At 39.9% G+C, this 288,358-nt stretch overlaps 2 protein-coding genes across 2 annotated transcripts; one reads left to right on the top strand and one right to left on the bottom strand.

Annotated features, from left to right (window-relative positions):
• The first annotated feature begins 91,326 nt into the window (after nt 1-91,326).
• On the top strand, nt 91,327-95,669 carry LOC308536084 (RNA-binding protein 39-like). The gene has a single exon (XM_081115125.1). The coding sequence runs from the start codon at nt 91,429-91,431 to the stop codon at nt 93,001-93,003; it is 1,575 nt and encodes a 524-aa protein (XP_080971251.1). The 5' UTR covers nt 91,327-91,428; the 3' UTR covers nt 93,004-95,669.
• Nucleotides 95,670-107,107: 11,438 nt separating this feature from the next.
• On the bottom strand, nt 107,108-262,023 carry STAG2 (STAG2 cohesin complex component). Its single transcript, XM_081115194.1, has 34 exons — nt 261,717-262,023; nt 196,280-196,424; nt 190,935-191,013; nt 185,704-185,865; nt 175,062-175,158; nt 170,337-170,413; nt 168,426-168,630; nt 161,861-162,012; nt 159,856-159,929; nt 158,406-158,529; nt 157,545-157,643; nt 157,380-157,459; nt 153,336-153,443; nt 152,276-152,387; nt 149,429-149,546; nt 148,917-149,020; nt 147,375-147,467; nt 147,159-147,248; nt 146,358-146,561; nt 144,796-144,866; nt 144,404-144,491; nt 144,232-144,312; nt 140,721-140,813; nt 137,798-137,972; nt 135,234-135,373; nt 131,821-131,922; nt 129,130-129,278; nt 127,050-127,178; nt 123,165-123,388; nt 118,022-118,211; nt 117,820-117,930; nt 114,589-114,715; nt 112,516-112,593; nt 107,108-107,935 (listed from the first exon to the last, which is right to left on the bottom strand). Exons 2-34 carry the CDS (start codon nt 196,321-196,323, stop codon nt 107,912-107,914), a joined length of 3,804 nt encoding a protein of 1,267 aa, XP_080971320.1. The 5' UTR covers nt 196,324-196,424; nt 261,717-262,023; the 3' UTR covers nt 107,108-107,911.
• Nucleotides 262,024-288,358: the final 26,335 nt, after the last annotated feature.

The raw sequence follows: 288,358 nt of genomic DNA, 5'->3' as shown, positions 1-288,358 counted from the left end.
GGCACCAAGTCTTCATTGAATCACATCTCTGAGGTAATTCCTTTACCTTGTTTACCCCTGCAGAGCTTCTTCTGCTTCCTGTTTGTTTTTCCATGACTAACCTCTGCCTATAAGATGAAGCCCAAACTTGTTAGCCTGTCATTTCAAGCACTCCATGGTCCTCAATGGATAGCTTCATCAATCAGCAAGGCATGCTGGACATTATCTCCCGAAGTTAGAAGACGGAGCAATCAATGCAGAACATTCCCTTGATTTCTGTATTCACACTGTCCTCACTGGATCATGGCCAGTGGAAAAACAAACAAAAACAAAACAAAACAAAACAAAAAACTGGAGGGGCTTTCTAATGGTGGGGGTGGGGAGAACCTAAGAACAAAAGTGAGTCAGAAGAGAGCCCAGAGAAGCTGCTAATGTCATCAATGCTTCTAACCACCTCAACCCCATGAAAGAGCACACTGTGCCAGGTGCAGTGCCTCCCTTTCCAGCAACCAAACTTCTCTACCCTCTCCCAAAGGCCTAACAAAATAATAGAATGAGCTACTAACTAGAAGCTTTGAGAAGCAGAAGGATAGTCAGATATCTGACTACCAGATGCCACTCAAACACTATCTTGCCCCAAAACCTTGAAGCCTTTCTGAGCCTCCATCTTCTCACCATTAAAATGGAGATGACACTGTCATCTGCCCTACTTCACAGACAACAGGTGAAAGTAAAGAGAGACCAAGGACTTGAAAGTGCTATATAAACAGGCATGGGGTTTGTTATTACTATTCCGATGGGCCCTGCAAGGCATATTGAACAGGTTTTATAACAACACACATGAGGACAACAGGTTGCTTCCAGAAATAGGAACAAGGGAAAGGACAGCACTGACTCAGGCTTGCTCTCCAAGTCACCTTTCACCCAAGTGCTGGGTATTTGATGGGATAAACAGTCAATGCTACCACCTTCCCCCACTGCCTGTCAATATGACAGCAAAGTACCTGCTGTATTGACCATAGATGCCAAGCCCTACCCACAAGTAATTACTCAGTAGCCTCCCTTTCCTTTTGAAAGCTTGTCATTACCATTCTTGAAATTCTGGTCCTGGTCTGCTCCGAGAAACATCTATTTATGGGAGGCATGGTGCCAATGAGTGTTTTTGTTTGTTTGTTTGTTTGTTTGTTTAAATATATCTTTTATTGATTTTTTACAGAGAAGAAGAGAGAGGGATAGAGAGTTAGAAACATCGATGAGAGAGAAACGTCGATCAGCTGCCTCCTGCACACCTCCCACTGGGGATGTGCCCGCAACCAAGGTACATGCCCTTGACCAGAATCAAACCTGAGACCTTTCAGTCCACAGGCCAACGCTCTATCCACTGAGCCAAACCGGTTAGGGCCCAATGAGTTTTTGCAAACCTTCCTTCCTTTCTGAATTTGAACTTGCAGACTGGGTCACAGGCTCACAAGAGGAATGCAGTGTGTCTGGCATGTTTGCAACTTTTCAGCAAACTACTCTCCACCTATCAAAACATCGCCACCCAGTACTCCTCTCTAGGCCCTGCGGGGTGGAGGGAAAATGAGCAACACTGTCAACACTGATGTGATAGTTAGCCATCAAGTAAACAGCACACTCTCACTCTGAAAGGGAGGGGTCATGGCAGACTTCCTACAAGGTCAGAGGGAGATTTATTTAAGGAGTGGAGGGGCATAGAGCCTTGTCAATTTCCCTCTCGATAGCCACCTGCTGGAAAGAAGGACCCTACTTTGTTAGGCCTCTGAAACCCTATACAAATCTCCTTTGGTAATCATGGTCAATCACTTGGATGCTTGCCCCAGCCCTGGGGAATTTTGTGGTAATGGCTATAAATCAGTGTAGCCAAGGAAAACTGCTGCAGACTTTGATTCTGTGGCTCTTGTTTGGAAGCTCTTTTATTTTTTTTCTCTGTAGGAACCCATCAGATTGATTTGATAATGACCAAGGTGTGAAGACAGAGGTAGCAAGGCGCTAATAGCCAACACCCCCTTGGCATCTTTTTTTTTTTTTTTTACCTGACATGATTTGGGGTTTCCAGAAGATGTCTGCAGGCCTAACACAAATTTCAGAGCAAAATCTGTGGCTCTTCAAACATCAAAGCATCAGTAGAGGCCTGAGGTCAGGTGGGGCTGGTGGGGAAGCAGCAGGGTAGTTAGTAGAAGAGGCTTAGGTCAGAGTTTAGAGCTAGGTTTCAAAAGGGCTGGAAGTGCTATTCTCTTCACCAATCAAGTTAAAGGGGGGAATGGGACAGAAAATTGGAGAGAAAGATAAGTGGAGACTAATCCAGTTACATAAAAAGATGTACTCAGATTTTCCTCAGTGGGCTATACCATCTAAATGCCTTTTAACTTTTGTAAGGCACAAGATCTGACCTAGTGCTATACAACATAACTCCATGATGATGAAAATGTTCTATCAATACAATGTACAGTAACCACTAGCCCATGTAGCTATTAAGCACTTGAAATTGACTGGTATGACTGAGAAAGTTAATTTTTAATATAATTTAATTTTAATTCATTTAAATAGCCATGTATGGTTAGTGACCATCATATGGACCAGCACATGGCTAGAGTTACCACACTCTGTGTTCAAATCCCAGCTCTTCCTCTTTTAAAAAAAATATATATTTTTTTATTTTTAGAGAGAGAGAGAGCAAGGGAGAGGGAGAGAGAGAGAAACATTGATGTGAGAGAGAAACATCAATTGGCTGCCTCCTGTATGCACCCCAGCCATGGATCCAACCCACAATCTGGGCATGTGCCCTGACTGGGAATCAAACCAATTACCTTTCGGTGCATGGGACAATACTCAACCAACTGAGCCATACTGGCCAGGGCCCAGCTCTGCCTCTTGTTGTTTGGGAGACTTTGACAAATTAAGTAACCTCGTTTTGCCTCAGTTTATTCATTTGTGAAATGGGAATAATAAGGGTTCTCACAAGACTGTTTTGTAAGAATTATGAGTTAATATATATAAAGTAGTTGAGAAGTGTCTGGTGTATAAGTGCTATATACAATTTTTTTCAATTAGAGACACTCAATAGAGCAACATTCCTGCAGCTACTACAAGGCCTCTGCAAAGGGAGAGGGGCCCTTCACTGATACAGAGATAGTAAGTAGAAGTCTTTCAATGTTTTAAAACCAGACTTCAGAAGAGATGCAATTCGAATCCTCACCAGTCTTGTGAAAAGCTGAGAGGGGGGTGTGTGTGTGTGTGTGTGTGTGTGTGTGTGTGTGTGTGCACGCGTTAGGGCGCAGAAGGAAGTGTTCAACCCTTGTTACCATCTGGATCTAGCTTTTCATCGCAGACACACAGAACACTTCTTATATTTCCAAGCTCATCTAGTCACAGGTATGTTAGAAAATTCTGGCAGACAGATATCACCATCCTCAGCAGTGGGAGAGACAGTGTGGTGTAGCCATGGATATCTGAATTTGAATCTTAGTCTAGCCAGTAACTTACAAGACCAGGTTAGGCAAGTGGCTTACTTTCTCAGAGCCTCAGTTTCTCCATCTATAAAATGTGGATATATTAATTCCTATCTTTCAAGATAATTGAAGGAAATAATATAAACAGAGCACTTAGCACATGTGCATGGTAGCTGCTATTTTTATTATCCATACCTGTATGTTGGAATGAGAACCAATACAAAGTAAATAAGTGAATTTATTTCACAATCCATCATCAACAGCTCTCTGAGCTCAGTTGGAGATAAGGAAGTCTAATTCATATTGTTCAGAGAAGCAGAAATCAATTTTAAAGTCAGGGCTAAAACCCAGTCCTACTGCCTCCTAGCCCCAGGCCTGGCAGCATCACAGAGCCCTTTCAAAGGGCCTGCTGGCTGCTAATTTTTAATGGGGTTGTAGAGTGTGTGTTTTTTCATCAGTCACTCTCAATGTAGGGAAGAGAAGTGCAAGTTACTTCATTAAAAGCACTCACACATAACTGGATACATTTACATATTAAGCAGGCAACTGAGACTCTAATCTTTCTATTTTATGTACCTCTGTAATCATTATTCAGCATCAGAATGCTTCTTAGGTACTCAGGATCCTTACTACAGAGAACTCTTAAACCTTTGCTAAGTACAGGTGACAATCTGTAAATACTTTCATTCACAAGCTGTATGCAATTTCCTTTCACCATTCTTTGAACCCTAGTGACCAACTGTGCAGGCACCCCTGGAGCTCAGTTAAGTTGACCCTAAGCATAGATAGATATGACACAGGGTTTCTTGGGCCCCTAAGATTTAGTGTATCTGATTAGGTAACTATTGCATACAGGGAGCAGGTCTCTGTTCTTTTGTGCATTATGTTGTTGGTTTGGAAGTGAAGCAGAAAAGGAAGACAGAAAATTCCAGAAATCTGAACAGCACAGGGACTATGAGGGTCCAGCGCCATCTGCAGTTATGGGAAGAAAGGTCGACAGTGTGGTTTTGCAGAATAGAGGAAGGCAAAGTGAGTGCTTCAGAAAAATATGCCCTCCTTATAACAATATTGCTTCAGACCAGCCCTAAATTCAGCCCCTTTACTTAAAAAAATAATTCCAGTTCAAAACCCAAGTCGTACCAAACCTGATAAAGACTACGGACCAATATCCTTCATGAACATAGACCAAAAAATCCTCAACAAAATGTCAGCAAGTCAAATTTAACAATACATAAAAAGAAGAATACCTCATAACCAAATAAGGTTTATCCCAAGAATGCAAGACTGCTTAAAGATTTGAAAATAAATCAATGTAATTTACCATATCAAGAGAATAAGAAATAACCATATGACCTCAATTCATGCAGAAAAGGCTTTGGACAAAATGCAATTGACTCATGATAAAAATTTTCAGGAAACTAGGAATAGTAGGGAATTTCCTTAACCTGATAAAGGGCATCTATGAAAAACCCAGACTGAACATCACACTAAATGGTAAAAAGAGTAAAAGCTTTCCTTCTAAGATCAGAAACAAGACAAGGATGTCTGCATTTGCCACTTCTATTTAAGATTGTACTGAAGGTTCTACCCAGGGCAATTAAGCAAGGAAAAAGAAATGAAAGACACAAAGATTGAAAAGGAAGAAATAAGTTGTTTTTATTCACAGACATTATGATCATCTATCTAGAAAATCCCAGACTGTACCAAAAACCTACTAGAACTAATAAGTGAGTTTAGTAAAGTCATAGGACACAAGGTCATTATGCAAAAACCAATTTAAAAAACAATCCCCCCCCCAAAAAAAAATCCCATTTACCATTGCACCAAAAAAAAAAAAATTAAGATACCTAGGAATAAACTTAACTAAGGAGGTAAAAGACCTCTACTCAAAAAACTACAGGATGTTGAAAAAAGAGATAGAGGAAGATATAAACAGATGGAAGAGCATACCATGTTCATGGATTGGTAGAATCAGCATCATTAAAATGTCCATACTACCCAAAGCAATCTATAGATTCAATGCACTCCCCATTAAAATACCAACAACAAATTTCACAGAACTAGAACAAACTCTCCAAAAATTCATCTGGAATAAAAAAAGACCCCTAATAGTTGCAACAATCCTGAGAAAGAAGAACAAAGTAGGAGGGATCGCAATACCAGATATCAAGCTGTATTACAAAATCACTGTTCTCAAAACTGCCTGGTACTGGCACAAGGACAGACATATAGACCAATGGAACAGAACAGAGAACCCAGAAATCGATCCAAGCCATTATGCTCAATTAATATTTGACAAAGGAAAAAAGATTCCCGGAAACCAAGATGGCGGCATAGGTAAACACCAAAGTTTGCTGCCTCCAACAACCACTTCAAAAATACAACTAAAAGACGGAATGGACATCGCCCACAACCACAGGAAGGCTGGCTGAGGGGAAATTCTTCAACTAGAAGGAAAGAGAACAGCATACCAAGACTCAGAGGAGGCGCAGTGCGGAAAATACAAAGGTGTGGAGGTGCGCACGGAGTGGGCTGGTGGCTGAGGGCGCGGTTGTCGTTTTCAATCAGATGGGAGTCTCAGACTCTGAGCTCCAGTTCTGGGCGAGTCTCTAGGGACCCAGACTCAAACGGGAGAAGCGGGATTGTCTGGCATCGGTCGGAAGGGGAGGGCAGCTTTCTCTCCGAGGTTTGCAGCGGTTGCTGGGACTCTGAGAGGCAGAGCCTCTGGCAACAAGACTGAGAGCAGCCATAACTGCTCCCTCCACCCGCCCTGTTGATCACGTGCGACCCGCCCCACCCAAGCCCTGCGCAGAGCCACTTGCCAGATAGCCTCAAGCAAAGGCTAGATTAGCACCTCCCCAGAGGACAGAAGTTTTCCCACAGCAGACACAGCTGATTCTCACAGCCAGCTGGCCTGGAGGTCAAATCCCCCTAGTATTAACTACAACAATCAAGGCTTAACTACAACAAGACTGCGCACAAAGACCACTAGGGGGTGCACCAAGAAAGCATAAAAAATGCGGAGACAAAGAAACAGGACAAAATTGTCAATGGAGGATATTGAGTTCAGAACCACACTTCTAAGGTCTCTCAAGAACTGTCTAGAAGCCGCCGATAAACTTATTGAGATCTACAACAAATCTAATGAGACCCTCGATGTTGTGATAAAGAACCAACTAGAATTAAGCATAAATGGACTGAAATAAAGAATATTATACAGAGATCCAACAGCAGACCAGAGGTCCGCAAGAATCAAGGAAAAGATTTGAAATGCGAAGAAGCAAAAACACCCAACCGGAAAAGCAAAATGAAAAAAGAATCCGAAAATATGAAGATAGTGTAAGGAGCCTCTGGGACAGCTTCAAGTGTACCAACATCAGAATTATAGGGGTGCCAGAAGATGAGAGAGAGCAAGATATTGAAAACCTATTTGAAGAAATAATGACAGAAAACTTCCCCTTCCTGGTGAGAGAAATAGACTTACAACTCCAGGAAGCACAGAGAACCCCAAACAAAAGGAATCCAAAGAGGACCACACCAAGACACATCATAATTAAAATGCCAAGAGCAAAAGACAAAGAGAGAATCTTAAAAGCAGCAAGAGAAAGAAACTCTGTTACCTACAAGGGAATAGCCATACGACTGTCAGCGGATTTCTCAACAGAAACTTTACAGGCCAGAAGGGAGTGGCAAGAAATATTCAAAGTGATGAATGCCAAGAACCTACAACCAAGATTACTTTATCCAGCCAAGTTATCATTCAGAATTGAAGGTCAGATAAAGAGCTTCACAGATAAGGAAAAGCTAAAGGAGTTCATCACCACCAAACCAGTATTATATGAATGCTGAAAGGTATCCTTTAAGAAGAGGAAGAGGAAGAAAAAGGTAAAGATACAAATTAAGAACAAATATGCATCTATCAACAAGTGAATCTAAGAATCAAGTGAATAAATAATCTGATGAACAGAATGAACTGTTGATTATAATAGAATCAGGGACATAGAAAGGGAATGGACTGACTATTCTTGGGGGGGGGAAGGGGTGTGGGAGATGCGGGAAGAGACTGGACAAAAATCGTGCACCTATGGATGAGGACAGTGGGGGGGTAAGGGCAGAGGGTGGGGCGGGAACTGGGAGGAGGGGAGTTATGGGGGGGAAAAAAGAGGAACAAATGTAATAATCTGAACAATAAACATTTAATAAAAAAAATATATTTGACAAAGGAAGCAAAAGCATACAATGGAGTCAAGACAGTATAAATGGTGTTGGGAAAATTGGACAGATACATGTAAAAAAAAATGAACCTAGACCACCAACTTACACCATACACAAAAATAAACTCAAAATGGATAAAGGACTTAAACGTAAGACAGGAAACCATAAAAATATTAGAGGAATCCACAGGCAGCAAAATCTCATACCTATGCGACATATGCCGAAGCAATATTTTCACGGAAACAGCTCCTAGGGCAGTGATGGCGAACCTTTTGAGCTCGGCGTGTCAGCATTTTGACAAACCCTAACTTAACTCTGGTGCCGTGTCACATATAGAAATTTTTTTTATATTTGCAACCATAGTAAAACAAAGACTTATATTTTTGATATTTATTTTATATATTTAAATGCCATTTAACAAAGAAAAATCAACCAAAAAAAAATGAGTTTGCGTGTCACCTCTGACACGCATGTCAGAGGTTCACCATCACTGTCCTAGGGCAATGGAAAATAAGGAGAAAATAAACAATGGGACTACATCAAAATAAAAAGCTTCTGCACAGCAAAAGAAACCATCAACAAAACAACAAGAAAGCCCACTGCATGGGAGGACATATTTGCCAATGATATCACTGATAAGGGTTAATCTCCAACATTTATAGGGAACTCATACAACTTAACAAAAGGAAGATAAACAACCCAATCAAAAAATGGGCAACGGACCGAAATAGAATCTTTTCGGAAGAGGACTTTCAGAAAGCCAAGAGACATATGAAAACATGCTCAAAGTCACTAATCATCCAAGAGATGCAAATCAAATCGACAATGCGGTACCATCTCACACCTTTCAGAATGGCTATCATCAATAAATCAACACATGACAAGTGCTGGCCAGGATTCAGAGAAAAAGCAACCCTTGTCACTGCTGGTGGGAATGCAGACAGGTGCAGCCACTGTGGAGAACAGTATGGAGTTTCCTCAAAAAACTAAAAATGGAACTCCCATTTGATCCAGTGATCCCACTTCTAGGAATATATCCCAAGAAACTAGAAACACCAATCAGAAAGGATATACTAGTATGCACCCCTATGTTCATAGCAGCACAATTTACAATAGCTAAGATTTGGAAACAGTCTAAGTGCCCCTCAGCAGATGAGTGGATTAAAAAATTGTGGTACATTTACTCAGTGGAATACTATGCTGATGTAACAAGGAAGGAACTCCTACCATTTGCAACAGCATGGATGGAGCTGGAAAGCATTATGCTAAGAGAAATAGTTAAGTCAGAGAAAGATAAATATCACATGATCTCACTTATCTGTGGATTATAATGAACAACATAAACTGATGAACAAAAACAGATCCAGAGACAGAGAAGCATCAATCAGATGCTCAAACCTCAGAGGGAAGGTAGGGGAGGGTGGGGGTAAGGGGGAGAGATCAACCAAAGGACTTGTATGCATGCATATAAGCATAACCAATGGACACAGACACCAGGGGGGTGAAGGCATGAGCGGGGGTTTGGGGGAGGGGGGCAATGGGGGAATAAGGACACATATGTAATACCTTAATCCAGTGGTTCTCTACCTTCCTAATGCCGCGACCCTTTAATACAGTTCCTCATGCTGTGGTGACCCCCAACCATAAAATTATTTTTGTTGTTACTTCATAACTGTAATTTTGCTACTGTTATGAATCATAATGTAAATATCTGATATGCTATATGTGTTTTCTGATGGTCGCGACCCACAGGTTGAGAACAGCTGCCTTAATCAATAAAGAAAAAAAGGAAAGAAAAAACAATTTATATTAATTGGAAATTGACATTTAACAAATAGTAAAAATTGTAATAGCATAAGAATGAAATAGTTACAAATAAATCTAATGAAATATATGCAAGATTTGTAGGCTGAAAATTATAAAAATACTGATGAAATAAATCAAAGAAGACCTAAAGAAATGGAAAGGCATACCATGTTCACGGATCAGAAGACTCAATAGGGCTAAGCTGTCAATTCTCCCTAAACTGGTCAATAGATTCAATGCAATCTCAATCAAAATCTCTCCTTTGTAAAATTTGATAAGCTAATTCTAAAATGCCTATGGAAAAGCAAAGGATATTAAAGAGCCAAAGCAAATTTTTAAAAGAACAAATTTAGGTAACTTATACTGTTTGATTTCAAGGTTTAATATCAATCTACTGTAAACAGAGCAGTGTGGTATCATCATCAAGCTAGACATATAGATCAATAGACCAGAATAGAAAATCTACAACTAAATCCACACCTGTATGGTCAGTTGATTTTTGACACAAGTGCAAAGACAATACAGTGGAGAAATGATAGTCTTTTTAACACATGGTGCTGGGACAATTTGATATCTATAGTAGTCCTCCCTTATCTGCTGGGGCTACGTTGCATGACCCCCAGTCGATGCCTGAAACTGTGGACAGTACCGAACCCTCTATATACTGTGTTTTTTCCTATACATGCATACCTATAGTAAAGTTCAATTTATAAATTAGGCACAGTAAGAGATTAACAACAATAGCTAATACTAAAATATAACAATTATAACAATATACTACAATAAAAGTTATGTAAATGTAGTCTCTCTCTAATAATTTTTATATTTTCAGTCCAAGCCTATTCCTGAGTCTGTATAACTGTTCCCTACTTGCAATAAATGGTTTGGTGTCACTCATTTCATGGGATCCCTTGCTGAAGTCTTTGTATAAGCGTAGTGCTTTCTGACACAATGCATTGCTGTCAATGGAAATACATTTCCTGTTAATGTCCTCCACCCACTAATTTAATACCTTTCACACCTTACCTCAACACTTATCACACACTGTGGCCATAACTTTTGCAATTTGAGGTTCAACAGCAAAACTAGCATGCATTTCTTTTTCTTTCTTCACAATTTCACAGATAGAAGATTCATTCTTACCATAAATTTTAGCAACCTCAGCACACAGTTTTGTTTCTTGCCTTAAGTTGATAACTTTCACTTTTCATTTAAAGAAGGCACTTTTTAGCTTCTTTTTGGTATGTGTGAGTTTCCAACATCACTACTCTTGTGCTTTGGAACCATTATTAAGTAAAATAAGGGTTACTTGAACACAAACACTGAGATACCAATATTTCGACAGCCGACCTGATAACCGAGAAGGTTACTAAATAACTAACTATCAGTGGATCTGCTGGACAGAAGGATGATTCATGCCCTGGTGGGAAGAAACAGAACAGGGCAAGATTTCATTACGCTACTCAGAACAGTGCACAATTTAAAACTTATGAATTGTTTATTTCTGGAATTTTCCATTTAATATTATTGGAACATGGTTGACCGCTGGTAACTGAAATCATGAAAAGCAAAACAGCAGATAAGGGGAGACTATTATATATGCAAGAAAATGAACCTCAACCCTTACCTTATATAGTATACAAAAATGAACTCAAAATGGGTGATAGACATAAAATATAAAAGCCAAAACTATAAAACTTTAAGAATATAACATAAGAAAAAACTCTTTGTGACCTCTGGTTAGACAAAGATGTATTAAATATGACCAGAGAAAAATTAACAATAGGAGAAAAAATCAATAAGTCGAGCTTCTCCCTCCAAAATTATAAGCTTCTGCTCTTCAAAAGGTAGGCTGGAAGAAAATATTTGCAAGACAAGTATCTGATAAGGGGCATTTATTTAGACTATATAAAGAAAAGGTGCACATGAAAGGAAGGACATTCAACATCATTAGTCATTAGAAAAATGCAAAGTCAAACTGCAATGAAATAAAATATGCATCTATTAAAATCACTAAAATTAAAAACATGAAACTTATGTAACTGTTAGTGAGAATGCAGAGCAACTAGAACTTTTATGCACTGCTGGTGGGAATTCAAAATGGTACAACCACTTTGGAAACAGTTTGGCAGCTTTTAAAAAAATAATGTTAAATTTAAAAAAACAAAGTTAGGTATACACCTACCCAATGACCCAACAATCCAACTCCTAAGTATTTACCCAAGAGAAATAAAGATGTGTTTATGGAAAAACCTGTACATAAATATTCATAGCAGCTTTATTAATTATCACTTAAAGCTGAAAATTGCCCATATATCTATCAACTGGTGAATGTATAAAAATTATGGTACATCCATACAATGGAATATTACTTGGCAATAAAAAGAAATGAACTGAAACAGATGAATCTCAAAAGCATTATGTTAAATAAAAGTCAATAAATAAATAAAAGAAGTCAACCCCAAAAGCCTATATATTATATGATTCCATTTATATAGCATTCTGGAAAAGGCAAAACTAAAGGAATACAAAATAGAACCATGGTGGATATAAGGAAAAGGGACTGACTGCAAAGGAGCATGAGAGAACTTTTTGGGGTAATGAAAATATTCCATATTTTAATTGTGTTGGTGGTGACACAATAGTACATGTTTGTCAAAACTCATTGAACTGTACTTTAGAAAGGAGAATTTTACTGTATGAAAATTATACCTCAATAAGCCTGACCTCAAAATACACGGATCATATTAGTAAGCCTGTGGTAGAAAAGGAATCAACTAGGCTTGTCTTCTTTAGATTGTCTTCCATACTGAAGGAATGCATGGTTGGGGGGAGTATCTCACATTCAGGAAGTATTGCCGTAGGTAGGTAGTTATTAATAAAGAAAAGGAAATCATTGTTGGGCATGGTCATCTGGGGAGCAGAAGCCTGCTTATTTCACCAGAAAGTTATAGCTTTACCCTCCCCTTTCAGGGAACCACCCCTCTACTCCCGAACATCACTGGGGGAAGAGATAGAACAAAAGGGAGAGATAAGCAGTTGTGCAATAGAAGTCAAAATGGCATAGCAGGAGGTGCTTGACCACAGAGTCTAACCTGGGAAAGGGATCATTGGCCAGGGGGTGGACCTATCAGAAGCTAGAGAAAGCTTGGGAAGTTGATTGATTATTTTGAAAAAGCTCCTGCAGAACAAAGAGTCAGTCTCTCTCTCTCTCTCTCTCTCTCTCTCTCTCTCTCTCTCCCTCTCCCTCTCCCTCTCTCTCTGTCTCCCTCTCCCCCTCTCTCTCTCTCCCCCTCCCCCCTAACCCGGTAATGCACTCGCCCATTCGCCCATTCTTTCACTCACTGTCTTTCCCAAGAGCAGGAGACCATGCAGGTCTAGCAGCAACCAGGGTCCACAGACTGTACAGGCTCCAAAGGACTAAGCTTTAATATGAAACAAAAACTCTGGACACTGGCCTTTGTTTTGGCCTTGAGGAAGACAAGGTTGGACTTTTTTTCACGGCAGGACAGACGGAGATGGGACATTGGAAACCCAGGAGGGAAACTCCTTTTGATTTTGCATCACAAATAAATCATCTTGCCACACCATAGTCTCCTGTGTGTGGGTTGGTGAAATGCTTTTCTCAAAACCCGTGGAAGAACCTGATTTCAGCCGACAACAGAAGTACCTGCATTCATGCCTTAGTTGCCCGAATGTCAACTTTGGGAGATTTGCCTTTTGGGTAACAGTTGGGCAAATACACTTCAGGGAAGATGGTGGAAAGGCAGGAGAGTTAGTATAGCACAGTAGTTCAAATCCTAACTTTGCTATTTCCAATGTTGGAAAGGGGAAAATTCCCTTTCCTACCCTCCTTGGCTATTTTGGCCTGTCTAATAATTAAGTTGGCACAAGAAATATTAACAATAAGGGAAAAAACTCAAATTCATACATACTGAGGTCTCACAGAAATGGGACCTAAATATATTACCAAAGCAGGCAGATTTTATACATTTTAGAGAAAGAAACACTATATTTGTGAGGAATAGACAAGACAAAGAGACTTACTTAGGTATGTTAGGTCTGATCAAATAATTGAATCGATTCCCCCTCCCCTGGGAACTGACCTTTAGGCCACTTCACAGTGGACATTCCACTTGCTTAGACCACATTCCACCTGCTAAGACCATTATCTCTCCCCTCCAGAGTTTACCAGAATCCGAACCTGCACAGAGAATTCTCCGTCAAGAAAAAGCCCACCTAGAGTCCTTTAAAAGCCTCTGACTTCCCATCTTTGGCTGCTGGTGCCATTTTGGGGCTCAGCCCATCTGGGTTTCCAGATGACCTAATAAATGTATAGTTCTTCACCCCTTTTGGCCTTGTGCGTTCCTCCCTCGGCGACCCTAACAGGATGCTTAATTAGTGAAGAATCTAAGCAGAGTTTGGCTTAGGGGAGTAAATTAGTAAAGAATTAATGAGACTTGTTTGTGTAGGCCTCTGGGTGCTGAATTCCCTATCTGGCAATGAGGATGTCTCTTTAGCTCCTGGTGCAGGGATGGTACCTTTCATAGGGGAGATTTATTCCCTGCTTTTAGGGGGACAGAGAGAGGAGAGTCAGAGTGTTCTTCTTGCACCAGCTCTTTCTCAAGTAACTTTCAGTAAAAATCATCAGCATGCCGCTTTGGCATATTTGGGCAGTTTGTCCTGAACCCATCGCCAAGTTATATGACCTTGGTAACCCACTTCATATCTCTGAGCCTGTTTCTTTATTTCTAAGACAGGAGTAATAGTACCCAGTTATCTCCCAGGGTACCTGAGCAAACATAAGTGAAAGCATATATAATAGTGATAGGAGATAACATAGGAAGTAGTGTGCATGAAAGTGCTTTGTAAATGATAACCAATCTTATTCCTAAATCAAAAGATGATGTGGGGTAGAAGAGCATTCTGGCTGGTAGGAAAGATACGTGGGAGGGCATTGGTGCCTCCCACCTGCAACCACATTCAACTCTTCCCTCCACTTGTGGCATTACGCATTCAGCGGGTGACCTACATTCTGGAATTTCCAGGACAACCACAGTTCTAGTCCATTCCCTCAAAGGACCACATGTCAGAGTTGGGGAAATAGGAGGGGATACATTCCTGGCCTCCCCCTCTCCCACCCTCTTTATTTCTCTCCTTTGCTTTCCTCCCCATCAGTGGGGATTTGCTCAGGCTTCTTTCACACGAAATCAAACAGAACGAGGAAGGTAAATCTCCTGGGTAAGAAAAAAAAAAAGACAACAAAAACCCAGCACCTCTGGACAATACATTTGAACACCAAATAGAAATGGTTGAGAGATCACTGCTGTTCCAGTCATCTGTGACAACCCTACCCCCTACCCCTTCTCAGGTCTCTCTCCTCCTCTCCCCTCCCCTCCTTTCTCCAGAGGTGGCCAAGGTTGAAAATAACATTTGTCTCCCAGCTGATCAATTGGGACTGAGAAGAAGACAAATGAATTACTTTCATTCAGCAGCAAGTGCAAGCGAGCGTGGGGTTTTAGCAACCTCCCCCCCTTTTTTTAATTAATGAACAATCTGGTCCATTGCTGCTTCTGTAGGTATGCAAAACAGCTTCTTCATTTGAAATCCCTGTTGTTGAATGTACTCAGTGGGGCACAATCACATTGCCGCCCCCTGTTTTGCATAAGAAACCGCTGTTTCCAAGATAAGAATCTTTTCATTTAGCCGTCATGAGCTCATCCTTTTTCCTGTGCATTGTGGCTCCCACTCCTTTGAGTCAATACCCAAACAATGACTGCCTGCACTTGCTTGGGCATCCTGGTGCCCCAGCCCCGGAAGACAGAAGGCCGCGGCCTCCGGAAGCCTGCTAGGCAGGCAACCCAGTTCTTTTAAAGCCTCAGATGTCAAGAGGGCAAGAAATAAGAAGATCCCAGACCTCTGAAAATATTCCACTGGCTTTAAAACAGACCCTGGGAAAGAAAGCCCTGAATGGCATGGTGTGTATGGCAGGGGGTGGACCAGCTGTGCCCTAGGATCATGAACTTAAACAGCCTGGGAAATCTAAGGACAGGGAGTGAGGGACCCACAAATGTGCAAAGCTGCTCAACCACTCCTCTTCTGTCCCTGATCCTCAGACTGCATTCCGTCCCAGCCCTTTGGTTTAGAACAACAGGTCCACAGCAGAAACCACACAGTAGCGCTGCACTCCAATTAGAAACTGGAAGTGGCCTCAGATTCTTTGGAATCCGAACCCTTTCCTCCTTCTGCATGTCGGTAAATCAAGGCCCAGCAAGGAGAAGCAACTTGCCTACTAACACGCAGATAGTTAGTTGGAAGAGGTGGATGCTAAAACTCCAATCTCATGCTGTTTATTCCATCACACATGGCTGCCTCTGGGGAGAATGCATAACATTTGTGTACAAAGCACTGAAGAAAAAGGCAAGATAGGAGATTAAATGAGATCACAGTAAACTACAAAGCCTATAGAAACAATAGGGGGTTTATTGTTAGCTTCCTCATTTGTAGATATTTTCAAAAGAGCCAGGAGAATAGGAAAATTTAACCTTTATCAGTGTGACAGAATTCTGCACAAGGCAGTGAGTTTCCAGGCAAAATGTGTTAGGACTATAGGGCAATATAATTTTTAACAGCCATTTGTAAGCTTCCTGCCACAAGAGGACAAAGACCAGGAAAAACTTGCTCGACACTAGGAATCAGACCATGTAAGGAATTGAAACTGTCCTAAAGACACCTGATTGCACACTTGCATTCCATCCACATTCCTAGTCCACCAGCTCAGCCCCAGACCCACTGACAAGGGCTGCCCACCAGTGACTGCATATAAGGCTGAAACTCCAGCTCCTGAGTGCTGCCATCATAGACCCAATGTCCCCTTGGCTTGGTGCTGTGCAGCCTTTCCCTTTGGATATTCAATCTCACATCCTCTTTCCTTAAATAAATTGTGTGGTCCTCCCTCTGTGCAGCTCTTCTGAATGTAGCTGCTCCCCAGGGTTCTATCCTTGGGTCATTTTTATTGTTATATTCTCAACCAGTGATTCCCAGTGTGTTTAGCCCTCTGTGGCTAATAAGGATGAATAGGTGGAGCACAGAGAATTTTTAAGACAGCGAAAATCCTCTTCACAATATTATGATGATGGATATATGTCATTATACATTTGCCCAAACCCATAGAATGTACAACACCAAGGATTATGGATGATGATGTGTTAATATAAACTCATCAATTATAACAAATGTACCATTCTGGTGAGAGATATTGATAAGGGGGGAGGCTATGCATGTGTGCCCGGTCAGGGCACGTGTCTGGGTTGCAGGCTCCATACCCAGGAGGCAGCCAATCCATGATTCTCTCTCATCATGGATGTTTCTATCTCTCTCTCCTTCTCCTTTCCTCTCTGGAATCAAGAAAAAACATTAAAAAAATAATGCGTTAATTACAGCGGTATCAATCTTAATTGATAGACCAGTCACTGGACAAATATGAGAGGCTATTCATTCAATAAATCTCTTTATTGTTATTTTTATTAATACAATGACCTTCCTCCCTCTGAAGCCAAAAGGTGCTTTACTTCATCTTTAGCTCAGAATGCCAAATATACCCAATTTCCATTTCTATTTGAACCTTTCATGTATGTGAGGTCTCAGATTCTATCATGTCTGTGGGGTTTTCATGCATACATATACAGTGGGGCCTGTGTGAAAATATAACTTGACTGTTTAATGTCTCCCCTTTGGAGAGAGGAAGTATTGCAACAAAGAAGGCTTAATCAAACCATACATAACTAACCTGTATCCAGAAGAAGGCCAGGTGCATTGAGGCCCACAGGCACTAGGGAAGACAATGGCCATGCCTTTAGAGAGGTTACAAGCTGGTTGATAGGATGTTTTGTCTCAGCAAGTTTATCATAACCCCTTCAGGCAAAGCCCATGTATCCTTGGTAACTTCTAGCATACAAGAGCTCACAGTACAAATCTAACCTATCCCTGCTGCTTGGTTGATTGACTAAGATAGACAAGACCTCCCACACTGGCTCTGAAGTGTTCCCAGCATTGCTTTTACTCATGTTTGGTGTAGAGAAACCTTTATTGCATTTTAAACACATAGTTCCCCTGAGGCTCTGAGGAAGCTCCAGTGATTCCCAGTGTGTTTAGCCCTCTGTGGGCTAATAAGGATGAATAGGTGGAGCACAGAGAATTTTTAAGACAGCGAAAATCCTCTTCACAATATTATGATGATGGATAAATGTCATTATACATTTGCCCAAACCCATAGAATGTACAACACCAAGGATTATGGATGATGATGTGTTAATATAAACTCATCAATTATAACAAATGTACCATTCTGGTGAGAGATATTGATAAAGGGGGAGGCTATGCATGTGTCGAGGTATATGGGGGATTTTGGTACCTTCCTCTCAATTTTGTTGTAAACTAAAATTTCTCTAAAAATTTTATTGCCCTAACCAGTTTGGCTCAATGGATAGAGCAGCGGCCTGCAAACTGAAGGTCCCTGGTTTGATTCCGACCAAGGGCACATGTCAGGGTTTTGGGCTTAATCCCCCAGTAAGGGGCGTGCAGGAGACAGCCAATCAATGGTTCTCTCTCATCATTGATGTTTCTATATCTCTATCCCTCTCTCTTCCTCTCTAAAATCAATAACAATATATTTTTACAATTTGGTCTATTAAAAATAAAACAAACAAGACAAGAATCACTGGAATGGATGAACGTTTCTAGTTGTAATATTTCATGATTCTACTGAGGAGGAAGAAACTTCCCTTCAAGGTTCTCTTGCCTGTTCTAATAATTACATCTACATGAGACAGATTAGCAAGAGACAATGACCACATTTAATTATACAGTGGGGCCTTGACTTACGAGTGTCCCAACTAACGAGATTTTTGAGATACCAGCTGTCTCTCCCCCGATTTTTTGCATTGGGTTGATAGAGTAATTTGAGTTAATGAGCTCCTTAACGAGCTCCTTAACGAGCTCGGTCTCAGAACGAATTAAACTCGTAAGTCAAGGCCCCACTGTATATGTATGCATGAAAACCCCACAGACATGATATAATCTGAGACCTCACATACATGAAAGGTTCAAATAGAAATGGAAATTGGGTATATTTGGCATTCTGAGCTAAAGATGAAGTAAAGCACCTTTTGGCTTCAGAGGGAGGAAGGTCATTGTAAGATTGATACCGCTGTAATTAACGCATTATTTTTTTAATGTTTTTTCTTGATTCCAGAGAGGAAAGGAGAGGGAGAGAGAGATAGAAACATCCATGATGAGAGAGAATCATGGATTGGCTGCCTCCTGGGTATGGAGCCTGCAACCCAGACACGTGCCCTGACCGGGAATCGAACTTGGGACCCTTCAGTCCAAGGGCCAATGCTCTATCCACTGAGCCAAACCTGTCAGGGCAGGTTAACTCATTATTAATAACAGAAAAGGAGCAAAGGGAAGGCCAGGTTCCCTGCAAAACGCTGGGGGAGGGAACCAGATGGCAAAGATAAACGCATGCCAAATAAAGTTGGGGTGACATAGGGAAGACACTTGTTTGTCAATCACACCTGGGGACAGAGATGGTTGGCAAGAATGGGTGTGGCCACTGCAAGTGTGTGAAGATATGAATACATAATCCCTTGAACAAAGGAGTTCTCTCTCTTGTGCTCTTGGGACTCTTGTTGTTCAGGGATTACTCTCTTAGCTCTCTTGCATTCCTCCTTAAGGCCCACGGCCATGTGGACTTCACACCCAAAGGACCGCAGCTAGCCTGATGCTGAACTGGACCCAGCTCTAATATGGAAATAAGCCAGTCAGTGAAAGAAAAATACCACATGATCTCACTCATTTATGGATAATAAAGAACATTATAACCTGATGAACAAAAATAGATACAGAGGCAGAGAAGTACCGAACAGACTGTCAAACGACAGCAGGAAGGCTGGGGAGGGTTAAGGGGTGGGGGGGGAGGTAAGAGATCAACCAAAGGACTTGTATGCATGCATATAAGCATAACCAATGGACGCAAGACACTGGGAGGGGGGTGAGGGCATGTGCCGGGCGGGGGGGGGGGTCGTAGGGGAGGCTGGGGGAAGGTCAACTGGGAAACAAAAGGAGACATATGTACTACTATTTGTAATATATTAAACAATAAAAAAAGAAAAGAAAAAAAAGAAAGGAAACTCTGGACACTGGCTCTAATTTTAACTCTACTGAAACCCAGCTACACTTCTTCTATGACTGGGCTAAGGGAAATGGGACTTTGGAAAACCAGGGGTATAATTCCACAGAAATAAAGCTTTCTACCATATTGCATCCTCTTGTGTGAGTCTCAGAAAATTCCTTTTCTCAAGATATTGCAAGAACTCCACAACCAGCAGCAACGGGGGGAGACCAGGCACATTCCCTTCCATTAACAGGATGACATGAAGAGCAGATGTTCAATAATTAGAAGTTTGCCCTGCCATAAAGATAGATCATAAAAAGTTCTGGTGATAACTCTTATGGACAAGGCCCTTAATTTAAATTCTTTCAGGAAGAGTCTAAAAGTTTCTCCTGGGCCTGCAGGGTTTCAGTTGCTTTTAGTTCAAAATAATCTGCATATCAGAGAGGTACACTTTGGGGTTACTTGTTCTAAACCTCTATAATTCTATGAAACCCAATTTTTGTTCATGGGATCTGCTTTAAAACGAACCAGGGTGACTACAGAAAACCTAGCCACAGCAATCAGAGAAGAAAATACTAAAAGGCATTCAAATTGGAAAGGAAAGGGTAAAACTATCATTATTTGCAGATGACATGATACTATATATAGAGAAACTTAAAGATCCAACCAAAAAACTATGAGAACTGATAACTAAAATCAGTAACCAAAATAGCATGGTGCCCTAGCTGGTTTGGCTCAGTGGATATAGCATTGGCCTGTGGACTAAAGAGTCCTGGGTTTGATTCTGGTCAAGAGCAAATGCCTGATTTGCAGGCTCAATCCCCAGTAGGGGGTGTGCAGGAGGCAGCCGATCAATGATTCTCTCTCATCATTAATGTTTCTATCTCTCTCCCTCTCATCATTAATGTTTCTATCTCTCTCCCTCTCCCTTCCTCTCTGAAATCAATAAAAATATATTTTTAAATTTTTAAAATTTTACTTGTCTAAAGTTTTACATATGTTTCCTTTTTACTCGATTGACCCCCCCCCCCACACACACACACACACACACAGCCATTCCTACCCCAGGCAAGCCCCCACCGCCCCAGTGTTTTGTCCATTGGTTATGCTAATATGCATGCATACTCATGGTACTGGCATCAAAACAGACATATAGGTTAAAAAAAATGGAATAAAGAGCCCAGAAATAAATCTATGCCTATATGGACAATTAATCTATAACAAAAGAGAAGATGACATACTATGGGGTAAAGACAATCTATTCAATAAATGGTGTTTGGAAAATTGGACAGATACATGCCAAATAAAAGGAAACTAGACCACCTTCATACACCATATATAAGGATAAAGTCAAAATGGATTACAAGACTACATGTAAGACTTGAAACCATAAAAATCCTAGAAGAAAACATAGGCAGAAAATTTTCTGACATGTCTCTTATAACATTTTTTTCTGACATATCTCCTTGGGCAAGGGACACAAAAGAAAAAATAAACAAATGAGACTACATCAAACTAAAAGTTTTTGCACAGCAAAGGAAACTATCAATAACCTACTAAATGAGAGAACATATTTTCCAATGATATATTCAATAGGGGGTTAATAATTATGCATTATAAAGCACTCATGCAGCTCAACACCAAAAAAACAAACAACCCAATTAAAAAGTGGGCAAAGGACCTGATTAGACCTTTTCCCAAAAAGGACATATAGATGGCCAATAGATATATGAAAAGATGCTCAACATCACTAATCATCAGAGAAATGCAAATTAAAACCACAATGAAATACCACCTCACACCTGTCAGAATGGCCATCATCAATAAAACAACAAACAACAAATGCTGGTGAGGATGTGAAGAAAAGGGAACTCTTGTGAACTTTTAGGAATGCAGATTGGTGCAGCCACTATGAAAAACAGTATGGAGGGTCCTCAAAAATTTAAAAATGGAATTACCTTATGACCCAGCAATTCTACTTCTTGGTATATATTAGAAAAAACCCAAAACACTAATCCAAAAAAATATATGCACCCCTATGTTCATTGCAGCATTATTTACAACAGCCAAAATATGGAAGTAACCCAAGTGCCTATCAATAGACGGGATAAATATTCTATACATAGAATAAAATATTAGATGGCCATAAAAAAGAATGAAATCTTATCATTTGTGACAGCATGGTTAAACCTAGAAGGTATTATGCTCAGTGAAATAAGATAGACTGGGAAAGACAAATGCCATATAAATTTCACCTATATGTGGAATCTAACAATCTAAATACATGAACAAGTAGAATAGAAACAGACATAGATACAGAGAACAGAATAATGGATGCCAGAAGGAAGGGGGGTTGAAGGACTGGGTGATAAAAGTGAAGGGATTAAGAAGTACAGATTGGTAGTTACAAAATAATTATGGGGATGCAAACATAGGGAATATGTAGTCAACAATCTATAATAATAAAAGCGTAATATGCTAATTAGACTGGACGTCCTTCCAGATGACTGGGTCTGCAAGGGAAGCCTAGGTCCCAGGTACCAGAGGGAAGCTGGTGCTGGCAGTCAGGGGAAGGAAGGCCTACTCTTGCACGAATTTCGTGCATCGGGCCTCTAGTCCTATCTAATAAAGAGGGGATATGCAAATTGACCATCATGCCATCACAAAGATGGCAGCGCCCAATCCCCTCAGCCCTGCCAGAGTCCCACAGTCCTTTCAGCCCAGCTGGGGGGAAGGGGGTGGCAGGTGCACAGTGTGGCCAGACCCGTCCTCAGCCCCCAGCCGCCCAGGGCTGGCCCAAGGCACAGGCAAGCCTTGGATGGCGGCTGCCCAGCCGCCCAGGGCCGCCTGAGGCTCAGGTAACCAGAGCCGGCCAAGGCTTGCACTGTTGGCAGTGGCAGCAACAGAGGCGTGATGGGGGCATCGCCTTCCCCTGATCGCCAGGTCACCTCCCGCCCCTGAGGGCTTCTGGACTGTGAGAGGGGGCAGGCCTGGCTGAGAGACACCCCCCCCTCCAGTGCATGAATTTTCATTCACTGGGCCTCTAGTATTTTAGTAATTGTGTATAGTGCCAGGTGGGCATTTGAAATATGGAGGGCACACTGTAAAATATATGATTGTCTAACTGCTATGCTGTACACCTGAAACTAATACAAAATAATGTTGAATGCAAACTGTAATTGAAAATTAAATAAATACCTGTTATTTCAACACACAAAACTAATAAAAGGAACTAGCATGTTTGCTATTTAAGACAAATCCACTTCTAGCTAAATCTGGCAAATTTAGCACATGCACTTAAGTCCTTCCTGAGAGCCCACAAAAAAGATAGTATAGGATTTAAAAGACCAAAACACCATGAGGGCCATAAAAACAAGAGGCAAGGCTACAACAGGCAGTACAGCACACCCCCAGTCACCCTCCGCCTACAAAATATGGAAACTAGAAAATGGATAAATGAGTTAGCAGAATGGAGAAAGCTAAAACCTAAGGAAGCTGTTTGTACTGTAAACCCCCAAAGGCTCAAAACTTGAAGGTACCAGGTATCTCTAAAAGTGGTAGAGAGTTTAAATCAGGATGATTGATTAAAGATTTTTTAAAAATATTTTTTATTGATTTCAGAGAGGAAGGGGGAGGGAGAGAGAGAGATAGAAACATCAATGATGAGAGAGAATCCTTGATTGGCTGCCTCCTGCACACCCCACACTGGGGATCAAGCCGGCAACCCAGGCATATGCCCTGACCAGGAATCGACCCTGGGACACTTCAGTCCCCAGGCTGACACTCTATCCACTGAGCAAAACCAGCCAGGGCTTGAACATTTTTATAAGGAGCAGTTAGTCCTCAGATCCCTTCCTCCATCCCAGCTAAATATGGAACATTTAAACCATGTACAGCTGAGGGCCCACTGAGTGCTACGCTGAAAATGGGGATTAAGTTAAACTCTTGTATTTGGAACACTGAGACCTCCTGTCCCCTTCCTTGGCTCAGTTCTCAAAATACTGACAGTCATGTTTATACACCCCAAGCAAGAGATTAGAAAATTCTGCTCTGGGAAACGGACTGAACCCAGAGAAATAAAGCAGAGATGATACTGGAAAAGTATGAAGGGTGTCAAATTTTGTAGCATCTTACAGTCTATATTAGCGTTTTGGGGTTTTAGCCTAAGGGCTGGAAAGTCATTCAAAGGTTTCAAGTAGGGGAAAAACAAGATCAAGTTTGCACTTTATTTTTTTTTAATTAAATCTTTATTGTTCAGATTATTACATTTGTTCCTCTTTTTTCCCCCCATAGCTCCCCTCCTCCCAGTTCCCGCCCCACCCTCCGCCCTCACTCCCCAACCACTGTCCTCATCCATAGGTGCACGATTTTTGTCCAGTCTCTTCCCGCACCTCCCACACCCCTTTCCCCCCCAAGAATAGTCAGTCCATTCCCTTTCTATGTCCCTGATTCTATTATAATCACCAGTTCATTCTGTTCATCAGATTATTTATTCACTTGATTCTTAGATTCACTTGTTGATAGATGCATATTTGTTGTTCATAATTTGTATCTTTACCTTTTTCTTCCTCTTCCTCTTCTTAAAGGATACCTTTCAGCATTTCATATAATCCTGGTTTGGTGGTGATGAATTCCTTTAGCTTTTCCTTATCTGTGCTCTTTATCTGACCTTCAATTCTGAATGATAGCTTTGCTGGATAAAGTAATCTTGGTTGTAGGTTCTTGGTATTCATCACTTTGAATATTTCTTGCCGCTCCCTTCTGGCCTGCAAAGTTTCTGTTGAGAAATCAGCTGACAGTCGTATGGGTATTCTTTTGTAGGTAACTGAGTTTCTTTCTCTTGCTGTTTTTAAGATTCTCTCTTTATCTTTTGCTCTTGGCATTTTAATTATGATGTGTCTTGGTGTGGTCCTCTTTGGATTCCTTTTGTTTGGGGTTCTCCACGCTTCTTGGACCTGTAAGTCCATTTCTTTCACCAGGTGGGGGAAGTTTTCTGTCATTATTTCTTCAAATAGGTTTTCAATATCTTGCTCTCTCTCATCTTCTGGCACCCCTATAAGTCTGATGTTGGTACGCTTGAAGCTGTCCCAGAGGCTCCTTACACTATCCTCACATTTTTGGATTCTTTTTTCATTTTGCTTTTCCGGTTGGGTGTTTTTTGCTTCCTCGCATTTCAAATCATTGACTTGATTCTTGCGCTCCTCTGGTCTGCTGTCGGGAGTCTGTATAATATTCGTTATTTCAGTCCGTGTATGCTTAATTTCTAGTTGGTTCCCCAATATAAGATCGAGGGTCTCATTAGTTTTCTTGTAGATCTCATTAAGTTTATCAGCGGCTTCTAAACAGTTCTTGAGAGACCTTAAAAGTGTGGTTCTGAACTCTATATCTTCCATTGACAATTTTGTCCTGTTTCTTTGTCTCTGCATTTTGTTACGCTCCCTTGGTGCACCCCCTAGTGGTCTTTGTGCGCAGTCTTATAGTTAAGCCTTGATTGTTGTAGCTAATACCAGGGAGGGTTTGACCTCCAGGCCAAGTGGCTATGAGAATCAGCTGTGTCTGCAGTGAGAGAACTTCTGTCCTCTAGGGAGGTGCTAATCTAGCCTTTGCCTGAGGCTATCTGGCAAATGCCTCTGTGCAGGGCTTGGGCGGGGCGGGTCCCACAGGATCAACAGGGTGGGCCGGAGAGAGCAGTTATGGTGGCTCTCAGTCCTGTCCCCAGGGGCTCTGCCTCCCTGAGTCCCAGCACCCGCTGCAAACCTCGGAGAGAAAGCTGCACTCGCTCTGACCGAAGCCAGACAGTCCCGCTTCTCCCGTTTGAGTCTGGGTCCCTAAAGACTCTCCTGTATCTGGAGCTCAGAGTCTGCGACTCCCTCCCGATTGAAAACGCCAACCACGCCCTCCGCCGCCAGCCCACTCCGTGCACTCCGCACCTCAGAATTTGACTTCAGCACTGCGCCTCCTCTGAGTGTCCGTATGCGTTTCTCTTTCCTCCTAGTTGTAGGACTTCCACTCAGCCAGCGTTCCTGTGGTTCTGGGTGATGTCCGTTCCGTTTTTTAGTTTCACTTTTGAAGTAGTTGTTCAAGGCAGCAAACTCTGGCGTTAACCTATGCCGCCATCTTGGTTCTCCCACAATTCTTATGGTGATGTAAAAGCAAGTTTGCACTTTAAAAAAAAATGATTTAAAAAGGAGCTAGTGTGGTCTGTACCTGGACCACATTGGCCAGTTTCAATCATGTTAAAATTGCTTGCTTTCCCTTTCCACTTTGGAGAAGTCAAACTTGGAGGAGTCAGTGGCAGTGAAGAAGACTGCGTGGAGACACACCAGTGGTAGGCCTGCTGGTGCCTGAAGATGCAAAGTGCTAGGGAGGGAGATAGGAGGTTCTATATGGAGGAATGTCAATAGTATGCCCTCTGGCACCCAAGGACATGAGATAGTAAGGCGGGGGGTGGAGGGGGGAGCAGGGGTAAGAGGGGAGCTGCATAGATACTTTGGAGGTATGCAAAGATATGGAGTGCTAAAGCAATTTAGGATGACACGTGGAAGTACATTGGTTATGTGCCTGCTGATATCTGAGAATTCAGAGTCCTGGTGGTCGAGTGCAGGGGTGGCAGGTGGAAGAAAAAGCCAGTATGGTTGGAAGACTAGTTACAGTAATTGAGCAAAAAAATGAGGATTATATTGAAGATAATATTCTCACTGTTGGGAAAGATACGAAACACATAGATAAGAAGAAGACCAGACTGACCCCTGCAGTTCTGAGTTGAAATTGAAGGTTTTGGTATGAACTCATGCTTTTTAAACATATTCACTCAGAGAGATGTAGCTATATATTAGATGTACCAGTTAATAATGTGGATTTTTTTTAATAGCTAGAGTTACACATATGTTGATATATATGCGATTTAATATGCATGCTATTTTGTTGTATTGACAGCAAGCTTCAAAACTTCATATGTCAAATTTGCTGAAGGTGTTAACATCATAGTAGTAGATATTTTTACGCTTAAAAATGTTGAATTTCATGCCAAAAAAAAGAGCATTTGCGATAAGTTTTAATTCATTACTTTATTTTGAAGAAAAAGTTATCGTATACTTCGGGAAGCTTATGGTGAACATGCTCCAGCTCAAGATACTTGTGAGCGCTGGTTTAATTGCTTTAAAAGTGATGATTTCGATGTGAAAGACAAAGAACGTCCAGGTCAACCAAAAAAGTTTGAAGACCAACAATTACAAGCATTATTGGATGAATATGCGTGTCAAACTCAAAAACAACTTGCTGATCGTTTACAAGCAATGGGAAAGATTTTAAAGGAAGGAAAATGGGTGCCACATCAACTGAACAACTCTTTGATCGTGAAACGACCAGAATGGGTCAGAAGACACGGCAAAGTAATTTTGCTTCATGATAACACACCATCACACACTCCAAAACCAGTTAAAGACACATTAAAAGATCTTGCCTGGGAAGTATTAACCCACCCGCTGTATTCACCAGACCTTACTCCTTCAGATTACCACTTGTTCCGATCGATGGCACATGCACTTTCTGAGCAGCACTTCAAAACGTATGAAGAAGTGGAAAATTGGGTCTCTGGATGGTTTGCCTCAAAACAAGAAAAGTTCTATTGGGACGGTATCTACAAATTACCTGAAAGATGGAGGAAATGAGTAGCTAGCGATGGACATTACTTTGAATAAAGCACTTTTGATGTTTCTCTTGAAACTATTGTGTTTTCTTTGATTACAAAATCCGCCATTATTAACCGGTACACCTAGTATTTTTATATAGAAATATATGTATATATTTCTGACGCCTGTTTGTAAGGGGGCCTAGAAGCAATGATAGCCCATTAGCAGTGAGTATACCAAGTGCCCAGATCATGGTTTCTATATATCACTCTCCACTAAAAGAAAGTGCTCAAAAAATAATGGGAACATGTCAAAAGGACACAGATTCTATTATGAAAGGGACTCACAAGGGTCAAATCTGGGACAATTTGAACATCAAATTAAATAATGATAATATGGTAATGTATTACAACCAATTATCTATAATAATAAAAGCGTAATATGCTAATTAGACCAGACAGCTGAAAGACCTTCCGGACATCCTTCCAGATGTCCTTCCGGACGACCACACTATGACACCCACTGGCACCAGGCCAGCCAAGGCAGGTGCAATGCGATTGGTCGGGGGCCCAGCCATTGCCTCATTATTGCCCTGCAGAGGAAGGCTCAGGCTACCGGCTGGTGGGGTGATCGACCAATCGGGGGGCTCCATGATTGCCTCAAAGAGGGAGGCCCAGGCCACTGACAGGTGGGCTTCAGCAGGTGGGCAGGGCCTCCCTCTGCGGGGGGGGCGATCCATCACGGAGCCCTGGCTGGGTGGGTGGGGCCTATCTCTTTGGGGCAATTGCTCATGAGGCTCCTGGACTGTGAGAGGGCACAGGCCGGGCTGAGAGACACCCCCCCCCCACCCCGCACAAATTTTGTGCACCAGGCCTCTAGTATAAAATAAAAATCCATTAGTCTATATTGGTACAAATGCATAAATGAATAAATAGGTATTTTTAAGTGTTTTTATTGAGTTTAGAGAGAGAGGCAGGGAAAGGGAGAGAGAATAGAAAAACATCAATGTGAGAAAGAAACATTAATTGGCTGCCTCCTGTACGCACCCCAACCGGGGATCGAACCAGAAACATGGGTATGTGTCCTGACCAGAATTGAACCTGTGACCTTTCTGTGCACAGGCCGATGCTCCAACCAACTAAGCCACACAGGCAACCAGGGCATAAGTAAATAAATAAATGGGGAACAGGGCAGATTGTATTTTACAAAGAAGCCCACCATAATATAGTCTCTCCTACATGCTATTCTTACACTATGATGCTAACAATCTTCTCATTGAGTGGTAAGGGCTATGTCCCCTCCCCTTGAAACTCGATGGATAGGTATGATTGCCTCAACCAGCAGAGTACAAGGAAAGTGAAGCTATGTGAATTCTGTGGTTGTATCACAAAAAGTCCACACACTTTCACCTTGTTCTCTTGGGATGCTTGTGTTGAATCTTAGCCACAATGCTGGTATGAAATTAAGCAGCCACATAAAGAGGCCTCATGTAGGAATTCTGACTGACAGCTCCAGCTGAGGTCCCAGCCCAAAGCCAGCACCTTATTTCATACATACAATTAAAGGAGGAGATGTAAGCATGGGGTTACATAAAATTCATTGGTAATATATTAGGGGAGTGAGAGAAAATAAAGCGGGGAAATCTTTGAGATTGGATAAAAAGTAAAACAGAGAGACACATACTTCTTTTACTAGTACATTGGTGGGTACAGGATAGTTAGCATTTACAGCCCACGGAGATGGACCTTAGATGCAAAAAGTCAATAGACAGGTTCACTTAAGGTAAAGATTTTGACCTCTGTCAAGGAAGCTACAGGCCTAGGACATGACTATCCGCCATGAGTTGCTCTTTTTTATGATTTTTAAAGGTTTATTGATTAATTTTAGAGCTTGGATGTGTACTTTCTTTATGTAATAGGCTCTATTCAAATCTCCAAACCCTCAAGTTATTAATTCAATCTTTTTTTTTGTAACAGCACTGTATACATACCATACAATTCACCCATTTAGAGTGTATAATTAAATGGTTTTTAGTATATTCAGAGTTCTGCAACCATCACCACAGTCAATTTTAGAACATTTCATCACTCCAAATAGAAACCAATACTCCTTAGCTATAACACTCCACAAACCCTCAATAGGCAATCACTAAATTGCTTTCTGTCTCCATATATTTACCTATTCTAGACAAAGAAAGGAAAAATAGATAAATTGGACTTCATCAAAATTAAAAACTTTTGTGTTCCAAAGAATGTTATCAAGAAATTGAAAACACCAAAAAAGTCACATAAAAATTACTGATACATGCTCCAACATGAATATTGAAAAACATTATGCAAAGTGAAAGATGTTAGTCATGAAGGACCACACATAATGATTTGATTTATATGACTCACTTTTAGTTAGGAATTTTTGTGTTCAGAGCATCGTTTGTGGTTACTTTAGGTCTCTGAATTTGTAAGGCCCACCATGCAGGGCTTCTCTGAGTTTGTCAGGTTTAGTATATGGCCCCTTTTTTGTCCACAGACAGTTGGCACAATTTTAATAAGATCTGGAGATTGGAGAAAGAGAGCAAGGGAGTACAAATGCAGTGAAATGTTAATTAGAAAACTAGGCAAAAGGAACATGGAAGTTCTTTGTACTGCACTTGTGACTTTTCTGTAGGTTTGAAAATATTTCAAAATACATTATTTTTCAAAACCGTGCAATTGTTATTTTACCAAACTGTTTCAGATCAAAGGCTCATAGCTTAATTTCAACCACTCAACCAGTCCTATTTTTCAGAGCAAAGAGGAAAAGTCATGGTATGCATAACCCCAAACCACAGTATGCAAATCACTCTACCAACCAGGCACCTATTCATACTAATTCAACAACATTTCTATACCCAGTGCTGCATCAGCTCTCTGGAGTCTGACCGAGGCAGCAGAGTTTTAGGACTTCACTTCTAATGCTGCAGATGCTCATTGCTCAAAACAGACCCACCCCTAATGTGATGCAACAAAGAGGTACTCCTCTGTGGTAACAGTATTTAGCTGGCATCTGTTAGTCTTTAGCAAATCTGTAACATCTCTTCAATGTCTCTGCAATTTCTTTTCTGCATTGCTCTTCCTTTTGTCACCTCATTCTCTTGTGGGGGAGGGAAAATAATTTTTCCTCTACCTTTATATGTTCTTGGCTGAGAGCCCCCTTCCCTGTAATAAAAAGACAGGTTAACAAGAGAAAAAGCAACAGAAATGTAGTAACATGTTTCCTTCTTCTATACACGGGAGATACCCAGAAAAACTCCTCCAAATGGCTCAAGCCATCACCTTACATATCATCTTCTTCTAATGATGAGAGAAAGATGTTGAGGGGGAAGGAGAGTCAGTTATGGGAGATTACCAGGCAAAGCACAATAAGAAATGGTATGGTTATTATGAAGATTTATGTTCATGCCTTCTCCGTTGATGTTTCTAGAGATTAAGGCATCTGGTACAGAGGAGACACCCAACAAATGGAGATTTCCTTATACATGTAAATGTCTCTTACAAAAGGGTAACTCTATACAATTTTCAGAGCTTCTCCTGTGTCTGCTGTTTCTTAAAAATAATGATCTTAAAATAACCTTTATGCCAAAGAGACATATTTTGGGGTGACAAATTTTGCTCCTCTTCTCTCTGCTCTTCAAGTTCCGATGGTTAAAGGGGTAGTTTTGAGGCTTGCCCTCCTCAATTAGAATCCTAGGGCCTCCCCTGACTTTCCTCCAAAGTGTCTTACCCATCAAACACATAATTTTTACAACAAGGATATCCAAATAATAAGTAACTATGTGAAAGAAATTAAACAATATGAATAATTAAATAACACAAATTAAACAACAATATGGTAGTTATATTTTTATTTCTTAAAGATTTTTAAATTGATTTTTAGAGAAAGAGGAAGGGAGAGGGAGAGAGAAAGAGAAACATCAATGTGAACAAATACTGCTTGGCTGCCTCCTGCATGCCCCCCAACCAGGGATTGAGCCTGCAACCTGGGCACGTGCCCTGACCAGGAATCAAATGGACAACCTTTTGGTGCATCAGGCAATGCCTAACCAACTGAGCAACACAGGCTAGGGCAGTCATTACTTTTAAATTAGTACCACTCTTCATGGCAACATGATGCTAATATATATTGAGGATTGTGGAAGAGAAATAAACTTTCCTCTACCCTCAAGGTTCTTTCAATTGGTCTAATAGTCATGAGACAAATTAGCAAGAGAAAATGACCAAATTTTATTACATACATATGTATGGGAACCCCACACACATGAGACAGAGACCTCACATGTATGAGAGGTTCAAAGACAGAAAGGGAAAATAAGGAGTATATGACATTCTGAGCTAAGGCTCATCTTTGGGGCTTCAGACAGGAGAAAGATCATTGCAGGAAAATAAGAAGAGCAGATGTTCAGTAATTAGTAGTTTGCCTTGCTCTGATAGGTGTCAGAGCACTTACTCCTTGACCCTGCTTGCTGTGCCAACTGTGGGAACACAGGTCCTTGGACACTGGTTTTAGACGGAGAAGACAAACGAAGTCATAGGTATATAGGAGAGACTTTATTGCAGACCAAGTAGCTTTTGCTACCAAGTAGCCATCAGACAAAGCAGTTCTTTAAAGTCTCTCTCTTTCCCTTCCTCACTCTCTCAAACAAAAGAGGTTTCTTGCCAAATAGTGACATCAATATTTGGGTTATAAAAAGGTACGCCTGCGTAGTGCGTACAGTAAAACTGCTGTCATTGCCTTTGCACATGTGTATGGCAAATGGGCCTTGATCATCCAGCGTACTCTGATTTAGGGTTCCCACAATAGGTTAAAAAAAAATTACATCTGGTAATCTCTTATGAGCAAGGCCCCCAATTTAAATTCTTCTAGGTAGTTAAGGGGGAGCAGAAGTTTCTTTTGAGCCCACAAGGTTTTTGTTGACTTTAATTCAAAACAAGCCATAGATCGCAAAGGCTCCTCTTGGGATGATTTGTTCTAAACCCCTACACGATACGAAAATATTCATACCTGTGTCATGCATTTTGATGCAATAGCCTACTTTTAGAATTTTTCCCAGGAAGTTTATTCAAAAGATAAAAAAGGAAGTTCTTTGTAAAGGGGGCAGATATTGCTACGTCAAAATATGACTCTTTGGTGTAAGGATTATATTTGAGCTGAGCAATCAAAACCCTGAAGAGTCAGGGAGCAAGATCTCAAATGCTCTGCAGAATAACAGTTTTGCAGCTTCTTTTATGTATTTGAAATTAAGGAAGGCATGTAAGGAAGATTAGACAAAGCAGGTGGGAATTGGATTACAGGATAGTTAACAAGATTATGTGCTCTATTAAGAGTTAATAACCCCTTCAAGGGGTATTACTTCTGGTACTTCAAAGGTGTGTTAACCTACATGCCCAAGAACAATGGACAGAGCTGGCTTAAAACCTTTCACTAAAGAAGTTACAGGCCTGGGACTTGACTACCTACCATAACCTGCCCAGTTAGGAATTTAGAATCAGATCACCCTGTAATGTTACTTTCCATAGAACTCCCCCCCTTTTTTTTCTCCACAGTACATAATTAAATGTGTTTTTCTCTTGTTAACCTGTCTTATGACAATTTGATTAGACCAGGCAAACAAACTAGAAGGGTAGAAGGAAAATATTTCTGCCTCTGAATTTGCAATATTGAAAAGATGGACAGAATATAAATTAGTGATAATTATGCATTCTTTCAACAAATATTTACTGAGAACCTTCTATGAACCAAGTATATAATAGAATAGAGTAAGTTTAATTATTATCATACATTGACACAAGGAAGTGTTACATAACTATTAAAATACTGACTTAAAATATTCTTTTTAAAAAATATATTTTAAAAATAAATTTTATTGATTTCAGAGAGGAAGGGAGAGAGAGAGAGAGATAGAAACACCAATGATGAGAGAGAACCATCGATCAGCTGCCTCCTGCACACCCAACACAGGGGATCAAGCCCAAAACTGGGGCATGTGCTCTGACCGGGAATTGAACCGTGATCTCCTGGTTCATAGGTCGACACTCAACCACTGAGCCATGCCTGCTGGGCCTAAAAATATTCTTAGGAAATTGTTCACCCACATGATTTCACTCATATTTGGGATATAAAACTGAAACTCATAGACACAACAGCATGGTGATTACAAGAGGGAAGGGGGTGGCAGGGTAGTAAAGGGAAAAGGGGGCCAAACATATGATGACGGAAGATGATTTGACTTTGGGTGGTGGACACACAATGCAATATACAGATCATGTATCATAGAAATGGACACTTGAAACCTATATGATCCTATGTCACTCCAATAAATTTAATTGAAAAAAAAGTATTCATGAAACAATGAAAATTACAACGCATGATTTTATAGACACTATTTAAAACTGTGTACAAATTATCGTATCTAATAAAAGAGAAACATGGTAATTAGCCGTACCTCCGCTACCCTTCCCATTGGCTAATCAGGGCAATATGCAAATTAACTGCCAGCCAAGATGGCAGCCGGCAGCCAGGCAGCTTGAAGTGAACATGAGGCTTGCTTGCTTCAGTGACGGAGGACTCCAACGTTCCCCGCCTGCTGATGCCGGCCTCTGAGCTTGCAGTTTGAAACATTGTTACAAATATAGAAGCTAAACAAAACCCCAGAAACCTGCTTTCAGCCAGCCGGGATCTCAGAGCTGGAGTTGAAACAGTGTTTCGATTATAGAACCCAAACAAACCAGATACCTGCTTTCAGCAGCTGAGGCCTCAGAGCTGGAGCCAAGCCTCAGAGCTAACGCTGGCCCAGAATAAAAAAAGAAAAAAAGAAAAAAAGGAGTGGTTGGGAGCTTCAGTCACCTGCCAGCCTGAAAACAGCCCTCAGCCCCTCACCCAGACTGGACAGGCACCCCAGTGGGGACCCCCACCCTGAAGGGGGTGTGACCAGCTGCAAACAGCCATCAGCCCCTCACCCAGGCTGGCCAGGCACCCAAGCGGGACCCCCACCCTGATCCAGGACACACTTCAGGGCAAACCAGCTGGCCCCCAGCTGTGCACCAGGCCTCTATCCTATATAGTAAAAGGGTAATATGCCTCCCAGCACCGGGATCAGCAGAGCCGCGAGGCCTCCCGGCACCATGATCAGCGTGACGGGGGCAGTGCCCAAACCCCCTGATCGCCCTGCGGCTCTGTGTGTGACAGGGGGCAGGGCCACAACCTCCCTATCTGCCCTGCTCTGTTCGTGACAGGGGAAGGTGCCCCCAAAACCCTGATCAGCCCTGCTCTGTGCCTGATAGGGGGGAGCTCCCCAACCCCCTGATCGCCCTGCGGCTCTGTGTGTGACAGGGTGCGGCGCCCCAACGCCCTGATCGGCCCTGCTCTGTGTGTGACAGGGTGCGGCACCCCAACCCCCTGATCCACCCTGCTCTGTGTGTGACAGGGGGCGGTGCCCCAACTCCCCTATCGGCCCTACTCTGTGAGTAACAGGGGGGAGCTCCCCAACCCCCTGATCAGCCCTGCTCTGTGCGTGACAGGGGGGAGCTCCCCAACCTCCTGATGGGCCCTGCTCTGTGCGTGACAGGGTATGGAGCCCCAACCCCCCTGATGGGCCCTGCTCTGTGAGTGACAGGGGGTGGCGCTGCAACCTCCCTATTGACCCTGCTCTGTGCATGACAGGGGGCAGTGCCCCAACTCCCCAATCAGCCCTGCTCTGAGCCCGACCAGGGGCTGCACCTAGGGATTGGGCCTCCCCTCTGCCACCCAGGAGCAGGCCTAAGCCAGCAGGTCGTTATCTCCCGAGGGGTCCCAGACTGCAAGAGGGCACAGGCCAGGCTGAGGGACCCCCCTCCCCCCCCCCCGAGTGCACAAATTTTTGTGCACTGGGCCTCTAGTAAATTATAATCCAGGAAATTTATTAGATGTTTAAGCATCTTATGTAAATGTTCACAGAAATTCTTGCATTATTGCCCCCATGGTATAGATAGGAAACTGAGGCCTTTGGGAATTATGAAAATATAATTCTAAAATGTTAGTTCTACAAGTTAATATTTTTGCCTTTCTTGTTTACTATTGTATCCTCAGTGTCTAGAACAGTGCCTTGCATATAGCAGACATTCAATAAATAGTTCTTGACTGCCTGAAGTGACTGAACCATCTGAGATCATACCTTCATTCAAATAAGTTATACCCATTAGGGCCACTGGGGAATGGGTTCAGAGATGGTAACCTTGAGTTCTGCCTCATATTGCAGATCTCACAGCTTTTTCTCTTCTTTCCTTTTTCTTTTACTGCCTGCCCTCTGGTGGATGTACTAATGAGTAGCAGGAGTCAAGGAAGAAAGAGAGAAGGTCATCACTGACTGAACAAATTACCTATGTCTTATTTATATGTAATTAACATCCAGTTTTGTCTGTTTCTACATGGCATGAAAACCACTACACAGATTTTCAGCAAAATTGGAGGCCATGTTTGAGATGGTGTGACTTAGAATACATTGTATTGACAAAATTAACTTTAGGGACTCTGTAGAACACCTTGATTATTCTTTTTCTTTCATAGTGAGTGGTGTGGCCCATCAACAAACTTTTTTCTATTGATCCCAGAGAGAGGAAGGAAGACAGAAAGAGAGAAACATAAATATGAGAGAGAAACATCAATCAACTGTCTCCCTTACTTGCCATTACCAGGCATTGAACACGCCCCCTTTTGGTGGATGGGATGACAGGCTCCAGCCAATCGAGCCACACCAGTTAGGGCAGTGGCCTATCATTTTATGAAGATTTGTATGAGTTAAGAAATTTAGCCCTGGCTGTATAGTTCAGTTGGTTATAGCATTGTCCCAGTTGGTTAGAGAGTCGTCCCAATACCTCAAGGTTTTGGGTTTGATGCCCTGTCAGGGAACATACAAGAATCAACCAAAGAATCCGATATAATAAAAGGCTAATATGCAAATAGACCGATTGACAGAATGGCCAGTCGCTATGATGTGCACTGACCACCAGGGGTAAGACACTCAATGCAGGAGCACTGCTCAGCCAGAAGCGGGGCTCACAGGGAGTGGGCCTAAGCCATCAGTCGGACATCCCCAGAGGGCTCCCAGACTGTGAGAGGGTACAGGCCAGGCTGAGAGACTACCCCAAGTGCACAAATTTTGTGCACCGGACTTCTAGTGCATAAATAAGTGTAACAACAAAGCGATCTCTCTCTCTTTCTCTCCCTTCTTCTCTCTCTCTCTCTAAAATCAATAAATAAAAATCTTTTTTAAAAAGAAAAGAAATTTATACTTAATGAATTTTGCTAAAATGCCATGGATGTAGAGGACATTTGAAAATTTTATTAATTTTTCAAAATTAATAATAATAATTTTAATTTTTTCTCCAAACACAAATTAAATACCACAAAATTCACCTCAAATATTTTGAATATTAGTTTCACATCACCAAGTGAATTTTTTAAAATATTTTATTTACTGATTTTTAGAAAGATTTTTAAATATTTAAAATATTTTATTTGTTGATTTTTTAAAATACTACAAAATTCACCTCAAAGATTTTGAATATTAGTTTCACATTGCCAAGTAAATTTTAAAAAAATATTTTATTAATTGATTTTGAGAGAGACAGAGAGAGAAACATTGATTTGTTGTTTCACATATTTATGCATTCATTGTATGTGCACTGACCAGGGATTGAACCAGAAACCTTGGTGTATCAGGGCGACACTCAAACTGACTGAGTTACTCAGCCAGGGCACCAAGTGCATTTTTAAATGAGCATTTTTAGAAAGATGAAAACCCAATTTGACATGCATACCCCTGTGAGGGCCAATTGGAGAGACAGGTTCTTTCAAGGACAAATAGAGGTACAATGAGACGAATGCTTGATGGAACCAGGAGAATCATGTTCTTTCACAGGCAGTTAAAACCAAAGTCTGAGTTCAAAGAGACATTTGACTGATGACCAGGAGCTATGTGAGCTATGAATGCAGATGCTGCAGCTAGAAAAAGTAGTGCTATTAAATTTGAGCTCCAAATCAATTATGCCAAAGAATCTACACCAGTTCTATGTCTGGAACCTGAAAGGAGTACCTAAATGTTCCAGTGAAAAGGTTATGTTGGAGCCAATTACTAAGTCCCCAAAGTTGCTAAAATAATTATTAATGGAGCAGTATCAGAATTCCAAGATCTTTAAGATAATATCCACATTTCAACTGTATATTTCATGGGGTGCAGTGGAGAGGAATCAGTCTTTAATTCCCCCAAACCACTCATTCCTTTAAAATTATACCTTTATCTTTTAAAGGCCTGAAATAACAAATGAGTATATATTTCCCCCATGCTATTAATACATCACAAGCACAGATGCCTCAAATAATCAGCATTGTTTTGTGATGAAGCTGCTTCTCATATATGCAGCACTATGTAATGTGTTCCAGAATGGTTAGCAACAGGAATCAAACGTGCTTTAGAGTATAAGAATACATATGACCTCTAAAGAAACTTGTTATAAGCCAAAACCGGTTTGGCTCAGTGGATGGAGCGTCGGCCTGCGGACTGAAGGGTCCCGGGTTCGATTCCGGTCAAGGGCATGTGCCTTGGTTGCGGGCATATCCCCGGTGGGGGATGTGCAGGAGGCAGCTGATCGATGTTTCTCTCTCATCGATGTTTCTGGCTCTCTATCTGTCTCCCTTCCTCTCTGTAAAAAATCAGTTATATATCTATATATATGAAACTTGTTATAAAGTTGAGAATTATTACAGCCCTGAGTTACTTCAATTAGAGAGAAGTATTTCTCAACATTCATGTTTTTATTATTTCTATTAAATTTTGTATAATGATAGCTAATTATTCTCCTAGAGTTTCCTAGAGCCTCTTTCTTTCCTGGCACTTAAAATGAAGACTTGTAGAGTTAACCCCCAGTTTTCTCTTATTGACAGAAAGAGATCAGCCTATTAACTTGGAGAACCCTCCCCAGTGACTAGCACAGTACTTAGCAAATAGTAAATACTTAATAAATATTTGCTGAATAATTGAATGGATCACCATTCTGAGCCAGGGGTTTTGAGTTGTGAATAACAAAATTCAACTATGGCTGACTTAGGACAAAGAGGAATTTATTTGAAGGATACTGGGGAGAAAACAGGTTTAAGAAAGACTAGATTAAACCTTTATTGGTGATAACATTGGCAAATATGTTCTCCATGCAGTGGGCTTTCTTATTGTTTTGTTGATGGTTTCTTTTGCTGTGCAGAAGCTTTTTATTTTGATGTAGTCCCATTTGTTCATTTTCTCTTTAGTTTCCAATGCCTTGGGAGCTGTACTGGTGAAGAAATTGCTTTGGCATATGTCTGAGATTTTGTTGCCTTTGGATTTTTCTAGAATTTTTATGGTTTCCTGTCTTACATTTAAGTCCTTTATTCATTTTGAGTTTATTTTTGTGTATGGTGTAAGTTGGTGGTCTAGTTTCATTTTTTTTGCATGTATCTGTCCAATTTTCCCAGCACCATTTATTGAAGAGACTGTCTTGACTCCACTGTATGTTCTTGCCTTCTTTGTCAAATATTAATTGAGCATATTGGTTCGGGTCAATTTCTGGGTTCTCTATTCTATTCTATTGATCTATATGCCTGTTCTTGTGCCAGTAGCAGGCAGTTTTGAGAACAGTGGCTTTGTCATACAGCTTGATATCTGGTATTGAGATCCCACCTAATTTGTTCTTCTTTCTCAGGATCGCTGCAGCTATTGGGGGTCTTTTTTTATTCCAGATGAATTTTTGGAGAGTTCGTTCTAGATCTGTGAAATATGCCGTTGGTATTTTAATGGGAAGTGCGTTGAATTTATAGATTGATTTGGGTAGTATGGACATTTTAATGATGTTGATTCTACCAATCCAAGAACATGGTATGTTCTTCCATCTGTTTATGTCTTCCTCTATCTTTTTTTTCAATGTCCTGTAGTTTTCTGAGTAGAGGTCTTTTATCTCCTTAGTTAAGTTTATTCCTAGGTAGCTTAATTTTTTTTGGTGTGATGGTAAATGGGATTGCTTTTTTAGTCTCTCTGTAAGTTTACTATTGGTGTATAGAAATGCCATAGATTTCTTGGCATTAATTTTGTATCCTGCTACATTGCTGAATTCATTTATTAAGTCTAATAGTTTTTTGATGGAGTCTTTAGGGTTTTTTATGTCCAATATCATGTCATCTGTGAATAAGGACAGTTTTACTTCTTTTCCAATTTGGATGCCTTTTATTTCTTCTTCTTGTCTAATCGCAATGGCTAATACCTCCAGTACTATGTCGAACAGAAGTGGTGAGAGTGGGCATCCTGTCTTGTTCCTGTTCTTAGGGGAAATGGTTTGGGTTTTTGCCCATTGAGTATGATGTTGGCTGTGGGTTTGTCATATATGGCTTTTATTATGTTGAGGTATGATTCTTCTATTCCCACCTTGCTGAGAGTTTGGTGTGTGTGTTTTTGTTTTGTTTTTTTATCAAAAATGGGTGTTGGATTTTGTCAAATGCTTTTACTGCATCAATTTATATGACTACGTGGTCTCCAACATTTATAGGGAACTCATACAACTTAACAAAAGGAAGATAAAAAATTCAATCAAAAAATGGGCAAAAGACCTAAATGGACACCTTTCAAAAGAGGACATTCAGAAAGCCAAGAGACATATGAAAACATGCTCAAAGTCACTAATCATCTGAGAGATGCAAATTAAAACAACAATGAGGTACCATCTCACACCTGTCAGAATGGCTATCATCAACAAATCAACAAAAGGCAAGTGCTGGAGAGGATGCAGAGTAAAAGGAACACTCGTGCACTGCTGGTGGGAATTCAGACTGGTGCAGCCACTATGAAGACAGTATGGAGTTTCCTCAAAAAACTAAAAATGGAACTCCCATTTGACCCACTGATCCCACTTCTAGGAATATATCCCAAGAAACCAGAAACACCAATCAGAAAGGATATATGCATCCCTATGTTCATAGCAGCACAATTTACCATAGCTAAGATTTGGAAACAGCCTAAGTGCCCATCAACAGATGAATGGATTAGAAAACTGGTACATCTACACAATGGAATACTATGCTGCTGTAACAAAGAAGGAATTCTTACCATTTGCAACAGCATGGATGGAACTGGAGAGCATTATGCTAAGTGAAATAAGCCAGTCAATGAAAGAAAAATACCACATGATCTCACTCATTTATGGATAATTAAGACCATTATAAACTGATGAACAAAAATAGATACAGAGGCAGAGCAGCATCAAACAGACTGTCAAACTACAGCGGGAAGGCCGGGGAGGGTTGGGCAGGGGCACAGGGGGCGGTAAGAGATCAACTAAAGGACTTGTATGCATGCATATAAGCATAACCAATGGACACAAGACACTGGTGGTTAGGGGAGGCTGGGGGAAGGTCAAAAGGTAAACAAAAAGGAGACATATGTGCTACTCTTTGTAATATTTTAAGCAATAAAACAAAATTTAAAAAAATAAAAAACATAATCAAGTATTAAACAACTCTTTCAACTAAGAAAAAAAAATTTTTTTAAAAATAAAAGAAAGACTAGAGAACCCAGCTCTTTAGAAACTAGGGCAGAAACCAGGCAACTCCAGATGGTATTGAGTAAGAACTGCTTAACGCTTTATCCAGTCTTTTTTATTACTCCACTCATGGATCAAATTTAAGAGGAAGCTTCTAATCAGTTCAGCTTGGATCAACAGCACTGCTCCTAAGCTAGGAGAGGACAGGGTGTTTTAATTAATATTCCCGCCAAATTTATCCAGTATATATGTAGATATTTCCCAAAATGAAATTGAGGTGCTATTGCCAAAAGAAGGTAGAATGGATGCAGGAAAGGAAGGAAGAACAAAGAAATAAAGTGTTTTTCTAAGAGCTAAGTAAGAAAGTACTCAGAGCCTTGGCCGGTGTGGCTCAGTTGGTTTGGTGCCATCCCATGCACCTGGGGGTTGCCTGTTCAATTCCTGGTCAGGGTTGCCTGTTCAATTCCTGTGTTGCAGGCTTGATCCCCAGTAGAGAGCATGCAAGATATAGGCGATAGATGTTGCACTCATATCGATGTTTCTCTCTCCCTCCCTTTCCCTCCCTCTCTTTCTAAAAATCAATTTTAAAATATTTTTTTTAAAAAAACACGAATTTAGGGGGAGGATAAAGTAATTACTAGAAAAACTTACTAATACTTTAAAGTATTGTCCTAGAGGTCTGGACTCCTCAGAATCTCCATGGGGAACAAGTCATAGACTAGAACAGAAAAATTACTTTCAAGGGAGTATTAAAGTGAGGTCTTTGCTCTTCACTACTAATGTAATGCAGGGAGCTGAGAGAAGGTTTAGTTTGTTCAGAAGACTTGAAAAAGTATAAAAAATGGGCAGACAACAATGATCTTCATCATGTGCATTCTCAATAGAGATGCGGAATAGACAAGTGTGGGAGAGCACAAGAGACTTGGTTGGAAAAGTTTGTAAGGAGGAAGTTCTGATCTAGGGGAAGTTGGCTGAAGGTGGCCCACCCCTGTTTATCAGAATTCTGACTTAGGGGAGTTGGCCAAAGGCAGCTGTCCCTAATTGTTCCTTGGCCTTTCCAAACAAGTCTGTGTATGTGCAGACCCTCAGGTGTTTACCGGAATCATTATGCTTAATCTTTAGGTGTCCTTGCTTAAAGGACACTGCAGACACATGTGTACTCCCAAGATTACCTACCCCACTGATTGTATCTAAAAGATAAACTTTATCTCAAACTGCTGTTACAATAAAAGCCTGAAGAGGCAGGTGATCAAGGCTGTCTGGTTTCTTTAGCCAGGCAGTCCCTTAGCCCTCTCACAGCGAACCTGTGATAGAGTAATCATTCATCCATTTCTCAGGATCTGCTGGTCAGCCCCAGCAGACAAGAAGCTGTCTTCTGAAATGTATTTTATTCTTTTTGATGCTATTATAAATGAAATTGTTTCCTAATTTCATTTTCAGATTGTTCATTACTAGCATATAGAAATAAAACTGATAGGGGGGAATGGAAGATGGCGGTGATATAGGTAGACACGTCCCAGGTCGTGTCCCAGAGCAAATGGAGTGAGCAGCTGAAACTAATAACACCCACCCCGAATTGGCGAAATTACTCAGCTGGTGAGACAGTTTGCAGCCGGGAAGGGCAGAACTCCCCTGGAAAGGTAAAAAACAAACAAACAGGGATTTGGGCAGGAAAGTTTGCCAGACCTCTGAGCCCAGAGGGTCGGGGGGAGACCGCGTGGCAGACAGCCGCGTCCCTTGGGACAGGCACAGCCCCTGACTGGGGAAAGGAGATCCGCGGGATTCCTGGTGCCAGGGGATTTGAGATCTGGGTTCTGTGATCACGGAGGACTGAGCCTAAAGGGGGCAGCCTGAAGAGCTGACCAGACCATGCAGTGCCAGTAAGAGAAGAGCTTACAGAAACTAAGCCTTCCCCATTTCCGCGGCTGGCGTTCATTTGTTTGTTTTCACTGAATCCTGTTCATAAGACATTTCAGATACAGACACTCACCTGTGCTGAAGAGAGGGAGAAGGTGCGGACGAGTGGAATCTGGGGAGAGGATGGGGGGGGGGCCAGGAGAGGTGGCAGCGAATTGAGTGCTGAGACACCCCTGGGCCCAGGATCCCGGCAGCCATTCTCTCCGGAGGGTGGGACTCCTCCACCTAGCCCCCAGGCAAGGAGCACAGCCACACCCAGATTCCACCCTGAAGGAGATCAAGGATTAAAATAATCTGATCAGTCCCTGGGAGTTAACAGGGTCTGGCCTATAGAGGGATTTTCAATCCCAGCAACAACACAGAGCAGGTAACTATTAAGGAACCAGCTCTGGGCAGTGGACTTCCCCACACCAGTTTTAAGTGCAATAGAGATGATAAACCCAAGCTACTAGACAGAGAGGCCCTATAGCCTCAGAGGCCAATCCCAGAACACTGCCACCCAGAGGCTGAGCCACAAACTGACTCTTAGCTAAATACAAATTAAGGCAGTCTGGGAAACAAATACGGCCTGCTTTAAAATCAGGACTGTGGTTTACAACACGGAGGAACAGTGTATCGCAGGGAAATTCAACACTCTCCTGAATACCTGGCAGGACTAAGGCGAGCCAGACTGACGAGTAGAAGAACCGAAGGACCTTCACTACTGCAAATTTTTTTTTCTTCTTTTTTCTTTTTTCTTTTTTCACCTTTTAACTAAGGAACCAATTTTTTTTCTTCTTTTTCCATCACCTGATTTTACCCTTTTAATTACTACATTTTTATTTTTAACCAGTATTATTACTGCTACCATTTTACCATTTTTTAAAGTAACATTTTATTTTCTCTTTATTTTATTTTGGGATTAGTGTTCTCCATTCTATTTTCATCGTTCCTTTAGCATCAATTTTCCCTACCTCAATTTTACCTCTATGCTAAAACCCTCTCCCTCACTTTTCCCCTTTTTTTGTCCTGTTTCTCTTACCCTATTACTGCTTTAGATTTTCCCTATTCCTTCTGTTTACCTCCTGTCAAAATTTCACCCTACTTATATATCCTATTTCCAATCCACTGCTCTAAATCCTTATACACATATCCCTTATCTTTCTTCACTATCCAAATTTTTTTTCTTCTTTTATCTTTCTATTGTTTTGTTGCTGTTTGCTTGACTGTTGAGTATATTGTTTTTTGTGGTTGTTGTTTGGTTTTTTTTGTGTCTGTGTGTGTGTGTTTTTTAGGACTGGTTGTGAGGCTGTTTTGCTTTTTCTTTTTCTTTTTTTCTGCTGATTTTTCCCCTCCCTCTGCCCCCCCCCCCCCCCCCCGGTTATTTTTGTGCGTCTGTTTTCCCTTGCCTCTCTTGATATTATTGGTTGTTTCTAGTTTCCATTCATCTCCAGGGAGCTGTTGCTGGAATTTGTTGGGATTAGTGGTGGTTCTATAGGAGTTTTATCCTCATATACATAGTCTCTTCCCCTCTTCTACTTCATTCTCTCCTTTCGCTCTTTTTTTTTCTCTTTTTTTTCCTCTTTTCTTTCCCCCTCCTTTTTTCCAATTTCATTTTTATACTCCTTTTTTTTTCTTCCCTACTTTTCTGTTCTTTTCTTTTTTCTCTTTTATCTTTTTCTCTTCTTTCTTCCTTATCCCCTAATTCTCTTAATTCGGGTGGTCACCTTTATTTGGGGTTATTAATATCGTGAATATATTTGTGTTTAGTGCCTGGTACATGGTGCCTTGTTGTGTTGTATTTTGTGCCTTTATATCAATGCAGCAGATCCAAGCGCAACAGCAGCCTCCTGAGCACCACACCCTCTGTCTGAGAAACAGCAGCTGTACATGAAGCCTCCCCCCACCAGCCAGAAGAGCCACCACAGCTGTGAACAGCACCCACCAGAGGAGCTGCTGCCAACTGAAGAGCAGCTGCTACCGCAACCGCCCGAGGAACAACCACAGCCCAAGGAGCCACTGCCTCCCAGAGAGCAGCCACTGAATGACTCAACGTCTAGATATGACAGTGAGATCAAACATGGGTAGACAAAGAAACCCCCAAAGGAAAGAGAAGGAGGACTCTCCAGCAAAGCAGCTAAGTAATACAGAAGCATGCAACATGACAGAAAAAGAATTCAGAATAAGGGTCCTAGAGTGCATAAACCGGATGGAGGAAAAAATCAACAACTTCTGCAAGAAGCTAGAAGAAACAGATGAAAAAGTCAACTACCTATGCAAGAAGCTAGAAGAAACAGATGAAAAAATCAACAACTTAAGTAAGACCCAAGAAGAAATGAAGAGTGATATAGCTGCAATAAAAAACACCATTGAAAGTATCAACAGTAGACAAGGAGAAGCGGAGGACTGAATTAGTGAATTAGAAGACAAGGAAGCAAAACACACCCAAAATGTACTGCAATTGGAGGAAAAAATTAAAAGACAGGAGGAGAGCCTAAGGGAGCTTTGGGACAACATGAAACGAAACAACATACGAATAATAGGGGTGCCAGAACAACAGAAAGATGAACAAGGATTAGAAAACCTATTAGAAGAAATAATATCAGAAAACTTCCCTGAGGTGGGGAAGAAAAAAGTCACACAAGCCCAGAGAGTCCCAAACAAGGTGAACCCGAAAAGATCCACACCAAGACACATCATAATTACCATGACAAATGTTCAGGACAAAGAGAGAATCTTACAGGCTGCAAGAGAGAGACGGAAAGTTGCATACAAGGGATCTCCCATTAGATTATCAAATGATTTCTCAACAGAAATACATCAGGCCAGAAAAGAATGGACGGAAATTTACAAAGTGATGCAAAGCAAAGGACTGAATCCAAGAATACTCTATCCAGCAAGGGTATCATTCAAACTTGAAAGGGAAATAAGAAGCTTCACAGACAAAAAAAGGCTAAGGGAGTTTATCACCACCAAGCCAGCAATGCAAGGAATGCTAAAGGGACTGGTGTAAAAAGAAGAAATAAAAAGCTCAGAAAGAAAACAGCCACGCAAAAAAAGAAATGGCTACAAACAAGTACCTTTCAATTATAACTTTAAACGTAAACGGACTAAATGCTCCAACCAAAAGACATCGAGTGACTGAATGGGTAAAAAAACATGACCCATACATCTGCTGTCTACAAGAGACCCACCTCATTAGAAGACTCACACAGACTGAAAGTGAAAGGATGGAAAAATATCTTTCAGGCAAATGGAAAGGAAAAGAAAGCTGGGGTAGCAATACTTATATCGGACAAAATAGACCTCAAAGTGAAGGCCATAACAAGAGATAAGGAAGGCCACTTCATAATACTAAAGGGATCAATACAACAAGAAGATATAACCCTGGTAAACATATATGCACCCAATGCAGGAGCACCCACATACATAAAAAAAACTCCTGGAAGATATCAAAGGAGAGATCGACAACAATACAATCATAGTAGGGGACTTTAATACAACACTGACAGCACTGGATAAGTCCTCTAGACAAACAATCAGCAAACATACAGCAATCCTAAATGACTCACTAGATCAGATGGACTTAATAGACATCTTCAGAACACTTCACCCCAAAGCCGTGGAATATACATTCTACTCAAGTGCTCATAAGACATATTCAAAAATAGACCACATATTGGGTCACAAGCAAAGTATCCCCAAATTCAAGAAGATGGAAATCATAAAAAGCATCTTCTCAGACCACGATGGCATAATATTAGAAATAAACTACAATAAAAACAACCCAAAATACTCAAACACCTGGAAGCTGAATAGCATGTTATTAAATATTGATTGGGTTACCAATGAGATCAAAGAAGAAATTAAAAACATCCTGGAAACTAATGACAATGAAAACACAACAATCCAAAACCTATGGGACACAATGAAAGCAGTCCTGAGAGGGAAGTTTATAGCTCTACAGGCCTATCTCAACAAACAAGAAAAAACGGTAGTAAATCATTTAACTCTACAACTCAAAGAATTAGAAAGAGAGCAACAAGAAAAGCCCAGAGTGAGCAGAAGGAAGGAGATAATAAAGATTAGAGCAGAAATAAATGACATAGAGACCAAAAAAACAATACAGAAAATCAATGAAACCAAGAGCTGGTTCTTTGAAAGGATAAACAAGATTGACAAACCTCTAGCCAGACTCACCAAGAAGCAAAGAGAGAGGGCCCAAATAAACAAAATCAGAAACGATAGAGGCGAAATAACAACAGACCCCACAGAAATACAAATGATTGTTAAAAAATACTATGGGCAGCTCTACTCCAACAAACTAGACAACCTAGAGGAAACGGACAAATTCCTAGAAAAATACAACATTCCAAAACTCAATCAGGAAGAATCTAAAAATCTCAACAGGCCAATAACGATGGAAGAAATTGAAGCAGTCATCAAAAAGCTTCCAGCAAACAAAAGCCCAGGACCAGACGGCTTCACAGGGGAGTTTTACCAAACATTCAAGGAAGAACTAAAACCTATCCTCCTCAGACTACTACAAAAAATTCAACAGGAAGGAAAACTTCCAAGCTCATTCTATGAAGCCAGCATCACCCTAATACCAAAACCAGGTAAAGACAACACTGCCGGGAGCCGGTCCATGCTTGCTGTTTCAAGGGACCTGGCATATATGGCATACCGTTCTTAATATGTTTGCTCACCTTCTTGGCAGTATGTGTTTTAACCAAGGTCTCTGAGAAAGGTTGTTTCCCCAGATAGAGATTTTCCCCTGAAGTTAGGGAGGGAATAAAACCTCTTAACTAAATGCCAGGTGGGTAATTAATCACTTTAACTATGAACAATCATGCTTAAGCTACATAATCTTTACTCCCTGGAATGGAGATAAGAAACGCCCTAACCTTTGAAATAGAGATTGATAGGATTGGAATCAACTGGTATAAATACAGATGTAAGAAGACAGAACGAAGAGAGACAGAACCTAGGCACAGAACCTACACAGAACGTTCTCTAGAGACAGAAGAACTTCGCTGGAGAGAACATGGCAAAAGATCCTGGACTGAACCTGACTACAGAAATTGGCAAGAGAACCTGACTAGAACCTGGTGACTGAACCTGGCTGGAGAACCTGGACAGAACCTGGCTGGAGAACCTAGCGAGGGAACATGGCTACAGAACCTGGCTGGAGAATCTGGAGAACCTAGCAAGAGAACATGGACACAGAACCTGGCTGGAGATCCTAAGCAGAACCTCTCTGGAGATCGAGACCAGAACTTGGCTGGAGATCCTGGCTAGGCTGCTGATCAACTGAACGCTGTCTCCGTGTCATTCCTTCTTCGCCGACTCCGTCTACGCCTTTGGGAACCCCTGGACCTGCTGGGGTTGGACCCCGGCACAACACAATGAAAGAGAATTACAGGCCAATATCCCTCATGAACATAGATGCCAAAATCCTCAACAAAATCTTAGCAAATCGGATCCAGCAGTACATCAGAAAGATCATACACCATGACCAAGTAGGATTTATCCCAGGGAAGTAAGGATGGTACAATATCCGCAAATCAATAAACGTGATACATCACATAAACAAATTGAGAGATAAAAATCACACAGTAATATCAATTGATGCAGAAAAAGCATTTGACAAAATTCAACAACCATTTTTGATAAAAACTCTCAGTAAGGCGGGAGTAGAAGGATCATACCTCAACATAATAAAAGCCATATATGACAGGCCCACAGCCAACATCATACTCAATGGACAAAAACTAACACCATTTCCCCTAAGAACAGGAACAAGACAGGGATGCCCCCTCTCACCACTCCTGTTCAACATAGTACTGGAAGTGTTAGCCATTGCAATTAGGCAAGAAGAAGAAATAAAAGGCATCCAAATTGGAAAAGAGGAAGTAAAACTGTCCTTATGTGCAGATGACATGATATTATACATACAAAACCCTAGAGACTCCATCAAAAAGCTACTAGACTTAATACATGAATTTGGCAATGTAGCAGGATACAAAATTAATGCCAAGAAATCTGAGGCATTTCTATACACCAATAGTGAACTATCAGAAAGAGAGATTATAAAAACAATCCCATTTACCATCGCACCAAAAAAATTAAGCTACCTAGGAATAAACTTAACTAAAGAGGTAAAAGACCTCTACTCAGTAAACTACAGGACGTTAAAAAAAGATATAGAGGAAGACATAAACAGATGGAAGAACATACCGTGTTCATGGATTGGTAGAATCAACATCATTAAAATGTCCATACTACCCAAAGCAATCTATAAATTCAACGCACTTCCCATTAAAACACCAATGGCATACTTCACAGATCTAGAACGAACTCTCCAAAAATTCATCTGGAATAAAAAAAGACCCCGAATAGCTGCAGCAATCCTGAAAAAGAACAAAGTAGGTGGGATCTCAATACCAGATATCAAGATGTATTACAAAGCCACTGTTCTCAAAACTGCCTGCTACTGGCACAAGAACAGGCATATAGATCAATGGAATAGAATAGAGAGCCCAGAAATCAACCCGAACCAATATGCTCAATTAATATTTGACAAAGGAGGCAAGAACATACAATGGAGCCAAGATAGTCTCTTCAATAAATGGTGTTGGGAAAATTGGACGGATACATGCAAGAAAATGAAACTAGACCACCAACTTACACCATACACAAAAATAAACTCAAGATGCATAAAGGACTTAAATGTACGACAGGAAACCATAAAAATTCTAGAAGAATCCAAAGGCAACAAAATCTCAGACATATGCCAAAGCAATTTCTTCACCGATACAGCTCCTAGGGCACTTGAAACTAAAGAGAAAATGAACAAATGGGACTACATCAAAATAAAAAGCTTCTGCACAGCTAAAGAAACCATCAACAAAACAAGGAGAAAACCCACTGTGTGGGAAAACATATTTACCAATGTTATATCTGATAAGGGCTTAATCTCCAAAATTTATAGGGAACTCATACAACTTAACAAAAGGAAGATAAACAATCCAATCAAAAAATGGGCAAAGGACCTAAATAGACACCTTTCAAAAGAGGACATTCAGAAAGCCAAGAGACATATGAAAACATGCTCAAAGTCACTAATCATCTGAGAGATGCAAATCAAAACAACAAAGAGGTACCATCTCACACCTGTCAGACTGGCTATCATCAACAAATCAACAAACGACAAGTGCTGGAGAGGATGTGGAGAAAAAGGAACCCTCGTGCACTGCTAGTGGGAATGCAGACTGGTGCAGCCACTATGGAAGACAGTATGGAGTTTCCTTAAAAAACTGAAAATGGAACTCCCATTTGACCCTGTGATCCCACTTCTAGGAATATATCCCAAGAAACCAGAAACACCAATCAGAAAGGATATATGCACACCTATGTTCATAGCAGCACAATTCACCATAGCTAAGATCTGGAAACAGCCTAAGTGCCCATCAGCAGATGAATGGATTAGAAAACTGTGGCACATCTACACGATGGAATACTATGCTGCTCTAAAAAGGAAGGAACTCTTACCATTTGCAACGTCATGGATGGAACTGGAGAGCATTATGCTAAGTGAAATAAGCCAGTCAATGAAGGAAAAATACCACATGATCTCACTCATTCATGGATAATAGAGACCATCATAAACTTTTGAACAATAATAGATACAGAGGCAGAGCTGCCTCAAACAGATTGTCAAACTGCAGCGGGAAGGCCGGGGAGGGTTGGGGGGCAGGAGGTAGGGGGGTAAGAGATCAACTAAAGGACTTATATGCATGCATATAAGCATAACCAGTGGACATAAGACATTGGGGGATAGGGGAGGCTAGGGGACTGTCTAGGGCGGGGGGATAAAATGGACACATATGTAATACCCTTTGTAATACTTTAAGCAATAAAAAAATAAAAAATAAAGAAAAAAAGAAAAAATTAAAAAAGAAATAAAACTGATATTTGTTTGATGATCTTGTACCCTGAAACTTTACTAAAATTTATAAGCTGTAATAGTTGTTTTCTGGATTCTTTAGGATTACCACACATAAAGTCATGGCATCTACAGATAAATATAGTTACTTCTTTTCCAATTTGGATGTCTTTATTTTCTTGCCTAATAGCCCTGGCTAGAACGTCTAGTGCAATGTTGAATAGTAGTGGAGAAAGCAGACATCCTTGTCTTTTGCCTGATCTTAGAGGGGAAAGTTTTCAGTCTTTCACCCTTGAGTATGATATTAGCTCTGGATGTTTGATTGATGCCCTTTATCATATTGAGCAAGTTACTTTTCATTCTTAGTTTGCTGTGTGTTTTCTCATAAAAGGGTGTTGGATTTTTTCAAATGCTTTTATTACATCAACTAGTGGCTCGGTGCATGAAATTCATGCACAGGGGGAGAGGGTTCCCTCAGTCCAGCCTGCACCCTCTCCAATCAGGAACCCCTTGGGGGATTTGGGCCTAAACCAGCAGTTGGACATCCCTCTCACAATCTGGGACCGCTGGCTCCTAACTGCTCACCTTCCTGCCTGCCTGATCGCCCCTACCTGCCTCTGCCTGCCTGCCTGATTGCCCCTAACCCTTCTGCCTGCCTGCCTGCCTGATGTTCCCTAACCTTTCTGCCTGCTAGCCTGGTTGTCCCCAACTGCCCTCCCTGCCGGCCTGATTTTGCCCCCAACAGCCCTCCCCTGCTGTCCTGACTTCACCCCCTAACTGCCTAACTGCTCTCCCCTGCCTGCCTGCTCATCCCTAACTGCCTCTGCCTGCCTCCTTGCTCCTAAACTGCCCTCCCCTTGCCGGCCTGATCTCGCCCCCACTGCCCTCCCCTGCTAGCCTGATCACCCCTACCTGCCTCTGCCTTGGCCCGCACCACCATGGCTTTTGCTGGTCAACCTGGTCTAATTAGCATATTACCCTTTTTTAAAAAAATATATTTTATTGATTTTTCACAGAGAGGAAGGGAGAGGGAGAGAGAGCCAGAAACATCGATGAGAGAGAAACATCGATCAGCTGCCTCCTGCACACCCCCTACTGGGGATATGCCCGCAACTAAGGCACATGCCCCTGACCGGAATTGAACCTGGGACCTCTCAGTCCACAGGCCGACGCTCTATCCACTGAGCCAAACCGATTAGGGCAGCATATTACCCTTTTATTAGTATAAATAGATTATATAAGATAGGATTGCTTAAATGGGGGGGGGGAAGCCTTTTTCAGCAGGAGATGCTCTTGGCAGACAAAAACACATAATCTTATATCTGGACTGATAGCCAGTCATATGCACTATACTGCCAAAGCGGTCATTAAAAAATGAACCTTGTTCTTATACCTTACACCAAACACTGTTGCCCTTAAAACCCCTCCTCAGCCCCCACCTTAGGTTCTCCCTTCATAATTCACCCATATTAGGTTCTGATTGGTCGGTTTCTATGCCAGTCAGCGTCAAAAGCTCTGTCTTTTAGGCAGCCATTGGCTCCTGGCACTTCATCCAGATTTGGTTCTGATTGATCAGTTTCTATGCCAGTCAACATCTCCAGGCCTATCTCTGGACCTGATCAAAGAGGCAGGCCTGATCAGCAGCCCCACAGAGGCCGGGAGAGAAACAGAGGCTCGGCTGTTGGTGAAGCCAGGAGAGAAAGAGAGAGGCAACGGCTGATCAACAGCTGCCACTGAAGCTGCAGATCAGACCCTGCCTCTCTCTCTGCAGGCCTCTCTCCAGACCTAATCCGCAGCCCCCTCAGCAGTCAGTGCTAGGTTGCTGCCCCAGCACAGGCTGCAGTCAGTGCTGGGTCGCAGGGCACTGACTTCCAGTGTTAGGTCAAGCCTTGGGTCTTTACGGACCTTGGCTCTTTATATATATATAGATTGAGATGGCTTTGTGGGGTTTTATCCTTCATTCTCTTAATATGAGAATATTAGAGAATGGTATATAACATTGTTTAATTTTCATGTGCTGAGAGAGATGGAAACATCAATGATGAGAGAGAACCATTGATCGGCTGCCTCCTGCACACCCCACACTGGGGATTGAGCCTGCAACCTGGGCATGTGCCCTGACTGGAATCGAACCGTGACCTCCTGGTTCATAGGTCGACACTCAACCACTGAGCCATGCTGGCCAGGCTAAAAAATGCATTTTAAAAGAACTGGATGGAAACACAAAAACTAATAACCATAGATACCTCCAGGAAGAGAAATGAAGAAAAGGGGAGGAATGAAGGACTTGCACATTTTACTACATGAGATTCTGTTATCTGAACCTTTAGAACAGGAATGAGTTCATCTCACTAAAAAATAACATCTAATTCAAAAACTTGTTTAAGTTTTTAAGCAACATTAAAGCACATTGGGATGGGGGATGAGGAGTAGTCCCATTACTCCAGCAACAAGATGCACAGTTAGAGAATGCCAGATCCCAGAGTAAACTTAAGGGTCACAACCTCAAGAGATAAGACTTGTCCAAGTTGACATAGTGAGTTAGTGGCAGAGTGAAGTGTACAACCCAGGTCTCTTTACTGCTGTAAGAAAACTGAATTCCCAAACCAGAGGAAAAACTTGGAATGACAGTGGGAATCAGTGAACACTAAATCTGAGAACTGTGTCAGATCAGTGCAAGTCATCCAGTCCTTTATCTCAGTGAAAAGTGAGAGAAGGTCATGGTGTTGTTATGAATCCATGGGATGTATTGGGTTGGAGGTGTTCAGGAAGAGGGTGTGGCAGTTTTGCTTCCTATGAAGCCACCAGTTCTGTACCTATCACTTAGAATTCCCCCCAAAGCTGTTTGACAGTTAAGGAAATTAAGCACATTATTGGTATCAGTGGAGCCATTGACTTTAAAAGAGCCCCATGCCATGTTTAGCATTTAGTCCCAGCAGCAGTAACAAGCTGTTCTCTCTCTTCAAGGAATACTTTTTTACTAATTTTTTTGGGGGGAAGCTAGGAGATGGGTAGTGGGCTAATTTGAGTAAAAAGGAAATTTACTGACATAGTCTGGTCACTGGTGCACCTGGTAAATGTTTAACACCCAACTGTGCAGGACAAAAATAATCTGATTTATAATATTTACTTATTTCCATCATATAAATTCTCCTACACCATGGCTATTGCAATCTACTAGTGTGACATCATCAGGTCCACAAAATTCCTGAGAAGTTAATAATAGGCCCTCAAAGCTCATAGGGCAGTGATGGTGAACCTTTTGAGCTCGGCGTGTCAGCATTTTGAAAAACCCTAACTTAACTCTGGTGCCGTGTCACATATAGAAATTTTTTGACATTTGAAACCATAGTAAAACAAAGACATATTTTTGATATTTATTTTATATATTTAAATGCCATTTAACAAAGAAAAATAAACCAAAAAAGTGAGTTCACGTGTCACCTCTGACACGCGTGTCATAGGTTCGCCATCACTGTCATAGGGAGAGGCTCACTGAATGGAAGGGAGGTAGAAGAAGGTCAGGATCTTATTCTAGGCAGTAGCGGAGGGTCTCCACAGCAAGAACTACTCCACAGTATTGGCAGGTGATCAGTATGTTAGCCTCTCTACACAGGCCTCTGTATTGCCCTACCCACGGTTCATGGGGCTTACGGGGTTTATGCCCTTTAGGGGGAAAGTAACTTGACCAACTCAATATCCACAAACTATGTAATCCAAAATTAATGTTCATGGACACACAGTTACATCTCAAAATACCCTTAATTATGGGCCTCAGCTCACACTTGCAAGCTCCAACTTGCAAGGTCCCTTCCTGCTGGTCCTGAAACTGTAGAAAACAAGTTTGCAACAAGAGATTGAGGCAACATCTGAATTCAGGGCTTCTTGCGTTTTTTGTCTTTTTATAACTTTTAATTATGAAAAATTCCCACACACATGCAGAAGTAGAGAGAATAATACATTGAACCCACATTCTTAATAATCATCAACTTGTGGCCAATTTTGTTCCATCCATGTTCCCACTCTTTTTTTTTTTTTTTTTTTAAAGAAAGAAAACCATCACAAGAAAGATCAGGAGAGTGGTTAAGACTATTACTTGGGCCAAAACCAGTTTGGCTCAGTGGATAGAGCGTCGGCCTGCGGACTGAAAGGTCCCAGGCTCGATTCCGGTCAAGGGCATGTGCCTGGGTTGCGGGCACATCCCCAGTGGGAGATGCTCAGGAGGCAGCTGATCGATGATTCTCTCTCATCGATGTTTCTAACTCTCTATCCCTCTACCTTCCTCTCTGTAAAAAATCAATAAAATATATTTTTAAAAAAAAGACTATTACTTGGAACTTTAATAACCTGATCAAATAACAATAGTTACAATTTTAAGAGTAACTATGGGTTAAGTGCTTTCCATAAATTATCTCTTCAGATCTTCACAACAGCCCTGCTAGATTGGCATTATTATCTAAGTTTTTCAGGTGAGGAAAGTGAGGCCAGGAAAAGTTAAAAATTTTTCCAAAGTCAAGAAACACTGGCAGAGTCAGAATTTAAACTTGGAAAGATAGAAACTATGACACACCCCAAGTGCTAACAGTGCTTGCCTCTAGATGGTGGAATTATGGCGTTTTAATCTTTTTTTTTCTATTTTTCCTATTTCTCTATAATTAACATTCCTGGCAGCATACCAATGCAAATATGCTAATGGGGGCTATGATATTTTTTTCAAAGACACAACTGGTTTGCTGCAAGTACACCCCCGCCACCCCGAAGCAGCTTCAATAAAACCCAGTTAAACAAGCTTCTGGACTTTTTTATGGAGTTTGTGAAACTATGGGTAGAAGGGAGCCCAAAAGTCATCACGGAGCTATTGCTACCATGTTCCCAAATGTGGTCTGAGCTTACTAGACTGCATTTAGATAAGCATAGCATCCCAGCCAAATATAGAATCACCCCCACTTTCTTCTGCACCAGTCTGTATGAACAATTGAACCCAATGCCAATCTGACTGCACCCAGAAGACTGACCAGGAAAGGGATCAGTATAGAAACCATGTCAATGAGTCAATCACTAAACATTTAAACTCATATTTGCTGCCAGGCCTTGAGATATAGTTTCTGCCCTTGAAAATTGACTCCGGTGAACCATGGGACTCAAGGAAGAGCTGAGGGACATGAGAAGTATATTGAGCCTAAAAAAGAGATGGCCACAAGGTAGGCTGGATGGAAGAGGCCAAGCATAGTCTGCAGCTTGCTTTAAACTCTTGAAAAGAATGTTGTGTAGAAGAGGAATTGACTTATTCTACGTATTCCAAAAGCCAGAGTAATTCATACTTGAGAACAAAGAACAATATAGGTCATAAATAGCACTGGGGAAGAGCTATTATGGGGAATTTGCTGGGCCTCCTGTGATGGATAGAAAGAATTGATTGAGTAAAGGTGAACTTCTAGATTGAGCTGAATGTACTGAGGACAGCTAATCTAGCAGGCATATGGTGAATGTCTCACTATCGTCCACCCAGCATATGCCCCCCCCCCTGCACTTCTTATGATCCTGTTGTACTGCCAATCAGTAGCCCCCACCTCCTTAAACACAAGGGTGGGCAAGTGACCCAGCCTAGACCAATTCGACTCCCTTTCCTAGGAATCAGACTCAAGTGGAAACACATAAGGGCTGAAGGATATGGGAGTTGTGCAATCCAACCATAGAGTCTAATGAGTGATTCATGGGTCCTTGCTCAGAAACTTCTCTGGTTTCTATCCTCCATGTCCCTCATGTATGGGCTCAAGTGAGGACATGGTAAGAACAAAAGTGAACTTCACTCAGGCAACAGTAATCAGAACTGTACCTTGAAGGGAGACTGGGTCTGAAGAAGGCAGCTACCAGTTATCAGAACTTGGGCCTATGCTCAGGGCTGGCCCTGCAGCAAGAATGACCTGAGGCAGAATCTCAGAGTAATGGGCTACAACCATTGATTTTCCTTTGGCCTATGGTCAGGATAGGTCTTAGAGCCTGAGACAGAGCTGAGGTTGTAGCTAAGGAAATGGATGATTCCCCTATTAAATGGTCCCAGCACGAGGAGGGTATCCACTTTTTAAATCTCACACAAGAATTTCTCTTGTGGCCCACACTAATGGGAAATGTACAGGGAAGGAACTTCTGGGAAATTTAGCTTAGCCTAGCCAAGTAAACTGTAGAGGGAGGACAAAAGTAGAGGCTGGAAACCAGAAATGGCCTGATGGGTAGACTTAGGCCTAAAAGAAGTTACAGGAATAATTTTCAGAAAACTTGAATTGCCTAATAATCATATTAACTATATCATAAGTCAGGGAGGTTGTCACCTCTGGATGTGTTCACGCAGAGGTTTATGGCCAAATATTTGGAATATTTAAGACCTGTGGAAGGTTTGAAATATCAGCTAAGATCCACACTATTTTTAGAACAGTCACTCTGGTAGATGAATTGGAAGAGGCAAGACTTAAGAAAGGGAGACTAACTAGAAAGCTATTTTAGTAACATGGAGTAAAGTTCATGGAAACCTGAACTAGGATAGTAGTGGTGGAGATGGTGAGGGGAGAATGGATTTGGAAGACAGGTAGAGGTAGACTCAAAAGGACTTTGCAACTGATTTGAGATAGAACAGTGTATTCATTTCCTATGGCTCCTGTAACAAATTACCACTAAGTTAGTGACTTAAAACAACAGAAATTTATTCTCTTACAGTTCTGGAGACCAGAAATCCAAAATGAATGTTACAGGGCTAAAATCAAAGTGTTGGCACTGCTGGTACTTTCTAGAAGTTTCTGGGGGGAGAATCTGGTTTTTGCCTCTTTCATCTTCTGGTGGCTACTAGCATTCCTTGTGTATAGCTGCGGCACTCCAATCTCTGCCACCATTGTCACTTTCCTTCTCTTTTGCGTCATATCTCCCTCAGCCTCTCTCTTTTAAGGACACTTGTGATTATATCAGACTCACCCAAATAATTCAGGATAATCTTCCCATCTCAAGATTCTTAACCACATCTGCACAGTCCCTTTACCATATAAGGTAACTTTCACAGGTTTCAGGGAATAGGACCTGGATATTTTCTGGGAAGCCATTTTTCAGCCTACCACAGATAGTAAAAAGAAGGAAGGCAGTAACTCTGGGGCCTCAAATCTGTTTGGTTCAGACAATGATAGAAACATGAATCAAAGTAAAACTATCAACAAGAAAACATTTTGGAAGAGAAAAATTTATATTTGGGATATGTTACATATGATATGAGGGGTTGATGGGACATCCATATGGAGATACCCAGAAGAAATGCGGAATACAGTATTATAGTTTAAAGCATTGGAAAAGTAACCAGGATAAAAAAGATTTGAGAGCTTCTACAGAAAAATGATACATAAAGATTATAAATTCTTTTTTTTGTTTATTGTTGAAAGTATTGCAGATGTCCCAAGTATAAATTCTTTGAAGGTAAGGATTATGCTTGCTTATAATTTTATCCTCAGTGCCTATAGTGTCTGGCACATAGTAGATGCTCAACAAATGTTTGTTGAACAATGGATGAAAGTAAGACTGCAGAGCAGAATAGCAGAGACGGGTAGAGAGTATGGCTAGAGGAGTGAAGGTTGGATAAATGGAGAAATCTTCCTTCTTTGAAACAGGTAATAAAAGGGAGAAGAGGCAGCTATAGAAAATAATTTTGAAATGGATAGAATATATTGCAAGATCTCACTTTGGGCAATTTTAGTATTACCAAAGTGCAAGATGAAGTCACCAATGAAAAATGTTACTGGGAACAGGAATGACATTTCAGGAAAGTAAACCATAAAATGTCAGAACTGAAAAGGACCTTGAGAGTATCTAGCCCATAACCCTCATTTTACAGATCAGGAAACAGGTTTAAAGGAAGGAATAACTTTGCCCAGGTCATCAAGCCAAACAGAAGTTGGTTCACCCATGCAACAAATATTTATTGAATGCTAACTCTTTGCCAGGCAGACCCTATGCTAAGTGTTGGAAGTACAAGGAAGACATAGGCTATGAACTCATTGAGTTTTTGTTACAGTAGGAAATATGGCGAAGGAAGCAGGGTGGTAAGTGCTATGGTGGGAAAAGCTTAAATGGCTTAGGGGATCCCAGAGGAGGAAGCATGAGAGCTAACAAGAACTGAATAGCAACACTGGCGAGCTGACATACCAGCCCAGCTGAGGGTAGGTGGTGACTTGGCTGCTAACCCAGGTAGCAGCTTCATGACCTAGATGATATTTATAATTCTAGGGAGAAGAAAAGAAGGCAACTCTCAGGACCTTGACTCTGGTTCCAAAATTCCTTTGAACTTGGCTCTTTTCTTCATGTTCCCCAGGCCACAGGAGGAGGAGCACATCAATAAGTTGAGTGATCAACTGGTAGATTAAATTCTATAAACTTGAACAGATTAACAAATATGAGAAAAACTCAGAAGTTTTGCTCTACTTTTCCAAGGGCACCCAAGATTAAAGAAGCTGATGGAGCAGGGATTAGCTTCCTGAAGAAAGTGAGGTTTGCAATGAGATCTGAAGTCCAGCAGGCCAGATTAACAGAGAGGGGTAGCCTGCTTTGTTTCACTACTTTAATATGTCACCACCTCTCTCTTAAGGACAGTTGTGCTAGAGTCAATAACAACTTAGGGCAATTTTGTTTTGGGAAAGAACAAATTAAAAGTGTAAAAAAGCCTGACAGAGTGAATCAGTGGTTGAGCATTGACCTATGAACCAGATGGTCATAGTTCAATTCCCAGTCAGGGCAAATGCCCAGGTTTCGGGGTTCTATCTCCAGCAGGAGGCAACCAATAAATGATTCTCTCTCATTATTGATGTTTCTATCTCTCTCTCCCTCTCCCTTCCTCTCTGAAATCAATAAAAATATATTTTTAAAAAGTGTAAAAAAATACCACTTATTTAGCTTGAAGTAAAACAATTAAATATCTATTACTTTTCTAATTAGATTATTTCTAGCCCCTCATCTTACCTATGAGTAAAATATGCTTCTTCCCTCTCCAGGGTGCTCCCTCTCACAAGAGTTCTGTGAATCTCAAGGGTACATATTCATTTCAAAGGATCAGTACTGGCCTCTGTTGCTTTGAGGAAAGGAAGCCTGTTCAGTCCACCTAAGAAATGTTTTCTTCAGCTGTTGCCGTAGTTGCTACAACACGGCATTGCTAGGAGTCCAGCAGTCCAACACAATCCCTGGTGCCGTGGTGGTTGAGGCTTACACGGGTTCAGAAGCTTCTCTAGATGGTGAGACCTACCTGTACCTGAGTCTAACACTCCTGAGTCATGGCACCCACAGGCCTCAGCCTCAAAGCTTGTCAAGCCTGGGTTCCAGCAAGCCTTCATCTGTATCTAGATGAAAAGACCAAAATACTCAGGAATTCTTTTCTCTCGAGGAAATGAGTGTAGTTTCCCAAGAAAGGGGTGGGAATGATGGAAGGACTGTAGAACAAATGCTGGGGGGGCTTTAGAGAGTAAGCTTGAAAGAGAGTGAGAGTGCAAGTGGAACTTCCCTCTTCTGAGGTCTAAAATGCTGAGGCTTCCTCCCATCCCACTGTGAGGATCTAGTGAAAGATTTAATAGATAAATCAGAGCTTCCCAACTGATGAGCTTTGACACACTGGGGTGCCGCCAGTGGATTAGAAGTGGGCAAGAATTATTAATCTTCTATGTGTTTGGGGCAATCAGGCAGAGCTTGGAGGAGCCAGAGCCCTCAGGCCACCCATCACCAGCTGCTAGCAGCCTAGATGGATTTTTTTCAGAAGACAGATCCTGCAGAACAGAATCTGGAATTTTGCCCTACGGTCTTCATGGGCAGGCAGCACAAAAGGCACTTCCAGCCTCTCGATGCTCCATTGCTTCACACTGGACATGGGTTTGAGAAAGGATGACAGAGGGCATGAAGAGGGGAACTGTCGAAGGGGCTCCAGGTACTAGGCTCAAATCCCTATCTTCACATATGTCACATACTTAACATCTGTTTGATACGCCCTTTTAGTTGCATCCAAGTTAGTCACATGGTGACTGCATGTGTGTTCTGCAAATTGTAGCATCATCATTATTTTGAAGTACTGTGCTTGACATGAAAAAATTCAATTGGATTTGTAATCCATTTTTGTCAACACAATCTATTTCATCATAGTATTTTTCAACAACAGAAAATGAACAGCTGTTAGGCACTTTAAATATAATTTCAACTGTTGTAAATTTTGGAATGACTGTAAAACAAGGTTTAAATTGTCTTTGTCACCTAAATTCAGAGTCATCACTAAAATCTTGATAGGAAACAGTGTGTAATCATTTCAAGCATGACGCCTGATATAAAAAGTTATATTGAAGGAAGCAAGTTCAAGTTTTTCATTAAACTTTCATGAAAATATTTTATTTATAAGTTTGACATGAATATCTAATATCTCCTTTAAAACTTTATATTTATTTTCTTATAATTATATGATACAAAAAAGTAACGAATGTTGTCAATGAATCCCATATAAACACTCACAAATCCCTTCCAGTTAACCTCCAGGTGCCATACAAATGTTATCACTTTCCATTTGCATCAGGAAGTAAAAGAGTTGGGAAACACTGAGAAAAATCACATTGAGATACTAATAATAGAGTTGTGAAAACCATTTTATTCATCAGGACTCATTTAGTTGTAAGTGGCTGAAGCTCAACTAGAATCAGCTTGATTTGAATAAGCAGTGGGGTGGAGATTACATTTATTGACTCAAGAACCAAAAATGTATATGTAAATGGCTGGGATGGAGCTGGCCTCAGTGATGACTGGATGAAGGAACGCTAATACTATTAGCACTCTCTCACCCACTATCTCCAGCTCTCCATTCCGCTAAAGGGTGTCCCAAAATTCACGCAAGAAGTAATTTTGATAGAAAACACAGGTTTATAATTAAAAATTGTAAATTTTTATTGATTCATAAAGTATACAGTATAGGGTTATGTATGGAATAGCATATTGGATAAATGGCCTCCACAGCTTTGCTGGCACATACGTACTCTTTTGTTGAAATTTTCCATGACCATTTTGCATAAATGTGGCTGAATTTCGTTGATACAGCGCTCAATTTCCTCCTTCAAGGCATGGGTGGTCGTGGGCTTGTTGGCATAAACCTTAGACTTCAAAAAACCCCAAAGAAAAAGTCCAACAGCGTTAAATCGCATGATCTGGGTGGCCAATTCTGATCACCAAAACGGGAAATTACACGACCAGGAAATGACTCATGCAGTAATTAAATTGTTTCTCGGGCTGTATGGCATGTGGCACCGTCTTGTTGAAACCACATGTTGTCCACATCCATATCTTGCAATTTAGACACAAAAAACTGGATTTTCATATCACAATAGTGAACAAACCATTACCTGTTATTGCCTGAACAGCCGCATTTTCGAAGAATGGTCCGATGATGCCTCCAGCCCAAAATACGCACCAAACAGTGACACGTTGTGGATGTATTTGTTTCTCAAAAATCACTCATGGATTTTCTGAACCCCAAATGCGACAATTTTGTCAATTAACCAAGCCATCAAGATGAAAATGAGCCTCATCGCTGAAGATGATTTTGTTCGAAAAATCAGCACCCTCTTGTTGTTGTTCCATAATCCATTCAATGAACTCTATTCGCTGTGTGTGGTCAGTAGGCTTCAGTTATTGAGTCAATTGAACTTTGTAAGCATAAAGATGCAAATCTTTCAAGAGAATATGCTGTAGAGAGCTTCTCAAAATGTCCAATTATTGACCACCGTGCCAAATTGATGTCCCCAGACTCTCAGCAACATTCTCACGAACTGCTTCGATGTTTTGTGTTGAACGACTTGTTGAGGGACGGCCAGAGTGTTTAAGATCACTAATTGATCCAGTATCCCTAAATTTTTTAATTAATCTCTTCACAGTTGATAAAGTTAAATCACTATTCCAACCATATTTTGCACGAAAATTGCGAACGGTAGCTGCCAAACCTTCATTATTTTTAAAATATTGCTCAACAATGACAAAGCATTGTTCTTTCATGTAGCACTCCATTTTTAATAACCCTGAAATGTTAGCTGTCACTATCTTTTTTTTTCTTTGGCAACACTTTACAGCACAAATGGCGTAAAATTCAAATCTTGTGTGAATTTTGGGACACCCTTTATTTCTCATTACTGCTTCTCTTACATTCACTTTTCTACCGCCTGCTGTCAGATTTTCTACCTCGAGTAGGGATCTGTGCTTATCTTTATAGCTTATGTCCTATATTAGTATGAACAATTATGGGGAAGGATTCTGATTAACCCACTTTGACTTAGGTGGTCACCCCTTGATCAAAGGTACAGGGTCTGTTAGCAGAAGAATAGTCATTGAAGGACTCATGACTCTAATAGCCCTCAAATTTTTGTTTCCTAAAATCTGCATTGTAACTCAGTGTGCTTTGGTCTGAAAGACACAGGATTAGAGGATTTCTGGAAGGGAATGTTACCAGCTTACAATTACCTTCTAGCGCTCCAATTGTTATAGGGCTGATGGCACACCAGTCCTTCCCAGGTTTAGGTGAAGCCACCAAATAGCCTTAGAGGGAAACTACAGATGGACAGATGGCTCCTCTAGTATAACAGACTTTAATATTAACATACTGATTTTCCTTCTGTGTGAAAGCAAGGTCCGTGCTACACCTGGTCCATGCCACATACACTCATGATAGGCTAGGGCAGTGATGGCGAACCTATGACACGCGTGTCAGAGGTGACACGCGAACTCATTTTGGGTGACACGCATCGACAGAGACAAAAAATTGCATAATTCAAATATTTGTCTCTCACAACGGCCAGAGTTGGGCATAACTCAAGTAATATTATTACTCATGTTACTCATGATCAATAATGCAATTCTAAAACCGGATGTAAACATGTACATCGGTGTTGCGTAGCAAAGATACATAGTGAAAACATCCAAGATACATTGTTCCAATATTGACATTAATATAAAAAGGTTAAGAATTGCACTATAGAGAAACCAAAATGGCGGCATAGGTAAACACCAGAAATAGCTGCTTCCCACAACCACTTCAAAAATACAACTAAAAGACAAAACGGACATCATCCAGAACCACAGGAAGGCTGGCTGAGTGGAAATTCTACAACTAGAAGGAAAGAAAAAAGCACACTGAGACTCAGAGGAGGTGCGGAAGGAAAGTGCAGAGGTACAGAGGCGTGCACGGAAAGGGCTGGAAACTGAGGACAAGGTTGTCTTTTTCAATCAGGAGGGAGTCTCAAGCTACCGACTGCTCTGAGCTCTAGTTCCGGGCGAGTCTCTGGGGACCCAGACTCATACGGGGAGAAACTGGACTGTCTGGCATCTGTCGGAACTCGAGGGCAGCTTTCTCTCAGAGGTGCTTGCAGCGATTACCAGGAGACTGAGACACGGGGCCTCTTAGGGTAGGACTGAGAATCAGCCATAGCTGTTTGCTCTGCCCTGTTGATTCCCTGAGACCCCGCCCCACCCAAGCTGTGTTCAGAAGCTTTTGCATATGAAAGGCCTGGCCCTTTGCAATCTGAAAATTACCTAACAAACTGTAGCTGGGTCAGAGAGACCCAGAACATCCAAAAGAAGGCCCAAGGCCCCACAGCAGCTTGCATTGCTTCACAGCTGGGCCTCATCTGGTCACCTCCAAATCCCAAACAAAGAAGAGGAATCTGCAGATCTCTCTGTAGCTCCTGCTGAGGGTAGCCTCAGGCAGAGGCTAAATTAGCACCTCCTTAGAGATCCAAGAGCCAGTGTACCCAGTGGTAAGAGGGGGACCATCCAGATTACAACTCCTCAGATCCATAAGGGACAACTCAGGGGGCAGACTCAGTGAGCACCAAAGCCCCACTGAAGCAAGTCTTGCCCCAGAGGGGTATCTCCAGCACAGAAGTTCTCCCACTGTAGACACAGCTGATTCTCACAGCCAATTGGCCTGGAGGTCAATTCCTCCCAGTGATACCTACAACAATCAAGGCTTAACTACAACAAGACTGTGCACAAAGCCCACAAAAGGATGCACCAAGAGTGTCCACCTCAGGTAACTGGGGAGGCTGAGCCACTGGGCCCTATAGGACACCTAGCACAGAAAGCCACTCTACCAACACAGGGAAGCATAAAAAATGCGGAGACAAAGAAACAGGTCACAAATGACAGAAATGGAGGACATAAAACTACTGGACATAGAGTTCAAAACCACGGTTATAAGATGTTTCAAGAATTTTCTAGAAACCACCAATAAATTTAGTGAGACCCACGAGGATATGAAAAAGGACCAACTAGAAATTAAGCATACACTGACTGAAATAAAGAATAATATACAGAGATCCAACAGCAGACAAGAGGATCCCAAGAATCAAGTCAAAGATTTGAAATATGAAGAAGTAAAAAACACCCAACCAGAAAAGCAAAAAGAAAAAAGAATCCAAAAATACCAAGATAGTGTAAGGAACCTCTGGGACAACTTCAAGCGTACCAACATCTGAATTATAGGGGTGCCAGAAGAAGAGAGAGAGCAAGATATTGAAAACCTATTTGAAGAAATAATGACAGAAAACTTCCCCTACCTGGTGAAAGAAATAGACTTACAAGTCCAGGAAGCACAAAGAACCCCAAACAAACGGAATCCAAAGAGGACCACACCAAGACACATCATAATTAAAATGCCAAGGGCAAAAGACAAAGAGAAAACCTTAAAAGCAGCAAGAGAAAAAAAGTCAGTTACCTACAAGGGAGTACCCATACGATTGTCAGCTGATTTCTCAACAGAAACTATGCAGGCCAGAAGGGAGTGGCAAGAAATATTCAAAGTGATGAATAGCAAGAACCTACATCCAAGATTACTTTACCCAGCAAAGCTATCATTCAGAATTGAAGGTCAGATAAAGAGCTTCACAGATAAGGAAAAGCTAAAGGAGTTCATCACCACCAAACCAGTATTATATGAAATGCTGAAAGGTATTCTTTAAGAAGAGGAAGAAGAAGAAAAAGATAAAGATAAAAATTATGAACAACAAATATGTATCTATCAACAAGTGAATCTAAAAATCAAGTGAATAAAAAATCTGATGAACTGAGTAAACTGGTGAATATAATAGAATCAGGGGCATAGAAAGAGAGTGGACTGACAATTCTCGGTGGGGAAAGGGGTGTGGGGGGTGTGGGAAGAGACTGGACAAAAATCGTACACCTATGGATGAGGACAGTGGGGGGGAGGGTAAGGGCAGAGGGTGGGGTGGGAACTGGGTGGAGGGGAGCTATGGGGGGGAAAAAAGAGGAACAACTGTAATAATCTGAACAATAAAGATTTATTTTTTAGAAAAATAAAGCACCAAGTATACTCAGGACCCTAAAAAAATAAATAAATAAATAAAACTGAATGATAAAGGAAGTGGAAGTAGCAGTAGCCGATCCTTTCAAGATATATGGACCGAGATGTACGGGATTGTCAACAGAAACAACAGATCATTGTGCATACTGTGTAATGAAATGGTAGTAAGCAGAACGTGGAATGTAAAGAGACATTTTGAAACTAATCATTGTCAGCTCTTGAAAAAAGTATCGCTGAAAGGAAGGAATACACTTCTAGGCAGCTACACCGCTATAAAAGTCAATCAAATTCCATCATTAAATTTGTAAGATGCCCTACAAATTTAACATCAGCAAGTTACTGTATTGCTCACTCCATAGCTCAGCATGGAAAAGCCCTCAGTGACGGAGAATTTATTAAGGAAACATTTCTAAGATGTGCACCAGCTCTATTTCACAATATGAAAAATAAAGATGATATTATTAAAAGAATTTCTGAGTTAACACTCAGTAGAAATACTATCAAAGACAGAATAACAGATCTTAACAAAAACATACAACATCAATTTAAAAAAGACTTAAATAGTTGTAAATATTTTTCGATTTCTCTTGATGAAACTACTGATGTCACATCAAATGTTCGGTTGGCCATTATTGATAGATATTCTGATGGTCTCACAATGAGAGAAGAGTTGCTAAAGTTAGAATCAGTGCCAATAAGTACATCAGGAAACGAAATATGTAAGGTTGTTATAAAAACATTCAGTGACCTAAAGATTGATATCTCTAAAATTGTGTCAGTCACGACAGATGGGGCACCAAATATGGTGGGAAAAAATGTGGGATTCCTAAAATTGTTTATGGAAGCTATTAGATATCCACTTGTACGTTTTCATTGCATTGTCCATCAGGAGGTGTTGTGTGCCAAGTCGGGATTCTCAGAATTGAATGATTTAATGTCAGTTGTAACAAAAATTGTGAATTTTATAGTTTCTCAACCCCTTCACAAGCGAGAATTTTCTGCACTTTTACAGGAAGTTGATTCAACCTACAGTGGACTACTGATGTTCAATAATGTGAGATGGCTGAGTCGAGGTAAAGTACTTGAGTGATTTGTGGAGTGCTTTGAAGAAATTACGGTCTTTATTGAGAATAAGGATCTGGCAAACTTTCCTCAGATCAATGATCATAAGTGGGTCAGCAATTTGATGTTTTTTACAGATCTCTCTGTTATATGAATGAACTGAACTTAAAATTCCAAGGTTTTGGCAAAAGTATTGACGTTATGTTTGGATACATCAAATCTTTTGAAAGTAAACTTAAAAATTTCAAGCGAGATATTGAAACTAAAACTTATAAGAATTTTCCTCGGATAAAAAAGTATTTCGAGAAGGCCACTACAACGAGTGTAATGGAGCCCATACTTATGTACCAGAATATAGTAAACTTATTATTTGAACAGTTCAGCAAAGGATTCAACCAATTTAGAAGCCTAGAACAGACCATTAAAATAATTAAGTATCCGGATGTAGTTGTTTACAGTACTTTGGAATTAAAGGATTTCCAATGGATGCAAATTGATGATTTAGAGATGTAACTTGCAGATTTTCAAAGTAGCATTTGGACTCATGTGTTTGTCGACTTAAGGTCGAAACTTGAAAATCTGGAACGAAATCATCTGAATAATGAAGAAGAGTGCAACTACGAACAAGAAATTTTGAGTGCTTGGAACAGAGTACCTGACACTTTTAGCGACATAAAAAATCTATCAATGGCTTTGCTAACAATTTTTTCATCCACATATTTTTGTGAGACTTTGTTCTCAGCATTAAATAATATTACAACGAACAAAAGAAACCGGCTAACAGATGAAGTTAGTGGCGCTTTTTTGGCCTTGAAGTGCACCAAGTATGAACCTGCAATCAAAGAATTAGCAGACAAACTTCAGCACCAAAAAAGTCACTAATTTCTAGTTTTCATACCATTTGATTATCATTGTTTGTATTATTATTTTTTCTAAAATGTACATTGTTTTTCTGTTTTTGTTCATTTTATACATATTTTTGGTTGATTTTTCTTTGTTAAATGGCATTTAAATATATAAAATAAATATCAAAAATATAAATCTTTTTTTTACCATGGTTGCAAATATCAAAAAAAAATTATGAATATTTCTATATGTGACATGGCACCAGAGTTAAGTTAGGGTTTTTCAAAATTTTGACATGCTGAGCTCAAAAGGTTTGCCATCACTGGGCTATGGTAACAACCTTCAAATCTCAGTGGCTTAAAATAACAAATATTTATTTCTTACTCGTGCTTCATATCTGTCATGAGTTGGCAGGAGTCTCTGCTCATTATGATCACTCATGGACGTAGCCTGATGGGAAGAGAGCTTCAGAGAGTCTGCCATTGATAACTAAGTGCTCTGGTCAAGAAGTGACATATCATTACCACTGTTTTAGTCAGCTTGGACTGCTAAAACAAAATACTATAGACTGTGTGGCTTAACAGACATATATTTCTCACAGTTCTAGAAGCCAGGAAGTCCAAGATCAAGGTGTGAGCTGATTTGGTTCCTGGTGAGAGCCCTCTTCCTGGTTTTTAGATGGCCACCTTCTTATTGTGTGCTCATATATCAGAGAGAGAGCTTTTCTCTTCTCCTTCTCCTTCTCCTTCTCCTTCTCCTTCTCCTTCTCCTTCTCCTTCTCCTTCTCCTTCTCCTTCTCCTTCTCCTTCTCCTCCTCCTCTTCCTCCTCCTCCTCCTCCTCCTCCTCCTCCTCCTCCTCCTCCTCCTCCTCCTTCTTCTTCTTCTTCTTCTTCTTCATCTTCTTCTTCTTCTTCTTCTTTTCTTCTGTTATTCTTTATTTTTTTCTTATGCTTTCATATATCTTCTTATAAGAGCTCTAATTCCATTAATGAGAGCTTCATGACCTAATTACCTCCCAAAATCTCCACCTCCTAATGTCATCACAATGGGGATTGGGGCTTCAATTCTGAGGCAACAAAAACATTCAGTACCATAGCAACTACTCACAACTCACATGGCCCTACCTAACCAAAGAGGCCAGGAAGTGAAATGCTATCATGTGCCCAAAGAGAACCAGAAAAATTTGGTTAATAGCACTAATATCTACAACAGTGGTTTACAACTGTATATATTGGAGAGTGGGCAATTGAGGCATGTGTAGATATTTATCAGTATTATTATACCCGGTCTTAGAAAAATTCAATATGAAAAATGCAAATTATTAAACCAGATCAAGTATGGAGTACTTATTTACATTGCATGATTCACCTAATGTACAAAAGGATCTAGCTTAGAATCTCTTTAATCCATCTAAATTTTTATTTACAGCTCATTTAATAAAGATTTCTGCAACCATTTTGTTGAAACTTAGGTTAACTCATCATACATCTTTGAACTTTGACTATATTTTGCCTGTGTTTCTAGGACACAAGATATAAATTAATTCACAGGTACTCTGGGGTGAGTGGGGTGAGTTTTAAAGGGTTTTCGGTTAGTCAAACTCAAGGAGAAGACTAAACACAGTGAAATAAAAACTGTGCCATTAATTATGCAGAATAAGAAAGTCACAAGGGTAGGATAAGAATAATTTCTTCCCCCAGATGTAAAGCACCCATTTTTCTTTTTATAACTGGCTGATGGAATTTTCCAATGAGACTCAGTAGTTGACATGTTTACACATTAAAATTAATAACAAAGACCTGGGAAGACTTTACTCCCAATATTAGCAAGTGGCAATGCCTTCATTCAAGAGGACAGCCCACACCTCTATAAAACAAGGGTAAGGCCACATTCTAGTCTGGTTTTCTTTGCCAATAAGTCTCAAAATCATCAGCAATCAATGCTTAGTGAAACTCTGCTACTTTTCACAAGGGGAGCTACACAAAACATTCAATCTCTCTGTCCACAAACTTTCAATCAGTCTCTGAGGCTGCTGCTTATCAAGTGTTAAGGATGGGACCAGCAAAGTTGGAGACCTTAAAACGTAGTAGAAAACGTCACACCAGTACACATGGAATTAACCTTCCACTTGAGAGAGACAGACATGATATTAAGAAAAAAGTGTAATTATAAGTATGAAGAAAAAAAACCACCAACAGCCTTCAACTACACAGGCAATACTACTAACTCACCAGAAACATGAGCACTATCACAACCAGCCTCTGAATTTGACTTGTTGGTCCTAAGTGTATCTGGAAGATTGCACTGTATGCCTGTGGCAAATCAAACAAGATTGGTGAGGTTCCTTCCCAGGAAAAACTTGCAAATTTATTGGAGGCTGAAGCACCAGAAGAATTCTGACACCAGGAGATACAGAATCTCTGACATTCATTCATTCATTTACTTAGTCATTCATTCACAAATGTTTATGAGTACCCATTGATTCTAAGCTGCATGCTGGAGAGCGGACAAGACAGACATGGTCCATGCCTTTATGGTGTTTACATCCTAGTGAGGGAGACAACTAACCTGTGAATTATGATGCCATAAGGGTACCACGATGACAGGAGAATACAGAGAGCTGTGGGAGGACAAATGTGGGGCTGTCAGCATAATTTGGGTGACTTGGGGAGAAATTCTGGTGACATTTAAGCTGAAACACAAGGATGAATAGGAGTTTGCCAGATGAGAGTGCTCCAGGCAGAGTGAATAGTATCTGCAAAAGTACAGAGATAAAAGACTCAATTCAAAAACTTCAAAAAGGACTGTAAATCACAGTGATGGTGAACCTATGACACATGTGTCAGAGGTGACACGCAAACTCACTTTTTTGGTTGATTTTTCTTTGTTAAATGGCACTTAATATATAAAATAAATATGAAAAATATTAATCTTTGTTTTACTATGGTTGCAAATATCAAAAAATTTCTATATGTGACACGGCACCAGAGTTAAGTTAGGGTTTTTCAAAATGCTGACACGCCGAGCTCAAAAGATTCGCCATCACTGGCATAGCAAGATCTTAGAGTGCAATAAAGGCATGGGAGACTGATGGGACATAAAGTTAGAGAAATAATCAAGGAACATGTAGTTATTGGAGACCCTTGCAAACCATGGAATCAGAATTTGGACTTTATCCTGATGGTTTTAGGGGTTTTAAGTAGGTGAGTGGCGTGAACAGGTTTGTATTTTAGAGAGATGGGTCTGGCTGTATAGAGAAGGAACTACAGGAGGGCAAAAGTAAAAGAAAGGAGCCCAGCTAGAGGGCAGCAGTGTTTGGTAGCCCAGGAAAGAGATAGATGATGGTGGTCTGGGAGAGGATATTAGATGTTATAGTAGAGACTGAGAAAAGATTATGAATTTGGGAGGTTTTTTTTGGTTTTTTGTTTTGTTTTGTTTTGTTTTGAGAGGGGAGGTGTTTTGAAAGTAGACTTGACAGGATTTGAACGTCAATTAGATAAGAGAAAGAGAGGTAATGGATGACAGGTCTCTCTGGCTTGAGCAATGAGTGGTGCCATTTACTGAGCTAGGGAGGAACAGGGGAGTTAAAAGTGGCAGAAGATAGAGATCCTGGAGTTATTACCATACGTGGTGTTTGGAACCATAGTCATAGATAAAACCACCTAGACTTACTACACAAAGTGTGGTCCAGGGGCCAGCAGCATGGTCATCACCTGGGAGGTTGTTAGAAGTGCAGAATCTCCAGTCCCACCACAGATCTACTGAATGCAAATCTGCATTTTAACAAGCTCCTCAGGGATTCCTATGCACCTTAATGTCTGAGAAGCACTTCTCTAGGGGGCATATACATTTTTCAACTTGGGTTTGATGTAAGAACTGCTTCTGATGCACTTTTTTCTCTCTCTCCAATGAAGTTATCCTATCTAATAATAAACAAACATGGTAACTGACCATACCTTCGCTATGCCTCCCATTGGCTAATCAGCGCGAAATGCAAATTAGCCGCCAACAAAGTTGGCAGCTAATTTGCATACTGCAGGTAGGGTGGGTCAGTGCCATCCCACCTGCCCCACCACCATCCGAGCCTGCTATTTGCCACCCGGGGCAGTGGGGTGGGACAGCGCCATCCTGCCTGTCCTGCCGCCATCTGGGCCTGCTATCTGCGACCTGGGGCGGCGGGCGTCCCGTGTGCGACCCGAACCGGGGCAGCTGGGCGGGGCAGCGTGGCTCCTCTGTCACCCCAGCTTCCTCATCACAGCTCCTTTGGGGGCCTAAGCCTTTAGTTGGACATCCTCCAAGGGCTCCCTGGCTGCCAGAAGGATGTATGACAGCAAGCTTAGGCCTGATTCCCCAGGGAGTGGGCCCAAGTTGACAGGTGGACATCACTCAAGGGGTCCTGGACTGCAAATGGGTGCAGGCCGGACTGAGGGACCCCCCCAAGTGCACAAATTTTTGTGCACTGGGCCTCTAGTTTCTAATAATCAAAAATTTGTAAGGCAAAATCAATAATGCTCATTAATGTCTGGTTCTTATTAATCATTTCCACATACAAACTTATTCATGATAAACAGTATGGAGAAGAAATTCAGAGGCCATAGAATCACACAAAATATGAGCACCTTCCTAAAAGAAAAACAAAGATGCTTTTTTGATTTAAAAAAAATCACGCCCTGACCGGTTTGGCTCAGTGGATAGAGCGTCGGCCTGCGGACTCAAGGGTCCAGGGTTCGATTCCGGTCAAGGGCATATGCCTTGGTTGCAGGCACATCCCCAGTGGGGGGTGTGCAGGAGGCAGCTGATCGATGTTTCTCTCTCATCGATGTTTCTGGCTCTCTATCCCTCTCCCTTCCTCTCTGTAAAAAATCAATAAAATATATTAAAAAATAAATAAATAAATAAATAAACCCCCGAGATAGATAGTGTTACATTGCACATGACCTGCCAGTTAGAGAAGTTATAGTCTTAGCAAACTGATAGATCCTTAATCTTTCACTGAACAAATCTTGTGACTCCATTTAAATGCATGTAATCAACACCCCTTTAAAATAGCCTTTTGAAGTGTCTTAGCTATAACATTTCATACACCCCATCTCCCTACAAAGATTCTAAGAGTTTCTTCCCCTCATTATTGCTGTTGTTGTCTCAGAGAACTTTAAGAGGATGTTTGACTAAGAATGATTCACCAATTTGTTTAATACCCCAAAGCACAGTTATTAGTTATAGAATTTTATTGGTACCTTGTGGAAATGAAAATGTATAGATGCTGTTTGTACTAGGGTTCCCAGAGAAACAGAACCAATAAGGTATGTGTGGAGAGAGAGAGAGAGAGAGAGAGAGAGAGAGAGAGAGAGAGAGAGATTTATTTTAAGGACTTGGCTTACATAATTGTGGGGTTGCCAAAGTTAAAATTTGTAGGGCCGGGTGACAGATTAGAAATTTAGATAAGAAGCAATGTTACAGTCCTTTTTTAAATATATTTTTAATTTTTTTTTTTATGTTTAGAGAAAGAGAGAAAGGGAGAGAGTAACATTGATTTGTTGTTCTACTTATTTATACATTCATTGGTTAATTATTGTATGTACCCTGACCAGGATTAAACCTGCTACCTAGGTGTATTGGGATGACACTCTAACCAACTGAGTTACCTGGCCAAGGCCGATGTTGTAGTCTTGAGCCTGAAATCTGTAGGGCAGGATAGCAGGCTGGAAACTCAGGCAGAATGTCAATCTTACAGTCTTGAGGCAGATTTTACTTCACCTTCAGAAACCTCAGTCTTTGCTCTGAAGGTCTTCAACTGATTGGATGAGGCCCACTCACATCATGAAGGGTAATCTGCTTTACTTAAAGTTAACTGATTGTAAATATTCATCACATCTGAAAATGATCTTCATAGCAACATCTAGAATTCATGTTTGACCAAACAACTAGTTACCATAGTCTAACCAAATTGACACATAAAATTAACTGACAAACTGTTTTTCATTTCAACACGTTGTGGTGATGGCTTGTGAAAACCCAAAAGGATGACGTGTTATTCTACATGTCCTTCTTTGAGGAGTGGGAGTTTTTTTCTAAAGAAAAATGACTCCTTCCACAGCTTGTAGTCTCTGGCTAAGAAGCATATATTTTCTCTTATTTTTTAAAAAAAACATTTTATTGATATTTAGAGAGAGAGGAAGGGAGAGGGAGAGAGAAGGAAACATAGATTGGCTGCCTCCTGCACACTCCCTACTGGGGATAAAAATGCAATCCTTTGGTGCATAGGATGACACCCAACTAACTTAGTCACATTGGCCAAGGGCTTCAGTTACACAATAACTTGCAAGTCAAGGAAAGACCCTCAGGCTGCACCTCTGTGGTAGAGATTTCTAATGCTCATTAATGTCTCGTTCTCCTCTCCTTACAAGCACATAGGAAATTACACTTCTCTATCCATCATGAAGTCAGTCAGGGCCATGTGGCAAGTTTGGCCAGTGGGTTGTGGGATGAAGTGCCATGTATCTCACTGGAATGGAGTATTTAATTGCTTATGCAAGACCTTCACACTTTCTTTCTTCTCATGTTACATCAATCAGGTTTGAAACAACCAGATGTTTAAGATGTGCAATTAAGTGGTGAAACCCCCATTAGCCTGGATGGTATAGTTACCACATGGAGGTACAATAATGCTAGAAAGTCCCTTAGAACTACATTGGCTAAAAGGGACAAATAAATCTCTGTGGCATTAAAGCACTGACATTGTAAATTATTCATTACTAGGGGCCCGGTGCATGAAATTTGTGCACTTGGGGGAAAGGGAGGGGGTCCCCCAGCCTAGCCTGCACCCTCTCGCTACTGCTGCTGTGCTCACCAGCCATGAGCCCAGCTTCTGGCTGAGTGGTGCTCCCCCTGTGGGAGCACACTGACCACCAGGGGACAGCTTCTGCATTGAGCATCTGCTCCCTGGTGGTCAGTGAACGTCATAGCGACAGGTCATTCAGCCCATCGGTCGATTTGCATATTAGCCTTTTATTATATAGGATTATATTGTAACCTAGTATATCCTCATCTACTTGTCCCTGCAAACTTGAGGGGATAGGAGGAAGCAGGTGGCCAGCTTTACCAAAATTATCCATTCTTCTCTGCCTAAGCAGCAGCTGTCTCCCTCCCTCCCATCATCATTCTTTCTAGTGTAATTTCCATTATATACAGACAATCTCACTCCATTTCCCATCCTACATCCAATATACAAAATTCTTTGTGTTCAAATTGTTCTGAAATTCAGTATTTTAAGATGCATGCTTGAAACACCCCATACTTCTATTGGATAATAAATAAAAACTTGCTGGACAGTGAGCACTGATTTTCAAATTTACAAACCGATAGAGAGTCCCTTCAAATATTACTCTCTTCCTTATTTATAAGAGATTTTGTGTCTCTTTGATGTGTTAAAACACCTCAGTTTGGGGTTCTTAGTCAAAACAAAACAAAAAACCAAAAAATGTGAAGCTGAACACTTGACTCCATTGTACTAAGAGCCATCAACCAAAATGATTGCATTTCTGGCACGTACTGGTAGAATGGAAAAAGCATCGTTGGAATAAAATATTGCCATAGAGGTGCCTGTTTTTACAAGCAAATGTGTTGGCAAGACCTATTTAGCAGAAGGCAGCTTTTATGAAAGGCAGCATTATGGTCCATCAACTCTTATTCCATTTAAACTATCCAAGGTTGGGAAGGGGAAAAATGGAGGAAGGATAAGTTGGATTCTGTATTTATGATGGAAAGTTAACAAGGTGCCTAAGATAAATTGTGAGGCCTGGGAACTTTTTGAAAATATTGGTGGATAAAAGTTGAGAAAGCTATTATTTAAAATATAGAAGCAGAGAGCTTGGGAAGTGGAAATGTGAATTCATCTTTAGTTCAAGCTATTCCTTTAGGGAGAAAGGTTGGGGAGAACCCTTGAATGGGCTCTTCATTTCCATACATGCAAAACAAGTCATGATTCTTTGTTCTTGAAGGAAACTATGAAGGAACATGAAGACGTTTTTAGACTGATGAACTGACTTCTGTTTGGAATATAAATCATTGGGTGTAGTTGAACTAAAGTTCACCTTATGTTTCTGCAGAATCTTTTTTTACCCTTGGGGGGGACTATCCTTTGCCTTATAACTACTGCTTCTTCTTGTGGAAATATGTCTTCCCCTGTTTGAGTAATAACATACAGGAGACGGGGAATTGAGCCTAAAAGAACACACAGGAAAAGCCTCCACCTTAACCAGAAGAGATGGAAAATAAAACGGGACTGAATTAAATGCTAGCTTCCTAATTTTGTAATTGAGGGATAGATTATTTGGACAACACTCCTACTGAAAACAACTGGAATAACTGGATAAAAGGTAAAAATCACCACCTTAAAAGCATAAAACACCTGACAGGAAAATATGGAATTATTAAGCCAAAATTAAACAGAAAATATTCACCAGAGAGATGAAGAAGAACAAAAATAACTTTTTCACTGAGGGTTTTTTAAAATCCTCAAAATGTTGAATTCCCTCTTTGAAAAGTCACAGGACAAGTAGCAGCAGGATAGAAGTCAAAGTCTGGAACTCTCACAAACAGGAAACCCTCCCTGTTTGTCAGGAACCCTAAAGTGTTACCCCCTCAGGGAAACAGTGAACCAGAATTGGGACAGTTCTTACATGGGATTGCAGTGCAAGTATGATTGCATGGGTCATTCAAAGAGCCTCAAGGTTTGAACTAGACTAAAGGCAGTGCCATATTGTTGGTGCCCCCAAAATCCTGACATAAACAAATACATATCATTTTTTAAGGAAATACCTTTCCCCTTGATCTCAAATTATTCTTACCATAAAAATTTAAATACAATGAGCAAAACACTGTAAAAAAAATGTCCAAACACACAAGGACTCCAAGAACAAGAACCAGTAGAAATAACCAACAAAATCAATACTGCATTTTAAACAGAGAAATCATCAACAAAATACACACAAATGCAAAAAAAATGACACCAAATAGACTGTAAAAAGTATGTTTGTTTACAGTAAAAGAGCTGAAACAATGAGGCAGAACATCACCTTTTTCTACCTTAGCTGGAATTATTCAGGAAATAAAGACAGAAGACACAAATAACCAAGACAGGATCAGAGATGAAAAGCAGATTTCAACTTATTTTTCTAAAAGCATTTTTTAAAATAAGTAAGATAAAAATGTATGTACAGTATCATGTCATCTGCAAATTAGGACAGTTTTACTTCTTCTTTTCCAATTTGGATGCCTTTTATTTCTTCTTCTTGTCTGATCGCAATGGCTAGTACTTCCAGTACTATGTCAAACAGGAGTGGTGAGAGTGGGCATTCCTGTCTTGTTCCTGTTCTTAGGGGAAATGGTTTTAGTTTTTGTCCATTGAGTATGATGTTGGCTGTGGGTTTGTCATATATGGCTTTTATTATGTTGAGGTATGATCCTTCTATCCCCACCTTGCTGAGAGTTTTTATCAAGAAAGGGTGTTGGATTTTGTCAAATGCTTTTTCTGCATCAATTGATATGTCTATGTTGTTTTTATATCTGAATTTGTTTATGTGATGTATCACATTTATTGATTTGCGGATATTGTACCATCCTTGCATCCCCAGGATAAATCCTACTTGGTCATGGTGTATGATGTTTCTGATGTACTACTGGATCTGATTTGCTAGAATGTTGTTGAGGATTTTGACAGAGAAAACCCTAAAGATTCCATCAAAAAATTATTAGACTTAATAAATGAATTCGGCAATGTAACAGGATACAAAATTAAAACCAAGAAATCTACGACATTTATATACACCAATATAGAACTTATAGAAAGAGAGACTAAAAAAGCAATTCCATTTATCATCGCACCAAAAAAATTAAGATACCTAGGAATAACTAGGTATCTTAACTAAGGAGATAAAAGACCTATACGTGGAAAATTATAGGACACTGAAATAAGAGGTAGAGGAAAACATAAACAGATGGAAGAACATACCATGTTCATGGATTGGTAGAATCAACATCATTAAAATGTCCATACTACTCAAAGCAATCTATAGATTCAATGCACTCCCCACTAAAATACCAACAGCATATTTCATAGTCCTAGAACAAACTTTCCAAGAATTCATCTGGAATAAAAAAAGACCCCGAATAGTTGCAGTGATCCTGAGAAAGAAGAACAAAGTAGGAGGGATCTCAATACCAGATATCAAGCTGTATGACAAAGCCACTGTTCTCAAAACTGCCTGGTACTGGCACAAGAACAGACATGTAGATCAATGGAATAGAATAGAGAGCCCAAAAGTAGACCCAAACCACTATGCTCAATTAATATTTGACAAAGGAGGCAAGAACATACAATGGAGTCAATAAATGGCGTTGGGAAAATTGGACAGACACATGCAAAAAAATGAAACTAGACCACCAACTTAAACCCTACACAAAAATAAACTCAAAATGGATAAAGGACTTAAACATAAGATGAGAAACCATAAAAATACTAGAGGAATCCACAGGCAGCAAAATCTCAGATATATGCTGAAGCAATTTCTTCACTGATACAGCTCCTAGGGCATTGGAAACTAAAGAGAAAATAAACAAATGGAACTACATCAAAATAAAAAGCTTCTGCACAGCAAAAGAAACCATCAACAAAACAACAAGAAAGCCCACTGCATGGGAGAACATATTTGCCAATGTTATCACTGATAAGGGTTTAATCTCCAACATTTATAGGGAACTCATACAACTTAACAAAAGGAAGATAAATGATCCAATCAAAAAATGGGGAAAAGACCTAAATAGACACTTTTCAAAAGAGGACATTCAGAAAGCTAAGAGACATATGAAAACATGCTCAAAGTCACTAATCATCTGAGAGATGCAAATCAAAACAACAATGAGGTACCATCTCACACCTGTCAGAATGGCTATCATCAACAAATCAACAAATGACAAGTGCTGGAGAGGATGTGGCGAAAAAGGGACCCTCATGCACTGCTGGTGGGAATGCAGACTGGTGCAGCCACTATGGAAGACAGTATAGAGTTTCCTCAAAAAACTAAAAATGGAACTCCCATTTGACCCTGTGATCCCACTTCTAGGAATATATCCCAAGAAACCAGAAACACCAGTCAGAAAGGATTTATGCAACCATATGTTCATAGCAGCACAATTCACCACAGCCAAGATTTGGAAACAGCCTAAGTGCCCATCAGCAGATGATTGGATTAGAAAACTGGTACATCTACACAATGGAATACTATGCTGCTGTAACAAAGAAGGAATTCTTACCATTTGCAACAGCATGGATGGAACTGGAAGCATTATGCTAAGTGAAATAAGCCAGTCAATGAAAGAAAAATACCACATGATCTCACTCATTTATGGATAATTAAGGCCATTATAAACTGATGAACAAAAATAGATACAGAGGCAGAGCAACATCAAACAGACTGTCAAACTGCAGCGGGAAGGCCAGGGAGTGTTGGGCGGAGGCGCGGGGGGAGGGGGAGGGGTAAGAGATCAACCGAAGGACTTGTATGCATGCATATAAGCATAACCAATGGACACAAGACACTGAGGGGTAGGGGAGGCCAGGGGAAGGTCTAGGGGAGAAAAAAATAGGAGACATGTACTACTCTTTGTACTACTTTAAGCAATAAAACAAAATTTTAAAAAATAAATAAATAAAAAACTGTGGTACATCTACACAATGGAATACTATGCTGCGGTAAAAAAGAAGTTCTTACCATTTGCGACAGCATGGATGGAACTGGAGAGCATTATGCTAAGCGAAATAAGCCAGTCAGAGAAAGATAAATATCACATGATCTCACTCATTTGTGGAATATAATGAACAACATAAATTGATGAACAAAAACAGATCCAGAGACAGAGAATCAACAATCAGACCGTCAAATCTCAGAGGGAAGGTAGAGGGAAGGTGGGGGTAAGGGGGAGAGATCAAAGGACTGTATGCATGCATGTAAGCCTAACCAATGGACACAGACAACAGGGGGGTGAGGGCTTGAGTGGGTGGGGGGGCAATGGTGGGATAAGGACACATATGTAATACCTTAATCAATAAAGAAAAAAGAAAGATAAAAATCACTGGAACTGACCCAAGAAGAAATGGAAAATATGAAAAGAGCTATAACAAGTAAAGACTAAATCAGTAATCAAACACCTTCTAATAAAGTAAAGCCCAGGACCAGATGTCTGTACTGGTGAATTCTACCATTTACAAAATTATTAACACCAAATCGTCTCAAACTCTTCCAAAAAATGGAAGTGGAGGGAACACTTCCTAACTCACTCTTGAGGCTAGCATTACTGTAACATGAAAACCAGGCAAAGACATTACAAGAAACGAAAACTACAGACCAAACAAATACAGATACAAAAATCCTGAAGAAAATACTAGCAAATCAGATTCTAAAGGAATTAAAAGGGTTATAGCCACAATGAGATACCTGCTAGGATGGCTATAAAAAAAACAAATACTGAAAGTAACAAGTATTAGTGAGGATGCAGAGAAATAGGAACCCTCATACATTGCTAATGATAATACAAAATGGTGCAGCTGCTGTGGAAACCAGTTTGGCAGTTCTGTGAGTTAAACATTGAGATACCATATGACTCAGCAATTCACCTCCTAGATATATACCCCAGAGAACTGAAAATATATATTCACACAAACACTTGTGATAAGCCTTCATAGTAGCATCCTATCTAATAAAGAGGGAATATGCTAATTGACCCTCATGCCATCACAAAGATGGAAGTACCCACAGCCAATAAGGAGGGAATATGCTAATTGACTGTCCCACCCTCTAAGATGGTGGCACCCACAGTCACAACATGGCGATGCCCAGTTCCCTCAGCCCCGCTGGGGTGGCAGATGTGCGGCAAGGCTGGGCCTTCCCCCAGGTGGGCTCGGCCGCTCCACATGCCTGCCTCCAGAGACCCCAGTCCCCTCAGCCTCCCAGACACCCAGGGCCGCCCGAGGCTCAGGTAACCAGGGCCGGCCGAGTCTTGCACTGTTCGCAGTGGCAGCAGCAAAGGTATGATGGGGCATCACATTCCCCTGATCGCCGGGTCACCTCCCACCCCTGAGGGCTCCTGGACTGTGAGAGGGGGCAGGCCAGGATGAGGGACTCCCCCCTCCAGTGCATGAATTTTCATGCACTGGGCCTCTAGTTATTTATAATAGCCCAAAAGTAGAAACAACCCAAATGTTCATTGACTGATGAATGAATAAAAACACTGTGGTATATTTATATAATGAAATATTATTCAACCATATAAAGGTATGAAGTATTGACACATGCCACAACATGGATGAACCTTGAAAACATTATGCTGAGTGAAAGAAGCCAGACACAAACCATCATATATGATTCTGTTTATATGAAATGTCTGGAATAGACAAATACAGGGCGTCCCAAAAATGTATACACACTTTGAATAATTATTAATTTCAATGAGTTAAATCTGAAAAGAAAGACACATCAATTGAGCTGTCAGCTGTTAAAGTGTATATACATTTTGGGGGGACACCCTGTATATAGACATGGAAACTAGATTTGTGTTTACCAATGGCTTAGGGGAGGGGAATGAGAAATGACTGGTTAATGGGTATAAGGTTTCTTTCTGGGGTGATGAAAGTATTCTGGAATTAGACCATAGTGATGGTTGCACAATATTGTGGATATACTACAAACTACTGAAATGTGCACTTTAAAATGGTTAAAGTGATTAATTTTATCTCCATTTTAAAAAAATCACTAGGGCTGTTGACTCTGATTATGCTAGACTTAACTACTGAGCCAATATAGTGTCTGGCACCTATTATTTCTCAATATGCATTTATTGAATGAATGCTCAAATGAGTAAATGAATAAATAGAAATACTCAGATGAGATTGTAATCTCCATCAGAGCCGAGATTTTTCTCTATTCTGTTTTGTTCACTGCAGATTCCCTAGTACCTATAACAGTGCCTAATACATAGTAATTACACAATAAATATTTCCTAAAGGAATGGATAAATGAGTTTGCTGCTTTCTTATGAGGCTATAAGCCTGGGTGGGATCACAATATTCCAGGGTTCATCCTCACTTTTGGAGGTCTAGAAACTTGGTTCAGTCACTGCACCAAGACTTGCTCAGTCTCTATAGAACCCCCCTCCTTTCCACCCCCCCCCCCCCACACACACACACACTAATCAAACTGGCAGGAAGCTCTCTTTGGTAACAGGGTACATGATGAGGGGCAAAATTAGAGCAAATTATTCTTTTCCTAAATTAAAAAACAAACCCTGCCATCTTCTTCCCTAGAGAGGAGATACAGAAAATTTGGTATAAGGAATGAGGTAGGGATCAAGCTTTATTTTTCCCCCAAAAGGATAACCAACTGTTCCAACATCATTTCCTGAAAAGTCAATCCTTTCTATTTGGTTTGAAATGCTATTTTTACCATAAAATTAATTTCCAAAGAGATTTAAGTCTGTTTCTGAATTCTCTATTTTATCTAATTTTTAAATTTTAAATGGAGTTCTATTTTTCCAGTTACCATTATATTTCTGCTCACTACTCTCAGTATCACTTTTCTGATATCATGGTATCTCTAAGATAAAGCCAGAAAACAACTTGGTAAGCATGAAATGAGAATCAAAGGAATTACATGGTTCAGGGATCTTGTACCAGGCTCTATGTACCATCTCTGCCCAGCAAGAGAGAACACCTCTTATGATCAGTGATATACAAAGCCTTTTGTGCCTGGCCAGCATGGTTCAGTGGTTGAGCATTGAACTATGAACTAGGAGGTTGCAGTTCAATTCCCAGTCAGGGCACATACCTGGGTTGCGGGATCAATCCCCAGTGTAGGACATGCAGGAGGCAGCCGATGATGATTGTCTCTCATCATTGATGTCTCTCTCTCTCTCTCTCTCTCTCTCTCTCTCTCTCTCTCTCTCTCTTTCTCTCCCTCCCTCTCTGAAATCAATAAAAACATTTGTTTTTAAAAAGCCCTTTGTGATTTCACTCTTGTCCCTTTCCAACATCATCTCTGGCCACTTTGCATTCTCTCCTCCCTTCACTATTTCCTTGGAATTCCCCAAACCTCTTGTCATTTCACATCTTCTTGCCATGTACATGCTGTTCCTTCTGCCTAAAAGCCCTTCTCTTCCTTGTTCACCTGGCAAATTCTGATTCAATCCTTTTAAACCCAGCCACACCTATAAATTGTCTGTCACTCCTCCCATCTCATGATGCTTTTCACTTTAAAAGAGTGAACTCTTCTGAGTCAGAGATTATCTTATTCATATTTGTATTTCCAATGCCTAAGACCATGAGGACATCGGTGTTCAGCAAATGTCTGTTGCATGAAAAAGTTATCAAATCATGCCAATATTGTTAAAGGTGTTCTTATACTTCCCTGGGTGGTTTGCAGCAGTAATTTTTCAGAAAAAAAAGTTACTCCAAATAATATATCACTCCTTCCTTCCCTATTCCATTGGCCTTGTGCACTTTACTAAACTGGGCAGGGGTGAAGATGGGCACAAAAAGGGAGCAAAAGGGATAAGGGCCTAAATTAGTAGAGTCCTTAAAGCAGCTAGCAGTGGAGGGAAGGATTCTATTTCCATATGCATTTTCCTGAATTCATTACTTGTATAAAACAAGACATACCATAAAAGCAGCAGGTTATCGATACTATAATAGCTCAATATTGAAATTATAATAATGGAAGTAAATCATATATGGTGCTGCTTTAATTGGACAAATACTTAAAAAATAATCAAACTATGTTCTTATACTGATAGGTACTCTATGGTATAATTTTGAAATTGGAGACAGTTTCTCTCATAAAATAATTTGGGTCCAAAGGGACCTTTATTTGCATGAACTACATTTTTTAAAAATAAAAAAATTGTAGTAGCAAATGCAAGCTTTCAAGAGTTTCAAAATTGTACTAAAAACTTGGCTGACATAGAGAAATACTTATGTATTCAACTCCCTTTTCTCCAGGGACTAGTCATTTTTATCTGTTTTAAGTATACAGTTCTTAGAGTCAATTGTATTATAAATGACACAGGTTGGCTTGAACTGTGTCAAATTTTCTCTAAGTTCTCAGTGCAATTTTTAAATCTCAATATTTCACTTTAAAATTTTTCCTCTTGACTTATCAGCATACTTTCCACCATCCTCAACTACTATCTAATTTTATAGAAACATAAGTGAGTCTATTACCAGATGATGAAGACATAGTTGATTTGTGTTAAAACCAGCAATAAAAATTTCATAATTCATTTTGTTTCTCTTAAATATGTATCTTAGAAGTGGAATATATAGGGATTTTCTTAGAACCTTGCATATTTACTTTGCATACATTTTTCTGGTGGTATTTTTCCAGAATGATGGAGGAAAAAAGGAAGGCTTATCTGGATCAATTGCTTTGAACAAAGTCAACTAAGAAATCTAGCCACTAAGTTATTTCCACCCTCTGACGATTTATTTGGAACAGCTGAGGAAAGATGAGCAGTAGCTTTGCATATTTCACTTTGGCAGGGCTGTTCAGTCCTCACCACTGGTCTTATCAGCCGACATCAATCAGCAGGTGGCTAAGAAGCCATGGAAGAGAGGCGAAGCAATGTGATGTAGTGGTAAGCCTCTCTATGACATTGTGTGCATATTCTATTTTATACTTTCTATCTTGGTCTTTTAAAATGTGCTATATTTATACTGTCCCAGAATAAATAGAACCATAATTTCTATTTACCAGCTTTCTCCCACCCAACATCTTGTGTTTTTAAGATTCTTTGTCTAACCTTTGGCATTTTAATTATGTGTCTTGGTGTGGGCCTCTTTGGGGTCATCTTGTTTGGGACTCTGTGCTTCCTGGACTTGTGTGTCTTTTTCCTTGACTAGGTTAAGGAAGTTTTCCATCATTACATCTTCTATTAGGTTCTCAATCCCTTGCTCTCTCTCTTCTCCTTCTGGTACCCCTATAATGTGGATGTTGTTATGCTTCATGTTGTCCCAAAGTTTCCTTAAATTATCCTCATTTTTAAAAATTATTTTTCCTTTCTTCCACCAACACCTGCTCTGGTTGGGTGTTTTCTATTGTCCTGTCTTCAAAATCACTCCAACATACTGCTTATTCCTTCTAGTGCATTCTTCATTTTAGATATATTCTTCATTTCTGACTGGTTCTTTTTTATGGTTTCTGTCCTTTTTTATACTGTTAAAGTTCTTACTAAGTTCCTTGAGCATCCTTATAACAATTTTTCAAATTCTGTATCTGGTAGATTGCCTGCCTCCATTTCATTTGGTTCTTTTTCTCCTGTTCTTTCATTTGGGGAATGTTTCTTGTCTCCCCATTTTGGCTGTCTCCTTGTGTCTGTTTCTATGTATTAGGTAGATCTGCTATGTCTCCCAGACTTGGTATAGTGGCCTATGTAGTAGGAGTCCTGTGGGACTCAGTGTCACAGTCTCCCTGACCACCTAAGCTGGGTGCACGAGGAATGTCCCTTATGTGGGTAATGTGAGCCCTCCTACTGAAGTTTGAGTGAGTCTTTATCACTGTTGGCCCATCTGTGCATTGGGTCTACCCTCAGGTGGCCTGTGAGGATTAACCCTGACCACAGTTTATGAGCTGCTGTGCAGGTGCTGACCACACAAATCGGAATTCTCCTCAGCAAGGATTAGTGCCTGCCGAGATCTCCCTTTGGATGTGGTGCTTGTGGAGCTAATTGGATCCTGCTCTGTTGTTGTCTGAAGCCCTCCATTGGGTGTGTTGGTTCTGGGGTCTCTTGGGAGGGAATCTGGTGCAGGTTAATGTCAGATGCTGCCAGTGAGTGGCCTGGGTAACCTGTTTGGAACTACAACATGATCTCCAGTTTGTGGCTGCCTCTGTAGGGCCTGGTTGTGTGTGGGAAGGACCAAGCTGCACACCAAAGCCAGCTTCCACCAACACCAAGCCCAGGGGCATGCCAGCAAAAGGCTCAAGGCACCCCAAGATCTGCCTTCACCTGCTTCCACTTGCTTGTATCTTTCACTCAATTTTGCTGTGAACCTAAAACGTCTCTTAAAAATAGTCTATTTTTAACATATTCAGAAAGCATTTTCTTCAAGCTGTGCACAAAACTGAAAGTGCTGAGAAATCAGTGTTTCTGCATTTTAATGTCACAATTTTTAAATGTGAAAACCTCAGTTTTTTATACATATTTTTATTGATTTCAGAGAGGAAAGGAGGAGAGATAGATAGAAACATCAATGATGAGAGAGAATCATTGATTGGCTGCCTCCTGCACAACCCCTATTAGGGATTGAGCCCACAATCCAGGCATGTACCCTGACTGTGAATCGAACCATGACCTCCTGGTTCATAGGTCAATGTTCAAACACTGAACCATAGCAGCCAGGCTGAAAACCTCATTTTTAACAAAAGTCTTAATAATTTTTCAATAATATTTTGGATTTACTTTTATATCCCAGAATTTTTTTTTCCATATGGTACAGTTAGTTTGGCCTTGGCTTCAGGTGATACTGATTTTAACACTTGGTCATTTAGCATCTTGCCAATATGTGTATTCAGTGTATTTCTAATCACCAATTAAACAATATCATCAGAATCATGAGGAGTATTTCATTTCACCTGCCATAAATTTTCTGATTCATTCACCAGGCATGTGTTCTAGTTCCTTCTCAATTTTAGGTGTACCTTCATAACTTAATATCACTTTGAAATAAGAAGATGGATGCTTTATCCATTCCCACATGCACAAGGTATTGTCACAAACTAGGAATGACAATAATAAAGAGGGGTTTCAAACCAATCCTTAGAAAATCAAAGTCATCATTTTTCATAGATATTCCCTTACATTTATCAAGTTCAGCGCTAACAATCCCATTCAGCAAGTCAGTTCATTTGGTTACCCAGGCATATTTTTCACAACTAGTTTCTCTTTGGTGGCTGGCTGATCCAGAAGTTACATTGTTCAAATTGAAATCTTTCCTGATATTCTTTTTCATGACCAAGATTTGGTTATGCCTTTAATTTTTTTTCTACCCTAAAATTATAATTGCTCTCTAGCATAGAGTTTTGGGGTCTGGTTCATCCATGTGCTAAATCAAATCACAACTTAACTTCTCAAGTGTTTATTGGCCCTGACAGGGAATATTCCCTTGGCCTGCCTCCATGCTAAAGGGCAATGGCTTTCTATTCCAGGACAGGTTCTTGTTTGGCTCATTTTTCACTTCAGTTGACTTTTAAAACACATGGCTCTGTACTTTGGCAAACACAAAATAGTTGTGCTGTAAGGACTGTCAGATAGCATACCTTCAAACTCACAGTTGCTCAACTTATCAAAAACTCAGCTGAGCCCAGCTGGTGTGGTTCAGTGGTTGAGCATCAACCTATGACCCAGGAGGTTGCAGTTCGATTCCTGGTCTGCCTGAAGGCTATGAAGTACATCCATTTCTCTAGTCTAAAATTTACCCCTGGAATCTCTAAGTGTAAGACAAATCCCTAGAAAATTGATTTGGCCCCCACATAACTGCTTTTCAAAAACTAAGATATAATTCACATACCAGCCCTAGCCAGTTTGGTTCAGTGGATAGAGAATCAGTCTGCAGACTGAAGGGTCCCGCCTTTGGTTCCAGTCAAGGGCATGTACCTCGGTTGCCCGCTCCACCCTAGCCCGGCCTCTGGTTGGAGCTCGTGTAGGATGCAACCAATCAATGAGTTTCTCTCACATTGATATTTCTCTCTGTCTTTCCTTCTCTCTAAATATCAGTGGGAAAATATCCTTGGGTGAGGAAAATAATAATAATAATAATAATAATAATAATAATAATTCACATACCATAAAATTCTCCTATATAAAATGTACAATATATTTTCCATTCATCTATCTTTCATTTTGTGTTCAAATCTTTTGCCCATTTTTATTGGGTATTTATTTATATCATTGAGCTATCAGGAGTTTTTTCTATATCCTGGATACCATTCCCTTTTCAGATATATGTTTTGTGAATATGCTTTCCTAGTCTATGGCTTGCCTATATTTTTTTCTTATTGGTGTCATTTCATTAGCAGACATTTTAAAATTTGATGGTGTATTTTATTGATTTTTTTCTTTGATAGATGTCATTTATCTATGTCCTAAGAAAACTTTGTCTACTGCCAAATCACAAAGATATCCCCTTTTCTTCTAGAAGCTTTAGTTCTATAATCCATTGCAAATTGATTTTGTGCATGGTGTGAGAGGGGTTATTTTTTTCAAATGGCTATGCAGAATATAAAATTAAGATACAGAAACCAATAGCCTTCACATACCCAAGTAAAAATCAATTATAGAAGATAATGGTAGAGGAAAACCCCATTCAAATTGCAATAATGAAGATTAAATACTGAGAAACAAATGGAAATTATTTTCTGTTCTTGAAGAGAACATCATAAAGACATCAGTTCTCAAGTTAATTTTCAAATTTAACACAATCCCAATAAAATACTAAAAAGTTTTTTTATGTAGCTAGACAAGTTGAAAATGTCCACATGGAAAAATAAACATGCAACAATAACTAGGAAAACACTGAAAAGAGATATTAAAGCATACTATAAAGCCTTTATAAATAAAAGTGTGGTACTGCCCCCAGGAATAGACAGACAGGTCAGTGAAACAGAATAAGAAGTCCAGAAATATAAGTTGAGTAAATAGAGAGATTTAGTGTATCATAAGTGACATCTCAAATCACGGGGGCAAAGATGAACTTTTAGTAAAGAGTGCAGGATAACCATTTGAAAAAAGATAAAATTAGATTTATACCTCACACCATTCACAAGAATAAATTTCAAATGGATCAGAAATCTGAATAAATAAATTTAAACTATAAGTCCTAGAAAAAAATTAGTGAATTCCTATATATCCTGGAAGTAGGGAAAGGTTTTCTAACTATGACTCAAAATCCAGATGTAATATGAAATTGACTCATTTGACCACATAAAAGTTTTAAAAAACATTTACATACAAATATATATATCAAAGTTAAAGACAAATGACAAAGTTGGCGAAAACATTTGCAGAGATCAACCAAAGAACTTGTATGCTTATGTGTATAACCCATGGACACAGACGATAGAGTGGTGAAGGCCTGGGGTAGGGGATGGGGGTGGGCTAGAAGGGTCAATGCAGGGGAAAAGAGGACATATGTAATACTTTCAACAATAAAGATTCAAAAATGCAAAAAACAGAAAACATTTGCAACACATATCATAGGTAAAGGGTAACTATAATATCTAAAGAACTATTTAAAATCGAGGGGAAAACATAAAAAACCTAATAAAAAAATTAGCGAGACATAGACAATTCACCCAAAAACGATATAAGAATGTCCCTTAATAAAAATTCTCAACCTCACTTAAAATAATAGAAATGCAAATTGAAATTATACTGAATCCATTTCTCAGCTATCAGATTTGCAAAAGTTAAAAAATAAAATGACAGTCCGTTGGTGAGGCTGCAGAAAAATAGGCATTCATACATCAGTACCACATTCTGGTGGGAATGCAAATTTGTGCAACCCTTATTGAGGGGGGAATCTGGCAATTTTTAACAAAAATCTACAGGTGTTTATCATTTCTAATTCCAGGAATTTACCCTGCAGATATACTTTCAATGGTACAAAAATACATATTCGGCCCTAACCGGTTTGGCTCAGTGGATAGAGCATCGGTCTGCAGACTGAAAGGTCCCAGGTTCGATTCCAGTCAAGGGCATGTACCTTGGTTGTGGGCACATCCCCAGTGGGGGGGGGGGGGTGCAGGAGGCAGCTGGTCAATGTTTCTCTCTCATCGATGTTTCTAACTCTCTATCCCTCTCCCTTCCTCTCTGTAAAAAATCAATAAAATATATTTTTAAAAAATACATATTCGCATGGTTATTCATTGTAGCATTTCTTGTGAATTCAAAACAATGAAAACAATCTGAATGGCCACACACAGGAGAGTGGTTAAACTATAATATACTCACACAATGAAGTATTATGTAACTGCAAGAAAGAATGAGAATCTCTGAATTATATGAGTGATTTAAGAAATATTGAGTTAAAAAGCATGCAAGAGTAATAAAAAGGGAAAATAAGAAATAACCATGTATCTGCTTATTTTGCAAAAGGAAGCACAGGAAACATAAACCAGAAACTAAAAAGACTGGTTGCCTATAGGGAGTGGAAACAGGATGGAATGCATGGTGGATACTTATGAATAGAAAGAATTGTGGGTAATAATGGGACTTCTCTGAATAGATATTTCTGCATAGTTTGGGCTTTTGGAATCATGTTATGTTTGACATATTCAAAAATAAACAAAATCAATAAGTATTGAGGAGGACTTCAAAAATGCAATATATCGCAGAAACCGGTTTGGCTCAGTGGATAGAGCATCGGCTTGCCGACTGAAAGGTCCCAGGTTCGATTCCGGTCAAGGGCATGTACCTGGGCTGTGGGTACATCCCCAGTAGGGATGTGCAGGAGGCAGCTGATCGATGTTTCTCTCTCATCGATGTTTCTAACTCTCTATCTCTCTCCCTTCCTCTCTGTAAAAAATCAATAAAATATATTTTTTAAAAAAATGCAATATAAACAAACAGAAGCAAATGAACCTATGTGTTTAATGAATGACATAACCACATTATGCTGGCAGTGACAGTGGAGGAAGTGCACAGAATGTACATATGGACATAGACACATGCACAGATATGTGTATACATCCATCTATTTCCCATCTCTGTCCTCTAAGACCTCTAGAAGCAATCACAACTCAGTACCAATGAACACATGTACATCCCATATCCTAGTTTCTAAATACCATTCTCCAATAAAAGGAACTGGGACTTCTTGGAGAAATGGCTGATTACAAGGCTGGGCAGGGAAAGAAAAAAATGAGCCTGGAATATCATGTGGTGCCAAAAAGTAATGAAATGATGAAGGAATGATGGAAACATGTCAAGAGACATTGGAGCCAGCTTGAAAGGACTCCCACTGACCAAACCTGGGACAATGTGATAACAAAAATGAATAATTATATTAATACATTTTAACCATAGATTAAAACAAATATTCCTGAGTCTATACTGATATAAATAGTAACAATTAATTCAGGCAAGAATATTGATGAGTTACAGAGTATTTCAATGGACTCAAAGTATCTCCCCACAAAATACTTATTAATTATAGATCAAAAAAATAGTAACTTCACGATGCGTGTTAGTGAATATTCGCTCGGGCCTATCCGCCCTCGGAGCCTGAAATCCGGGCTGGGCGTACCGCAGCCCGGGCCTAGAGACTTAACTGTAGCAACAGCGGCGGTGGCGGCAGCTGCAGCAGCCTTCTTCTCCGAGCACGAGCACCACAGGGGCCCAGAAGCCCGCGCAGGCCTTTAGAGAAAAATGGCAGACGATATTGATATTGAAGCAATGCTTGAGGCTCCTTACAAGAAGGATGAGAACAAGTTGAGCAGTGCTAATGGCCATGAAGAACGTAGCAAAAAGAGGAAAAAAAGCAAGAGCAGAAGTCCTAGTCATGAACGAAAAAGAAGCAAAAGTAAGGAACGGAAGCGAAGCAGAGATAGAGAAAGGAAAAAGAGCAAAAGCCGTGAAAGGAAGCGAAGTAGAAGCAAAGAAAGGAGACGGAGCCACTCAAGAAGTCGAGATCGCAGATTCAGAGGCCGCTACAGAAGTCCTTACTCCGGACCAAAATTTAACAGTGCCATCCGAGGAAAGATTGGGTTGCCTCATAGAGTCAAATTAAGCAGACGACGTTCCCGAAGCAAAAGTCCATTCAGAAAAGACAAGAGCCCCGTGAGGGAACCTATTGATAATCTAACTCCTGAGGAAAGAGATGCAAGGACGGTTTTCTGCATGCAGCTGGCAGCAAGAATTCGGCCAAGGGATCTGGAAGAGTTTTTTTCTACAGTAGGAAAGGTTCGAGATGTGAAGATGATTTCTGATAGAAATTCAAGACGGTCCAAGGGAATTGCTTATGTGCAGTTTGTTGATGTTAGCTCAGTGCCTCTAGCAATAGGATTAACTGGCCAACGTGTTTTAGGAGTGCCAATCATAGTACAGGCATCACACGCAGAAAAAAACAGAGCTGCAGCAATGGCAAACAATCTACAAAAGGGAAGTGCTGGACCAATGAGGCTTTATGTGGGCTCATTACACTTTAACATAACTGAAGATATGCTGCGGGGGATCTTTGAGCCTTTTGGAAGGATTGAAAGTATCCAGCTCATGATGGATAGTGAAACAGGTCGATCCAAGGGATATGGATTTATTACGTTTTCCGATTCAGAATGTGCCAAGAAGGCTTTGGAACAACTTAATGGATTTGAGCTAGCAGGAAGGCCAATGAAAGTTGGTCATGTTACTGAACGAACTGATGCTTCCAGCGCTAGCTCCTTTTTGGACAGTGATGAACTGGAAAGGACTGGAATTGATTTGGGAACAACTGGTCGTCTTCAATTAATGGCAAGACTTGCAGAGGGTACAGGTTTGCAGATCCCACCAGAAGCACAGCAAGCTCTACAAATGAGTGGCTCCTTGGCATTTGGTGCTGTGGCAGATTTGCAAACAAGACTTTCCCAACAGACTGAAGCTTCAGCTTTAGCTGCAGCTGCCTCTGTCCAACCTCTTACAACACAGTGTTTTCAACTCTCTAACATGTTTAACCCTCAAACAGAAGAAGAAGTTGGATGGGATACAGAGATTAAGGATGATGTGATTGAAGAATGTAATAAACATGGAGGAGTTATTCATATTTATGTTGACAAAAATTCAGCTCAGGGCAACGTGTATGTGAAGTGCCCATCAATTGCTGCAGCCATTGCTGCTGTAAATGCATTACATGGCAGGTGGTTTGCTGGTAAAATGATAACAGCAGCGTATGTACCTCTTCCAACTTATCACAACCTCTTTCCTGATTCTATGACAGCAACACAACTACTGATCCCAAGTAGACGATGAAGTAAGATATAGTCTCTTATGTACATAGCTCTTTTTCTTTTGAGAATTCATCTTGAGTTATCTTTTATTTAGATAAAATAAAGAGGCAAGGGTCTACTGTCATTTGTATACAATTCCTGTTACCGTGAAAAAATAAAAATGTTAACAGGAAAAAAATAAAAAAGTAACTTCACAGTGGAGAAACCCAGCATCACCTCAACCAAGTAATCAAAGTTAAAATGACCAGTAACTACACAAGTCAACATCATGTGCCTCCTGATATGATGGAGTGAGGACACATTACTTCTGTAATATTCCTGAATCTATCTAATCATGAGGAAATATCAGATAATCCCAAATTGAGGGACATTCAATTGAGGCTTAATAAAATGACCAGCCTATACTCTTCAAATAATGTCCATGTCACAAAAGACAAAGACTAGGGGTGTTTCTGGATTAAAAGAGACTAAAGAGACATGATAATTAAATGTAATATGTCATCATGAATTGGTTCCTGGACCAGACATTTTTTCTCTTGATATAAAGAACATTAGTTGAACAGTAGGAAAATTTTGAATAAGGTCTATAAATTATAGGGCATGTCAATGTGAATTTCCTGATTTTGTTAACTGTGCTGTGGTTAAGTGAATCTCCTTGTATTTTGGGAAACACATTACTTAGAGCTAAAGGGGCATCATTTCTGCAACATACTTAAACTTTACAGAAAAAAAACTTGCACACACTGAGAGAATGATAAACATGGTAAAATGTTAACACTTAAGGGATCTGGGTAAAGGGTATACAGGAATTCTTTGTATTAAGTCTTGCAACATTCCTGTATGTCCGGCATTATTTCAAAATAAAACATTTAATACATAAAACATATCAAAAGAAGAAATTATAAATATTGAACTCTAGTTCATGATATGCCTGCTGGAAAAAAATAGTTGTAAAATAATGACACAACTTCCCACTCTCAGCCCAGATAACCACATAGGAGTCACACCCTAACCTAGAACAGCTACCCTGTACTGGAGAAGAGCAGAAAAAACTCTTCTGTGAGCCACTGTCGGTAAGCCATTGTGAGATCTTTTTTTTATTTTTATTTTTTTTATTTATTGCTTAAAGTATTACAAAGGGTATTACATATGTGTCCATTTTATCCCCCCGCCCTAGACAGTCCCCTAGCCTCCCCTATCCCCCAGTGTCTTATGTCCATTGGTTATGCTTATATGCATGCATACAAGTCCTTTAGTTGATCTCTTACCCCCCTACCTCCTGCCCCCGAACCCTCCCCGGCCTTCCCGCTGCAGTTTGACAATCTGTTTGAGGCAGCTCTGCCTCTGTATCTATTATTGTTCAAAAGTTTATAATGGAGATCTTTTAACAGCAGCATATCCTATACCAGTGATGGCGAACCTTTTGAGCTTGGCGTGTCAGCATTTTGAAAAACCCTAACTTAACTCTGGTGCCATGTCACATATAGAAATTTTTTGATATTTGCAACCATAGTAAAACAAAGACTTATATTTTTGATATTTATTTTATATATTTAAATGCCATTTAACAAAGAAAAATCAACCAAAAAAATGAGTTCGCGTGTTACCTCTGACACACTTGTCATAGGTTCACCATCACTGTCCTATACCAACTAATCCAGATCAGGTAGGTACCTTACAGTGGGATGCTGACAAACAAAACTATTTGTTATTGTCTAATTCAGAGGTGGCCATGGAAGATAATGGACAAGGGATCCTTCCAGAAGGAGGATAAAAAGACAAAGGATAAGGAAATCCCATCCAGACAGCAGAACCAGAATTGAACCAAAGAACTTCCTCCACTGAAAAAACTAATTTGGGAGAAACTAAGATGGCAGCATAGATAAACACCGGGAAATAGTCGCCTCACACAACAATTAAAAAATATCCCAAAGGACGGAGCAAACATCGTCCAGAACAACAGGAAGGCTGGCTGAGTGTAATTTCTACAACTAGAAGAAAAGAAAAGCACGCTGAGAGCCAGAGGAGCTGCGGAGGCTGAGTGCAGAGGTACGAGGTACGGCGGCAGCGCGCGCGCGCGGAAAGGGGGTGGCACCTGAGGACGCGGCTGTCTTTTTGAATCACAAGCTCCCGACTGCTCTGAACTCCGGTTCCGGGAAGTCTCTGGGGACCCGGGACTCATACGGGGAGAGGCTGGTCTGTCAGGCAGCAGCGGGCGAACTTGAGGGCGGATTTCCCTCAGAGGTGCTTGCAGCTGTTACCGGGACACTGAGACGCGCGACTCCGGGCGCGGAGAATCAGCCATAGCTTCTTTCTCCGCCCTTTTGACTCCCTGAGACCCCGCCCCACCCAGGCTGCAGCAGAGGCTTTTGCATGTGAATGTACCTAACTACAGCCCAGCCAGGCAGACCCGGAACTTCCAAGAGAAGGCCCAAGGCCCCGCAGCGGCTTGCATTGCTTCACAGCTGAGCCTCTTCGTGGCTCCAGCTGTGTGGCCTCAGGCAGGGGCTGAATTAGCACCTCCTTAGATCCAGGAGCCACTGTACCCAGTGGTCAGAGGGGGACCATTCTCCCACTTCAGACACAGCTGCTTCCCACAGCCAATTGGCCTGGAGGTCAATTCCTCCCAGTGATCCTACAACAACCAAGGCACCAAGAGTGCACCAAGAGTGTCCACCCCAGGTAACTGGGGAGGCTGAGCCACTGGGCCCTACAGGACACCTGGCGCGCAGGGCCACTCTATCAACACAGGGAAGCAGCCAAAATGCGGAGACAAAGAAACAGGTCACAATTGGCAGAAACGGAGGAGGGCAGACGACTGGATATAGAGTTCAAGGCCACGTTTATAAGGTTTGTCAAGAATTTTATGGAAACCGCCGATAAATTTAATGAATCCCTCAAGGAGTATAGTGAGACCATGGAGGACATGAAAAAGGACCAACTAGAAATTAAGCATACACTGACTGAAATAAAGAATAATTTACAGAGATCCAACAGCAGACAAGAGGATCCCAAGAATCAAGTCAAAGACTTGAAATACAAAGAAACAAAAAATACCCAACCGAAAAAGAAAAAAAGAAAAGAGATTAAAAAAATATGAAGATAGTGTAAGGAACCTCTGGGACAACTTCAAGCATACCAACATCAGAATTATAGGGGTACCAGAAGGAGAGAGAGGGCAAGATATTGAAAACCTTTTTGAAGAAATAATGACAGAAAACTTCCCCCACCTGGTGAAAGAAATGGACTTACAAGTCCAGGAAGCGCAGACAACCCCAAACAAAAGGAATCCAAAGAGGACCACACCAAGACACATCATAATTAAAATGCCAAGAGCAAAAGATAAAGAGAGAATCTTAAAAGCAGCAAGAGAAAGACAGTCAGTTACCTACAAGGGAGTACCCATCCTACTGTCAGCTGATTTCTCAACAGAAACCATGCAGGCCAGAAGAGAGTGGCAAGAAATATTCAAAGAGATGAATAGCAAGAACCTGCAACCAAGATTACTTTATCCAGCAAAGCTATCATTCAGAATGGAAGGTCAGATAAAGAGCTTCACGGATAAGAAAAAGCTAAAGTAGTTCATCACCACCAAACCAGCATTATATGAAATGCTGAAAGGTATTCTTTAAGAAGAGGAAGAAGAAAAAGGAACTCTTACCATTTGCCACAGCATGGATGGAACTGGAGAGCGGATAAATACCACAAGATCTCACTTATTTGTGGAATATAATGAGCAACATAAACTGATGAACAAGGACTGATCCAGAGACGGAGAGGCTTTGATTGGACTGTCAGGCCTTGGAGGGAAGGTAGGGGAGGGTGGGGGCAAGGGGGAAAGATCAACCAAAGGACTTATATGCAAGCATATAGGCCTAACCAATGGACACGGACAACGGGGGGTTGAGGGGATGAGCGGGGGGGGGGGGGGTTAGAGGGTACACATATGTAATATCTTAATCAATAAAAAATATTAAAAAAAAAAGAACTTCCTCCACTGCCAGGGCAGGAAGTTGTCACAATTTCTGTCTAGCAGGTTTCCTATGGACCAATGACTGACAGTTTTCCATCCTTCCCTTTCCTGAGTCACTGTGGTGATTCTGTTTATGTGCCACCATTCTATATTGGGTGGAAGAGGATATCTATATCTGGACCTGATGGAGAAGACTGAGCATGACCCAGAGAAACTGGATTTTGAGCTGCATGTAGTAACTGGAAAGCACTTTAGGGTTGTTTCCCTTAGGAAAGGGGGAGAGTATGTCCTGGGATGGCAAAAAGGAGGTACATGGATGGCCAACGTGGAAAGACCAAGGCAGAGACTGCGAGTGGTCTGTCAAAATTCATTCTTCCTGGGTAAAGGCTAGAATACTTTTTCCAGCCCTCCCCCACAAGTTAGGTGGGGCCACAGACATTCTCTCCAATGGAATGTGAACCAAAGTGAAGGGTGCCACTTTCAGGCCTGACCCATGAAAACTTCCCAAGTGCACTCTTACCATGGTCACTCCCCACCTCCTGTGGGCTAGTATGATGAACCAAACAACCTTAAAAGCCATGTGTTAAAGATGGTAGACTTTCCTGCCATTGCAACCGAATAGAGAAAAGGCACCTGCCAATTTGGAAGAGAAGTCCTGAATTGCTACCAAAGGGAGAAATAATTTTATGTATTAAGTCACTGAATTGCTGAATCTCTTCTTATAACAGCTTAGCCTTCTGAATAGATACCATGGTGGCTCTCAAAGTAGACAATTTTAAGAAAAGGCTTTTGAAGGTGCTAAAACTCTAGATCAGCGGTTCTCAACCTGTGGGTCGTGACCCCTTTGGCAGTCGAATGACCCTTTCACAGGGGTCGCCTAAGACCATCCTGCATATCAGATATTTACATTACGATTCATAACAGTAGCAACATTACAGTTAAGAAGTAGCAACGAAAATAATTTTATGGTTGGGTCACAACATGAGGAACTGTATTTAAAGGGCCAGAAGGTTGAGAACCACTGCCCTAGATAAACCAGATAAACCTTTAAATGCTATGGAAGGACTAGTTGAATGTGATTACACTTTCACTGAAACTAGGTACAAAGGACACTAGTCCCAAGAGATTTAGAATCAGAAAATGTGAATATGACCCAAACAGGTTTTGGCAGGTGTGAAATTCAATGCAGGCTTTACTCCAAGCTTAATCTTAACACCGAAACAATCTTCTCTCAATTCACCAGCACAGCAGCCATTTGCAGAGGGGAAGATGATGAAAGTGATTGCTCCACTAACAAGGAGAAAGGGAAATTTCCATGTGACATAAGCCAGACTCTGACAACTATGGAGATTGGGGACTTAAAATAGCAGTTACAAGTTCAGTTACTATTGCACAGGCTTTGGGAAAGCCACATGGGAACACCCTTCTGTCAGTTCCCAGAGAAGTGGCTGCCAAATAAAGGCATCCCCAGAACTCCACCAAAAGGGCACAACTCTTGCCTGGCCAGCATGGCTCAGTGGTTGAGTGTCAACCTATGAACCAGAAGGTCAGGGTTCGATTCCTGGTCAGGGCACATGCCCAGGTTGTGGGCTCAATCCCTAGTAGGGGGCATGCAGGAGGCAACTGATCAATGATTCTCTTATCATTGATGTTTCTATCTCTCTCTCTCCCTTCCTCTCTGCAATCCGATTGATGTTTTTCTCATCTATGTTTCTATCTCTATCCTAATCCCCTCCTCATTCTCTAAAATCAATAAAACATCTTTTTAAAAACAGGGGTGCACAACTCTCAACCTGCCATTGATGGGCCTGGGGCACAGAGGAAGAGACTCGGAGCAAACTAGACTCTGTAGACAGGTTAGAGAATACTGGTAAGAAAATTTAGCAAAACGAAGGTCATTGGACATTGAAGAGTTTCAGTGAAGTGATACAAATTAAGGCCTGATGAGAGTGCACTCAAGAGAGACAGGGAGAGGCCCCAGCTGGTGTGGCTCAGTGGTTGAGCATCGACCCATGAACCAGGTCACAGTTCAATTCTGGTCAAGGCACATGCCTGGGTTGTGGACTCGATCCCCAGTAGGGGGCATGCAGGAGGCAGCCAAATCAATGATTCTCTTATCGTTGATGTTTCCTCCCTCTCCCTTCCTCTCTGAAATCAATAAAAAATAAAAAAGAGTGGGGGGGGGGGGGGAGAGAGAGAGAGAGAGAGAAAGACTGGGAGAAAAGGCAGTCCAGACAGCAGAGAGAAATGGGGCAGTGGCTAGAGGGACATGCTTAGTCAAAGGGATGTTTATTCCTCTAGTTTTGAACACAGATGTTTGGATGTTAGGAATGAACCAGTAGGGGAAACTAATAATGCTGGAGAGGGGAGAGAGGGATATCCAGTCTTATATATGATAGCTTATCCATTATAAAGAAAATGCAGTGTATGTGAATACAGAGGCAAGTGCATGGGTACATTTAGTAGCACAAAGATGGAGAGGTGATTAAGAGCATGGACTGTGGAGTCAGATGGCCCAGTTTCAAATCTAGGCTCCATCACTTGTACAAGTTAATTAAAACTATGCACATTTCCCTATCTGTAAAATGTGGATAATATCTACTATAAATTTGCTGCAAGAATTAACTAGTGAAGCACTTTAAATAGTTTGGCACACAGTAAATACTAAGCAAATAGTCTATTATTTTTTCAAAATCAGTTATAATTTCGCTATAAGTATTATAAAATTATTTAAAAGCTAACTTGCCAAGGAGTCACTAAACTCCTCATGGCTATCTTAAACTTAAGTTGGAAAAGGGTAAAAAAAGAAATCAAGTAAACTTATGGTAGCTGACCTTTCATTTTAAGTTCATACTATCAAGCTCCAAACTGACTTCAATTGAGGAACCTATTTTTTTAGGAATTTAAGCTCATTTTTAATACAACTATACAACTTAGAAACTGCAGAAAAACCATTATTTTTCTCAATGATAGAATAAAGCCTAATGTGACTAAAACATCCATATTAAAACAAATCAATTTATCACAGTTCATTGAAAGGCACCCTACTTGGAGAGAACCAAGATGGCGGCATAGGTAAACACCAGAAATTGCTGCCTCCTACAACTTCAAAAATACAACGAAAAGACAAAAAGGACATCATCCAGAACTACAGGAAGGCTGGCTGAGTGGAAATTCTACAACTAGAAGGAAAGAAAAAAGCACACTGAGACCCAGAGGACCTGCGGAAATAAAGTGCAGAGGTACGGAGGCTCAAGCGTGCGCGGAAAGGGGCTGGCACCTGAGGACGCGGCTGTCTTTTTGAATCTGGAGGGAGTCACAAGCTCCCAACTGCTCTGAACTCTGGTTCCAGGAAGTCTCTGGGGACCCAGGACTCATACGGGGAGAAATTGGACTGTCTGGCAGCGGGCAGAACTTGGAACTTGAGGGTGGCTTTCCCTCAGAGGTGCTTGCAGCAATTACAGGGACACTGAGATGCAGGGCTCCTTAGGGCTGGGCTGAGGATCAGCCATAACTGCTTGCTCCGCCCTTTGATTCCCTGAGACCCCCGCCCCACCCAGGCTGCAGCAGAGGCTTTTGCATATGAATGCCCTGGCCCTTTGCAACCTGAAAATTACCTAACAAATTGCAGCTGGGCCAGACAGACCCAGAACTTCCAAGAGAAGGCCCAAGGCCCCACAGCAGCTTGCATTGCTTCACAGCTGGGCCTCATTTGGGCACCTCCAAACTCCAAAAAAGGAAGGGGAATCTGCAGTTCTCTTTGTAGCTCCTGCTGAGTAACCTCAGGCAGAGGCTAAAGTAGCACCTCCTTAGATGCAAAAGCCAGTGTACCCAGTGGTCAGAGGGGGACCATCCAGATTACAACTCCTCAGATCCATAAGGGACACACTCAGGGGGCAGACTCAGTGAGCACCAAAGCCCCACTGAAGCAAGTCTTGCCCCAGAAGGGTGTCTTCAGCACAGAAGTTCTCCCACTGTAGACACAGCTGATTCTCATTGCCAATTGGCCTGGAGGTCAATTCCTCCCAGTGAAACCTACAACAATCAAGGCTTAACTACAAGACTGTGCACAAAGCCCACAAGGGGGTGCACCAAGAGTGTCCACCTCAGGTAACTGGGGAGGCTGAGCCACTAGGCCCTACAGGACACCTAGCACACAAAACCACTCTACCAACACAGGGACGCATAAAAAATGCGGAGACAAAGAAACAGGTCACAAATGACAGAAATGGAGGGAGGAAAGCAAACTACTGGATATAGAGTTCAAAACCACGTTTATAAGGTTTTTCAAGAATTTTATGGAAACCGGCGATAAATATAGTGAGACCCACGAGGATATGAAAAAGGACCAACTAGAAAATAAGCATACACTGACTGAAATAAAGAATAATATACAGAGATCCAACAGCAGACAAGAGGATCCCAAAAATCAAGTCAAAGACTTGAAATACAAAGAAACAAAAAATACCCAACCGAAAAAGAAAAAAGAAAAAAGAATCCAAAAATATGAAGATAGTGTAAGGAGCCTCTGTGACAATTTCAAGCGTACCAACATCAGAATTATAGGGGTGCCAGAAGGAGAGAGAGAGCAAGATGTTGAAAACCGATTTGAAGAAATAATGACAGAAAACTTCCCCTACCTGTTGAAAGAAATAGACTTACAAGTCCAGGAAGCACAGAGAACCCCAAACAAAAGGAATCCAAAGAGGACCACACCAAGACACATCATAATTAAAATGCCAAGGGCAAAAAACAAAGAGAGAATCTTAAAAGCAGCAAGAGAAAGAAACTCAGTTACCTACAGGGGAATACCCATCCTACTGTCAGCTGATTTCTCAACAGAAACCATGCAGGCCAGAAGAGAGTGGCAAGAAATATTCAAAGTGATGAATACCAAGAACCTACAACCAAGATTACTTTATCCAGCAAAGCTATCATTCAGAATAGGAGGTCAGATAAAGAGCTTCATAGATAAGAAAAAGCTAAAGGAGTTCATCACCACCAAACCAGCATTATATGAAATGCTGAAAGGTATTCTTTAAGAGGAAGAAGAAAAAGGAACTCTTACCATTTGCCACAGCATGGATGGAACTGGAGAGCATTATGCTAAGTGAAATAAGCCAGTCAGAGAAGGATAAATACCATATGATATCACTCATTTGTGGAATATAATGAACAACATTAACTGATGAACAAGGACTGATCCAGAGACGGAGAGGCATTGATTGGACTGTCGGGCCGTGGAGGGAAGGTAGGGGAGGGTGGGGGTAAGGGGGAAAGATCAACCAAAGGACTTATATGCAAGCATATAGGCCTAACCAATGGACACGGACAACGGGGGGTGAGGGGGGGGGTGAGGGCATGAGCAGGGGGAGGGGAGGAAGGGGGTAACGTGGGGATAAGGACACATGTAATATCTTAATAAAAAATACATTAAAAAAATAAATAAATTTAATTTTTCAAAATTAAAAAGAAAATAATTTGAAGATAGTAAATGCTGTGGATAGGGATATACAAAGGACAATGGAAATACCTAGGAGGCAGTCAATAAACCTGCCTGGAGGGGGTAAGAGAAAGGTACAGGGAAGAGGTGAATTGTGAGAAAAAAAAAAAAAAAAGGCACCCTACTTCGTCTTTGGGTATTGCCTATTCTGAGAACAATGCATATGACACTTAAGTCACCAAAGATACCAACTGTGAATGTCCTTCACTTTTAAAGCTGATAGGAGGTAGTGGATGACCAACTATCTTCCAGTCTTGCCCACCCACCCCTAAGTAGTTACTAGTTTGCATCCCTGATGATCGTTTATGCTGCCCCCTCTCAGCTTTTAAAATTAAAGTCAAGTAGCAGCTTTACCCATAGAGCCCCAAAGTGGAAACCCAGATTTCCATCAACTACTGAATAAACTGCTGATACACACAACATGGATAAATCACAGAAACGTGCTGAGTGAAGGAAACCTCTCACAAAAATACCTACTATATGATTCCATTTATATCAAGTTCTAGAAGAGCCAAATTTGATCTATGGTGGAAAACAACAGTTGCTGCCTCCATAGAAGGGATAGAAGCAGGGATTGATTGGTTAGGAGTAGAAAGGAACTTTCTGTGTTAATGGTAATATTCAATATCTTTGATAGGGGTTTGAGTTAAACAGCTGTAAGTGCTTGTTAAAACTCAGCATACATATACTTATAGTTTGTGTCTTTCATCATTTATCAATTTTATACCAAAAGAAATAAAAAAAAGGCAAACAACTATCTCTGGGCTTCCTTAATACCCAGTAAAAATATTTAATTTACTCCATTTTATTAGTTTTGCATCTGTATCCTGGCCCCCATTGGAACTGTAAGCAATTCAATAATAAAGACTGTCTTATTGGTCTTTGCTCAGCAGTGAGCACAAGGCCAGGCACACAGTAGTCAAAAGGTTTGTTGACCTAAGTGATAGTGAACTTCATCACCTAGTTTCCTCATTACCAGAGGCCTTGCCTTGGGCTTTATTGCTTCATTTTCTTTTGATGAGCCATTATAGCTCCCAGAATAATATATTTGACCTGGAATTCATCCATGTAAACCAAGCATGTCAAACTCACGGCTCACAATGAGTATTTTTGCGGCCCAGCCAATATAACGGTATGTAAGAAACATTTTAAATAAAATTTTCATAACTTAATTTTTACAATATCCTGTTATACATAATTATTAATAACAAACTACAACGTTCACTAATGACTACTATAATCGGGTTGCATTCATTTCCCTTACATGCCTTATGCGCAGGCGCACCATTTCCACTAACACTAGCAGCGAATATTTCAGCAACTGATTGCCACATCATTAGTCTTGGACTGACTTGTTTGGTGTGCACAACAGGAAATATTTCGCTTTCAGAGAATAAGAAAAATAGGTTTATTTGTGTTACACTTATTAATTTGTGCAGTTATTCAGTGTCTGGTAAGTTAATGTTCAAGAAAAAATATTTTTATTAAAATGGTCTATTATTGCCCTAGCCGGCTTGGCTCAGTGGATAAAGCGTCAGCCTGCGGACTGAAGGGTCCTGGGTTCGATTCCGGCCAAGGGCACATGCCTGGGTTGCAGGCTCAATCCCCAGTAGGGGGTGTGCAGGAGGCAGCCGATCAATGATTCTCTCTCATCATTGATGTTTCTCTCTCCTTCTCCCTTCCTCTCTGAAACCAATAAAGAAATACATATATTTTTAAAAATGGTCTATTGCCGAAACCTGTTTGGCTCAGTGGATAGAGCGTCGGGCTGCGGACTGAAGGGTCCCTGGTTCGATTCCGGCCTAGGGCATGTACCTGGGTTGCGTGCACATCCCCAGTGGGAGATGTGCAGGAGGCAGCTGTTCGATGTTTCTCTCTCATCGATGTTTCTAACTCTCTATCTCTCTCCCTTCCTCTCTGTGAAAAATCAATAAAATATATTTTTTTTAAAAAAAGGTCTATTATTTTACCCAGAGGCCCGGTGCACAAATTCATGCACAGGTGGGGTCCGGCTGGCCTGCCCTGATGGGGGCCGGGCTGGACAGGGGGAGAGATCAATGGGAGTTTGGCCAGCCGGCCCTGCTACCACGGAGCAGGGCTGGCTAGGTGGAGGTGCCACGGGAGGTTGGGGGGGGAGGGGGACTGATTGGCCCTGATTGGGGCGGTATGCATCATCCCAGTCACTTGGCTTTTATATATAGATTCCTCATTTATTTCAGCCCTTCATATCCAGCATGTCTCTATTGAAATAAACCTATGTTTCTATGAAAATTGAAGCTTTTATTTTCTTGCATAAACTTAAACCTTGTTTATTTGGCCTGTGTTAGCCTTTGAGTTTGTGACATGCTTCAAGTAAACCTTTATAAATTCCCTTGGTGGCAGGATATTGAAGACATCTCTTTTGGTTTTTCCCATTCTTCCCCTCTCTCAACTTTAGAAACTATTGATGGGTTCAGATTTAACTTATATTCTCTTTATAGAAACCAACTGGGTAGCATATTAAGCACAATGTTGATTCACACCACTCAAAGAAGGTCCATTTCCTCATCATGGCACAATAAATAATGTGCTATTTTACCTTTATGCAGCTATCTATGCTGTCCGTATGTATCAGTGTCAATGCTCTTGGGACTTAAATTGCAGCCATCACTTACTAGCCATATAACCTTGTCCAAGGTATTTTAACTTCGCTGTGCCTCACTGTTCTCACTGCCTCGTGATTTATTAAGAAAAAAGGAGGTAGATTGGGGGTTATAACATGAATTATCTATTATCATGATGCTAAATAAGTTACTGCATGGAAACTACTGAAAACAGTGTCCAGCTATTTGCTATCACTTAATATGTTCTATTCTGAATCCCCAATGACAGAAGACTGGTCTTATACTATGATCTACAAACTAGCCTAAATGACCAATGTGCCAGCCGTTACACTACTTTTAATCAGTTTACAATGCAAATCAGAATACAATGCAAATCCTGTTAACACACTGAAGACTGTAAGAGCTTTCAATAAGAGTTCAATTACCAAGTTCTTTTTTCAAATGTTGTCTTTACTCACCTCCATGCAAAGAACAAGCTCCTTAACTAAGGGAGATTTAATTTAGACTCAAATACACATTCTCCAGCTCAGCACACCCTGATAGCAACTATTACAAGTTTATTACTATTTTCTTTCTTTCCTTATTTGTTTATCCCACTAGATCTGTGGGAGGGACTGAGTCTATCTTGTTTACTGTTAGATCTCTAACAAATGCAGAGCACATTATAGGCACCCAAATTTATCCCAGATGAATGCAGCTATTTTAAAGTGTTTAACCCTTACCAGATAAAAATTAAAGTAATAATGGTCATGGGTTTCTGCTTTAAAGTAATAACCCAATTAGGGATTTAATCTCATTTTAAAATACATTATTTATGAAAAATGTAAAATGGCAATGTTTTCTATAAATTATTTCTACCCAAATATGTCAAAGGTATGCTAATAGATATACTTTCTAAACCACTTATAACCACCCTTCTCTTTCAATTACAAAAGATAAAACATACAACACACTGTAGGTTTATTTTTATTCAAAAAGTTACTGTCTCAAGACATAAATACAAATCAGAAAACAGTACAATTAGGACAATAGAATGTGGAGGACAACAGGTTAGAGTAATATATAAAACATTTTTAGCTGGTTGAAAACAAAGCTGTAAGAACTGCTTTCACAAAGAAGTACTTCTTTCAAGAATGAGAAAAAAAATCAACTTAGGTTTAAAATCATATATACAGTCCTCTCAGCAGTTCTAGTAAATGCAGTGGTGTGAAAAACAACATAGGCAATACTTTTGCACATAATATTATTCGTTGATGGAAAATCTGTTAGACAAGTCTGGTTTCATCTGTTATTCTCCATGATTTAATAAAATAATTGAATTTCTTTATGATCTTTTAGCTAACCTATGGTTTTTGGCTACCACAGCCCAATGCTTGTTGATTTCTGACTCTAAGAACTGAAGCCTTTTGGTATTCACCCATCTGAAGATATTTTTGTATTGCAAGCATATTAAGGCATGGAATGATTAAAATAATATACCTCAAGAACTGAGAGACGACTGACAAAAGATAGATACACATGTAATATAAGTTAATATTTTGTTTTAAACGATGTCTAGCTGCCTAAGCCTCGCAAAATGAGTTGATGTCAAAATGCCAAGTGGCCACTTTCTGTTTTAAACTAATTTATTTGTGAAAGGACATAAAATGAAGTTTAAAGCTTAGCTTTCAAAGAATATTATGGGTTATGAATTCTATTATCCCATCTAATTTACATACAGAGGAAATGTACTGTAACCTGTTAGAAGTATCTTTAACCTGAAGACTGCTTGCAAAGACAGATAGATAAAACAATATAAAATACAAATTTAAAAATCATTTTAAAGCATGAACACTCATGCTTTTCTATTTTTAAACATTGTTAAACTTTCAATATATTTCTGAAACCTCATAATTTTAAGTTGGAATTTAAAAGTAAGAAAAAACTAAACAAACTGCGCAATTATAAAATCAGCACCAATTTATATATATATATAATTTTATTTAAAATTTAGATCCCTATTCCCACACTCTAATAAGCTGTATAATTTTTTGTTTAGAATTTTTCTGCAAACATACTACAATAAGCTTCTTTTATTTGGAGACAAAATACAGTGGCACTACTGGAAGGAATATCACAACATTACATTTTTATCTTAAAGGACAAGCAAACTTTCAGGGTTGATAATGGTATAAGCATGTTTGAGACTGGTTACCTTCTGGCAGTTCACTGCATCTGGATATTTCTGAAAAGTATAGAGAAGCTCTTGGATTTTAAAAATATCTTAAAATACATTTTAGATGAAAAAATTGTAAAAGTTCTGCTTATAAGTTTACTTTTCTCCACAATTACAATATTTAAAAGAAAGCTTTGTTGATTGATGTTTTAAGCATTTAAATTTAGAATGCTAAAAACAATTCTATCCTATAATTTCAGGGTAGAGAAATAAATCCATCCTTAACTTTATTTCTTGGATATAAACAGAAATCCAGCAGAGGTCATCATTGCTTAGTACACCCAGTAAATAAATGTGAGAGAATTCACGTCTGTACCAAATGTCTCTTCAGATTGTTATATTTTCTTTAAAAAAAGCATGAAATAATTGATTCAAAGGCCAACTAACAGCGCATAAATAAAATATTTACTTTCTAAGAAAACTGTAGCTTATCATCAAATTGTTTACTTGTCCTTTACTTTTTTCAGGCAAACAAAACTGCCCCTCAATGCACTTGATCTTGGTAAGCGTAAGCATGTCATATTCTCCTTAGAGAAAAATCTGTACAGAATTTCACTGTATCTACCACACTTTATTTTAAAATTTCCTCTTCCACTTAGAAAATGACTTCACCAGAGATTTAACTGTGTACGGGTATTAAAACATTGACACCCCAAGAACCTAATGAGAGAGAGGGAAAAAAATCTCGTTAAGATTGTCATTCATTTCTTTGTAAAATATATCTATGAATTATTACAATACTAATGAACATTAATTTTAATCGATGCTAATAAAACTACTTTGAAAAATCCCCTTTAGATATGAAATTCTAAAATTAAAATGACCATCAATATATAATGGAATAACACACTTAATCAAGATGCTACTTACCTGAAAAATATAACTAGGAGCAGGAACTATGTCTCAATTATATGTTTATACATACCCCAATGCCTAGATAGTGCCCTAAACATTGCACTCAACACTTGAATGAATAAACAAATGTGCTTCTTGACATATACTTCTGGCACAGGTTTGTTGAAAATAGTATAAGAATGTCTTGCAAAGTTGGTTCTTTAATAAAGCATTTGAACATGCAGACCAAATATATGCAAGAATAATACAAATATGTAGAAAGTAGGAAGTTTTCTTTAGAAAATCTGACCTGAGTGAAAGGACAAAACTACAACTTTTAAGAAATCAAGTAAGTAAGGTGAAATCTGGGCAACATACTTATATTGATGCCTTCTTTTTTGTACATTCCCAGTTTTCCTGGGAAAAGAACTGAGGTAAAATCTAATAATTACTTGTTACTAACTAAAGAAAAATAAAAGCAGATGAATGGAGCTACTCCCCCTTGTTCATTAAATAAGAACAAGATGTACCTTTGAGCTGTATATACTAAAAGCTAGGCTATTCAATTATAATTCCAGCGCTTACTATGATAATTAAGTAATACTTTTAAAATACTATAATAACCTAGTAAAAACTGATATTAAAAGGCAGAGGTAATGAGTTAAGACTGGGATTACAGAGGACTCTTACTTGTATATTAAATCTCACTTTAGCAAAAGTCACAGAATTCATGAATTGTTTTGATCTGTAGGAACTGTGTATTTTCAGACCAGGAAACCAGTATCTGAGTGCAGCCTCCCTGTAGTGAAAAGTTAAGTAAAGTGTTTGGAATCCCCAGTGATGAGAACAAAGAGGATTGATGCACCCCACTTCTTACCTGTCATCACCAAAACCACCACCACTACTACTCATCCTTTGTCCTCCCCTACCCTCCAACAAGGTTCAAGTTTCACCTTTTTTGATTAGAGTCAGAGTTTGGGTAGTTAGAATATTTCCACCCAAGAGGCCTTGATGTTTACAGGTCCCTTCTAGTTATAACACTCATGACTCTGGGTAAAGTAAAGTCCGATCGATGATCATGAATCAAAGTATAAAATCTTATTAGCAATTCTTAGCACAGGGTGTGTCATGAAGATGAACTCAAGTTCTTTCCAAATAGTGTCTAACTAGAAACCACCAGAACAGATTTTTTTTTTTTGGGGGGGGGGGGGGCGGCGGGGGGTGCAAACTGGGTTATAAGTAGATTCTTGAGATTCATTAACTGAGCTCCATGATACTGAACCATTCTTTTACCAGTATTATACTACAGATATTTGTAATAAGAGAATCTCAACACAGATGAGTAACATTAGTGACACATTCTCTTTTGTGCTGACCTAAACTACACCTGTTTCTATGTTAAGACCAAAAAACACTTAAACATATATTTAAAAGTATAAACAGCAAGCTTTGGTGTGTTGTGGCAATACTGGCCCACTGGTAGCAAAAATCAACCAGAGGTACAATGGGATAAACCAATGTTGTTTCCAGATATAAAACTAATTAAATCATAAATCTATAATCTTGTATTAGAACTGGGTATAAAAGAATTTAAGTTCCAATTTTACTATTTTTTAATGACTCATTTATCACAGGCTTAAGTAAAAACAGATGTAGACTATTGTATAAAGGGCAAACAGATCTTTGCATTAAAATTTTTCTATTATTTAATTTCTTATTATTGAGACAATATGAGGTAAAATTTAATGTATATTTAAAAATAAACTTTATATATGTATATATGTATATGTATGTGTATATATATATGTATATATATGGTCAAAGACTTCTAAAGATACATAAACCTTTAAAGACTGAGCACTCAGTTATGTGACTGCTGCCATCATGTGGAAATACTATAAAACTACAGGCATGGATGCATGTGCTCATTTTCCTATAAACTACTATCCCCTTAGTTATAACATATTCAATAAAAACAAGAATGCCAAAAGTTTTCTATAAATAATTATCAGATTCCTATCTTTGGCCTCACTCAGACTATTTTTTTTCTAAATGTTAAATGACAAAAATATACAGACATAATTTACAATGCTATTTCATTATTTTAGTAATGTGAATTAAAGACACCTTTTTGCAAATCTAGTAACTAAGAAAACAAATGCCTAAAGTTTTCCTGACTTTAGATAAACACATGGAAAAATAAGGAAGTCTCTAACTGCCCGTATCAATTTTGACTATATTTAATCATTTCAATTTCTAAATTACTTTTCTTGGGTGTTTCTTCCAAAATGAGGTCTGTTAATAGTTTTGGGAAATACAACAACAGAGACAGCACAATATTTTTTAAAATCAAATGGAACTCAGATTGAATTACTACCCTGACACTAAAGTTGTGTAACTCTGAGCAAATCACTGAATCACCTCTTCAGTTCAAGTTTGCTTGGGTGTAAAACTGGGATCCCACCACCTTTCTTACAAAGTTGCTGAGGATAAAAATCAATCATGCCTAGCATAGCGTCAGGCACATAAGCTCTCAAATACTAGCTTCTGCCCTTTTCATTTTAAAAGTGATAGTCAAGGTGGACTATAATATAAACGTGAGGGCAGGGAGACAATCTTATTCACTTTAGCATGAACTTATAGCTCAATAAATTGTTGAACTAATGCATTTCATCATATCTGCTTGAAAAGATTCTTTTACTCATTACAAACACTACCTTCATGTTTTATTTAACAAGTTGGGAAGAAACATACTCCTAGATTATCAGGGAACTATATACTTTAATATGCCTTTAAAACTATATAGACTTATGGGCAAGCCTAGGTCCCCTATGCTACTCAGTATGGTCTGCAGATCTGAAGCAATGACAACACTTGCTATAAATGCAGAATCTCAGGCCACACTCCCGACCTATTAAAACAGAATCTACATAAGACCTCCAGATAAGTCACATGCACATTAGAGGCTGAGAACACTAATTTAAAAAGGATCCCAGGTGGCTTGTCCAAAGATTTCCTTCTATACCTACTGCTCTATGAGACTGTCTTTTGGCTCAAATAACTGATCATACTAATATAACATTAGTATGAATTAGTCGTTCTTCTTCTAAGAGCTATTTGAAAGTATATTACGAGGTGAGTGAGGGCAAAGAGAGAATGGTAGAAATTGGGGCATAGAAGGCAGGCCTCAGAGGATGAGGTTACCTGAGGTAGTAGTGTTAGGAAGGAACATAAAGTGATATGAAAGGGCACTTAATTGACTTATTTACTTGACAAATAAAACTAAACACCTAATATGCTAGGCAGAATTCAAAATGAATAAAATCATCACTGCCTGGAGTTCAGTCTATTGAGCATTATATCCTATTTCACTACATCAATTTGGTAATTATAAAAGTGTATATACAATGTGTTATAGAAGCTGAGAAAAAAGTACCTATCTGAACAAGACGGCAAAACTCCTTAGGTAATGTCAGAACTGACTATTAAAGAAGAAATTCAGTAGAAGAGGAAGGGGGGGGGGGGGCGCACAATTCTGACCCAGAAAAACTTATACAAAGTCACAGAGTCATGAAAGAGCAAAATGTATATGAGAGGAAGATTTGGTATAGCTGGAGCACAGAATACATATAAGGAAAGGGCCAAGGTTAAGCTGGCAATGGAGCCAGATCACAAAAAGCTTTGTTTGCCAGGCTAAGAAGCCAGAATATTTTTCTTAATATCAATGCGGGAGGGGGCAGAGAATCAATGAAAGACCTAAAACTATATGTGAGAGAAGAATCCGATTTGCATTTTGGAAAGATGACCCTAAAAGAGAGATAAAGGAAGGGTGTAGCAGCAAGATCAATTTAAAGACTACTGCAATGGTCCAAGTGAAAATTAAGAAGGACTTGTATGAGTCAAGGCATTGTCAGGGAAAATATGGTACTGATATAAGAGGTACTTAAAAAATAGAATTGACAATACTTAACAATAACCAATTATCTCAATACCCCCCCACCCTTCACTTTATTATCAGTCTGTAAGTTCTATTTTTCACCATGCCTTCAGATGATGATGATTATTCCTCTCATTCATCCTCTTCATCCATAAATGCCAAGGAAATCTTTCTGAAACACAATTCTGATGCCACTCCCTCATTCAAAATTCTTCAATGGCAACTCTAGCCTAAAGAAAATTCCAAATTCCTTAACGCAAGTCCCATTTGGCCAGGGATTCAAAGGCACTTAAATCTGTCCCCACTATTGCACCACCCTGCTCTGGAAATCACTCCTGCCTGCCTCTTTTCTCCTGTTCCAATTGTTTTTATCCATTCTTGATGTGCTGTCTCAGCTCTCCATCCTCAAACTTAGGGCTGCCTATACTTTTGATTTTGTAATCCTGCAGTACATTTAAATGAAACCTACTGATTCATCCATAATTGAAGCTGGATCAAAGAAATCAGGCTTCAGTTCTGTTCTCTCTCGTCTGTTCTTTGATGGTGGCTAAAGGGGAAAAAGGGAAGAAAGTTGACAATTGTCTTATCTATAATCCAGAAAATATTGAAATTAATTAGCATTAAATGTTCACATGGAACATGTAGTTGCAATTGTACCTTACAATAATTTAAATACTATATAAACAAACTAAAGAATGTTTAAATAAAAACAAAAGGAACTCATTCATGGAAAATTATCCTAAAAAAAGAAAACTGGAAAACTCATTTTTTGTTTTACTTTAAAAATTCCCCTCGAATCATTTTCCTTTTAAAGGGACCAGATTACACTACTCTAAAGAGAGACCATTTAATTATTTCTTCCTGTTGCCCAGTCGGTGTGGCTCAATGGTTGAACCCAGGAGGCCATGGTTCCATTCCAGGTCAGGGCACATGCTCAGGTTGTAGGTTCGATCCCCAGTAGGGGGTGTGCAGGAGGCAGCCAATTGATGATGATTGTGAGTGATGGGTAAAATTAACACTATATATTAATGAAAATATGTGTATTTCATTACACATCATCGTCCCATGAACCCAGGAGGCCATGGTTCCATTCCAGGTCAGGGCACATACCCAGGTTGTAGGTTCGATCCCCAGTATGGAGTGTGCAGGAGGCAGCCAATTGATGATGTTTCTCTCTCACTGATATTTCTATCGCTCTATCCATCCTTCTCCCCTTTCCGCTCTTTCTAAAATCACTAAAAACTTTTTTTTTTTTATCTTCCTGTTAAGGAGATTTCATCGTGGTATACCGGGAAGTAGAATCAGAAGACCTGGCTTATAAGTCTCAGCTTTACTGATTACTAGTTTTGTCTCCTTGGATAGGCTAATTGTCTAAGCTTCAGTATCTTCAATCTTTTCAATCTCCCTCACAAAACTGAATGAGACATATGGCAAAATGATGTAGAAGCATTTTGTATACGACAAAGGCCTAATCATAAATATGATGTAATTAATAAAGAGTATACTCTTATATATACTTTAACTTCAAAGTTTAAGTAATTTCATTATCTAATATGAAAATTCATCTCAGTAACTGGATAGTAGCAAGTAAATAATGTAGTTGTGTGTGTGTGTTTTTTAATCCTCGCCCAAGGACATTTTTCCATTGATTTTTAAAGAGTGTGGAAGAGAGAGGGAGAGACAGAGAAATATTGGTGAGAGAAACACATCGATTGGTTGCTTCCTGCATGAGCCGCAACCAGGGTCCGGGCCCAGGAGGCGCCTGCAACCCAGGTATGTGCCCTGGACCAGAATAGAACCTGGGACCCTGGGTCCCCAGGCCAATGCTCTATCCACTGAACCAAACCAGCTAGGGTTATAGTTGTACTTAATATATATATTTTTAATTTCAGATAGGAAGGGAGAGAGAGAGAATCATTGACCGGCTGCCTCCTGCATGCCCCACACTGGGGATTGAGCCCGCAACTCGAGCATGTGCCCCCACCGGGAATCAAACCGTGATCTCCTGGTTCATAGGTCGATGCTCAACCACTCAATCACACCAGCTGGGCAATAATATAATTTTAATGATGGAAAATAAATGGAAAATTATAAGGTGATGTGATACTTAACATAATAAATGAAATATATTCTTTAAATCAATCTATTCCTAAATTAACCTGAAAATTAATCATCTTAAACTAAGATCTAATACCCTGACCAATCTCACCCTCCCCTCAACCCCTTCTCATATACCTGAAGACTTAACTATTTTATTTAATAACTAGAGGTCTGATGCATGAAATTAGTGCAAAAGTAGGCCTTCCTTCCCCCGGCTGCCGGTATAGGTTTCCCTCTGGCACTCGGGACACAGGCTTCCCTCGCAGCCCCAGCTTCATCCAGAAGGACGGCTGGTCTAATTAGCATATTACGCTTTTATTATTATAGATTTTGCAAAACTTACTTCTCATGGCAAGTATTTCTCTTCTCTAATAAATATCCAACTTAATTTCCAAAGGGTCTAAACTTTGGAAAATCTTACAGAAATCACTAAGTTTCTTACCAAGTCTATATCCATGGTGTCAAAATCCATTCCCTCGTTAAGATCTTCAATCCTCCCTTCTGAGGACATCATAACATCTTCAACAATTGGCTCTTCATCATCTTCCATTAGGCTTGCACCACGCCGACTAAAGAAATATAAAACAAGGTCAAGATCTGAACCAATGTTGTGACTATTAATATGTTGGCATCAACTATGTGGCTCTCTATATTCAATTCAAGCATAATGGAAAATGATGGAATTAGAGGTCAGGGAAAATGATTAGGCATTGATCATGTTATCAATGATGTCAAAACCCCAATGTTCACTTGTCTAAAAATGCTAAGGAGTTATGTTTATTCTACATTACTTCAATACATTTAGCTTAATAGTTCTGATATCCCATATAAAAAGTTCAATGACAATATCCCACATGGGAACAGACAAGATACCTCAAATCCTTTTTGATAGTAGGCAGGGTACAAATTAATAAACAAATATAAAACAGAGACCAGAGAAATAACATTTTCAGAATACACATATTTTCATTAATATATAGTGTTAATTTTACCCATCACTCACTCATTCACTCAGTACCTAATATATCAGGCTCTCACTCATTCATACAATGCCTATTACATGCCAGGTTTCTACTTTGTCCTATGGATGCAAATTAAAAAAAAAAAAAAAAGATGAATTAAGACATGGTTCCTGCCCTCAAGGAGCTCACAATCTACTATGGGAAACAGGTAATTATGACAAAATGTGATACATATATTGCAAGAGAAATATGAATCAATTGCTATAAGATATACTGGAAGAAATTAATTCTGCTTCAGGAAGAAATGAGCAACCTTTATGATGAAAATTAGATTCTGTGTCCTAGGAAACTCTAAGACATACAGAAAAGTAAAAATTAAGACCAAAAATTATGTATGTTATTACATCATTATAAGGAATAAATTCAAATGTTTTTAATAAATTAGCCCAAATCAGCATGAGTCTAAGTAATCATGAAATTGAGGGTAATTTCTTGTTCCCCAGTTTGGCCAATGTTTCCTTCTTTTCTCACTAATTAAAAGATCATAACCCTCCTGCCCCCAATCTATTATTTAGCGAACACTTGCTTACAATTGACACAATACTATGTTGAGTCTTAAGTGGAGGCAACTAAAGGGAAAATGTGTGCTTTGTGGATCATGTTATAGAAAACCAGAAATCCATTCTGTATTTCATTTGGAGTGTAAGGAAGATTATATAATATAAACTATTTAAAAATACAGAGAGAGCTTGGAAGTATTTTCAGTTATAGGGCAAACTATCATTACAGAAAAATTGTTGCAAAACAAAAATATTTTACAGCATCAGGTGATTGACCAATGGTACAACAACCAAAAGTTTCTTCCAGTGATAATTATTTAACTGGGATAATCTCTTGTAGTCACTAAGGAAGTTTATCTCTAAGGGGAGTTAAAACAAACTACAAACAAAAGAATAATGATAAATGGTGCTGAGTAATGAGATGCTGTGGAAGATCTTGGGGATTGGTGGAAAGTTTTCAGGGGAGAATTGTGGACCAAATGATTGCCGGTACAATGCCAGAATGTTTGAACTGGTGACTGGTTGGAAGCTAAGAAATTAGCTGTTGAATCCAACATGAAATAAGAACATATATTAAGGAGAATGTGTCCATAGAAAAAAGAATGGGAAAAATAATCAAGTGACTGACTGTATATATCAGCGATTCTCAACCTGTGGGTCGCGACCCCTCTTTCACAGGGGTCACCTAAGACCATCGGAAAACACATATATAATTATATATTGTTTTTGTGATTAATCACTATGCTTTGATTATGTTCAATTTGTAACAATGAAATTGGGGGTTACCACAACACGAGGAACTGTATTAAAGGGTCGCGGCATTAGGAAGGTTGAGAACCACTGGTATATATGTTAACGATATTAGACAAGTTGAGATCAGGATATACACATGTGATTTGAGTATACTTTTTTATAGGTTCTTAAGATTGCCACAGATAACTGCAGTGAGTTTAAATAAGATACTACTCATGTGGTAAATGATAATTTAAGAAAAACAGGTGAAATTCTCATCATTTAAAAACCAACGAAACAAACTAAAATTTAAAAAGGTAATAATTACCATCTCTCAGTATTAAAACATATACTACATTATGTTACAAATACAAAGCTTTCAAACTCAAAACCATAAATAAAATAATCAGTCATCATATTTTTCCCTTTGGGCCAATCATTTAAAGACTGACATTTCTTATGAAGCCAAGGCTAATAAAGATTTATAAAAACTCTCATACAGATTCCAGTAAAAACAAAGTATACAAAAGTAAAACCACGCAATTTTTTTTGCATTGGACATTTACTCATTCAATGAACATTTACTTAGCACTTTTTATGTGCGAAGCACTGACAAGCATAAAGTGGTCCCTGCCCTTGAGGAGCTCACAGTCTACAGAAAGGGAAAATTCATAAACAAATAACTATAATACAATGTGGTGAATACTACAAGAAATATAAATATCATGCTATAAGAGCATGGATTACCGCATCTTCTTGTAAGGTGATACCTAAGCTTGTTCTTTTATGATGATTTTACCAGTTTCCAGGGAATGGGATATGATACTAAAATATAGGCAGGGGCCATATTTTGAAAGATCTTGCATGCCATGAGCTAAGGACTTTGAACTTATCCTGCAGGCAGTGGGGAGCCATGGAAAGGTTTAAGTAAAAGAGTTACATGATCAGATTTTTATTTTAGAATAGTAATTCTGGATGGTGGTGTGAATGATGGAGTGGTGGTGGAAGGAGTGAGAGGGGGATTTGGTGAGAGGATAAATAAGAGATTTTAAGGGAAGAAAACGAATTAGAAAGCTAATATAATAGTTCAGGTGAGAGATGAGGGCCTGAACTAAGGTGGGGAATCAATTAAGATGTAACAAAACTAGAATTTTAGCTATAATTCTGTGTACCAAAGTAAACAAGGATTCAGATTTAAACTTTTCCAACAGATCAAACTAAGAGTGGTCCTTTAACTAACTAGTTAATATTTAACTTTAAAAGTTTCTTTTTCTGTTGGAAAGACCAATTTTCAGTTCCTTGATTATTTCAGCTTACTCTAGAGAGTTTGCTGAAATTTTTAGGTAAGGCACACATTAAAATATGTTCAAATGAATTAGTGTACTTCCTAGACTCAGACAATAAGGCACTCTCACTTACATGGCATGCTGAAGATTAGTTCGTAGTTTAACATAGCTCATTGCTGCTCTCTCCTGTTGTTGCCTTGCTTCCTCTTGCTGTCTTTGAGCTAACATCCATGTTACCTGCGTGCTTCAAGGAGAATTTTATTCCTCTTTTAACTTAACTTTTTTTCTATGTAATTAATAAAGTTATAGTACAGAAAATAATCAAATGTACTTACTTATAATCAAGAGGAGTTTGATGATGTTCGGTCTGCATTGGATAGACACCCATGAAGCTATCCTCAGGTCGTAATCTTTTGGGCTCTCTCATAATTGTTGAGGTGAGTTGTGGTGTCTGCATCATAACTGGGGTGTGCAGTGTTTGCTCTCTGCTTAACCACATACTGTCACTACTACTGCTTTCTTCAGCTGAAAAACAAAATCAACAGCAATGAAGTTCAGTCACTAATTTTGACTAATTAGATGTCTAACACAACCTGTTCAGGTCAACAAACACCTGTTTATCATAGGCTAAGTGCTTGGAATAGAGGGATACAAAGTTACTTAAGGTGAGCCCCCCCCCCCCCACCTTCCCATCCTTACAGTCTAGTTGTGAAGAAAGAAAAAGAAAGACAGCACAGTGTGGGAAGTGATAAAAGAGAGGGCAGCACAGGTGGAAGGGGAACAATGAGAACCAACTACCTGCGAGTCATTTCTAACTGGGTGAACTAGGCAGGAGGAAGAACATAAGCAAAAGCACTGAGGCATGAAACAAATGAATTTGATTGTCCCATGGAAATGGTTTTAATCTTTTGTCTAATAATATAAAGGTATAAACTTGTAATTTGTACAAGTTAGATCATACTACTTTACTGATATTTAGCAGTTTTTGACCTACAAAAAAGGCAATTTCATATGACTTAAATTAAGAGTTTGGTACTCCTGGGGTAAGCAGCAAAAGGTAATGCTGAGTGAATAAGGTGACAGGAACCACTGCTGGAGGTTTTAAGGAATTGATGTGGTGAGTTACATGTTTTAGTCAAGTATGTGATGGCAGTATAGAAGGTAGACTTAAGACTTAAGCCAGTTAGGATAATTGTGTAGTACAGGTGAGTTAAAGGTGGGAATGGGAATGGAGATAATAAGAGAATGGTTCCCACTCTATAGTATGTTAACTGCTGAGCAGCCCGAAGAAAAACTTCAAGGGGAGCACAAATCCATATGCATGAAGCACTAGACCAGTGGTTCTCAACCTTCCTAATGCCGCGACCCTTTAATACAGTTCCTCATGTTGTGGTGACCCCCAATTTCATTGTTACAAATTGAACATAGTTAAAGCATAATGATTAATCACAAAAACAATATGTAATTATATGTGTTTTCCGATGATCTTAGGCAACCCCTGTGAAAGGGTCGTTTGACCCCCAAAGGGATCGCGACCCACAGGTTGAGAACCGCTGCACTAGACTAAAAAGACCAGGTTTCACACCTGCAGAATCTACTTGTTTTCAAATGTCTGTAGATGTGTCATCTATCTATACTAATAAAAGGGTAATATGCAAATTGGTCAGGATGCCCTCACAGTAACAACAGAACAGCAGGCTGCGTGGGGCGACCAGGCCAGCAGGGGGGTTAGTGAGGGACAACCAAACGACTGAACAGCAGGCTGCATGGGGTGACCAGGCCAGCAGGGGGGTTAGTGAGGGACGACCAAACGACTGAACAGCAGGCTGCATGGGGCGACCAGGCCAGCAGGGGGGTTAGTGAGGGACAACCAAACGACTGAACAGCAGGCTGAGCAGGGCGTCCAGGCCTGCGGGGGGGGGGGGGGGGGCGCAGTTAGGGTTGACCAGGCCAGCAGAGGGGGGCAGTGAGGGGCGACCGGGCCAGTGTGTGTGTGTGGGGGGGGGGGGGAGGTGGCAGTTGGGGGCGACCAGGCCAGTAGGGGAGGCAATTAGGGGCAATCAGGCCAGCAGACAGTGGTTAGGGGTGATAAGGCTGGCAGAGGGGGCAGTTAGGAGTGATCGGGCAGGCAGAAAGGTGAGCAGTTAGCAGCCAGTGGTACTGGATTGTGAGAAGGATGTCCGACTACCAGTTTAGGCCCAGTCCCCCGAGGGGTCCTGGATTGGAGAGGGTGCAGACTGGGCTGAGGGACCCCCTCCACCCCCTTGACCCCCCCCCCATAGACAAATTTCATGCACTGAGCCTCTAGTGATTAATAAAAGACAAATTCACATGTAAATATTATTGAATTCATAGTCATTCTTTGAAAAATCACTAATTTGGGAAGGGAAATTAATAGCACTTGACTGAAAACATTTTATTAGAACATTATATATATTATAAAGAGCTAATATGCTAATTAGACCAAACAGCTGAACAACCTTCCAGACGACCTTCTGGACAAAGCCAGTGCTGTGAGGGCCAGGTGAGGCTGTGAGGGGCTGTGAGGGCCAAGCCCCTTGCACTAATTTTGTGCATCAGGCCTCTAGTGTGCATATATACAGATAAGTTTTTAAGGGAAGAGTGCAAAGAAAAATGTGCTAGTAGCTACTACCATAGTAATAAATGGATTAGAAAGAAATTTCACAATTTGCAATATAATCACATCAACCTTTTTTAAGTTCTACTGTGTTTAGGCTCCAACTTTTGTCTTTTAAATTGCACTGACCTGGCCAACCTATCAGTATTTTTTTTGAGAGAGAGAGGAAGGGAGAGATAGAAACATCAATAATGAGAGAGAATCACTGATCAGCTGCCTCCTTCATGGCCCATACTGGGGATCAAGCCTGAAACCTGGGCATGTGCCCTGACTGAGAATTGAACCGGGGACCTCCTGGTTCATGGGTTGAAGTCAACCCACTGAGCCACAGAGGCCAGGCGTTTTCCCCTTTTTTAATCCTCATGCAAAGACATGTTTATTGATTTTGGAGAGAGAGAAAGGGGAACAGGTGGAGAGAGAGAAATATCAATATGAGAAAGAAACATCAATTGGCTGCCTCCCATATATGCCCTGACAGGGGATCAAACCTCAACGTAGGTATGTGCCAACTGGAAATTGAACCTGCAACCCTCTTCGGTGTATGGGACAATGCTCCAACCAACTGAGCAACCTGGCCAGGGCCAACCTTTCAGTATTTATTCTTCCTTTTTCAAATTTACTAATGCCTAAATTTCTATGGCTCTCTCTCAAAACCTAAACAAAGAAAGCACTGACTCTTTCTATAAAAACCGAAGTATCCAGTTTGATGATATATCTTTAAGATGTTATATAAATACCAATTCATACATACTCCATAAAGTCTAAGGAAAAGGAGATTTGATGACCCAGCACAAATTTGTAACTATTAACTATTTGTTCAAATAAGAAAAACTTTTAAAGAGTTAGTGATATGCAGGAAACATCATCTTTTAATTCATAACTTTTCTATATTAAAATAAGGAAAATTTATTTTAACTTCCTATAAAGTATCAGCCCTAACTATTTTAAGCAATCAGGACTACTGTAAAAGAAATTTCCCTATTGAATGGGATATTGGGACTAAATAACCAACCAAGTATAATCTAACTTGTATAAATTACAAGTTTATGCCTTTATATTATTAGACAAAAGATTAAAACCATTTCCATGGGACAATCACGTTTTAGGCACTATAAACCTGGCAATGCTTAAAAATTATTTGGCAATTTAAAAATATGGCTCCAAAATCTTTACTCCTCACATCAAGAAGTGGGGGATTATATCCCACCCCTTGTATCTGAGCTCTGTGACTGATCAATAAAATATGGTGGAAATTATGTTATGCCAGTTTCTGGTCTTAAGAAACTGGCAGCCCTAACCGGTTTGGCTCAGTGGATAGAGCGTTGGCCTGCGGACTGAAGGGTCCCAGGTTCGATTCCGGTCAAGGGCATGTACCTTGGTTGCGGGCACATCCCCAGTAGGGGGTGTGCAGGAGGCAGCTGATCGATGTTTCTCTCTCATCGATGTTTCCAACTCTCTATCCCTCTCCCTTCCTCTCTGTAAAAAAGCAACAAAATATATTTAAAAAAAAAAAAAAGAAGAAAGAAACTGGCAGCTTCCACCTCCTTTCTCTTCAGGCATTTACTCTTGGAGTCCAGTAACGTGGTGTGAGAAAGCCATAAAGCTACGTGAAGAGGTCACATGTAGGTGTTCTGGAAGACAATCTAGCTGAAGTCCCAGCTGACAGTCAGCATCAGATCCTATATAATAAAGTGCAATATGCAAATCGACCAAACAGCGGAATGTCCAGTCACTATGACGCACACTGATCAACAGGGGGCAAACGCTCAAAACAGGAGCTGCCGCCTGGTGGTCACTGTGCTCCCATAGGGGGAGCACCACTCAGCCAGAAGCCGGGCTCACAGGTGGCGAGCACAGCAGTGGTGGTGGGAGTCTCTCCCGCCTCTGCAGTAGGCAGGTGAGAGGGGTCCCGGACTGTGAGAGCCCTAGACAGCGAGACGGATGTCTGACTGCCTGCTTAGGTCTGATCCCTGGGCAAGCGGACATCCCCCAAGGGGTCCCAGACTGCAAGGGAGCACAAGCCGGCCTGAGGGACCTCCCCCTGCCCCAGTGCACACTGGGCCTCTAGTATATCTCTAAGTGGAATGCTGCCATACAATTCCAGTCTTCAGTCTTTGAGGTTTCCTAACTGAAGTACCAGGCACTATGTCCCTGCTTTGTCAAGTTTTGGGGTAGTTTGCTACTCAACAATAATAACTGGAACAAATTTGGACAACTATGCTGATTTGTTTAAAGGTTCTTAAGGAAAGGAAGAAAGCCCCCAGGCCCATTTTGAACCAGACCTGTCATGCTAGGAGTCCAAGAGACTTATGTGTCATAATGTATTACTACCTCTAAGATTACAGACAGCAATTTGTATTTCTATCAAGTTCTTCATGATTAATCTTGGATTTCTCTTCGTAGAAATCCAAAAGCTGCAACCTCTGTAAATCTGTTGCTTCACTTAAACTAGATGGATGTGATGATCTAGGTACTAATTAGCCCTATAATACTGAGTCCATATCCCTATACATACAGGACAGCAGTGTTTAAAAAGCAGGCACTCTAGAATGAGACTGACTGGTTTTACTACTTAATATCTGCGTGACCTTAAGTAAGTTACTTAACCTCTCTGTACTAGTTTTCTCTTCTGAAAAATGAGGATGTACCTACAGTTTGAGAAATTAGTTTATATATATTAAAAATGCTTGAAACAGTACATTTACATACAATGAACACACAGTGCAAGACACTACTTAACAACACAAATCTCAAATAAAAAAAATAAGGTGAACCTTAATGACACACTTCAGTTGGTAAGCATAAGGGATAAATATAAAGAGAATAAACTATATTCTTACTGAGTGTGAGCTGCATGCCTTCAACCACTTTCCGTTTTCCTGTTGATGGTTTCGATTTTTTACTCCGCACAGTTGACCCCCGACTGCTGATTCCACTAATGACTGACATGGTGTCATCATCACCACCAGCTAGCAAAGAATTTCGGTAAGACATCAGTGGAAGCCACACATCTTCTCGTCGGAGTGACATCTGAAATGTCATAAACTTTTCCAAGTAAACATACCTTAAAAAGAAGTAGAAATCATTAGCTTTGGTACATAGAATTACAACAGCTTTTTCCCCCTATTTGGTTATTTATCCTAATAATCTTAAGGCTCACATACTATGTGGAACATCCAATGATTTACTTAGAATTAAATAAAAAGCAAAGTACATTAAAATGGTTGATAGTCCACATTTCCTCAAAACATAGAGTGACAATTAAAAGATGCTAATGTTTTCATTCTAAAGATGTCTCTCTATCTTCACTTTTTATAGGTCCTCTGCTAGAACAAACTCAACTAATATTTCTGGAAAGACAACTGAGTTTAAAAACCACACAATTTGGGTTCTAGTCCCAGTTCTATCAACCCCTAGCTATGAAAGCATGTGCTTATTACTTTACTACTCAATCTCAGCTTCATCAGTACACTGACAAGCAAGTTTTGTCTCTCAAGATTTTCACATTATAGCATACAATTCAGGGCATTTCAGCTTAGTATTTGTTGAGCATCTATTATGCTCCAAGCACTAGGGATAGATATGAAGATGAATGCAATATGGTCGGTCCCTACCTGCAAAAAAGTTTCAGCCTGATGGAAGTCAGACATCTATCTACTCTGGGACCCAAAATATCACAAGGATCCTAAGGCTTATATGTAAGAGAGCAATCAAAATTCAACTAACATTTGAGTAACTATGTGCTAGACAGTTTTCTCTTGGATGCTTTAACTTAATTCTTATACTCTTGTGAGGAAGACATTCTCCCTATTTGATAGATGAGGAAAGAAAAGGATAAGTAACACATTCATGGTCATAAAAATGAAAAAGCAGTACAACTACAATTCAAATCCCAGGCTTCTGACAATAAGAGTTCAGTGTTCTATTGTCTAAATTATTCCTCAACTACATGAACACAATTTTTGTCAACTGTAAGATACAATTCAAATATTTTCTGTCATAATAATGACTAATTCTAATCAATTCAAAATTATCAGTTTTGAACACTATTAAAAGAGAAGACAGGAGATATCAGTTACAAACATACTGCTTGGTGTTATTTGTTCAGTATTTTTCTTTTTTAAAAAAAGTTTTTATTCATTTTAAAAAATATATAGTTTTATTGATTTCAGAAAGGAAGGGAGAGGGAGAGATAGAAACATCAATGATGAGTGAAAATCATTGATCGGCTGCCTCCTACACGCCCCACACCAGTGAATCACACCCCCACAATGGGGATCAAGCCTCCAATCTGGGCATATACTCTAACCAGGAATCAAACTGGTGACCTCTCGATGCATGGGCTGACACCAACCAACTGAGCCACACTGGCCAGGGCTACTATTTCATCTTATTCGCAATATATTTCAGCTATACACAGTAGTACAGCATTCCTTAAAGTGTGGCCTGTGAACTAGCTGTAAATCTCAGAATTGTTACAAGATATGGAGCTTAAACCAAAATATACTGGTAGAGAGATTTACAACTGTGTATCTACCACATACTTTAACAGAACATTCAGGATAAGTAACCTCCCTGATGCTAATTCCCTGCCACATAAGTTGCCATTAACATGAATTTGCTATTTATCATCCCTATGTACATTTCTGCACTTTTAATACATTTTTGTCTGTAAACATCATTGTACATTTGGTACTTTGCCTTTTGCAGTCAACATTATGTTTTTAAACTCTAATCATTTTGGAAGACTGACATCAGCTAATGTTACAGTGGTGAATCAACATGTACACCTTAAACTTACACATTATATGTCAACTATATATCAATAAAGTTGGAAATATTTTAGAAAAGCTGAATGAGATTTCAAGATCCAATGTATAATATGGTGATTACAGTTGATAAAATTGTATAATATAATACTGTATAATTGAAAAATAGAACTTAAGGGTTATATAAGATGGAAAATATGTGAGGTGACGGATGTATTAATTAACTTGATCATGGGAATCCCTTCACAATGTATACATATATAAAACCACCATGTTATATATTTTAAATATACTACAATTTTATTTATCAATTATACCTCAATAAAACTGAATTTTTTTTAAGGTTTCAAAAAAGACAATAATCAATTGGAATGTGTGAGTCTTATTTCAATCCCAATTTAATCAAATAAACTAAAAATAAAGTAATTTATGACATCTGAGACTACTGGAAATTTAAATGACTGGGATATTTAATAAAATTAAGGGATTATGCTTACCTTTAAAAAATCTAACCGTCTTGACTACCCTACGGTATTCCATTTTCTAGTTGATAGATGTTTAGTTGTTTTGAGCTTTTCCCTATTCAAACAATTCTTTTACAGTTCTTGTATACATGTAAAAGAACTTCTCTAGGGTATCTACATGAGCAGGATTACTGGATCATAAGGTAGGTTAACCTTTGCTAGACATTACCAAATAGCTCCTCCACAAAGTGGTCTTATACCAATTTATGTTGTTACCAGAAATGCCTAAGTCTCTATTGCTCAACATCCTCAGCAGTACTTGAGACTATCAGATTTCTTAATTGGTTCTAATCTGCTGAGAAATGGTTTTTCATTCTTTTAATTTTTATTTCTCTGATTAATAGTGTCAATGAAAATTTTAAAAATTTACTTATTGATCTGAGAGAGAGAGAGAGAGAGAGAGAGAGAAACATCGACTTGTTGTTCCAATTATTCATGCATTCATTGGTTGATTCTTGTATGTGCCCTGATCAGGGATCAAACTTGAAAACTTGGCATATCAGGATGACACGCTATCCAACTGAGCTACCTGGCCAGGGCTGAAATTTTTAATTGGAATAAATTTATATACAATAAAATGGACAGAAATTAAGACTACAGTTGGGCTCTAGCTGGTTTGGCTCAGTGGACAGAGCATCAGCCTGCGGAATAAAAGGATCCCAGGTTCAATTCCGATCAAGGGTACATGCCTGGGTGCAGACTGGATCCCCAGTAGGGGGCATGCAGAAGGCAGCCGATAAATGATTCTCATCATTGATGTTTCTATCACTATCCCTCTCCCTTCCTCTGAAATCAATAAAAAAAATTTTTTTTTTAAAAAAAGAGTACAGTTGGATCAGTTTTGCTATGTAACCAACACATCTTTTATGATACAGGGCATTCCCATGACCCTAGAAAGTACCCTGTGTGCTTTCCCCCATTCAATCTCGCAAGTCATAGAAGTAAACCCTGTCATTTCCATCACCATAGATTAGTTTTATGTGCATTAAATTGCATATAAAATCGATATAATCTTTAAATGCAAAATACTGGTGGACTTTAAGAGACTATCTCTACTATAAGTTATTCATATTCTTCTGCCCTTTTATGCAAGCCAAGATGGGAAGAGTAGGAGAATATTTTGAAATTATATTTTATTTGTTAGAATATGTCACCATTTTAGGAGACTGTATCAGAAAAGTATCCTGCTTAAATGATCAGTTAAGGAAAGCACTAGTAGTTCAAGTAAAAAGATAAAAAGGAGAATTCTACTTCCCAGTGTAGTCATAACTTTGGACATAGACTCAGATGTTCCTGATGGATTACTGGTATTGCTGTCTATTAAATGTTCTCTCTTTAGTTAGGCTACAATTCTAATCTCTGTGTGTAAAAGAGAGAAATCAAGAATTAAGAATTCCAAAACAAAATTAAGTAGAGTATTTCTAGCACATACACTGTTCGTTTGTCTTGTCGGAGCAGTTTAGAAGAAAATTCACTCAGTATGTCAAGAAATGCCAAATTTAAAGGTGGATGGCTCTCTCCTTGTGGATTAGGTTCTTTAAAAGCAAATTCTATGCCGTCTCTGCAAGAAAAAAAGATAAATATTTAAGGTTCTACAATACAAAATTTAATGTGGTTTGGTACATCTACATTCTTTCCTCAGTTCTCTTTTCCATAGAAAATAATCCAAATGTTCTCATATAAAGAACAATACATTTTCTATATTTTTTAAGACATAAAGGACTAACTTAAGGATTTTTTAAAATCCTCACCCAAAGATATGTTTTTATTGATTTTTCTTCTTTAGGGAGAGAGGAAGGGGGGAGAGGGGAAATGGAGAGATGGAGAGAGAAACATTGATCTGTTGCCTCATTTACATGCCCCAACCAGGTATCAAAGACACAACCTAGGCCTTCGCCGGTTTGGTTCAGTGGATAGAGTGTCAGCTTGCAGACTGAAGGGCCCCAGGTTCAATTCTAGTCAAGGGCACATGCCCGGGTTGCAGGCTTGATCCCCTGTAGGGGGCATGCAAGAGGCAGCCAATCAATGATTCTCTCTCATTATTGATGTATCTCTCTCTCTATCCCTTCCTCCCTGAAATCAATAAAAACATTTTTTTTAAAAAAAAAACCACAATCTAGGAATGGTGCCCTGACTGGGAATCATAAACCCAAAACCTTTTGGTGCACAGGATGATGCTCCAATCAACTGAGCCATCCAGCCAGGACAGGACTAGCTTAAAGACTATTTGTAGCCCTGGCTGATGTGCTCAGTGGTTAGAGCTTCGAGCCACGCACCAAAAGGTCATGGATTCCCAAGTTGCAGGTTTAAGGCGTGTGTGTGGGAGGCAACTATTCGATGTCTCTCTCTCTCTCTCTCTCTCTCTCTCTCTCTCTCTCTCGCCCTCCCTCCTTCCCTCCCTCCCTCCCTCCCACTCTCTCTAAAAAATCAATGGGAAAAATATCATTGAGTGGGGATTAACTAACAATCAATCAATACTGTTTGTGACGACCCATATCAGAATAAAGTTTAAAAATTAAACTCTATGCAGGGCCTATTTTAACTATATTTATTTAATAATAAATACGTCTATTAATCAAGACAACAATTCAACATTATATGGTATCAAAAATGTAACTGTAAAAAATAATCCAGATGAAAATGGAGAGACAAGAAGGAAGGCTATTACATGAAGGAAGTAACATATTACTTCTGAAAATAATTACTACATATGTGGTCCTTTAGTATTACCTAAAAGTATCATCTAATCTATTAAATAGCAGAAAAAGAAATTTGAGACTTTTAGAGCAAAGTGAAAGGAGAGAGTAAATTAAAGTTGGGGAAGGTATGAGATTAACTTTAAAGAGCAAAAACATTTCTGTAGGAAGACAATTAATATTGTTATAAGTAAGTAAGCAAGATGACTAAAAGAGAGACAAATAAAACAGAGCTTTTTTGATTTTCCCAAATAAAAGATAAAGGGTATTAATATCCATGTGTTGGTCATGTTAAAGGTCTAAAATATACTAATACTTAAAAGTACAACTGATCATTAAATTACATGACCAAATAAAGTTAGATAATTTCCAATTTTTTTAACCCAAAGAAGATATGCAGATAGAAGGTTGTGGCTAAAAACAAAGGAGAAGGTCACTAATATGGAGAACAGAACCAGAAAGAGAAAACTTGAAATAAAGGAATCAAATCTCAAAAATTTCTTTGAAATTATAACAAAAGCTGTTAAGCAATACTGTGATACCTAATGAATATATATGCTGCTTTTCTCCATTTAATTTATAAAGATTTTATGTATGATTTTAATTAAAGCAAATACTTTGTATGAAAGGACATTTAGTCCCAAATCATGTGTTAATAGAAATAGCACTATAGTTCTTAAGAAAAGAGATCTGCTACAGAATTGTAAACAAATAATTAAGTAGCAATAGAATTTGATTATTCTAAACAAAAGAACTAGATTCAAAAATTTTCATGATTAAAAAATAGGAGAGCTAAATAAAATATTTGGAGATTACTTGTGTAGCATAGCAATGGCCTCTCTTGTTTTCAATTGATCAAGTCCAAAAGTTAAAGCAAAACGTCGAGCAAGTTCTTTTATGCCACTGAATGTTGTGGATGATCTATCAAAATTATAGCCATTTTCTTGTATCATTTCATTAAAAAGCTGTTTGGGGAAAAAAGAAAGCAAGCATGTTAAAGTTTTTTTTGATAACTATGGGTTATTAACATCTTTTAAAATAACATATTTTCTACTTAAAATATACTTTTAATAGATGATCCATAAATGAGGCCTTGTGTTTTATTAAAAAACATGGACTTTTAAAACACATGACACAAATGACCAAAATTATAGCACTTATACCATATTCACACTAGAGATAGTTATTGAGATTAGAAACTCTTTAGGTTAGTTATGGAAGAATTCTACTCTGCTGGAATAAACTGGATATTAAGATAGTATACAAAAATGTAAAGAAAAAGAAAGCCCAGAAACTTATGAGGAAACTGTGCTCTGCTATTTATATTTAAATGATGAATCTCACATTAAAATTTTCATCATAAAGTAAGCAAAACAATATGCAATTTTTCAATTACCAAACTGCCAAGTTTTTAAACAGATAATGGCTACTACCACTGATAAGAATACAGTACAGTGAACACTTTGATTTGTTGGGAACAAAAATTGAGATTACCTTCCTTTCTATAGAGCATGGGTGGGACACGTCCGGCCCACAGAAGGCCCCAGAAATCATTTGGTCTGGCCCTAAATGTAACTAAATGTTTGACCAAATATAGCAGGCTAATTTGTAAGTTGATGAATTTGTATGGCCTGCAAATGATGCTATAAATATCCAAATGACCCTTGGCAGAAAAAAGATTCCCCACCCCTGTTATACAACAATTTGGCAAAATTTAGTGGAAGTTTAGATGTCCTTTAACTAAGCAATACTAATGATTAGACTTTATCCAAAAGAAAGAATATGATTTGTGCACAATATACATAAGTAAAAAAGTGTTTGTTTTAATGCCATTAATAATGGCAAAGAGTGGTAAAAAAAAAAAAAACCCAACATCAAACAAAAAGAGATCTTGATTAAATTATGGTGCCTCTATAAAATGGAATACTATATAGTCATTTTAAATACTGAGGCAAGTATTTAATAGAGTGAAAGTGTTCAGAATTTGTTAATGTGAAAAATTCAGGCCTGAAAAATAGAATGCAGAGTAACTTAATTATGTAAAAATAAGATTTCATAAATGCATTTAAAAAAAAAACTAAGAAGGCTATAAAAACTAAAAGCATTAAGTGAAAAAATTAAGGATAAATTGCATTTGCCTAGTTCCTATATTTTCTAACGTTTCTAGAGCAAGCTGCTATTATTTTATAACAAAGAAGTTATTTAAATTCTACCTTTAAAATCTTTTAAACTCTATTAGTTTTAATAGAGCATGCAAATAAGATTAAGAATCTTCATACCTAGATTTCTAAAATGCAAGAAGTTTATCAAATTGAAAGGGGTTGTGCTTCGCATGCATTTGGTCTCTTAAGAGACAAAAGTATACTAAGCAAATTATTTTTTACCTAATTAAACTTGCCTTGCCACTGCCAAAATGAAGATGACTATATATAGAATTTTGATTATAAGACTGATACTCATTAAAATAAATATAAACATATACAAAGATAGAAGTAAAATTCACCTAAAACCTACCAAAACAAGTTAACCACAACTAACATTTTAGTGACTGTTTTTCCAGATAGATATAGATATGTACAATTTTATAGGGATGCTGTACTGTAATCCTTTTTACTTTATTTTCAAACCATATATATACTGTTGAAATCTTTATACATTAATGAATACAGACCTATTTAAAACTAATTTTAAGTGCTATATAACAGCCATTGCAGAGATGTCCTATTTATATATATAAAAGCCTAAGCATATGTCTGACCATTCAACCATCCGACTGGTAGCTACGACACACAATGACCACCAGGGGGCAGACGCTCGATGCAGGAGCTGGCAAGCTGTGGTGACTTGGCAGCTATGGTTCTCAGGTGACACACCCAGAACCAGAGAGGAGGAAGCCTGATTCCAGGTTGCGTCACCTATGAATCACCCCCTCATAATCCGGGACCCCTCAGGGGATGTCCGAGAGCCGATTTCAGCCGATTTCAGCCCAATCCCTGCAGGCCAGGTCTAGGGACCCCACCTGTGCACGAATCCATGCACTGGGCCTCTAGTAGTCTATATTCATCTAACATCCTACTGATGAACATTAGGATTATTTCTAATTCCTTGTTATTATATACAATGTTGCAATGTACAATAATTTTACACTCATTTTTGCAAACTTGTGCTATTACTACCTTCGATAAATGTTTCAAAGTAGAATTGCTGCCTTAAATGGGATATACACTATAAATTCTGACATATTATTGCCAAACTGCCTACCAGGAAGGTTCTACCAATATACACTGATGATAGTACCTATTTCCCCTATACCTTATATAGCTGTAGGTTTTGCCATACTTGCCAGTCTGAAAACAAAAAATAATCTCACTTGTACAATGTCTACTAATAAAGTTGAAAATCTTATATTTCTACTTTTATGAATTGTCTATTATCCTTGACCCACAGTTACCTTGAAAACCATTGTTAATTGTGTTAGCCTAAATCTGATACTCTTAAATGTCTTACCTGTTGCAAACTGAGAATAAGGGTCTTCGCACATTGAATTTTGTCTATTTGCCTTGTTTTACTCATTGTTTCTTTGATGATATCTCCATAGTCATTATAATACTAGAAAAGAAATTTGCACAAATTAGAGCTTTATCTTTTAAAACTGTTGGACAATAAGAATAATTTTACGTTAATCATGTAAGCATGTATTTGGCTAAAAATATGTCTTCAAAAACACAAAAGAATGCTACTGAAACTTTAAGATAATTTCTAAACACACAACTTAAGTAAATTCAGAAATATCAGACAGTAAGATCTAATCATATTAAACTCTAAACTTTGTTTTAAGGATGGATGGCATAAAACAATAATTATGTTATACAGATTTTCAGAAAGAAGACAAAGGATATAAACCAAGTTCGTGTTTTCTTCGTGAACTATTAAGACAATTAATATAATCAGTTACTTTTATAACTTATCCATTGCTAATGGCATGCAGTCCATGTATAGTTTCCAATTTTATTAATTTGGCTTATACAAACTATTAGGCTGTTAGCATTTAAGAGAAAAATTATTATGGGTGATATTTACATGATGCACTCCATATGAAATTTTCTTCTAATTTAAGATTGTTTTTAAAATGCATACAGGATAACTATGCTCCTGTGACTAATACAACTGACTTTAACCTAGAATACCTAAGTCTAAAGTCTAAAAGTTTAAAACTTGCAAAATTATTTCATAAACAACCTTAGTTTAAAAAAAAATTCAAGTATCATGACAAATCACTTAGGTTCCAAAGTAAATTATAATGGTGCTAGAGCTTCATCCTGTAGAAAAGTATTCCAAAGAGAATTACTAGGTTTTGACATAAAAGGCTAATATGCAAATCGACCAAACAGGTGAATGACAGGTCAATGCAGGAGCTGCACCCTGGTGTCAGTGCACTCCCACAGGGGGAGCGCTGCTCAGCCAACAAGCCAGGCTGACAGCTGGCAAGCACAGTGGCAGTGACAGGAGCCTCTCCGGCCTCCGAGGCAGCACTAAGCCATCAGTCGGACATCCCCCTAGGGCTCCCGGACTGCGAAAGGGCCCAAAGGCTTAACGAAGTTTATTTTCATAATTAGATTTTACTCAAGAAAGAATTAAAGAAAAGCAATCTTATCAGATTTAATCATATTCTATTAGTACAATTAACCATATCCTTTCTACTACTACTTAAGTATTAGAGAATTTTATGTTTATTTACAAAAGTTGTGAATAACCTACTCTAAATCAAATCAGATTTTGAGACCCTAAAGGAACCTGAGCTATCCCAGTGGAACAGGTGAAGAAAGGCAAGACACAAAAAGTATTATTACTCAAGGCCACAAGTTACATAGTCACCAAGCCAAAACTATACCATCTAGGCCTCCTGACTTCTAAAAACAATAGTTTTAATGCTACATCAAGCAAGGGAAAGAATACCATCCTGTTGTCTTAAACTAAATCACAAATACAATTTCTAATAGTGACAGTTAACCTAAGACAAGCTGTTTCCAATATTCCAAATGCAAATCCTATCCTATCTAATAAAAGAGAAACATGGTAATTGGCATACGACCACTACCCTTCCCATTGGCTAATCAGGGCAATATGCAAATTAACTGCCAGCCAAGATGGCGGCCGGCAGCCAGGCAGCTTGAAACTAACATGAGGCTTGCTTGCTTCAGTGACGGAGGACTCCAACGTTCCCCGCCTGCCGCTGCCGGCCTCTGAGCTGCAACTCTAAGCAACTATGTAACAAATATAGAAGCTAAACAAAACCCCAGAAACCTGTTTTAGTCTGCTGGGCTTCAGCCAGCAGGATCGCAACATTGTAAGCAAAGGCCAGAATCTGCAGGGCTTCAGCCAGCAGGATCGCAACATTGTAAGCAAAGGCCAGAAACCTACTTTCAGCAGCAGAGGTCTAAGAGCTGGAGCCAAGCCTCAAAGCAAAAGCTGGCCCAGAATAAAAATGAAAAAAAGAAAAAAAGGAGCGGTTGGGAGCTTCAGTCACCCGTGAGCCTGAAAACAGCCCTCAGCCCCTCACCCAGACTGGCCAGGCACCCCAGTGGGGACCCCCACCCTGAAGGGGGTGTGACCAGCTGCAAACAGCCATCATCCCCTCACCCAGGCTGGCCAGGCACCCCAGTGGGGACCCCCACCCTGACCCAGGACACCCTTCAGGGCAAACCAACCGGCCCCCACCTGTGCACCAGGCCTCTATCCTATATATAAAAGGGTAATATGCCTCCCAGCACCGGGATCAGCGGAGCCGCGAGGCCTCCCGGCACCGGGATCAGAGTGACAGGGGGCAGCGCCCAAACCCCCTGATCGCCCTGCGGCTCTGTGTGTGACAGAGGGCGGGGCCACAACCTCCCTATCTGCCCTGCTCTGTTCGTGACAGGGGAAGGCGCCCCAACCCCCGGATCACCCCTGCTCTGTGCCTGATACGGGGGAGCTCCCCAACCCCCTGATCGCCCTGCGGCTCTGTGTGTGACAGGGTACAGCGCCCCAACCCCCTGATCGGCCCTGCTCTGTGTGTGACAGGGCGCGGTGCCCCAAACCCCACCCCCATGGGCCCTGCTCTGTGTGTGACGGGGTAGAGCCATAACGTCCCCATCGGCCCTGCCCTGAGTGTGAGAGTGGCAGCGCCCCAACCTCCTGATCGGCCCTGCTCTGTGGGTGATAGAGGGCGGTGCCCCAACCCCCTGATGGGCCCTGCTCTGTGTGTGACAGGGTACAGAGCCCCAACCCCCCTGATGGGCCCTGCTCTGTGAGTGACAGGGGGCAGTGCCCCAACCCCCTGATTGGCCCTGCTCTGTGCATGACAGGGGGTGGCGCCGCAACTCCCCAATCGGCCCTGCTCTGAGCCCGACCAGGGGCTGCACCTTGGGATTGGGCCTGCCCTCTGCCACCCGGGAGCAGGCCTAAGCCAGCAGGTCGTTATCTCCTGAGGGGTCCCAGACTGCGAGAGGGCACAGGCCGGGCTGAGGGAGCCCCCCCCTCCCCCCCGAGTGCACAAATTTTTGTGCACCGGGCCTCTAGTCCTATATAAAAGGCTAATATGCAAATTGTTCCCTTGACCGGTAGTTCGACCAGCAGTTTGACCAGGGGGCGGGGCTGGCACACCAACCGCCCTCAGCCCCTCCCCTTGGCAGGCCCTGCCCTCAACCAGCACCCCCTCACCCCGGCAAGCCCCACCCATGGGCAAATTCGTGCACCGGGCCTCTAGTGAACTTAATAAGTTTAAATTGTTCATTATAATGAAGTAGAGGTAGAGATTTCTTTTCAACTAGAAAAAGAATTTACTATTAAAAAAATTCAATGACTACCAAGTATAAAAGCCAATGTTACATTATCTTTTAAACATTGTAAAAATATCTTGCTATCCATTTTTCAAACTTTACCTTCATATACTGCTTGAAGATATCTGCAGCTGTATTCATCTCCACAACAGTATATACAATCAGCTTACAAAATGCTGCGAGTAAATTTCTCCTCTTGTGCAAAGCTTCGATTTTACTGGCTTCATCCTCCTGCTGACCATCTGAGGAAAAAGTTCCAAATATTAAACCCATCTGTATTTTAACTCAGCCACATATTTTTTAATTCTCACTATAAAATACCTTTATTTTGGAGAATTTAAAAAATAAGAAAAAAAACATTTAAATTAAATAAAGATTATGATCACTCTCAATATCTTCATGAATGACAGGCCCATTCATTCCAATAAGTAAAATTTTTGTTAAGTCAAATAGTCAGAAGGCTGCTTGATGAACATGGAACAGAAACAAGTGGAGTGAGTCAGAGGAACTGATGCTTAGTGAAGTCAGGCTAAGCTTGCCTAACACGTTCATCTACTTCCCTAATAGGATAGTTTGTCAATGAGATCTACATATTCAATGTCTGTTGGTTAAAGGCCCTTTGTTCCCTAGGGTCTGCCAATCTCAGAAATTCAATAATCTCTCCCAGGGATGAGCCTATCCCAAACTCTTATTGACACCTACTTCCTTTATCCATATTACATATACTCAGCTAAGAATCACTCTGTCTCTTTAAGATGATGTCACATACTATTCTGCTCTGATCCATTATGTGAGATCTTGACATTCAGTTATCAAGGAGACAGACTATAGCCTCCATGTACTGCCAAAGGATTATTTCTAATTCTTTGATACTGAAAATAAAGTTGTGATAAAGCCTTTTACATAAAAAGCTATGTAAAGAATTTTCCTCTGGACAAATATTATAAATAAAGTTACTTAAAAAAAACACACCACCTTATATTGATTTACATTTCTTTGTTTATCAGTGAAGTTTTTCTTGAATTTATTTAGCCATTTATATTTCCTCTCTGGTGAACAGAGGGTGCATATCCTGTCAGGTCTTCAATGTAAGATTCACAATATAAAAAAAAAAAATTGTGTGTAAAGTAAAAGTGCTCTTTTAAACAAGTATTTACTTCACCCTGTCTCTGATAATCCTTGATAACTGGTAATAAGTTAAAACAAAATTTTGATAATAGGAATTTTAGACAGGCCATCAGAAAAAGTTTTGTTATCACTGCACATATTCTAGAACAAAGCATTTGCTTAGAAGCTAAAACATATTGTTTACTTTTTAAGAAGACTGCACTGAATACATAAGCTAGCTTTTCCTTAATGACACTGTGATTATAACAGATTTCTAAACAACGTTAATACTGTTCTCTGGATCTAAAGATATATAGCCTTTTACCCCCTAGAGACTGAATTACTGAGATATTCAGAATTTTGAACCCTGTCTAGAATTACATATATTTATTTAAATGCTGTTTTACAGTGATAGGTCAGTTTCTGTATGGATATACATATATACATACATATATATATAATATTACTCTTCAAGTTAAAAACAAACCCAGAAATTTAAAGAGGTGAAGGGATTGAGAAGTGCAGATTGGTAGTCAAAAGTAGTCATGGAAATAAGTACAGCATAGGGAATACAGTCAATAACATTGTAATAACTATGTATGGTTCCAGGTGGGTACCGAAAATATCAGGGGGAACACTATGTAAAGTATATGACTTTCTAACCACTATACTCTACACCTGAAACTGATACAAAATAATATGAAATGTAAAGTGTAATAGAAAACATTTTTAAAATTTTAAAGCGTAAAAAAAAAATTTACATATACCACATACACACACAAAAAAAATGAATAAGGGACACCAAAAGGCATTTCAGGTAAAAAAAAAAAAAAAAAAAAAAGAAAAAGAAAAAAAAAAGTAAAGTATCATTGAGCATTTGATTAAAAAAAACAAAAAACAGAAAGAAGCCACCAAATAGTATTTGTTTTTGCATGACCTTTTCTTGCTTTAAGGCACTGTGTATACAATTAGGGTGTGAAGAGTAACTTAACCCTAGGCAAGGCCGGTTTTAATATTTTCCTGTGAACATTCTATACCATCCCAGACTTACAGAATAGTTTCAAAGCTTTCGAAACATTGAGGAATTACATAGTTTAATGCCCTCACTAAAATATAAAAATCTACTTTATGAAAGTATACAACAAAATGTCGCTTAAAGAAAGACTTTATTCTGCTCAAATTACCTGAATATTGGTATTACTAATGATTAAGGGAAAGAGGGCATAAATTTCATTGAATACCTCTATGCCCAGGCACTGTACTAGTCACTTCGATCAATTTAGTCAATTCACACAATTCTGTAAAGGTAGTTATAAATTAGAAAAGCAGGGTCAAGGCTAGTGAGAAGCAAAGATCTGGCTCCAAAACCTATGCTCTGTGATACCACACTGTCTTTAAAACGTTGCAAGAATGAACACAAATGTCCTGGAACATGTACCTGTGTTTCATGTTTTAGGCATAAAATATCAAATAGTAGTATAACACTTCAAGATCATTGTTACTTAAATTTGATTTATGGTAGATATACAGATTTAACAAAATGCTAGCAATAAAATTACCTGCACTGTTATTATCATCATCCTGTTCAATGAAGACATGATCCAGAATAAAGCTGAGCAACTCAGACTGCAATGATGAATCAGGGGTGTAAACTAATGGTTCTAACATGTCACGCCCTCCTGACATAATCTGATGGCTGAAGATCATCAAAATATCACACAGAATAGTGAAGGCCTGTTTTTAAAAAAAGGAAAATATGCTATAAATCAAGGTTTCTTACCAATTGCTACACGTTTAACAAAAAAAATAGAATGCAACTTTCTATATTTGGAAATCTTAAGAGTGCAATTTCTATGATAATGACTACTAATATTTACATCATGTTTTATGAACCGCAAGGTAATTTCACAAATATTCTTTTTTATTTTTAGCACCATTGTTGCTAATCCTCACCTGTGGATATTTTTTTCATTGATTTTTAGAGAGAGTGGAAGGGAGGCAGGGATGGAAGGAGGGAGAGAGACAGAAACATCTGATGTGAAAGAGACACATCAATTGGTTGCCTCCCCCAGGCTCCCAGACCAGATTGAACCTGCAATCCAGGGACATGCTCTTGACCAGGAATTCAACCCAAAACCCTTTGATGCAAGGACACACAACTCTAACCAGAGAGACACTGGCCAAGGCTATTTTTAGCAACCTTAATGACTTGTGTAATATGCTAACATTACCAAAACAGGCAGGCAGGACTCAACCTCAGGTTTTCTGACTCCAAATCCTACACTCTTGTGGTATACATTCTCAAATATTAAATAATGCATAAACTTGGTACCATTCTTTTCTTCTATGGAAGAAAAAACATGATACCAAAGAGATGAATATCTCATAGAAGACCTCTTAGGAAAGGGATCACAAAGTCTATGGTACTTTTTAAGTACTCTCAGTGCCAATAGTATATGTGGTGCTTAAGTAGAACAAACATAAACAAGTGTAGGCTGCTTACTACAAATCAGGCAAACCTGATAGGTATCATAATAAACTTAAGGCTAAAGTTTTATCTCAAGGAGCTTAACAAAACTCTACCAGGAGTTTTAAATGAAGTCAAACACTGGTAAAAATAAGTCAGAAGGTAACAAAAAAATTACCTGTTGGTAAGGGCCAATGAAAATAGAATTTGGGGGTCACAAAGTCAATAGGAAACTACATTTAAAGGAAGACCACTGCTAGAAATACAAATTATAACATAGTTTCACCTTTTTGGAACTAACCACGTTTCCTTTTGTCTCTTTATGAATTTAATGTTTTTTTCAGTCACTTCTCATTTTACTACTACAGAAGTAATTTATAGCTACCTAGATATGAGTTTACACAAACTTTTGCAAAATACATACATAGTAACAATACAAAGTGATAAGTATGGTTTTAATTTTTAATTAGGTAAACTAGCAGGTCAGGTGAGATGACCAGGATATAGTCCTAGAAGCTTGTTAGGAAGACTGAACACAAGCTATTTAATGACCAAACCATCTCCAAAACTTGAACAACAAATTACATAAGAAATTATATGTTTACACTGTTTAAGAAAAAAAACACACACACACAACAGGGAATAAGTTGCATATCTTGGTGGCATATTTTGTGTGTTAAGTTTAGATCAGTGCATATTTCATTAAAATCCTATTCTTATAAGTGTAAAATCTAAACTCAATTTACCACCTTCAGAAATTTCGTTACTTTCATCTGAATTATAGAGATGAAAATTGAATTTCCAAATCCTTTACTGCTATAATAGAAAATTATATACTGAAAACTGGAAAGAATTCAGCAATGTAATAATTGTGGCAATATACTTTTGCAAGAATGCACAAAATCCAGTAATTGGGTGTTGGCCATTTAATATATTCTAACTTATTTGTGCCCAAGCATGTATATATGGAAGGGACAAAGGGAATTGAAAATAAGAAAACTGAGACCAACAGTTAGGTAATATATCTAACATTTTAGTTGTAACAATCCAAGTGTATTTCTTTAATATTAGTATAATATTCATTTTTTAAAAAATAAAATAAAGACAAGTGACAAAAGAAAAGGGTTGAACAACTTGGTAGCTTCATAGTTGGACAATTATAGTTGAACAACTTTCTTGGTAGCTTTAAGAAGTAAATATACCCTAAATTAAAACAAATAGTACTCAACATAACATAAGCTGCTGAAAACTACACTTACAATGACTAATGGGGCTCTACCCCAATAAAAAAAAGGCTAAGCAAAATGAAATGGTCATAAAACCTTGAAATCACCATAAGCATTTTGACTATATCGCTATTAATATTTCTTGTTAAATGATTATAAATTCATCTGTCCCACAAAAGCATTTGTCCGAAAAAAAAAAAAAAAAGATTAATCCTCTGTTAGGGAATTGTAGCTAAATAGGCTCTTAGTCCCAGGATCAGAATTTATTTTACAGGTGGGAAAACTACCTATGATACCAAGTAACAGTATATTTCCAGAATGAGAAGGTTAAGAGTATTGGAATCACAATGGTATAAGAGAGAAGACAAAGTTCACATAAAAAAAATAACTCACACAATCAGGATAGGCAGGAATGTCAATATCTGATAATATTCTCAGAGATGATAAAACCGTATGGAACTTTCCTCCCTGAGAAATACTTGTTATACTTGTTACTTTCAGGAATAACATTTGTAATTTCATATATTTAACTTGTATCTATGAGTCTGTTTACCAAGAGTGCCATAAAGAAAACAATAACACAGAATAAATACAATGAGGGTAATCTATAATGCAACTTATAAAATGTAACACAAAATAAATGCATTAATCTAATTTTTGAGCATGGTATACATGGATGGATATAAGTTATTTCTACTTTGCTCAATATCAGTATATTAAATTTTCCATTTCAGTTCAAATATTTATTAACATTGCTTTAAAAGATTGCTATATATAGTAATTACTAACCTGTTCCTTAACAGTAGTATTCACGTTGGTCAGATAATGCTGACATATCTGACAGAAAACCCTCATCTGTTTCTTTAAACGCAGCAAGTCCTCCTTGAAAAAATTGCACATTTAAAAATACCATGTAAAAAATCCAGTATTTAAGGTACTTTAAATCACTTAAACATCATACATTTAACTATATTAACTCTGCTTATACATTAGATTTAAAGTTTTCTTTATCAGAAAGGAGAACTAAACATGAGACCAATTTTCTTCAAAATCACAGCTTTCAAAATATCAGGTATATTAATGGATAATATTCTAAGTGGACTGGGTACTTCAGAATGAGAAAATTTATCTAACTCTACATATGGCTATCTTTAATAAACCCATTATCTCAAAATGCTTAAAGAGTAAGGATTTTTACTCCATTCTCAGTTTGTAATTTGAAAGGTGGCCAATGTACAAATGGAAAAAAATTAATTTAAAAAAGAACTGCATCTTTCATTTCTTATGTGAAGGATGCTGGTTGTACTTTTGAAAAATAGAAAGAAACAAAAATTAGCTTTGAGGTATTATTCCAATTTTTAAAAATTATCCTATCTAATAAAAGACAAAAAGGGTAATTAACCATACCTCCGCTAAGCTTCCCATTGGCTAATCAGGGTGATATGCAAATTAACTGTCAACAAAGATGGCGATTAATTTGCATACGTAGGCACAATGATGGGAGGCGAAAGTGGAAGGACAGAAGAAGCTGTCTGCTGCTGACGGTGATCAGAAACCCAGGTGGCAGGCCAGAGCCGGGTGGCAGGGCAAAGACAGAGAACCCGGGCCGCCTTTGCCCGCACGAACTATGAAGCTGGGAGAGGGGTGTGGAGCCACTGGGAGCAGGGCAGGGTTTGCGTCAGGCAGCCGAGAGCGGGTGCAAACTATGCAGCCAGGAGAGGGGCAGCGGGCCTCTGGGAGCAGAGCGGGAACTTCCGGGGTTTGCATCAGGCAGCCCGGAGCGGGGGCGTACTATGCAGCCAGTAGAGGGGTGGGAACTTCCCGGGGTTTGCATCAGGCAGTGGCGGCGAACTATGCAGCCAGGAGAGGGGACTATGCAGCCAGGAGAGGGGCGCAGGGCCGCTGGGAGTGGGTCAGGAACTTCTCGGGGTGGGCGTCAGGCAGCCAGAAGCGGGGCGGGAACTTCTGCCGCGCTGCCATGCAACATGGCAGAAGTTCCCGCCCTGTAGCTGCTTGCTCATTCACTTACTTGCTCATCCATTCACTCATTCACTCACTCATTATTCACTCATTCACTCACTCATTCACTCACTCATTCACTCACTCACTCAGCAAACCCTTTCAGGTCCCTGGCATCAGGCCAGGCACTGAAGTTGAAGCAGGATAAGACAGAGCTATGTCCTCTAGATGTTAGTAATTCGGTAGGGCGAAGCAGGCACATGAACGAGGCAGTTGTACGCACAGATGCACTGTACTGGGTTTGGTGAGGGCTGTAACTAACGCTGACTTTGTTCTCTTTATAAAATGGGGCCTCGCCACCCCAAGCCTGTAGGCCTGTGCCTATGCCAGGAGTGGCCGGGGTCCAGGAACATGACAGAGGGTGCAGGTTGGGCTGAGGGGTCTGGCCCCACCCCTCACCTCCTCACCCCCGAGTACACAAAATGGGCTGCTAGTATGTCTAATAAAATGATATATATTTAAAAAGATGAATCTTTTTAGTGTATCTTCTCTATTTCTAGATATTTACCAGTTAATTTAAAATAGGAAACCATTCTGTAAAGATCATTAAGGTCTGACTGGCATGGCTCAGTGGTTGAGCATAAACCTATAAACCCAGGCAGTCACGGGTTCGATGTCTGCTCAGGGCACATGCCCGGGTTGAGGGCTTAATCCCCAGTGGGGGGCATGCAAGAGGCAGCCAATCAATGATTCTATCTCATCATTGATGTTTCTATCTCTCTTTCCCTCTTCCTTTCTCTTTGAAATCAATATACATAGAAAATTATAGTCAGGAAATTTAAAAAAAGAAAGATCATCCACACTAATTTATTTAAGGCAAAACCTTTGATGTATCTTCTGATACTGAATGTCAAATGACAGACTATCAGTATATATTTGGTACATATTTGGCTTGACTTAAATATTGATTTGGTGAAGAAAACTCAATCAAACATCAGCATAAATAATTTTGTATCCAATAACATTCATTTTACCCCTTTTCCTCTACTAAAAGTATTGCCTTTTTCCCATTTTCATTTTTAACTCGATACTTTCAACGTAAGTGAATAATCATATTTACTAATATGATCACTGTTTCTACTATAAGGTAATTCTTGGGTGTTTGACAAAAAGTACTCTTTTTAACAACAAAACTGCATTACCTTTTCAAGGGGGAAATGTCCATTTGCTGATATAACAGCATCTTGTGCTAAAAAAGCTCAGAGAAATTCTAAGCATTTAAAATTTTCTGTGGTTTCTATGCGAAACAAACTTATAATCAAGAGAATTCCTGGGAGCACTTTTCTATTTACTAGATGAGATACTGCCTGATTCATTTATTGTTCTATAACGCCAAGTAGGTCTTTTGTTTTTTAAGAGAGAATTTCTTTATGAGGAAAATACCTATAAACAACTAATTCTGTAACTTCCAGATACTACTTAATATTTATAAAAATATGCCCAAATAATATTTAAGGCAACATCTACTGCTATAAATAAGTGCAATGTTTCTTTTCTTTTTTAAAAAAAATATTGTTTTATTGATTTCAGAGAGGAAGGGAGAGGGAGAAAGAGATAGAAATATCAATGATGAGAATCATTGATTGGCTGCCTCCTGCACGCCCCCTAATGGGGATCGAGCCCGCAACCAGGGCATGTGCCCTTTACTGGAATCAAACCCGGGACCCTTCAATCCTTAGGCCGACTGAGCCAAACCAGTTAGGGCTGTATAACGTTTCAAGTGAACAATTTACAAATGGAAAAACAGTGCTACTTAGTTCAATTATTAACACACCAAGGATTACCATTACAGATAAAGTTTTTGAAAGTTCTAAGACATAGTAGCTGGAACATCACACTCAACCAGAAAATGATTTATCAATTTGGAAAAGAGAGATTCTGAGTAAGAACGAGATGATCCTAAAACAATGCCAAGGCTTGTTATCATCAATTTATGTAATCAAATAGCTGCATCTGCTTGTTTCAAAGGCTCTTGGTCAACGTTTACAAAATTTATATTTCTCAAAAAAATACTCAATATGATAATATTGAGGATAATATGGAAATCCATAAATTGTGCCACCTTCAAATGTGAACAATTTCTAATTTTAAATCATACTCTGAAGCTAAACAAGTTTCGATCAATACACATCAAACTACAAATACGATTATTTTTTAAAGTACACATGCCTAAACAGGTCAGAAGCAAGACTTTACCAAAATAAATTGGTCCTATTAAATGTATAAGCTTGCTGAAAACAGTTAATGACATTAATAAAAACTGCAATGAACTGCCACCAACCTTTGTAGAGCTGCTTTCAGTTATCTTTGCAAGCTGCCAAAGGATTACATAGTGAGTACACTGCAGTGCATGAATAACGATCTGTAAAAAGAACCAAGAAAATAAAGTTAAAAATTAAAGTTACAATTCTTCATTCTCAAAGTTAAGTATGAAACTTGTAAATAATAAAAACCTGCTCAGGCATGTCTCCATTTTCAATTCCGGTTTTCAATAGTTTGTAATTACAAGCAAACAAATCCCACTTTGAAAGGTCATGGGCACTGTAAAAAAAGAATTAAGTTATATTAAAAAGTTAAGCTTAATCACATTTGTTTTGGACTTGAGTGTTAACAGAATGATGTTACAATATACCAAACTTTTTTTAAGATGCATCACAACAGCAAAAATGTGTATTTCTTTACAAATATGTTAATTCATAATTTTTCAGTGATTATCCAAATCAAGTACTTTTCCCCAAAAAGCACAAGAAACTTAGCAATGAATTTGATAGCTTTATAACCTCAAAATATGCAAGTTGGTTTTGCTACACTTTTAAGAAATCAGAAACTTTAAGATTCAACTTACTTATGAAAAGCAGTGATTCTCTTCAATGTTGACAATACCTGGTATGCATCATCTTCATCAGGTTCTTCACCCTATGAATATTAATTATACAATATTAAACATTAATAACTACCAAAGTGAAACACTTCAGGCTATCACATTGGTGACACTACCTTGAAAAGAAAGAATAACTTAATAAAACCCAAATATTAACTGTGCCAGTATATACCTAAATCTGGCTAAATTTAAAGTAATATGGCTGGAATAATGAGGTGACACAATTGTTATCACAAGTACATTATACCCAAGAGAGAAAAAGTGAATGACATTCTCACTTTTTCCTTCATGTAACCTAGACACAAAACTATGAAGACATCTGCTCTTTCACAATAATAAATACATAAGGACAATGAAGAGAAATATATTAGAGGACAAGCAAAAGATCATAAAGATAACACCTACAGGACAAACCCTACACACAAAAAATAGAGCACTCAAGACAGATGTATCAGACCAATCACAATTAATTTGGAAAAAAAGCTCTGAGTAAGGACTAGGCATGCTAGTCCTTTCTGGATATCAACTTTACAATTTAGAGTGACTTAAGTTTTTGAAAATTGTATGAGTCTTAATACATGAAACTTATAAAGTTTGTTAAATACTTCCCAACTTACTGTATCAAACCCTGGGTCTCTCAAAAAATGCTTAGTTGTTTTTAAACTTTAATTTTTCTACAAAGTAATTGAACTTAATTAACAAAATACTGGTTGATTTTAAATTCTCTTGTCCTAGTAACAATCACATCCAGGGAAGAATACAGCCATTAAAAATTTTAACTAATAATGTGATCATTGTACACCAAAATATTTGAACAAACTGCCAATTAAGCAAAAATTAGTAAGCATGCAACGTTTCACATGAACAAAAAGAACGTTAAAAACTTCTAAAACAAGAAATCTGAAAATTAAAAAGTCCCTATGATTTTTGCAGCATTAATGATAAAAGTGATGTTGAAAAGACTTAAATACATAAATTTAAGTATGAATTTTTATTGTATACAAATCCATTAGACTGTTAAATATATTTCCAGAGATGATAAAAATCACAATAAAAATACAAGCGTGTTTGAGTGCCATGCTTTAAGCCTCTTTAGAAATACAATAGATAGAACATCCAAAACCCAAAATTTGACAGTGGGTATAACAGCAGTTCCTCAAAGTTTTATGATATCAAAGACCATATACTAAGAAACACAGTACCCTACTTTTGAGACTGCATGGCCAGAGGCTAGCTCTACTTATCTGTTCCATAATAGCCTCATATTCAACTAAACCCTGACAACTTCCCAGATCATTTCTTTAAAATAAAATAAAAAGATGTTAGTTTTGCGTTCACCTTCCCCCAAGTCACAGATTTTACCACCTTCCAATGTTGGTGGAGGAGTAATAGTAGCACAATGAATCATAGAACAAAAAGTCTGAACATCTTTTCAACATACTGCTAGGGACTATCACCAGGGCAGGTGAATAATTCAGTTACTGAAGGGGAGGGGGCCCAACTGACAAAATACTTGTAATATATACCTCTTGCAGAAAATCTTCAAGGAGCCGGTTAAATTTATCTGCCAACTCGTCTATCAGTTGACTTCTTGAAATATCTACTCTGTTGAAGATTGTAAACTCTTCATTACAGAGGGCATGGTAAGTTTTAGAACATGCTTCCAAAACATCTGTATCTGTGTGCTTCTCTACAATATTCCGGATTTGTCGTAATAAGGCATCCAAATGCTGCAAAATCAAAGTTGTTGTTTTGTTTTGTTTTTTCATTAAATGTATGAAATGTATACATGGTAGGCATAAAATGAGTACACCATGATGGTGAAAAGCTTAAAATAAAGTAACTCTCTGCAAGTAGGACATACATTTTGTGGTGTTTTTCTAGTCATGGTAAATAAATGCACTGATCCACCCATACTTATTTCCTTAACATTAACAGGAATAATATCACCATTTCATAGGGCTCTGATGAAAATTTTAACACATAAAGAACTTACAACAGTTCCTGGAAATTAAAAATATTCAATGGATATTAGCTGCTTTCTTTTTGTAATTGTAATTGTCCTGTTACCCACCCCCAATCTCTGTAAATAATCAGTGATAGTCACATAATGGCTAGGAATGAGAGTACGGCTGTGCATATGAATCAAGGGAAAGCTTCATTAGTGCCATTCTCTAAATCCAACTTAATAAAATACAGAAGACATGTAAGCTATGTTTCCTTACACATTAGAAGTTACAAATATATTTTTAAAAATAGTTTAAAACAATGTGATGAACTAAACTAATACTTTTTCAAGGTGTTTTAATACACAGAGAACAGCATACCTTTTCTAATCGTCCAGTGGTATATATTTCCAAGTCAAAGTATTGAGGCAACTGCAACAAGTTAGTCACCTTTTCTGCATCTACAGAGTACTTTGAAATTTAAAAAAAAATTAAAAACATCACAGTAATGGTAAACATTACAATAAAATTCTGTGTGACATTTCCAAACAAGATCTGTCATTTCTTAGTAACATTCTGATATTGACATAAACTTACTTTAGCTAATAACTGAGGAAGGGCCACAGCAAAAAGTTCAGTGATTTTTGTCCTGTCATCCAATTGGGTCTTCTTCTCCTTTGCTGTCAGCACCTAAAAGGTAACACAACATTTATAAGTACTAAGCCACTGACACTGTTAGGTACTCTCTGTTTAAGATATACAAAATAAATAATAAAAGTACGTTTTAGATGATGGATACAAAAATTCCTACTATAAAACTTGAAACGCAAAAGTGACAAAGAGAATAACCTGCACATTATAACAAAAAAAGCCACCTAAAATAACCACACACAAACACAAAACTCTTTGAATAGTTCTACAGGCAAAATCAATACCCAATTAGACTAACCAAGAAGCAGCTGTTAGGAACAGGAAATATAGTTTAGGAGCTTACATAATAATAGGATTAAATAGCATTTCATTCTACTCTAAACTGCAGGCCATGATCCATGGGTTATGAATTCAACATAGTAAGTCACTACCAGTAATTAAAAAACAGAAAGGAAACAAAAGAAAACAGAATACATCACATACTCTAAGTTTTATTATTTGATGAAATTTCATTTAGTTACACACAAAAACACATATATAGATATGTACTAGGTCATAATATAAAATTCTATTTTTGTGCTTCACAATCAAAAAAGTTTGAAATGTAATTGTTGGTCTACAATACAAATATATGTGAACTTTGGAATAATACATTAAAATCTAATCCCAGGAAACAGGAATTTCCCCATTTTAAATATATTTTAGAATTGATTTGTTATTTACTTTTCTTTATAATTGATTTTTAGAGAGAAAAGAAGAGAGGGGGGAGAGAGAAACACTGATGTGAGAGCGAGACATCCAACAGCTGCCTCCTGCCCGGCCCCCCACTGGGGATAGAGCCCACAACTCAGGCAAGTGCCCTGATGGGGAATCAAACCCTGTTGGTGCATGGGACAATACAAAACCAGCTAAGCTACACCAGCCAGAGGAGGAATTTCCCCACTGTAATGAATAATTATGTTTTCTTTATTAAAAGCAAATCTAAAACCCTTGGCAAAGTATCTAAGGTAGTTAGAGTGTCACCTAATATGCCAAAGTTGTGGATTCAATCCCCGGTCAGGGCACATAAAAGAATCAGCCAATGAATACGTGAGCGGAACAACAAATCAATCTCTCTCTCTCTCTCTCTCTCTCTCTCTCTCTCTCTCTCTCTCTCTCTCTCTCTCGTCAATCAATAAAAAAGTGTAAAGTAAATATAAAAATAAACCAGGATGGACAAATGCACCATTCTAAAACAGTGCACTATATTCAGTCTTAAAGGCAAGAACTGTCAATCACTGTATCTCTGCAGTAACTAACAAAGTATCTTATGGAAGGAGTTTTCCAAATTGCTAATGTTCTAAAATTTACTCCTAACATATATTTACAAGCAAAGATCATCTGAAAAATAAAAGATTTTAAAATTTGATTCTATAGTTACAAACGTAGTTTTATAAATGGTATTTAAAAAAAGACATAGTTTAGAATACTAAAAATGTATTGGCATACCCTTTTTCCTGTCCCTCTTCCCACAGGAGGATGACATTCAGCAGCTTGTCTGATGGTACAAAGCATTATTTCAATCAGAGCACTCTCTTGTCTGTCTGTCAGTGCTGAAAAAACAAAATCAGAGTTAATCTATTTATTTTCCCTAAATGCCATTTATAATTATTACATAAGAACTCCTTCTGCCTGTGATAGACCTAATATATATATATAATTCCATTACTATATCACAGAAAAGATCCAAACAAGTGAAACCTTCCTAAAAATTACAAATCTGTATACCACTGGTTCACAATTTGAGCAAAGAAAGTATGAACACAGATACAAAAAAAATTAAAGAATGTTGAGGGAACTACATCTATCTACATAGCATAAAATTCATGTGTATGAAAACAGAATTATTCACAAAGGTTTTTCACTCAATTATTTTAGCACAATAATAAACAAATGGAATAAGTAAAACCTATTTTCAAAACTGTCTAAACAATAAAAATACCATAATTAAACATCCTTACCTTCCTCTCCACTAAGTGGCTCCTCCAGCAACAAGCTATTCATACATTCCCAGTCTTTCAGCAGCTCAGTAGCACAGTCCCACATGCTATCCACAAGGTATGCTGCATGCTCATGTAACTAATTAAAAAAGAGCAAGGTACTCTTAAACAAATAGCATACTAGCCTTAACTCAAAAGAAAGGAAGCTTTGTGGACACCACGTACAAACGTAAACAGCAATCTGCTTTTGAGTTAAGATGGAAGAAAGGACAGAGAAAAATGGCCTTACTTGCTGTGTATAAGTAAACCTTGCTAGTTGGTAGCATTAAACATTTCTGATAATAATCTTTAACATGAAAATTATTTTTGAAAATATTACATGCATGCATATTTAGAGCCTAATTGGAATTAATATTACATGAGTTAACTGTTCTCAATTATAAAATACTAGTGTCCTGGTGCACAGATTTGTGCACATTGAAAGAAAATTAATTAGAAGAAATATTTTAATATCGCTATTCACCCTTTCTCTATAATAGAGTATCAAACAAATTCACGATTGACAATGTCAGATCAAAACACATGCGTGTGATTGGCACCAGCGAGAACTTTGTATGTACCGCACATGTGCTAGTCAACTTAGCCTTTTATATATATACTAGAGGCCCGGTGCACAAAAATTTGTGCACTGGCAGGGGGGTGGGGGTCCCTCAGCCCCACTTATGCCCTCTCACAGTCTGGGACCCCTCGGGAGATAACCACCTGCTGGCTTAGGCCTGCTCCCCGGGTGGCAGATGGCAGGCCCGATCCCTCGGTGCCTGCCCTGCCTCCCTGGGTCGTATACACAGCAGGGCGGATCCGGGGGTTGGGGCGCCACCCCGTCACACAAACGGCAGGGCCAATCCGGGGGTTGGGGCACCACCCAGGGTCGCGAACACAGCAGGGCCGATCTGGGGGTTAGAGCACAGCTCCGGGTCGCGCACATGGCAGGACCGATCCAGGGGTTGGGGCGCTGCCCCGAGTCGTGCTCACGGCAGGGCTGATCCGGGGGTTGGGGTGCCGCCCCGGGTCGGGTCAAACACGGAACGCCCGGGCAGGCCAGCAGATCGCTGCTGCCCCACCTGGCCGCCCTGGGTCGGGTCGCACATGGGACGCCCACCGCCCCAGGTCGCCGATAGCAGGTCCAGATGGCAGCAGGGCAGGCGGGATGGCACTGTCCCACCCTGCCTTCAGTGTGCAAATTAGTTGGCATCTTTGTTGGTGGTTAATTTGCATATTGCGCTGATTAGCCAATGGGAGGTGTAGTAAAGGTGCAGTCAATTACCATGTTTGTCTAATATTAGATAGGATAGAATAAACTTGCTTAATTAGACCTGCTTTCTGATGTAGCTAAACGTTTTCCAGCCCAGTGAAACACCCCAACTTCTCTTTCAGCAACATAATTGTCAGCAACATAGCAGTAAATAACAACACGAAGCACATTATTATTGTAGGCTACGCAGGGAGAATAAATGGTAAAATATTCAACTGCAGCCGTGTTTAACTACATTCTGAGCAGTGAGAAAACCTGAAGTTATCTTCAAGTTCCAACATTTCTTACTTCATCTCAGGTCAGGTTTCTAAACTTTCTAAATCTCTCTTTTCCGGCTAATGGAAAGAAAATAGGATTCTACCGAGTCTCCTATCTACCTACTCCAGGACTTCTGTGAAGATCAAATGAGGCACGGGAAAACACTTCACAAACATATGGCTAAAGTGTAAAATGTTTGCACCTAACTATAAAGCAAGTCGGGTTCCTGGGCTGAAGAAACTCTAAGGAGGCTAGTCACTAGGGAGAGGAAGCTGGGCGTTGCTACATGACGTCATTAAGTGGCACCCACAGTGACCCTTTGCAGGCTGGGATGGGCTGGGCAGTAGGACACATTTTGCGCCATGGGGTCTTGGCAGCATTGGCTGCAATTTGGTGGGGTGTCGCTCTGGGGTGGTGGTAGGGCCTGTGTCCAACTTGGGGTAAGCTGAGTATTGGTTTGTCAGCACCAGGTCTATGTTGCCCTTTACTTTTAAATGGCCAGTGTGTGTCATGGCAGCTCTTGCCTTGAGCATCTGGCCTCTGGTGGTCACTGAGCATCATAGCTACCAGTTGGACGAATGGACACTTAGCCTTTTACAAATATACTAAAGGCCTGGTGCACAAAATTCGTGCATGGGAGGGGGGGGTCCCCTCAGCCTGGCCTGCACAGTCTCCAATCCAGGATGCCTCTTGCAGCCCAGGACTGCTGGCTCCTAACCACTCACCTGCCTGCCTGCCTGCCTGATCGCCCCTAATCACTCCGCATGCCTGCCTGATCACCCCTAACCCCTGTGCCTGCCTGCCTGATTGACCCTAACCACTCTCCCCAGCTGGCCTGATCGCTCCTAACCGCTCTTTCCTGCCAGCCTGATCACCCCTGATTGCTCTCCCCTGCCAGCCTGATCACCCCTAACCAACTCTGCCACTGTCCCCACCACCGGGGCTTTGTCCGGAAGGACATCAGGTCTATTCTGTCTAATTAGCGTATAACTCTTTTGTTAGTATAGATAGATACTACAAATTTACTTTAACTGAATGGGAGTGATTATGGTTACATAAAACAAAATACATGTATACTTATCAATTCAATATATAAGCAAAATATTTCCCTTTATTCTGTGAATAAAGTTTAAATAACCCTAAAGATTCCCAATTGATTTTAGAGGATCAGCATTACTGATATGAAAACCTGTCAAAAACATTTCAAATAAAAAATATATAGACCAACATTCTACATGAACATAAATGGAATATCCTTTAAAAAACTGGCATAAGTAAAAAAATGAACATCAACTAACCTCACTTTCCAGGAAGAAAAACACCAATGTCTTAACAAGGTTGGCATTTGGACCCTGTCGTCCCCTTCTTTTCATCATTCCATCCTCCTCTGGATCTCTACGACTGAAGAGCCTGCAAATCAATGCGAAATATTTACTTTTAAAACAAAAAATAATATTTCCTAATAAAAAAGTCTGAATTCTATATATAAGCACCTAACAAAGGAGTAAATGGAAGGTACGTAGGTGTAATATTGTCCAACATTATACTCAAGTACATAATTTCACACTTGATGGTACTTCCCAGCTCTCTTAACTTCATAGTTATCAATTATTTTTATAAATCCTGCATTTCATGCAACCATTTTCTTTTATAAAAGCATCACAATGACTAACCTATCCCATTTATGCATATAAATCTATGATAAACATTCTTAAACTGATCATATATTTCCCTTCTATCCTTCTTATATAATTTTTCTAAAGTCTGGACTTAGTGGCCTCTCTCTATGGATATCATGATTGTTTTTTTTTTCTTTTTTAAAATACATTTTATTGATTTTTTACAGAGAGGAAGGGAGAGAGAGAGAGAGTTAGAAACATCGATGAGAGAGAAACATTGATCAGCTGCCTCCTGCACACTGCCTACTGGGGATGTGCCCACAACCGAGGTACATGCCCTTGACCGGAATCGAACCTGGGACCTTTCAGTCTGCAGGCCAATGCTCTATCCACTGAGTCAAACTGGTCAGGACCATGATTATTTTTCTTTATAAATAAAAAAGAGAGAACACTGGATAATAAGAAATAGAAAACTGCAGTGTGGATGTTTTACATCATATACTCTTTTAAATAAATGTTTCATCCCAAAATTAACCATTTTGGGGGAAGCTGACATCAGAATTAAAGTGAAAAATTAGGAAAAGGTTTAACATTGTGATATACTTAGGTACATTTTTAAGCATATCCATTAAAAGATATGGGTACAATTCCCCTTTAAAGATTTAACTTAAATAAATTAAAGGAATTGGAGAAGGGAAATTGAAACTTTTAAAGGAAATAATAACAGAAAAACATTTACTTTTTGTAGAGAAATTCTCCCGCTGCTACTGCTACTGGCCGGTGAGCTGAATACACCAGATGATAGACATTTTCACAATCTTCTGCAGTAAGAACTTCTTCACTACTCCTAAAAAATAAACAAACCATACCAGTCTTTTTAGTGGTGGTGTAATTTGAAGCATATTGAATACAAAAACCCATGCTCATACTTTCACTAAGTTGTGTTAAGAAAAATTAAAAAGAAGACATCTACTTATCATCTATCAGTAAAAGCTAGCCCAGGCAAAAGAGCTGAGTATTTTGTGAACATTTAAAATCAATGGGAGGTAAAATTCCAATCAATAACGAAAGTGAAGCCATGGTAAAGAGAAAGTAATAATATAAGACAAGGACGTCACAGGAAAATGAAGAGTAAATAATATAAACTAATGTAGAAAGTAAAGTGGAGTAGTGGCATGCTAAGAGCTTAGTTAATAATCAGAGAACAGTGCATATATTTCATAGCAATATTAAGTGATAATATCACCACATTAAAATATACTAATACAATGAGGAAGAACATTTTATCCATCATGTACTGAACACAATATAAGACAACAGAAATGGATTAATTAAAATATAAGTGCCAAACACCTTATATGCTTTTAGTCTACTGTGAGATAAATAATCTAGGTTTTTACCATTATATATAAATTAAGAATCATAGGACCACCCCAAAGAGAAAAGCCTAAGTACATTTAGGTGTATAGTTTAGGATCTCAAATCCTTTTTGTTTTTTTGTTGTTTTCAAGGTTTCCAGAAGTCTGAAGTCTAAGGAAATATAAATTCTTTTGAAGAGAAACAAAACCAAAATGTTAAAATTCAAGTGTCAACAGCACTTTGATTTAATCTGCTTATATATAATACTGGATCATTTTTGGAAAAATCACTTATTTATGATTTTAAAAAACATACATTGATTCAAATCAGTTCATTCATTTTTAACTATTTGAGAAGGAATGTTTCTTGGAAGTTTCAGTTATTATTTATATACATGGCTAAACCAACATAAATGAATATCACCCTTCATAAAAATATCAGTACCAGAAACAAGAAAAAAATGTCTATAAGGTATTATGGAGGGAGATGAGAAGCTACAGAAATATATAGAGTGCTATTACTTTGTTTATTTCAACATTTTTCAATATTTGAATTATATGCATATCCTATCCTATATAATAAAAGGCAAACATGCAAATTGACCGAACAGTGGAATGACTGGTACCTATGGCGTGCACTGACCACCAGGGGACAGGCACTCAATGCATGAGCTGCGCCCTAGTGGTCAGTGCACTCCACAGTGGGAGTGCTGCTCAACCAGAAGCCGGGCTCACTGAATCAGGCAAAACCTGCAGTCTGATATACCCTGAGGGATCCTGGATTGCGAGAGGGCATAGGCCAGGCTGAGGGACCCCACCAGTGCACGAATCTGTGCACCAGGCCCCTAGTAGGTAAAATAATGGTCTAATTTTAATACTTCTCTAAAGTGTGGCTAACCATCTTTTCATATGTTTAAATTTTTATTTTATTTTCTATCAATGATCTATTTACTGACTTTTGACTATTTTCCTATTGGGTTTCTGTTCTAAGAGTAGGCCTTCCTTCCCCTGGCTGCCGGAACCAGCTTCCCTCTGGCACCTGGAACCCGGGCTTCCCTCCGGCCGCCAGCAGGCCCCCAGGACCTGGCCTTCCCTTGCAGCCCAGCTTAGTCCGGGAGGCTGTTGGGAAGGATGTCTGGTCTAATTAGCTTTTATTATTATAGATTGAAATTGACTCCTATGATACAATAATTTTGACCAATCTGCAATTTGTTTTATGAGTTTATGATATTTTATGTATTAGATTTTTTTATAGTTAATTCAGTTTTTTTATGTGAACATTTCCTTTTCTTTTATCTCATGCTCAGAAAGATATTGCTGTGATTTTACATAAAAAACAATCTTCTTGAATTTTCACGCAGTACTTTAGTGGTTTCATTTATTTGCATTTAAACTTTTCATCCATCTGGAAATTATTTTTGTATAAGAAATTAAATAGATATCTAATTTAATTTTTCCCCTAAATAAAACCTATTTGTCACAGAACCATTTATTTTTTGATAGGAAATGCCATGCTCACCCTAGACTAGGTTCCTGGATTAACTGCATTTGTCTTTATAGTCTTCTTTATTCTATGCCAATGATCTCTTTTCATATTCACCAGTACCAAAATTTAAAAATCACTATGACTTTACAATAAGATTTAAAATCATATTGGACAGTCATCTCTCATTTGTTTTACCAAATTTCACTGGCTACTATTACATGATGAATGTTCCATGAGTGTCAGAATTAACATGCAATGATAAAAAGGGACCCTTTTGCAGTTATTTGGACCATGTTGACAACCTAAATGTCCACTGACAGATGAATGCATAAATAAAATCCTATATAATAAAAGCCTAATATGCTAAGTGTCTGGAAGTCCATTCAACCAGTCAAAGAGTAATATTCTAATGATATGCTAAGGCCACTCAACCACTTGCTATGACGTGCACTGACCACCGGGGGCAGACAGTCAACCAGGTTGTTGCTATAATGTGCACTGACCACCAGGGGGCAGGCGCTTCAACCAGTAGGTTAGCTTGCTGCTGGGGTCCAGCCAATCAGGACTGAGTGAGAAGGGCCGGAGATGCCCTGGAGCCCTCCCGCGGTTCCTCCCCAGCTGACCAACCTCCTGCATCCCTCCCCAGCCCTGATTGTGCATTGGTGAGGTTCCTCGGCCTGATCTGTGCCCTCTCGCAATCCAGGACCCCCACGGGGATGTCAGAGAGCCAGTTTCGGCCCGATCCCACAGGCCAGGCCAGGGAACCCCACTGCTGCACAAATTCGTGCAGGCCTCTAGTGTGGTATAAACATAATGGAATATTATTGAGCCTCAAAAAGGAATCAAATTCTTACATGTGCTACAATATGGACAAACACTGAAGACAATATGCTAAAGTGAATAAGCCAGATACAAAAGGACTAATATTGTATAATTCCACTATATGAGGTACCTAAAATAGTCAAATTCATAAAGATAGAAAGTAGAACAGTGGTCACCAGGGATTGGGGGGGTGAGAAAGGGAAGGAGGAAGAAATAGTGTGTTTAATGGGTATAGAGTTTCAATATAAAAGGATAAAAAAGAGTTCTGCAGATGGATATTGGTGATAGCTGCACAATGTGAATGTACATTATGCCATTGACCTGTACACTTAAAATGGTAAATTCTGTTATATACATACTAGAGGCTCCGTGTACAAAATTCGTACACTGGGGGGGGGGGGGGGGGGGTCCTCTCCGTGGGGAGTGGGCCTAACACGGGGAATAGGCCTATGTTGGCAGTCAGACATCCTTAGTGCCATCACAGAGGCAGGGGAGGTTCCCGCCACCACTGCTGCCAGTCATAAGCCTGGCTTCTGGCTGAGTGGCGCTCCCCCTATGGGAGCGCATTGACCACCAGGGGGAAGCTCCTGCGTTGTCTGCCCCCTGGTGGTCAGTGCGCATCATAGCAACCAGTCAGTCCGCCGTTCGGGCAATTTGCATATTAGCCTTTTATTATATAGGATATAGTATTACCATAATTTTTTAAAGAAAAATAATTTGTATCACTATTACATTATAATATAATATGTTTAAATTCAGATTATCTAAAGAGAAGTTTAGTTTCATTAAATACTAATTTCTGAAAGTGTAATAAAATATAGTAAGAACATTTATTACACTCAGGTGTTTAACTTTATTTTAAAAGCATCTAAGACAGTAAAATGGAGAGAAAATGGACCAAACGAATGAAGAACACATGAATTCCTAGCTCAGAATTTTTCTAGTCCCATGGTTTCCTTTTCTATTTTCTCAAGTTTACATGGGAAAATTAAAGTTGTACCTATAAAATACCATGAATTAAGTTATTAAATTTTAGATCTAAATAAGTGAAACCAAATTCTCTAATGTATTATTTAAATATCTGGACATCAGTAATACGCAATAAATACATACTTACTGTAAAACAAGAGTAAGTAATTTTATTGCTTGTACTGCAACATCGTATTCTTTGTCAAGGGTCATAGACACAATTCTATCCTAAGGACAAAAAAAAAAAAAGATTTTTAAAGGGAAAGCTATTCAAATGATAGGTAATTTTTAAATACTTAAAAGTAATACTAACCTTGAACCGACTGGTAAAAAGCTCCAGTTTGGAATTAAGCTCTTTGTTATAATAAAGCCCTTGTAGAGCAGTGAGACATTTGAGTCTTACTTCACCTTGCTAAATGAAACAAAAGGAAAAATGCATTAAAAACTTTATGTTTTCAACCTGAATAGTCAAGACATATACCCTATTTTCTACTTTAAAATTTTAAATGTTCTATACATTAGCATTTCTTCAGAAACTCATCTTTGATAATGCAAAAATATGAATCAATACATATATACTATATGACTAAATACCTTTGGGGTTACCATTTTTGTAGATAAAATAAAATTTTTTTGAAAATCTATTCAGAGAAATATTATTATGAAAGACAACAGAAGCATATTTCATATTGTTTTACTTTATAGAAAGTAATATTTGTAAGGGATATATACAAGGAACTTCAAAGCCAATGAAAGGGCAGCTTCAGAGGAAATGTAGATTTATAAAAAAGGTCAGAAGTCAAGTTATAACTTACAATCTAAGATGCATATTTATTGAGAGGAATTTTTTAAAATACAGCACTCACATACTAAAACCAAATTAAAGACTCTTCTTAGTACTCTAAGTAATGCCTCACTACCCCCACGTACATGATCCTAATGTTTCAGTATAAAAATAATTCAAGATTAAAGGCTAAATCAGTGGCCACGATTCAAAAAACTACAGGAATTTATGTGACAGAGATGATGATTTCATGGAGCATTCAGAACACAATATAGGAGACAGACCTACAGGAATGAAGTCCCAGATATACCTACATTCATATAACTCTTTTAGAATGAGAATTGTAGACAGCGATGCCTGTAGGTAGAGAGTCTGTAGGGCATATCTTACCTTATCATGCATAGTCCAACCAACATATTTTAAATAACTGTCATTAAGAAAAGCATCACTATACATTTTCATCCAAATGCCAATTTCTTCAATACAAATAGCTCGGATTTCAGCTATTGCATCGCTGAAGGAAGGAAGGAAACATTATGCATATTAGTGCCACTATACCCCAGGACTTTTTATTCAATAGATGCCAAATAATTCAAACCTACTATGAATATACTACTATGTAAAGTATTACTGGCAATTTAAAAGTAGAACTGGCCCAGCCAGCATGGTTCAGTGGCTGAACCAGGAGGTCATGGTTCAATCCAGTCAGAGTACATACAGCCTGGGTCACCATTGTGGGGCATGCAGGAGACAGCCAATCGATGGTTCTCTCTCCCTCTCCCTTCCTCTCTGAAATCAATAAAAATATATTTTAAAAATAAAAATAAAAGTAGAGCTGAAGCATGTCCTCTGAATGCCAATGAGGTTACAATTTAGTTGGCAAAGCATAATTTTTCACCACATAAATATTTAAACTTAAATAGAACTATAAACAAAATCCATCCCCACCTTTTATGCCATGCCATATCACACACTTTTGCTCACACCTGCTGGGCATGGTGTGTTCAGAAGACAGCAGGCACAATGGTCTAGTTAGAGCGTAATTTTCCAGGCGTGAATTAGTTACACATAACAATGAGGCCAACCCCAATTTGGATTTGAATGTCAAACTAAATTATTTTAATTCATCCTGTAGGTACTGGTGAGTCATTGAAGGCTTTTCAGCAGAAAAATAATGCAACAAAAGAATGTTTTAAGGAAACTTCAAAATCTCTAGGCATGAGAATGATCAGGAAAATAGACAAAGATAACTATGACAATAAAAAATGAACAAAGAATGAGAAAAGAATGGACAAAGGGACATTACAAAGGAAGTATTAACCTGATTAAATAACTGCCATGTTGAGGAAATGAGAAAAAAGTTGAATAAGAATGCCATCAACATTTAAAGAATAGGTTACAACAGAAATGGTGGTAAGATTATCTACTTTTTTCCTCTATTCATTCAAAATAGCAAAAGAAAACATCTCACATCTCTCCAAATTTTCCCACTGATACTCAAATGGAAGAGAGTCAGGAGTCAGTGTGTACAGGCTCTATTAACATAATACATCCAAAAGCAATGAAATATTCTATATGCTGACTCCTACTAAATAATAGCAGTAGCTTCCATTTGCTGGGCAGCTACAAGTCAAGAACAACACTAATCCATTTTTCAGAAAGAAGACATCAAGTTCAAAGCAGTTAAATAATTTGCCTTGAGTGTGTCTCATTCCATGGAAGAACTTAGATTCTAACATTAACCTTTCGTCAACACTCTTTCCACTTACTTATACTGCCTAAACCACTTCCAAACTTGAATAATGTTAAGAATTACATAGAAAAAACTGTCATGACTTACCGGTATCTATGTACAAACACTCCCTTAAATATTGCATTCATCATATTTTCTATTTCATCCTGATTTTCTTGAAGCTGAAAAAAAAGTTTCTTTTCAACGGTAATGGAAGATAACCAAAAGAACATCTAAAATTTGTTAAAGTACAAATGCAGGTTTCTCCAGTGGTTTAAGTGGTTACATCTAAACTTTAATTTCACTAGACAACAGTAAACACAGAAAAATTAACAGCTGTTGTATATCAAGTAAAGTCCCTCGATATCTGGAATATTTGACTTGGCTTTTTTAATGTTTGGCTGGTAGATTAATTTTTCTAATGCTCACAAATTTCCATTGTATAAGTATATATAATGAAATCTGTTGAGTTTATAATAATACATATTACCTATTAAATAACATGTATGTTCATATATAAAAATATTAATATTTGATTATCTTGGCCTTTATATTCTGAAAAAGTAGAGTCATATTAACTAGTACCTGTTCAAAAAATAAAAGGGATTTGAATAAGATAACTTGTAAAAAAAAAAAAAAAAGTCTCCCTGCTAAATTCTTTTGAAGGAAAGAAGGCTCACCTGAAAAAAAATCAAGTAAACATTTCAAATCTTGGTTGACTTATATGCTCCATACATTTTTAATTTAGAGCTTGAGAGTTAAGAGAAAATGTTTTCAGAGCTTACAAGTTATAAGAAATCTGTGTTTTTATAATTTTTTTTCTTTTCATGAATATAATCTTGCATTTCTAAATAATGTTATGTTCATTAGTACAGATAAATAGTCAAAGGTACAGGTGGTCTTTTAATGTGTTTAAAAACTTAGTCCTAACCTAGAAGTATTAATATCCTGTATTTGCACAAGAATTCTATCTGCTCATCCTGGCCCTGGCCAATGTGGCCCAGTTGTTTAGGCGTCCTTCTGTGCACTGAGCCGGTTGACAGGATGTCTCAGGATTGCAGCTTGATCCCTGATACGGAGTGTGCATATCAATGTTTCATTCTCATATCAATGTTCCTCTCTACTTCACCCTCTCCCTTCCTCTCTAAAATTCAATAAAAATATTTTCAAAAAATAAATCTACTCATTCTGTGTTCACAATCTTAAATTTATGTCAAAGAATGAGGCCATTAATTTCAAAAAGTATGTTTGCCTAATAAATCATCTGATGAAATTAATTAAATTAAAGGGCAAAAAGGTCAGTTCTTCATTTCAAACTATATGAAAGCAATGAGGTATTTAAGCATCAGGGAAATGCGGGCCAAATTTTTCTAGCTTTTCGTGAGTCGAGGTATTTTTAAAAGTTATTGACTATCTCAGAAATAACTTAACTTTACATTATAACTATGCCAGTGCCAAAATCAAGTAAGTAATTTATGGATTACCATGGCAAGTATTGTAACTCAGCAGCACTGCTGAGTTACATCAGACTTTGAAACATCAGACTTTGCCTTTAGAAATAAAAATAAACATCCCTAGTATCAGATAGCAAAATAGTATATCATCAATGAAGGAGGAATTTAAATCACAAATACAACATTGAAATATTTTATTTATTATTTAGGGTAAGGCTGAAAAATATTTTCCTCATTCAAATCTGAATTTAGCGGTCATTAATTTTAAACAAGTGCTTCTACACTACACAAAAATAGCCAACAACTGAGACACCATAAATAGCTTTTAAGTTATTTTTCAAAATGATTTCACATAAGTGAAACTTTATTTCATCCTGACAAGCTGAAGGAAGAAGTTCAGATATTTTTACAGAAGGGATGAAATACTAAGGCTTAAAACAATTTGTCCGATATGCCCAGGAATTCTTACTTGAAGCCTTGAACTCTTAATTCTAGTCCACAAAGAAAGAAAATATACCCAGAAGGTTTTGCTGGCATGGATAGTCAACAAACTTAAATCTTTCAAAGTATTTTATCTAATGAACTGCCAAAGCTGTATCATTAATGGTGACCAAGTTGGTCACCTATTAATAGTGCAAATAATTAATATATACGTTTACCTCTTTCCGCTTTTGTAGCAGGAGTTCTAGCCTCTCATTGGCTCGTTTCCCAATCATTTTATTCCGTTCTGCCTCATACTGTCTTTGTGTATTATCCATATTAATGCTAAGATTTAGTGCCACATTCACCAAAGCTGTCATCAACTTCATAGCTATTTTTAAAGGGAAAAAGGGTTAATATTAGTTTCACATATACAAAAAAAATTACAAATTAAGAAAAATTAAAAACAAAATGGGCTATACTACTTCTAAAAGAAAAGTAAAATACAGCTGCCACAAATGACAACAAGAAAACAATAGCTAATGAGTGTTAAATACTTAGCGTATATCAGTCAGTTACCTATGTTATATACTTTTCATAGACTATCTCCTAATCCTTACAACAGCCCTCAAAATTAAGTACTATTATCCCCATTTCATTCATGAGGACACTGAAGATCAGGGAGATTAAGAAATTTGCCTCAGATTATGCAGTTCATTGTAAGTAGGATTCAAAACTTAGTAAACTGTCTCGAGACTATATATCCCCTCCAATGTTCTTTTTCAGAGACCACGATTCACCTTCAAAGTAACTGTGTCTCATATAGCAGTCAATTAGCTATCTTAGTAACCAAAGACAGAGAGCGAGCCTGGGTGCTTTATATCAAACTATCTATATATATAAAGAGGTAATATGCTAATTTGTCCATCCCCGTAAAGACCAATTTGCATATTGATGCACGTGCAGCAGGGGGCAGGCGGCCAGAGCCAAGTTCCCAGGGGTCTGAGGACAGTGCCTGAAAGGAGCCCGGACTGCAAAGAAGTAAGAGGAAGCAGACGCAGGGAGCTCTTCCAATTTCCCTGCCAGGACACCCTACCCCAGCCCCCGCACCCCTGAGGGGACAGGGAGGTTGACCCAGCCTCAGGGGTAGCTGCAGCCCACACCTCCAATTCCCAATCTCTTCCCCCACCACTCCCGCCAAGGGCACCCACAACAATAGCACACTGGCGACCACCCATCATGGGCCCCGAGCCCGCGGCCCACGGCTGCCTCGCCCCTTCTGCTAGGGCCAAGCATGCCTCTCCTCCCTACAACTCCAGACCTGGGTGGAGGCAGGCCTGAGCGGCCCTCCAGGGTCAGACCATCATCCCCTCCACCCCCAACAGTAGCAGCACCATCTCCACAGAGGAAGCATGCTGAACCTTGCTGGGGGCGTGGCTAAACCCGCCCTCCTAGCCTGCCTGGCTCCACACTAGCCCAGCCCCCACCCCGCTCCAGGAAATTGGAGCCCCGCCCTAAGCAGCCATGTACAATTTAAAGAATGGCACCAAGCAGGAAGGTTTGACAGTTGCTTCCCCTTCAGCCTCACTGCCCCCCTAGCGCACCCCTAACTCCTTGCCCCACACCAGTGCCTCCAGGGACAACCACCGCTACAAGGCCGCTGGCCAGAGCGCACCCCTCCAAGGGCTGCAGAACCCTCTGCAAAGCTTCCATAGCTACAGTCCCAAGAAAAAAATCATGCCCTCCTTCCTTAATCAGCACCTGCTACCTGTGAGGGTACCCGTGAGCTTAAAAATTACCACCCCTTCCTGTTTAGACATCACTTACTTGATGAAACATTTCTAGGTTTATTAGCTCAGAACCTCCTCATGACAACACAGTGAGGTAGGTGAAGAAGAGATTACAATTCCCATGGTATATGCGTATGTATTCAGAAATGAAGCTCAGAGAGGAAAAGTGTCAAGCCCACTGGTTCCCAAGATGCAGCACACACCCCACAGGGGGGGCAATTTGATTTTAAATGGGGGCAATTTGAAAATGAGTTAACAGTGAATTTTTTGCATTTCTTATGGTTCTAGGGGGCCTCATCTATGGTGTATCCTATATAATAAAAGGCTAATATGCAAATGACTAAATGGTGGAATGACCAGTCACTATGATGCGTGCTGACCACCAGGGGGCAGACACTCAACGGAGGAGCTGCCCCCTGGTGGTCACTGTGCTCCCACAGGAGGAGCGCTGCTCTGCCAGAAGCCGGGTTCACGGCTGGCGAGCATAGCGGCAGTGGTGGGAGCCTCTCCCACCTCTGTGGCAATGCTAAGGATGTCCGACTGACGGCTTAGGCCCACTAAGCCGTCAGTCGGACATCCCCCCCAGGGCTCCTGGACTGTGAGAGGGCACAGGCCAGGCTAAGGGACCCCCCGCCAAGTGCACTAATTTCATGCACCAGGCCTCTAGTAGTGTATAAAAATGTTAGAGAATTTTACCAGTATTTGATTTCCTTTCATTTTACTCTATTACATACCATGGATACAATGGTGAAATTATGAAGAGCGTTCAGATGAAAATTCAAAAGTACAAATAGTAAAGTATCACTCAATAAAGTGGTATTTAATTATGTGTGTGTGTTTGTGTATGTGTGTTTGTGTATTTGTAATCCTCACCAGAGGATATTTTTCCATGATATATAGAGAATGGAAGGATGGGAAGAGGGGGAGGAAAAGAGAGAAAGAGAAAGACGGAAACATTGATGTGAGAGACACATCAACTGGTTGCCTCCAGCACATGCTCCAAACGGGGCAGGGAATTGAACCCACACCTGAGGTACATGCCCTTGACTGGAAATCGAACCCGCAACCCTGCAGTCCTCAGGCTGATGCTCTAACCACTGAGAAAACTTTCCAGGGCTTAATATTCTATATAATAAAAGGCAAATATGCCAATCGACCCAACAGCGGGACGACCTGTTCATCGCTATGATGAACACTGACCACCAGGGGGCAGACGCTCAACACAGGAGCTGCCCCCTGGTGGTCAGTACGCTCCCACAGGGGGAGCGACGCTCAGCCAGAAGCCAGGCTCACGGCTGGCGGCAGCCTCTCCTGCCTCCACAGCAGCACTAAGGATGTCCAACTAACAGCTTAGTCAGACAACCACTGAGCCGTCAGTCAGACATCCCCCAAGGGCTCCTGGACTGTGAGAGGATGTAGGCTGGGCTGAGGGACCCCCCTAGAGTGCATGAATTTCATGCACTGGGCCTCTAGTTTTAGTAATAAACTGATAACAGACCCTCTCCAGATCCCCACCTTCTGTTACTGAACTCTTGCTCCTGAGACAAGACTCAATGCCTGTGATTTAAAACTTAATAACTGAAATATCTGACCATTTTATACTTTCTTTAGCTCACTCCAGACTATTTCGCAATTCTGGTTCATTACATGACAGAACAACACAAAACTATCGTAATTTTTGGCTATTGGCTCTCTTTAAAAGAGACTCTGAATTTTCTGCTGAGCTATTTCACATCCTCAGCAAACCATTTTGTCATTCTGATCTAAATTTATTCACCTCATACCATTATACTTATTTTAATTTTCTTTACCCATCAAATTCTTAACATTAAATACTACCCAATTTCTTAAGAACAAGATCACATTTATATTTTGTAACTTTGAATCTAAAAACAAAAAACCTATATGGAGACTGTCTGCGTTTTGTTTTTTAAAATAGAAAACTCAGCAGAAGTACATCTTTAATCACAGCTTTAATTATTTGAGAAAATACTTTAAAGAGAAAAATAGTATTTCCACACTTTGAGAATGAATATATTTTGTAGACACTATACTATAGTAATACATAATTAACACCCATTTGATTCATTCAAACTGAAATAAAAAAGCACATATCTTATAATAGTGTATCAACAATTTTGCCTTTAGCATAAAGGAGAAATCAAAAGATTTTATCAACATCAACACCAAAAATCACTTCTAGGATTAATTTTCCAACTCCTTTTATTAAAATTTAAAAGTCAAAAGATCTGACTCAGCCTAAAGTTACTCAAAAACATAAGAAAGGTTTCCAGTGGATTTCCATAGAAATGGCTTGTCTTTGCTCACATTTCCGACTCTCTTAAAATCTCTCAAAAAAGCAGCATCTGGTCTCTGCATGCCACATAACTCTCACTAAGTAGCCCCAGGCCTGACACTAGCAGCAGCCAGCGTTGATTCACAGCTTGGCCACTTCTGGACACTTCCAAGCCCAGCAGAAGAAGCAGCCATCTACAGATTGCTCTGTAGCACATACTAGGAGACCCTGAGCAGAACACAGCTGACAATTGACCTTGGCCTGTACCTCCCAGGAGGCCCCAGAACCAGTGCACTCAGTGGACAGCTTCAGATCATGTCAAAGCACCACCTAACCACCTCCAAAAGAAACATGCTCAAGGGGCAGACTCAGTGGGCACCAAAGACACACTAAAGTAAATCCTGCTTCATAGGGTGGACCCCTGCACAGCTGATACTCCGCAGTGGTCCCAACCAGTCCTCCACTCCTCATAGACAATTGGCCTGGGGGTAAATCTCCCTCACTGAGGTGCCAACAGCAATCAAGACTTAACTACAACAGGAGGGAGTACACAGCCCACAGGGTGGGGGCACATCTGGAGTGCCCAGCTTGGGTGATCCAGGAGGCTGTGATACTGGGCCCTACAGAACAACTATTTCATTAGGCCACTATACCAAGGCCAGGAGACATAGCAGCTCTACCTAATACATAATATTCAAATAGGTTTACCACAAGAAAATCATCACATACTAATACTAGACGCCTGGTGCACTTGGGGGGATCCCCTCAACCTGGATTGCGAGAGGGTGCAGGCCAGGCTGAGGGACCCCACCAGTGCAGAATCGGGACTGGGGAGGGACATGGGAGGTTGGCAAGCCCGGGAGGGACCACGGGAAGGCTCCAGGGCGTGTCTGGCCCGTTTCGCTCAGTCCCAATCAGCCGGACCCTAGCAGCAACCTATGGGTCAGAGTGACTATCCCCTGGTGGTCAATGCACATCATAGCGAGAGGTTGAGCGACCTTAGAATATCATTAGCATATTACGCTTTAATTGGTTGAACGGAAGATCGGACGACTGGACACTTAGCATATTAGGCTTTTATTATATAGTACTAGAGACCCGGTGCACAAAAATTTGTGCACTCGGGGGGAGGGGGGGCCCCTCAGCCCGGCCTGTGCCCTCTCACAGTCTGGGACTCCTCGGGAGATAACGACCTGCTGGCTTAGGCCTGCTCCCGGGTGACAGAGGGCAGGCCCAATCCCTAGGTGCAGCCCCTGGTCGGGCTCAGAGCAGGGCTGACTGGGGAGTTGGGGGCGCCGCCCCCTGTCATGCACAGAGCAGAGCGAATTGGGAGGTTGGATGCCAGTCTCAGTCACGCTAAGGGTAGGGCCGATTGGGGGGCTGGGGCACCGCCCCCGTCACACTCAAGGCAGGGTCGATGGGGAGGTTGCGGCGCCACCCCGTCACACACGGAGCAGGGCCCATCAGGGGGTTGGGGAGGTCCCCCCTGTCACGCACAGAGCAGGGCCGATCAGGGGGTTGAGGAGCTCCCCAATGTCACTTACAGAGTAGGGCCGATAGGGGAGTTGGGGCACAGCCCCGTCACACACAGAGCAGGGCGGATCAGGAGGTTGGGGCACCACCCTCTATCACCCACAGAGCAGGGCCGATCAGGGGGTTGGGGTGCTGCACCCTGTCACACACAGAGCCGCAGGGCAATCAGGGGGTTGGGGAGCTCCCCCCATCACAAACAGAGCAGGGCGGATAGGGAGGTTGTGGCCCCAACCCATGTCACACACAGAGCCGCAGGGCGATCAGGGGGTTTGGGCGCTGCCCCCTGTCACGCTGATCCCAGCGCTGGGAGGCCTCTCGGCTCTGCTGATCCCGGTGCTGGGAGGCATATTACCCTTTTACTATATAGGATAGAAGCCTGGTGCGCAGGTGGGGGCCGGCTGGTTTGCCCTGAAGGGTGTCCTGGATCAGGCTGGGGGTCCCCACTGGGGTGCCTGGCCAGCCTGGGTGAGGGGATGATGGCTGTTTGCATCTGGTCACACCCCCTTTAGGGTGGGAGTCCCCACTGGGGTGCCTGGCCAGCCTCGGAGAGGGTCTGAGGGCCATTTTCAAGCTGGCGGGTGACTGAAGCTCCCAACCTGTCCTTTTTTCCTTTTTTTTTTTTTTTTTATTCTGGGCCAGCTTTAGCTCTAAGGCTCGGCTCCAGCTATGAGACCTACGCTGCTGAAAGCAGGTTTCTGGCCTTTGTTTACCTTCTGTATTTGAAACAATGTTGCGGTCCTGCTGGCTGAAGCCCGGGGTTTTGTTTAGCTTCTATATTCGTTACAATGTTGCTTAGAGTGCAACTGAGAGGCTGGCAAGGCAGGCGGGGAAGCTTGGCTTCCTCCGTCACTGAAGCAAGCAAGCCTCCCTGTTCTCGTCAGCTGCCTGGCTGTCGGCCGCCATCTTGGCTGGCAGTTAACGCTCTGATTAGCCAATGGGAACGGCAGCAGTCGTATGCTAATTACCATGTTTCTCTTTTATTAGATAGGATAGTATGCCTTCACAGAACCAAACTGAAATACCATCCCATTCCTGATAATTCAAGGGGGTTGGAGGAGAGGTTGGTGGCTTCCTAGTAGTTACTTTATAAATAAAATTAATTTGTGTCACCATTATTTCTTTTAATGGAAATCATTTTCATCTCTAATCTTGGGAAATACACAGAAAATATTACTAAATACCAACCTGCCAGGGTGCTTGTATGTCGAAATGCTCTGACTTGTGAGTCAGACAATCCTGTAAGAAGTGAAATGACTGTATCCATCATGTATTCATCATATATGATACTATATTGGCACTGCCGTACTAAGACGCCAATGAATTCACAAAAACTGGATTTGAATTTCTTCCACTGAGGACCGGCCATGGTAAGTGGATAATCTCCACTATCCTAAAACAAAAAATTTAAACAACCATTTCATATAAAACAAGTGACAATAAATTTTACTTCTTTGTGAAATACCCTAGACAGAAGCTAAAATGACTCCTTTATCTCACCTTTCTTTTCTAATAAAATCCTCAACGTAGGCAGGAGAACAATATACAAAGGCAGAAGTAAATAAAAGCAGAGTATCTCTGCTTTTATTAAATACCACATGAATATTCTGAATTCACTTTAACCAATGAAAATATTTGTCAATTATTCAGAGGTTTAAAAAAATGCCTCTCATCAAACCAAAACACTATTCTGATAAGCAAAGATACAATTATTAAATTTCTTTAAAACAAAAAGCAAACCAAAGTTATATTTTTAAATGCATTCAAAATGATGAAATCATATTCTCAGCAATCTAACAGATTGATGTATGATTTCTAAATAATCAAAAGATTACCATGCATGTTTTCATTAGCTTCAGGACATCAAACAGTCAACAGACATAATCAACCAGATAATTTTTTAAAGAAATTAAACGTAGCTAGTATAGCCTGGAAAAAATGGACCCCAGATACTCTTCCTTAAAAAGGTGGAATATTCTTCAATGTATTTACAGTGAGATTCTCCATAAATAAAAACAAACAAGTCCTTAAAAAAAAAAGGCAGGTACCAATATCACATAGAATTTCTAAAAGAACTTCTAACAAGAGTATCATAAAGGCTTAAGATAATTTTATCAGTTCAGTAAAATTTTGTAACAAATTTTGCCGAAACCGGTTTGGCTCAGTGGATAGAGCGTCAGCCTGCGGACTGAAAGGTCCCAGGTTCGATTCCGGTCAAGGGCATGTACCTGGGTTGCGGGCACATCCCCCATGGGAGGTGTTCAGGCGGCAGCTGATTGATGTTTCTCTCTCATTGATGTTTCTGGCTCTCTATCTCTCTCCCTTCCTCTCTGTAAAAAATCAATAAAATATATTTAAAAAAAAAAAAAAAAGCTCTGTTCATTATAAAAAAAAAAAATTTGTAACAAATTTTGTCATTAGAACAATATTTTTTATTTTAAGCTATGACATATGTAAGTAGTACTATTTTGCATCTGAGAATAAAGTCCTAATACTACTCCACAAAAAGGGTTTCTTCCATCTTTTCTGATTGGCTCATTTAAGTGACTATATTAAAATATATCTTAATTGTTGTTAGCAACTTGATTTTCTAATTATTTTCAAACTATATATCAGGATTCCTACCTCAAATAGCTGTTTCCTTTTAGTAAGAAGGTTCTCACTAAAACATTAAATATTAGAAAGCTAAAATAATACCATTACTCATAATTACATCTTAACTATCTGGAGGCTGATTAATAGCACTTAGTGATCAACAAAGCTATTTTAATAACTCTTGTCTGACATCTTTTAAAATGGTCATTGAGCCCAGCCAGCATGGCTCAGTAGTTGAGCATCCATCTATGAACCAGGAGGTCACAGTTTGATTCCTGGTCAGGGATAAGCCTGGGTTACAGATGATGAAGTTAATGCTAAGACAACTTGCCCAAGGTCACATAGCCATCATCTGATTGAATCTGATGCCAAAGCTCTTATCCATGACACTAACATTCAGAATTTAAGAATATTTTCAAAAAGAAATTTTAAAAAAAGAATACTTTCAAGAGTAAATCAAGATCAACATGCATAAAATTATCAAAACATTTAGAGTAATGTTACCTCATCAAACTCTTCAGTCATTTTTCGAATTATTTCAGAGTTCTGCATATGTCTAAACATTTCTGCTGTGACAACTCCTGAAATTCCCAAGTGTGAGAAGTTAATACATGGTACAAAGAAATAAACAAAGAGAACTTTTCAGTCTTTAATGCTAAAATGTCTACAGTCACATAATAAGATGTACTTCTTCATCAAGTGACCTTCTCTGTGATACTCAACCCTATAAATAATGCACAAATCCCAATCTCGATGTTTACAAGAACCCTATACTTCCGACCGATATCTTTCTTCCTAGCCTTCGCCATTTCTGCCTGACTTACTTTACTCATACCTATAATATGTATACAGGCTTAGTTCCTTTATAATATAAAACATACGTCATCAAGAATGAGGCAGCTTTCAGGGTAACATTTAAAACCATAGGAAGACCCTAAAGATAACAAGGGAAAGATTAATAATAGGAAGAGTTTACTTTAGCCAGTTTGCTTCATTAAGCACTACTCCATGTAAAAGTCAACTACATCCCATAATTTTCTAAAAGAGCTTCAAAAAAACATAAGTTGTAGTTCCTGCCCATCCTGAAGCCCATAATCTAGTTGGAAGATTAAATAAAGAATAACCTAGCTCTGGCCAGGTGGCTTCGTTGGTTGGAGTATCCTCCCATACACCAATAGGTTGCAGGTTCAATTCCTTGTCAGGGGACATACGTAGGTTACATGTTCCATCCTTGGTCAGGGTGCATATGGGAGGCAACTGATTGGTGTTTCTCACATCAATGTATCTCTCTCTCTCTCTCTCTCTCTCTCTCTCTCTCTCTCTCTCTCTCTCTCATAAACATATCCTTGAGGGAGGAAATAAATAAATAAATAAATATATAAGCCTAGAAAGGGAAGGAAGGAAAATATTAAGTATTATATAATAAATGCCCTAATGAATGGCTATGCCAAAAATGGCTATAGTTCAGACCCTCACAAGAAGACTGAAATCTGATAAAGACATTCAGAATTTTAAAGGAGGATGGGAGGAGAGAAAAAAGGCATCCAGGATATATTTTGTTTTATTTTTAATTGATTTTAGAGAAAGAAGGGAGGAGGCAGGAGGACAGAGGGATGGGAGAGAGAGAGAAAGAGAGAGGGAGGAAGGGAAGGAGAAACACTGATGTGAGAGAGAGAAATATCAATCAGCTGCCTCCTGCATGCACCCCTAACAGGGATGGAACCTCCAACCCAAGCATGTGCCCTGACCGAGAAATGAACACAGCTCCTTTAGGTGTACAGGACGATGCTCCAATCAACTGAGCCACATCGGAATTTCTAAGGAAAAGTTTTAAGTCATAGATAAGAATTTCTAGAGAAAAGTTTTAAGCAATAGATAGTACAGGGAGGATATGTACTTGAATTTCCTCTGATGGGGTGTCAAGTTTTTAAAAAATTAAAATATTAGATTTTAAAAACCGTATTTCTATTGATGGATTATTTATTCCTTGCCAGTTTTATAACTGGGAATACCATAAATATAGTAACATCTAAGAAAAGAACGTCTTAATATAGGAAGATTAAATTTATTATGAAAGTTAGATATTTCAACTGCCAAGCTACATCCTGTATATGCATGTACGTGTATGTGTGTATACATTTAAAAACAATAAATATCATATTCTCTTTCCAACCCTAAACCTGAAAAGAACAATTGATACTTGAGCCTCCTTCTCTATGGGAATGCAATTTAAGACTTTCCAGTAGCACAACAAAGCCAGCAGGGGTAGACCAGTAACTAACATCCACTGAGCTTCCTATGAGCAAGCCACTTCACATATGATTAGCCAAGGTAACATGCCCATGAGGCAGGTACTACATAATCTTCACTTTACAGATGAGGAAAATAATGCTAAGGAAAAGAAGTTAAATAATTTGTCTGACATTATTCATCTACATCATGCTGATCGCCCGCAGGGGAGATCAATTTCTAGTGGTGCTGTGAAAGAGCCCGTACTTAACACAACATCAAAGAGAACCAAATGCCTGTTTAAAAATATTAAAACATTTGGAAGAAACCATCATTTCCTTGGCTAAAGAAACACATTCTCAAAAAAACTTTTTAAAGGGTTTTTAAAATTCTAATCTAGAGTTATGGCTATAACCTTCAGATATCTTCCCATAACTTATGCCCAGGTGCTGTAACTTGACAGTGCTAGAAGCAAAGTAACTCAATCCCTGAAACAATTCCTATGAAATAAACATTTATATGTAAATAAATCTCAAAGCAAACATACTGCTTACATTTTGACAAATGTCCAATTCTGAAGCTCTTCCTCTCATCTCATAGGCCATATAACTGCCCTAAGCCTCACTACATATAACTCCAGAACACCAGGCCAGAGCCCAGTGCCTTAAAAGTGTGGGAGACATGAAGCAAGACTTCTAAAAACTGGTAAATTGAAAAGTAACAGTTGAGCAGGAAAGAAAGAAGGAAACAACAGTATCACCAACCACAGAGCACCTCAATAGCTGCAGAAGACACAACTGAAGTAAAATAACTGATGCTCATAATGACAATCCTGAGTCCAAAGGAAAAGATTCAAGTATACTGGATATACTTTAAAAAGTTTCTAACTCATTTATAAAAGAATATATCAAAATAATTTTGTGTTTTGAAAGTACTTAATGACCCTAACTTTGATTGTATGGTAAATTTCCTTTAATGGAGCTTTTTTTATTCTAAAAAAAATATATTATGGCAGTATTTTAAATCTATCTAATACTTTAAGTTTTCAACACTTTGAATTTTTACAAATCTTGATAGTGTGGTTTGTGACAAGGTATATCCAAATGGTGAGTTGGCAAGATTCTGACTTACAATCACACTGATGCCAGGAAATGAATGAATTGGATAAAGAAAAAATGCTGTTGACTATGGCCTTGTTTTAAAACTATAATTCAGAAGCCTCATTAGGAAACTAAAACTGACAAAACTATGATATAGCAGAAAATATTGAAGATAAAAAATTCGAATTTAAGTCATCAAATTATTTCTGGCACCTGCTCGGCTGTTCTGCAATTAACCTTCCATTTTCAAAAAAAAACATAAAAAGAGAAGGGACATGGTCCTTGTAACTAACACAACAAAGAGGTCCCTATACACTTCTACTGCAGAGAGATGGACTAAGCATAGACAAAATATTAATATATCTCATTTTTAAGAATTAATCTGGCTCATCATATTGTCATAACAATACTTTTTCTGAGCAGTCAGCAGATTTTTCTAATATTGATTTGCAGCTACTTTTAACTTTTAAGACAACTAGGCAAGTTTCTATACTTTAAAGTTAAGACAATTTTTTTAAATTTCTGAAAACTGGACTACATTAATGGCATTATAAAGATCATAGACTGGCCGAAACCGGTTTGGCTCAGTGGATAGAGCGTCAGCCTGCGGACTGAGAGTTCCCGGGTTCGATTCCGGTCAAGGGCATGTACCTGGGTTGCGGGCACATCCCCGGTGGGGGATGTGCAAGAGGCAGCTGATCGATGTTTCTCTCTCATCGATGTTTCTAACTCTCTCTATTTCTCTCCCTTCCTCTCTGTGAAAAATCAATAAAATATATTTAAAAAAAAAAAAAAAGATCATAGACTGAAGAAGTTAATATATTTATCAGGCCTCATATACTTAACATTTAATATGCACACTGCACTGAATGTTGTGATCAATCTTAAATGCATCAGTTCTTACAATGTTACATTTTTTAAGGACTATAATCAAATGAAAGGAATAAACCTAAGTAAACTGTGGGTTTTTTGGGGAATTCTTTCTTCAGATATAAGTCAGTCATTCTTTAGCACCTTAACTTCTTAGATCTATTTTTAAGCAACCCTCCCTTCTCCTGATTTCTAATGCCCATGTTTTTTGGTGCCATTTTCTTTAAAAAATGCAGCACCTTTATAAAACTATGTAACATTTATTTCCCTAGGCATCTTCTAGAATTAGGATGAGCCAAGTGTTAGGGAAACATGGGACAGATCAAAACCTCCCCATGATCTTAACTGACTCATGAAATAATCCACCTGAGGATGTATCCTGAACTTACATAATTTTATCCTCCAGCACAATATCTGCACTAATATTTGTACCTGGGAAGATATTTCTGTATTTTATATTTTCCCCATTTCTACTTCAAAATATTTTTACACAAAGTAAAAACATTTTTCACAAGGCTCCCACTCCCCAATCCAGTTTCTCTACCTTTGAGAAGACAAACTGGAAAGTTCACCAATACCTTGTTTAACTTACTTATTTACTTAGTTATTACTTACTTACCTACCTACTTAATTACTTACTATTATTCATGGTACTTTTTAATTCCCTAAACTTTACAATTCCCTGCCATATGAACCTGTATCTCTTCATTATCTTCCTCCTCCCTTCTTAATCCATTTCTTTGTTCCTAAAACCAGATGCTGAAAGTGGGAAATATATCTAATAAAAGTAACATAACAATTATAAATTGCCAAGTTTTAGTTAACTTCACATATGAGTACAACTGTCTCAATAGAGTTTCTTATTATGTTCTTTGCTCTTTTTTTTCTTACATATTATGTATGATTATAATGCAAGAAATCCAATATCTTGGCATTATTTTCCAGGTAAAGTGTTAATATAGCTTTAGGTGGAACAAAAAAGAGAAGACCATTTAAAAATATTCTTCTTCCAAAAATAAATATATCTTACCTTTACAGCCTGAACACTGAATAAAAAAGTTGATGAGGTCAAGAAGTGCTATATCTCGGTCATGCTTGTATGATTCTATCCAATCATCTACCACCGACTACAGTAAAGGGGGGAAAAAAACATTAGCTTTTTCTAATGTTCTAAAAATTAAGTTGGATTTAAGTAATTAAAATTCAACATTAAGTGGTATCACATTACTTCAAATTAACATATACATACTTGTACATAAAAAGTTAAAGTTAAATTTGAATCATAAAATAGAATCAAATTCAGTAAAATTATCACCTGATAAAGAAAGCATAATTACTTTTTCATTTCTTAGTGACATTACTAAAGATATCCTAGAAAATATTAAAAGTAACACCCATATTTCTTTTTTACTAAAATATTATACTAAATATTAACATTGAAATGGAATGAAAATAAATTTTTAAAGGAGTGAATGCCTGGGTCAATGAGGAAATGAACAAAATAATTTTTTTTCAACAGTGAACCCTGATAATCCTGTATTAATAAGAAAGGCAAACTGAAGATTAAATAACAGATTAAAGAAAGGACAGACAGCTCATGGATCTTGAGACTTAATATTATTAGACGATAATACTCTCCAAATTGATCTAAAGACTCAATGCAATCCCTATCAAAATCCCAGCTGGTTTCATAGTAGAAAATGGAAAGCTAATCCTAAAATTATTATGGTAATGCAAAGGATGCAGAACATCCAAAACAATCTTGAAAAAGAAGAACAAAATTAGAAGATTCACACTTCATGACCTGAAAACTTACTACAACGCTACAGTAATCAAATTATAGTACTAACGTAAGGATAAATATGTAGATCCAATGTAATAAAACTGAGGGTCCAGAAATAAAATCTTACACTAATGGTCATTTAATTTTTGACAAATAGGACAAGACAAATCAATGGAGAAAGACTAGTCTTTTCAAACAATGTTGCTAGGATAAGTGGATATCCATATGCAAAAAAATGCAGCTGGAACTTAGTTCACACCATATGTTAATAATTAATTCAAAATGGATCAAAGATATAAATGTTAAGAGCTAAAACCCTAAAACACAGAATTAAATCTTTGTAACTGTGCATTAAGGAAAGCCTTCTTAGATATCAGACCAAAAGCAGAAGAGACAAAAGAAAAAATGAATTTAATTTATTCATAATTAACTTTTTGTGCTTCAAAAAACTCCGTATCAAGGAAAAGAGAATCTACAGAATGGGAGAAAATACAGGGTGTCCCCCTAAAATGTACACACACTTTAAAAGCTGATAGGTCAATTTTGAAAATGAAATATCCTATCTAATAAAAGAGAAACATGGTAATTAGCATACGACCGCTACCCTTCCCATTGGCTAATCAGGGCGATATGCAAATTAACTGCCAGCCAAGATGGCTGTTAATTTGCATACATAGCCGCAATGCTGGGAGGCGAAAGGGGAAGGAAAGAAGAATGGTGATCCGCAACCCAGGCGGCAGGCAAGAGCTGGGGGGTGGGCAAAGGCCGCCTTCAGCCGGTGATCGCCATCAGAAAGCCAGTTGGGGTTGCCGGCTGGCCTGCCCAGAGATCACCATGGCAATTGGAGGGGGGGGGGAGGGGGCAGCGCCCAGGTCAGGCCGCAACCCTGGTTCCCCGGGGGCGGGGTTGCTGGCTGGCCTGCACCCTGCGATCGGAGGGTGGGAGGGCCTGGCCCCGCGATTGGAGTGCGGGAGGACCGGAGGACCGGGGCGCAGGCCAGGTCGCAACTCTGGATGCCCCGGGGGCCAGTGTAGCTGGCTGGCCTGTGCCCAGCAATCGCCATGGCGATCAGAGGGCAGAGGGCCAGGGCGCAGGCCAGGCCGCAACACCGGACTCCGGGGACAGGCGGCTGGCCTGCGCCCCGAGATTGCCATGGTAATCGGAGATCGGGAGGGACCGGGAGCAGGTCAGGCGGCAACCCCAACCCCCCAGAAGCCGCCTGCCCGTGCCCGTGTGCAGCAGCAGAAGCCCACAGCCCGAGCCTGTGTGCAGCCTCTGAAGCCGCCTGCCCACAGCATGTGCAGCCACAGAAGCCGCCTGTTCACAACTGTGTACAGTCACAAAAGCCGCCTGCCGCCACCTGTGACCTGATCCAGTCCCGGGTTGCAGGCCCGCGCCCCTGTGCGGCTGCAGAAGCCACCAGCCCGTGCCTGTGTGCAGCCGCAGAAACTGCCTGCCTGCCACATCCCACTATGATCCACTGAGTTATGAGGCCAGAGAGCAAGGAGAACTTCCACCCGAGTCAAAGTGAGGAGCAGAGGACACGGCCTCCCCTCCTAAAGTCGCCAAAGGACAGGACCTAACCTAAGCCACATCCTCTGAGACAGCTGGGCAGGCACCATTGACCCTCTCTGCAGGCCGGGCCCCCCTCCCACTTACCCTGTCCCTGCACAGCTCCCATAGCTCCCCACTGGCTGAGTCAGGCACAACAGGTTTGCAGCCACAGGGGCGATTTAGCAGCTAATGAAAAATGTGAGAACGAACAAATGAAGCAGCTACTGCAGTGGGGAAAAGACGTTCATCAAATTCGTTGTCGCTGAGAAACTGAGGCAGCCAGCACAGGCCCCTGCACAGGATGAGGCTTCTGCTTCTAAATAAACATCCTGGGGTGAGAGGTGAGGGGGTGCTGCCTTTCCCATCTCAGAGCTCTAGGAGGAGTCTGTGCTCCCCCTCCTGGTATTCTTAACACCCAGAGACCCCTCCCCAGTCCAGGCAGGAATGTTCCACGCTGACCGCCTCCAGAAAGCAGAGAACAAAGAGGCACTTCTTGACTTCAAACCCTCTAAACCAGTGGTTCTCAACCTTGGCTGCACATTAGAATCACCTGGGAATCTTTTTAAAATCCTGATTTCTGGGCCTCATCCTCTGGAAATTCTGTTTCTTTGTTATGGGGTGGGGCCACAACATTAGTAACAAAGAAACAGAATTTCCGGAGGATGAGGCCCAGAAATCAGGATTTTGAAAAGATTCCCAGGTGACTCTAATGTGCAGCCAAGGTTGAGAACCACTGCTCTAAACAGACTTGACCACTGCGGGCAAAGACCTGCAGCTGAGAGGGGGCAGGTTCTGGGTGTCGAGGTCCAGAGCGTGGAAGACCTCCTGGGGGAGCAGTGGATCTGGAAGCCTGTGTGCTGGGTCAGAGACACGCCTGCCTCCCACCCTCCCCTGCTCTGCACATAGACGTGCCTGGACTGGGGTGAGGAGGAGAAGGAGAACTAGAGGGAAGGAACACTGCGTGTTTGTTGGCGGCCATGTAAAAAGGACTGTGACCCTCCCTCCCACTGAGTCACTCCCTAAGGCAGCAGGAGACGGAGGGTCTGAGAGCAGCCACACAGCTTTGTGGCCGTGACCAAGGCACCAAGATGGTGTCCATGCAACGGGGCTGGGGAGGTGTCAGAGGACCTCACCCCAGAAAGCCCAATAGCTCTTTGTGTGAGAGAGAGAAGGTGGCAGGGAGGGAGGGAGAGAGCAAACTGGCCTCAAGGCCCAGATGAGGAGAATATACCAGGGATCAGCATGGACTGAGCTCTGAGGTGAGGGTCAGGGGCAGCTGGGTGGGGCCAGCCCAGACAGAGGACTGAGGTCCAGATGTTCTTGACCTGCTCGGTTCTTTGGCACCTCTGCCTGAGATATAAACTGTCTGACATGGAAGCACAGCTCCAGAGAAGGGGGGGGGAAACCTAAGTTAAATGATATTTTGTTTTTGTTTTTTCACTTGGCAGAATGGGGGCTGAAGTTGAAGTTAGGTTTGGTTACTAAACAATAAAGAAAGCAACATTTCTCGCACACCCGACTGTGTGGTCTGAGTGTGCTGCTGCCTATAAACCGAGAAAAAGTTGTAAAATGAAGTACTAATCTCTAGGGTTTAGGTCAGACCGAGGAGTAGTGCCACTCAGCCAGAAGCTGGCTCATGGCTGGCCAGTGCAGTGATGGTGGCAGGAGCTTCTCCCACCTCCGTGGCAGCACTAAGAATGTCCAACTAACAGTTTAGGCCCAACCCTTGGGGGCCTAAGCCTTTAGTCGGACATCCCCCGAGGGCTCCCTGGCTGCCAGAAGGATGTCCGACTGCAAGCTTAAGCCTGATCCCCCAGGGAGTGGGCCTAAATCAACAGGTGGGTATCCGCCAAGGGGTCCTGGACTGCAAATGGGCAGAGGCTGGGCTGAGGGATGCACCCTTCCCCCCTGCCCCCCGAGTGCACAAATTTTGTGCACCGGGCCTCTAGTATTTTAATAAGCACTGCCTTTGTAATTATTCAGAAGTGCGTGTATACATTCTTTTGGGACACTATATTTGCAAATCAAGTGGAATCGGGGAGAGATAGAAGAAGGTAAAGGAGAGGATAAATGGTGATGGAATGGTGTGTTCACTTGGGGTGATGAACACACAATACATTATACAGATCATGTGTTGTAAGAACTGTACACTTGAAACCTATATACTTTTATTAACCAATGTCACTCCAATAAATTCAATAAAAAATAAAATATGAAAAAAAAATATTTGCAAATCATACATCTGATAAGGTATTTTTATGCAAAACATATAAAGAACTCTTATAATTCAATCATTTTAAAGACAAATAACCCAATTAAAAACATAGGCAAGAGCTCTGAATAGACAAATGGCTATTAGAACATGAAAAGATGCTCAGTGTAATTGGCCATCAAGGAAATGGAAGTCAAAACCATAACAAGATACTGCCGGGCCAGAGTGGCTCAGCTGGTTGAGCATCATCATGTGCTCCTAAAGGTTGCTGGTTCGATTCCTGGTTAGGGCCATACCTGAGTTATGGGTTTAAGCCCACTCAGGGAGCATGTGGAAGGCAGGCAATCAACGAATGTTTTTCTCTCTCTCCTCAGGTGAATATTTTTTAAAAATTTACTAAGAGCCCTAACTGGTTTGGCTCAGTGGACACAGCATCAGCCTGCAGACTGAAGGGTCCCAGGTTCGATTCCGGTCAAGGGCATATATCTTGGTTGCGGGCACATCCCCAGGAGGGGGTGTGCAGGAGGCAGCTGATCAATGTTTCTCTCTCATTGATGTTCCTAACACTCTATCTCTCTCCCTTCCTCTCTGTAAAAAATCAATAAAAACTTATTTTTAAAAAATTTACTAAATTGAGATATACTTTAATGGGGTCCAATAAAGATACTTTATAAAATTAAAATTTTTAAAAAGACACAACTTCACACCCACTAGGATACCTATCCTATCTAATACAAGAGTAATATGCAAATTAACCATCACTCTGTCACAAAGATGGTGGCACCCATAGCCACAAGATGGTAGCACCCAGTCCCCTCAGTTGAAGTGTCCAGGCCTGTTGGCCAGGCAGGTGGTGGGGGAGGGGGCTGAGGGGCAGAACTGGTGATTGGAGGGGGCAGGGGCGGAGCCAGCGATTGGAGGAGGCAGGGGCAGGGCCGGTGATCGGAGGGGCCTGGTCAGGGGTGGAGCTGGCAATTTGAGGGGGAAGGGGCGTAGCCAGCTCCAAGGGGAGCATGGAGCCGGCCTAAGCTGTCAGTAGGACATCCCCTGAGGGCTCCCAGTATGTGAGAGGGGGCAGGCTGGGCTGAGGGACCCCCTGACACACACACCCCAGTGCACGAATTTCATGCACCGGGCTCCTAGTATTCATAATAAAAGGCTAATATGCAAATGCTCATCACTCCATGACACTGTAACGACCAATCAGCAGGGACCTGAGGTTGCATAGCGCCTGGCCGGGGCGGGGGACCTCAGGCCGTGCCCCCGGCCCTGGGCTGGGGGACCTGAGGCTGCACCCCCCCACACCTGGCGGGGCTTGACGGGGCACCTGAGGCTGCAACCCCACCCGGCGGGGCTTGACGGGGTACCTGAGGCTGCGCCCTCCCGCCCAGCGGGGCTTGACGGGTGTGGGGCCGGCTGAGTCTGGGTCTCACCCAATGGGGGTGGGGCCAGCCGGGTCTGGATCTTGTGCAATTTCAAGGTGCACGCGGGTGGGCAGGGACTTGACTCTGGGTCCCGCACTCCAGACTCTGACAGGAGGGAAATTTTAATATACATTTTACTAATTTTCTGTCATCTCTGACACTTCTATTATAAAGAAAGGGCAAATAGCAATATTAAAATATTTCCTCTAATTAATTCCCTTTTATTGTACACAAATTTCGTGCACCGAGCCACTAATAAAAAATAAAGACAATAGCCGAAACCGGTTTGGCTCAGTGGATGGAGCGTCGGCTTGCAGACTGAAGGGTCCCGGGTTCGATTCCGGTCAAGGGCATGTACCTGGGTTGTGGGCACATCCCCAGTGGGAGATGTGCGGGAGGCAGCTGATCGATGTTTCTCTCTCATCGATGTTTCTGGCTCTCTGTCTCTCTCCCTTCCTCTCTGTGGAAACTCAATAAAATATATTTTTTTAAAAAAATAAAGACAATAACAAATGTTGGCAAAGAAAAAGCAGAATGCTAAAACATGGCTAGTAAGAACATAAAATGCTGCTGCCATTTTGGAAAAACAGTTTGGCAGCTCCTCAAAAAGTTACCATATTGACCCTGCAACTCAAATCCTAAGGTATATATTACCCAAGAGAAATGAAAACATGTCCAAATAAAATCTTTTACAAGAATACTCTTAACAGCAGTATTCAGTTTTACTAGCCAAAAAGTGGAAACAAACCAAATTTAAGGATTAATAAACATATATTCATAAAATGGAATATTTGGCAATAAAAAAAGAATTTATAACATATACAACATGGATAAACCCTGAAAACATTATCCTAAGTCAAAGAAACCACTGTAAAAGGAGCATTTATTACATGATCCTATTTATATGAACAGTCCAAAATAGGCAAATTTAAAGGAAATAGATTAGTGGTTGTTCAGACCGGTGGCAGGTAAGGAGAAAGTGAAAGCTAATGGGCAAGAGGTTTCTTTCTGGGGTATTGAAAAATATTCTAAAATTAGATTGTGATGATAGCAGAACAACTCTGAATATACCAACAACCATTGAATTTACTAGTACACTTTTTACAAGGGTGAATTTATGGTATATGAAGTATATCTCAAATTAGTAATTTTTTAAAATTAGGCCAAAACTAAAAAATAAAATCAGTACTTGATTCCCTTGGGGACAGAAAAGGAAACCACAAAACAGTTAAAAACAAGTTTTTAAAATATATTTTTATTGATTTCAGAGAAGAAGGGAGAAGGAGAGAGAGATAAAAACAATGATGAGAGAGAATCATTGATGGACTGCCTCCTGCACGCTCCCTACTAGGAATCGAGCCCACAACCCAGGCTTGTGCCCTTGACGGGAATCAAACCTGGGACCTTTCAGTCTGCAGGCCAATGTTCTATCTACTGAGCCAAACCGGCTGGGGCAAAAAACAATTTTTAAATAAATCAAATTTTAAAAATTAGGATGATAAATAAGAGCCTATGAAAAGAATTAAAAGTCAGGAGGGGAAAATGTTTAAAGCTATATATAAAAACTGTAAATATGAAAATTGGGTACAAAATGAATAAAATATGTACTATTTGATGTACAAAAACAAATATGATTACAAAATATAAAAAAGAAAAAGACAATATCATCTCCCTGATTCAGATAAACTGACTGGAGATATTCTAAAACTAGACTTACTTTCTAGATTTTAGTCCTTTTCTATGTTTTACAATAGTCTGTTTATGTTAACCAACTAAATTTACAAAAGAAACGTATTTAAGATTATTCCAAATATATGGGATATAAATAAACAGAATATATTATGCGACTATGAGAATTTTAAAGCATGGCTCTAAATAGTTGGACATTCTTCCCCAAGAAGTCATGTCCCTTCTCTAAAATAGTGCAGGAGAAGTAATGGTGCTTCCAAGATTCAGTGACAGGCCATTCAACTTCTGCATTGGGTTCTTGAAGCACTAGAGAACTAGATACTTTTTCCTGCACAGGATACTCTCTCCAAACCCAGAAGCCACATGGAAGGACCAGTTGTAGGTTTTCCAGGTACAGTTCCAGCTGAGCCCAGTCTTCAAGTCATTGCAGACTAAGCACCAAACATAGATAAAGAAGCCTCCAGATTATTATAGTCCTTAACTGTTTATGTCACCTCCAGACAATCAAGCTGTCTCAGCTAAGGCCCCAGCCATCATGCATAGGAACGCAGATGAGCCATCCCTATTTAGTTCTGTCTATATTCTAGGCCCACAGAATCACTAAGATTAATAAAACGGTTGTTCTTTTATATAACTAAGTTTGGGATAGCTTGTTATGCAGCAATAAATAAATTGGACAGGGGTTATTTTCATTAATAAAGATACAAAAATATTTAATGAAATCTTACAAAAAGATCACCACATCACATTAAAAGGTCATTCATGAAGATCAAATAGAATTTATACTAGAAATACAAGGTTGCTGTAATCAAAATACAAGCTTATCACATTGAAATACATTTTAAGATTTTAATCATCAAATAGTATGTTAAGAACATATTTTTAAAAATCTTATTCAATAAAATTCAATATCTATAAATAAAATTCAACAGAACTAGGGGCATATTCATGGTTTCTTCTTTCTTAAAATGCAAGAACTAGCTTAAAACCAACAGCCAATCTTGTACTTACTCGATCTCACTTATAATTACCAAAACAGATATATCTAGGAGATACAAAAAACGAATAATACACATTACCTGATCAAGGAATTAAGAATATAGAAGCAAATTCAGACATATGCATAACTGTAACACAATATACCAAGTGCTATAATGAAAAGGGAAAAGTAAGAAATACATTCAATGAGAACGGGAGAAGGAAACAGAGCCCAAGAATGCTTCTCAAGAGTGACATTTGGTTTAGTCAATCCTATGTGATATAGAAAGGAGGAAAAAGGGCTATTCCAGGCACAGAGAAAAATAAGAAGAAGGGTCTGGGGGCAGGATACATACTGTGGCTGGAGAATAGTGAGTATCCCAAAGGAAATCTGAGCTGGAACTGTTAGATAAGGAAGAACTCTTTAAAAGTTTGTAAACAGGAAACTTCCTTGATCAAATTTGGTGTTCAATAATGCAAGTAGAAGTATACAAAAAATAAGTACATAAAGTAAACTGAAGGTGGACAGAGGATTCAGGGGAATCAATACAGATATACTATGGACATTCTGCTTTTAAGAGGGAAAGCACATTTAGAAACAGAAAAACAAATGGCTTAGAGGTACAATCTTAATATATGACAATCCATAAGCAACACTAAAATAAGAAAAATGTTCATTCTTTAAATGTTGAGATACCATTAACAAAAAGAATTAAATATAAGGCTAAACCCTCACATTTCATACTAAAACTTTTTGATAAGACAAAAAGTTAAACAAAAACCCTACACACTAGACAAAAATAGAATAGCCTAATTAGAATAAAGTCGAGATCTTATATTAACAAAACTGAATATTATAGAGAAAAAGTATAATATAATAAAAAGAAAAGTAATTAAATGATATAATATAAATAAGATAATTTATCCCTTCAATAAAATTAACCCAAAATGGGAACTAAAGAAGATAATTTTTTAAATTAGGGAATGACTAAATATAGTATAGTAACGTAGATATTCTTCTTTAAAAATATCAAATGTGCACACAAAATCTTTCAAGATATTAAACAAGAAATTAAATCCAAACCCTAATCACAAACATATGAAAGCAAGCCATATGTAAATAAATGAAGGTCAATTCTAATGTAAGAAAATACAATGTTCTGCACAACTGGTGATAGCTTAAAAACTAACAATTCTTTATCATTTTACATGGAAAAATGATCTTTATTAGTCCCAATTAATAATTTAAAAATTCATTTACAAAACTGCACATATTTAGATGAGTCCTTATCAATAAATAAGATTTATATTTCAGTTAATTAGCAAAAAACTTAAATGGCTAGTTCTCCCTAACCCATCCAGGTGTGCCTTTTATTGATTTGTTAATTCTATGAAGGAAAAAAAAATTTTTCCCTATAGCTTTCATAAATTAAATAACTTTATTAAGCATGTATATTCTTTGAGTACAGTATTTTTTCAATATTTAAAAACCATATGGGTTTAGCATGCATCCATTATAAAATCTAAATGCTATTATCTTAAGATTATGAAGAAACAAAATTAGGATGATTTGACATGGTTATAACTTTTTACTCTTCTGTTAAGAAACAACACAAGTAATCAAATTTGCAATAGACAAGTGATCAAAATAATTCAGTTCACTAAAGAGGATAGTGGTTATATTATGTCACTCAACCAAGAATTCTATATTGGCAAAGGACTTCATATTTTGATGGCAGCTATATAAATTCATAGAAAATTGAAACCTCATAATCAGGGTTTATATCAGCATATTTTTGACCAAATAATTATTATATGCCGATAAAAGAAAATAATGCAATAGAAAATGATGTAAAGCACAGCTTAACAGTCTTAAGTATGAATATATATCCCTAGTTTTCTAACTAATTTGTTGCTTTTTTCAAATGATCAGTGTTAGAATTTTTTTAAACACAATTTGAAAAACCAGGGATATATGTTATATAATTCACTAAAGTTCAAAATAAATTGAGAAGAACATAATAAACATTACCTGCATAGCACTCTTGCCCATTTTAACAACTTCAAACAACATCATGTTTTCCACTCCATTCTGTTGGTGATGACCATTCATTCGGTTTGGACCAGAAGGAGGTTTTCCTCCATTTCCACTTTTGCCCTTTTCTGCTGGGCCCTTTTTGCCTTTTTTACAAGTCTGCACAAAAACACAAGTTGGTTAAGTTATATCACTATGTTTCAGAGTTCATATTAAAACTAAAGAAGCAGACCTGGCCGGCACAGCTCAGTGGTTGAGCATCAACCCATGAACCAGGAGGTCACAGTTCAATTCCCAGTAAGCGCACATACCCAGGTTTTGGGCTCAATCCCCAGTGTGGGGCATGAAGGAGGCAGCAATCAATGATCCTCTTTCATCATTGATGTTTCTTTCTCTTTCTCTCTCTCTCTCTCTCTCTCTCTCTCTCTCTCTCTCTCTCTCTCTTCCTCTCTGAAATCAATAAAAGTATATATATTTTTAAAACTAAAGAAGCAGCTGATGGGATACATAATCATGCTTAAACCTAAAAGGAAGTGGCATACATGTCATATAAAATGATATGGTTGTGCCCTAGCTGGTTTGGCAGAGTGGATAGAGAGTCAGCCTGAGGACAGATGGGTCCCAGGGTCGATTCCACTCAAGGGCACATGCCCAAGTTGCGGGCTCAATCCATAGTGTGGGGGTGTGCAGGAGGAAGTTGATCGATGATTCTCTCCTATCACTGATGTTTCTCTCTCTCTCTCTCCATCTCCGTTCCTCTCTAAAATCAATATATTAAAAATAATTTAAAATTATATGGTGTGATAGCCTCTTTGTGGTATCAATTTTTTCATTTATACTACCATGAACCTCACATGACATTGTAGTTAGCCTATGAACACTGACAAACTTCGTAAGGCCAAATTTCTACTCCTATTAACTGAGTGATCTTAGGCAAGTTACTTAACCATGCTGTGCTTCAGAGAGATTTCTAAAATGTAAAGTAAGAATAATAAAAGTGTGCCTACTTCATAGGGTTGCTGCTTTATCAAATAAGTAACTCATACTTAGTTTAACATTTTAGCTTAATACCTATTTTTAGTCCTTATAAATCATTAGAGTGCACTCACAAAAGGAATTCCAAACAGCATAAAAATAGGTGTATATCAACCTCATTGTCTGGGCCCTCCTCTGACACTTATTTATCATGAAAATTCAATTTATGTGAACACTATGGAAATGAAACCCCTTTATAAGAAAATTGTCAATATTGGGGGTGGGGGCTCCATAAATCAGTGAAAAGGTTGCCTATATGCCTAAGTAAAAAATACCTCCACAGCTTTCTATATCTTGTTATAGAAAAACAAGTCATTCCCAAAATCAGAGTTCTCATTCTAAAATGCCAGAATTATACTAAAAGCTTTACAGATTAGAATAGAGAATTTCCAAAGTCTCTTTTAGACCAACACATTTCTATGACATAGAGCAAGGGTTGGCAAACTTTCTGTAAAGTGCCAGACAGGAAATATATTCTTTGTTTATTTTTACAAACCTTTAAAAATGTAAAAATAAGTCTTAGCTCATAGGCAGTACAAAAACAGGCCACAGTTCACTGACCCCTTATCTACAGCCAGGTCTAAAAATTTATTTCCACTGACAACCTGTATGCTTATATACTTTGCTTAATAAAGGGTCCTTTCTCCTCCTTTAAGAGTCCAAAACCACTCTACTCTTAACTACTTCACAAACCTTACTAACAACTGAAAGAAATTACTGGTTAATTTACATTATTTCGTTAATGATATGCAGTCTTTGTGAACCCAAGTAATTAATTCTTAATTGTAGAATGAAAGGCTTTTGTCCCCAGTAAAAGGAATTTCAAAGATAAGGGTGAAAGAAAAGATCAACTAGAAAGAATACACTAGAAAAGTATAAAATGTTAAAGTTAATTAACATGGAGCTATATATTTGCAATTTATCTATCATATGCCTCAATATTCCCTGTTGCTATGAAAAACTAATTAGTACAACTGAAATGGCTCAGTGAATATGATGTGCTAGGAAAAATAATGTACACAGAGTGATAATACAGGAAAGTACAAGAAGTAAACATCCTAACCCAGTTTCAATCATTTAGAGGGAAAAAAGCTCTAAAAAAAGACTATGAGGTAGTATACTATAGTGCAGCAATTTTCAACCTTTTTCATCTCATGGCACACATAAACTAATTATTAAAACTATGTGGCACACCAAAAGCTGTATTATATATCTTGCTGATATGACAAAAATAATAATTACCTGCCCTTTTATTCCAAAGTGCCGTTTAAAAAATCAGGTGCCTATACTTGTATACAAGGATTTCTGGTACGAAGAATTAACCAATCAGAAATAACATTATTAGGCAACATGACCAGTAAGATGCAACTCTATTATATGATCTATACTAGAGTCCCAGTGCAAGAAAATTCATGCACTGGGGTGGGGGGGCTCCTTCAGCCAGGCCTGCACCCTCCTGCAGTCCGGGAGCCCTCAGGGGATGTCCAACAGGGAGCAGGCCTAAGTTGGCAGTCAGACTACCTTAGCACTGCTGTGGAGGCAGGAGAGGTTCTCCCCCACTACCACTGCTGCGCTCACCAGCTGTGAGCCATGAGCCTGTCTCAGGCCTTCTGCCTGAGTGGCGCTCCCCCTGTCAGAGCACACTGACCACCAGGGGGCAGCTCCTGAGTTGAGCGTCTGCCCCCTGGTGGTCAGTGCAAGTCATAGCGACCGGTCATTCTGCCATTTGGTCGATTTTCATATCAGCCTTTTATTATATAGGATATTTATGGTTCAAGACAGGGCATTCACATCAGACTGATATTGCTGTGTTTGCTGCTGCTGTTGTTTTTTATTTGACAATCTAAGGGTAAAGGGGTCAATGTCCCTGACTAAAATAGTCAGGTATTACATGTTCTAAACATTCTATAGCATACCAGTTGAAAATCACTGTTATGGTGGACTTAAAACACCTTCAACAGATATAGGCTCAAATTCTTTAACCACTGAGTTCTCTGGACCTTAGTTTCCTATCCATAAAATAAGGAAGTTTTCTAATCCACAAAGTTGTTCAAATATTAAATGAGATAACATGTATTACCAGAGTGCATGGAACATACATAATATAGTGCCAAACATCAAAACAGTTATTATTATACTCCTGATCTGACCCCTTACACCTCACTCATAGCAGTGGGTAAAGTTAACCAAACTATAGCACAAAAATTTTGGGGAGTCCTCTATGCAGTTGCCATTCTGAGTCTTGTCCCAATGTGCAAATTAAATCAAAGTCAAAAGTAGAGTTTCAGTTTTGCAAGATGGTTCCAAACAAAAATGTGGTGTTTTTTAAAAATACATTTTTATTGATATCAAAGGAAAGGGGAGAGGGGAAGAGAGATAGAACATTAGTAATGAGAAATAATCATTGATTGGCTGCCTCCTGCACGTCTCACACTGGGGATCAAGACCTCAACCCAGGCATGTGTGCTGACCAGGAATCGAACCGTGACCTCCTGGTTCATAGGTCGACACTCAACCACTAAGCCACGCCCCCTGGGCCAAAAATAGTTTTCTAATGAATAATCATACTACCCACTAGAATTATGGCTGTCTTTGGATAGTCATGAGTTAATATTTTTATTCATTCACACTTTCTCTCTCTCTCAAAACTTCTACTTTTAAGGGACTAAAAGAGCATATGAAATTATGAAACAAATGAAGTATGTGCACTCTAAAATAGTATTCTGACCTAACCAATTTGGCTCAGTTGTTAGAACATCGGCCATGGACTGAAGAGTTACCAGTTCGATTCTAATCATGGGTACATACCTTGGTTGCAGGTTCGATCCCCAGCTGTGGTCAGGGAGCAACCAACCCATGAGTCTTTCTCACATCAATATTTCTCTGTGTCTCTCCCCCTACCCTTCCACTCTCTCTGGAGATCAATGGGAAAAAAATATCCTCAGGTGAGGGTTAACAAAACAAACAAACAAAAACATAAAATAGTATTCTATGAACTAGTTAAAAATTATGTCCATACATAAAATGGGATGCTATGGCCCCGTCCGAGTGGCTCAGTGTTTGAGCATCGACCTATGAACCAGGAGGTCACAGCTCAATCCCCAGTAGCTGGTGTGTAGGAGGCTGCTGATCAATAATTCTCTCATCATTGATGTTTCTATCTCTCTCTCCCTCTCCCTTCCTCTCTGAAATTAATAAAAATATTTTTCCAAATGGGATGCTATGACATCATTAAAAATTACAGACAGAAAAAAATTAACCATAGGAAAGCTGCTGACAACATACCATTAGGTTTTATAAGCAAATTAAACAGTTTGCACAGTATGAATTTAAGTAAAATTCTATGTTCATGTTTATACATAGGTATTATGTACAAAAGTATGTTCACCAAAAATTTTAAAGAATAAATCACCATCATATCTAGCTTGGCTCAGTGGATAGAGCACTGGCCCCAGGACTGAAGAGTCCCGGGTTTGATTCTGGTCAAGGGCACATGCCCAGGTTGTGGGCTCCACCCACATTGGGGGGTGTGCAGGGGGCAGCCAGTTATTCTCTCTCATCATTGATGTTTCTATCTCTCTCTCCCACTCCCTTCCTCACTGAAATCAATAAACATATAAATAAGTCATATTTTGCACAATGTATTTACAGACACGCAGAGTCCAATGTACTTTCTAAAATAGCAAAATGATTTGACCATTAGCAAAGTTATCCAGAACCCTCAGGGTACCCACTCATATTCTAAACTTGTATCCTATTGACTCAGAATGTCACTTAACATTAGTTTTACTCATTATAACTACTGTCCACTCTAACCCATTAGATATAAACTGATTGTAGGTTACATTTTTAGCGTGCGTTAGAATGAGAAATTTACTGCTTTGCTTTATATTTGACTACTCGTGGGTAAATAAAAATAAAGCCAACAGAATATCACATTTAGCTTAGCACACTATGCTTCACAAAATGAACTACTAGAAACAACAATGTATTAATTTCTACTTTACAGAAGTGAAAATAGATAATCAAAAGATACTTGATCTAGACAGAAGCCCAGAAACCGCATGTGTTCAGAAGGCTTACCATACCAATCAGAAAAAAAGGCATTTTTAAGAGAGAAAACATCTGAGATATAACTAATACATATATAAAGGCCTTGAAAATCAAAACAAAGTCACATATTCTGTACATACTTTTCCTTTGCCTTGCTTTTGGTTTTTTCCTTCAATGTCTTCAAAATCTGTGTCAGAAGAAAAATGTGTTTCTGACTCCCTGTGACAGAAAGATAAGCAATTATTTAAAACCTTCCTTAGAAATATAGATGGAGTTTCTAACTATGGCCATATTTTCTAAAAGAAAGATTTGGTTAACTTATTACAAAACTCCATTATTAGCATTAAATGTAAATGAGATGATTTTCCAAATCATACCTTAGCACATTACCAAATATATAAAATTATGTAACTTGCCCTAGCCAGTTTGGCTCAGTCGATAGAGCGCTGGCCTGCAGAAAAGTCCTGGGTTTCAGTCCAGTCAAGGGCAAGTACCTCGTTTGCAGGCTTGATCCCCGGTAGGGTACATGAGAAAGGCACCAATCAATGTATCTTTCTTATATGGATGTTTTCTGTCTCTCCCCCTCCCTTCCACTTTCTCTAAAAATCAATGAAAAATTATCTTCAGTGCCCTAGCTGCTTTAGCTCAGTGGACAGAGCGTTGGCCTGCGGACTGAAAGGTCCCAAGTTCGATTCCAGTCAAGGGCACATGCGCAGGTTGCGGCTGGATCCCTAATAGGGGGTGAGCAGGAGGCAGCCAATCAATGATTCTCTTTCATCATTGATGTTTTTATCTTTCCGTCTCCCTTCCTCTCTGAAAGCAATAAAAATATATTTTAAAAAAAATATCCTCGGGTGAGGGTTAACAACAACAAAATTATATAACTAGCCCTAGCCAGTTTGACTCAGTGGATAGGTTTGACTCAGTGGATAGAGTGGTTTGACTCAGTGGATAGAGCGTTGGCCTGCGGACTGAGGGGTCCCAGGTTGGATCCCGGGCAAGGGTACATGCCTGGGCTGCGGGCTCAATCCCCAGTGGGGGGGGAGGGGGGGGGAGCGTGCAGGAGGCAGCCAATCAATGATTCTCTCTAATCGTTGGATATTTCTATCTTTCTCTCCCTCTCCTTTCCTCTCTGAAATCAATAAAAAAATATTTCTAAAAAAGTACATAACTGCCAAACCGGTTTGGCTCAGTGGATAGAGCGTCGGCCTGCGGACTGAGGGGTCCCGGGTTCGATTCCAGTCAAGGGCATGTACCTTGGTTGTGGGCACATCCCCAGTAGGGGGTGTGCAGGAGGCAGCTGGTCGATGTTTCTCTCTCATCGATGTTTCTAACTCTCTATCACCTCCCCCTTCCTCTCTGTAAAAAATTAATAAAATATATTTGGGAAAAAAAATTACATAACTAACTACAAAAACAATAATCTGAAACACAAATGTCTAAACATTTATTTTGTTAAATTTTAACCAAAACATAAAGACGAAACCAGTGGCTCTCTAAACTTTAACCCTAGGAACTATGGTGCTGTTATGATAGCTGGTTCCATTCTCTGATTCAAAGAATACGGTACTCAGGGAAAACTTTTTTTTTTTTTAATTTATATTAATTTTGTTGTTTATGGTCATCCGAGGATATTTTTTCCATTGCTTTTTAGAAAGAGTGGAAGGGGGGAGAAAGGGGGAGAGAGAGAGAGGGAAACATAGAGGTGAGAGAAGCACAGATTGGTTGCTTCCCGAACGTGTCTGACCAGGGCCAGGATGTAACCTGTACCCAGGTAGGTATAAGCCCTTGACCCATAAACAGACTCACGATCCTTTGGTGCATAGGCTGACATTCTAACTACTGAACCACACTGGTCAGGGTAGGAAAACTGTATTTTAACACTAGGTATTGCATGAATTTTATTAGAGAATTTTAGCAATATTAAAGATCCTCTTTCCTCTACAACCTCACTCAGAAATACTTCTAAATCAAGGTGTAACTATACAAACCATGTATTTCTGAAAGAATCCTATATAATAAAAGGATAATATGCAAATTGACCCTAAAGGCCAAACGACTGGAAGACCAGCCACTATGATGCACACTGACCACCAGGGGGCAGACACTCAACGCAGGAGCTTCCCCCTGGTGATCAGTGCACTCCCACAGAAGGAGCTCTGCTCAGCCACAAGCCAGCTGACAGCTGCGAGTGCAGCAGCGGTGGCCTCTCCCGCCTCCTCGGGCTGCCAGAGGGATGTCTGACTGCCAGCTTAGGCCCGATTCCCTGGGGGGAGCAGGCCTAAGCCGGCAGGTGGACATCCCCCAAAAGGTTCCGGGCTGTGAGAGTGCACAGGCCAGGATTGAGGGGGGTCACCGCCCCCCCCACCAGGTGCATGGATTTTCGTGCACCTGGCCTCTAGTATATGTATAAAACACTTTGGCAAACTAAATCATTTGAAACATAGTAGGGAAGTATGCTAATTGACCAAAATCCTTTATGAAGAGGTGGTAGGCTATTGTCAGAAAAACTGGTTCAAAGACTTCTGCATTATTTTGGAGTAGAAGGGGTGATTTTATAGAATATGGATATTCTTACACATACAGAAACAAAGTAATTTAAATGTACATGTGATGCTTCCTTATGTTAACATGGACCTAAATAATAGTAGCATGCCCTCATTTAAATCCTTTAAGGCAAGGCATACTTCCTATTTGGGTCACAATGGATTTTAGAATCAAGCCACACCCATAAAAGATAAATGTTTTACCACTCTAAATGTGCAAACCTAGTACCAGATTTGCTTAAAATATATGGATCAAAGTGAAAAGCTAGCTTTCAAAAGCTCGTCTTCTCTAACTATATTTCTTCTATTTCCATTTTTATTGCTACAATAACCAGTTGTCCAGAGGCTGTGAGGTAGGAGGAATACTTTATAAATCTAAAGTAATGGTTAAAATACTGGGGAGGGGGAGCAGGAGTTACTATTTATAGCACTTATCTACAAAGTAATTTAAACAATGTATTGAAGATAGTGGCAATTCTAACCGTGTCCTATAATGTTGTGAGGAAAGGGTGAATGACTACTATAATATTAACCCTGAAACTCTTGCCTGTTACATCTTAAGAAGATTGCTGTCATCAATATTTTTCTCAGCCAAACCGGTTTGGCTCAGAGCGTCGGCCTGCGGACTGAAGGGTCCCAGGTTCAGTTCTGGTCAAGGGCATGTACCTTGGTTGTGGGCACATCCCCAGTAGGAGGTGTGCAGGAGGCAGCTGGCCAATGTTTCTCTCTAATCGATGTTTCTAACTCTCTATCCCTCTCCCTTCCTCTCTGTAAAAAATCAATAAAATACATTAAAAAAAATAAAGATCCAAGGTTTAAAAATATATTTGTTTTCTCACATGCCTATATGGCCTTGCAAAAAAACTGAAAATGTTTTTAAATATCTTGGTATATAGTAATACTTCTTTCTTCCCAAGACATTTGTGGGATACCAGTTCTCTTAGCTCATTTACTACTGTAAGTCTACAAACAAACATTAGTCTTTACAATATTCCAATGGCCACAGAGTAATCAAAGGGTAAATTATGTCTTAAACCTCATCTCCAGGTTATCCCAATTAAAAGAATGAGCCATTAGAGTTTGATTACTAACTGGGAAAAACTTCCAAAGAATGCTGAATTGAGTAGTCAGTATAGGAGTCTAAAAAATCCTCAACCAAAGAAATCTTCTCTTGAACCTGTCTTTCTCCAGTGCTTTCCTCTGCTTTTAAAATCAAAACAACAACAACAGCATATCCTAGGTAAAATAGATATGTTTAAGAAACATATGCTTAACCTTTGAGTGACTTGAAATTTCACGACTGAATCTTTTCTTTACCCTAACCCCTATCTCACAAATACTATCTATTCTACCTCCAAAAATCAATTCCCTCTTATCTATTATCCTATTTCAGGCCCTACTTAAGATAATCAAAACAGTCAAAGGTCTGGTTTATAATACAAACCTTTTAAATCATCTCTAACCTTTAGTTAACATATAAGAAATTCATAAGATAATTTCATGATAGTCAAACCAAAAATTATTTTCTCAGATATCCCATAAACAAACAAAAAGAAAAATAAGACATTTTCCTCAAAAATCATAATATAGAGTCAATATACACTGGGATTAAAATCACATTAGCCCAGCCGGTGTGGCTCAGTGATTGAGCACTCACCTATGAACCAGGAGGTCATGGTTTGGTTCATGGTCAAGGCACATGCTTGGGTTGAGGGCTCAATCCCCACTGTGGGGCTTGCAGGAGGCAGCCAGTCAATGATTCTCTCTCATCACTGATGTCTCTCTCTAGTTCTCTCTCTCCTTTTCCAAAATTAATAAAAATATTTTTTTAAAAGAAAATCTATACACCATCAAAAGCAAACACTGACTACCATTATGCACAAGGATATCTGCTGTTTTTAAAATTTTTAGCAACCAGATTTTTTCAAATCAAGTCTTATAAAGACCCTTATAACAAATACTAGAGGCCCGGGCATGGAATTCATGCACTGGGGCAGGAGGGGGGGGGGGAGGTGTCTCTCAGCCCTACCTGTGCCCTCTCGGAGTCCGAAGTCTGGAAGCCCTCAGGGGAGCAGGCCTAAGCTGGCAGTCAGACATCTTTAGCACTGCCCCGGAGGTGGGAGCTCCCATCACAACCGCTGTGCTCGGCTCGTCAGCCATGAGCCCAGCTTCTGACTGGGCGGCGCACTCCCTGTGGGAGCACACTGACCACCAGGAGGCAGCTCCTGCGTTGAGCATCTGCCCCCTGGTGGTCATTGTGCATCATAGCATCCGGTTGTTCCACTGTTAGGTCAATTTGCATGTTACCCTTTTATTATATAGGATGGTATGGTATATGTATATGCAAAGTTAAAGGGACCCACAGCACTTTCAGTAGTTCTAATTCTTTCCAACATCATCAAAAATTAGAATAAAAGTTGAACATGGACTATAGGCAGCTTTTAAGACAAAAGTAAAGAAGCCACTTCATGCATCAATAAGCATGTAATTATTTCTGCAAAAATATGGAGCATGTCCCACCCTCCTAGATTTGTTTTAGTGTATCATCATTTGATCTCATAGTAGAAAGATGACATTACATCCTAAGTACTACTGCATGATAATCCTTTCTGAGAACACGTAACTTTTTAAGAATTTCATGACACTCCCTCAAAACAACTGCTATTATAAAACCAAGTGTGGATTCAACTGCACAGCAAAAATAATAAATTGTGCAGTATCTAAATTCTAAAAATAAGTTTAAAATGAAGTACAAAAAGCTCGGAATAATTACTGTTTCAGAGTCCAATGAGTATTAATATAAACTGTTTCAAAGTATACATACTTATGCTGTATCTTATGTATTAGATCTTCTCAAGCAGAAGTAATTTTAAGTGAAGTTAGTACATTTCCTATTTTGTGGAAAAACAAGTATATAAAAATCATCGTAATATACTTACTGTAGTAGATTAAAATCAGTTGGTATTTCTGGAGCTGCTATCATTTCTTTATCATCTTCTGGAACGCCCCAATGTCAGAAATATATTCATATATTTACGTGGGTAAAAATGATGGCTCGCTTCCTTCTTCTAAGACAGACAATTCCTTTAAAGGGGAGGAATGCCGTATCTATTATAAACACACCAAAAATATTGGGAAGGGTATCTACACGCAAAACCTAAATTCCCCTGTGCCTGCTACTGTGTTTCAGTAAATAAGGATTTCTTTCCCTTGAATTTGACTGCTCTTTCTAGATATGGATTTATTACAACTATTGTAGCCCCACGGTAGCAACAACAGACACAAAGAAAGAAGCTTGTATTACAGACAATTATTTTTAAAATTTGCTAAGATTCTCTAGTCTGGATTTTTTTTTAAAACATATACCCTACTAAGAACATGATGTGACTCTTTATTGGTCCTGAAATCCTTATGAAAAGTTTAAAACATAATGCAAGAAGTCTGAAAATTCTATAACTTTTGCTGGCAGTATACAGTACAGTCAAATGGAACAGATAAGCCCTAACCGGTTTGGCTCAGTGGATAGAGCATCGGCCTACAGACTGAAGGGTCCCAGGTTCGATTCCGGTCAAGGGCATGTACCTTGGTTGTGGGCACATCCCCAGTATGGGTTGTGCAGGAGGCAGCTGATCGATGTTTCTCTCTCATCAATGTTTCAAACTCTCTATCCCTCTCCCTTTCTCTCTGTAAAAATCAATAAAATACACATTTGTAATTCCTGAACTAATAAAGAATTTAAAGTTTAAAAAAAAAAAGGAACAGATAAAATTAAGCTATCATTTTGAAACACTATAAAAGCAGGTTCTTCTATAGAAGAAACAGTCCAAAGTCTTGCTTATTAATACACTAGAGGCCAGGTGCACGAAATTCGTGCATGGGGAGTGGGGGGAGGGGGGTTCCCCCCCTCAGCCTGACCTGCACCTTCTCCAATCTGGGAGCCCTCGGGACATCCCTGGCAGTTACACATCCCTCTCGCAATCCAGGACCTCTGGCTCCTAACCGCTCACCTGCCTGCCTGCCTGATCCCCCTAACTGCCCTCCCCAGATGACCTGGTCACCCCTAACTGCCCTCCCCTGCGGTCTGGTGGCCCCTATTAACTTTTTTTTTTATAATCTTATCCCCTTCACACACAATGGTATTTGACTTCCTTATTGGCTTCTCCCTCACAGAATTTTTCTCTCTCCTTTATGTAACACTTTTTCCTATTGACTCATCATTTATAAACTTTTCTTTCCTCATTTCCTACTTCTGTTCCATCATCCTTCCCATCTTTCTCCTACCCTCCTTCCCCACATTCCTTCTTTCCTTTATCTTTATCCCTCCCCTTTTCCTTCCTTCCCACCTTAATTTTTTTCTTCACTTCCTCCCTCTGACCTGCTTTGCTCCCTCCCCCATTTCTTCCTTCTTCCCATTCTCCTTTTAAGCTCTACCAGCTCCCCTTTAAAACTTTTCTTCCCTCCCTCTTTCTCTCTCATCCACATCCTTCTCTACTTACTTCCACTGTTTTAATATGTATCTACCTGCCTAATTATTCACTATCGTTTATCTTTTTCTTTTCTGACTCCTATTTTTAAAAACTGAACCCAGTACACAACTATACTTGATTTTCATTATAGCTCCTACAGTTCACTCATACATCCTCTTTCCTTCTAACTCTGCTCTCTACTGACTCCTTTATAAAGTTCTTCCCTCCCTCCTTCACTTCTTAAAGCTTTCGTTGGGGGGGAGGGGTGGTAACCCCCAGCCCAGGGCTCAGCCCCAGCCAGGTGTTCACCGCACCCCCCCTTCCCCTGCCTCCCCGCTGCTGTCCTGCTCCCATTCCCTGCCCAGGACGCCCAGCCCAGCGAGGGTGGCCAAGGCCCGCACTGCAGACCTCGGACCGTCCTCCACTCCGTCCTCCACTCCATCCTGGAATGTGGGCGCATCCCTGCCAAGGGCCACCACCGCCCTCCTCCTGCGTCTGGACAGGTCTCCATGCTCCTCACCGCCTGTGCCCCACCGTCGCCAGGCACACCTGCTCTGCACCCTCCCCGCGCCCCCCCCCCCCCCCCCCGCAGTAGCCACCTCCTTCCGCAAGCAGTTTCCTTCCCTTTTCCATTCCTGTGCCTATCATATCCTATCCTACCCCAGGCCTTGCACCTGCCTGAGCAGAGGGCGGGATTGCAGCCTGCTGATCCGGTTGTGATATGATGCCGTAATGGACAAATTTGCATATTTTTCTATTAGATTAGATAACCACTTCATGACTATACCACATTGTGTTGAATAGGAAAGGGAGAAAATGCTAGCTCTAATCTATTCCCTTTCCCTCAACGAACTTGTAATCAATTTAAATACCAATAACGTCATGTGGACAACAGTGTAAATTTGGCCATAGGAAGAGTATTATTTCTAGTTTTGAAGATCAACGATGCCGTTCTTAAATGAAAGAATGACCTAAGAGCAAATGACAAGTCTGTAACAAATAAAGAGAGATAAAATAGGCTGAGTCTAGAGCTTTTAATCTTACATGTGTAACTTTCTTTTATAATTTTCTTATGCTTTTCTTTCCAAATGAATCTAGGACTTGGTGGCCACCTAAAGAAAAAGCAGATCAGACTAAACATGTCCAATAATAATAAATGTTCAAATATCATATACTAATAAACTTCTAATGATCTTTCCAATAGAGCAGATGTTATACAAGAAACTGGTAATTTGGTTTTTCCATTAATTCTACAGCTCTAAAAACATCAATAAGTGGCTAGTCAAAGCACAGCATTTCCCAGCTCACTCTAATGAAGCTACTATTAATAACAAAGTAATGAGGTAGTAAGAGAAACAAGAGCTGCTAATCCACAAAGTAAGCCCTGAATAATCCAGGGTTGTCTATACCATCACTTTTAGCTTATTTTTTTTTATTCTAAAGAATAATCGCATTATAAAATCTTTATTTAGACGTGACTATTAGCATGGTCTTCTTCAAATAAATCATGGTCACAGGATTGCTCCGCAAAACCACTAACTGTTAATCTTATTGTAACCTAACAAGTTATCTAAATAGTACACCAGAATTCTGAGGCTTGCCATTACATGGGGACACACCTAGCTTCCTAAAAATCCAAACTTATTTGAAAAGAAAAGCATTGCCCTCACTGGTTTGGCTCAGTGGATAGAGCATGAGCCTGCGGACTAAAAGGGTCCCAGGTTCGATTCTGCTCAAGGGCACATGCCTGGGTTGCAGGCTCGATCCCTCATCATTGATGTTTCTATCTCTATCTACCTCCTACATCTCCCTTCCTCTCTGAAATCAATAAAAATATTTTTTTTAAAAAATAAAAAGAAAAGTATTTTTTAAGAAAGAAAATTTTGGTTTTTTAAAGAGAGCTGGAGAGGTATAGAGGTAAATAAGTTCTAACCAACACGTTAGGTTATCTAGATGGCAAGAAAGTGCTTACTCAGTTTGTCGGCCTACCTGTCCCCACTCTCTCTGGGCATTTTATAAAACCAAACTTGCTACATCCCTTAATATACAATTTTTAAGCAGACATTAAAGATAGTTCATAGCCCTAACCAGTTTGGCTCAGTGGATAGAGCGTCGGCCTGTGGACTGAAAGGTCCCAGGTTCGATTCCAGTCAAGGGCATGTACCTTGGTTGCGGGCACATCCCCAGTAGGGAGTGTGCAGGAGGCAGCTGATGGATGTTTCTCTCTCATCGATGTTTCTAAACTCTCTATTATCCCTCTCCCTTCCTCTCTGCAAGAAAATCAATAAAATATATTTTTTAAAAAAAAGATAGTTCATAGATATATTCTCCTAAGGACAAAAAGAATGTATAAGCTCTGAAAAGCAGAGTACTAAATAAAAAATAAGTAGTGTGATATACTACATTCCTCTACATAACACAAAATTTCTAGTGAACTAATTAGAAGTATTGTCAGGTCAAATTATTTTGCTCAGTATAAGGTTATACTAACATGTGCTTGGAAACTAGAAGCCAAAGCAAACACAAAAGAAAAATGGAATTTATAAAGATGTGAGTCTAGCAGACAAGGAGTCTATTTTTAAAAAAAAAAATACCACCTAATAGATTTAGAAAAAAAATATTAAATTGGCCAACTCTCTATTCCTAGTAAAATACTTGTTTTTAAAAAAGTTTCTAAATATTAAAAATCCATCCAACCAATTAAAAATATCCACCATGTGCCAAATGCAGTGCAGGGCACTAGGCATACGGTGGTGAAAAACGAGAGTAATAATCCTTGCCCTTATGGAAACCTGCAATAAATGTGAAAATATATTTATTACACCCTGACCGGTGTGACTCAGTTGGTTTGAGCATCTTCCAGTATACCAGAAGGTTATGGGTTTGATTCCCGGTCAGGGTACATACACCTTAGGTTGTAGGTTCCATCCTTGGGTCAGGAAGTTCTCTCTCACATCCATGTCTGTCTCTGTCTCTGTTTTTCTCTCCCTCTCTCTTTCCCCTTTCTCTGTTCCCCTCTATAAAAAAGACCAATAAGCCTATCTTTGGGTGAGGGTTTAAAATATATTTTATATTTATTTCTACAAGGCACCTAACTCTACAGCCACCTAATATTAAATAGAGGAATACTAAATTCCATGTGTCTGAATTCTCACTGTTTTAATCACCCGCTAAATAACCAATTTACCACCCAAACAGTTCTTCATTGCTCAAAATTATACATTAAAATAGCTTTGTAGTTAAAGGAGCCAGAACAATGGGTAAGTTAGCATTGGTGTGTGTGTGTGGGGGGGGGGGGGTTAAAAATGGAAACTTCATCTGCAGGAAGAGCTGAGAAATTTTCCCTTTTTATTTTAAATGTCTACAGCTGTATAAAAATACAATTTGCTTCCTCCAAAGGCTTACATTAAAAAATTTACAAGTAAAGACTTTAAATGTACTTAATACCATTTGACCTAAGTTAGGAAACCCAAAACTGTAAGAACATGTAATGCTCAATAAAAGTGTTAAGTTAAACAGGCAAACTTATCACATCATTTCTGGTCTACTATAGTTTATTAATTTTAAGAATATGCTCAAAGATCACAAGGTGGAGCTCTCACCTAATGCCAAGGAAAAACTTTTGAGATTTTTATCACATGTAGCAATTCTCTATAACTACTATAAAAGAGTTAACATTCCAACAGCTTTGGAGGATAAAGCATAGAAATGAAATTTGCTTTAACTCTCAACTACTATTTCCCTTTGCGGGAAAAATACATCCAAAAACAACTAACTTCTTTTTCTCCTTACTGAAAACTAAGGGAACCCATTTTATAGATAGGTTGCATAATACACTGTAAAACCAATTCCTTAGGCTCAAGTGTTCAGTATACAGCCATTAAAGGTTTTTTAAATACATTCATATATAATTACTGGATTAAAAAGGATTAGGTCATAATAGATTAATTCTGTATGTTAAATTCAAGTACACACTCTCACAAGTACTGCTTTTAATATAAACAGAGATCTAAAAAACTGAAACTTGATCACCATAACTTTTCAAGTTAGCTATAATGAATATATGTTTATAGTCTGTTACTCAAAATTTATACTCCAAGTTAAATTAATTCAGTAACAAAAGAACTTTCTACTTCCATTTCTATAAAATCTGCTGATTTCTTCATAAAATAATTGTTTCAAAGTTCTTTTAATTCAAGCCAAGTGGTCTCAAGACAGAAAATAAGAAAAAAACAAAACACAGCCTTCACTAAACAAGGTCCCTCAGAATTCACATATTATTCAAGAGTAATTAATTAAAACAATGAGCTAAATTCACATGTTAACACTCGTAAATAGTATACAATATGATATAAGCACAGTGCATTATTATTATCACACCCATTCACACTGGGCACCACTGGCTCACTGGCAGATTTCAAGTAATGGGCAGATTTCATAGCAAAGTGGATGAAGACAGGATAATCCTGCCTGGATTTCAAGAGAAATCCAAATATTTTATTTCACACAGTACTCTAACTGATTACATCAAAAACTTTCACATTTATTTATTCAAGGTAGTAGAAAGTATCTAACTGAAATATTCAGTCTATTAATAATTCTTATGAAGATGGATATACAATTCAATTAATAAACAATAATAAAGCCAAAGTGTACATTAAACAGCTTTATAGACAATGATGGGAAATTTTAATCTAAAATTTAGAATTGCAGTTACTAACCACAATTTTTTCATTTTAATATGACCACAAAATGCAGCATGCTACATCTTTAATATTTTTGTACCTTCCACTCCTGATTAGAAAAAGTTTCTAGAATTAGCATCCACGTGATAAAAACCACTAATCTTTCTACCTACTCACAGTGCACAATTCATAGACTTGAATTATATTCATGTTTAAGCTCAGAAATCAAATATACTTCCACAATGAAGTTTATGAAAAACAATATATAGTAGGTACTTTCCATTTCTTATTTCAGATCTAAGAGGCTGGTTCTTCATTTGTTAATTCTACACAATGTCAATGACAGGAAAAATCCGCATATGTTGTACTGTAAAATTATTTGAATTCTCTCTAACCTTAAGCTTTCCTAAATAAAGATTAAAACATGTAAATTATTTTTAATTAAATTGAAACCAGATAAAGACACTACAAAAAAACCTAGAGACGAATATTCCTGATGAATATCAATACAAAAACTCTTAACAAACTACTAGTAAACCATTCAATAGCACATGACCAAGTGGTATTTATTCCCAGAATGCAAGGCTGGTTCAACATATGAAAATCAATCACTGTAATGCACTACTTTAAGAGAATGATGGGCAAAAAAAAAAAAAAATCAATAGTGTGTTCATGGAATATTACTATATTAAACCAGTGATTTTCAATAGGTGTGCTGTAAGAGGCACAGTGGTGTGCCAAAAGAATTTTTAAAACATGTAATACCTCACCATTTAGTCAGGGGGCACTAACCTTTTCCCTTAGTTGTCAAATTTAAAAAATGCCAACACCATAGCCATCCAGTGTGAATGAATCAAAATTACACCTATTTTTTGTCAGATCAGCAAAAAATATATATTTTTGGGTGCGTCACAGAACTTTTGCAATTAGTTTGTGTGCCATGAGATGAAAAGGGTTGGAAATAGCTATAGTATTAAACAATGATGTCTTAAGACAAAAAAAAAAAACAACTTATGATCATCTCAACTGATGCAGAAAAAGCATATGATAAGATTCAACACCTTTTCATGATAAAAATACTAAACAAACTAGGAATAGAAGGAATGTAACCCAACATAATAAAGGCCACTTATGAGAAGCTTATGCTAATATCAGGAACAAAACAAGAATGCCTACTCTTATCACTTCTATTCAACACAATATTTTAAGTCCTACCCAAAACAATCAGGCAAGAAAAAGAAATAAAAAGACATCCAAATTAGAAAGGAAGACATAAAATTATCTACATTCACAGATGATATGCTATTATATGTAAAACCCCTAAAGATTACACACACACACACACACACACACACACGCGCGCGCACAAAAACCTGTTAGAATAAATAGCCAGCAAAGTTGCAGGATACAAATCAACATGTGCTTCTATATACAAACAATGAACAATCAAAAAAGGAAATTAAGAAAACAATTTGCATTTACAATAGCACCAGAAGAATAAAATACCCTGAATAAATCTAGCCAAGAGGGTGAAAGGCATACACTGAAAGTTACAAAACATTGCTGAGTGAAATTAAACAAAACACAAATAAATGGAAAGACACTCCATTCATGATTGGAAGACGTAATATTATAAGGATGTCCATAATACCCAAAGCAATCTACAGGTTCAACACAATCCCAAGAACACTTTCTTACAGAAATAGAAAAATTCATCATACAATTCAAGGGACTCCAAATAACTAAAATAACTTAGAAAGAAGGAACAAAGTTGAAGGCATGACACTTCCTAATTTCAAAACATATCACCAAGCTACAGTAATCAAAAAAAAAAATGTAGGACAGGCATAAAGACAGACATACAGACCAATGGAATACAATGGAAAGGCCAGAAATAAAACCTGACCTACATATTTAAACTTCTTTAAAAGGGCCCAAGACCACTCAATGGGGAAAGGACAGTCTCTTCAACAAATGGTGCTGGGAAAACTAGATGTCCACATGCAAAAGAATGAAACAGGACCATTCATTATCTCATACCATATACAAATATTAATTCAAAATGGACTAAAGATCTAAACATTAAGACCTAAAATTATAAAACTCCTGGGGGGGGGGGGGTTGGAACAGGGGAAAAACGCCATAACACTGAACTTGGCAATGGTCTTTTAGATAGAACAAAAAGAACAGTGTAAAGAAAGGAAAAATAAACAGGACTACACAGAAACTTTTACACATTAAAGGACACCATTAACAGAGTGAAAAGGCAACCTACAGAACGAGAGAAAATATGTGCAAACCATATGCCTGATACAAAGTTAATATCCACTATATATAAACAATTCCTACAACTCGACAACAACAAAAAAACCAAATAACATAAATTAAAAATGGGCAAAGAACTTGGATCAAAACCACGATGAGATACCATTCCACACCCTCTGGGATGGCTAGAATAAAAAAGACACAATAAAAAGTGTCTGCAAAGATGTGGAAAAATCGCCCTAACCGGTTTGGCTCAGTGGATAGAGTATCTGCCTGCTGACTGAAAGGTCCCGGGTTCGATTCCGGTCAAGGGCATGTACCTTGATTGCGGGCACACCCCCAGTAGGAGGTGTGCAGGAGGCAGCTGGTCGATGTTTCTCTCTCATCGATGTTTCTAACTCTCTATCCCTCTCCCTTCCTCTCTGCAAAAAATCAATTTAATATCCATGTACTGTAGGATTGTAAAACTGTACAACTACTATGTAAAACAACATGGAAGCTCCTCAAAAATTTTTAAAGAAAACTGCCATATGACCTAGCAATCCCCACTTCCAGGTATATGTCCAAAATAATTGAAAGCTGGGTCTCAAAGAAATAGTTGCAACAACCATATTCAAAGCAGCACTATTTATAATAGCCAAGAGGTAGAAGCAGACCACATGACTATCAACAGTTTAATAGGTAAACAAAACGTGATATACATACAATGAAATATTATTCGTCCTTAAGAAAGGAAATCCTATCAGATGCTACAACATGGATGAACCTTCAGGGCATTATAATAAATTTGAAATAAGCCAGTCAGTCACAAAAAGAGAAACACAGGGGTGGGCAAAAGTAGGTTTACAGTTGCTCATATGGAAAAAGATATGCAGGTAATGATTATTACAATGGATTTATTAACTGTTTTGTGTACTTACACTATACAGCTACTTTTGACCACCCCTACACTATATGATTCTATTACATGAGGTATCTAAATAGTAGTACAATTCAGACGAGATCGGGCGCGTTCAGGGTGGTATGGCCATAGACAATAGTAGTACAATTCAAAGAAACAACAAGTAGATTGTGGTTACCAGGGAGTGAGGGAGGTCAAAAGGGGGAGTTGTTGTTTAATGGGTATAAAGTTTCAGATTTTGGAGACAAAAGTTCCAGAAATCTGTTTCACAAAAAGATCAATTTACTTAACACTGCTGAACTGCCCACTTAAAAATGATTCAAATGGCAAATGTTATTTGGGTTGGGGGGGGGGGTAGAGTTTAGCACAATAAAAAATTAAATTTAAACCCCCTTTTATCAAGCAAGTTTCCCTCATGTCACACAAACTCACAAGATTTTACCAATCACCAATTACTGGACAATACCTTTCTACTAAAAAAGAATACTATACACCTTAACTACTGCTATCTTTTAAAATGTAAATCTACAAATGCTAATAAAGATTCAGCAAACATTTACTATTAATAAGAACCAATAAAGGGTAGGGGGCAAAAGTAGGTTTACAGTTGTTCATATGGAAAATAATACAATAAATTATAATGCAAGAATAAACTGTGTGTGGTACACCTAACACAATGGAATACCACACTGCTGTAAAAAACTCTTACTACTGGCAACAGCATGGATGGACCTGGAGAGCATTATGCTAAGTGAAATAAGCCAGTCGGAGAAAGATAAATATCACATTATTTCACTCATTTGTGGAATATAATGAACAAAAATAGATCCAGAGACACAGAAGCATCAGACTGTCAAACCTCAGAGAGAAGGTGGGGGGGGGGGGGGAATCAACCAAAGGACTTGTATGCATGCATATAAGCATAACCAATGAACACAGACAGTAGGGGAGTGGAAGTGGTTGGAGAGAGGTCAATGGGGGGAAAAGGAGACATATGTAATACTTTAAATAAAGAATTTAAATTTGAGCCCAACTGGCATGGCTCTGTGGTTGAGCGTCGACCTATGAACCAGATCACAGTTTGATTCCCGGTCAGAGCATATGCCTGGGTTTTGGGCTCGATCTCCAGTAAGGGGCATGCAGAAGGCAGCTGACCAATGATTCTCTCTCATCATGGATGTCTCTCTCTCTCTCTCTCTCTCTCTCTCTCTCTCTCTCTCTCTCTCCTTCTCTCCCTCCCTCCCTCCCTGCCTCCATCCCTTCCTCTCTGAAATCAATAATAATGGTTTAAAAAAAAATAAACTATGTTTCACATACAACTGTAAAATTACTTTTGCCCCACACAATATATTATTAAATGCAAATACAACATACAGTATAACTAGTGTTTACATGTATTAGGTATATTTTAAAGTATATTGCAGAGAACCTGAAACTACTATCTTGAATTTATAGTTATTGCAACTTTGCATTTAAAACATTTTTTGTTGTACCAATGATTTGTCTGCTAAGCCATTCAGTCAGGAAAGAAACTTCTCAATTAGAAAATTATTCTTTAGAAAACAATTTGTGATAATGATCCACTTCACAAGAAAATTTCTGGCGAATAATATAGCAAAATCTGAGAACATGTATAAGGAGATTCTTCATGTGCAAATATCTCCCATCTTATTCTACGGCCCAACCAGTATGGCTCAGTTGATTGAGCAGCGTCCTATGCATCAAGAGGTAACTGGTTCCATACCTGGTCAGAACACGTGCCTGGGTTTCTGTCTTGATCCCCAGTAGGGGTTGTGCAGGAGGCAGCTTATCAATGTTTCCTTTGATGTTTCTACTCTCTCTCTCCCCCTTCCCCTTTCTTTTCTCTCTCTCTCTCCAATCAATAACAACTTATTTTTGTAAAAAAGAAATATTTGGGCTGGCTGTTGTGGCTCAAAGTTTGAGCGTCAATTCCTAGTCGGGGCACATGTCTATGTTGAGGGCTCAATCCCGAGTAAGGGGTGTGAGGAGGCAGCCAATCAATGATTCTCATCATTGATGTTTCTATCTCTCTCTCCTTCTCCCTTCCTCTCTGAAATCAACAAATACAGTTTAAAAAAATATTTGCCATCTTATTTTATGATTAATTTGGCAAAAATGCTCAAAATGCTCTTTTCATCAAGAAAAACTCTCTACCATCAGCAATTATGCTTAGCATTCCTGATTAATATATTCCAAACAAAAAAGGGGAAAAAGTTTTCTTCTCCAACTGCTTCTTATAAATTATTCTGCTAATGTTTGCCAATTATCCTACTCATAACACTTTACTTGACTGTTTTACTTCATTATATTCTGCCCCAACCCCCATCCATCCTGTATGAACTGCTTTGGCTAGCAATTAACAACTTACTAGGTACTGGAAGATATTTTTACCTGTCTCTTTTTCTGTCCAAAGTTACAGAGCAACAAGCAGTGTCTCCACTGCTGAAGTGGCTATACAATCATTAACAGAGTTACTAGTGAACCTACCTCACTAATTCATATTGATCATAACTTGCAGATCATGAAATGGTTCAGAAATCAGTGTGGCAGATTCAACTCTCACACCATGAAACACATCATCAAAACAACTCTTTTTAAAATATATATATTTTATTGATTTTTTTACAGAGAGGAAGGGAGAGGGATAGAGAGTTAGAAACATCGATGAGAGAGAAACATCCATCAGCTGCCTCCTACACACTTCCTACTGGGGATGTGCCCATAACCAAGGTGCATGTCCTTGAATGGAATCAAACCTGGGACCCTTCAGTCCGCAGGCCGATGCTCTATCCACTGAGCCAAACCAGTTAGGCCGTGGTCAGCAAACCGCGGCTTGCGAGCCACACACGGCTCTTTAGCCCCTTGAGTGTGGCTCTTCCACAAAATACCACGTGCAGGCGCGCATGTACAGTGCAATTGAAACTTCGTGGCCCATGCGCAGAAGTTGTTATTTTGTGGAGGAGACAGTATTTTATGGAAGAGCCACACTCAAGGGCCCAAAGAGCCGCATGTGGCTCGCAAGCCGTGGTTTGCCGAGCTGCAGTTTGCCGACCACTGGTAGGGCATCAACACAACTCTTAACAACTATTAGGTCTGGCACTTAATATCAAATGAATGCAACAAATTGTGTTGATCAGCATATTACCTTAAAGAAGTAACTATAAAATAAAAATGTATATATGTGTGTATATGCATTTGTTTGTCTGCACAAAAAGACATACTGGAATTAATAAGAAACTTTTTTTTTAGGTTGCCAATATAGGGGAGGGGATGAAAGAATGAATAAGGAGGCAGGAATCTCTGGAGACTTCTGTGTATACCTTTTTATATAATTTTATATTTTGATTTAGGAAAATAAATTGCCTGTTCAAAAACTATGAAACTGAATTTTTGAAATGCGTAAGATTGTAAAAAATTAAAAATAAACCTAATCTACAATGTACATCAAATAAATGTCATGAGCATACAGTGAAAGCATTTATAGTAAGTTTAAAAATCAAAACTTTACCCACAGTGGGATGAATTCAAAGGACAAAAAAGTATAAAGAAAAGTTAAACTTTACTTAATAGTTTTGTTGCACTGCTGATTCTGTTCATCTGGAGTTATTTTCTTTTTACTATACACTAGCAAATAAGTAATCATGTTAATGATATCAACAATCAAGAATTTAAGTGTAAGAGAAAAAAAGGTGATTATCTAAAAAGCTTTTATAATAGCCCTAGCTGGTTTCGCTCAGTGGATAGAGCATTGGCCAACCCACAGACTGAATGCCAGGTTAGATTCTGGTCAAGGGCACATGCCCAGGTTGTGGGCTCGATCCCCAGTAGGGAGCGTGCAAGAGGCAGCCAATCAATGATTCTCATTGTTGATGTTTCTATATATTTCTCTCCAAAATCAATAAAAATATATTTTTAATTAAAACACAAAACTTTAATAACACATGCTGAAATTGAATGGAAGGAAATGCAAAAACCACATGAGCCATCATTATACCTGTTAGAATAGTCACAATAAAAAGTAGTGGCAAACCCAAACCATAGCAGAGATGCAAAGAAACTGATTCAAATGTGAAATGGTAAAAAGTTTAGGAGTTTTCTTTGAAACACCATACATGCTTCACCACAAAAAAAGATACAATGATTATGTGATGGAATAGAAAATTAGCTAAAGCTATGGTAGTAATCATATTGCAATATGTAAATGTATCAAATCAACATATTGTACAACTTATATGTAAATTATATCTCAATAAATTTTTAAAATTTAGATTTTAAAACCATATATACATTTGCCATTAAGAACAAGCAATCTTACTACTAAGCATTTTATCCCCCCAAAATTAAAAATCTATGTCCACACAAAAAATGTGTACAAGAATGTTCACAGCAGATTTACTTGTAATAGCCAGAAATTGAAAACAACTCTATTATAGGTTGAATTTTGTCACCCCAAAATTCATATTTTGAAGTCCTATCCTCAAGTACCTTGGAATGTGATCTTATTTGGAGTTAGGGTCTTTACAGAAGTTATCAAGTTAAAATGAGGTCACTAGTGTGGGCCCTCATTCAATGACTACTATCCTTATAAAAAAAGGAAAATGGCCATAGCCGGTTTGGCTCAATGGATAGAGCGTTGGCCTGTGGACTGAAGGGTCCCAGGTTCAATTCCTGTCAAAGGCACATGCCCGGGTTGCAGGCTCGATCCCCAGTAGGGGGCGTGCAGGAGGCAGCTGATCAATAATTCTCTTTCATCACTGATGTTTCTATCTCTCTTCCTCTTTCGTCCTCTCTGTAATCAATAAGCATATATTTAAAACAAACATCTTTAAAAAAAAAAGAGGAAAATGTTTAAATAAAAACACCGGCCTGTGTGCTCAATGGTTAAGAGTGCCAGCCCATGCACCAAAAGGTCACGGGTTCAATTCCCTAGTCAAGGGCATGTACCTAGATTGCAGGTTCAATCCCAGGGCTGGTCGGGGCTTGTGCGGGAGGCAACCAATTGATGGGTCTCTCTCACATCTCTCTCTCTCTCTCTCTCTCTCTCTCTATATATATATATATATATATTTCTCTCCTCTCTCTCTCACCCGCCCTCCCACTCTCTGTCTCCCTCTCTCTCTAAAAATCAATGAAAAAAAATATCCTCAGGTGAGAATTAACCAAAAAAAGGAGGAAATTTGATGACAGACATGTACACAGTAAGAATATCATCCTATATAATAGAGGTGATATGCAAATTGACCCTCACTCTGTCACGCCGGAACAAGATTACTGCGCCCACGGTGGAGGGAGGGTTCCCATAACACAAGATGGCTGTGCCCACAGCAGAGGCGGGGTTCCTGTTACAAGCCATAATGAGCAATCAGCAGGGACCTGAGACTGCGTGGCACCGGACCAGGGGACTTGAGAATGCGCCCACCCAACCCCCGCCCAGCAGGACTTGTCAGGGGTGGGGCCGGGAGGGTCTGGATCTCGCCCAATGTTGGGTGGGGCCGGCCAGGTCTGGGTCTCACACAATTTTGAGGTGCACACGGATGGGTGGGGACTTGACTCTGGATCCCACGGCGTGCTCCAGACTGACAGGAGGAAGATTTTCATATACATTTTACTAATTTTCTTTCATCTCTGACACTTCTATTATAGAGAAAGGGCAAATAGCAATATTAAAATATTTCCTCTAATTAATTCCCTTTTAACACATTGTTTGCGGGTAGTTTTTATCGCGCGCTAACAGGTGGCGCAGGCCATTTTTGCTAATTTTTTGCGCAAATGGCAACATTCAGTAAAATTACGATAACTTGCCAAAACCGGTTTGGCTCAGTGGATAGAGCGTCGGCCTGCGGACTGAAGGGTCCCGGGTTCAATTCCGGTCAGGGGCATGTACCTTGGTTGCGGGAACATCCCCAGTAGGAGATGTGCAGGAGGCAGCTGATCGATGTTTCTCTCTCATCTGTTTCTAACTATCTCTCTCCCTTACTCTCTGTAAAAAATTAATAAAAATTTTTAAAAAATACGATAACTTTAGTTTACGTATTTATACGTTACCCGCATTCTACCACTAGTCTATAAAAAACGTATCAATACGTGTCCCGCGCTCTACTACCAGTCAACGTAAAACGTATAAATATGTTTCCCGCATACAATGTGTTAATGTGCACGAATTTCATGCACTGGGCCACTAGTGTGAAGATAAAGGCAGACACCAAGGCGATTCTTCTATAAACTGAGTACACCAAAGATTGCTAGCAGCCACCAGAAGCTAGGGAAGAGGCATAAACAGATTCTCTCTCACAGCCCACAGAAGAAAGCAACCCTGCTGACACCTTAGTCTTAGTCTTGTATTTCTAGTCTCCAGAACTGTCAAACTATAAATTCCCATAAGCCACCCAGTTTGTGGTACTTTATTATGGGCAGCTTTAGCAAACTAATACAAATCCAAATGTCCTTCAACGAGTGAATAGTAACCAAACTGCAGTACATCCATACCATGGAATACAACACAGTAATAGAAAGGAATTACCTGTTGGAATATAAAAACTTGGATGTAACTAAAGAGAATTATTTGAATGGGGGGAGCCAATCTCAACAGTTACATACTGTATGGTTTCCATTTATACTACACTTGATCTCAGCCAAAAGGCCGAGAAGCGATGGTTTTCATTTATATAACAGCCTTCAAAATAACAGAATTATGGAGAACACATTGATGGTTGCTAGGGATTAGAAACAGAATAGAGGAAGGTGAGTGTAACTATAAACAAGTAGTATGAGGGGATCTTTGTGATAATGGAACAGTTCTGTATCTTAATGGTGGCAGTGGTTAAAACCATCTACACACGTGATAAAATTTCATAGAATTATCAATACACAAACACAGCCACATAAATGAATGCACATATAACTTCAAAATCTGAATAAACTTTGTAAATAATATCAATATCAATTTCCTGGTCTTGATATTCTATATAATGAAGCTGTAATATGCAAATTAACCCTCACACCCTCACAAGATGGCTGCCTACAACCAGGCCAGCAGGGGTGTTAGTGAGAGATGCAAACAACTGAACAAGCAGGCTGTGTGGAGCAACCAGGCCAGTGGGGGGGGGGGGGGCGGTGAGGGGTGACCAGGCTGGCAGAGGGGGACAGTTGGGGGCAACCATGCCAGCAGGGGGGCAGTTGGGGGTGACCAGGCCAGCAGGTGGGGCAGTTAGGTGCAACCAGGCCAGCAGGGAGGGGGCAGTTGGGGGCAACCTGGCCGGCAGCAGGGGGCAGTGAGGGGCGACCAGGCAGGAAAGCAAGCGATTAGGAGCCAGTGGTCCAGGCTTGTGAGAGGGATGTCCTGGATTGGAGAGAGTGCAGGCTGGGCTGAGGGGACCACCCCCCCCCCCAGTGCATGAATTTCATGCACTGGGCCTCTAGTTGTACTATAGTTATGCAAGATATTACCAATCAGGGAAATTAGGTGAAGGGTATATATAATCCCCGTTACATTATTTTGCTACTTTTTGTGAATCTGGTATTATACCAAAGTAAAACTTTGAAATGTCTAATCAAAATTCTAGCAAGATTTTTTTTTACTCAACAAACTGATTCTTAGTTGAAAAGGCAAAGGAATTAGAATAGCCAAAACAATTTTGAAAAAAACAAATTTGGAGGACTCACACTATACACTATATCAAGGCTTACTATAACGTTACTGTAATAAAGACAACATGAATGGTGATCAAAACAGAGCAACGGAATAGAGACCTGAAATAGACCCACACACATGTGGTCACTTGGTTTTTGCAAAAGGTACCCACGCACTTCAATAAAGAAAGACAGTCTTTTCAAATAATTAGATATCCAAATGCCCCCAAAAAAGTTCCTTAACCCATACCTTGTATCATATGGAAAAATTAAGTCAAAAAGAATGCTAGACTAAAATGTAAAAACTTTAAAACTTCTAGGCGACTTTATTTGTAATCATCAAAAGGTGGAAAACAGCCCAAATGTCCCTCAACTTGTGAATGGATATGCAAATTGTTACATCCATACAATGGCATACTACTCAATAATAAAAAACACACATCTGATACATATGATGAGGCCGAATCTTTCTTTTAAGAATTAATTTATTAAATGAACATTTTTGTATATGTGTCCCAAAACAATCAGCCAGTGCTGACGTCAGCCAAACTCTGCTCTCATCTAAAGACAACACACTGGGGACTACTCTGCAAAGTGGGTGATTCTCCAGTACCATGCTGCACATCTGAAACCAACACAGAACAATATTGAATGTAAAGTCAATAGAAAAAAAAATTAGGTGGGAAAAAAATTATTGTTATAAGTTCTCTCAGCAACTTCCTATATTTCCTTTTAGTACTTTTTTAATTACCCATTTTAAAGGCATGGCTTCTGTTTTGCATATCATTACACACATATGAGGCTGAATCTTAAAAAGCACTATGCTAAGTGAAAGTAGCCAGATTCAATAGGCTACTTATTGTATGATTCCATTTATATGACAGTCAAAAGGGAAAGAAAAATGGATGAAAAACAGATCAATGGTTTCCAGGGGCTCAGGTTGAGGAGAATGACTATACCAGTGCTCAGCAAACTCATTAGTCAACAGAGCCAAATACCAACAGTACAACGATTGAAATTTCTTTTGAGAGCCAAATTTTTTAAACTTAAACTATATAGGTAGGTACATTGTTATTAACTTAATTAGGGTACTCCTAAGCTGGCCTTTGCTGAAAACATCCTCAATCTGATTGAGGTATGTTCACTGAGGTAAACCCCTTCCAACTCTCCCATCCACACTCGTCCTGTGTACTTGTTTCAGATAGACGAGTGTGGATGGGAGAGTTGGAAGGGGTCGACCTCAGCGAACCTACCTCAAAACAATGTACCTACCCCACGCTGCGTATCCCGCGGCCCACCTGCGCCACATCTCCCGTCACCCGGCCGACCGACACCCCCAACTTCTTCTAAAGCCACTTCTTCAAAATAGACTCGCCCAGGCCGAAAACCAACTTCTGCGCATGGGCCACGAAGTTTCAATTGCACTGTACGTGTGCGCCCGCACGTGGTATTTTGTGGAAGAGCCACACTCAAGGGGCCAAAGAGCCACATGTGGCTTGCGAGCCGGGGTTTGCCAACCACTGGATAGTAAAACTTACTAATTCAGGTTAGGGGGTGTGAGTTAAAGCCAAAAGTCCATTATACAATAAAGTAGGTTTTCTGAATGACGGTTAGAAAAAAACTGACTAATCAGTTTACCCGTTTTTACTTATTTAGGCACGTTTTTGTAATTAAAATTACGTATGTATGAAGTTTAATTTCACAGAAAAGTTTTCTATACGTATTACTGTAATTTCAAGTTCATACTGAATAGGTTTAGTAAATGTGTCTATTCACCCGTCACCACAAATAAACAAAAGCACTCAGCTGGGGCGTGGCTTAGTCCATGTCAGAACATAGGTGGCACCGGTTAAAACTGCCACAGAAAGTCACACCACATGACAAAAGAAACCAATTACCACATGTGATACGGTGCGATCACATGCTAATCATTCGCCCAACATTGTTTACAAGCAGTGGTTCTTGGATTTAAATATGTAGACTATAGTTGTAGATATGTAATATTTATTTATGTCTGTGAAATTACTAGTGTTTTTTCCAACATATGGCCTATTTATTAAATTTTGTTAACAATAACAGTAAATTAATAACAAAAAAATTAACCTGTTAAATTTAATTATAAGCAAATCTTGGTTAAAAGCATTTTTAAATTAACAGGGTGTCAGTTTTCACATATGACAAACGGAACAAAAATTTTGTCCATTAAACCCAAAGTTCATTAAATTGAGGCCCGCAAAATTGAGGGTTTAGTGTTTTGGAGGGATTTGTGGGGTAGAGATACTAGAACTGAAATATATCTTGATTCTGATGATTATATACAACTATTTGCCAAAACTCACAGAACTGTATAATAAAAAGAGTGATTGGACTTTATGTAAATAATATCTTTCTTTTGTTGTTAATCCTCACGGAAGGATACTTTTCCACTGATTTTTGGAGAGTGGAAGGGTAAGGGAGAGACAAAGAGAGAGAGAAACATCAATGTGCTAGACACATCAATTGGTTGCTTCCCACTTCAGCAGAGGTACGTGCCCTTGACCAGAATCGAACCCGGGACCCTCCAGTCCACCGGCTGACGCTGTATCCCAGCTGTTCTCAACCTTCTGGCCCTTTAAATACAGTTTCTCATGTTGTGACCCAACCATAAAATTATTTTCTTTGCTACTTCATAACTGTAATGTTGCTACTGTTATGAATGGTAATGTAAATATCTGATATGCAGGATGGACTTAGGCGACCCCTGTGAAAGGGTCGTTAGACCGCCAAAGGGGTCGCAACCCACAGGTTTATAGGTTGACAACTGCTGCCACTGAGCCAAACCAGCAAGAGCTGTAAATAATATCTTAGTAAAAGTAAAATTTAAAGTCTGTGTCCATCTTCTAATTAGTTTCTTTGATATCTACACTGAAACCCCAAAACTACATGTTTTAGCCCAGCCGTGGGCAAACTACAGCCCGCGGGCCGGATCCCATTTGAAATGAATAAAACAAACAAACACAAAACAAGACCATACCCTTTTATGTAATGATGTTTACTTTGAATTTATATTAGTTCACACAAACACTCCATCCATGCTTTTGTTCCGGCCCTCTGGGCCAGTTTAAGAACCCATTGTGGCCCTGGAGTCAAAAAGTTTGCCCACCCCTGTTTTAGCCGCTTGAACAATATTTAATTCCCTTTTGCTCTGGCCATTTTAATCAACACATAATCATCTCTCATACCAAGTGACATGATTAAAGATTTTGGCCAATGGCTGCATGCATTTATAATTTTAACAAATAATACCAAAATTGGCCTCCAAAGACAAAGGTTATAACAATTTGTACTTCCACCAGCAACCTATGTATGGATCTGTTTCTGTACTTTCAAATTTTTTACTAATCTGCTAAAAGATGACAAAGGGTTAATGCAGGGTTTAGGTAAATCCCCCTATATGAAATTTCATTTCACAAACTCAGGAACCAAACATAGAAATTTTTTTTTTTTTTTAACAGAGAGGAAAGGAGAGGAAGAGAGAGATAAAAACATCAATAATGAGATTCACTGATTGGCTGCCTCCTACATGCCCCCCAATTGGAATGGAGCCTGCAACCCAGGCACGTGCCCAGAACGGAATCGAACCCCCAGAACGAAATCGAACTGTGACCTCCTGGTTCACAGGTCGAAGCTCAACCACTGAGCAATGGTGGCCAGGCTCAAAGATACATTTTCAATAAATCCCTTGTTATTCAAAACTCAAACCAAGATTTAAAACCAAGATTTGGATAATGTAGTATTCATAATTATCTGAACTCTTGCTAATAAAAATCAGGAACCAAATGGGTATGGCTATTTGGTTTTAATTTGCTCCTCTTACTTAGTTCCTTATGTTTAAGGGCCATTCGTAGTGTCTTTTCCATAAACTCTGCTCGTGTCATTTGCCCTTTCTTCCTACCAGGCTGATCTCTTTCTCACTGACTTCAAAACACTCCTTATGTATTTAGTATAGTCTTTCAAGCTTGATAAGTCAAAAATTCTCTCCACTGCTTCCACAAAGACCCATCACTTCCTGCTAATATGGCATATTTGTGCAGTAATTGTGACATTCAGCTCTACTACCTCACCTAGTTGTACTAAACCTTGTCCTCAAGGGCCTTTTCAACCTGCTCACCTTTTTATCTGCTACCATTGCCACATACAAAAGATATTATCTTTCAAAGTTGAGATTTCTGAGATCAGCTATCCCTGGGACTACCTTACTACTCTCCACGTTTCTCTGATGTACTGCCTACCCTCTTACACATCTTTTTGTAATCTGTACTTTTCCTCTGCCTCTAAGTATGCTTTAAAAAATAAGAGTTCAACAGAGGGGTGTTTTTTTTTTCTGTCCACCTTTTATTTATGTATTGTACCTGAGAAGAAAAATGCCCACACACCATCATGGTAAGACCAGAAGTCTGATATTGCAAATGCTTAAGCAAATAATGTCCTAAAATGGTTTCGACAACACATCAAATCATCAACTTCCCCTAAACACTCATCAACATTAAATACTTTTTTAAAAGGTTAAGAGTTTTGCCCAAGGTCACACATGCTAGTAAGAAGCAAAAGTCTCAGTTTGAACCTATTTTAGGCATATTTGCTTCACAAATGTTTCTTGGGACAATTCACATCAGCTCTTGAGAGCATAAATGAAATTATGCCCTTAAAGTCCTCTGAATCAGTCAAATTCAAATATAAGAAAGGTATTAGTTTCCTTCATCTGTATTTAAGTAAATATCTAAAAATGATCACATAGAAACCCCTGAAATATCATACATATCTTATTCAATACATAAACATAAGTTTCCTTACAACTGTGTACACAAAACGATCTCTAGCAGAATCTTGAGCAGCAGAAAATCCCTAACGGCTGCACTTTACCAGCTCTCTTACCATAAAGCAAATAGGTCTTTGTTGCCTGTAATTGTGCTTCCCTGAAGGGGAGCAGTAGTTCCACCATAATATATGGTGGGGCTTCACTTAACCAACAATAGAAAATTCTATAAGAGAGTCGTTCTCTTAAATTTCAGTGTGCTTAAGAATTGTATAGAATGCTTGTTAAAATGCAGGGTTATAAAACCCAAACTTTGGGAATCACGCAGTAGATATGTATATAAGTCTCGGCATCTTTATTACTCACAAATCCCTTAAATTGGTGGGTCCATATCCCACTTTAAGAAAACCTGCTGAAACACCAATCACAAAGGATATATGCACCCCTATGTTCATAGCAGCATAATTTACAATAGTTAAGATTTGGAAACAGCCTAAGTGCCGATCAGCAGATAAGTGGATTAGAAAACTGTGGTACATCTATACAATGGAATACTATTGCTGCTATGAAAAAGAAGAAATTCTTACCATTTGCAACAGCATGGGGATAGAACTGGAAAGCATTATGCTAAGCGAAATAAGCCAGTCAGAGAAAATATCACATGGTCTCATTCATTTGTGAAATATAATGAACAACATAAACTGAACAAAAATAGAACCAGTCATAGAAGTATCGAACAGATTGTCCAACCTATGAGAAAAGGGGTGGGGGGGGGAGGGTAAGATCTCAACCAAAGGACTTATATGCATGCACATGAGCATAACCAACGGACACAGATGGGGGAGGGCATGTGCTGGGGGTTGGGGTCAGCCAGGGAGAAATCAATGGGGGAAAAAGGAGACTTATGTAATACTTTAAACAACAAATAATTTAAAAATAAAAAACAGACTTAGCATATATGTTAAATTCTGGAAAAAAAATAAATAAATAAAAAAGGAAAGCTGCTGTAAGCCATAGAGTCAGTGACCTCCAACATACAGGATGACACAGTTTCAGGGACAGAAAAGATATGAATAGAGAAGAGAAGCAAAGACACTCCCCCCTGCCTGCCTTAGGCCACTTAATCATCTGAACCTTATTCTCTCAAATGCCAGAAACTCACAGCTCAATGCTGTATTTCCCCAGAATGTCCTTAAGAAGCTTACCAGAGACAAGACACCAATGGTCACCACACTACTCTTCTTTCCATAAGAAAAAAGTATCTCTTTCCTAAGGTATTGTGCAAGTTTAAGCTAACCATGAATGAAAATCTCCAGGAATTTTATTTCATATAGACTTCAACTTGCCACTGGGATCTTCCTCTTTCTAATTTCTATCTTCCACAGAAACACCAAGAGCTGCCAGTTTTCTAAAAAGTCTGAATAAACCAAGACAAAAGTTTACCCAATTTGAAAAAAGAATCAGATAAAAAGAGTACTGCATTTTTAACACTGTGAGTTTTATAATAATATAACTAGAGGCCCGGTGCACAAAAATTTGTGCACACGGGATGGGGGGGGGGAAAGGGGTCCCTCATCCTAGCCTGTATCCTCTCGCAGTCTGGTACCCCTCGGGGGATGACCACCTGCTGGCTTAGGCCCACTCCCCAGGGGATTGGGCCTAAGCTGGCAATCAGACATCCCTCTGACAGCCCAGGAGTCCTCGGGGGATGTCCACTTGCCAGTGGGGAGCAGGCCTAAGCTGCAGTAGGACATCCTTAGCGCTGCTGAGGAGGCGGGAGAAGCTCCCACCACCACCGCTGTACTGGCAGCCATCAGCCTGGCTTGTGGCTGAGCAGAGCTCCCCCTGTGGGAGTGCACTGACCACCAGGGGGCAGCTCCTGCATTGAGCATCTGCCCCCTGGTGGTCAGTGTGTCATAGTGACCAGTCATTCCCAGTCGTTCTGCTGTTAGGGTCAGTTTGTATATTACCCTTTTATTATATAGGATAGAGGCCTGGTGCATGGGTGAGGGCCGGCTGGTTTGCCCTGAAGGGTGTCCCGGATCAGGGTGGGGGTCCCACTGAGGTGCCTGGCCAGCCTGGGTGAGGGACTGATGGGTGTTTGCAGGCTGGTCACACCCCCTTCAGGGTGGGGGTCCCTACTGGGGTGCCTGGCCAGCCTGGGTGAGGGGCTGATGGCTGTTTGCAGCTGGTCACAACCCGTTCAGGGTGGGGGTCCCCACTGGGGTGCCTGGCCAGCCTGGGTAAGGGGCTAATGGCTGTTTGCAGGCTGGTCAAGCCTCCCAAAGTGGGGACCCTCACCCCATGGAGGTTTGACCAGCCTGGGTGAGGGGCTGATGGCTGTTTTCAGGCTGGCCACACCCCCTTTAGGGTGGGGGGGTCCCCACTGGGGTGTCTAGCCAGTCTGGGTGAGGGGCTGAGGGCCGTTTTCAGGCTGGCCAAGCCCCCCCGGTGACAGAAGCTCCCAGCCTCTCCTTTTTGTCTTTTTAGTTTTTATTCTGGGATTTATTTACCTTCTATAATTCAAACTTTTTTGCCTTCAGTGGAGCTCAGAGCCGGCTGTGGCAAGCGGGAAGCTTGGCTTCCTCCATCACTGGAGCAACCAAGCCTCCTGGTCTCTCCAGCTCCCTGACTGCCGGCCGACATCTTGGTTGGGTTAATTTGCATGGAGACACTCTGATTGGTTGGTGGGCGTGGCTTAAGGCATAGCAAAGGTATGGTCAATTTGCATGTTTGTCTTTTATTAGATTAGATGGGGGGTGGGGGCAACTTGGGAGAGGTCAATGAAGGAAAGAGGAGACTTATGTAATACTTTAAACAATAAAGAATTTAAATTTTTTAAAAAAGGACTTTTGAGGAATTACTATGACTTAGCTATTGTTTCACTGACATTGTCTTGTAAGATCAAGAGAAACACAGCATCAAAACTTGCAAAATGGTTGTGTGTAGACTGAAAGAAAATTTCCCCCAAAGAGTGAAGGACTCTTAAAAGAACAGATGTACCACCATTGCTCTCCACAGCATAGAGAGCAACACTGGGGGAATGCACAGGCATCAATAACGGAGTCAAAAATGATTCAAGACACTCTGAATCTGTGAAGAATATTTAGGAATACCTTAACTACTGTATTTGACATATATTTCATTTTATATATGCATAACAGTGTTGTATAATCTTGTTAAAGTGTTTAAAATCATTTTAAAGTCTAAAAATTATTTTCAATAAATGTAAAATAGAAATTCAAGCCGAAACCGGTTTGGCTCAGTGGATAGAGCGTCAGCCTGTGGACTGAAAGGTCCCAGGTTCGATTCCGGTCAAGGGCATGTACTTGGGTTGCGGGGACATCCCCAGTGGGAGATGTGCAGGAGGCAGCTGATCGATGTTTCTCTCTCATCGATGTTTCTAACTCTCTATGTCTCTCCCTTCCTCTCTGTAAAAAATCAATAAAATATATTTTAAAAAAATATTTTAAAATAGAAATTAAAAAAAAAACCAACAATACAAGGTAACCTTTTGGGCCCCTTGTTATATTTTAACATCATCAAGCCCCTTTGTAATCCCAATGATATCCTCCAGAGACCAAAAACCAATGCTTTTTTAATTACCGAAATTAAACCTACAGCTCTAAACTTCAATGCTTGTTTCATTATCCAGGGAAGGTACTCATTCCCATATTTGTTGCTCCAGTCTATAAACATAACCGTCCCTTTTTACTCAACCCAGAATCATTCTTTAAGGTTCAGCTAAAACACTAGTTTCTAGCATTATGCTAAGCAAAGTCAGTCAGTCAGTCAGAGAAAGATAAATATCACATGATCTCACTCATTTGTGGAATATAATGAACAACATAAACTGATGAACAAAAACAGATCCAGAGACAGACACGCATCGATCAGACCATCAAAACCTCAGAGGGAAGGTAGGATAGGGTGGGGTAAGGGTGAGAGATCCACCAAAGGACTTGTATGCATGCATATAAGCATAACCAATGGACACAGATACCGGGGGGTGAGGGCATGGGGGGGGGGGTAGAGACAATGGGGGAGTAAGGACACATATATAATACCTTAATCCAGTGGTTCTCAACCTTCTGGCCCTTTAAATACAGTTCCTCATGTTGTGACCCAACCATAAAATTATTTTCATTGCGCCCTAGCCAGTTTGGCTCAGTGGATAGAGCGTCGGCCTGCGGACTCAGGGGTCCCAAGTTCGATTCTGGTTAAGGGCATGTATCTTGGTTGCGGGCACATACCCAGTGGGGAGTGTGCAGAAGGCAGCCGATCAATGTTTCTCTCTCATCGATGTTTCTGACTCTATCCCTCTCCCTTCTTCTCTGTAAAAAATCAACAGGAGATATATTTTTAAAAAAATTATTTTCATTGCTACTTCATAACTGTAATGTTGCTACTGGTATGAATCATAATGTAAATATCTGATATGCAGGATGGACTTAGGCGACCCCTGTGAAAAGGTCATTCGACTGCCAAAGGGGTTGCGACCCACAGATTGAGAACCGCTGCCTTAATCAATAAAGAAAATTTAAAAAACAAACAAACACTAGTTTCTAAGATCAGCTCCTGGCATCCTCCCAAACCATTTATCCCATCCTATCCTACCCCTAAATCAATTGCATGACTGCCCTTTCCTGTTTATCTAACATTTAATCAATAAATTATTCTAACAATCGTAATAATTATCCCTGTTCCATGAAATTCTCTCTACTCCAGCCCTTAATGAATTGCTCCTTTCAAATGCAGTACTTACAGTCAAATGCACAAAAATCTACTCCAGCCCTTAATGAATTGCTCCTTTCAAATGCAGTACTTACAGTCAAATGCACAAAAATAAGGATTTCAATTCAAATACTGAACACTTTTATACTAGCACTGTGATAACCCTAATGATAAAGAAAACAGGCACAATTTTCTAAATGTAAAAAAAAGGACAAAATGAATAAAAGATGAACTCCATTTTAATGAACACAATGCTAAAAAGTCTTTACAGGTGAAAGGTACTAGTGCAACTTACTATGAAATGAATCCAAAAATTTTTTTTAAAAAACCACCTTATAAGACCAAACATGTCAAACTCGCGGCCCACAACGAATATTTTTGTAGCCCAGCCAATATAACGGTATGTAAGAAACATTTTAATAAAAATTTTGTGACTCAATTTTTACAATATCCTCTTATACATAATTATTAATAACGAACTACAACATTTGCTAATGACTGATTACTATAATCGGGTTGCATTCATTTCTCTTACACGCCTTAAGCGTAGGCACACCATTTCTCTCCACTAATACTAGCAGTGAATACTTTAGCAGCCGATTGCCACGTCATTAGTCTTGGACTAACTTGTTTGGTGTGCGTAACAGGAAATATTTCGCATTTGGAGAACAAGAAAAATAGTCAAATGCATGAATAGTCAAAAGATATGAATAGATAGAGAAACAAACACTAGTTTATATGCGCTACGCTTATTAATTTGTGCAGTTATTCAGTGTCTAGTAAGTTAATACTCAAGAAAAATATTAATTTTTATTAAAATTTTCTATTATTTTATGTTAACGATTACTCATTTATATCAGCCCTTTGTATTCGACATGTCTCTATCAAAATAAACCTACATTTATATGAAAATTGAAGCTTTTTTTTGTGGCCCACATAAATTTAAACCTTGTTTATTTGGCCCATGTTAGCCTTTGAGTTTGACATGCTTGTTATAGACAAGCAACAGTATGGTCATTACCAGAGGGAAATGTAGTTGGGGGAAGGCAGGAGAGGGTAATGGAGGGATAAATGGTGATAGAGACATGACTTGAAGTGGTAAACACACAATACAATACACAGATGATATATTATAGAATTGTACACGTTAAACATATATAATTTTATTAACCAATGTAACGCCAATAAATTCAATAAGCCCACTGGTGTAGCTAGGTGCTTGAACAATGACCAGGAGGTCACAGTTCAATTCTGGTCAGGGAACATGCCACAGTTGTGGGCTCGATCCCATCAGGGGGCAGGCAGCCAATCAATGATTCTCTCTCAGCATTAATGTTTCTATCCCCTCTCCCTTCCTCTCTGAAATCAATAAAAAATATGGATGATTGATGGCTAGAAGATAATAATGGCTATATAAATGAATATGTGACAAAGCAAAGATAGCAAATTGTTAAAGGTTGAATCTAGGTGATGGGTATACAGGTGGTCACAGTACAATTATGTATACTGGAAATCTTTTTAATAAAGCGTTGAGGGAGGCCTGACTAATGTGGTTCAGTTGGTTGAGCATCAACTCATACACCAAAAGGTCCCCGGTCAGAGCACATGGCCAGGTTGTGGGCTCAATCCCTGGTGGGCATACAGAAGGCAGCCAATAACGTTTCTCTCTCTCCTTTTCTATCTCTCTAAAATCAATAAAAACATTTTTTAAATGTTAGGCCCTAGTTGGTTTGGCTCAGTGGTTGGAGCATCAGCCCATGGACTAAAGGGTGCTGGGTTCGATTCCAGTCAAGGGCACATACCTTGGTTGCAGGCTCGATCCCCAATCCCCCAGCCTAGGTCCGGGTTACATGCCGGAGGCAACCAGTGGATATGTCTCTCTCACATGTCTGCCTCTCTCTCTCTCTCTCTCTCTCTCTCTCTCTCTCTCTTCCCTTCCCTTCCCTTCCCTTCCCTTCCCTTCCTATCTCTAAAAATCAATGGAAATATAACCTCGGTTAAGGATTAACAAAAAATAAAATAAAATTTTTTTAAAAATTTGGAAACAGAACAGAGAACCCAGAAATCAACCCAAGCCAATATGCTCAATTAATATTTGACAAAGGAGACAAGAGCGTACAATGAAGTCAAGACAGACTCTTCTATAAATGGTGATGGGAAAGCTGGACAGATTCATGAAAAAAATGAAACTAGACCACCAAATTACACCATACACAAAAATAAACTCAAAATGGATAAAAGACTTAAAACGTAAGACAGGAAACCATAAAACTTAGAAGAATCCATAGGCAGCAAAATATCAAACCTATCTCGTAGCAATCTGTTTACCAACATATCTCCTAGGACAATGGAAACTAAGGAGAAAATAAACAAATGGGACTACATCAAAATAGAAAGTTTCTGCACAGCAAAAGAAACCACCAACTAAATAACAAAGCCCACTGCATGGGAGAACATATTTGCCGATGTGACATCTGATAAGGGTTTAATCTCCAAAAATTATAGGGAACTCATACAACTTAACAAAAGGGAGATAATCCAATCAAAATGGGCAAAGATACTTCTCGAAAGTGGACATACAGAAGGCCAAGAGTCATATGAAAAAATGCGCAAAGTCACTAATCATCGGAGAGATGCAATTCAAAACAACAATGAGGTACCCTCTCACACCTGTCAGAAGGGCGACCATCAACAAATCAATAAACAACAAATGCTGGCAAGGATGTGGAGAAAAAGGAACCTTCATGCACTGCTGGTGGGAATGCAGACTGCTGCAGACACTGTGGAAAAGAGTATGGAGTTTCCTCAAAAAGTTAAAAATGGAACTCCCATTTGACCCAGTAATCCCACTTCTTCAAATATACCCCAAGAAATCAGAAACACCAATCAGAAAGAATATATGTACCCCTATGTTCACAGTAACACAAGTTACAATAGCTGAGAACTGGAAACAGCCTGTGCCCATCAGCACATGAGTGGCTCAAAAAGCTGTGGTACATCTACACAATGGAATACTATGCTGCTGTAAAAAAGACAGAACTCTTACCATTTGCAACAGCATAGATATAGATCAGTGATGGCGAACCTTTTGAGCTCGGCGTTTCAGCATTTTGAAAAACCCTAACTTAACTCTGGTGCCATGTCACATATAGAAATTTTTGGATATTTGCAACCATAGTATAAAAAAGATTTATATTTTTGATATTTATTTTATGCTAGAGGCCTGTTGCACGAAGAGATTCGTGCAATAGGCCTTCCCTTCTCCTGGCTGCGGGCACCGGTTTTCCTCTGGCACCCAGGACTCAGGCTTTCGCTCTGGCCGGAGCCGCCTTCAGTCTTCGCAGCCCCAGCCAGAGCCGCCTTCCATCTTCTGTCTTCGCTGTTCTGGCTCGCCTTCAGTCTTCGCTCCGCCACTTGGAGCCTACATATGCAAGTTAACCGCCATCTTTGTTGGCGGTTCATTTTCATATCGCACTGAACTGCCAATGGGAGGTGCAGCAAAGGTACGGTCAATTACCGTTTGTCTATTATTAGATAGGTTATTTAAATGCCATTTAACAAAGAAAAATCAACCAAAAAATGAGTTTGTGTGTCACCTCTGACACGCATGTCATAGGTTCGCCATCACTGGCATAGATGGACCTGGAAAGCATTATGCTAAGTGAAATAAGCCAGTAGGTGAAAGGTAAATATCACATGATATCACTCATTTGTGGAATATAATGAACAACACAAACTGATGAACAAAAATATTTCCAGAAACATAGAAGCACTGAACAGACCATCAAACCTCAGAGGGAAGGCAGGGGAGGTGGGAACGGGAGATGGGGTGGGGTAATACATTAACCAAAGGATTTGTATGCATGCATATAAGCATAGTCAGTGGACACAGACAGTAGTGGGGTGAGAGCATGTTCTGGGTGCCAGGAGCAGCCAGGCAGAGGTCAATGGGGGAAAAAGGAGACATATGTAATACTTTCAACAATAAAGAATTTAAATTTAAAAAAAAAATCAATGGAAAAATATTCTCAGGTGAGCATTAACAAATAATAATAAAATGTTAGAGGAAATGAATAAAAGAGTCATGCTCCCCCCCCCCCAAGTGAGCTTACAGTACAGTGAAGGTATCACACAAGCAATTATAATTATTATGAAAGTACACTGGCATAAATATGCATAAGATACTCAGGGCACAGAAAATTGGCTCTTAACTGGGAAAGGGAAGTTCAGATATGGTTTCCAGGTGACCCCAATCTAAATCTGAAGGACATGAACAGTTATACTGGCAAGTGGGTACATGAGTGTTTTAGACATCAGAAAGAGCTCAAAGAAACAAAGTGGGCTTCAAATAGCGTGGTATCTATAATAATAAAAGTGTAATATGCTAATTAGCCAGACGTTTTTCTGGAAGAAGCCAGGGCTGAGAGGGAAGCCCGGGTCCTGGGTGCCTGCCGGCAGCTGGAGGGAAGCCAGTGCCGGCAGCTGGGGGAAGAAAGGCTCACTCTTGCACAAATTTCATGCATCAGGCCTCTGGTATAACATAACCAAAAATAGTTTGATACTACTGCAATATATGAGGAAAGGGAGGGAGGTTGGTTGGTTTGGAATTCTCTGATAAACTTCTATTGAACCTCAATCACTACCTCCCCTCTGTAAGGAACACTCCCTGAACTCCCCCAGATAATCACTACCTCTTTCTGTTACTATACACAAGCATCTATCATTACAATAATGATCCTTTATTTTAAGGTTTTTGTTTCCTTAGGTACCTTCTGTATTAAGACTAGACTTTTTGAGGATAAAGCCTGCACTTTCATACAATGAAAAGACACCATTATAAAGTTTGTTCTTTTGACATAAAGTTTGTTCTTTTGACATAAAGTTTGCCCTAAATCATATCCCCACAAACTTCCCACACAACAATGTCTAGGTTCATTTCATGTAGAGAAATAATTATAACACCACATTTTCTTTAAGAACAAATATTAATGTCCAGTCCTAGCCGGTTTAGTTCAGTGGATAGAGCATCGGCCTGTGGACCAAAGTGTCCTGGGTTCGATTCAGGTCAAGGGCATGTACCTTGGTTGCAGGCTTCTCCCCGGCTGGGGCCCTGGTCAGGGCTTGTGCAGGAGACAACCAATTTGTTCTCTCACATTGGTATTTCTCTCTGACTTTCCCTCTCTCTTCTACTCTCCCTAAAAATCAATGGAAAAGTATCCTCGGGTGAGGATTAACAACAACAAAAAAATTTATATGTACGCCCAGAAAATTATGCATTTTAAAAAGCCATGGGGCCCAGCTGGATTGGCTCAGTTGGTTGAGCATCATCCTGTGCACTGAAGGGTTGCTGGTTAGATCTCCAGTCAAGGCATACACCTGGGTTGAGGGCTCGATTCAGTTGGGGCACATATGAAAGGCAACTGATCAATGTGTCTCTCTGTCTCTCTCTCTCTCTCTCTGTCCTTGGGTGAGGATTAAAAAATAACGCCGGGGCCTGTTTGGCTCAGTGGATAGAGCGTAGGCTTGCAGACTGAAGGGTCCCGGGTTCGATTCCGGTCGAGGGCATGTGCCTGGGTTGCGGGCACATCCCCGGTGGGAGATGTGCAGGGGGCAGCTGATCGATGTTTCTCTCTCATCAATGTTTCTGGCTCTCTGTCTCCCTTCCTCTCTGTGAGAAAATCAATAAAATATATTTTTTAAAAATTAATTAATTAATTAATTAATTAATTTTTAAAAGGGCATGTGAATGAGTACATTCATAAATATAAAGTATACACTGCTAAAAATGTGCTGATGTTATAAAATGTAAGATAGTATATCATCAAGTGAAAAGAACAAGTTACAGATCAATAATATCAACTTGATGCAATTTGTTTATGCTTAGAAATTTTCCAGAAAGATAGAAAGAAGCAACCAGCAGTGGTTACCTCTGAAAACTGGGAGTAGAGGGATTGGAATTTTTCAGTTTACACCCCTTTTGTACTCAATTTTTACCATGGATAGGAATCATTATTTTTATACAAGTAATAATAGAGTCCTTCCTTCTTTTGAAGCAGCTTACACCAAACATTTAAAAAATCCTTTGAAGACATGAGTACCATGCTACAGAACCCCCTATATTTTACAGAAGCAGTAAAATATACAACCACCAAGAAGGCAAACATTCCTAAGAATTATAGTGCAGGGAACTCTCAATGGTTTCACTTGCAGACATACTCTCTGAAGATTAATTTAAAACAAATAAAATAGAAATTATATAGATGATATATAGATGATAGATAGATAGATAGATAGATAGATAGATAGACAGAAAGACAGACAGATAAAAAGAGGGGAGTTAGAGGAGAGGGGGGATGAGAGAGGAGAGACGGGAGAGAAAGAGGGAAAAGAGAAGAGAGAGGAGAGAGGGGAGAGGGAAGGGTGGGAGGCACTGAGGGAGGGAAGAATGGAGGGACAGGGAGAGAGAGGGAAAGAACGAGAATGAATGAACGGACAAATGAGAATAAACCAATTTACCAATGTACTTAATGAAACACAACTGGAAACAACTGAAAGAGCACTCCAGTGAGTTTTCAAACCACCTAAATCATCATACCATTTCTCCAGGTAAATTCTAACAAGCTTCTTTTAAAATCAGAATATAAATGAGAAATGCAAGAATCAATGGTGCACTGTGACTTGTAGTACTCACAGATGAATGGAAAAAGAGAAGGAATCAAACAACACCTCAACCAGTCTTTTTTTATGGAAGCAATGAAACAGAAAAGAACACACACCATAAAATATATCAACCATAAAATATATGAAGTAATTTAGAAGGCAGAGAACAGTAAGGTATTTGCTTTGCTGATTGACAAGAAACAGAAAACAATGGGCACAGAAGATTACAATGGATAGCTTAAAGCATTCATTTTCAACCACTTATTACTAAAATTCTGTGGCACACTAAAAAATATTTTTTCCCAATCTGATCAAAAAATTGGTATACTTTTGATTCATTCACACCAGATGGCTATTGTTGTGTTGGCTGGTGTCATTTTTTTTATTTGACTATCTAAGGAAAAAGAGGTCAGTGCCCCTGACTAAATAGTCAAGTATTGCATGTATTAAAAATTCATACAGCACACCGGTTGAAAATCACTGGATTAACGTATGCTTCTTTCATTTGACCAAGAAACTGAAGATTCTCAAATAAATCCATTAAGGTACAAAAATCGTTATATAAGATATAGGTCTACTTACAGTGGCTATAATTTTCAAGAACAAGAAGAAAAGAATAACACTAAAATTCCATGATAAAATTCAATGGATTGAATGATCATGTGTGCTGAGAGTTTACAAAAAGAATCAAGTAAAAAGCCAGTAGTTGAGACTATTAAAATCCGCCCAAAGTTTAAGAAACAATATACTGAATCGTCATCTAGGTCAAACCCTCTGAGCATTTTTAAAACAATGTTCTTCAGTACACACTACACAGGAAGCATATGACCTTGGTTCCCACCAAATTACATGCAAAATTGCCTCTAAAGAACTCAGAACAATCACATAGCATCCATTACCCTGATAAATCACTTATTTTCACTTTTCTCCCCAGGCTTTATCCGTATGTGCATGCATAGATGCCTAGGTGTCAGTTTTTCAAAACTATAAACACAATGAATATTGTGCACAATTTTAATCTCTATATGCATTTCTACCATTTTTATAAAAGCCATAATAAACTAACAGGTTCATGAAATTCCACCAGAAATGCTGTATCATAACCTACTTACTTAAGATTGATCTCAATATTTGATATAACTAATACTGCTTCCTGTGTATAGATTTTATATGAAATTATTTCCTATTTTCTCATTATTAGGTTCAATTAGATCAACATTTATTTTAGGGCTCTTGATTACAGACAAGGTGCATGTCTACAATTTTTTGCAATTTGTAAAATGGGGAGATTTGCACCTAGTCTTTACAAGCTTACGTCCTAAGGATTTAAAATTACACTTAGCATAGTGCCTGACACTTAGTAAAACTCAATTAAGTGGTAGCAATAGTATTAAAAACTTCATGTCTACTAACACTTAAAATCAGAATAGTTGTTCACATCAATTTGTATAAATGCTGAGTAACATAAAACTTTGCTCATATTTACTACAAATGTGTCCCCAAATTTGTTTCAATCTTAGTTGTTCCTTTCTGTACCATAAAGACATGAGTTTTATCTCTGACACTTTGTAAAATAAACCTAACATTATTGAACACATTCCATGTTTCTCAAACTTAACATAATACACTACCTTTAATTATTTCCAGATGGTATACTGCCCATCTACAGATGAGAAAACAAAAGAAATTAATTTCCACAAGGCCACACAGTTAATGAGGAGAGGAGTCATAGGATTCCAACTTAAATCTGCATGACCCTAAGGCTCATTACTACCTTCATTCCAGTATCCCAAGTTCCCTCAAAATATATTCAAATGTTTTTGGAAGCTATTCACCATTACAAGTATAAACATGAACCAGAAAACTACTATGAAATCCTAATACCTTTGTTTTCTGCCAGCCTATTCATCCAGTAGCATGCACATCGCCAATATCAAACATGGAAGATTAGAAACAATACAGGATCAATCTGAGGAGACCTGGGTTAGAATCTTTACACATTAGCTTTGTAATATTAAATTATTTCTTATATATATAAAAGCTAAGCAACTGGAATGCCGGAACTGCCCGAACTATCGGAACAACTGGAACAACCAGAACAACTGCAGCACCTCCCCAGGCCTGCCCGGCTCCCCGATCAGCACCCGCACCCCAAATGGGGGCAGAGCCAGCCAATCAACCCCCCCCCCCCGCCAGCTCCCCATGGCCCCTCCCCCCAATCAGCCCCACCCCCGATTGTCCCCCCACCCTGATCAGGGGTGTGGCCAGCCAGCCAACCTCCTGTGTCCCCTCCGCCTTGCCAGCCCAGCCCCAATGGCCCCCATCGGGTAATGGGCAGGCCGGACCCCACCCGTGGGGTGGGCCTCTAGTACATAAATACGCACTGGGCCTCTAGTACATAAATAAAGGAGATTAGAATTAAAGCTTCCTTGTCTGTCAAAAAAAAAAGAATTAAAGCTTCCTTGTAATCTAAAATTCTATAGTTCTAAACGCAACCAGAATCAGGGAATAAGATGTATTCTAGTGTTTCTGTTACCAATTCTAGTTGTGGGACCCTGGACCATGTATGGCTCCTCTGAAAAGCTAATTCTTCATTTGTAAAGTAGCATGAATACCACAATAATCCTTCTCTAAAGGATTATTATGAGGACAAAGTGAAAATGATATGTAAACTCTACAATGCACTAAACGTATGGTGGGATCATCACTACCATTACATTTTATTAACACACATAATAAGCAGCACATCCAGAATTTGATATTAGGCAATACATTCATCATTGGAGAATACAGCGCAAACAAACCCTCCCCCAATCTTCCTACAAGATAGTGCAAAAAGCAATATACAGTAGACCCTTAAACAACACAATTTGAACTGCACAGGTCCACTTTACATGTGGATTTTTTTCAATAAACACTTAAATGTATTTTCCTTATGATTTTGTTAATAACATTTTCTTTTTTCTAGCTTACTTTATTGTAAGAATGCAGTATATAGCCCTAGTTGGTTGATCAGTGGTTAGAGTTCAGCCCAGAAACTGAAGGGTCTCAGGTTCAATTCTGCTCAAGGGCACATATCTTGGTTGCAGGCTCGATCCAAGGTCCCATCGGAGCACGTGTGGGAGGCAACCAATCGATGTCTCTCTCTCACCTCAATGTTTCTCTGTATCTCTCTCTCTGTCTCTCCCCACTCCCACTCTCTCTAAAAAAAAAACAATGGAAAAAAGTATCCTCTGGTGAGGATTACCAAAAAATAAAACACACACAAAAACACACAGTATATAGCCCAGCCAGTGTTCTCAGTGGTTAGAGCATCAACCTGTGCACCAAGAGGTCTTGTATTCAATTCCCAATCAAGGGCACATACCTGGGTTGTAAATTCCATCTCTGGCTCTGGTCGGGGTACATGAGACACAACCAATCCATGTGTCTCAATGTTTCTCTTTCCCACACCCCGCCCTCCACTCTCTAAAAAGCAATGGTGTGGCTCAGTGGTTAAGCATCAAACTATGAACCAGGAGGTCACAGTGGTTCAATTCCCAATCAGGGCTTGATCCCCAGTGTGGAGTGTATACGAGGCAGCTAATCAATGATTCTCTCTCACCATTGATGTTTCCATCTCTCTCTCCCTCTCCCTCTCTGAAATCAATAAAAATATATTTGTAAAAAATAAAATAAAAAGTGATGGAAAAAATATCCTTGGGTTAACAAACAAAAAAATACATTTCATTTTCAAAATTGAGCTATCAGCTGTTAAAGTGTGTATATTTTTGAGGGACACCCTGTATAACACATATACAAAATAAGTGTTAAGGCTTTCATTTCAGTCAATAGTAGGCTATTAGTAGTTAAGCTTCAGGGAAACTCAAAAGTTATACTCATATTTTCTAATGCGTGTGGGTAAGATGTCAACAACCCTATCCCCTGGATTGTGTAACGGCCAACTGTAGTTTGACTAACTATACTCTTTTTTCACCTGCTTCAGATTTCTTAACTTCTGCATCATGCAAAAGCATCCCGTCTACATTTGGAAATACAGCATGCCCTCGAATAACATCATTTCGTTCAACATCATTTTGTTATAGCATTGAGAATGCCATAGCAATTTAACTCTTGGTTGTATCAATTAACCTATGGTAAAACTGTTTTGGTTATACCTAATTTTGCGTCATCATAGAACCTATCGACGATGTTAAGTGAGGACTTAGTGTACACCAAATCATATGTATAGGAATAAATCCTCATCCTAACTTGTGAAGATAAAACTAATCAGAAGAAAACCTGCTAATAGTCATAGCTCAGACATAGTTACATACAGAGAAAGATTTATTTAACAAACTCCTGCAGACTGGTGTCTTTTTTTTTAGCCTTACCTCTAATTTCTTCTATCTAGAGCAGTACTACTGACAAGCCCCACAGATCTCAAAACTTATTCCTCCTTCTCAAACTGATTTCTAAAAATCCTATCTAATGAAAGAGAAACATGGTAATTGGCATACGACCGCTACCCTTCCCATTGGCTAATCAGAGAGATATGCAAATTAACTGCCAGCCAAGATGGCGGCCGGCAGCCAGGCAGCTTGAAACTAACATGAGGCTTGCTTGCTTCAGTGACTGAGGACTCCAACGTTCCCCACCTGCCTTGCCGGCCTCTGAACTTGCAGTTTAAGAAACATTGTAACAAATATAGAAGCTAAAACAAAACCCCAGAAACCTGCTTTCAGCGAGCCCGGGATCTCAGAGCTGGCGTTATACATTGTTTTGATTATAGAACCGGAAAAAAAAACAGATACCTTCTTTCAGCAGCAGAGGCCTCAGAGCTCGAGCCAGAGCTAAAGCTGCCCCAGAATTAAAAAAGCAAAAAAAAAAGGAGCAGTTGGGAGCTTCAGTCAGCCTGAAAACAGCCCTCAGCCCCTCACCCAGACTGGCCAGGCACCCCAGTGGGGACCCCCACCCTGAAGGGGGTGTGACCAGCTGCAAAAAGCCATCATCCCCTCACCCAGGCTGGCCAGGCACCCCAGTGGGGACCCCCACCCTGATCCAGGACACCCTTCAGGGCAAACCAGACAGCCCCAGCCGTGCACCAGGCCTCTATCCTATATAGTAAAAGGGTAATATGCCTCCCAGCACCGGGATCAGCGGAGCCGAGAGGCCTCCCGGCACCGGGATCAGTGTGACAGGGGGCAGCGCCCAAACCCCCTGATCGCCCTGCGGCTCTGTGTATGACAGGGGGTGGGGCCACAACCTCCCTATCCGCCCTGCTCTGTTCCTGACAGGGGAAGGCGCCCCAACCTCCTGATCAGCCCTGCTCTGTGCCTGAGAGAGGGGGAGCTCCCCAACCCGCTGATCACCCTGCGGCTGTGTGTGTGACAGGGTGCAGTGCCTCAACCCCCTGATCGGCCCTGCTCTGTGTGTGACAGCGTAGAGCCATAACCTCCCCATTGGCCCTGCCCTGAGTGTGAGAGTGGCGGCGCCCCAACCCCCTGATCGGCCCTGCTCTGTGGGTGATAGAGGGCGACGCCCCAACCCCCTGATCGGCCCTGCTCTGTGGGTGATAGAGGGCGGCGCCCCAACCCCCTGATCCGCCCTACCCTGAGTGTGACAGGGGGCGGTGCCCCAACTCCCCTATCGGCCCTGCTCTGTGCATGACAGGGGGGAGCTCCCCAACCCGGATTGACCTGACAGGGTACAGAGCCCCAACCCCCCCAATGGGCCCTGCTCTGTGCATGACAGGGGGCAGTGCCCCAACCCCCCTGATGGGCCCTGCTCTGTGCGTGACAGGGTGGCACCGCAACCTCCCCATCGACCCTGCCTTGAGTGTGACGGGGGCAGTGCCCCAACCCCCCAATCGGCCCTACCCTGAGCGTGACTGAGGGTGGCATCGCAACCTCCCAATCTGCCCTGCTCTGTGCATGACAGGGTAAGGCGCCCCAACTCCCCAATCGGCCCTGCTCTGAGCCCGACCAGGGGCTGCACCTAGGGATTGGGCCTGCCCTCTGCCACCCGGGAGCAGGCCTAAGCCAGCAGGTCATTATCTCCCGAGGGGTCCCAGACTGCAAGAGGGCACAGGCCGGGCTGAAGGGCCCTCCCCTCCCCCCCAAGTGCACAAATTTTTGTGTACCGGGCCTCTAGTAAATAAATAAATAAATAAACAACCCTGCACAATTTCTAAAACTTCAGACATTTAGTTACATTCACAACTAGGATTGATTTATAAATATTGAATGTATTTATAAACTAGTGGCCCGGAGCACAAAATTCGTGCAGGGGGGGGGGGGGCGGTTGTCCCTCAGCTTGGCCTGCACCCTCTCCAATCTGGGAAACCTTGGGGGATATCCAATTGCCAGTTTAGGCCTCATCCCTGTGTGATCCCTCATGGCCCTGTGGGATCAGGCCTAAACCGGCAGTCGGACATCCCTCTTGCAATCTTAGACTGCTGGCCCCTAACCGCTCATCTACCTGCCTGCCTGATCGCCCCTAACCACTCTGCCTGCCTGCTTGCCCCCAACAGCCCCGCCTCCCACCAGCCTTCTCACCCCCAGCTGGCCCCCTTGCCGCCTGATCACCCCCACTGCCCCCCCTGCCAGCCTGCTCATCCCAAACTGCCCTCCCACCGGCCTCATGGCCCCCAACTGCCCTCCCCAGCTGGACTCATGGCCCCCAACTACCCCCCCAGTCAGTCTGCTTGCCCCCAACTTCCTTCCCTTGCCAGCCTGTTCACCAACTGCCCCCCCCCCGCCATCTTGCTCTCCCCCAACTGGCCCCCCGCCCCTGCTGGCCTGATCACCCCCTACTGCCCTCCCCTCCTGGCCTGATCGCCCCTAACCACTTATGCCTCAGCCCCGCCACCATGGTGTTGTCCGGAAGGTCTCCCGGTCTAATTAACATATTAACATCTATACTTTTATTAGTATAGATATTTTAGTCAATATCTAAATTATTAAATCATTCATTCAACAAATATTTCTTGAGTACCTACTATACCAGGCATTGTTAGAGACACTGAGGATACAGCATTCAACAACAAAGCCCCTGTCCCCATGGTGCTTAAATTCTAGTAGGGGGAAGAGAAGAGTCTACAAAGAAACAAGAAAATACCAGCAGTGACAAAAGCTACCATGAAAATAAAACAAGGTGATTGTATTGAGAAGGGAGCAGGGCTCCATTCACTATATTTAAACCTAACTTGCACAACCATTTTAACTAAACCTATAAATAATACATGTTATGTTCCTATCTAAAATAAGTCTTAATCTATAGTGTTTGAAAATTAACTATTCTATATTTCCATATGCCCCGAACTTCTCTCCCCAGACCTGAACATTTTTCCACTACAAATTTACTAGTGTATCTTTAATCACTCTAAAGTTAGATAGTCAAGAGCATTCTCAGATATCCTAAAGAAGAGTACCTTTTCCCATAGGTTTCACAATGCCTGGCACTGATAAATTCTCAATAGGGGAAGTCTATGAACTACTACCTGCCATAACCATGAATGTGTTCATATGATTATTTTTAAGAATGATATGTAACAATTTTACTTTCTCTACCCTGCTCATGACTAAAAATTATCATTACTATCAATAAACAGGCTGAACTACTAATAAAATTTTAATTTCACTGTAGGCTTCATTGTTAAAAAATTACCATGCAGTGACAAAAATAAAATCTGGGCTCTTCCCACTGGTTCTCTCATACTCTATTTACAATTTACAAAAACTTGAACACAGCTTATCCACAAACTGTCCACTGAATGCAACTTAGTACTACTGGGCTAGACAAGAGGATGCATAGATTATTGCAGGTTTCCTAAGCAACTGCTACTTGTAAATAGAAATGAACTAAAACTACAAATAAGGTGAACAGACATTACAAAATAATACACAGACCTAACTTAAAATAATTAGATACATCTACTTAATACTAAAAACCATCACTACCAGTAAATAACCAGAAAACTACTATTGTATACTCATAATAAAAAGGCCCTCAGCTTAAACTTAAAGTGTTGTCTGTCACATTCAAAATACCTTGCTCAAAAATAAGGGGAAATGGTCATTCTAGCTAGTAATCAAAGAAAATCACATTAAAGAACCTGAAATACCACTGGCAAATGCTTAAAATAACATCTCCAAAGCAGGGATAATGTGGTTGCCATATATCACAGAAATGTTAGGCTTTGTAAGGTGAATAGAGCCCTATTGGAAAACAATGTATCTTCATTTAGAGAGCTTTAAAAGTTCACACTGACAGTGTGATCCCACTCCTGGACATGATCAGATAGGGGTAAAATAAAACAAAGCTACACATAGAAGCAGTGCCATCAAAATCAGAGGGTAAAGAGAAAAATGGACTGCAAGAAAAATATAGGTATTTCATGGTATGGCACCAAAATAAGCCAAAAATGTATATGACTAAAATGATTCTGTGAACCAATTCCAATGGGTGTTGGGGGCTTTCCCAAACAGCAACAAGTAATTCTCCAGATACCAGTTGGGTATAACTACATTGCAACTCAATTCTGACCTTACCTACCTACATACAGTACCAGATTCCATATGTTAAGGGTTAAGTCCTACAAAACTTGCCTCCTCCCCATTTCAGAGGCCAGTGGCAAGTCCAGGTAGTTACCTGTCCTTCTGACAGACTGGCAAGGTTCCACCAACCCCCTTCTCCTTAGGTTACTTTGCTAGCTTGGTTCATAGAACTCAAGAGAAACATTACTTACTAGATCAGCAGTTTATTACAAAAGGGTAACTTAGGAACAACCAGACAAAGAGGTGCATAGAGCAAGGTTTGGGGCTTGGAGCTTCCATCCCCCTCAGAGTACCACTCTCCCCAAATCTCCATGTGTGTACCAACAAGGAGACCCCCCCACCCTAGCTGTTTTGGCTCAGTGGCTAGCAGGGGTGGGCAAACTTTTTGACTTGAGGGCCACAATGGGTTCTTAAACTGGACCGGAGGGCCGGAACAAAAGCATGGATGGAGTGTTTGTGTGAACTAATATAAATTCAAAGTAAACATCATTACATAAAAGGGTGCGGTCTTTTTTTTTTTTTTTTTTTTTTTTTTTTAGTTTTATTCATTTCAAACGGGCCATATCCGGCCCGCGGGCCGTAGTTTGCCCACGGATGGGCTAGAGCATTGGCTGAAGGGTCCTGGGTTCAATTCCGGTCAGGGGCACATGCCTGGGTTGTGGGCTCAATCCCTAATTGGGGGTGTGCAGGAGGCAGCCAATCAATGTTTCTCTCTCATTATTGATGTTTCTATCTCTCCCTTCCTCCCAGAAACCAATAAAAATATATTTTTTAAAAAAACAAAAAACAGAGTAGCTCCCCAAACACTGTCCATTTTGGTTTTTATTAAGATTGCATTACGTAGTTGTGGTTGATTAAAACATTGGCCACTGGTGACTGAGCTCCATCTCCAGCCCTTCTCCCCTCCCTGGAGGTCAGGGGATGAGACTGCAAGTTCCAATCCTCTAATCACAGAGTTGGCTCCACTAGCAACCAACCAACCCCCATCTTTAGGTGCATTCCAAAAGCCACTTCATTAATATAAAAGACACCTTTTCACTCTCAGCCCTTGGGAAGCTCTGTATCAGAAACAGGGTTAAGAACAAATATGTATATCTTATAAATAAAAGTATCATACTAGCCTTGCTTCACATCAATCAAAAGTAAATTCCAGATCCATGAAATTTTTTAATGTGGGGAAAAAAGCAGAAGAGATTTTCATGTGGTAGGTAGCCAAGGGAGTGCTACTGCAAGGAATCCTATCTAATAAAAAGGCGATATGCAAATTGACCATCATGCCCTCATGTGGTCAAAGATGGCTACCCCCATGTGGTTACAAGATAGCCACCACAAGATGGCTGGCAGGAGAGGGTAGTTGTGGGCAATCAGGCCAGCAGGGGAGGGCAGCTGGGGGGACCAGGCCTGCAGGGGAGGGCAGTTGGGGGCAACAAGGCCAGCAGGGGAGGGCAGTTGGTGGGACCAGGCCTGTAGGGGAGGGCAGTTGAGGGGGGCCAGGTCGGCAGGGGACGGCAGTTAGGGATGACTGGGCCAGCAACAAAGGGCAGTTGGGTGTCGATCAGGCTGGCAGGGGAGTGGTTAGGGGCAATCATGCAGGCAGGCAGGCAAGTGAGCGGTTGGGAGCCAGCAGTCCCGCATTGTGAAAGGAATGTCCGACAGTAGAACATCCCCAAGGGGTCCCAGATTGGAGAGCGTGAAGGCTGGGCTGAGGGACAGCCCCCCGCGCCCCCGCCGCCCAGTGCACGAATTTTGTGCACCAGGCCTCTAGTTCTATTATGCACAGGTGGGATCCCTCAGCCTGGCTGCTGACTGGGGCTTATCAGGGCCTTCTCGCCCAGTCCCGATCTGGGCCAATTGGGGCCGGCCGGCCAGGGGGAGGGACCACGGGAGGTTGGCCGGCCACAGGAGGTTGGCTGTGGGAGTGCACTGAATACCAGAGGGCAGCTCCTGCGTTTCAGCGTCTGCCCCCTCAGTACGCATCATAGCGACTGGTTGTTCAGTTGTACGGTCGTTTGGTCATTCGGTCGCTTAGGCTTTTATATATATAGACATGGAAAAGCATGTAATGTATTCTTTTCACTTAACAATATATACATTATTACACCCATATAAAATATACACATAGTATTCTGTACTTACCCTTTTGGAAAACTTAACACACTTAATTGTAGCTGCTTATTTAATCTTTTTCTCCCTACTAGACTATAAATTCTATGAGGGCAAGGACCGGGTCTGTCTTGTTCATTACTAAATCCCCAGTGCTTAATTAACACAGTGCCTGCTACGTAGTGGACACTCAAATATTTGTGAATCAATTCTACTTCTGGGTATATACACAAAAGAATTTAAAAGAGGAACTTAAACAGATATCAACATTTTCACAATAGCAAAAAGGTAGAAACAACCCAAGTGTCCATCATGGATGAATGAACAAAATGTAGCATATACATACAATGGAATACTATTCAAGCTTAAAAAGGGTAGAAATCCTGACATATGCTACAAATGGCTGACCATTGAAACCATTATGCCAAGTGCAATAAGCCAGTCACCAAAGGACATTCTATGCTTCCTCCTATATGAGATACCTAGAATAGTCAAATACATAGAGATAAAACAGAACACTGGTTACTAGGGACTGTTTGAGGACAGAGTGGAAGAGACAGGGAGTTGTTTAATGGGTACAGATTCATTACAGGGTGATGAAAACAAAAGTTCTAGAGAGGGATGATGATGACATTTGCACAACAATGTGAATGTACTTAATGCCACTGAACTGCACTCTTAAAATAGTTAAAAATGTAAAATTTATATTTTACCAAAATAAAAAATTAAGTACTTTTAGAATGAAGGTAGAATTTATGAGCAGTGTTTTCAGATAATAGTTTCTCTGAAATATTTTTCCAGGAATCAGAAAAGTGAGAAGATTTTATAAGATACTCATGACTGGCATTATTTCTACCCAAGGTGAGCTTTTCCACAAAATGTGAAAACTATTAAGTGGTTGCCTACACATTTATTTCACATGGAAGTACAGAGGGAAAAAAGGTTTTCCTTTTCAAATAATCACTGATTAGATCAGCTTTAAAGATAATTTCAACTTGACATAACTAGAACAGCTTTTATATCTATACAATTCAAAAGCATTTCCCAGATGGACAACATGCCATCTGGATTCTTTTCAAATTTGAAATATTTATGAATTTTATGCTATCTTTTCCTAGATTTTCTAACTCTCTGACCAGTCCATCAATGGTCCCACTACCTCGTGCCCAATTAACAATGTTTTCTGGTGATTGTGGCAAGAGAAGGAGATAAAGGAGGGTATGGAGGGTATAAATGGTGATGGAAGGAGACTTCATTTGGGATGGTGAACCCACAATAGTACACAAATGTGCTGTGGAATTGTGCACCTGAAACCTGTATCATTCTGTTAACCAGTGTTACCCCAATAAATTCAGTGAAAAGGAAAAAAAACAAGGTTTTCACCCATTTCTATTTATTTATAAGTCCCCTCCTAAAAGCCAAGGTACATTATGCACAGGTATTCCTAACATATAGCTCCTGCTCTTATGTCTGCTAAACTCCAGTTACATAGTATCAGCTTAAGATTGAAATATCTAAAATAAAATTTGTGCCTGGCCGGCATGGCTCAGTGGTTGAGTATTGACCTATGACCCCAGAGGTCATAGTTTGATTCCAGGTCAGGAGGCACATGCCCAGGTTGTGGTCTCGATCTCCAGTATGGGGCGTGCAGAAGTCAGTCTATCTATCAATGATTCTCTGTAATCATTGATGTTCCTTCCTACCTCTCCGTCTCTCTTCCTCTCTGAAATCAATAAAAATATTTATTTAAATAAATAAATAAAATTTGTCTCTTTCTCTCCAAAATCAGTTACCATTTCAATTACCATTTAAATGCAAGAGCACCGACCTGCCCGTTAGTGTCACTCCAATAAGCCAAGGTTGTGGGTTTGATTCCTGGTCAAGGAACATACAAGAATCAACCAATGAAATGAATGCATCTCTCTTTCTTTCTTTCTCTCTCTCTCTCTCTCTCTCTCTCTCTCTCTCTCTCTCTCTCTCTCTCGTTCGCTCATCAATAAAAATTTTAAAAAATTAAAAAGAAATAAAATAGCCAGCTGTCATGGCCCAGTGGTTGAGTGTTAACTTCTGAACCAGGAGGTCATGGTTCAATTCCTGGTCAAGGCACAAGCCTGAGTTGCAGGTTTTGGAGTTCAGGTTTCAGTCACATACTGGTCCTTTGTTTCTAGGGGGCGGGGGGGGGGGGGGAGTACTTAAGGGTTCACAACTATTACTTGTGAATGGTGTTCACAAGTGTTGCTCCTAAACTTTGGTTCTGGGGGTATTTTTTTTTAATTGTTGACACTATTACAGATGTCCCCATTTCCCCCCCTTTGCCCACTTCCACCCAGTCCCTGCTCCCCCTTCCATCTGGCTGTCACCACATTGTTGTGTCTATGGGTTATGCTTGTTGGCTAATCTCTTCACCTTCTTTCATCCTCTCTAAAATCAATAAAAAATAGAGCCTTGCCAAGAAATAAAGCAGAGAAGGAGGAAAGGGAATGCTAGGGGCAAATGACATTATTTTACATGACATGACCAAGGAACACTTCACTGAAAGGCTAATTACTTGAAAAAAATGTCCTGAATAAATAGGAAAACAAGCTAGGCAGAGGGACCAGCAAGAACAAAGGCCCTGAGGAAGGAACCTATTTCAGCAAATTGCTGAATTCCTTTAGGCCCGTGGTCGGCAAACTGCAGATCGCGAGCCACATGCGGCTCTTTGGCCCCTTCAGTGTGGCTCTTCCTAAGACTTAGGAGTACCCTAATTAAGGTAATAACAATGTACCTACCTATATAGTTTAAGTTTAAAAAATTTGGCTCTCAAAAGAAATTTCAATCGTTGTACTGTTGATATTTGGCTCTGTTGACTAATGAGTTTGCCGACCACTGCTTTAGGCCCTGGTTTTCTCATCTGTAAAATGGTTAGAATATCCACCTGGCCAAATGGCTCAGTTGGTTGGAACATCGTCCCATACAGCAAAAAGGCTGCAAGTTCAATTCCCAGTCAGGGCACATACCCAGGTTGTAGGTTCAATGCCCAGAAGGCAACTAACTGATTGATGTTTCTCTCTCACATCAATGCTTCTCTCTCTCTCTCTTTCTCCCCATCTACCTCTCCCTCCCCTCCCTTCCTCTCTCTCTCTCTAAAAATCAATGACCATACCCTAGAGTGAAGAATAAAAAATGGGTATAATATCACCAGGTATCTGACACATGAAATGTACTCAATAAATGAGAATATTAGTTATCTTGGGACCTATCATGCCAGCAAAACCCTCAGCATATTGGATACTACACAGAAAATACTCAAAAATTATACTGTTATCTAATTCCCACCTATATATATATATAAAAGGCGGTGACCAACCATACATCCATCCAACCATCTGATACATATGCTGCGCACTGGCAATCTATAATAATAGAAGTGTAATATGCAAATCGACCGAACAGCAGAACGACCGTCTGGGCGACCTTCCAGACGACCACGCTATGTCACGCTCTGGCACCAGGCCAGCCAAGGAGGGTGCGATGCGATTGGTCAGGAGGACCCACGATCAATCACCCTACAGTGGGAGGCCCAGGCCACAGGTCAGCGACATGTGGCGGGTGTGCGGGGCTGGCCAGTGATCGCTCCGCAGAGGGAGGCCCAGGCCAACCAAGCGATCACACCCCACGCCTGTTGCCCGCAGGAGGAGGCAACCAGTGGCGGGGGGGGGGGGGAGGGGGAAGGGGGGGCAGCACCACACAAATGGCAAGCAGTGGCAGTGGCAGGGGTGGGGCCAGCTGCCGGCAGCCAAGGGAAAGAAAGCCCCGATAGGCCCTGATCTCCAGCCAGGCCTAGGGACCCTACCTGAGGGGGCCCAGATTGTGAGAGGGCGCAGGCCAGGCTGAGGGACAGCCCCCCCCCCCCCCCGCAAGTATTTCATGCACCGGGCCTCAAGTTCAAAAAGAAATCTTGACTCGCACATGCACGATACATATAAAGCTCTTACTGGCACCAATCGCATGCATGTGTTTTGATCTGTCACTGTTGATCATGAATTTGGTTGACACTTCTATTATAGAGAAAGGGCAAATTGTTGTATCAAAATATTTCATCTAATTAATTTCCTTTCAATGTGCACAAATCCATGCACCGAGCCACTAGTTTAAAAATAAACGTTGACTCACACATGCGAGATACATATAAAGCTCTTGCTGGCGCCAATCACACACGTTTTAATTTTATACTACTACTAGAGGCCCGGTGCACGGATTCGTGTATCAGTGGGGTCCTTCAGCCTGGCCTTCTCGCAATCCGGGACCCCTCAGGGGATGCTGGATTGCCGGTTTCGGCCCGATCCCAGCACGAATCTTTCGTCTAATTCATTTCCTTTCAATTTTCATGAATCCATGCACTGGGCCTCTAGGATGCATATAAAATCTTTGGATAATCTCTTCTCCACCCCTCCCCACTTCCCTCTGAGATTCATCAGTCTGTTCCATGTTTCCATGCCTGTGCGTTGAGCGCCTGCCCCTTGGTGGTCATGGAGTGTCATAGCTACCAGTCGAACAGTCGAACGGTCGCCTAGGCTTTTATATATATACTAGAGGCCTGGTGCACAAAAAATTGTGCACTCGGGGAATCCCTCAGCCCAGCCTGTGCCCTCTCGCAGTCTGGGACCCCTCAGGGGATGTCCACCTGCTGGCTTAGACCCGCTCCCTGGGGGATCGGGCCCAAGCTGGCAGTCAGACATCCCTCTGGCAGCCCGGGAGCCCTCAGGGGATGTCCACTTGCCAGTGGGGATCAGGCCTCAGCTGCAGTTGGACATCTTTAGTGCTGCTGAGGCGGGAGAGGCTCCCGCCACCACCACTGTGCTGGCAGCCGTCAGCCTGGCTTGTGGCTGAGCAGAGCTCCCCCTGTGGGAGCGCACTGACCACCAGGGGGCAGCTCCTGCATTGAGCATCTGCCCCCTGGTGGTCAGTGTGTGTCATAGTGACCAGTCATTCCCAGTCGTTCTGCTGTTAGGGTCAATTTGCATATTACCCTTTTATTATATAAGATACTAAAGGCCCGGTGCACGAAATTCGTGCACTCAGGCGTCCCTCAGCCCGACCTGTGCCCTCTCCCCGTGGGCCTAAGCTGGCGGTTGGACATCCTTAGCACTGCCTCAGAGGCGGGAGAGACTCCAGCCACCGTTGCTCCGTGAGCCTGGCTTCTGGCTGAGCAACACTCCCCCTGTGGGAGTGCACTGACCACCAGGGGAAGCTCCTGCGTTAAGCATCTGTCCCCTGGTGGTCAGTGCATGTCATAACAACCAGTCGTTCTACTGTTTGGTCAATTTGCATATTAGCCTTTTATTATATAGGATAGATATTATATATCTATATATATAAAGATATATATATACTATTTTGACATGTAATTTTTTGCAGTAATGTAATTACCACACAAATCTTTCTTCTAATTAATTTCCTTTCAATGTGCACGAATCCATGCACCGAGCCACTAGTAATAACATATAAGGCAGATGAGATTATACCTATTTTATGCTTGGGAAACCTAAGGATCCGAACTTTGCCTAATCTTCTGCTGACCTTTAAAATTCCTGTAAGGATGAACAAACAATTCCACAATTAAAAAGAGGACTTAAATACAATGCCAAGAAGAGGAAACCATTCACATTAATGGTTCTATAGCACTAAGAACATGGACTCTACAGCCAGATTGCCTGGGTTCACATCAAGGTTCCACCTCTTCCTAGATACAGCAGGTCCTCGAATTATATAATTTCATTCAACATCATATATATATATAAAAAGCCTAAGAGACTGGCCGATGGCCAGTAGCTACGATGCACACTGACCACCAGGGGGCAGATGCTCAATGCACAGGCATGGAAACATGGGATGAATCTCAGTGGGAAGGGAGAAGGGGGGGGTGGGAGGAGATTAACCAAAGCTCTTATATGCATACTAAAAGCCCGGTGCACGAATCCATCCATCAGTGGGGTCCCTCGGCCTGGCCTGCGGGAATCAGGCCGAAACTGGCTCTCCAACATCCCCTGAGGGGGTCTCGGATTGCGAGAGGGTGCGGGTCAGGCCGTGGGACCCCACCGGAGCATGAATCCGTGCCCCGGGCCTCTGGTTTCTGTATAATGTTGATGAAAAAAATCAATTCTTAGTCAGGACCACTGACTGTGTGAAGTTTGCATGTTCTACCCATGTCTGCGTGGGTTTTCTCCAGGAACTCCGGTTTCCTCCCACACCCCGAAGATGTGCATATGATGTGAACTGGCATGTCTACACTATCCCAGTCCCTGTGAATGTGAATGTACCCTACAATGGGAGAGCATCCTGTAAGGGGTGGGTCCCGCCTTGCACCCTGAGCTGCTGAAAGTGGGTTGAAAAAGAATTTTGTTTTTCTTTTTTTAAATTATCTGAGAGAGAGAGAAACATCAATGTGAGAGAGAAACATCCATCAGTTGCCTCCTAGATGTGCCTCGACCAGGGATCCAGAACCCGGAACCTGGGTATGTACCCTAACCAGTAATCAAACTCACTACCTTTTGGTGTACAGGACGATGCTCCAACCAACTAAACCACACTGGCCAGAGCTTGTTTTTCTTAATATTCCTTAAATGTATGTATAGCTCACATTCATTTCAATGTTTAATACTAGAAATGTTTTGAGTCTTTAGAAATTTGGTTGATTTTGTGACCAGAAATATTCTGTAGGAACTTAACTCTTGTTTATATCAATTAGCCTACAGTAAAACTGGTTTTGTTACATGTTGTTTGGCTTCAAGTCACCATTTCCAAGGACCTATCGAGGACATTAAGTGAGGACTTACTATATATGTCCTTGGACAATGTTTTCACACTGCACCTGTTTCCTCACCTGTAAATAGGAAATAATAGCACCTACCTCACAGGGTTATTGGGAGGATTAAATGGGTTAATTTTTTAAAGTCACTTCTATTTCAGTGCCTACCATATACAAATGCCTAACATATAGAGTTATCTAGCATTAGCAGTAATAGCATAAAAAAAAAAAAAAAAGGAAATTGCCACCAAACATTTCTACTTTCCATGGAGAATTTTAGAAATTGTAAAAACACTGGAGATGGAAAAGCAGCAGAAAAGAAAGGCTGGAGAAAATTTAAACAGGCCCTGGCCGGGTAGCTCAGTTGGTTAGAGCATCATCCCAATAAATCCAGGTTGCGGGTTCAATCCTCAGTCAGGGCATATAAAAGAATCAATCAATGAATGTATAAGTAAGGGGAACAACAAATTGATATCTCTCTCTTTCTCTCCCCTCCCTCCCTTTCTCTCTCTAAAATAAATCAATAAATTAAAGAAAATGAAAAACAGAACAATGCAAAGTGGCATCATAATGTTGCCTGCATTTAGACCAATTAACCTGAACAGATTATTCCTGTAAGTATCATTGCCCTTTATTAAGAACACTACTCGTTAAAAAAAAAAAAAAAAAAAAAAAACTACTCATGACACATATGCCAACAAAGGTTTGGCTAACATTTGGCTTCATAATTTATAACAGGTTTAATTCCTTAAAATTAATTCAGCTGTCACTTTAATGAGGATTAAAGCCAGTATAGTATCACAAACTTTGTCATCTTCCACCCCCCAACCTTCTTCAAGTTCAGTGGTTCTCAACTTTGGCTGCACATTAGAATCACCTGGGAATCTTTTTAAAACCCTGATTTCTGGGCCTCATCCTCCGGAAATTCTGTTTCTTTGTTATGGGGTAGGGCCACAACATTAGTAACAAAGAAAAAGCATTTCCGGAGGATGAGGCCCAGAAATCAGAATTTTAAAAAGATTCCCAGGTGATTCTAATGTGCAGCCAAGGTTGAGAACCACTGTTCTAGTTGTTACTTGATGTTTATTATAAAATATGAAACATTATCACATGTAACTTCAGATTGAGAATAACTTATCCTCAATCAGCTCCTGGTAGAAAATTAACCTTTCACCTACCTAATTTTCCGAAATTTTCTGACTACTTTGAGAAGTTTAACTTCCTCCTCAGTCTGTCTCATCAATTCTTGTCTCTTTAATTCTCTATCTCCAAAAAGTTATCGCTATGGTCCTGGTGGGTGTGGCTCAGTTGGTTGAGCATTATCCCATGTGCCAAAAAGTCACTGGTTTGATTCCTAGTGGGGGCAACTGCCCAGGTTATCAGTTCCATCCCTGGTTGGGGTGAGTGCATGAGGTAGCCAACTGATGTTTCTGTCTCTCTCTAAAATCAATAAAAACATTTTTTTAACATTATCACTATGAAATCTATAAATCATCCCACTGGGAGGCAGTGTATCCCCATGTAAAGAAGTGTGCTAGAATTAGGCAGAATTGGATTCAAAAGTAAGCTCTGCCACTTAGCCGAATTATCTTGGGCACGTCACTTAACCAATTCTGAACCTCAGCAAATGAAAATACCATCAGCTACTTCAATGGTTGCTGTTAAAAAATTAAATGTTGCCGAAACCGGTTTGGCTCAGTGGATAGAGCATCGGCCTGCAGACTCGGGGGTCCCAGGTTCGATTCCGGTCGGGGGCATGTACCTGGGTTGCGGGCACATCCCCGGTGGGAGATGTGCGGGAGGCAGCTGATTGATGTTTCTCTCTCATCGATGTTTCTAACTCTCTGTCTCTCTCCCTTCCTCTCTGTAAAAAATCAATAAAAATATATTTTTTTAAAAAATTAAATGTTACAAAGCCTAGTACAACTACTACATAATATCCTGTAGATACAAACTTAAAGTTTATCATTAATGCAAAGCCAACTAGAGGAAACAAATTGACTACTTCTCTTCCAACATACAGTCCTGTAATGAATATCAACCATGTAATTACAATGCAGGGTTACATTTCTAGAAAACCTAAGGTTTAAATTCAATTATTTGTGAACCTGTATAATATCTACTACATAAGACAAAAACTCACACAAAATCAGATAAAAATGAAATTCCTACTCTGAAAAAGTTAACAATTTTGTTATGAGATAAATTTGGATATTCACCTACATTGTACATTTAAACACTATATATTTATACACACAAAAAATTACCTCAAGTTAGGTTTGCTACTTTTCTTCAGCAACCTAGATGGATGTCAGTCTACTTCAAAGATTTAGGAACTAATTCCCTTTTTTTTTTAATATATTTTATTGATTTTTTACAGAGAGGAAGGGAAAGGGATAGAAAGTTAGAAACATCGATCAGCTGCCTCCTGCACACCCCCTACTGGGGATGTGCCTGCAACCAAGGTACATGCCCTTGACTGGAATCGAACCTGGAACCATTCAGTCCCCAGGCCGACACTCTATCCACTGAGCCAAACCAGTCAGGGCAAATTCCCTCTTTTCTAATATAATTCTGTATTGTCCAGATAATCCCTCTGAAATTTTTCAAGTTTGTCTAGAACAGTGGTTCTCAACCTACCTAATGCTGTGACCCTGTTGTGGTGACCCCCAACCATAAAATTATTTTCGTTGCTACTTCATAACCGTAATTTTGCTACTGTTATGAATCGTAATATAAATATCTGATATGCAGGATATATTTTCATTGTTACAAATTGAACATAATGAAAGCATAGTGATTAATCACAAAAACAATATGTAATTATATATGTGTTTTCTGATGGTCTTAAGCAACCCCTGTGAAAGGGTCGTCCGACCCCCAAAGGGGTCGTGACCCACAGGTTGATAACCACTGGTCTAGAACATCCACATATGAATGCAACTACTGAATAGTCCTCAATGAATAGTAGCACATTATGCATTGATATTTAATAAAAACTCAAAAAAGTACATATTCTCAGTGCTGGAAAAATCCATTTGTCATTGACAATTTTGCTTTTCAAAAACATACCTTCATACTTCTGCTTCCCTGCCAGCCATGGCTACCACCACTTCCTCAATTCTCTTGCCAGAGATCAAGTTTGAGGAATGTCTTTTGGCCTGAATTGAGTGGTGTAAACAGGGAGGGGCATATCCCAATGGGAAAATATTATGGTTTTGCTAATATTTCCTACATTTTCTCTACTTCTTTAGTGTATAAGGGAAATTCTCAAAGGTTCATGTGCCTATCTTTAAAACTACTTCTTTTAACCATAGAGGCCTTCTTTTAGTAAGAGGATATTAAACATGTTCTCTGTAATAACATTCTCGTCATAAAGTTTGCAAATTTAAGTACAAGGCAGTAGACACATTGGTGTGTATGGAAAATTTTTCTTTGCTTTGAAAAGAGAAAAAGGTTAGAAATCCAAGAAAACAGGATATCATACATCCCAATTCTGAAATGGAAATATTTCAAATATACCAAACTTAAATCAGCATGCATATCCTATATAGAGAATGAATTTACTAAGCATCATATAACACTACAAAGACATTTCAAACTAACATTCCAACAGAGAATTCAAAAGTAAAGTATAAATATATATATAAATTTAAATTCCTATTTAAAAGCAAGTATTTATAACTTGAAATTTAAAAAGACACAAAAGGCCCATAACAGAGTGAGCTTGCTGGTTGCCTCTTTTGCTTTTATACAGAACCAGAAAATCATTTAGGTTTCAACTTTTGGAAAGCAATAACTGGTTATAAGGGATGACCATGGGCTCTTTTAACTTAGTTTATTAACAATCGCCAAAGACGAAAGCATTCCAAGGCTATATTAACAGTCCTGAATTGTTATTTTTTCTGCTAAAGCTTTCCAGAGCAATCCTTATTGTTAAATATTTGTCATTAATCTCAAATTAAGGACATTATCAAACTGTATTGACAACTATTGATTTTAGCCTACTATTCTTTAATATATAGCAATCCCAGTATATCTTATCTAATAAAGAGGGAATATGCTAATTGACCCTCACACCATCGCAAAGATGGCAGCGCCCACAGCCAATAAGGAGGGAATATGCTAACTGACTGCCCCACCTTCAAAGTTGGCAGCACCCACAGCCAATAAGGAGGGAATATGCTGACTGTCCCGCCCTCAAAGATGGCGGCGCCCAGAGCCACAAGATGGCAGCACCCAGTCCCCTCAGCCCTGCTGTGGCGGCAAGGTGCAGCAAGGCGGGGCCCACCCCCAGGCAAGTCCGGCCTTGCCACGCACCTGCCTCCAGAGTCCCCCAGTCCCCTCAGCCGCCCAGGGCCAGCCCGAGGAACAAGCAAGCCTCAGATGGCAGTTGCCCAGCCGCCCAGGGCTGCCCAAGGCTCAGGTAACCAGGGCTGGCTGAAGCTTGCACTGCTGCCAGTGGCAACAGCAGAGGTGTGATGGGGCATCACCTTCCCCTGATCGCCGGGTCACCTCCCACCCCTGAGGGCTCCCGGACTATGAGAGGGGGCAGGCCAGGCTGAGGGACCCTCCCCACAAGTGCATGAATTTTCATGCACCGGACCTCTAGTAATGTTATAAAAAAGAATTATTTTTCATTGTTTTAACCCTCATCAGAGGACATGCTTAGAGGAAAGGGAAGAGAGAGAGGGAGGGAAAGTCAGGGAGAGAAACATCAATACGAGAAACATTGATCAGTTGCCTTCTCTATGTGCCTCAACCCAGAATAGAACACACAACTCAGGTATGTACCCTGACTGGGAATCAAAGTGGCAACCTCAACCAACTGAGCCACTCTGGCAGGGCAAAAAATACTTTTTTATATTTTCAGAGTGATAAAAAAGCCCAACTGACAATATTACCTGAGGACTGAGATTATATAATCTAGTTTGCCATTGTATATATATCCCCATCTCTGTAGGCACTTTTCAGTACCAGTTTTTTTGTTTGTTTAATCCTCACCCAAGGATATGTGTGCTGATTTTGGGAGGAGAGAAACAGGGAGAACATCGATGTGAGAGAGAAACATTGATCGGTGGCCTCCTGCGCCGACCAGGGATCAAACCCACAACCTAGGTTGTGCCCTAACCAGGAATTGAAACTGCAACCTTTTGGTTTACAGGAAGAAGTTCCAACCAACTGAACCACTGGGCCAGGGCCAGCAATAGCTTGTTAAACTTTTTTATTGATTTTTTTTTAGAAAGGGAGAAAGGGAGAGAGATAGAAACAACAATGAAAAAAACATCATAGATTGGCTGTCTACTGGGGATCAAGCCTGAAACCCAGGCTTTAAAAAACTGCATTAATTTCATATAATAAATCAAATCCTCAAGAAATAAACTTTTTGTCTGCCAATCACTCAAATTCCTTCATCTGGTCAGAAATGCGGTTTTCACCATAGCTGGTTTGGCTCAGTAGATAGAGCATCAGCCTGCAGACTGAAGGGTCCTGGTTTTGATTCTGGTCAAGGGCTCATGCCTGGATTGTGGGCTCGATCCTGGTAAGGGGCATGCAGGAGGCATCTGATCAATGATTCTCTCATCATCGATGTTTCTTTTTTTAAATATTTTTTATTGATTTTTTTACAGAGAGGAATGGAGAGGGATAGAGAGTTAGAAACATCGATGAGAGAGAAACATCGACCAGCTGCCTCCTGCACACCTCCTACTGGGGATGTGCCCACAACCAAGGTACATGCCCTTGACCAGAATCGAACCTGGGACCCTTCAATCGCAGGCCAGCGCTCTATCCACTGAGCCAAACCAGTTAGGGCTCATCATTGATGTTTCTCTCTCTCTTTCCCTTTCTCTCTGAAATCAATAAATAAATATTATACATATATATATATACATATATATACACATATATATACATGTGTATATATATCTCCAAATGACCCTTGGTAGAGAAAAAGATCCCCACCCCCGTCTCAAGATTACACTTGTACCACTCACCCCCACTGAAAGAAAATGGGGGAGGGGTCTTAGTTTACAACACAGTAAATCTGCAATTATGCTGAAATCATTTCTCCAAATGTTTGAATTGGCCTACCGTAATCATTCTGGGGGGATGGGTGGTACCACAAACATAAACAGGCCAGGAATACAAAGCAACTACAAAAATCACCCAAAATAAAATAGCTATTAATTTTATTAAATGACACACCAATCTCTGTAAGACTTAACTCTCAAATTATATTACCAAATTAGTTTTAACTTCAGGTAAGTCTCTAAACTGGACCTTTTTCTTTCTTTTCTAATACCATTTCTCCCTAGTCACAAAATTATTTCTTTCAGCTTTCTTCTCAGAATGAACTTTCCACATAAGATTCCCCATGAAATATCATAAAATTCACATTTCTTTCTAAAATAAATGGTAAAGGACTCTGAATAATATGTAAGGACAAGAAACACAGATGTAATCAGTAAAATTATTCTGGAATTTTCTCTTTTACTTAGGCAAACCTCAAAGAAGTTGCTTTTTTTAACATTAAGACAATTACTGAAGTCTTAACAATCACTTGAAAAGTCCACTGGCTCTTTAAAAAAAAAAAAAAACGCTGTATCTTGTCTTTTATTATCAAACCTACACCTATAAAAACTCCTCCAAAAGAGTAAAAGTAAACAAACTTTCAGAATATGGCAGTTTACAGAAATATAAATCACTTTCATGTCCAAAGAAATCTCTGTAGGGGTTTCAAATCCATTCCTACCACTTACTAATTGGGCAAGTTACTTGACCTCCCTATACTTTGGTTTCCTATTCTGAAAAAGTAAGTATTAGGGTAATCATACATCTTAGTTTCTCTGAGACAGTTCTAGTTTATACTTATACTACTATCCTAGCATACCAACAGGCCAGTGCCCCCTTTCACTCTTAAAAATATCCTGGTTTGAACAATAAATCACATGGTCATCTTACCTCATAAGGTTATGAAGATTAGGTGACCTAATACACCTATGACATTTCTAACATGTCTGGAATATGCTAAGAGTTCAGTTACTGTTGGCTATTGTTAATGTTACAGTCACTGTCAAAGCCTTTTTATAAAAAAGTTTTTTATATAATGAACAGAGCTCCTACAATATTCCTTTTTACAAATAAAATTATGCATTTAACTTCCCACATTCAATTCTTTAAAACACCTAAGTAGCACTAACTAGTTGACATCAAGACAAACCAATTTATCTCACAGAGATGGCAATATTATCAATTGCATTTACATTTTATTATACGTAAGTTTTAGTTGAGGCTATATTAGGGTTACTGACAGGAAATTAAGTGTGGAAAGTAAAACTCTGATTAGTGCCAAACCAAGTCCCTGAATATTCTAGCAGCCTTTCTCAACCAGTGTTCCTCATATTAACCAAAGGATCAGAAAATGATTTGAGGGACAATTTCCTGAATTCTCCCAACAATGGTAAATAACTGGTATCTTTCTAGATGGCACTGGAGAAACTATTACATACAATGGATGCCTTAGGGCATAATTATGTGGTAGAACACCAATGTCTTGGTATTCTTGGAGTACAAAGGGGGAAATATGGATGAAAAGACTCAATATCAAACAAAGAGTATGGGTAGAAGACTGCATCACCTGGAAAAATTATTTCCTACAGAATGAAGCTTAAGGAAATGATTAACATAAAATATATAAATTTTACTCATGGCTATGAAAAGCACTGATATATTGAATTTTACTTCATCTCCACTAATTTATCTTAGGCCAGATATCCAACATCTAGCATTCCTTCAGATAAGAAAAATTCTAGTTATAGTTTATGAAACACAATAAGGAAAAGGGAAAAGCAGAGAAAGCTGAAGTCAAGATTCTGATCACTAATGAATTTAATAATCCAAGGCACCAATATTATTTATTATCTCAGACAAAAGTGAACAACAAAGTTTAATAAAGTGAATAGATGAACTTAGAATACAAAGTATAAACAGAGAAGATACTAACACTTAGAATATTTTTAAAGCACCATTAAATAACCAAAAAAAATCCCCCTACAGAATCAATCAGAGCAGTGAATTATAAAAAGATCACCTAAATTTTTATTTCAAATCCAACCACTCAGTAAACAAACTGAATGACTGGGGAACTATTCTCAGACACACTCAGCCTCCATTCACTATAGAGCATAAATGACAAAGAAAAAAACAGTGAAACTATTCTATCTACCATAGTATGCCCCCCCCAAAAAAATACAATTCAACATATTATCCCACAAACTTTTGCATAATGAGCATTCTCAGAAACAAAGCTCAAACTTATTTCAACTATTATAAAACACAATTTAGACCTTTCACCAGGCTGCAACTCATGTAACCCTGTGTGAAAACCTGCATGTATCTTGCACTATTCATGAAAAAATCTTCATTTTCTACATTAAAATGATACATGCTTTCTGGTTAGAGATAACCCAAGACCTAAACCAGTTAAGGGAAAGTACTGAGCTTAACAAAAAAGGCCAAACTTCCGTGTGAATTTCGGCTGTCAATCATTATCATGAGACAAGCCATTTATCTGAGTGCCTCAACTTCCCCATCTGTAAAATAATAACCACCTATCCTGCAAGGTAGCTGAGATTAAACAACACATTAAAACACAGTTATTGGCACTTAAAAGGAATTCAAATGGCAACTAGACTAAGACTTTCTTGGAATATTTCAAGATTCAACAATTTACAGGTCAAATCCCATTACAACAAAGGTTACCCATGCAAAGTGTAAACAGGAATGTTGCCTTTAGCAACGTTCAACAGAATTTAAAATATTTTTCAAAGAAATTTTACTTTTTAGTTGTACATTACATTATATGTTTATAGAAATCTCTCTAGTTTAGTCATGTATTTTCCAATTAAAATAATAAAAAAGAACAGACCACTGACATCATTCACCCTCACTTCCTTTGGGGGAGAAGAGTTTAAAACAATTCAATAATCTCTTGACTAGACTAACCATATTTAAAACCTTTTTGTTTTCTTCTGGTTACTATCATATATGGAAGTATAGCAAACATATGTTAAAAACACAATTCAGGCAGATTACCACAGCTGCTAAAAAGATGTGTGTTTTTTTTAATGCATATATACAAAAATTAAGACTCTACCAAGCAACACCACTTACACTGATGATATATAAAATTTGGTTAAATTAAATGCAAAGCAAGCAACTCAAGAGACTGGGGGAAAAAATCAAACTGACAATTTTGTTTTCTCACATATCTTTGCCAAACAGAACATGCAATAACCACAGCTCAAGATATCCAGAGATACAGAACATTATTATACCAGGAAAACACTGAACCACAAATTAAAAGTTCAAAATATATATATCAAAAATAGATTACAAGAGGAAAATGTAAAGAACTTTTAAAATAACCTGTATCTTCAAAGTTTTTTTCTTATTCTCCAATGATTAATCACATTTCATACATACTGATACCCATAGCTACTGGTAAATGGGATTTATCTTTTCCTTTGCTATGCTCCCCAAGTCCCAAAGTAAGTATACTATAATGCTCCACTGTACTGGAAACTGTTATGTCCAATTCTCTGGATAATCGACTAACAGGGATTTCAAAGTGCTAATACAAGTCCTGAGTATTTTTTTTAAAAACATGAGATGGAAAAAATAACATTAAAGATATTAATATTATCCCAATGAGACATACGACAAATCATTGTCCATTTAATGTAAAATTTAAGCTCAAAAGTTAACTTGCAGCATCAAAAACTTAAGTCTTCCATCTATTATAAAGAACCCAGTGGTTAAGCATGGACCCACGAACGAAGAGGTGCCTGGTTTGATTCAGATTCCGGGTCAGGACACATGCCAGGCTTGATTCCCGGTAGGGGACATGCAGGAAGCAGTAGATCTACGTTTCTCTCATCATGTTTCTATCTCTCTGTCCCTCTCCTCTCCCTTCCCCTCTCTAAAATCAATAAAAACATTTAAAAAACAGTAACTAAAATGAGAAAATTGTTTTAAAAAATAACCCAAAGCAAGAAAGAATGAGCTATTCACTGTTTACTCCCTTCCCACACATGACTGTGGGTGGCATCAGTTAAACATGCAGAATATTAAGCATTACTAAACTGTCCAATGTGCATATTTTCACATCTACCCCTATATTCCCAAAGGATAATCTGAGCCTGAGCCTGTTCCCCACCCAACCACATCAATTTTAATTCATGGGTCCTCAGGCGACCAATCAAAGTCAATAAGGTGGAAAAAGAAAACAATGAAAAAGGAATGTAGAATTGAATTTAATTAAAATCTTGTGTTTGAGCTTTTAAAAAATCCTAAATAGACTTCAAAGTTACCAAACTCATAATTTGTTGGTTTAGTAGTTTAGCTGTTGCCTCACCACAATAAAATAAATCTGAAGCCACAATCCTCATCATCTACTTAAGATTATTTGCATACAAGAATTCAAAATATGCAATTTGTCTTAACATCCTTCTAAAGCTAAAATGTTGAATATGAAATATACAAACAGGCTAATATTAACAGTTATAAAATGTCTGTGCCCAGAATAGGGTAGAATTGTTTTCGTAAGGATTAGGAAACATACCTTACCAAACATAAAATTAAATATCCATTATTTTGGATTCCCTTTAGAACTCTGACATATGTTCAAAAATACATATCATGGGGGGAGGAGTCACTGACACTGAACACCACAAAATTGCAGAAAATAGGCACTTACCTTCAAAGCATTTAGGAGCAATTCACAGATACACTAATTGACACAGAGTTTTAACCGCATTGCACTTTTATTTTATAGTTGGTGGGTAATGGTCAGAATTTTTGTAATACAAAACATTACAATACTTTACATATCAACTTTAAACTATTTATAGCACCAGATCCTTTTGGAGAAGGTATAACATTCTTTATATGTATACATTTTCATATCAGTTTTTTTTTTAAAAAAAAGGACATACCCCACACCTACTGCCAATTTCTGATACCTTAGAATGCTATAGTTATTTCACTGTGGGAAAGAATGGCTAATAAGTACATTTATTTTCCAATCCTTTTCTCTACCCATTCATTAAACACCAAATGCTGAAACTGAATTCGATGGCTATGGATCTTCCTACCAGGAATGCTCCCTAGGGCACCCGAATCCCTTCTACTGTCACTAATTCCAACTGCCAAAGCCCCTCCTATTAATAGTAAATCCTTTCATACTGACTCACTGTAACTTCAACTTAATGAAATAGACACCAAGCAAAATTTACATTTTCTAATGGAATTTTCCTATTTTCAGAGGGTTAAAAAAACAAAAATAGAGCACATTCTCAACTAAGTTATAAACATTTCAAGTTCAACCAATTTATGAGTTTATGTTGTTCATTCTATACTGGTTCAATTTAAATATATTTTTGAAAGTTGGTATATTAGGCATGTACAATTACTTATACATAAGGCCAAGTTTTCTATGCAAATAACTTGATATGTAAATATAAATTTAAGTTGTTAGCCCAAAATTGCAAGACAATTTGAAAATTTTTCTTTAAATTTGCTTAATTATGGAAATTTAAGTACACACAAAGCTAGAGAGAACAGTACAATGAGCTCTCCTGTACTCACCCATCCAGCTACAATCATCAACTCAAGGCCACTTTTGTTTGATCTGTTACCTTCCACTGCTTCCTCCCCCAATTTTTATCTTTAGAAAATAATTAAAAGGAAGACACTGTGCTCAGTAAGTACACTGAGTACAGCAAGAAGACAAAATTTAACAGAGTAGCTGTAAAGCCACCCTACACAATTCCTTGTTAGGTGGTAAATTTTAAAGAATTCCGTTAAAAACAAAGAAATAGCCATCTTTAAGAATTTTAATGTCGTCCATAAGATCCAAAGGACATATTTAAAATTATATCTAATGGGATAAATAGGAACATGTGATGAAAATGAACTTAAATGTGTGCAATCAGCTTGCATTCATATAGCACCTTGGCTCAAAACGAAAAGAAAAAAACAGGCTATTTAACATGTCATAAAAATTACAATTCAACCACTTGAAAAACCGCTGAACACTTATGCCTTAACTGGCCCTTCTGATCCCTGATTACAGATAGATATCAATGCAGAAAGAAAACCAGGCATTTTAACATTAGTTGAAAATGTTCAAAATTTACACCACCGTTCATTGGAAAACATATGAAAGCAAGTCTAAACTACCTGAATTGTATGTCATCAAACAGAAATGTATCCCCTTTCCAGGACCGGGTTGTTATTTTTTTTTTTTAATAAGTTCACATATACCCTTAAACGAAACGCGCTAGGCTACAGATAGAATTAGGAGACCGCCTCCTGCTTTTGCTCCTAACCAATACGCAGAGAGAGAAGGTTGGCAGGAAAGTGCTGCGAGGACAGTAACAAACACCAGCAGCTCCCGAGCAGGCCCAGCTAGAGCCAGGAATGACGCACTTCGGTAACCCGACTCTTTCTCCCCTCCACCCCCGCCCCCAGCAGCGGTGCTGACACCGCCAACAGCCCGGAGTAGGAAAAAAAGACAACAGAAAAAAAAGGCAGAGGTTCGACTGCACCAGGTTTCATCAAGAAACCTCGATTATTCCTCTTTCGACACTAACCACTAGGACCAAACAGGAAAAGAAGCTTGTGCTTAAGCAAGTCCCATCATGGTGGTTTAAGAGTCACTAAATTAAGCTGATAATGAGTCCAATCCATAGAGACAAATACAGGGTGTGGCTGCTGTGAAATACGGCGGTCCGTGGAAGAAAGGGGGTATAGAATTTACACTCCAGTATGAGGGGCAAGATGGGGCTACACGGGAGGGGGGGGGGGCGGCCCGCGCATTTTAAGGAACCATTTCAAACCGGCAAGCTTTTCGTTTACTTTAACCTAATCCTACAGATCAAAAGTTTCTAATAGATATATCATGTAAATTGTAAATAACCATTTAATCAAACACCATGACCCTCAAAAAACTACATCTAAGAGAAAGGAAGAGGGGGTAGGCAACAACATAAAACATTTCTAGGCCACGGAGAAAGTCACAAACCGGATGAAACTAATGCAATATTAAAAATTAAAGCTGAACACTGCAGCACGAAAAAAAAACACGAAAAAACCCATTACAGTCCTGGATTAAAAATAAAATGACATATACACCAAGGGGGAGGGAAAACTAAATGTCGAAGTACACCAGCTTACTGAGAAAAAAAAAAAACTAAAGGCAAAACAAGACATTCTCGCGACAAAAAATAAAATAAAATAAAAAAATAAGGGCAGAAATCAACAATACGTTTACGAATATAGGCCAGAAGAAAATGGGAACGGGGCTCAAAGTTTTTGCGGAACTACTTGATGCTGTTTCCCACACCTTCTCTCTCCCATGGCCCATCCGACCTTTTCGTCCCTAAAATCGCCGTCCACAGATCACCGGGTACGGGAAAGAAGGAAAAAGAAAGTCAACCCCTAGCCAGAATAAAAGTGTGGAGGGAAAAAGCAGAAGCTGCCTACCTGGGGCAAGGATCAGCTCTGTTCGTGTCTTGAGAAAGACAGCGCGGGTGGGGGTGGGAACGAAAAGCAGCACTAAAACTAAAACAAAAGTGGCGCCAAAACCCCCCAACAAACAGCCTTCCACTCCCGCCCTTCCCCCCTCCTCCCATGCCAGCTAGGCAGGGCCCCCTTCGGGGCAAGGGCTGCACGAGGGGGCCAACGCCGCCAGACCCCAACCTATTTATAAAATTGTTGCCCGAAGAAAACTGACCGAAGTCGGGCCTCGGAAGGGATGGAGAGATCGATGCCAATCGCTTTCCCCAGCAGTTTCCCCACCACGCGCTGGAGATGATGGGGCGGGGGAGAAGCCGAGGGGCCCGTCACATGAATGTTGTTCCCTCTCTAGGAAGGGAGGAAGAGAGGAGGGAGAGGAGGGAGGGAGGAAAGGAAGGAGGGGAAGGGAGAAGGGAGGGGGCACGAGGGAGGGGTGTGATCAGAGTAGATTTTCCCTCGCCTCCCTCGGTCCGAGGCCCAAATATACACAACTGAGCCTCCTCTCCTCCCCTCCCCCCAGGTTCCCAGCACCACCATTTTGCTCTCTTCCTTCCCCTCACCACGATACCGCGCTCTCCCCCACCCACTCACAGCCTCCCCGGCTAGCCTCCCCGACTAGGCTCGCACCCCACCCCACCCCACCTCCAGTTTTGGCTCTCTCAGCCTTAAGAGCCTGCCGGAGAAAAGGCACCTAAATCTAATGCTACACAGAGAAACGGAGCCTCCATCTTGCGCTGCTCCACGTTCTCCATTTTGGGCCACCCATGGGGGGGGGTCTCCGTAGAGGCCCCGAGGGAGAGTGGGGCGAGGGAAGGAAGAGTAAATCTTCAGCGAGGGTAGTCGAAAAGAAGAGTCCTGCGGTAGGAAGCCACTCTAGGAGTAAGGTAGGGAGGAAGGAGGCTGGAAGTTCCTTGGTAGTGTGGAGGTAGGGACTTGGAGGGGAACAAGGGAGAAAGAAGGGCTGGAGGTTACGCCTGGCCGAACAGGAGTCCCCCCCGCCTGGACTTGGCGAGCCACTCCACGACCGGCCCCGCTGGGGGCAAAGGAAGAAGACGGGAAATTAAATGGCAACGGGGCGACCAATCGCTTTCCCTCCCAACTCCTCTCCCGCGCCCTAGTTCAACCATACACACCTCACGGTGGGCCCCGCGCCCTCCGGGTGCCCCTCCAAACTTCTAGAAGCTTCGCCTCCGCCATTTTATAACTTACCTCCCCCCTCAGCGTACACAGAGGCAGCAACGAGACTGTTCGCCTCCCCCACTCCTTCCTTCTTTCTCAGGCCGGGGGCTTCTTCACCCCTGGGCTGGTACAAGATATTTTTCCCTTCCTCTTCTTTACACCCTCGAATTCTACTCAGGGACGGAAGCTCCCGCGGTTCTAGAACGGTGGGGGGTTTTGAAAGTGGCGGTCGGATCCGGCGGGGTTTTTTTTTTTTTCTTTTTTTTTTTCTTTCTCTTTTTTTTTTTTTTTTTTTGGTGGCGCTTCGGGATTGTTTGGGGTGTTCGCTCTTCGGCGACTTGGAGGCGAATGGAACGCGCAGGCGCCATCTGTCGGCCAGGAACCCTCGCGCGGCTCCCGTTGGGAGGGAGCGGCATCTAGCGGCAGCGCCCTGGCACTGCAGGGCCGGGCTCCGGCCCGCCCACCTCTCATCCTCCTCCCCGTTCCCGGCCAATCGCGGCCGCCTGCCTCCGGGTGCAGCGTCTCGAAACCGCCTCCAAACGAGGCGCCCGCAGGGGCGCGCCGCCGAGTGGGGTAAACAAGGTGCCGTGCCCGCGCCTGACTTACTCGTTCGTTTGGCAGCGCTTCCGCCGCGGACCCGATGGGGCCGCATTTCCTATTTCTTTAGTGGGAGGGTCGGCGGGAGAGCGGTCGGAATGTCCGGCGGAGCCTTGGACCGTGGGAAATCCGAAAGCGGGCTAGCTGCGGACTCGTCTCCCGGGCCCCTTTGCCCCCCCCCCACCCACACCCCCACCCCCACCCCCACACCCCTGCGCAGCCCAAGGTAGCAGCTCTGTCGGGCATCACCCTGCGACGTTCCCTCCTCTGACACGCCCCAGCGAGGGGCCATGGCCCTACTTCCCGAACCCTGTTTTCACCGCGGCTCCTGTTCCTTCCCACCGAAAGAACTCAACTTGCCTAACTCTGGCACCTGATCCTAAATGACTTAGGGGTTTTGCTTTTTGAGTTCTTGTTTTGTGTGCTTTTTGTTTCGGGTGTGGAAAGAAAGCGAGCTAATTCTTTGCCAGGAAGACCTAGCACTGGGGGTAATTTTTTTTTTCTTTACAATTCACTATTCCCGTCTACCAGAAAACGTGGTCTTTCTCCCGGGTTTGGGAGACCGGGGAACTGGGCTACTAGGCTAGGCCGGGCGCCCGACCAATTTATTCTAGACTTTCGGGGCGGTGGGGTGGGGGGGATGGGACAGAGCAACCTGTTGGGAAAGTGAAATTTGGGTAAAAGATATCAAGAGGGACCTACCAGGTCTTCCCCGCCGACCCCGCTTGTCCACTGCCTTCCTGTAAATGTGGGTGGGGGTGGCCTCGCGACTTAAGAATTTTGGCCGAAACCGGTTTGGCTCAGTGGATGGAGCGTCGCCCTGCGGGCTGAGGGGTCCCAGGTTCGATTCCGGTCGGGGGCATGTACCTGGGTTGTGGGCACATCCCCAGTGGGAGATGTGCGGGAGGCGGCTGATCGGTGTTTCTCTCATCGATGTTTCTGGCTCTCTGTCTCTCTCTCTTCCTCTCTGTAAAAAATCAATAAAATATATATATATAAAAAAAAAGAATTTTGGTTCCTTCGTATCCAGCCTCCTCACCCTTCCCCCAAGAAGTTTGAAGTGTGAAAAGACCCCTTCCGCTCCTTCGACCCTGGTTAACTTAGGTCTTTTTCACCCTTTATATTATTTGTTTGTTTCAATCCAGCTTTTTGGCCCTTTGACTGCCAAGAGCACTCGGGAGGGCCTGTCTCCTCCTAAGCGCCGCTTTTCCTAGGACAGGAAGAAGTGACCCTATTACAGTGTCTCCATTGCTGTTATAGAAGTTCCCAGATTCATACAGTCGTTGTTTAGTTCTTCGTTTCTTTTTTTTAAATTTTGGTTAAGTATTTCTTTAATGTTAAATTACTTTTCAATTAAGAGAAAAGGAATAAATATATTTATTAACAAGACTTTTCCAAATTAGAAATAATGCAATCCTCGTGTAAATCGTGCAGATTTCACCCGATAAGTACGTCTAAAGCATTTCTAGTGCAATATAATGATTATTTTCAGTCCTCCAATTATATTCCTTCTACACCAGTGCCTTAGTTTCTCCCATCCTGTGTGCTTACAGGTTTTTTTCCTGCAACTTTGAAGAGTTATGGTATATTTAATCAACTGAACAATAAAAGTTAACAGAAACATCTAAATATCAATAAGAAGAAATAAAATCAGAGACATTTTTACTTACTAACTCTAAAGCTTTGGGCAGTGCAATACTATTCAAAATAAATTTCCATTTCTTTTATAGACCATCTTTGGTAGGCTGTTATATAGTTTTTAATAGGTTCAAGTTACAGAATGATGCAGCTAGAACATTAAATACAGAGTAGTGGAAAATTTACAGTTATATAAGTTAATGCAAAATTCCACTTAAAGTAATAGAAAAATTGGGCTCCATACCAAATCATTTTACATTAATTTAGTTCAATTGTGCCAATTTAGTATCAATTGATATTAAATGATTTCCTGTTTTAGTAATAGCTGAAAACTGATTTTCTGCTCTAAACATCATATTTATAGTACATGGTGCAGTTTTTCATCTATTTTATAAATTTATATTCTTGGCTGATTATGTAGCAGCTGAGACTTCAAACAACTTTATACTTTGAACAAAATGGACAAGTTCCTCTGGTTAGTAAACTTACTTTCATTTTGCGAAAAATACCACTGAAGAACAATAATAACTAACTGGTATAACATCAGAAAAATTTTATAGCAGATTTATTCTCATGTTAAAGAATGTTTCACAGTAGCCCCTCTTTTTTCCCTAGAACTCACTCAAAAAATATTTATTGAACCTTTAATATGTGCAGATCACACTGCTATATGCTGCAGTCTTATCCTAAGAAGTTGAATTTATTTTATAGGGTATTGAAAGACCAGAGTGCACCCTAATAATTTGAGGACAAAGTGAGAAAATGCCATCAAATAAAATATGTAACTGATATAAAAGAAGTTATAATCTTAATTATTTATAGCATGTCCTTCGTGAAATGATATTGTCATGGCAGAAGCTTTTGGTGCCTGTTAAATACTGAAAGAGGAAAGTTGAATAGTTAGAACATTTGATACTGTGTAAGGGGCAAGACACTTTAATGCAAAAATATTCTGGTCACTAGTGTAGCAGAGATAACCCCCAACCTTACCATAATCTGAAAAAAGCATCCCACAATTCTCTTTGCTCTGACTCCATACAAATAGAGCAAGCTTCTGATTATAAATTAGATTTTCCAGATAGTCTCCTACTCTACAAACATATATATATATATACTATATATATATAGTATATTCTGACACCATTCTTTTTTTCTTTTTTTTTAAATATTTTATTGATTTTTTACAGAGAGGAAGGGAGAGGGATAGAGAGTTAGAAACATCGATGAGAGAGAAACATCGATCAGCTGCCTCCTGGGGATGTGCCCACAACCGAGGTACGTACCCTTGACCGGAATCGAACCTGGAACCTTTCAGTCCACAGGCCGACGCTCTATCCACTGAGCCAAACCAGTTAGGGCCTGACACCATTCTTAACATGACATAAAATCCAGAAGCCTAAACGGATACATTTGAGTTCACAGAAATTTTATATCAAAATACCATAAACAAAGTCAAAAGAAACTATAAGCCTGGAGAAAATATTTTTTACATAAATGAAAAAGGCTAATTTCCTTCATATATGAAGAACTGTCACAAATCAATAAGATAAAAATAATCTAATAGAAAAACGGACAAATGATGTAATCAGCTAACTTATTAGACAAGAAATTCAGATGGTTAATCCTATCTAATAAAGACAGAATATGCAAATTGACTGTCACTTGGGACAAAGATGGTAGCGCCTGTAGCCACAAGATGGCGGCACCCAGTCCCCTCAGCACCAGCGGAGTCCCCCAGTCTTTTAAGTGCTCACCACGGGGGCGAGGGGCAAGCAGCGCCCCAGTTCCCTGCAGCGAGCAGACAGCCAGGTGCTGCTTGCCCCTCGCCACAGCACTGAGGGGCAAGCAGTCCCCCGTGGTGAGCAGACAGCCAGGCCTGCATGCCCCTCCCCGTGGTGCAAAGGGGCAAGTAGGCCCCCACAGAGAGCAGACACCAGGGCCTGCAGTGGCATCGAGCAGGCAGGTCCGCAGAGAGCAGAGAACCATGGGGAGCGGGCCTAAGCCGTCAGTAGGACATCCCCTGAGGGCTCCCAGATTGGAGAGGGTACAGATCGGGCTGAGGGACACCCCCCATGCACGGATTTCGTGCACTGAGCCTCTAGTAAATATATAAAACAGTGCTCAACTTCATTCACCACTAAGACATGCAAATTAAATTCTACTTCTACAAGGTTGGCAGAAGTTTAAAATTTTGATAATACTCAATGTTGATAAAGAACTAAGGAGTCTCACCCTGGTCGATTTGGCTTAGTGAATAGAGTGTCAGCCTGCAGACTAAAGGGTCCCGGGTTCTATTCCAGTCTGGGTTTTATGCCCAGCTTGCGGGCTCAATTTTCCAGTGGGAGGCATGCAGGAGACAGCCAATCAATATTGTCTCTCATCATTGATGTTTCTATCTCTCCCTCTCCCTTCCTCTCTGAAATCAATAAAAATCTATTGTAAAAAAAATAACTAAGGATTCTCATATACCAGTGATGGCGAACCTATGACATGTGTGTCAGAGGTGACACACGAACTCATTTTTTTGGTTGATTTTTCTTTGTTAAATGGCATTTAAATATATAAAATAAATATCAAAAATATGTCTTTGCTTTACTATGATTGCAAATATCAAAAAAATTTCTATATGTGACACAGCACCAGAGTTAAGTTAGGGTTTTTCAAAATGCTGACACGCCGAGCTCAAAAGATTCGCCATCACTGTCATATACCATTAGTGGGAGTGTAAACTGTTAAAAAAAATCTCAACATGTACAATTAACCCAGAATTTTCATTTCTATAATACAGATATGCTCGTGCAAGTTACACAAAGATATATATAGAAAGATTTTCATAATAGTTTTGTAATAAAGAGAAACAGCCAATAGAAAAGGCATCATCAGGGGACTGGTTTAAAGAAATTATGGTACAGCTATACAATGGAGTTCTATGCCCACCATTAAAACAAGTATATCTTTGCCCTGGCTGGTTTTGTTCAGTGATTAGAGCATCAGCACATACCTGGGTTGCAGGTTTGTTCTGTGCCCCCCCCCATCAGGGTAGGTGCCAGAGACACCTAGTTGATGTGTTTCTCTCACATCGAGGATGTTTCTCTCTCTCCCCCTCCCTCCCTTCTTTTCCCTCTCTCTATAAAGCAATGGGAAAAAAATCCTCCGGCGAGGATTAGCAAAACAAAACAAGTATATCTTTATTTACTGATATGCAAATAGTTCTAAGAGATGTTAAGTAAAAAATATCCAGTTGCAAATATCTTGTACAGTATGATCCTATTTGTGAATACATATATTTACATATGCATATATGTGCTTTCATATGCATAAAACATTCTTGAAGAATATACAGGAAACATAACAACGGTTACTTCTCAGGACAGAGTTAGTGCAGGGTTCCAGGGCTGGTAATTTTGCTTTTCAGTTTATATATTGCTGCATTATGTTAATTATTTCACGGTGAGCATGTAATTTTTACATAAGTTACTTATGTTATTTTTAAGATCTTATACTGGTTACTCTGGGAAATAATTTGGCACTTTCTTATAAAGTTAAACATACTTACCATATGACTCAGCAATCCTATTCCTTATCATTTATCCTAGAGAATTAAAAACACAAATGTTCACAGAGATTTACTTATGATAACCCAAAACAGGAAACAACCCAAATGTCCATCAACTGGTAAATGGTTAAACAAATTGTGGTACATTCATACAATGGAATACTACTCAGCAATAAAAAGGAACTATTGATATATGGGATACTTGGATGGACTTCAAGGGCATTGTGCTTAGCAGAAAAAGCCAATCTCAAAGAGTTACACACTGTGATTCCACTATATAATCGGTTCAAAATGATAAAAAATTATAGTGATGGAGAACAAATCAGTGGTTGGCAAGGATTAAGGTTGGGAAAAGGGTATAACCATTAAAGAGCAATGGGAGGGGTGGAACAGTTGTGTTTCCTAATTGTGGTGGTGTTTACTTAAATCTACACGTGATAAAATAGAATTACACACACACATACAGACACAGGAGTACATGAAAAAATGGTGAAATCCAAATGAAGTCTGTACTTGAATTAATAGTATTACATCAATGTCACTATCCTGGACTTGTCAAGTAATAGGTTATGTAAGCTATTAACATTGGGGAAAGCTGTGTGAAGGGTACATGACAATTCTCTGTATTTTTGTTTGCAATTTCTTCTGAGTCCTAACTATTTCAAAATAAAAGTTGTAATAAAAATTTTAATGCTATTAACAAAAAAAAAAATCTCTGGTTAGTAGAAAAGTAATTACTCCACTGTACATTAACAAATTGAATTTCTAGTTTACAAATCAGCTTTTTGCTAACTTGGATATAATGACAATTTCCGGGATCCTTATCATTAACCCAGTATGAACTTATACAATTAAGAGCCTGATACCTCGATACACAGGAGTAGACCATGGACCTGTGGCGTCAACAGGAAATAGACATACCAATAAGCCTTGTCTAAAACAAATAGCTGGTACCTGTCTGAGACCTCTCAGATACCATGTTACAAAACTTGCTGAGTTTTTTACTCTGAATAACATACAATATTTCCAGAATGTGTTAATGGAACTGAAAATATATCTATATTTATATCTGAGCAACATGTAATAGTCCTATGAGCAGTTTCTTTTGCATTCAACCCAATACCGATTAGAATACTACCTTCTTTACTTACTTATGCTTACTTACTTGTCACTTTCCTACTCCCTTGCTTACTCTTAACTCACTTAGATACTATCTAATTGGCTCGATTGGCCTACAGCAGCTATTTTCAACCTTTTCACCTTATGGCACACATAAACTAATTACTAAAATTCTGCAGCACATCAAGAAATATATTTTTTGCTGATCTGACAAAAACATAGGTATGATTTTGATCCATTCACACTGGATAGCTATTGTTGTGTTGGCTGTTGTTGTCATTTTTATATTTGCCAATCTAAGGGACAAGAGGTCAGTGCCCTGACTAAATAGTTAGGTATTGAATGTTTAAAAAATTCTTGTGGCCCACTGCATAAAAATCGTTGACCAACAACAATCCTCCTCAAACTTGACTGTGCTTAAGGCTGACTTAGGGATCTTGCTAAAATGCAAATTCTGATTCAGTAAGTCTGAGGTTAGGGTGGGACCTGAGATTCTGCATTTCTAACAAACTCCCAGGTCATGCCTAGCCCACATTGCTGTTATTCTAAAGTCCACACATTGAGTGTGAGGGCCTGAGGGACAAAGTACAAACTCTGCAGGGTAGCTTTCAGTGCCTTCTACAGTCTTATCCAAATCTCATCACTCATAACTGTGAACTCTGCTGGGGCAATGTCTGTATAGGTCATTGTTGTATCCCCAGTGCTTAGAATAGAACCTCAAACAGGATAGGTACTCCAAAAATATTTATTCAATGATTAAAGGAATGGATGAATAAACTAAATAACTTCTCCCTGCTCATATACCATACATTCTAAGCAAACTAAATTACTTCACAATTTCATAGTACTTCCCCACCTCTGTACATTTGCTCACACTATTTTCTCTCCTTTTCCAAGCTTTGCCCCATTCAAATTCTCTCCATCTTTAAATGCCCAGTTTTGTTTTGTTTTTAATGTATTTGTTTTGATTTCAGAGCAGAAGGGAGAGAGAGAAAGAGATAGAAACATCAATGATGAGAGAGAGTGACCGGGAATCGAGCCATGACCTCCTGGTTTATAGGTCAAAGCTCAACCACTGAGCCATACCGGTTGGGCTTAAATGCCCAGTTTAAATGGGAAAATCTCTATAAATTTTTTCTGATGTCCCAATATGGAAATCTCTCTCATTTTTCAAGGTTTCTCTCTAGCAGATTTTGAATGCCTTGCAAATAATAATAATAATAATAATAATGTTTTATTAACATTTTCTAAACCACTATGCCTAGCACAAATGTTAGCATATAGTAGAAATCAATGTTTATTAAATTAAAATGAGAGAGTAAATAATTATCTAGATCAGCACTATGCATTAAACCTTTTGGAGATGATGAGTTTCTATAATTTGTGTTGTCCAGTATGGTTAACCAGAAGTAGCTACTGAGCACTTGAAATGTGGCTAGCATGACTGAGGAACTGAACTTTTAATTTTAATTAAAATGTAAATAGCCACATGTGGCTAGTGGCTACGTATTGGACAGTGGCTATCTAGATAATTCAAGTTAAAACTGCTCTTCATTCTACAGTATTTACTGAGTGCCTTTTATATTTTATTTTTTATTGGGGTGACATTGGTTAGTAAAAATGAAGTGCCTTTGCCCAGCCAGCGTGGCTCAGTGGTTGAGCATCGACCTATGAACCAGGAGGTCATGGTTTGATTCCAGGTCAGGCATTTGCCCGGATTGTGGGCTTAATCTCCAGTGTGGGGCATGCAGGAGGCAGCCAGTCAATAATTCTCTCTAATCATTGATGTTTCTATCTCTCTCTCCTTTTCCCTTCTTCTCTGAAATCAATGAAAATATATTTTTTAAAAACTGAGTGCTGCCCTAACCGGTTTGGCTTAGTGGATAGAGTGTCTGCCCGCGGACTGAAAGGTCCCAGGTTCTATTCCGGTGGTCAAGGGCATATACTTTGGTTGCGGGCACATCCCCAGTAGGAGGTGTGCAGGAGGCAGCTGATCCGTGTTTCTCTCTCATTGATGTTTCTAACTCTCTGTAAAAAAATCAATAAAATATATTTTTAAAAAAACTGAGTGCCTTCTATGTGCCAGACACGGAATAGGCTAGGGGCTGGTGATAGAAATATGAATAATTTATGGTCCTTGACCTCAAAGAGTTTGCAACCTATTAAGAGAAGATAGGATCAAACAAATCCAATCAAGTGTTATCAGTGCTATTACAGAAGATTGACCAAGTAGAATGTGGGTACAAAGGTGAATGTGGCAGGAGTCAGAAAAGGGTTTATAAGGAAGGTAAGAGTTGAAATAACATAGTATTCATTAGGCAAACAAAAGATAAAAAGCTTTGTTCAGGGAGGAGTATGAACAAAGGCATGACAAGTCAGAACCCAGAGCCCCTCTCCTCCTGGAACTACAAGTAGTTAGTTACTTTGGGTAACACCTAGGAAGTGGAGGGCAGAGAGCTCTGTCAAAAGGAGACCTGGAGATGTTTATGCTGGAGACATAGGGGGAGCCCAATCACAGAGGGCCCTTGGAATGCCATGCAAAGGAAGGAGCTTGGTATCCTGTAGGCAATGGGAGCGACATGCTTGGTTTGACATTTTAGAAAGATGTCTCTGGATGATGGAGTGGAAAGGGATAGATAGTCTGAGAGGTGCTGGGGCTTGGACTAAACACTGGCAGTGAAAATGTAATCAGGGCTTAGAGTATATGTGCTTTGTAGCCTGAAATAAGATGATAATTTCTGTAAACATCTTTGTTTTGTCTTTATTTCATAATCCACTTGATTTTCCTGCCCTTTTTTCCTTTTGCATGTAGAGTCACAGCCTTCACTGAATGGCCAGATCTCCATGGAAGCAAAGTAAAAACTTGATATGATTTTCTGGAAATTTCAAAGAAAAAACTACCTTCTGCCTTCTGCTTAAATCATTTGAGAAATATTAGCCAAAATAATTCATTCCTATCAGCAGCTAATTCTTTCATCCCCTAATGCTGGCACTGGTCCTAGTTATTTGTATTAAGTAGTTAAACATGTCACAGGATTTGTTTGTGTAGACAGATAGCATTTGCATTATTTTTTGAGTGCCAACACTCAATAACAACAAAAAAGACTGATCAAGGCACAGGCAGACCTATCAACTCAGACTTATGGATTACACTAAAGGTCCTATTGTGATGCATGATTTTTCAATATGTTCGGGAGACATTTATCATTTTAAGCACATACACATTTAATGATTACATTATTCTTTTGTTTGTTGCTGTTGTGGCAGCGTTACTGGGTACTAGTTTTTATAGAAATAGCAATAGTTTTTGGAAGCAGAAACATTATTGTTAGCAGAATAACAAACACATCTCCCCAAAATAAACATTTTAAAGCTATTTCCATATATTATTCAAAGTGATTTGGTTAAGATTAGCATTACCCACCAGGAGCACTTGAGATCTTGCTCCCCAGCATATGTCATCAGTTTGACTCAAATAACTCCTATGAATATTCTCCAAAATAAATAAAATTAGCATTGCCCAGAAACTTCAATAAGACTTTCTTTTACTGGCATGCATGAAAGCATATAAAGCAAAGTAAGAGGGACACTAACATTATTGACAACAAAGACCACTCCCTACATTTAAGTGAAGTATTTGTTACTAGTAACTACTGACATTAAGTAAAATTCAAATACTTGAACCTCTGTCAGCATCTGATCTCTATCATTGGTAGCACGTTCACTGTTATATGCTGATAGCACTTCTAATGTTAGACACTAGAAATTAATGCTAGAACTGCTTGTGGAAAGATTAAGAGGTGTGAAGAAAGGATGAAGAGGGATTTGCAAAGTGGAAGAGGGCTAGAGATAGGAACTTCTGAGAAAATGCATTTTATCCCCAAAATATAGACAACATTGGGTTAGATTCTTTAAGCTATAAAGAGCATTATTGGGACAATTGGAAAAATTTTAATAAGGTCTAGTAGATTATATAATAATAATGAATTAATGTTAATTTCCTAGTTTTGATCATTATATTGTGGTTATTAGGAGGGTGTCTTCATTCTTAAGAGATACACACTAAAGTATCTAAGGGTAAAAGGGGCATTATGTAAGCAACTTATACTCAACTGGTTGAGAAAGAAAGGTAAGTACACACACTAGTGGCTCGGTGCACGAAATTCATACACATTAAAAGGGAATTAATTAGAGGAGATATTTTAATATTGCTATTTGCCCTTTCTCTATAATAGAAGTGTCAGAGATAAAAATAAAATAGTAAAATGTATATGAAAATCTCCCTCCTGTCAGAGTCTGGGGCGCACCTCGAGATCCAGAGTCAAGTCCCTGCCCACCCGCACATGCTTTGAAATTGTAGAAGACCCAGACTGGCAGGCCCCACCTCCGTCAAGCCCCTCCAGGCAGGGGACACAGCCTCAGGTCCCCCGTCAAGCCCTGCCAGGTGGGGGGCACGGCCTGAGGTCCCCCAGCCTGGCGCTGGGGCAGGGGGCATGGCCTGAGGTTCCCCGTCCAGGCCAAGCGCCATGCAGCCTCAGGTCCCTGCTGTTCGGGTGTTACATGACAGCGGTTGTTACGTGACAGCGTCCTGACTAATTTGCATATTATCCTATTATTAGATAGATTATATATTTTGGTGGTGTGCTACAGCCTGCTAACATTGGCTCACAAGAGCTCATTGTGCAGTTAGTGACCTCATATTGGGAGCCACGGTAAGAGCATTTACATCATGAAAATCAGCAAATGCTATAGATCAGGCAGATCTGGAGAGCCAGTTGTTAAAACATATTTGCCATGGATCAAATGAAAGATAGTCCAGATTCATGAAATTTTTTCTGTCATTCTATTTTGCTTTTAAACTGAGTTGATAAAAAAAAAAAAAGCTAATGTCACTGGGCGGGTGTGGCTTAGTGGTTGAGCATTGACCTACGAACCAGGAGGTCACAATTTGATTCCCAGTCAGTGTATATGCCCGGGTTGTGGGCTCGATCCCTAATGATGTGGGATCAATGATTCTCTCTCATCATTCATGTTTCTTTTTCTCCCTCTTCCTTCCTCTCTGAACTCAATAAAAATATTTTTTAAAAAATAATTAAATACGCCCTAACCGGTTTGGCTCAGTGGATAGAGCGTCAGCCTGCGGACTGAAGGGTCCCAGGTTCGATTCCAGTCAAGGGCATGTACCTTGGTTGCAGGCACATCCCCAGTAGGGGGTGTACAGGAGGCAGCTGATCAATGTTTCTCTCTCATCAACATTTCTAACTCTCCATTTCCTCTCCCTTCTTCTCTGTAAAAAATCAATAAAATATATTTTTTAAAAAATTAAATGGGGGGGGGGCGGGGGGGGAAATAATTAAATAAATAAATAAACCTAGTGCTGTTGAATATTCAATAATCCTATCTAATAAAAGAGAAACATGGTAATTAGTGTACAACCGCTACCCTTCCCATTGGCTAATCAGGGCGATATGCAAATTAACTGCCAGCCAAGATGGCTGCTGGCAGCCAGGCAGCTGGAAGCGAACATGAGGCTTGCTTGCTTCAGTGATGGAGGACTCCAACGTTCCCCGCCTGCCGCTGCCGGCCTCTGAGCTGCAACTCTAAGCAACTATGTAACAAATATAGAAGCTAAACAAAACCCCAGAAACCTGCTTTAGTCGCCGGGCTTCAGCCAGCAGGATCGCAACATTGTTTCAAATACAGAAGGTAAACAAAGGCCAGAAACCTGCTTTCAGCAGCGGAGGCCTAAGAGCTGGAGCCTCAGAGCTAAAGCTGGCCCAGAATAAAAAAAGAAAAGAAAAAAAGGAGCGGTTGGGAGCTTCTATCACCCGCCAGCCTGAAAACAGCCCTCAGCCCCTCACCCAGACTGGCCAGGCACCCCAGTGGGGACCCCCACCCTGAAGGGGGTGTGACCAGCTGCAAACAGCCATCAGCCCCTCACCCAGGCTGGCCAGGCACCCCAGTGGGGACCCCCACCCTGATCCAGGACACCCTTTAGGGCAAACCAGCTGGCCCCCAGCCGTGCACCAGGCCTCTATCCTATATAGTAAAAGGGTAATATGCCTCCCAGCACCAGGATCAGTGGAGCCGAGAGGCCTCCTGGCACCGGGATCAGCGTGACAGGGGGCAGTGCCCAAACCCCCTGATCGCCCTGCAGCTCTGTGTGTGACAGGGGTTGGGGCCACAACCTCCCTATCTGCCCTGCTCTGTTCATGACAGGGGAAGGCGCCCCAACCCCCTGATCGGCCCTGCTCTGTGCCTGATGGGGGGAGCTCCCCAACCCCCTGATTGCCCTGTGGCTCTGTGTGTGACAGGTTGCGGTGCCCCAACCCCCTAATCGGCCCTTCTCTGTGTGTGACAGGGTGCAGCGCCCCAACCTCCTGATTGGACCTGCTCTGTGTGTGACAGGGTGCGGCGCCCCAACCTCCCCTCCACCCCCACGGGCCCTGCTCTGTGTGTGACGGGGTAGAACCATAACCTCCCCATCAGCCCTGCCCTGAGTGTGACAGTGACGGTGCCCCAACCCCCTGATCCGCCCTGCTCTGTGTGTGACAGGGGGCGGGCCCCAACTCCCCTATTGGCCCTATTCTGTGAGTGACAGGGGGGAGCTCCCCAACCCCCTGATCCGCCCTGCTCTGTGCATGACAGGGCACGGCGCCCCAACCCCCCTGATGGACCCTGCTGTGTGAGTGACAAGGGGCAGCGCCCCAACCCCCTGATTGGCCCTGCTCTGTGCGTGACGGGGTGGCACCGCAACCTCCCCATGGACCCTGCCTTGAGTGTGATGGGGTGGTGCCCCAATCCCCCAATCAGCCCTACCCTGAGCATGACTGAGGGTGGCAGCACAACCTCCCAATCTGCCCTGCTCTGTGCATGACAGGGGAAGGCGCCCCAACTCCCCAATCGGCCCTGCTCTGAGCCCGACCAGGGGCTGCACCTAGGGATTGGGCCTGCCCTCTGCCACCCGGGAGCAGGCCTAAGCCAGCAGGTCGTTATCTCCCGAGGGGTCCCAGACTGCGAAAGGGCACAGGCCAGGCTGAGGGACGCCCCCCTTCCCCCCGAGTGCACAAATTTTTGTGCACCGGGCCTCTAGTAATATATATTTATAATAATATATTTTAATGTTATTCTCTAAACACCTGAAAATTTCTTTCAAACTTACTTTCTCAAGAAAGTAGGTAAATATATACATTATCCTACTTTTGTTGTTAGTTATTGTACACTGTAAACTAAAAGCAATCACATATCTCAGTAGGAACCAGTTTAGTTTTACCCTAACACTGCTTGTCTCCCAAGCATCTGAATCTTTCATGAGATTTTTGAAGCTCCCTCCGTTCTCCATAAGGTCTCTCTTGAATACCACATTCAACATTGGTTCCTTCCTTACAGTTCATAGAATTGTGTAAAAGATACATAGAAAAGCATCCAGATCAATCTCCTCATTTTTCAGAAGAGAAGCTGAAGAGTCAAGAGATGAACATCCCCACTATCATACAATGTCCAGTGAGAGCTATGAGCAGCATCCTAGTCCTCTCATCACCAAGCCCGGAGCTATTTTCTAGAAACACACTTTCCAGACCATATTTAGACACTGGATCATAATCTTCTGCTTCCTGGCCAAATTTAGTATGCTTACTTGTTTCAAGAGTAGGAACATCTATCTAGTACAGTAGATGCTCAATAAATAAAACTTGGTGCTCAATAAACACTTGATATTTCCATTAGTTTGGAATGTTTTTCACAGTCTTTTTTTCAAAGGTGCTTTTTGATTTATTTATGAAGCTATAAAACCTGATAAGTATTTTCTTGGAGTTGTAAATGAAGAGCTAGCTACCAACAATGAAAGTAGATGACTTGTTTCACAGAGGGCGGGACACCCAAATGTCTAGGTACCAAATTATAAAATGAGATGAGCCTTGGAGTCTTTACTGAGGTTTTATTCCTTCAGATTTAAATATAGTGTATCAAATACTTTGAGAATCAATTTGAAGTCACTTTACAGGGCAAAACATTACAAACATTTAGATATTCTTAAAGAAGAAATATACCAATTGGTAGCACAAGAAAATGCCAAAAAAAAAAAAAAAAAAAAAAAAGGAAAGGCCATCAGAAGTTGTTTGTCCCTATTTCTTTTTTTTTAAAATATATTTTATTGATTTTTTACAGAGAGGAAGTGCCGGGAGCCAGTCCATCCTTGCTGTTTCAAGGGACCTGGCATATATAGCATACTGTTCTTAATATGTTTGCTCCCCTTAGCGCTGTGTGTTTTAACCAAGGTCACCTCTCCGAGAAAGGTTGTTTCCCCAGGTAGGAATTTTTCCCTGAAGTCAGGGAGGGGATGCCTCTCCTAGAAAGGTTGTTTCCCCAGGTAGGAATTTTTCCCTGAAGTTAGGGAGGGAATAAAACCCCTCAACTAAGTGCCAGGCGGGTAATTAATCACTTTAACTACGAACAATCATGCTTAAGCCACATAATCTTTACTCCCTGGAATGGAGATAAGAAACGCCCTAACCTTTGTAATAGAGATTGATAGGATTGAATCAACGGGTATAAATACAGATGTAATAAGACAGCAGAACACAGAACTTAGGAGACAGAAAGAAGACAGAACCTACACAGACAGAACCTACACAGAACCTACAGACAGAAGAACTTCGCTGGAGAGAACATGGCAAAAGATCCTGGACTGAACCTGACTACAGAAATTGGCAAGAGAACCTGACTAGAACCTGGTGACTGAACCTGACTGGAGAACCTGAACAGAACCTGGCTGGAGACCCTAAACAGCAGAACCTCTCTGGAGATCGAGACCAGAACTTGGCTGGAGATCCTGGCTAGGCTGCTGATCAACTGAACGCTGTCTCCGTGTCATTCCTTCTCCGCCGACTCCGTCCACACCTTTGGGAACCCCTGGACCCTCTGGGGTTGGACCCCAGCAAGGAAGGGAGACAGAGGGTTAGAAACATCGATGAGAGAGAAACATCGATCAGCTGCCTCCAGCACATCTCCCACTGGGGATGTGCCCGCAACCCAGGTACATGCCCTTGACCGGAATCGAACCTGGGACCCTTCAGTCCATAGGCCGATGCTCTACCCACTGAGCCAAACCGGTCAGGGCTAAAAAAAAAAAATGAATCAATAAAAAAATAACACTTTGCTACAATCTTCAGAATGAGAAAATTTGAATACATTTTCAAAAAGACTACCAGATGAAACTTAATGAGGTTAATAGTCTAAGATCCCAATCATCAGAGACTATTTAACTAGGGTCTTTAGTCCTTTATGAGTTGTTGAAACATTCTTAAGGTTTATAGCCTACCATTCAGCAAATTAAGACCAATAAAACACCCACTTGACCAATTCAGTCTTTTCCCAAGAAGAAATAATAAAACAGAGTTTAAAAAGCCACTCATTAGTTACAACTGTTGTGACATAGACCTAAAAAACCTTTGAAGTATAATAATGATCAATCAGATTTTTTATACATAGTATAAAAATGGTATCCTGTTGATTGGAGGTCAGGTTCTATCCTTCAATTTGCAGGCAGCAGTGGGTGAAAATTAAGAGGCAATCACAATTAATAAGATCAGTATTTGCTGTCATAGCACCATTACTTCAATCAAATTATGATTTTGATGCTCAAGAGGATAGCTGCAAACATTTAGAAAGTCACAAACACTGTTGATTTTGAAGACATTGGAATAAATTGGAAACATAATTCCTTTGCTGTGAAAAATAAATCAAGGTCAGATTTTATTTAAAAAATTTTTCTGGAAATAGTTAATTAAAGAAGAACTAGAGAGAAATTCTCGTATATATGTGCACAAGGAGACTTGTATAAGGATGTTCATTACAGCAATTTTTATAATAGAAACAACTTAAATGTCCATCACAGAAGAGCAGATACATTATATTATATCCATATGATAGAATACTATGCAACTAATGCTACATGTATCAACATGAATAAATCTCAAAAATATTATGTAAAAAAGCAAGGTGTAGAATAATAGCTAACACATTATACTTAGTTTATTATGTTCTAAGTACTTCATATATCAACTCATTTAATCCTGAATACATCCTTATGCGGTATTATTGTCATTGTCTGTTTTAAGTGAGGAGAATGAGGTACAGCAAAATTAAGTAATTTTTCCAAGGTAACAATGCTAGTAACATATATAGCAGATATTCCAGACCACCTCTGGCTCCAATGTTTGGGAGCTTATTCACTATGCTATTGATACAAATTAATAACCTTAAAATATACAAAGCAATGTTCTCTATACAGTTTATTCAAGAAACATATGTGGTAAAACATGTGAAAACATGCATAGAAATGAAAAGCATCAAATCCATGATTGTGGCTACTTCCGAGAAAGGGAGGCAGGGGAAATGAATGGAGGCAGGAAACTTTAGCTGTATCCATAAAGTCTTATTTCTTTTATTTTAAAAATGGCAGTATGCCCTAGCAGGTTTGGCTCAGTGGATAGAGCATCGGCCACGGACTGAAGGGTTTGATTCTGGTCAAGGGCATGTAACTTGGTTGCAGGTTCCCTGGCCCTGGTCAGGGTGCATGCAGGAGGCAACCAATTGATGTGTCTCTCTCACATCGATGTTTCTCTCTGTCTCTCCCTCTTTTTCCACTTTCTCTGGGGGGGGGGGGGGGAAATGGAAAAATAGCCTTAGGTGAGGATTAACAAAAAAATAAAATAAAAATGGCAATATTTCATCTTGGATGGATCTTGAGAATATCATGTAAAAGCAAAATAAGTCAGAAAAAGTCAAGAAGTATATGATTTCAGTCATATGTGGGATATAAAGCTGAAAGCAATAAATGAACAAACAAAACAAACAAAAACTCATAGACACAGAAAACAGTAGGGTGATTACCAGAGGAAAAGGGGGCGGAGGTACTAAAGGGTAAAGGGGATCAAATATATGGTGATGAAAGGAGATTTGACTTTGGATAATAAACACACAATGCAAGACACAGATGATGTATTATAGAATTGCACACTTGAAACATATAATTATATTAACCAATGTCAGCCCAATAAATTTAATTAAATTTTTTTAATATATCTTTAGTAAATATGGGAAACATAAGATTTGACAATGCTGGGTGGTGGGTACATGGGAGTTTATTATATTATTCTCTATATTCTTCTATGTATGTAAAACATTTCATAATTTTAAAAATGGAACAGACTGACAAATCTCAGAGAGAAGTGGGGGAGGAAAATAAAAACCAAAGAACTTACATGCATATATACATTGTCCATGAATACAAACAATAGGGTGGTGAGGCCTGGGGTAGGACAGGACTGGGTGGTGGGATGGGGTGGTGGGAGACAAGGGGTACAAAAGGGAGGACATTTGTAATGTTCTCAACAATAAATATTTTTTTAAAGAAATGAAAAGGTATAATATAAAGAGTATTTATCTTGGATCTCAAATGTAATAGACAATTCTGATTATAATTTTAAAGTATACAAATAATGCAAAATAAAGATTCTGTGAAATTAGGAAACCTTTTTTCATTTCAGTTGAAATGTACTTGGATATTTAATAAAAATTCAGTGATAAAACTTTAAAAATTACATTCTACAGATAAAAATTAGATTCTACAGAAGTCTGCACAATAAAATATTAACATAAAAAAGAGTTAATTGATTGCTTCATGTAAAAAATATTTTTTACATATAAATTCATATAAGCACTGCATACATGGTCTTTTGAAAGACCAGGAAATGCAATACTGTTCTTTTATAATTTAAATTACATTGTTTAAAGAAATTCTAACTTAATCAAGGAAAAGGAAGAATTCTGAAACCAGCTTCCAGAGAAGTGTCTTGATAAACAATCAGGTTTAAAAATATGATAATTCTATTTGAATAATAGAACATTTTATTTATGTAACAACTAATACATTTTTAATTTAAAGGTCAAACCATTGATTTGGAGTGAGGCAGAGAAGAAGGGAAACGCTTCTATCTTCATGTTTACAGACATTCAAATAGTTACACAAGACCTCCCAAGATCTAAGATACAGTAGTTTTTTCTTAATTTGATGGTGAGGGGGTTTCTGTGTCTGTTGACAACAGAGAGAAACACCTTTATTTCTATTTTCTCCTTTTAAGTAAAACAGAAAAGCCCCCAAGTAGATTTTATGTCAATATATCTTTCCCTAGAAATAGTCAAGAAAGATCAGGATTTTATAAATATTCATGTAGCTTTCCCCTCCTTTTAATTTTTTTCTGCCTTCCTCTTACTAGCACATATTTCAAAGCACATTTTTCCTGTCCAGAAGAATTATCCACATCCTTTAACCAGGGAGTGAAAGGAATTTTCCACTGCAAATGTTTCTGTCTAGCTACTGTGCCCATAAATTATGTTTCTGAAGCATTAATTCTCAATGATTTCCAAAGCAGTATTCACTCCGCACTCTGGGGGTCAGACAACTTTGGCACATCGGCAAATCTTGAAAGTAACATCGAGTTAATTACCATGTTTATGAGACATTTGTTGCCTCCTTTCTCTTTCTCTATGTGTGTGAGCTCACCCCTTTGGTGTGGAAGATCTGAGAAAAGAAGGTGAGAAGTAAAAAGCAAGAATTATAATACTTTTAATTTCTATATCCTAACAAGGAGCTCCAAATACTTTGATTTTTATAATGCTGCATTTGTCGTTGGAACTTCCCTGCCAACTGTGCATGTGGGAACTAAGGGGAAGGACTTCCACAACCATTTAGACTTTCAGTTTCATTATCTGTTAACTGGGAATAACAATACAGGCTTGACAAGCTTTGGTTCTTTGAAGATAAATTTAATAATAAATATAACACATGAATCCATTCTCCTTTTTAAAAAAACCAGAACACGCCGAACCGGTTTGGCTCAGTGGATAGAGCGTTGGCCTGCGGACTCAAGGGTCCCAGGTTCGATTCCGGTCAAGGGCATGTACCTTGGTTGTGGGCACGTCCCCACTGGGGGGCGTGCAGGAGGCAGCTGGTCAATGTTTCTAACTCTCTATCCCTCTCCCTTCTTCTCTGTAGAAAATCAATAAAAATATATTTAAAAAAATAAAATAAAATAAAATAAAAAATAAAAAAACCAGAACATTAAAAAGAGAAAGCTAAAATCCTTGTATTAAGGTTCTCCAGAGAAACAAAACCTATAGGATATCTATATCTATGTCTACTAGTATATCTATGTCTATATTTATGTCTATATTTACAGAGAGGCTGAATGATTAAAAGAAGTTGAATCAACACAATTATGGAGGCTGAGAAGTTCCAAGATCTGCAGAAAGCAAGCTGCAAGGAGACTGCAGAGAGCCAGTGGACTAGTTCTAGCCCGAGAACCAACAGGCTGGAGACCAAAGAAGAGCTGATGTTTCAGTTTGAGCAGCTTAAGCAGTCAGGCAGGAGAGAGGATCAGCCTTTCTATTCTATTCAGGCCTTCAACTGATTGGATGCAGCCCACCCACAATTAGAGAGGGCAATCTGCTTGACTTAGTCTGAAACCAGACACAATGGGTCCGAGGCTGCCTGTCACTACTTGAGCCAAATTAAGCAGAGACAGGGTTGAATCATATATGAGCGTTTATCCCAATATTGCCGGTGGTATGGGTAGAGCAGTCGGTCACTCTGGAAATTCTACTCTGATCTCCCCCCCAATCTTGCCAGTTGGCGGATTATATACACACATGAGGGAGAAGATAGCTACGTGCAGCTGTGAGCTACAAGTGTAACATGGAAAGGGAAGGGGAGGGTTTGCTGTCCAGCCTTCAGGAGCTCAAAGTCTGATAACAAGGTGGCTAATCTATGATACAAACAGCTCAGCTGGTTCCTGGGACCAGATAATGGTCAGTTCCTGAGGCAAACTCCCAGAGGGGTCAAGGTCCGGGCACAGCAACCAAATCAAAGCATGTCCTGTCCTTGGTCTGTTCTCCAAATGTATTTTTTTTCTGAGTAATGGACCCATCGAGGCATCTTTTTTTTCCTTTATTGATTAAGGTATTGCATATGCATCCTTATCTCACCATTGCCCCCCCGCCACACACACACACACCCCTCGAGACATTTTTTTACAGCCTTGTTTCATCCTCCAGTTTCCCAGAGTCTGGAAGAACACTTCTTATCTATAACTAGAGGCCCAGTGCACGAATTCATGCACCAGTGGGGTCCCTTGGCCTGGCCTGTGGGATCAGGCTGAAACCATCTCTCTGACATCCCCCAAGGGTCCCAGATTGTGAGAGGGTGCAGACCAGGCCGAGGGACCACACAGATGCACAATCGGGGTCGGGAGGGATATGAGAGGTTGGCCAACCCAGGAGGGACCGTGGGAGAGCTCCAGGGCATGTCCAGCCCGTCTCACTCAGTCCTGATGGGCCTGACCCAAGCAGCAAGCTAAACTACCAGTCAGGGCATCTACCCTCTGGTGGTCAGTGCACGTCACAGCTAGTGGTTGACGGGCCTTAGCATATCATTAGCATATTACGCTTTGGTTGAACGGAAGACCGGACAACCAGACACTTAGCATATTAAGCTTTTATTATATAGGATTAGTAAGGTGAATAATTAGTAGACAACTGTGGCTCTATTCTTAGTACATGCCCTTTCCCACTATCAGGTCTACTGATTCCGATGTGTTCCAAAAACATCCTCATTGACATGCCCAGAATAATGTTTGACCAAATATCCGGGAACCCAGCGGCCTAGTCAACTTGACATATAAAATTATCATAAGTGCTGATCTGGTAGCTTAGCATGTTAGAGCATTTTCCCAATATGCCAAGGTTGTGGGTTCAATCCCCCATTAGGGCACATACAAGAATCAACCGACACCCTAGTTCAGTGATGGTGAACTTTTTGAGCTCGGCATGTCAGCATTTTGAAAAACCCTAACTTAACTCTGGTTCCGTGTCACATATAGAAATTTTTTTATATTTGCAACCATAGTAAAACAAAGACATTTTTTATATTTATTTTATATATTTAAGTGCCATTTAACAAAGAAAAATCAACCAAAAAAATGAGTTCGCGTGTCACCTCTGACACGCGTGTCATAGGTTCGCCATCACTGCCCTAGTTGGTTTGGCTCAGGGGATAGAGGATCAGCCTGCCAGCTGAAGGGTCCCAGGTTCAATTCCAGTCAAGAGCATATGCCTGGGTTGTGGGCTCAATCCCCAGAAGGGGATGTGCAGGAGGCAGCTGATCAATGATTCTCCTTTATCATTGATGTTTCTATCTCTCTCTCCTTCTCCCTTCCTCTCTCTGAAATCAATAAAAATATATTAAAAATAAAATAAAAGTATATTTTATAATAATGATAAAATTAATCATAACAGTGCCCTTGGCCACCTCCCCAACTTGATCCTCTCCCTTCTTCCCATAGATAACCATTTTTTAATTTGATGTGCGTTCTTCCAGATGAATCTTTTTTTTAAAAAAAAATTTTATTGATTTTTTTACAGAGCGGAAGGGAGAGAGATAGAGAGTTAGAAACATCGATGAGAGAGAAACATCGATCAGCTGCCTCCTGCACACTCCCCACTGGGGATGTGCCCGCAACCAAGGTACATGCCCTTGACCGGAATCGAACCTGGGACCCTTGAGTCCGCAGGCCAACGCTCTATCCACTGAGCCAAACCGGTTAGCCCAGATAAATCTTTTAAATACTTTTATGTGGGACTCTTCCCCCTCCCCACATGGGAGTCTGTACTTGTTCTTCAATAAATTTCCATCTTTGGTAAGCCAAAATAAAATAAAATAAAAATTAATTAATTAATTAATACTTTCACCTAAATAGGTATAGAAAAAATACCTAGTATTGTGTTGTAGTATAGTGACATAAATGGTATCATACCATACATATCCTTTTGCGGCTTGTGGTTTTCATTCAACATTATATTTTTGAGAATTATCCGTGTTGACACATACACTAGTTGATGATTTTTAACTGTTGCATAGTATTCCATTGAATAAATAAGCTACATTTTATTTAGTCATTCTCCTGCTCATAGACATTGAGGTGCTTTGTTGATGTTTTTCTAGGTTGTTTCTTATTTGTCACTATTAACGACAGTTCTATAGTAAACATCTTTGTGCACTTGTGGGTATGTTTCTCTCCCTAGATGTGTAATATACGTAACTCTTTCAATGGGAGAGAACTAATGTAATGAAAACTGGTTGTAAAGTTTTAAGCTAGTCCTTTTGGTTTGTGTGTAATCTTGCAAATTGTTGCTTTTTAAAATATATATATGTATTTTATTTATTTTATTTTATTTTATTTTTATTTTTATTTTTTTAAAATATATTTTATTGATTTTTTACAGACAGGAAGGGAGAGAGATAGAGAGTTAGAAACATCGATGAGAGAGATACATCGATCAGCTGCCTCCTGTACATCTCCCACTGGGGATGTGCCCGCAACCCAGGTACATGCCCTTGACCGGAATCGAACGTGGGACCTTTCAGTCCACAGGCCGACGCTCTATCCACTGAGCCAAACCAGTTTTGGCAGAAAATATATATATATTTTATTGATTTTTTACAGAGAGGGAGGGAGAGGGATAGAGAAGTTAGAAAAATCGATGAGACATCGACCAGCTGCCTCCTACACACCCCCGACTGGGGATGTGCCCACAACCAAGGTACATGCCCTTGATCATAATTGAACCTGGGACCCTTGAGTCCGCAGGCCGACGCTCTACCCACTGAGCCAAACCAGTTAGGGCCAAATTGTTGCTTTTTGATAGATACTTGAGAAAGAGATTCCATGACAAGAATCCAGCTCTCCATCCAGCTTTGCAGAGTGTCTATACTTTGGGAGGGAATCAACACCATTCAGGGTCCAAAACTCATTTCTGCAAATCCAGTAACTAATTTTTGTCAATGTACTCATTGAAACACCCTGTTTCTAAATCCAGGTACTGCAGAAACCACCTCAGGTATAAGAAGGTAAATTCTTATTGATGTGAGAGTGAAACATGAATCGGCTGCCTCTTGCGTAACTCCCACCAGGGATCAAGCCCAAAATCTGGGCATGTGCCCTGACCAGGAATCGAACCCGCAACTTTTCGTTTCGTGGGACAATGCCCAACCAACTGAGCCACACCAGCCAGGCCAATTCTTCTTATTTTGTATTTTCCAGAGTACTTCATAGTTTTTTAATAAAAATTTCTTCTTAAAGTTCTTCGGGATCACACCAGATTTTTTGAGCCTTTTGGTGACTGTGACTCTTAAATTTGGTTGTCATTCATAAGTATAGGCTTTGATTTTTCAGAGTTCATCATCTGAAATATTAATTTATTCCATTAGTTTTTAGGCCTGTATATAACTGAACAAAAGCCCTCATTTTGCAACTAGGTACTGTTATCCCTATTTTACAGATATGGAAACTGAGGCTCAGAGAGGTTAAAGGACTTTGCCCCAGGTCACAAAGGTCTAAAATGGTTGAGTCAGATTCAGTCCCAGGACTGTTTGGTTTCTAGTCCAGTGCTTTTGCACTGTATACTGCTGTCTTTCATGACATATTTTCTTTCTCTATCTCTAAATCACTTTGTGACAATATCTATGAAAGTGCTTTGAGACATACAAGCAAAATATATAATAATAAGTAAAACTACCATTGATTAACCACCAATTTCATGTAAAACACTGGAGTAGTATGGTACCTTATCTGTAAACCTCATAACATCCCTCTAAGGTAGATATTATCATCCCCATAAGACAGATGAGAAAACTGAGATTTGGAGATTTTAAGTGACTTGCACAGGGAGTGTCAGGGCCAAGATTCAAACTCAGGTCTATTAGGATGCAAAATGTGTGTGCTTTCCACTACAACCAAGCTACCTTTCAGTGTATTATCCATATATATATAAAAGCCTAAGTGACCAGCCAACCTGCCAAACGGCTAAACGGCCGGTAGCTATGACGTGCACTGACCACCAGGGGGCAGATGCTCAAATGGGAGCTGTAGAGCTGCGGTGACTTGGCAGCTGTGGTTCTTGGGTGATGCACCCAGAACCAGAAAGGAAGGAGCCTGATTCCGGGGTACATCACCCGAGAACTGCCCTCTCTCAATCCAGGGTCCCTCAGGGGATGTCGGAAAGTCAGTTTCGGCCTGATTCCCCACAGGCTAGGCTGAGGGACCCCACCAGTGCATGAATCCGTGCACCAGGCCTCTAGTTATATATTTCTATGTATTATTAATATCTTCATTCTGGTCAAGCTTATATCTTTTTTAGACAGCCTTTGTGTTCCTCTCTACTTTCCCTTAATAGTAGGTTTCATTTCATTTCTTATCTTAATGGGGAAGAATAGAAGGAAGAATTAAATTCTTGCTGTTATCTAGTGCCTTCTTCATTCCCCTGTTGTATATTTTCTCTTAAAATGATTTTGCTTGTATTTTTAAACTGCTGACAGAATATCAGTAAACAGAAAATTTATCATCTGTGAGCAGTCCTCTCTTCTTTTCCTTAATATAATTTGGATCTTTATCGAAGTATGTGTCTAGTTCTGTAGGCATTTTTACCTTTTTAAAATGGCTAAAACAACAGAGCAAGCAGAATCATCCACAAATTTCAAGGGTCATTCATTTATTTGTCCATCCATTCAGTACATATATGTAGAATGCCTATTATGTAACAGGCACTATGTTAGGTTCTGAGGGTAAAAAAAGATGAATGTGACATAATTTCTATTCTCAAGAAATTTATAATAGGTTGAAGAGACCTATAGGTAACTTGACAATTACAGTACAGTGTGTGTGATGAGTGTTGTGTCTGAACAGGAAAAAAGTATAGTGGTTTCAACAGTAGGTCCTTGGGCCAGGCATCTGAATTCAAATCCTAGCTGGCACTGGGATTCACTATAAGAACCTACTTCATGCAGTTTGTGTAAGAATTTAATTACTCATGTGAGTGATCAATAAGTATTATAAAAGCAATAGGCACTGGGTGCTGTGGCAAAACAGAAGAGAAGCACCTAGCCCAGATTGAGAGGAGGGTATGGGTAAGGGAAGTATTCCTATATATTGAGTCTTGAGAGAAAACATGGAGTTACCCATACAAAGAATGGGGGCAGCTGTTCTTGACACAGAGTCTAGCATGGGCAAAAGCATCAAGACATAAGGGAGCATGGCATGAATTGAGCTACAAAAGTTTGGTATTGCTGAAGCATAAAGGATAGGGGCAGAGGGCAGTAGAGAGAAATTAAGCAGGGGCCAAATCCTGGTGCGCCCTTGTAATCAGTGCAAAAACTTTGAACTTTATTGTCGAGTGTTTCCTTCCACGTCCCGCGTGGAGTAGGGTTCGGTATCTGAAAGAGGAGCCGCACACAAATGAGAGAAAAATGACACGAGATAATTTTAAAATATTGGGGGACCAGGTGGGCAAGTCCAACTCAGGGAGAGGGACTTCCACCGATGCTCAGGCCGCTCCAACCTTTTATTGATCTGGGGTAGCCCTAGGGTAAGGAGGTTTCAATGACACACAGAATAGCTCACCCACAGGCAATTTCCAGTAATAGGCAGACTATCTTATCAATAAGGATTTACATGATTAAAGGTAGGGAGGTTGCTTCAGCTATTTACATGAATAAAAGTAGGGAGGTTGCTTCAGCTACCATTATCTAGATTAACTGGGTGGTATCTAGATTAACTGGGTGGTACACAGCCCTGACCTTTGCTAGGGCTTCAATGTTACTAACTTTTGGGGGTCTCTGTCTATACTCAGCTAGTGAAGACAATAAATA

The sequence above is a fragment of the Myotis nattereri genome (assembly GCF_964212035.1).
Source record: "Myotis nattereri genome assembly, chromosome: X".
In the NCBI taxonomy this organism is placed as follows: domain Eukaryota; kingdom Metazoa; phylum Chordata; class Mammalia; order Chiroptera; family Vespertilionidae; genus Myotis; species Myotis nattereri.
Note: the sequence above shows the minus strand (reverse complement) of the source record. Positions and strands in the feature narration are given on the sequence as shown.

Bases quoted from the DNA above. Each gene is read 5' to 3' on its own strand.
- LOC308536084 (XM_081115125.1), top strand. From the start codon at position 91,429: ATGGCAGACGATATTGATATTGAAGCAATGCTTGAGGCTCCTTACAAG.
- STAG2 (XM_081115194.1), bottom strand. From the start codon at position 196,323: ATGATAGCAGCTCCAGAAATACCAACTGATTTTAATCTACTACA. The intron at 152,388-153,335 runs GTAAATGTTTTT...ATTGATTTGCAG, and splicing joins GGAGAATTTCTCTACAAAAA to GCTCTTCAGTCGTAGAGATC. The intron at 123,389-127,049 runs GTATGTGCTAGA...CTTCTTTTTAAG, and splicing joins CGACAAGACAAACGAACAGT to GTATGTTTACTTGGAAAAGT.